At 44.0% G+C, this 282,722-nt stretch overlaps 12 protein-coding genes across 49 annotated transcripts in view; 7 read left to right on the forward strand and 5 right to left on the reverse strand.

Annotated features, from left to right (window-relative positions):
* Positions 1 to 8,869: 8,869 nt before the first annotated feature.
* Positions 8,870 to 26,193, forward strand: ADORA2B (adenosine A2b receptor). Its single transcript, XM_082328623.1, has 2 exons — positions 8,870 to 9,310; positions 25,405 to 26,193. Exons 1-2 carry the CDS (start codon positions 8,946 to 8,948, stop codon positions 26,096 to 26,098), a joined length of 1,059 nt encoding a protein of 352 aa, XP_082184749.1. The 5' UTR covers positions 8,870 to 8,945; the 3' UTR covers positions 26,099 to 26,193.
* Positions 26,194 to 29,928: 3,735 nt separating this feature from the next.
* On the reverse strand, positions 29,929 to 48,927 carry ZSWIM7 (zinc finger SWIM-type containing 7). 4 transcript variants are annotated; one of them, XM_082328634.1, is made up of 8 exons: positions 48,158 to 48,927; positions 47,308 to 47,432; positions 46,767 to 46,870; positions 41,720 to 41,817; positions 39,797 to 39,818; positions 36,808 to 36,910; positions 31,056 to 31,160; positions 29,929 to 30,231 (listed from the first exon to the last, which is right to left on the reverse strand). In XM_082328634.1, the coding sequence occupies exons 4-8, from the start codon at positions 41,793 to 41,795 to the stop codon at positions 30,115 to 30,117; spliced, it is 423 nt and encodes a 140-aa protein (XP_082184760.1). In that variant the 5' UTR covers positions 41,796 to 41,817; positions 46,767 to 46,870; positions 47,308 to 47,432; positions 48,158 to 48,927; the 3' UTR covers positions 29,929 to 30,114. The 4 variants fall into 4 exon arrangements, with proteins under 4 accessions (XP_082184760.1, XP_082184759.1, XP_082184758.1 ...); XM_082328633.1 differs by lacking the exons at positions 46,767 to 46,870; positions 47,308 to 47,432; positions 48,158 to 48,927 and adding an exon at positions 42,407 to 42,516 and having other exon boundaries at positions 29,929 to 30,202; XM_082328632.1 differs by lacking the exons at positions 46,767 to 46,870; positions 47,308 to 47,432; positions 48,158 to 48,927 and adding an exon at positions 42,407 to 42,494.
* Positions 42,530 to 54,175, forward strand: TTC19 (tetratricopeptide repeat domain 19). 7 transcript variants are annotated; one of them, XM_082328617.1, is made up of 11 exons: positions 42,530 to 42,715; positions 42,783 to 42,856; positions 42,992 to 43,102; positions 43,350 to 43,388; positions 43,966 to 44,022; positions 44,261 to 44,322; positions 44,883 to 44,977; positions 45,180 to 45,334; positions 45,633 to 45,795; positions 46,320 to 46,479; positions 51,306 to 51,354. In XM_082328617.1, the coding sequence occupies exons 1-10, from the start codon at positions 42,532 to 42,534 to the stop codon at positions 46,451 to 46,453; spliced, it is 1,074 nt and encodes a 357-aa protein (XP_082184743.1). In that variant the 5' UTR covers positions 42,530 to 42,531; the 3' UTR covers positions 46,454 to 46,479; positions 51,306 to 51,354. The 7 variants fall into 7 exon arrangements, with proteins under 7 accessions (XP_082184743.1, XP_082184746.1, XP_082184745.1 ...); XM_082328620.1 differs by lacking the exons at positions 46,320 to 46,479; positions 51,306 to 51,354 and adding an exon at positions 54,059 to 54,175; XM_082328619.1 differs by lacking the exon at positions 46,320 to 46,479 and having other exon boundaries at positions 51,306 to 51,501.
* On the reverse strand, positions 49,112 to 125,074 carry NCOR1 (nuclear receptor corepressor 1). Of its 7 annotated transcripts, XM_082328608.1 has the most exons (49): positions 124,902 to 125,074; positions 124,210 to 124,377; positions 124,003 to 124,060; positions 108,554 to 108,731; positions 106,058 to 106,197; positions 103,693 to 103,888; positions 101,786 to 101,968; positions 99,765 to 99,878; positions 97,324 to 97,380; positions 96,811 to 96,863; positions 95,053 to 95,119; positions 93,868 to 94,040; positions 91,718 to 91,808; positions 91,001 to 91,179; positions 90,471 to 90,525; positions 89,561 to 89,662; positions 82,968 to 83,098; positions 82,221 to 82,438; positions 80,401 to 80,463; positions 79,568 to 79,707; positions 78,712 to 78,838; positions 76,710 to 77,265; positions 74,565 to 74,694; positions 74,011 to 74,206; positions 71,311 to 71,484; positions 70,261 to 70,421; positions 69,741 to 69,861; positions 69,539 to 69,640; positions 68,946 to 69,043; positions 67,916 to 68,084; positions 67,199 to 67,339; positions 65,728 to 65,811; positions 64,946 to 65,202; positions 64,243 to 64,603; positions 63,462 to 63,686; positions 62,409 to 62,618; positions 60,707 to 60,856; positions 60,007 to 60,174; positions 59,396 to 59,561; positions 58,630 to 59,126; positions 58,042 to 58,170; positions 57,330 to 57,487; positions 56,871 to 57,094; positions 56,298 to 56,435; positions 54,134 to 54,276; positions 52,812 to 52,865; positions 51,513 to 51,734; positions 50,762 to 50,944; positions 49,113 to 50,534 (listed from the first exon to the last, which is right to left on the reverse strand). In XM_082328608.1, the coding sequence occupies exons 4-49, from the start codon at positions 108,659 to 108,661 to the stop codon at positions 50,347 to 50,349; spliced, it is 7,602 nt and encodes a 2,533-aa protein (XP_082184734.1). In that variant the 5' UTR covers positions 108,662 to 108,731; positions 124,003 to 124,060; positions 124,210 to 124,377; positions 124,902 to 125,074; the 3' UTR covers positions 49,113 to 50,346. The 7 variants fall into 7 exon arrangements, with proteins under 7 accessions (XP_082184736.1, XP_082184734.1, XP_082184733.1 ...); XM_082328607.1 differs by lacking the exons at positions 124,003 to 124,060; positions 124,210 to 124,377; positions 124,902 to 125,074 and adding an exon at positions 123,135 to 123,198; XM_082328606.1 differs by lacking the exons at positions 124,003 to 124,060; positions 124,210 to 124,377; positions 124,902 to 125,074 and adding an exon at positions 123,067 to 123,197.
* Positions 125,075 to 125,262: 188 nt separating this feature from the next.
* Positions 125,263 to 195,660, forward strand: PIGL (phosphatidylinositol glycan anchor biosynthesis class L; the record flags this gene model as incomplete). 5 transcript variants are annotated; one of them, XM_082328628.1, is made up of 10 exons in its annotated part: positions 125,263 to 125,545; positions 130,426 to 130,525; positions 165,601 to 165,691; positions 172,430 to 172,497; positions 180,585 to 180,616; positions 186,158 to 186,291; positions 187,551 to 187,796; positions 188,212 to 188,319; positions 190,429 to 190,620; positions 195,578 to 195,660. In XM_082328628.1, the coding sequence occupies 7 exons, from the start codon at positions 125,263 to 125,265 to the stop codon at positions 187,647 to 187,649; spliced, it is 807 nt and encodes a 268-aa protein (XP_082184754.1). In that variant the 3' UTR covers positions 187,650 to 187,796; positions 188,212 to 188,319; positions 190,429 to 190,620; positions 195,578 to 195,660. The 5 variants fall into 5 exon arrangements, with proteins under 5 accessions (XP_082184754.1, XP_082184752.1, XP_082184755.1 ...); XM_082328630.1 differs by lacking the exon at positions 125,263 to 125,545 and adding exons at positions 125,673 to 126,115; positions 126,989 to 127,035 and having other exon boundaries at positions 187,551 to 188,319; XM_082328626.1 differs by having other exon boundaries at positions 187,551 to 188,319.
* On the reverse strand, positions 189,283 to 192,698 carry CENPV (centromere protein V). The gene is made up of 5 exons (XM_082328631.1): positions 192,423 to 192,698; positions 191,312 to 191,410; positions 190,420 to 190,489; positions 189,905 to 190,019; positions 189,283 to 189,548 (listed from the first exon to the last, which is right to left on the reverse strand). Exons 1-5 carry the CDS (start codon positions 192,671 to 192,673, stop codon positions 189,424 to 189,426), a joined length of 660 nt encoding a protein of 219 aa, XP_082184757.1. The 5' UTR covers positions 192,674 to 192,698; the 3' UTR covers positions 189,283 to 189,423.
* A 4,008-nt stretch (positions 195,661 to 199,668) lies between the features above and the next one.
* UBB (ubiquitin B) lies at positions 199,669 to 201,751 on the forward strand. Of its 2 annotated transcripts, none has more exons than XM_082328625.1 (2): positions 199,669 to 199,805; positions 200,669 to 201,751. In XM_082328625.1, the coding sequence occupies exon 2, from the start codon at positions 200,675 to 200,677 to the stop codon at positions 201,590 to 201,592; it is 918 nt and encodes a 305-aa protein (XP_082184751.1). In that variant the 5' UTR covers positions 199,669 to 199,805; positions 200,669 to 200,674; the 3' UTR covers positions 201,593 to 201,751. The 2 variants fall into 2 exon arrangements, with proteins under 2 accessions (XP_082184751.1, XP_082184750.1); XM_082328624.1 differs by lacking the exon at positions 199,669 to 199,805 and adding an exon at positions 199,886 to 199,996.
* A 6,759-nt stretch (positions 201,752 to 208,510) lies between these two features.
* LOC309598164 (transient receptor potential cation channel subfamily V member 2-like) lies at positions 208,511 to 220,797 on the forward strand. Of its 3 annotated transcripts, none has more exons than XM_082328442.1 (18): positions 208,511 to 208,843; positions 209,043 to 209,232; positions 209,501 to 209,618; positions 210,560 to 210,858; positions 211,504 to 211,637; positions 211,968 to 212,120; positions 212,828 to 212,968; positions 213,446 to 213,744; positions 214,200 to 214,376; positions 214,825 to 214,983; positions 215,113 to 215,208; positions 215,743 to 215,813; positions 216,525 to 216,690; positions 217,422 to 217,488; positions 217,576 to 217,883; positions 218,284 to 218,402; positions 219,189 to 219,283; positions 220,059 to 220,797. In XM_082328442.1, the coding sequence occupies exons 4-18, from the start codon at positions 210,617 to 210,619 to the stop codon at positions 220,187 to 220,189; spliced, it is 2,358 nt and encodes a 785-aa protein (XP_082184568.1). In that variant the 5' UTR covers positions 208,511 to 208,843; positions 209,043 to 209,232; positions 209,501 to 209,618; positions 210,560 to 210,616; the 3' UTR covers positions 220,190 to 220,797. The 3 variants fall into 3 exon arrangements, with proteins under 3 accessions (XP_082184568.1, XP_082184569.1, XP_082184570.1); XM_082328443.1 differs by having other exon boundaries at positions 208,512 to 208,843; positions 220,014 to 220,171; XM_082328444.1 differs by lacking the exons at positions 208,511 to 208,843; positions 209,043 to 209,232; positions 209,501 to 209,618; positions 211,504 to 211,637 and having other exon boundaries at positions 210,725 to 210,858.
* On the forward strand, positions 220,102 to 279,116 carry ITGAE (integrin subunit alpha E; the record flags this gene model as incomplete). 14 transcript variants are annotated; one of them, XM_082328432.1, is made up of 48 exons in its annotated part: positions 220,778 to 220,849; positions 221,223 to 224,944; positions 228,478 to 228,592; positions 229,588 to 229,685; positions 230,127 to 230,197; positions 230,731 to 230,848; positions 231,493 to 231,633; positions 231,992 to 232,113; positions 232,775 to 232,926; positions 233,602 to 233,749; positions 234,237 to 234,372; positions 234,974 to 235,084; positions 235,344 to 235,465; positions 236,495 to 236,646; positions 237,042 to 237,195; positions 238,242 to 238,392; positions 238,476 to 238,543; positions 239,321 to 239,456; positions 240,479 to 240,609; positions 241,138 to 241,278; positions 242,232 to 242,453; positions 242,873 to 243,003; positions 243,775 to 243,908; positions 244,024 to 244,172; positions 244,746 to 244,874; positions 246,269 to 246,339; positions 247,036 to 247,171; positions 247,464 to 247,565; positions 247,875 to 247,951; positions 248,893 to 248,970; positions 249,412 to 249,478; positions 249,566 to 249,673; positions 253,155 to 253,229; positions 253,314 to 253,415; positions 253,870 to 253,965; positions 254,554 to 254,664; positions 255,773 to 255,860; positions 257,354 to 257,520; positions 270,799 to 270,870; positions 271,921 to 271,996; positions 272,352 to 272,448; positions 272,834 to 272,914; positions 273,732 to 273,870; positions 274,698 to 274,834; positions 275,114 to 275,207; positions 275,726 to 275,791; positions 276,104 to 276,186; positions 276,619 to 279,116. In XM_082328432.1, 47 exons carry the CDS (start codon positions 224,821 to 224,823, stop codon positions 276,692 to 276,694), a joined length of 5,355 nt encoding a protein of 1,784 aa, XP_082184558.1. In that variant the 3' UTR covers positions 276,695 to 279,116. The 14 variants fall into 14 exon arrangements, 9 of the variants coding, with proteins under 9 accessions (XP_082184561.1, XP_082184558.1, XP_082184560.1 ...); XM_082328435.1 differs by lacking the exons at positions 220,778 to 220,849; positions 221,223 to 224,944 and adding an exon at positions 220,102 to 220,192; XM_082328434.1 differs by lacking the exon at positions 221,223 to 224,944 and having other exon boundaries at positions 220,783 to 220,849.
* HASPIN (histone H3 associated protein kinase) lies at positions 250,183 to 252,893 on the reverse strand (the record flags this gene model as incomplete). Its single annotated transcript, XM_082328441.1, has 1 exon — positions 250,183 to 252,893. One exon carries the CDS (start codon positions 252,891 to 252,893, stop codon positions 250,338 to 250,340), a length of 2,556 nt encoding a protein of 851 aa, XP_082184567.1. The 3' UTR covers positions 250,183 to 250,337.
* A 303-nt stretch (positions 279,117 to 279,419) lies between the features above and the next one.
* On the reverse strand, positions 279,420 to 280,961 carry EMC6 (ER membrane protein complex subunit 6). 2 transcript variants are annotated; one of them, XM_082327911.1, is made up of 3 exons: positions 280,902 to 280,961; positions 280,748 to 280,814; positions 279,420 to 280,487 (listed from the first exon to the last, which is right to left on the reverse strand). In XM_082327911.1, the coding sequence occupies exon 3, from the start codon at positions 280,443 to 280,445 to the stop codon at positions 280,113 to 280,115; it is 333 nt and encodes a 110-aa protein (XP_082184037.1). In that variant the 5' UTR covers positions 280,446 to 280,487; positions 280,748 to 280,814; positions 280,902 to 280,961; the 3' UTR covers positions 279,420 to 280,112. The 2 variants fall into 2 exon arrangements, with proteins under 2 accessions (XP_082184037.1, XP_082184036.1); XM_082327910.1 differs by having other exon boundaries at positions 280,748 to 280,936.
* Positions 280,962 to 281,056: 95 nt separating this feature from the next.
* The window catches only part of TAX1BP3 (Tax1 binding protein 3), a 3,857-nt gene continuing 2,191 nt past the window's right edge, over positions 281,057 to 282,722 (forward strand). For both annotated transcript variants that reach the window (XR_014229948.1, XM_082328261.1), the window contains exons 1-2: positions 281,057 to 281,140; positions 282,450 to 282,569. Coding sequence is in view for 1 of the 2 variants with exons in the window: in XM_082328261.1 (XP_082184387.1) it covers positions 281,102 to 281,140; positions 282,450 to 282,569 (159 nt within the window). In the remaining variant the exon portion in view is untranslated. The remainder of the gene's footprint in view (positions 281,141 to 282,449; positions 282,570 to 282,722) is intronic.

Consider the following 282,722-nt stretch of genomic DNA (forward strand, 5'->3'; position numbering starts at 1 on the left):
GCCCGACTTGGTATTTCCGTTACTGAAGGAAGCTGTTAGATTTTTACAGCCTGTGCTGTCTCAACTATTTTCAGAATATACACCAGCTGCTTTGATTTATTTGTTGGGAAAAGCTGGATTCTCTGCGGAGATTGTCATTGAGTAATATATGTGGATGTGTTTGCAAGTGGTTCAGCAAGAGACTGAAAACGAGAGTTGAGGTCAATATTTTCCCAGGATTATTTGTGGCTGGTCGTAGACGGGGTGAGATGGCAGGAGTCAGGACTGCTTTGCTGCTTAGTATGCTTTCATTGCCAAGTGCCTCCTAATGCTCAGAGAACATAGACTGGGGTGGAAAGAATAATTGCCTTCCTGACTGGTGCCCGTTCTTCTATTTGAGATGGCGAGGTTGTTGTTTGTTTGTATGCCCACAGTGCCTCTGACCCCTCGTGAACCAAGACCTCTCTGTGAACACACCGACCTGCTCCAAATGCGGGTTCCAGCGTTTTGAGGTTCATGTTCAACTGGAGCCCCTGGCAGAGACTGGTGAAAGCAAAGTGCCACAACCTGATCTATATTTGACGCTGAAGACAACGCAGACAGTGTAGTCTCAAGTTTAAAGCCCAGAATGAGCACTAGGAGTCTTGCGTTCCCAAAACGGTCGGAGACCTTCCATGGGAACTGGGGCAGGTGTGCTAGTCACAAACATGGTTTCAACCTATGTGAACCCATTTGTGGTTCCATGACATGTGATGAAAAGGAAACTCTTGTTTTCAGGAAAAGCTTATTAATATATTTTTCAGTTTCCCCCCATCTCTGAGCCAATCCTTTCATATCTCCCCTTAGTCACTAATAATGCTCATTTTACCCAAAATTCCCAGGCTCCTGATACCTAAACGGATGGGATCTCAGATCATGGTTCTGTTATAACTTCTGAACTACCCTGCTTGCTTACTTTGAGTGGCCATTCTGACTCCTAGCAGGTCTTTCCAAAGACACTGGGCTTCAAAATCTTCAGAGCCATCATGCTCTCCAGAGACCATCCCTACCAGGAATTTTCTGGGAAGAGCAGAAGTTTCTGTAGTTCTGTAATTCTGAATGGCCATGTTTTCAATTTGGCTTTTTGAAGAGCAGCAGGAGAAAGGAACTGGGGTGTAAGCTGCAGTATGCAGGAAGCCGTTCCTCCCGCCCCCCCTCTACTGACCAGCTTCCAGAGCCAGGCAAGCATCTGACCCCGTCTTCTTGGGCTGTCCAACTACCAGTGTCACCGGTGTATATAAAATAACAACTTTGTCTCTCTCCTCTTTCTAGGTTGCAATAGCTGTAGCGATGTTTGGACAGGAATTCACTGCAGGTGAGCATTAGTTGAGAAGTTGTCCTGGTTATCCGCGTGTGTGAGAGAAGCCATAATAGATGGTAAAGAAGCACAAACAATACGAGTAGAATAAGAAGTCTTCCAGATGGAGACTTGGTGGGCTGCAAAGGTCAGACCCAGGTGGCTGAAGTCTCACAGGTATAGTTTTTCAGAATTTGATGCTGGAAAGCTACAGGCACAAACTCTGGGTAGCAGGACCCTGAAGTAAATGTCACCCAGAAAAGATGGCAGTCAGATTATGGGGGCAATCAGTGGTTTTTATTGAGCACAGCAGGAAGAAAATGAAAGCGGTAAAATGCCAGTGTGGGTAAACATTATTCACATATCTAGAATGTGAACTGCTGCCCCTTCTTAAGTACATAGCAATGACCGAGGTTTTATCCTTACCTGCACATCATGAGTTTAAGCTGGTTAAAGAGAATGTAACAAGATTAAGAGAATTAACATGGGAGCAAGTGCTTTTTCTAACCTGCTCCACACAGACAGCTGTACACCTTCTGTGCAAAGCTCCATCTTACCGCTTCTCTTGGCTTAAAAAAGAAAGAGTAGGTAGCAGTTCAAACCCTTGTTCCACCTTGATGTGCTGTCATTTTTGTCTTCTCGGACAGCTCACCCTTTCTCTCTCATAGCGAGCCACTCCCACACTCTAAGCAAGGAAGCAAACCAACTCCTCAGGTTAGTGATTCAGCAGGACATAGCCAACATTTTCCCAACAGGATCAAGCTCCTGGGGAGGGAGGCTACCACCGTTGCTCTGCTTGGCTTTTTCAGTTATAAAATGTCTGTTATTTTCCTTGCCAAAATAAAAGCTACAGCCAGGGCAGTTACAGTGAAAGCAGTGAGTGTGGCCTCTTGCTTATTTGTAATGCAGCTACCAGTATTCAGTTCAGACAACCCAACATATCTGAATAGCACAGTAGTAGTAGTAGTAGTAGTAGTAGTAGTAGTAGTAGTAGTAGTAGTAGTAATAATAATAATAATAATAATAATAATAATAATAATAATAATAATAATAATATGCATAGCGCAGCCCTTGAGAGCAGTTGTACTGCCAAGGCCCTGGAGAGCCATTCTGGAAAGGGAGAGTTCAGTCTGAAGCTTGCAAAGAGGCTAGTAAAATGTTACTATAAATAATAAATAATAAATAATATGCTATGGGATAGCGCAGTCTGGGTTCTTCTCCTTCAGCTGTGATCAAGACATTGCTTTCCTAGCGACTAAGTTAGGAGGGTTTCCGAAAAAGTCTTGCAAAGATGGAAACCACACTAACCAAGTTCTTAGGCTTTCACAGTGTTTAGCACTAGGTTTACATAGCGCTTTTGCCAATAGTTATGGAGACTGGGCAAACCAGAAAAATCTCATCTCTTTGTGATGGAGAAATACAAAAGGGGCTGTAATAATGTTCAAACAGGTTTTGAGTGCAAGTGCAGTGTTTGCTGGCAGCTGAGCGTGGAGCCAGAGGCTGGTCCCTTCCCCTGCACTGGCTGATTTGGATTTTGTGTGTGTGTTCTGCAGTTTTCCCTTTGCCACAGCTAAGCCCTTTAACCCCTTCGTGACCTGCACGGATCTGCCCGTGAAGGGAGGCTGGCTATTGCAGGTCGAGGATGGTTTTCAGGGCTCTAGCTGGGACCTAGGACACCACAGGCTCATGGCTTCTCTATATGCTACGGCTGTCCACTGAGAGCTGGATATAATCGTAATAACAGTAATAACAGATATTTACAAAGCTTGGTTCCATCTTGCACTGAGAAAACAGACTGAAGGCTTTGAATTAAATCTGTCTTTTTTCTAGAATTTGAGCATAATTCTATATTTGGAGCTGTTGTGTTGCACTAATTCAAGTCTTCTCGTTGTATTCATTTGGAGCTCCAAATGTCACGGTTTTGCATAAAGCGGAATGGCTTTGAACACTGGGGATAAGAGCACATTTCCCTGCACTGTCAGGGTTTAGCAGGGAGCAGAATCACTTCTCCTTGCTGCTGTGAAGTGTTGATTGGGAGTGAAGCTCTGAGGCCGTGGCGCAGGCACTTAGCAAGTCTGTTTTCTTAGGGGCATGAAGTTGGGAAGGTTTTGCCCAGGAAGCAGCCTGAGCTGTGAATAAAGCAATCGCAGGTTGTTTGAATTGCCAAGGGCATCGCTGCCTGTCCAGCTTCACCCTGGGCTTTCCACTGCTGATGTTGGCCTGGAAATGTAACAACGCTTCCCAGTTTCTCGGGGAAATTGGCTGTACCGGCTCCACCAACATAAAGGAGACAACTGGGCCCGGGACCTGCTGGGAGCCCCGTGCAGGTGGGACCTTGCAACCAGGGCTCAGCACTGTAGGGCTTCATACACTCCGGGCCTGAGCTGCAGCTTTCATTTAAAAATACTGCTGGAAGAGGTACTTGGCTTTTCATCATGGAAGGTGGTTAGTAACTAAAATCAAACACAGAGATAAATTAAAAATTTCTTCAAAATGGTATCCTCATACCCTTGCCTCCACTCAGCCAAAACCCTTCCTTTTTAATTTCACCGCTGTTTATAGTTTATTTTTTTCAGTCTTGCGGTGACTTTTTTGTTTTCTAATGAAAGGTGTAAGATATAACCCACAATTTATAAAGAATTCACACACCTGCATTGTTACAAGATGAGTTCTTGCAGATAATTTAAGCACCAGTTTTAAATTCCAGGATAATATACATTTATTATCTGGCAATGACCCTGGGGAGTAGGAAAATCCAAGTTTGTAGATCTGCAGTTTACGATCTTACCATCATTTTTCTGTTTTGTTTTCCAAGGAGTTTGCAGACTGACTGAAATCTCCAGTATGGAAATAATTTTCTCTGGAATTTCGCTCTCCACTTTCCTTTCTCAGTCTCTTCCAGAGAAACGCCTACAGCGATAGAGTGGCACAGCGGCAAACCTCACCATTCACCTCCATCATTGTTTACTTCAGAGCTCATCTGGAATCTTTGACATGCTAATGCTCAGCACAGCAATGCAGGCCATAAATATGCCGGCAGGGCTGAGTACTTGTTTCACCTGCCTGCATACCAAGTCAGCCTCAAAAACCCGGTTCCCTTCACCTAGCTGGCGCAGACTGCCTGTAGTTCAGCCCATCGTTGGCAGTTCCACTTTGAAGAGGGCTTTTGTACCTGCTGCATGGTTTACAGGTTATGTTGTGCCTTGGGAATCCTTTCTTGGAGTCAGGTTCAGGACAAGCTCTGTCTTGTCCTGCAAACCGACTCAAAAGTACTAGTGAAGACTTGAGCGGTAATGGGGATTTTGTTCACAAGGCAGTGCTAGCTCTGCCGGGCAAATGGTTCCTACTTAGCAAGTTGTGGCCGAGGCCCGTTGCCCTGGCAGTCAGACACAGCCACATGACAGACGTAGGCTGGTTCTTTGTCCAGCTCCTCATGTCCACCTCGCAAATCCCTACCATCACCACTGTCACTAGCCGTTCCCTTCACCGACGGTCCTTGCAGGGGAGACAAGTAACGAAGAGGTTAGAAATGCAAGTGCCTCCTGGGGAGACCTGTGTGTGGAGGCTTGTACTGAGGTGCGGAGGCTTGTACTGAGGCGTACTGGCCAGGTCTGGAGGAAGAGAGAACCTCTGAGCCTCCGTGGACACAGAAGGGCACATGCCATGGCACGGGACTGTGCCACAGCCTATACTCCAAAACAGGGCTTGTTCAGAAAGCCCTGGGGACGGCCTCTGCCTCTCTTCCTTATTTCCCAGTCTTCCCTCTCTCTGGACAGTTTTGGGATGGAGCTGCCTCTTCACGGAAGGGGATGGCTAGCTGCTGCTTTGCTTGCAAAGCCACGAGGTACAGGGCTAATGCCCTCTGCCACCCAAGAGCCAGTTCTACTCAATACCGCAGCTCTCGCAGGTGGATGAAGGTTGCTAAAAGTCAATATGACAGATGTGCCTGTAGCAGCAAGACAGATGAATTTTTTGTCTGGAATCCATCTTTTTTTTTTTTTTTTCTCCTGTTTTTGAGACCCAGAAGATGCCTGTGTCCCTCTGAGGCAGAGACACTCCCACTTCAGTGCTTGCTATTCCACTGTTTAACATGCACTTAGCGACTGAGATGGCAAATCTGGCTGCGGGACCGGCCAGAACATCCCAGCTGTCACCAACTCCGCAGCTTTTCCTTGTGTTTATAGACCTGCCCCTGAGGGACAGCCCAGGCTGGCCCGGCCCCTTGTCCCGTGTGCATGGAGAGATGTGTGTTAGTGGGGCTCCTCGCCACTTCTTTGTGGCTGGGCCAAGAGTACTGAAGGTGTCAAGACAGAGATTGTTAGGGAAGTCCTCGCGGAGGCCCGAGACCGCGCAGAGGCCTCACACAAAAGAGATCACAGAGGGCTGCAGGAAACCTGCTGCCTCCAAAGCGGCAGCTCTGCTCCCCCGGGGACTGCAGCGACAGAAGGAACAGCACGTACGAGGCTGGTGGGCTTCTGCCAAAGCAGAGAGACATGGGCTATGGCCACGCCAGGGTGTTGATCCTGTCTCCCACTGCATCGCCATTCATAACGTGGGATGTGTTTAAATCTGTTTCCCTCTGAACAAAAGAGCCAGATTAAGTCTTACACTTGAAAGAAACAAATTGGGGCTGGTGCTGTTTCCTACATGAGTAGTGAGAGACAAATCCCTAAAGCAAAATAGAATCCAGGAAAATAATAGTAATGGTGATTCATGTGTCTCTGTATCTGACATCTTCGCGTCCGACGGTGTTCCAGTGACCTGTTGCCGTGTTACTATTGCGCTCTGGTTCTTGAATGGATTCCACAAGCTGCAAGCTTTGGGCTATATTTACCTTGCTAATCGTGTGACTTCCTTGCTCCTTTACAGACTCCTGTATATAAATATGCACATTAGCACCTGCGGATTCATCACCCTCGGAGCCCCAAGAACTGCAGAGTTTCACAACGCCTGCTCAGATGATTGCTTTACAAGGCCAGCACATTCAGTTGGTATTTAATGGTAGGGTGTACAATGCCATATATTTTAAAACAGGGCTCGAAGAATGCAGCTGGAGGGCAGGGTCGGTATCTCTGGTTGGGAATGGGCTCATCCTACTCTTACCGCCAGCAGGATTTAACCACGTTTGGTACAACAGAGCCGAGCACGCTTGTCCTTGGCTCCACCTGCAGCTAAGTTGCATTCGGAGTAAGTTCAGTTGCATCAGTTAACGCCAGAATAAACCACCGGACCTTGGCAAAGGCTTCGCTGCTTTGGAAAGCCATGAATCTCCGTGTAATGCAAAATCCATAATATTCACTGTGCCTTACTACCTGTCTCACAGAAAGACCTTGCCCAGAACAACCTATTCATCAGAATCTGAAATAATGGTTTCTCTGTCCATGTCTGACTTGATAGACCACAATTTCCCTTGGCTCAGCCCGTAAAAAGTGCTTCCAGAATCACAAAAGCAGATCCTTTTCTAATAAAATGTATCCACTGCAAAAAGTTAATTCTCGTTTCACTGAAGTGCTATAAAGCAGCAGAAGGCTTCTGTTGGCACATGTTTTAGATCTAGGAAAACAATGTGTGTAAAAACCCTGATGTAAATCCATTGCTTTGGGGGAAAAAGTGCTTTTCCATGATCGTTTACCACTGTTTACATGATTATTACAGGCTCTGCACAAGGGAAGCTGCACTCATCCCAAATTAATAAATAAACCAAACCAGTGTGGGCAAGTTCAGGATCCAGCCACCGCTGGGAAAGATGGAGCAGCCTGGCACGGGGGGGCTGCGTACCAGCAGCCTTCAGCTTTCCTCAAAACTCTGTCGATCCTTCCAGCGCAGGCCCGGGCGGAGACCGAAGTTTGAGTCTCAGGATTCTGTGCTTGCCTGTTGTTGCCGTCGCGAGAATCGGTCCTGTCTTCGTGCCGGCAAAGCGCTTGGAGGATGCGAGGTGCAAAGGTGCTTGGTGGGAGGGCAAGGGGCAGCGACACTCCCCAAATGCAGATCCTCTTGTCCAAAAGGAGCAAGGGGACCTCGCTGTACGTCCCCATCGAATTAAATACAGCAGGGACATGGCTTTCCTGTAGCACCCTAGTCATCCTGAAGCGCTCTGCTCCTGAGCTGTCCACCTTGAAAAAAACGGCTTCATTCAATACGAGTTAGGAGTTCCCCTCGTGTCTGTCTGATCCAAAGCATTTCTAGTCAACGAGAGTGTTTCCTTTTATGCCACGTCCCTATGAATAATTTCAATCCTATTTTTCCCATGTGTTTTGCTTTAACTTTGGATCCCCAGAAAGCTTTCCCTTCTACAGGATTTCATTTTCAACTTTGTTAAAAAAAAAAAAAAGAAGAAACAATGGCAATTTCTTTTACTTTCTGTTTGCTACAGGAAGGTTTATTTTGCCTAACGGTTTGGAATTTTTTCTAGTTTCTGTCCTGTATTATTTAGTACTGATGGATGCTACATAACCAGTGTGACGTTCAACCTCCGATCTGGTTGTGTTTTGATGGTGAACACAATATAAAGCATGAAAGCTGTGATTAAAAGGTAAGTAGTTATTAAATTATATTTATCTTCATATTCTCTGCTGGTTTTAAGATCCACCAGTGCAGACAACCCCTTTGACTGCACAGGTTTTAATTTTTTCTGATCCCCTTAGACCTAAACTCAACTACTGTCGCCCTGTGAGTAACAGCATTTGCTAATCCATGGCATTTTGCCATTTTCTTACATCAGGAAATGTCTCGTTGCATGACAACTGTCCACAGACTGAGCGCTGTCATGATTTTTGTGAAATCTTTTACTTTTGGTCAGCGCTCTGCTCGCGGGGGATTTTTCTCCGTGTGGCAACCCCGCCGGCGGTGTCCCAACAGGCTGTAGCAATACCTGAGCCCTGGGTCGCGCTGGGGGAAAGCGTGGGCCGAAACCTTCGGGGGGGGGGGGGACTTTTCACTCCTCGTTTGGCAAAGCGGCCCTCGGCGGGCTGCTGCCGCCCATCGCCCCGAAAACACTCGTGGCGACCACCCTGCCCGGCGGCTCGGCCACCGCGTCCGGGGACGGTGCGGGGGCCGGGGCGGTGCGGGGGCCGGGCGGTGCGGGGGCCGGGGCCGGGGCCGGGCGGTGCGGGAGCGGGGGCCGGGGCCGGGGCCGGGCGGTGCGGGGGTGCCGTCCCGGGGCCCGCCGGTTCTCGGCCAATCGGCTCGGCGCCGCGCACTCCCCGCCCCGCTCGCCCCATGTGCAGAAATAGCCCCGCCGCGGCCGGCAGCGGCTTTCCGCGGGGAGCGGGGCGAGCGGGCGGGCGGGCGGGCGAGCAGCGGCGGAGCATCCCCGGGCGGAGCGGCGGCGGGGCCGCCCCGTCCCGTCCCGTCCCGTCCGGTCCCGTCGCGGGCGGCGCCCCCCGGTGCCGGCGCATGGCCCCGCGGCGGGCGGGCGGTGAGCGGTGCCCCGCGGGAGCGCAGCCGCGGATGCCCCGCGGGGGCCGGGCGGTGCGGGCGGCGGGGGGCCGCCACCCGGGGCTCGCCGCGCCCCTGCGGCCCCCCACGCCCCGGCGGTGAGCCCGGACATGGGTGTTTCTCTCCGGGAAGCGCTGCCCCGTGGCCTGTTGGTACCTGCGGCCGGGCGGCCGGCGGAAAGTACCTTCTTCTCATGAACGGTTCTAGCTCCTCGCCCTGGGCTCTCGCCATGGACACTATGAAAACCACCTATATCGTGCTGGAACTGATCATCGCGGTGCTGTCGATCGCTGGCAACGTCCTGGTCTGCTGGGCCGTGGCCATCAACAGTACCTTGAAGACCGCAACCAACTATTTCCTGGTGTCCCTGGCAGTGGCTGATATTGCCGTGGGTTTGTTAGCCATCCCTTTCGCCATCACCATCAGCATCGGATTCCAGGTGGATTTTCACAGCTGCCTCTTCTTCGCCTGCTTCGTGCTGGTGCTGACCCAAAGCTCCATTTTCAGCTTGCTGGCGGTGGCCATCGACAGGTACCTGGCTATTAAGATCCCTCTGAGGTAAGAGACTGGAGTGGACGCAGGTAGCCACGGTCCCCGACAGCCCAGGCTGTGACCTTCCCTGCCTAAGCGTGCAGGAACTTCTAGTCTCTGGTGTTGCCCTGGGAGGGTTGCTGCTCCCAGGTGATGATGAAGGTAACAGAGGTTTTTGCACTCGCTGCAGGACTGGGATCAGGTTTTCGGTATCCTGCCTCTGACTTCAAAATGTACCTTGGCGCTCAGTTCCTGGAGGGTGTTTGTTTTGGGAGGGTCGGTGGCTCCTTGGGGGGGCTATGCAGTGATGTAGTAGTGTGCTTGGGATAGTTGTAGCTAATCTATGTAGGTATTTATACAGCCCTCATTATCGTGGTGTCTGGGCATCTCCCAGGTACTTAAATACAGGAGCAACCACTCTTTCTCCTGCTTCCCAGCCTATTAGAGAAGTCGTTCCGCAGGCTGGTCTCTTCCTGAGCTGAGGACACAACGCTTTCAGAAAGGCTGAAAGTCATCTTAAATAGATCTTAATATGACTTTGTACACACTTCACATTTTCAGCTAGGGCTAGAGTCTAACTAGGCTGTCTTCCAGTTTTTCGAGTGATATAAGGAATGGACTGAAAGCGCAATTTGTTGCATCTACAAATGCTGAAACTGTATTTCTGTGCCTGTATACGTACCTTTTCCTTCTGAGTGCTTACCATGAGCGAGTGTATAGATCCGCAAATGTCAGAAGGTGTCAGCTCTGTGCATACGCTGTGACAGGAGAAGAGGGAAGGAAAAATGATTCATACCTCAGTTTTCAGAATTTTACAGTTTAAACTTTCATGCAGGGGCAGTATCAAAGACATAAATTGGTTTCCTTCTAATTCATGGGATATTGCAAAATATTGGGGAAAAATGTATTGAATATATTTCACAAGCACTTCACCAGCAGAGTTGGCGCAGCAGCTTCCTTAAGCTTTAAGTGCACGGAAAGCCCGGCTTTGCGTTACAAATGACCTGAGTCTGTTAGTCTCCGTCTCCCTCACGTCTCTGTTGTCCTCCCTGAGCATAAGACATCGACGGAGCCCCGCTGCAGAGTCCAGGACTGATCAGAAGTGGAGGCTGGGGGGAAGCAGGGCAGATTTGGTGGAGGGACCTCAGCTGAACCGTGAAAGCTGCAGCTTTCTTAGATGTCTCCGGCATCTCCCTTGCACGAGCGATAAATTCACCCTAAAATGACTTAAAAAAAACCCCTTCACCCTGTTCTGGCACCTTGCATGGGAGAACTCCTATACCTTGGGCAAATATTAATCAGTCATCAGGCAGATGATAAAAAACGGTAGTGGAAATGCATGTATGCTGCGTGGCGGTGTGTGTCATCGGAGCACGGAAATTCCACGGGACGGAGAGTAAGCGAGAGCCGAGCTGCAGCCCCAGGCTGTGCAGGGGGGAGCGGGGCAGAGCCGTTCAGGTTGCTGCCAGTCGCCCACTGTCCCAGCCGCCCGGCTGGCCTCACAGACGCGCATCGGCTCCGGATGATGATTTGGTGCCTTCTCCATTTGTTCGTTTGGGGCTTTCTTAGGATGGGGGCTAGCAGCACAGCAGCGGCTACAGAAGCAGGTCAGATTTTTTAAGTTTCGATTTAATACTACCACAAGCAAGCTGTTCCAGCACGGGCTGTTAACTCTTTTCCATCGTACCCCAAGCGCGCTGCGAAGTGCTTGGCTGAGGAAGTTGCATCTTGGGAGGCTGGTTTCTGCTCTGCTGGAATCCGAGAGGAGAGCAGCAGATCAGAAATGCTCTGAGGGGATCGTTTCAACGTTTGCAGAAGGGAAGTGGTTTTGCCAACTGACAAAACAGCAAGTGTTTCCTCCACTCTCTTTTTTTTCACAGTCCTGGTCTCTAGCAGGTTTGCTTGACCCTCCGTTAGGTCAGTCTATACACCTGTGTGGGATGAAATCCCAGGGCAGTTTCGCCTTGCTTTGGGAACCTTGCCCAGCGTTGCTTTTTCACCCCATCTTAGGCCAAATTTTATTCCATTTGCACAAACATCTTTATTCCTGTGAGTGCTTCCCAGCTGGACTTATACAGCCCCTTCGGCTGTAAATGGAGATCAAGGAGCCCCATCCTAGGCTTGTCTGAAGTGTAAAGTTTCGTTAAACTTGGTCTTGGCATTGAGGCCCATTTCATTGCTCTTTAAAGGTGACCAGTGAGTAAAACCCCTTTAAAAGGACAGGGGTTTTCACTGCTAGGAGTGCAGGGCAATGGACAGGCCATTGCTTCGGCAACGGGAGATTTAGGGACTAGTACTGAAAGGCTGTTTTTATTTGTACAGCCAACATCAAAAGAGGATAGAGGAGGTTATAAAACTGTGCTGGCAAAACACTTCTCTACTGCACTAGGGTTTTCCAACCAAGGCTTAGTTAGAGCTTCTTCGTCAGCATCGTTATTCCCGAGATGCTCCACGGTGCTGCCGGCGGCGAGGGGCGAGGAACTTGTCCAGCCACCCGCTCTAGGTAGATGCATGCACTCTTTCTGGAAGGAGGTTTGCGCTGTGGAAAGGGAAAGCTGGTCATTAATTTGTAGGAATGGCGACCTTAGGAGAAGTTTCTCACTAAAACACTCATTCTGGAGACCAGTGCAGAGGCTGATAACAGGCCATGAAGTATTAAACGTTTAAGAAAATTATTTGTACCCAGCCCAATCTAGCAAATGCAATAAATAACGCAGTTGTTGCAGAGCAGACAAGCGTCCCTGTCGCATCCACCGGCTCCCTGTGGAAAGCTCTGCAGGGACACTGAGAACTGAATGTGCCATATTATTTCATACTATTTCAGGGCTATTTAAGCACACTGAGAGGCTGGGCAGGCCTGCAGGCTGGGGGTGCGCAGGAGAAGTTTGCATTACAGCCAGGCTAATAATGGATTTTTCAGTTCTGTGGCTGAACCAAAAAATCCCATGGGGAAAAGGAAAATTGTTTCAGTCAAACTGAAACAGCAATGTTTGGAGGTTTCAGTGAAACAAAGTGATCCTGACCAACCTGGCAGATTTTTGTTTGAGTTGCTTAACCCTTCCGATGTTGCTGTGCTGCTTTTTGAAACGGAGGCATCCTCTTGGAAAGGAACTAACAAATTCTCATCGAGACAATTGCAGAACAAAAATCTTACAACATTTTAAAATGGTGTTTTAGAACCCTCCCTCTTCTGGCTAAAAATATTTGCTGAATTTGACCTGAAGCCATGAATTCTTTCTGTCCCTTGAAACTCTTATTTTGTTTGTTTATTTTTGACAAATTTGCTGTTTGTGGAGGAGCCCCCACCCGCGCTGCCCGGTTGGTGCAGCTGCAGCTCTGAGCCCGTTCCTGGGTCCCTTCTCCCCTGGCCAGGACACAGCTGCTCCTCTCCAGACACGCTCTAACCCTGCCTCGCTTCCCGCGCCCCTCCTGCACCCCAGCGCTTCCGAGCAGGCACCGCTGCCGCCTGCGTGTGCCCGTCCCCGTGCCGCCCCAGGTACGCGGCACCAGCCCTGCTCTCGTCTGCCAAGCTGACCCCCCCGCCCAAGCTGGCTCCCCCACAGCGTTTCCTCCCAGCACAATATCAAAGCCAGGCAGCTGAGCATCTTTCAGCAGCAGTAAATCCATCCTGCAGAGCGTTTGGCACAAGAGCGGTGCTAGGCTTTCGCTCCTGGCTTTCTCCAGGGCTGGATTTCACCCCGCAGTCCCATAGCTGTGAGCCAAAGGAGATTTGTAGGTGGAATAAAATCTTTTCCTTTTATTTACATTAACCAAAATCCTTTGGCGTGGCTAATAATTGTAGGTACGAATAGATGCCTGGAACAAATGTGTCAGGAATTAGGGAGGGAGAAGAGTATCTGTATTTAGAGAGCAAAAGGAGAATGAAACACTGTACAATATCATGCTCTGTGTGCCCTTGTCCGGCTGGTAATCTCCTGCAGGACAGTGAACGTTGTGCTGGTGCTGCCTACCTGGCAAACACCCCAGCTGAGACCTGCGGAGGGAAAACAGCCCCAGCTCCCCGCGATTTGGTCTGATCTGGTGCTTGTTCTTCCTCCCTGGATTTAGTTCTCTCCCTTCTCCAATTTTATCCCTAGCAGCAGTGCAAGACTGCTGTTCCCAGGCAGCTTTGCCATGAACTAGAACAGGATATCCATGACCATGCCCTCTCCCTTTCTGCACCTTGCTGAGCCCTCGCTGCCCCCCTGCAGCCAGAGCATCCTCGCTTGGATCACCCTCTGTCAATGGTGTGGCACTGCTCTGCTGCTGGTGCTGCCAGTCTCCCACATCAGCTGCTGCCCCTCCAGTGTTTGACGTGAGGAAGCCAACAGTCCGGCTCCTTTCTGTTCTCCTCATGGGGACAAATTCCTTTGGGTTGTTGTTGCTCATCTGATCCTTTTAGCTGTGCAGTGCCCTTTCATGGGGTGGGTTGGCTGATGCTTTATGGCTGCCTGCCCTCGCTGTGCCTTGCTGCTGCAGAGGAGGGGGTTCCCTCTGTGTTCTCCAGCAAAGAATTGTTCCTGGATTCCTCTCAACTCCCAGCTTCTTCCTCAGCAAACCAAACTGGTGGGTATTTATGGCAGGTGGGAGGGCTGGAGCCACTAAGAGGAGAGGAAATCCTTGTCAGAGCCTTGGTCTTCGCCTCCCATTTTCTATCTGCCACCAACGACACAGAATTGCAGCTGCTCTTCCTTCTTCTGCCCTTGCTTCATTTCCTTTCTGAAGGGAAATCCTTGCACTGCCCTTCATCTGAACTCCCAGGCATGTTCTGCTGTCATGGGTGGCTCACACGCCGTGCCCGATCCTGAGACCCGAGCAGCACAGGAGGCATCATTACTGCAGAGCAGCGGATGCTTTGCCTTCCCGGTCCGTCAGATGGCTCTGCCTGGCCAAGGGTACCATCAATTGATAAACTTAACATGCAACAAACCTGGCAAACGTGCTGAGTGCTGCGGGCCGGAGGGCTGCCGTGTTTGCTTCAGCGACGGAGCTGTCTTGTCTTTAAGGAAGTTTGGGTCAGTTGGGCTCGACTCGGGCAGAACCTGGCGGGGTTTGTGCTGCGGCCGGCAGCGGCCTTGCCGTGGGTCTCCCAGGGCTGCCACTCGCTCCGGGCTTCGGATGCAGCCGACTGTGGACACAGAATCACAATCAGAAAATCAGGAATAATCACATGTGCCCTCATGGCCATAAACCGGAGAGGGAAAATGGCAGCTATTTTTAGTTATGAGCAGCCTGGTTTCCTTAAAATGTGTGTCCCAGATTTTTCTATTTTTTCCCCCACCTCGGGAGTTACTTTCCTCCCAAAAAGCAAAAATCCCAACAGGAGGGGAATGAATTGTCTTTGAGACCTCTGCCCCGCCGCGGCTCCCGCAGAAGCTGGGGGTAGCAGGGATGTCGGGGAGCGGCAGCTGAAAGCCTCCTTTCCAGGCTGAGGGCACTGAGCTCTGGGCTGAGCCAGAACCCAGAGCTCTGGGTTTAGGAGCTTTTTTCAGTTCTGGCCAGCTCAATCTATAAAAAATACAGGTTAATTTTTAGATTTTAAAAAGCAGCTTTTGAAATCTGTCAGAATTTTACTCCAGAACACCTTTTGACCTCTCTGCAAAATAATATGTTAAACCGAAATGTTTTGACAGCAAACTGTTTTATTTTGCAGTTTAAAGTTTTTGCCTTGTTAATTAGCGGGCTTGTTCTTGGGGTTTTTACAAATTTGCTGTTTTTTGCAGCAATGAGCACAGCCCACAAAACTGAGTCTTTTAGGAGTGTTCTGCCCTGGCCCTTGGCTGCGCCGGGCAGTCAGCGCTGGGGGTGTGGGGGCTCCTGTTGCTGTGTTATGGACAGCTTTGGGCCGCAGGATGCGGGGAATCAGTGACACCAGCTGTGCGTACAGATGTGTCCGTCCTCTCCCCTCCCCACCAGCTCTCACGGTTTTGCAAAGTCCAACGATGGGCTCAGAGACTTTGTACGTGCCAAAGAGCGGATTATCCCCTAATCCTATGGATGACATCAGGCCTGCGCATGAGCCACAAATAACCCGCGAGTACATCAGTGGGTGCGTGTCCGTGCCCTTACACTCGCCCTTCGGTGCCGTGTGGGCACTGGCGTGGCACTGGGAAAGCGGGTGGTCGCTGAGCACCGTGACCAGAGCTGCTGGACCCGCTGGGGACGAGGGACAGAGCACAGTCCCTGCAGGAGCGGCTGTGCAGGCAGACCGGTGCCACTGTGGCTGGGGGCCCGCCTGTACCCCCTTCATGATGCACTGTGCATCAGCACCCATCAACCTGCACCCCAGTGCTCACCTCCCCCTGAAACCCAGTTCCAGGCTCCCCAGGAGCAGGGTGCTGCTGTCGGCCACATCCTCCCCCCACCCCGTGCTCAGACCTGCTGGTCTTTTCCATGAGATTTGCCCGTCGTGCTGCAATGGCGTAGCTGGCACGCAGGGGCTGGATGCTGTGTCGCCAGCTGGTTCGAACCCGGCTGCGCCTGGGCAGGGAGGCGAGGACAGGACGGGCTCCTCGAGCTGCAGGAGCACGCTGGGACGGGGCGCGGGTGGGTGAGCGGTGCTGGGCTCGGTGCTGACCACACGAGATCCAACAGCCCTTGGGAAGGTGGATCAGGGCTTTGCAGGGAAGGTAGATGAGTAGCAACTTGCTGGGGCTTGCAAATAGAAAGGCCAGCGGTTTGGGGCCTTTCAGAAGGGCTTTAGCACCCGCTTCATTACAGAAAGAGTGATCCAGCAGAGATCTGCCATCTCCCCACCCTTATCTGTTGTCTGAGGGAGCAGGGCACCGGTGCATGGGAGGGGTAGTGGTCGCACCACTGCACTATATACAGGATCACACCCGAACAGCTCGCTGTGAATCATAGTTCCTATCTCACCTCTTCAGCCGCCTTTAACTCAGCTGCCCCGGTGCTGCACATCTGAGGTCTGACGCTCTGGGAGGTTTGGAATGACAAAAATTCTCAGCCCCAGGCACCCTCAGGCAGATAACGTGGGGCTTCAGAGCCCTGGAGGGAGGGTGGTGCGGGAGGAAGAGCTCGGGAGGGCTGCAGCCTTGTAAGGCTCCTCAGCCCTGCGGTTGCGGGTAGGGAGAACCAGGTTTTCGTGCTCTGGGACTCAGAAACACCCTATGGAACATGAAGGGCGGGCAGGTATCGCACACTCCTGCCTGCACACGGGTGTCTTGAGGCGGCTGCTTGTGTTTTGATGTCACCGGTTGTTGGCGTGTGAGCGGCGGCGTGCGGAGCGCTGAGCTCGTTTCCTTCCTGTGCCTCGGGGGCTCTGCGCACCTCTGCAGTCCCCCAGCACCCGGCGTGTTCACAGGAGCAGAGCATGGGGTTGCCCAGCGTGGGCAGGGCGCCGGCAGCTTGCCCTGCACCTCGCCCTGCACCTCGCTCGTACCCCGCGTGTCTTAGTTCTGTTTTCAGTCACCTTTTCTCACCCATCAGGGGCGAGAGCTGACTGGGGCCGGCTTCTACAGACAGAAACTAGGGTAGCAAATGCAAATGTGGGCTGCTGTGAAAGCGTGTGTGTGAGAAAAATACGCACACATGCACATCACAAGTGCTGTCGGTTTTCAACAAGTGCTCAGCTCTGCAGCCCCCTCCCATCGCTCCCCGCCCCGCAGCAGCCTGAGCTGCAGTTTCCCTTCTTATTCCCTTCTTAATCCTCCAGATTACCCAAATGTGTGCTGTTTGCAGAGTGCTTTGGGCCAAAACTGCGCTCTCCTGCATTTCTCCTTCCCACGTTCCTGGTCCTGCAAACCCGATGCCCTTCAGCCGTTCCCCTGCCCTGAGCCGGTGCTGTGCTGGCAGCGGCAGGACTGAGGTGCCAGCCCGTGGAGGGGTGTACAGGGATAAACCGGGGTGAGGCGGGAGCTGGGGGCTGTAAAGGGCAGCCTTCGCTCTCCCAGCTGCTCTGCCTCCACCCCGGGGCAGGAGTTCACAGGAGGGATAAGCAGATGGGTATGGATATCTTGCTGAGAGGGTGTTAAACCTGTAGGCACTCGATAGTCCAAGCTCGCAGGCTGCAGGACCTGGCATGGTTGTAGCCTGTGTGGGGTAGGCTGGGGCATGCTGGCACAAACAGGTATCCTGGGGTAGGGAACGCTCCCCTCCATACGCCGGGCTCATCCCAAGAGGCATCGCCACGGCTGAGTGTGAAGCACAAGTGGTTTTGTCCATTTTTGTCCTGGGAAGAGTAATTTGGAGTCTTTGTAAGTGGGGAGCAGTTGACCTGGGGCTGCAAACAGGTTTGCCTCTGACTGGCAGCCATCCCCGTCTTCCTCTGGGAGCAGCAGAAGGCCAGTGTCCACCCGAGGGCTCATCTTCAGCCAGGACTGCTTCTCCTGGCCTCGCCACTGCTCTTTGTGCCTTTCTCTGCCTCACAGCTCTGTGACCCTGCTCCCAGGTGGAATTGCTTCCCAGTGAGCAAACGCAGTACGGCACGTCTGGAGCCGCCCCAGCCCCTGCCAGCCTCCGATCATACGCTGGCCTTGTCTTCTTCTCTTATTTGTTCAAAAGCATCTAGCTTTTCTTTCAGACTAAGGCTGAAAATGCCATATAACATGAGCAAAGCAAGCCCTGGAGCAAGATAAGGGCTTCCAGTCTTTAAATGCCTTTTAGTGAACCTCCAAATCTAGAAATGAAGTGTTGCAGCCTGTGACCTTGCTGGTTAGCTGCCTCAAGCAGGAATGGAAACCTAAGAGCACCGGGGGGCGAGCAGCTGGTTGTTCCTCCTCACTGTGAGGATGGGAGCCAAGGCAAGGGTGGGTTCCCGAGCACCCAGGCTCAAAGCTCAGAGCAGCACCCACGGACTGGCCTCCCTTTTGAAGACAAGGCTTGAGCAGCAGCCGGGCTGCGGGTGGTGAGGTCCAGGTGTTCTCACTTTCATGTCACTACCCAGATTTGCACGACAGCGGGGCGCCGGCGCAGCGTGGGGTGCTCCCCGGTGGGTGGGGGTGCTCGTGGGGGTGCTGCCCGGTGGGTGCGTGCTCTTGGCTCTGGGAGCTGGGGACGGCTGTTGCCCCGGGAGCGCTCGCTTCTTCCCATTCAGCTTTTCCTGACAGGTTAAGGATGGCCACGAGCCAGCATCTTATGGCACGTTCAGGGCTGTCTCCATCCCCCGGAGGGTGGGGGCGCAGGGGCTGAGCTGCCGCCGGTGCTCAGGTTTCCCACAAAAGCAGCAGGCAGTGGGAGCGGTGCTCTGACAGCCAGAAATGGATGGCGCTGAGCGATGCCTCCTGCCCCTCCACATAACCCCTGTGTGCTCACCTGAGCTGTGGGTGCTGGCGCGTTTGCGGTGGCCCACCCAGCAGAGGCCGGGAGCGCGAGCGGGGGACGCTGCTGCGGTCCCCTGCGCACAATGGGGACAGATGCGGGAGGAAGTGATTTGTCTACAACTGGACGTGGACAGGCGCAGATGTCCTGCTTCCTCGGCTGATACCGTAACTGCTGATCGGATTTCTCACTCTCACTGCCAACTCCTTCCTGGTTAAAAAGCACAGCTTTTTCTTTTTTTCTTCTTTTCTTTTCTTCTTTTTTTCCCCCCTCTCTAAGGTGCAATTTATGATTCATTTAGATTGTCCTGCCAGGATATTTCAGCTGGTATGTGATCTCCATTCCATGGCCGTGCATGGAGCAAACAAACAGCAGCAATGGTGCTTATTTCATGCTGTTACAGCTCCAAAAAAAAAAAAAAAGAGCAAGATGCAAAGTACAGCTGCAAGTAGCTGACAAGGATACAATGCTTGGCAGCAAAATAGCTCTCTCCCCTTGTGAATGGAGGTGTCTGTGTATTTTCCTTCACACTTAAAATAGAAACATATAAATTATCACTGCTTGTTTGTATCAGAGCACCTGCGTAGTCCGAATTCTGCAACCTCTCCATCTGCTCACCTCCCTGCATCCGGCAGCCCGGGCATGGGGCAGAATGGGGAGGGAAGCAGGGAGAGCAGCGGGGAGCACCAGCCCCCGGGGCTCCCTCCACAGCTCTGGGCACCCGGAGTGCAGAGAGCACCCATGCTGCCTGCAGCATCCCTTGCACAGCCATCACGCCTCTGTCTCCCCACTGATCCCATCGAAGGTGGCCTCAGCACAAGATATCTGTGAGTTTGCAGTTTAAGGACTGAAATTGCTCGCCGAAGGCTGATCTTGCGCTGGGGCTTGGCAGCGGGAGAACTGGCCCAAACGCCCTGAGCAGAGCAGGGCCGAGCAGCAGCCTCCCATCAGGCTGGGGCGCAGGGACGCCGGTGTCGCTGCTGCTGACCTGCAGCTCTGCTGACGGACCCACGTCTACGTGGGGTCGGTGTAGAGTGAGGTTGACCACACAGCGTGTGCAGGTTTAGCGCTGCGCCTTGCCTGATTCAAAGCGCTCCCCTGCACCATCTCAGAGACTCTGAAGATGCCGGGACAAGGGTTGGGACCCTCCTGGCTCTTCCCAGTAAAGGCTGCAGAAGGCAGAGATGTCCCTGTTCAGACGCTTAGACTAAGCAAGCCTGGGAGGCTCTGTCGTGAGAGGAAATTTTCCTGATGGAAAAATCAATGCTGCGACTTCAGCATTGTGTTAGATACACGAGAGAAGCATTTAAACACCCGGTGTCTGTGTGCAGCGTTCACAAGCGCAGCCCTGCAGCCTTTGGGGGCTGCTGGTGTGATGAAGCCTGACCGCGGGGGGCTGGATTTCTCAAAACATCTTTTTGTTGCTAGAAGCCACATCTCAGCCAGCCTCAGGGACTTTACTCAGGCACCCAGTGAGGACGGGGGACAGCGCTGATGCCTGGGCAGGTGGACACCCTATTGCAGATGTCTGAAGAGCCAGGACCCACAGTGTATTTGCCAGATACCAGCTGCAGGTCTTCAGACCATGGCAGAGATGATGGAGCTCATTTTTGTGTCTCCAACAGTGGCCCAGTAGCAGGGAGGTAAGGAAGGACTTTGGGAACAGGGCTGCGGTGGTGAACAAATGTAAGGGGGTTGTGCCACTCTGCAGGTGACAGTCAAAGGGGTCACCTCCCACCTGCCTGCCCCTGGGCAGGGCAAGGGCTGCGTGGTCGAACGCTGCCCAGCGCAGCGGACCCTGCACCACAACGCTGATGAGCACATGCTGGCAAGTGCTGATGCAGTTCCTCAGCTTGCAGATCAGCCTTTTGTTCAGCAAGATGTCTCAGATGTTCAGTAAAACAGACTATTTGCTATTGGCCCTGCTCTTTGCTAACCTCAGGTTTATTTACTCAATAACTTACGAGCCAGGGCCCAGGCCAGCGTCATGGCCAGGGCCACCATCAGACTCCACCAAGCACCAGGAGAGTGGGTGTGTGGCACCACAATGTTTTGACCTGTTCATCCTTCTGAGCTGCTCGGGGACAGCAGGGGGTTCACCCCCATTCCTGCTCTCCGAGATAAATAATATGGGAATAATAGTCCCCTTCCAGACTGTTTCCTCCAGGCTGTTGCTGGTTTCTGCCCCAAGTCTGATCGCCCCAAATGCTAAATTACGCCTCGGTTGTAGGCTCCTCGTTAGACAGGAGCCCAGGGGCAGCAGTGCCTCTGCTTGGGTGATCTCCACGGGGTCACTGCAGGGGTTGGTGGGGAGATGCCAGGTACGTGCAGGACATCACTCAGTTCCTGCCCGTCGGGAGCCAAACTCCTGCACGGGAGAGGCTGGGCTGGCTGCAGGCTGGCAGCGCGTCCTGCTCCGCTCCGGCTCTGCTTAGCAATGCCTGCCTGGGTGTCTTGGCCGCTATCCAGCTCTAGTAAATAGCAGTGGAAATGCAATGAGATTTGTTGGAAAAAACCACCCGGACCATCCTGCCACCCAGAAGCACAGTGCCTGGCGAATGCAGAGGGGTCTCCAGCACCCTGCGCTAATGTACGACTCTGTCGCTTTGGTGGTTGCCATGATGCTCTCCCAGGAAAGCTGTGGACCTTGCTGAGCCATCACTGAAGTGGAGGGGCCACAGGCAGCAGCGGTGTGCGCTGGGTGAAGGACATCACCTCCAGTCCATGGGGAGCTCAGGGGACATCTCCAGCCTCAGCAGCAGAGCGGTTGCTCGCTCCACAGCACGGCGACTGGGCTGAGCTGTCTTGTGCCCTAGCTGAAGCCTCTGCCGCTGGCCCGTTTTGGTGACGGCACAGCAGGTACAGACCCAGCAGCCTGGCTCTTGTACGCCATAACACCGGTGGGTCAGAGCCATGTTGTAAAAGCAGCTGAACTTCAAGTATTTGACCTACAGCAACCCGGGCTGCGTGACTGTGACACTGGTGGCAAACGTATAGTTGTGTAGGTCAGAAGAATAGAAACCTGACGCGCTCCATGGTGGCAGCACGGTGGGGATGGCATCGGGGCTTCTGCAGCGTGTCCTCTGCAGGGGCACTGGGTGGCAGCTAGATAATTAGCTGCTTGATGATGATTGTGCCAGTAAAGAGACTTTGCCTGGCAGTGTAAAAGGAACTAATGCATTGCCAGGTTATTTAATCTCAATAAATCATTTAAAAATATTCAGCTGTTATTTACATTAAAGCAACATTTGATGCCTCTGGGCAGAAACATAGAGAAGATTCAATATTTGTTATACGTTAATTGAGCAGACTTAGGTGAGTAAATTTACTTTAATAGTTTTTTGCCTAATAATATTAAGCCTAAAAGAGAACGAAGGAGGGGTTTGCTGGAGCATTTAGAGCTGTGAAAATCTGTTGGTTCCTCACTGTCTGATCATGTTTTATAGAGCTTAGGAAAGAAGTTGAGTCTCGGTTGTCTCGCAGCCAATGCCTGCTTTTCTCGATGCTGGTTTGCGATGGGGGTTGCAGCGGTGTGCAGCGGCTCGCTAAGGAGGCTCTTCGTGCCTTGAGCTGGTAATAGTCATGCACTTCTTTATTTTTAAGCACATGCTTAACTTCCGTTAACTTAAGGCAGCGTCCCACCAAATAAGTGTATTAAGGTAATAATAAGGTAATTAGTGAACAATTTTAGAGCATCGCACTATCCCCAGTTTCACCTTGGCCTCTTCTGGCTGGTAGCTCGGTGACCAGCCGTGACCGCTCTGTAGTCACAGCAGCGACCATCATCGTTACCTGGGACCAGTCCACTGAATGGGGAGATGTTGGGAGGCATTTGCAGTGCATCCCTGCAAAAATAGAGGCGCGCGTTGTTCCCTGTCAGTAACCGTCTCCGCCTGAACGAGCACCACCTCTTCCCTGCGCCGACAGGCCTGCAGCCCTCTCCATTGCTCGGCTCTGGCTCTTGCAGACCCAGAGCGCAGCACGTTTTTCCGTCTCCTCCTTGAACGCAGAAGGGGCCCCCGTTTAAATGTGATCCTGGCTGCAGCTCTGCCGTGTGCGCTGGGGAAGAGCGAGCAACGCTAAAATAAACATGCCACCATTACGGCCACTGGAAAATGAAGTGACTGCTTAACTGGTTTTGTAAACCTTCAAGCCGAGCTTTATCTTTGCAGAAGGGTTCAGGAGAAGAGGAGGTGGAAGAAGCCTTATTTGGGGTCATATGTTTGCAGCAAGAGGCAGCACCAAATGTCACCAGCCTGGAGTGGCACAGCAGCACCGGCTTCAGCCTGGCATGCTGAGCCGCCGCGGCTTTTCCCTGTGTTCCTGTGCACAGCCTGCTTCAGACACACAAAACTCTTGACTCCTTCAGTCTCTCTGCCTGAACAATGGACCCTTTTGCCTTTTCCAGTCTCACTACAATAGATTTGGGGATGTGACATGACTGAAGCAGCAGAGAAGCAACTGAAGTGATCAACTAAAGTGTGAATAGCACAAGCCAAGGAGCCAGGGTTTTTTTCTTCCCTTGTGCCGAGCTGTGGGTCAGCAGCAGCTCTTGGTGCTCCTGCAGCGCTGACTAAGCTTGGACAACGTCGTAGCTCGCGACTCAGACTTTGCCAAGAGATCAGATTTCTGGGAACTTGCTCCGAATCAAATCAGTTGGCCCTGCAGCCCCAGACCAGCTCTGGCTCCTGAAAACAGGCACTTAACACAGGGTTTTGAAAGCAATGGGCTTGCCCTCAGTGATGCCCTGTCTGATAACGTCTCATCTTCTGAAGCAGCAAGACTTAACAATAATGAGAGAAAATTGCAGGAGAAACCCCTCAGTGGCTGGACCTGCCCTTTAGACATCTACCCCGTGGAGCGTGTTCACAGTTCAGCATCACCCACATGTGGCTGCTGCTCCCGCATCCTCTCGGCCTGCCCCGGCCGTGCCCGAAGCGAGCCCCGCTTGCAGCGGCCGCGCAGAAGGACCCAAGGGGTCCCCCAGCCCCTCTTTGCCTCCCGGTTCGTGCTGGCAGACCCCCCCCGTTTACCCTCCTGTCTTTGTAGCTTGCAGGAGGAGAGGGACACACGGCTCGCACGGAGGCGACCGCAGTGTGATTCAGAGGCACAGCTGCGGTTCTGTGGGAATAAAACCCTCCCCTGCCTCACGGGCCGGAAGAAAATCAGAAGAAATGTTCTTAGGAAAGGAGGAACGGGGTAGTGAAGCCAGAGTAAACAAGCACTGAGAGAAGGGTGTGGGAAGGGGGGGACGTGTGTCAGCCAGCAGATGCTAACTGGCTGTGGAGAGGACAGTGATGGGTTTCTCATGTTGTCTCTCTGGCAGTTGCTGGTTCTGCCTATCTCCAAAAAGCAATCCGACTGGTGCTTTGATGTTGGCATCTGTTCTGGTTGCACCCAAACCAGCTTGACTTTTGCTGCTTTAGATTCCAGCCCTGTTTGTGTCTCTGAGCATCAGCCACAACCTTTGTTTTCTTGGCCATGGAGGCACCCAGCCCATGGGGTTGGGAAGGGTGTGGGGCAGCGCATGGCTCTGCACCCCTCAGCACTGCAGCAGCTTGTCCCTGGGCCACTGTGGAGCTTCGTTGTAACACATGTGAGAGCAGCAGGTGCCCAAGGAAGGTATTTACTTAAAAATCTGGATCTTTACAACCAGTTATGGTGGGTCAGCAGAGCACAAGCATCGTTTGACGGCAGCAGCTATGCACGGCTGTATGGTTTAACCTCACTGACGGCTTCAGCAGCTGCAGGCCCGTGTCTGTGTGGCTTCAGGACATCTCGATGGTGCGTGTCCTACAGAATTGGCACGTCACATACATGAGCAGTGGAGGCTGACACCAGCCCTGGGAGCTAAGCGAAGCTGCCTGCATCAGCACTGTTGATGGAGGATGCATCAAGCAGGGACATCGAATGGGGGAGAAGAGCCCAGTGTCCCTGGCTCCCAGCTCCATGCCTGGATGCGATACTCTGAATGGAGACACAAACCCTAACTTGTAACTCTCCTAAGCAATCCCTCATTAGCAGTTGCTTTCAGATGCTGGCTCAGAAAAGTCTTTCAGGGTATTTGTTATCCAGCCACAACAAGCTTGCGTGGGCTGCAGTCTGGCACGTGTAAACCAGCAATTGCACAGTTTGGGAAACTGGTAGAATCCCTGGTTTCCACACATGTGTACTTCCCACCTTAGTGTATGAGGTGGCATGGGAAGGGACATCACATTATGGGACTGCTGCAGCCTCCAGTGAAAGCCAGCATTGCTGTAGGCACAAGAGCAGCCCAAGTTGAAGCAAGTTGGCTGTGGTATAAAGGCTGTAAGTTTGTGGTGATGCTGGTTAAGTCTTTAGCTACCCATTAGAGTGTAGAATTGAGAGCCAGCATTGTCTCAGCTGTAATAAGTCAGCCCAGAAGTTCACGTAGCCCAGCAATGTGGCCTGGTGTGCTCAGTAATGGGTGCTTAGAGCAAGAGAGTAAGTAAGTTGGTGGTTACAGATCGAGCCTTCCCCCTGGTCTTGCCCTCCTTGTAGTTGGTGGTTGAGGCTCATGCAATGATAAAGCCTTTTTTAAGACTCCAAGCTCTTACCTCCTATTGAAGGATGTTCACAGGCAGGGGCAGTGCTTGGCACCTCTCAGGAATAGTAAGGGAATCACCGCCCCAAATCTACGCGTAGGCGTAGAGCACAGGTGAGATTTTTTTACCCCTCTGGTGATGACAGAGGTGAGGTTCCTGCGTGGGTGTGGGTGGGATTTCCGTGGCATTAGCCAAACTGCTGATGACTTTAACTGCAGGGAAGTCACGAGCACTCATTTATTTACTGGCTCTATCTTGGTTTTGTTCCTGGTGCTGTAGGTATAATAGTCTGGTGACTGGCAAGCGGGCAAGAGGACTCATCGCTGTGCTGTGGCTCCTGTCCTTTGGAATTGGACTGACTCCGCTTATGGGCTGGAATAAAGCCATGAGCGGTTGTCCCAACGCCACCAACGAGACAGGGGCTGACACCGGGACAGAGCACCATGGCTGCTTCATCTCATGCCTCTTTGAGAATGTGGTAACGATGAGCTACATGGTGTATTTCAACTTCTTTGGCTGCGTGCTGCTTCCGCTTATTATCATGCTGGGAATCTACATTAAGATATTCATGGTTGCCTGCAAACAGTTGCATCAGATCGAACTGATGGGCAACTCCAGGACCACACTGCAGAAGGAGGTCCACGCAGCCAAGTCTCTGGCCATCATTGTAGGATTTTTTGCCTTCTGTTGGCTGCCCCTGCATATCTTGAACTGCATCACTCACTTCCACGAGGAGTTCTCCAAATCCAAGCCTGAGTGGGTAATGTATATGGCCATCATCCTCTCCCATGCCAACTCTGTCATCAATCCCATCATCTATGCCTACAGGATCAGGGACTTCCGCTACACCTTCCGCAAGATCATTTCCAAGATCCTCTGTAAGACGGACGACTTCCCCAAGTGCACCACTGACAACAACCAGCACCTGACTGTCATCAACATTAACTCTCCGGTAGCCTGTGTGACCATATGACCGTGCGTGTCCTGCTCCCAGGGTTTTGCCGGCCATCCCTGACACTACCCTTCCCTGTGCCTATGTGAACAGTTACAGCGAACTCCTAGAGGAGTGCTCAGAGATGACCACTATGCAGTTATGCAGCTGTATTTTTTTTTTATTTTTGTAATTAACATAGTGCCTCCTAGAGGAATAACCTGACCGGGGAGGCTGCGTGCAGCTCACCCTCGACTGTAAACCCAGCTTGCGTGAGTGCTGGTGATCGTATTGTATTTCCTTTCCAGGTCAGACATTGACTGTGGAAGACCCACCTGCTGGGGGTGTTTCCCCAGTTGTGCTGCTCATGTCAAGTCCTAGGATCTTTATTTTAATTATTATTATTATTATTATTTTTTAATCTTTTGATTCATTTAGGAGTAATAATTTTGTATCTGGTTTTGGGTTGTTCTTTAAGTCCATACTTGACAGCACTTTGGTAATACCCTAATTATTCCATCAATTGTTTGATGCAGCTAGTATTCTCCGATGGGAAAAAGTCTTACTTAGCCCAGTTGCTGGTGTGAAACTGAATCTGCGTTCCCGGCTCTGAGGGACGTGACCATGTTGATGGGAAAACAAGATCAGAACTGGCCAGCTATTTTTGGCCCCAGTATGGAAGCTCTACTTACTTACTGAAAGAGAAAAATTTTAGAAAAGAGTGCACCGAAGTTTTACAACAGTGGTTTTATTGCCTTTAAATCACTTTGGTCTACAGGATTGTGCAGACCAGTGCTTCAGGTTTGATTTCAGATCTGGTTCCTGCTCTCAGAAGGCAGAAGTGCCCCAATGGTCCTAGCTCGTCTGATCCAGAGTCACTGAGGTTAGTGCAAACACGCCCTTGGTGACATGAGCTCTAAAATCAGATTTTTGCTCCCAAGTCAAAACTTGGCAGCCTTGCAGTGCTTCCAGAAGTGCAGGTTTTAGCTGTGATAGCTGGATGCTGCAGCTTACCTGATTCCTAAAACTTGGTCTTGCTGGGGTTCCTCTGTAGCCCAGTAACCCCCAGAAGCTGTGAGTGCTTTTTTTTTTTCTAATAGTGATTTTTTTTTAATTATTTTGTTTAATCCTGACCTGCATCAGTAGCAAAAGAGACTGGAAGGGAGCTAATTTGCTTGAGAAGCTAGAATGCCTTGACTTGCGACCTGGTTTTGGCCAGGCTCTTTGGGAAGAAGCTCACCTCGCAGATTGCCCAGCCCGGCCTCTGCAGCTAGCCGCGGAGGCCTGGCCCTTTGCGAGGACAAAGGCCACTCAACAGCAGAGCAGTCTTAATTTGTACTGCACGTTAATAACTCTCTGCAACCACAGCTCAGTAATTACTGCGACTGATTTCATGTGTAACAACTGTGACATGCAAAACTAGGCAATGGTAGACAGAACAGTGCATTAATTTCTGAAGTACGAGCTCCACTTCTCCAGACTGCACGGCGGCACGCGCACTGCTGTAAATGAACCAGTGTTTCTGGCATGTCTGTTATTTTGCAGGGCGGTTTTGTTCCACAACGGAGAGGAACGGGGAGGGGAGTCAGAAAAACACCAAATGGCCTCCCTCCTTCGTGCCCAAAAGCCAGTTGTGGTACAGAGACACAGCTGTTCTTGACTAGCTCAGACCTGCCATCGCGTTGTGGCCCCCTTACAAACGGGCGTCTTGCCTGAAGGTCCCAACGTGGTGAAGTGGCACCGCCTCTCTCCGAAGCACGCAACGCCAGCAGCATCACCACGCGACCAGCGAGAAGCCGGAGTGCGAGGCTGTGTATTAAATACGGTTTTTGGTGGTAGCTCGTGCAGGGAGGCAGGGGCAGGGAGAGGCCTGTTAGAGCCAGGTGGCAGGGAAGGAAGTTTAAACACGGCCAGTTCCTGAAGAACAGGTCCAGCGGACAGACTGTGATGCCTGGAGCAGTTTGTCCCTGATAAATTGTACTTGAATCAGATAGAAATCAGCTTTCTATTTTTTTTAACTGCATTGCACTAAAAGAGGGGTAATATAAGACTCCAAGTGTATCATTTCATAGTGACAAATACGGTGTAAAATCAGCTGAAAAGCTGAAGAAATCGTGTTCCTGCAGCATCTGCTGTGCCAGCTGGCGTGGCCTGCAGGCAGCAGCTGCGGGTACGACTTAGGGCCCACCACGCGGACAGAGGAGGGTTCACGAGGAGTGATGGATTTCGCTCCCGTGTGTGTAGGAGCTCAGCCGTAAGATCCAGCCCCAAACCTTGGTGAATCACCAGTAAGCTCTGAATGGGTTTGTACATGTTTGTGCAATGTCCAGGTTTAGCTACAGCTCAGTATCTCAGATACTGGCATTTCCAAGAAGCTGAATGGTTTAAAGTTACTGTCCCACGTGTTTCTCCTTTAACAGCCCCATTCAGCTTTGCTGCATCTGCCTTGCTCATAGTCCAGCTAACACATGTAGCCACCTCCTGCCATTTGGGCAGGGTTTGCCTCTCTCCTCCTTTCATTCCTTCCCTTCTGTATTATCTTTGGCTGTGTTCCCTCTGTTAATCGTGGCTGGAAACAAGCAGGGTTTCACCTGCAGGTCTGGCAGTGTTGCAAAGCGGTTGCGAACCACATTTATCCTTACAACAAAGAATGTAATCTCTCCTCTCCTGCTGGCTGAAAATGAAGCAAACTCCGGACAGCACGAACAGACTGAAACACACAGCGCTGCAGTACAGAGAGGTGGTCCCAGAACACTTGCTCGGATGTGACAGCTCGCACTGCAGCTTGGCAGCCACTACTGCTACCTTTCACATGCCTCTTACGAGCCAGAATTTCTGTAGACAGATGTGGTGTTTCCTTAGTATGACTGTGCCATCGGGTTGTTAGCCATTAACTATGGCCCGGGTCACGGTGGTCTTTAGGCACGTTAAGTGCCTTCATGGATCTGAGCCAAAGTCATTTCAAGGCAAAATAAAAATAGGACACCTCTCTTGCCCCCCTCAAAAAAAAGCTCTGAAGGTTTCTGTAAAAATGTGAAGTGAAAATGGCAGAGGAACTTTCTGTAGCGAGTGCAGCTGTAGCTCTTCAGCTATCACTCATTACTGCTCTGATGTACATAGGATGGATGTGTTTTCCTCATGTTGCTCAGATTTTTATTTGCAGTAACTGTTATTTACATATAGAATGCTTAATTTACCACCTACACAACCTGGCTCAGCCTGTGCCCCATTATTTCTTGCGGTGTTGTGTTCACACACTGTATCATACGAGGCCACGCTCCACTCGAGCCCGAGCCCAATCTGAGAGCAGGGGCAGGGAGTCACAGAGCTGGAAGGAGCTGGTTCCCAGCTGACCGGCTGGTGTGTGGAACAGGGGAGCAGCAGGCTGCTTTCCCCCGTGTCTGATGTGAACAGCCTTGCCTTGCCTGCCAGCATGAGGTGGTCAACTTGTCTGAAATGGGTCAATTTAAAAGCATGGCAGCCAGGGTGATGCTTCCGAAGATCCTGTATTACAGTAAGCACAGCAGAAGCGCAGACCTGTCGTCAGTCCTGAGGTGCCGAGGGGTCCCTGCCCTAGTCCCTCCTACAGGTTTGCCAGTGATGAATCAGAAACTGCTCTGAGCAGTCAGCTGCAAAGAGCCACTGCAGCGTCACTCTGTCAAAGGCCAACTCCACAAAGCCATGCAGGCCCTGGAAGGGTGGTGGGGTTAGTCAAAGCACGAGCAGAGTTAACAAGGTTTAATGGATCACCAAGAGACCTGCTGGACTGTTCGTATCCCCGCATCACAAGCACCCAATACTACAGATTAGTTCAAACATCTTCAGCAATCCCAAGAATAGCCTAATAAATGAAACGGAAGTCAACACGGGCTTCTTAACATTTATTAATTAATCCACCAGTGCAAGGCTGCTAATTAATGTCATGCTTGGCTGCAGCACAGGAAGAAACCTACCAGCCACGATGAACATTTGACAGCCTTGTAGATACAAAAAATGCCAGCTACACAGCTGGGAAAAGCCCATCCACAGAAAGCACATCCACATGTGATCCAAATCCTTCATCCTTCATCCTCATCCTCAGCCAGTAAGATGCTTGTGAGCTGCTCCTCAGAGACAGAGAGTTCCTGGCAGGCTCCCATGGCCTGACTGAGGTAGACGGCAAGTATATGTTTGCACTGCAAATAATAGCGCAGCCAAGTTAACAGTGGGAGCAACGCAGGAATGTCATGCTCTATCTGGAAGCCACAAAAATCCATCCTGGCCAGAATGGGTCTAATGAAGCGCTCACCCCTCCCAGGAACATGGTTCCCTCTTGGCACACCAAGCCCTGGCACAGGCTGATGCTCCAGTTGCAGCAGGTCAGTTCTGCCATCAGGATAATGTAATACAGGGATCTGACACACAGCAAAGTGTTAACCGGCTCCTGATGACCTTCCCACACGCATGCAGGAGAAGGTAGATCCAGACTATAAAGAACAAGAGTCGGCTTGGTACTGTCTGGCAGCCCACACGGCTCTCAAAAACAAGAGTATTAGGCCCAGATGACAGAGGTCCTGGAACAGACAGGCTTCCCATGAGGGAGGGATGGTTGGCACAGGGCGGGGGTACATCTGCAGACCAATTAGTTACCCTGAGCCCCTCCTCACTGGCACCAGGCAGGAACTGCACCACTTCATCAGCCAGACTCCATGTGGCAGTCCCATTAGCAGCAATAGCCCTTGTTCCAAGAGACCAGGGATTATTCATCTCTTGAAAGTCTGAACAGTAATGCATAATTAAGAACAAAAGCCCTCCTTAGCCCTTGTAAGGCCTAGCTCCACCCAAATACCGCGACTCCCAGGGGCCAGATTATGCAGTGGGTCAGGCACAGCCTGCGTGGCCAACTCAACGCTCACGCGTTTGCTCCCTTGGAAACTTCAGGCTGCTCAGGTTCAAGAAGCAGAGCACAGCCTTCTCCCCCGCTCCCTGTCCTGGCCTCAAGTTAAGGCAGACAACTTACCAGAAGGCTCTCGCTCTTCTGCAGTACAGTAAAACCAAAAGCAGGACACGTGCAGAAGTGGCAGGAACTGTAGCAGGTGTAGAGTTTGCCTGAGCTCCCAAGGACCTGAAACAAAGGCAGCCGGAGGGGGTGGGAGTCAGAGACAGCAATCACTTTTAATTTCTCTAACTCTTAGCCAGTATCTGGCCTGATGTCCTCTCCACAATGACTCACAGCATGCAACTGGCAAGCAGGTGCCACAATACAAAAGCGTCCCCAAACACTGCAGCGACCCATCTAAGCTTGACGCTCCTCAGCTTTCTCAAGGTCTCTACACGCTTCTCTCCCTACAGGCGAGGAAGCACTCCTGCACGTACAGCCGTGCTATCAGCAGACCTCAGCTCCGGTGACTTGTCTGCTGCTAGGAGATCAGGAAAAGGGCAGTGGCACCAAGCATAGATTGCCCTCCCCTCATCCCCCAAAGCTGGCAGCACAGCGAGCTGCCAGCCCCTTCAGTGAGCTTCCTCCCCCAGTACTGGCAGACACGGGATAGTTGAAGATGACGAAGACTCTCTTGTCACAGAAAGCTCATTTGTGAATCCAGGGCCACCACAGACCTGGGGATGGAAGGAGAGCAGCAGCGAGCACTCACAGTGAGGCCTTTTCTAACTAACTCCAGTGGCTGAAGGCTGTTGCTGTTCTGCTCCCAAAACCAGCTGCAGCTATTGGAATCTGGTTTTGTCTGAATAAACAAAGTTGAAGTCTCCAGAGAAGAAGCCTCCCTGCTCCATCTCTGGTTTGGGAACAGCACTGCCTCCTTTTCCCACATGCTGTTCCTCTGCACGGCTGATACTGAGGCATACTGCTCTGCACCATGGGCACGGGATGCAGGCAGCCAGGTGAAGGAAGCATTTGTTTCCAGCACGGAGAAGCTGACAGGAAATCTGCGAGCTGCCGGAGCTGACTGCATGGTATAGGGAAGCCAGCCTATGAAATATTTCTCTTCTTCAAGTTTCTTTTCTTAGCTTCTTCAAGACTGGAAAGTAGCTTTTAGAAAGCCACTTTAAGAGCCAACTGCTCTGCCCTCTCCTATTGCAAGGGAAGGGTCTGCAGGAGCAGAACACACTCACAGACTTTAAGCAGAACCCTGCGCTCAATAGCATGGACTTTACTAATGCTCTGAGGCCTAAACTGAGTACACCCCATGGCCAAAACACAATTACCACTGAGTATTTGCCATGCTGTGTCTCGTATCTGCCACAGCAAGAGCAAGTGCTTTGTGTCAGCTCTGTGGCCTCCACAGCTGGCAGTAACTCTTCCTGGATATTCCAGAGAATGGTGGGGATTTACATGGCTGTAATCACCAGCAGTGCCCTCCCCTGCACACAAGCCTCGGCTCTGATGGCACACCACGCTCCTCTCCCATACCAGACTTTAGATTCTGCTTGGGTTTGTGGCACACATACACCTAAATCCAAAGATAAACACAAAAAAGTGAAAAGACAGTGGAGTTCTGCAGAGTGCTGCTCCCCTCCAGGATGCCCCTGGCACTCCCAAGTCCCTCCAGGGGAATATTGTCCCTCCTGGTCCAGAGCTACACTTGCAAGGGGAGCCTTCCCCTGTCCCCTGGAGCTTTCTCTGCACCCTTTGCCCGACAGGTAACGTCCACAAGTTTAAGCTCTCCCACAGAAGCGCCTGTGCCTCATAGTCCCCCTTACTCCTAGCAGATTCAGGACACAAGACTCACATTCCCATTTCAGGGTAAACCATTCTTTTTTCAGTCTGGCCTTTACCCTGAGCCCTCCTTATACTCCAGGCTGAGTTTGTTTCACTTGTGATAAGTTTGTTTTTCTCTAGCCCCTTTGATTGTTTTTTCCAAGATGAAGTATTCCGATGGTGCCTTTCCTTCAGAAGTGTTTTCCTTTGAGGAGGGGGGGAAGACACAGACACTGCCAGATTTGGGCCGAGTTTAGCATTGCCCTGTCCTGACCTGGATGGCAAGAATGCAGCTTCTGCCAAATAAGGCAGAATCTAAAATCCAAAGACCAAGAGAAAAAGGTGCCTCTGTTTCTGGCCAGCTGCAGCCAAGCCAGGCAAGGGGGTGCTCTCTTGGCCCTGCGATACTGTGAGATTTCCTTCCACTGCCCTCATCTCCAGGCACTTGCTGGCTGCACAGTGAGGAAAAATCACCTTGGTCGTGGTGTCCCTGCCAGCGTGCGGGGATGCAGGAGGGACAGCTGTGGCACCATGGCAGCTACTGCTGCCACCAGTGTACAGCTAGGTAGCACCACAGTCTGTGCCAGGACCTAATGCTCAAATCCTTCACGGTGGGGCAGGCTGCCAAACAGTTCTAAGAAATTAATTTAAAAAGACATAAAAAAGAGGAATCCAATAAAAGCGCAGGATGTGGGCAATGCAAGTGACAGTTGGCAGGAGGGCTAAAGCACTGCCTCTCCCCCTGCTAACTGGCTTCACTCCCACAGCTCATAGCATTTCTGCAACTCAGGCATAGCTAATAGGTGCCCCAACTGCCGCCTGCTCACCACTTTGCACTTCTGCTGAATCCAGCACACCTCCACCATCAGCCAGCATCCACCATCTCTGCAGTAGGTAAGACCTATTTATTCCTGACCTGGAGTTACAAAGGTTGGCTTTAGTCTGCAGCATAGGCAGGTATTATACAAGCTCTTCTGGGATGATTAACAACTCTGAGGTAACACTGGCCCTTGAATACCCCATTGGTGCTACTCCTCTATTAAGTAGCCAGGGCATTAATGCCTGGGCATTAAAAGACAAATCATAGCTTTCACTTCACTGAGGGCTCTTTCTTCTCCCATCTTGGTTCCTGAGGGCAAGAGCTGCCTACACTACAGGCTGCAGTCCTAGGGCCTGTCTGAGCAGAGCCATTTTCCCCTGAAGCAGTACCTAAGATGTGCTGGGTGATATGGAACGCAAACAGCATTTTAACCTGTGAAGTATCAACATCTCAGATTTGGCTATGATGACCCAAAGGAGTTTCACAATAGGATCAGCCTCATGGCCTCAACAAGAACAGTTCTCCAGATCCAGCTGCAAGTGAAAGCACCACTTCACATTCCAGCTCAACCACATTTGGGTGCCAACGGCGGAGCTGACTTTCTGGGGAATAAATGAAAGGGATGACTGTGCATGTGTCCAGACAGCCACGGATGCCCCTCCACTCCCCACTGCACTGGGCATGTTTTTCTGCCGAGAGAGAAGTGCACACAGCGGGGATACGTGTCTACACCACACACACACACACACACAAATGAAGAGCCAGTGACGCTACCCAGCTACATTTAAGTGCAGTATCCCACTCGGTGTTTTGGTTTCTACAGCCCCAGATTGTGTTCCTGTCACTGCTCCAGCCAGTGGCCTCAGGGGAGGCTCTGCTCTTTGTTTCTGCATCTCAGACAGCTGGGCTGAGGAAGAATTTCGCAATGGGACCAGCCTCACACCCCCAGAGAAAATATCTCTTCAGATTCCTCCGTTAATGACCTCATCAGCATGGCCTTAATCAGCAGTCAAGCTCCACTAAAGAGGAATGCTGCTCGGAAGCACACATGCACCTGCAGGCAGGTCTGCCTCCTGTAGGCTGCCTGTCAGCTGGGAGGATGCAGGCACAGACCCTGGGTGATGCAGGGGGGCCGCTCACATCACACCCATCAGCTGCGAGGTGCCTGGCTGTAGGCTGGGCTTGTCCTACATTAACTCCTGGTGAGCAGCCCTGATCTACCTGTCCAGGGGTTCCTCCCTGCAGGGGAACCGGTGGCTCCCTCTACCTGCAGTGGCAGGAGGAGAGTAGTGCTGACACTTGCTCTTTTCCAATGTGCACCAGTTGAGCCAGCTGTTGGGGCCATCAGTAGATATTAATCAATCAGCTCCCATTTGGTGACTGCAGGACTGCTGCCAGCAGGAATTTTTGGCTCCTCGCTTCAGTGGGGAGAGGACTGGGCAGTGTGGAGGGGTGCCTGCCTTGCTGCAGCACACACAGTTTGAGGCAGCACTGTTCAGCAACGACCCTGCCCAGACCACAAAAGGGTGTCAGGGCAGCACGCAGCATATCAAAGCCATGCTCTTCTGATCTTCTCCTTGTCTCATAAGGTTTCCTGCATCTGAGATGAATATCAGGCCTCTTACCATGCAGATAACTCTGCCATGCTGCAGAAAAGCTGTGAGCATGTGAGCACACATTTAGGCTCCCTGGGAAGACCAGAGGCTCTAAGCAGTCCCCCTCATCCTTCACACAAAAAGGTGCTAAGTGAAGACTCTGCATCCCAGCCTGCAAAGCTCTGCCTTAACCTGCATGGCCCAACAAAGCTCTGCAAGGAGAATGTGACCATTCTCTGCCCAGTGGCACATTCAGCCAAGCAACAGTAAGAAAGGAAAAGCCTTTAAGCATTCAATTACTGAGGTAGCTGCTGTCTAAGGGTCCTGGAAGCAGCACTTCTTAGGCTTTACCAAATAGGCACAGGCAAGCCCTCAACTCAAATCAAAGGCTGTATTCTTGAGCCCTGTATGTTTATGAATCATGCCTCTCTGGAGGGGTCAATGTCCTCTCCAAGGCCCCAGAAGCCATGAAGACTCCATGTGCTATCAAGCAATGCAAGCTCTGAACACGTGAAAAATGTTTGTGTCATTACCCAGGCCTGGCTTTACAGCTCTTCTCTTACCCTAGATGACCCCAAAGCATCTCAGCACCTCCAGTGAAGGAGAGAAGGCCCTTTGCAGCGAGGATATTTGGAAATGTTCCTCATGGCTGCTGCAACAGCAAGCAAACAGATTTCCGCCTTCTCTGGTATGTGAAAAAGCACAGCACCAGGTTCAGCAACGGAGGGGGCTGTGCTATCTGAGGGGATTAGTAGTGCTAAGCAGAAGGAAATGGGTGCTTCTTCACCGAAGTCTTATGGGCACAGGGTCCCACTGCTTATACAGCCTTAGCTAGGGCACAGCACGCAGTGCCTGACACTGTGACCCTATGGGCTGGATGCAGCTGGTCAATGGCTTACAGAACAGACTGTCGCCAACAGAGATGCCACCAGTGCTGTGGCACAGTAGAGCAACGAATTGCCCATACCACAGAAAAGTCAGACAGAAGTGCCAATGGCTCCTCTCTTCACCTAATGAGCCTCAGCTCCATCTCCAATCCTGTGCTGTAAGAGGAGTTTGATCTTTAGGGCTAAAGTGAGCTCTTCTCCCTAAAATGCCATTTTATGAAGATGTTTCTGTGATTCACAGACTTGGCTACAGTGAACTAGAATGAAACCCACAGATTTGGCCTGCGTTGCTTCCTCCCAGGCAGCAAGGATCCTATCACCAAGTAGAGGTCAAGAATGTTTAGGACACTGAGGATTTGGAGTGCAACAGGGAAAGAAATGCAGTGATGGCAGATAACACTCTGTTGCATACAGTTTGTCAAGAGGAAGAACTGCCTTTGCTGGATAGGATGAAAGTAATAAAGCAAAATTAGCAATCCCTGGAAAACCTCCTTCTGATCACGATACCCACAAACACTTAAGAAATCATCTCTGGCTGGCTGGGAGCCACAAGGAAAACGGTAGTGTACCACGCTGTTCTAATTCTAGTCTGTGGCTACTGCTCTCCCGTATCACTTTAGGAGTTTGTAAAACACTGATATTCTCTCCGTGTTTATCCAAGTGCCCTTCCATGTTCTGCAAGTTAGGAAAACATTGGCTCACATGTCAACTGGAAAACATCAGAAAGTAAGACTGAAAAGGAAAACAGTGTGTACCTGGTATGCAGTCCTTCCACTGGGGGACATGACTCGGGTGACAGAACGCTGATCCACCAAATCCAAAGCTGGGACAGCAGATGGGCCAAATATGAACTTCAGCCTGAAAAAGAACATGTCTCTAGTTAGGTCACACCACAAAAGGAGACCACCGGGCTTAGCCTTAATCCATGGGATTTAGCCCTGTGGAGGCCAGAAGGTTCCCACTGCCTCTCAAAATCCCGCCAGTTACAGCTCCATTAATTATGCTACGAAGCAATGAAGTGCATTTGTCATTCTCAGCTTTGCTGTCTTTTACCAAGTGACCACCAATCCCTGCCCTGTCCCTCTGAGACAATCCCAGCTGACAATCGCTCTCCTGCAAGACAGATCCTTAAGGACAGCCTCTACTCTGCCAGCTATTCAGAGCATCTACATGGTTTTTGATATTCTTAAGAGAACTTCCAAATTTCTAAGCTGTTCCCAAACAGTCCCACATCTCTTTGCAAAATCCCACTCAGAGTTAATTACAAGGCATTTAAAAGATTTTCCTTACACAGCACATCACAGCTTAAGTGTTTCTTCTTCAGCACTATGACCCAGACACTATTCTGGCTGCCTGCTGCACAAACAGGACATGAAGCGGTTCCTGTCCTGAACTAAAATGAGACAAAGTGCATCAGAGACACAGAAGTGAGATTTTTTTAGTCAGTCTCTATGACTGTGACACAGTGTTAACCACGCAGGTGAGGAGTTATCTTTGAGAAGCATTTCTGGCTTGACAGTCCCTTTACAGGTCACTGATTATTGCAAAGGGAGTGTAAGTCAAGCAAGAGACACAGGTTGTCCTTAGTGTGATCTGATCAGCCTTTTTGTTAGTATTCCTGTGGGGAATATTTGTTAGTATTCCCATATTACCCAGGGACAGCACATGCCTTATGTCACTCCACCCTCCCTAAAAACCTTTCCTTTCTTTCCAAGCAGGACACCTCACCATGCAGGGACGCACCACTGCACAGCATTTATGGATCAGAGAGTGCCTGGGATGGGGTAAAGACAAGGTTAGCCGGGTTTGCTCAGGTATACGTTTGCTTCCTGCAAAACACGGCCTCTACACAACTCTCTCCTTGGCCTCGGTCCTGTGAGGCAGCACCATGGAGGCACATGCTGGTGTCTGGCTGCTGCTGCGCTCAGTGCTGTAAAATTCCACACCAGCAAGTGGAAAAAAAAAAAGAGCTGTGAATGCCTGAAGGCGCAGTAATTTCCATCTACATACTCATTGTCTGCACATAAGCTGATAAGCTGTATGTCAAATATGGACATCTGTACCTTTAGCCTATTGTCCAGACACCTCATAGGCTTAAAAGTTATTCTAGACCTGTATATCCAGCTGCTCTGAATGTGTTCCAAAGAGCTCAGGGGCAACTCAGTTAACTTTACAGACCTTTTATCTGCTGAGAAAAATCTGTGTAGTCTAGGTTAGTTACAAGGGTAAACAACAAGAAAATCAGCAGTGATGAAAAGATAGTACAAAACATGAGCAAGAGAACAGGAGAAAGCAGAGGAACATTTCCGATTCCAGTGAAGACACAAAGAGCCAAGGCAGAGCCCTGGCGTCTCAGCAGCATGGCTGACCTACGCGTCTGAGTCAATCTCATTGATAACAAGCCAAGCGGACAGACGTATTCCAGGAAGACCAAAACTTCAGTTGCACAAACTCAAGGCAATAAGGACTGGCTTCATCTGAGGACTGAGAGGAGGTGGGTGGGGGAATACTCAACGTAAGACATTCCTTAATGATTAGGTTTTGGACTATAAAGGGGCTGAGTTAATGAGTTTCAGTAACTCCTTCAAATTTGGGGAATTTTTTTTTTGTCTATATAATTCGATCACTCTAACAGGAAATGCTCAAAGGAAATTCAAGGACTTTAGAGATTTGGAAGAGCTTCAGAAATTAAATCAGAATATTTCTGATTCTGTGCCACTGGTCACAGGGAATTGATGGAAATCTGACTGCCAAGAGTTACCACCCAAACTTTATTAAACTTAACAAGGGAATTTCTTTCCTCCTCTTTTCTTTTATGACAAGAAGGAAACAAAAAGTTACGAGACTTGTCAATCCCACCCTTCAAAGGCCGTTGTGGTCCCAGAAGAGGGAGCCAGCATGCATACCTTTCACGAGTGTTATGTTAGATAACTTTAGACCCAAAGATATTAAGGCTTGAAGGGTTCCTGGTGATCTCCTCTCCTGGCTAAATTACAGACAGGCAAGAACACGAAGTTCAAGATTAATCTGAAAAGCCTTTCTTACTGTGATGGTGCCTTTTCTCTACCTCCAACACCAATTAGTGAGGGCTGCAGAAGCCGTGAAACTTGGATCTCTTAGGAGACTACTTGGGAATGTCTGAAATATTCACAAGCTTCAATCAATGCAAGGACAATGAAGCTGACCTGAGATTTCCTCTAAACAGAAGAAAACTCTCAGGGTCATCTTCAAGTTAACAATTTCCTTGTGCAGAGAGATGATACATTCACTTCTCCCTTTCTATCACATGTGCCTATGACTCAAGCAGAAGAAGGGATCTCAGGGTGCTGCTGTGCTCACGATGATATGAATGCAGCGGAGATGCAGCACTCCAGCGGCATGAATCACTCTGAAACACAGTCCACGCTCACAGAAAACTCATTCCAGATCTAAGGGTGGATTCAGAGCTCAGGTTAAACATTCTGGGTTTCTGCATGTTTAATCCACCCAAATTAGAGCGAGTCATCACAGGAGATTAAGCGATACAGAGATGATTTCATGAATCTCTGGAAAAATGCTCAAGATAGATAGATTGTCTCTTTGGACCTTCATTTCCACTACCAGCAAAAACACGTAGCAACTCTGCATGAGAAGCACGTACTGCTCAAGCACAGGGCAAAAATAGTGGTACTATGATGAGAGCAGATTATCAGCTGCCCATTAGCAGGACACTTGGGACAGCGAGCTGAAGCAAAAGATACTTACCCCAGCAGCAGGTCATCAGGGACTGCAACAAAAAGAAAATGAAGCATGATTTTGCTGAACTTCCCCACTGTGAGAGGTATCAACATCACAGGGAGGCTAGTGTCTCCCTAATGTTCCCTCAGAGGCCACACAGGACTGCAATGCTCTAGCCATCCTCTCTAGCCACCAAAAAGCAACAAGGAGCAGCAAAATGATCTGCTATGGTAGTGCTAAGGCACGTATCAAGTACAGCAATTAAATATATGTTCAGAACCACAGGGATTAATTTTAAAAATAAATGCAGAAGCCCAAATATATTTACTTTTATAATATCCTACCTTTAAAAGCATGCAACAAAAGGCATGAGGCCTCAACATCTTACTCTGTCACTTTAAGAAGTTGGTTAAAAATATATATATTGGTTTCCCTGAAACTCTCTTGGCATGAGTTGAAAACTCTGGCATCAAAACTTTAAAAATGTTGTTCTTTTCCCAGTATAGCCTTGCAGGGCGCCACTAGTTTATAGCTTTTAATACAGCACACAGAAACATAATGTCTTCACTTATTAGAACTTGTTGTTAAGATGGAAAATTACACTTAAGAAAATTCGTCTGTTTGTTGGAGCTAACAGCTTAGTCTCTGATCAACCAGTCTGATCTTTCTGTTATCGCTAATGGGACACAGCGTACTATGTCGCTGTATTCCACTGGAAGATCAGGACTTTTGACTTTAAAATCCTTTGTTCCAACAATTCAAAATATTCTCTATGACTTATGCTGTTGGTTTGACTTTTCCAACTTTATTCTAATTTAATTTTCCAATGCAATTGATCAGTTTCTTTTTGCAGTTATGCCCCAGTGTACTATTTTGGTGCTTTAAGGAGAAGTATACCTTAAAAGGAATGGTGACTTTTTTTTTTTCCTAGTTTACAACAGGATTTATAAAGCTCTTTTAAAGAGTCACATGTGGATTTTGGATCTACTCTAACCTGACAGGAGCCATACTACAAGTATGCTAGAAAGCTGTCAACGTGGTCACTCTGACAGTTAAAACATCAAGTCTCTGCCCATTTCCACTCAAATGTAGTACTCAAACAGACTTCTCTGAATGTTTATTTGGTTGGGTTTAGTGCAGTTAAAATATTCCTTAAATAGACACTCTCCTTAGGAAGAACCATTCAGATTACAGAACTATGTTAGTAATCCAGAGTGCAATGAAAGTAATTGTTCTTAACTAGCTGCTAGAATTGGCCAAGATTTAACTGTTGGTTTATGCTTGCTTCATTCAAGCAACAGGCAAGTTGTTCTTTGCCCTGGGATCACTAACACAACACCCTCTGCCGGTCAGTGATGAAACATGATCGTTTTTATGAAGATTTCCCTTTCAACTCTAGTTTTGAAATTAGTGAGTCTATAAAAACAGCAGTACAGCAGGCACAACAAAATGCCTACCTAGAAGTATGTAAATTATCATCCCTCAAGTGCAACCACTTACACTACAAGCTCTAAGCAAGCAGCATTGCCCCAGGTCCTATGTTCAAAAAAGTGTCCAACCTGGTCTAATTTTTGGAAGGGCCTGACTTTTAGAAGGAGGCTGCTCCTCGTTACCTGTGCTTCAAACCCCTTTGTGTCCAGACAAGTTGTATCAAATACAGCAATTAAATATACACTCAGAACCACCGGGATTAATTTTAAAAAGAAATGTGGAAGCCCAAATATACTTATTTTTATAATATCCTACTTCTAAAAGCATGCAAGAAAAGGCATGCTGCCTCAACATCTTACTCTGCCACTCCTGAAAGTGAAGGCCACCCCTTATGCAACAGAGTATGGAGAAGACACAAGCAAGGAGAGCCTGACAACCCTCATTGCTACCTGAAGGTCTGACAGCGCCAGTATTACTGGCCCACCACCTGCTGGGATGGTTCTGTTTTTCTTTACGTACCATGTGAGGTCTCCTGAAAAGCCTTTTTGATCTCTTTCAAAAGCTCTTCTGCTACTGCTGGCAAGGTACTATCCATGTCATTGGCAGCGGCCTTGTGACTGGAAGGAAGACAGAGGAGAACAGGAGACAGTGGGAAATCACTGAGGTCACCACAGATGCTATGAACCGGGACAGTTTATCTGGGCAGTACTCTATTTCAACCCTGCGATGAGGCCAAGGAAAGGGCATCCTCAGCACCTTTTGAACTGTGTTTTTTACGCTTTCTCGGAACGCAGGGTTTCTCAAGAACGCACGGGTGCCTCTCAGATACCCCCACGCATGAACACGTCCCGTGGAAGGACGGGGGGGCGGGCGGCCATACAGCCGGCAACAGGAAGAGGCTCTGGCCTGGAGCGCCGCGGCGCTGGGCCAAGGCAGTTCCCGGCAGAGGAGGGCGCCCAGCCCACCCGCCGCCGCCCGCGCCCCTGCGGCAGCGGGGCCTGGCTGCCCCCGCGGCCCGCCAGCCGCCCTGGGGGTCTCACAGGGAAGGGCCGCCGGCTGCCAGGCCCCGGCAGCGGGGGCCGCCCCGCACGGCGGCCGCTCCCCGCTGCGGTCCCCGGGGGCTCCCTCGGCACGGCGAAGCCGCGTCGGAGCTATTTACAGCCGCCGGTCCTGGGACGGCGACCCCGCGGCCGGGGCCGGGCCTACCTGTGGCCGCGCAGCCATGAGGGCGCGTCTCCATAGCAACAGGCGCCCTTTGCTCCGGGTGACGCAGAGGCCCGCATCACGTGGCGAGGGCGGGGGGTGAGCTCTTAAAGGGTCCGCGGGGGAGGATGCTGGCGGCAGCGCTGCCGCGGGCCCTGTCCCGCCTGGCCGCCCGGCGCTGCCCCGCGGGGCTCCCGCCGCCCCGGACCGGCTGGCGCGGCGGGGCCCGCGGGGAGGAGGGCAGCGGCAGGGCGGGGTTCGCGCGGCGGCGGTGGGCCCGGCCGGTCGGGGGTGCCCTGGGCTTCCTGGGAGGTGAGGCGGGCCGCGGGCCGGGGCAGGGCGGTGCGGGCGGCGGTCACCGGTCACCCTCGCCCCGCAGCCCTCTCCCTCTTCCCCAGGGACGCCGAGGAGGACGGCGAGGACGCCATCATCCTCCTGCTGAAGAGAGCCAAGGTGAGGCGCCGTCCCCTGCCGGGCCGCGGAGATGGCGGCCGGTGGCCCGCGGGGTTACCTCAGCGGCGGGCCGGGAGCCCGCCAGAGTGGCCCTGGCCGTGACCAGCCCCTCGGCTTCTCCCTCTCGCCCCACAGCTCAGCGTCATGAAGGGCGAGCTGGGGGAGGCCGAGCAGGTCCTGCACCAAGCCCTGCGGCTGTCGCACCAGTCGGATAACAGGAAAGCCATCGTCTACACCTACAGCATGGTAAGGCCCCGGGGCGGGTGGCCGGGGTCGGGGTGGCCGCCCCCCTGCTCGGGGCTGGCCCACCGCCCGTCTGGTCCCTGCTGGAAGTCGCCGTGGGGGCTGCAGTTCCCGTCGGGGGGGTGTAGTGCCATACGCTGGGGCTGTGGTGGAGCATATGAAGGAAAGGCTAAGCTAGAGGGAAGAGCAGTTGTGTTGAGGCTAGTGCCCGCAGCCTTTGTGGAGCTTCAGCACTGCCCCTCTCTTCCAGATGGCAAACGTGGCCTTCATGCGGGGACAGCTGGACAATGTGAGTAACTCTGGAGTTTTTTTTTTCCCCTCTGAATTTTAAGAGGCTGACATCTTGTGCAAGGTCTTGTCACGTCCAAGATCCTGAAGGTGTGGCATGCTGTGACAGGCTGCATACTGAGAGTTGTGAGGCAGAGATCTTGCAGTCCAAAGCACAATAATTTGCCTTGGGACTTCAGTCCCGTGGAGCACATGCTGCTAAGAAAGACGCTTTCACAGTTAGATTTTGAACTCCAACACGGTACGCAAGGGAAGGAATACTTCTTACTGTCAAATGCCACAGCCAAGCATTTAAATGGCTGTCCCAAGGAGAATCTGGGAAAGGCCTGAAGGCACACAGATGTGGTAAACTCATGGCTGGTGCAGAAGTCCTAAAGTAGAAACTGAAAGGACCCTACTAGTTGGCAGTACCGTTGGACTCTGGTGAGCCTTTCACTTCTGACTGGTCTTGACATACGATGTAAATGCCACAAATTGTGAGACAGGTTTCTCCTGGTAGTCTGTCTCCATAAAGAGTAGAGATCTTTTGTTTTAACTGCCATCATTCCTCAGTATTCTCTTCACAATTCTCATTTCAGGCAGAAAAGCTCTACAAAGCAAGCATGAGCTATTTGCTTGCAGGGGACACAAAGGAGGTATGTTCTTCTGATAAAGGCTTTCAGCTGAAGTATTAACAATTCTTTGGTCTATTGTGCTATCCTCCTACTGGCAATTTGCAGTGCTAGCTATGAGCTTGCCGGCTTCTCAAGAATGTCCTTTAAGGGGCTGGTAGCAGCTCTGGAGACAAGGTCTAAACTTGTTCTCTGGGAAAGTAATGTTTCTACTGGGGAGATGCAAGAAGAATAACAGTTGTGTTGTGTGTCCTCCTGGCAGGATGACAATGCAATCCTTGAGATGTCCCTCAAGCTGGCCAGTATCTATGCTGCTCAGAAACAGTGAGTTCCCTGCTAAAGGCATCTTTTGCTTTCATCTCAGCTTCACAGTGGCAGTGGTGGCCAAGCAGGGGCTCTTTAAGAACAGAGTGGCTGAGGAAGCTTTGGTGTGACAAGATCCCATCGACAGGGATGGTATTTGCTTACCCGCTGTCATGCAGCACAGCGATTGCTGCTATGACCTGCCCAGCTTAGGGCAGAAGTAGCCACAGAGGAGATGGCTCTTTAGTCTTAAATGCATGCTTCACATGAGAGAAGGCTTTTGAAGCACTTGGTAGCTGGTAACTTGTAGCTTCATTTTTCAGTGGAGCCTTGGCACGGGTTGCCTTAGCTGGCCTTGTCTAGGGGGAGGGAGAGCCCTCTCCACCTCTTGGATCCCTTTGCCCATGGGTCAAGAGAGGGGTCCAGGCCATAATCAAGAAGAGAACACTGAAGGCAAGAAGGTTCTGGTGAAGGGGAAAAGCTGTCCGACAGGCCCTCTAGAATGAGGGATTGAAGGTGTTCACATCTGTCCCTTCAGGGATGGAAGGACCCTTGCTTTGCTGAGTTGTTGTACTTTGCAGGCACAAATTAGCCCTGGCTGGCTACGAGTTCTGCATCCTGACCTTAGAGGAGAAGATTGCCAAGCAAAAGGACTTGCCTGAGGATGTCTTACCAGGTGGGACTGCCTTGTCTGTCAAAGGCTTCTCTCGTTATCTTTTCTCCATTTCCCTGTCCTTGATGTTGCTTTCCATATTGCTTAAGCACCATCTTCATGTCAATCCATTGTCTTCACACTGCATGAGTTTCCTGCTCTTGTAGCATGGAGGCTCGTGCTTGATCTTGTAGAAGTGATCACTTCCACTCCTCTCTATTTGCAGCTGAAGAAAAGGCCAACACCCGTCTCTTGCTTGGGATGAGCCTAGACTCCTATGCTCGCTATCTCCTAAACATTAACCAGCTCCCAGTGGCCCAAAAAATGTATGAGAAGGCTCTGCAGATATCAAATGATGTTCAGGGAGAGACTCATCCACAGGTGACGTGTACAATGGTAGTTGGACTACTAGGGAAAGAAAGGCTAATCTCCTAGGGAATGAGGCAGCCTTAAAAGCAGCTTTGCTGGCATCAAATGTACGCAGCACTAAATTAGCTCCTGTTTTCCTGCCAGGAAGAATAAGCATGCTGATGTATAAATACAAGACATTGTATTATTGAAAGCTTCTCTGGGAAATACTCCTTTTACTAGTGTGACAGGGGTGTGAATATGATGCTCCTGCTGCCCCAGACTTCTACACAAGTCTTGCTCTGAGGCTTCCTTTTCTGTCCTGGTGCAGACTGTGGTCCTGATGAATGACTTGGCAACTGTCCTGGATGCTCAGGGGCACTACGATGAGGCATACTCCTATGTGAAGAGGGCAGCCGAGCTGGCAAAGGAGACTCAACATCCTGAGGAGCACATGGTGCTGAATAACCTGGCAGCAATTCTGATGCACAAAGGTAAGTAAATAAATGTCCAGCTTCTGTCACTGTGCTTGTGCTGGCTGCAGATACCCGTATTGTAGGGCTGAACGATAGTGTTATTTTTGTGTTACTATTTTTAGTTTAAGTAGTAGGTCTGCTGACTTGGTGTAGGCAACTTGTATTGCGTTCAAAGTGAATTCAGCTGCTGAAGGATCTTGTCTAAGATAAACCAGTACTGGTGCATCTGACTCAGAAGGTTGCCAGGGAATCTAGTTTCCCTTGTCCTGTACGTAGAGTAACTGGTTCTAAAAGGACGTTAAGACGTGCTTGAGACTTGTTTCCATGAGATCTTCATGCTGAAGCAGCACCTTGTCCTCTCATCATTGCTGCTGTCTAGCTCTTACAGTTGCCACCCCATGCTGGATGTTTTCTGAACCTCCCTTGTTCTTCAAGTGTTCCAAGTCACTTTGCATGTCATTTGCATGCGCTCAGCTTCAGAGGGGACTCTGAAAATGGGCAAGGTAGTTGGCTAGCCACGTGACTTTTCCCTCTTGCTACAGAAGATTTTCTGCAAGCAAAACAAGTGTACAAAGAAGCTCTCAAGCAGGCACAACAGAAGGGAGATGTTGCTTCTGTCCAGCATATCCAGGAAGAACTAGCTGAGCTGGCCAAGAGGAGAAAGGGCTCCAAATGAGTTTGGCCACAGAGTCCAACCTTCAGGTGGCTGACAACAACAAAGAGGAGTTTAAGGACTGCTTAACAAGAAGGGCTGCTATTGCCTAACAACTTAGCCCAAAATAAAGTTGTGAAATCTTAACTATGTAAATTTGCGGTGCAGTCTATGATTAGAGTGATCTACTGTGCTAATGATTTAACTTTGTCTTGACTGCCAAGCAAAGTGCAACTTCTAGCCTGGTATTAATACTTGCAGTTAAGTCAAGGAGCGTATTTGTCAGTGCTACAGTTCAGTGTGTATTAACTTCAATAGAGCATTTCCCAGACTGTACCCGTACTATGACAGGAGCTGTAGGTCCATGTCCTTTTCAAAACAGGTTGCTGAAGATCAAGTGTTTTTCCTCAAAGCATTTAGCATCCAGAGACAGAACATGCCCTGTCAGAGGAGGGGTGAGACTATGTTACCAAAGCAGAGCTGCTGTCAGAAATAAAACACTCAGCCACTTTACTGCGGTCAAGAGCACACTAAGTGCTAAAGCTGTCCTCCTTTCTTGGATAGGTCAGTGCTAGAATGCTGAGGCTTCCTGTTGGAAAAGATGGTATGTACATACCATCGGGTTTGTAAGGTACATGCCTTCATGTGAATCTAGCATGAACAGCCTGCTTGTACAACAGAATTTTTCAGTTCTGCCCTGCAGGGAAGCCTCACGTTAAAGGAGAATTAAACCAGAAGTTATCAAATCCATAATTACCTAAGATAGTGAAACTGTAATTCTGTCACTAACCAAGCATTATTTTAACTTCTCATTTGCAAGAACTTCAGCTGTTTGGTATATCCCTTAATGTTAATTGCATCACTGTTAGTTTACTTACAGTAGCATTAGTGGCTTCAACTCTGCTTAACTTTGAGCTAAGAGGCAGCACGCAGGTTTTCTAGAGTAGATGTTCACCGAAGCTGGAAAAACTCAAGTCACGTATACAGCTTTGTTCTCAGCAAGCTAGGAAGTAAAAATATGGCAGTTACAGGCACACTTGTACTAACAGAAAGACTCTACCACATTAGAGCCGATCTTCTTTAAAGGTCTGGGTTTTGGTTTTTAACTGGCAGACCTTCGAACCTCCAGCAGTGTTAACTGGGAACCCTGCAGCACCCCCTGAGGGAAGTGTTTTGCCTGTTCTCATGAACATAGCCTGATGCTGCAAAACAAGAGGGAGACACAGGAAAAGCAAATGGAGAACTGATCCCCTTTATTGATTGGTCTGAATCCAGAAGTCACTGTCTACTGAAGACATTGTGTGGAAAAAAAAAAAAGTTGAGTTTTATGATGCATGGGTTTTTCAAGTCTTAAATGATTTCATATCAGAATCACGAAACATATCAAGATGAAAGCATTGTGAAAGCGCTGATCAGAAATCAGTTAAAAATTTGTAGTAAACTACACTTTGTAAACATGATTTACAAACACCTTCCTGTTTGAAACAGGTCAGATGTAATTCCATACTTGAAGATTACTGGAATTGTGGTAAACCCTAACTTAGGCTCTGGAGAGGTTTTTTTACACTGGAGAAATTAGAACTCTGATAACAAACAAAAAAGCAGCAACATTTTATGTGCAAATGCCACTCAAGCTGTATCTTAGGAGAAAGTGACTATCCTACTTTGGAGATCTTGCTGCTGCAGCAGCAATAACATGAAGCTTTGCAATGAACATGCTATACTTACTGTACAGTTAGCAAAGACATTTGTCTGTACATGCCTCTTTCACGTTGTATTTGTTACACTAAGAAAGTGAGAACAAGTGAGTTTTAGAATGGAACTCGACTCTCCACTCCAAATTTAAATCTACAAAAAGGGCAGATCAACTTGTTTTCCAGTATATGCTGCTGTGGGAACAAAAAAGTTAAAATAAGAGCACAGGTCTACAAACATGAAAATGAGAAATTCACCACTTTAAGCCAGAAGGGTAAAGGATGGGAGGGAAAGGAAAAAAAAAAAAAAATCTTTGAGAAAGACTAGGAGGAGATTTAAGACTGCCAACTGATCTACTCTGATGCAGTGTTTTAAAAAAGTAGCAAAATAATTCTGTATTTGCAACGCAGTGTCAAGTTTCCAAATGAGTTCCTTTGGATTTTTTCTTTCCCACACTTGGGGCAAAAAGGCTTTCCTCTGAAGTACTCAAAGTAAATTTGCTATCGATAAATAGTTCTGTACTACTTCCTGTTTGTAACTGGACCATGACAGTCCTTCCATAAGTTGTAGAGCTTACATGGCTTAAGGTTACACAGCTACATTATACCTTCCATACACCATATCGCAAATACAGCGTTAAATTAAAAATATTTTGACTGGAAAATAACTTCAAGGCAAAGACTCTGTTCGCCTATGAGATGCAGAAGCAGTTTGGAATTTGACAGACCACGCCACCCCCGAACTCAGTGCCACCTGTAAATCAGTCCTCCTACTCCGTAAGATTTAAATTCACTTCCCGAGGTCAGTGCAGCAAAAAATAAGATGCTCTTGAAGATGGATGTCAGGATACCCTGTCATATCACTAACCAGATGTACGAGCTAGAAGCATATCATAGCAGGCATTGATAGATGAATGATTAAGGAGACTCTCCGAGTACCATATACAATTAAAAAAAAAAAAAAAAAATCACCCTAACAAGTATTGCACACTTTAGGAGTTAAGCCAAGCATTTGTAAGGACTTCCACCAAAAGCTTGCTTATAGGACTAGGGATTGGGATGGGGACGCAGACTTTAAAATAATTATCACATAACGATTTTAAAATTAGACTGGAGGAAGGTAAAAATCACAGTACCTATTTCAAACTGGTGGTAACAGAAGCCACGTAGTTGACTCATGTGTTGCTCAATTATTCTATAAAAGCATTTTGTTTTATTTAAACTTGGGATGTAGATGTTTTTCTTCTTAAAGGATTTATCAACCCACCCAGAGCCTCTGTTCAGATAAGCCATTTGCTGTGGTTAAATATGACAGTAAAATTTAGTAGCCTGTTTTGACTGCATACAATGCAGAAACAGAAAACACTAAGGTAGGCTTTTGGGGCACAGTTAAAATTCCCAGTGTGCATAACAGTGAGGTATGCCTCCAGAAGCTGTTTTTTTTCTTCTTTTTCTTTTAAAAATGAACCATAACATACCCATGCAATAATATTTCTGCAGTGTGCTAAATAAAACCAACTGCACCAAAAATTTACAATGTGGCAGAATTTAAAATTCAAAGAAATATATCATCTTATTCCAGCGAACCGGACTATGTTAATGTACAGAATTCATTAAGGGGTCAGTCTTAAAAATCAACATGTTCACAAGAGCTTGAACACCACTGAGAAAGTGTGTCTAGGGAAAAAATTATATAAAAGCACAATGCCTGCAAGAAGCGGCACGGCATTAAATGGGCAATGATGCTAGGCTGGTTGGGAGGCGAGGGTTATGGTTAGGCTAGGCTGGTAGGGAGGCTAGGGTTATGAAGAGTACTCTACACTGGAGAAAATGCTTAAAAAAAATTACAAAATGACCCCCAAAGTTTAGGCAATGATTTGAACATAAGTACACCAGATACTATAGCAAGGGAAAAAACACTGCAAAAAGTACTCTCTATTTACAGAAGAATGATTTAAAGACATTATGGTTTTCTTTACAAATAGATGTAGAACAGGAATAGTCCACATTTTTAAAAACTCTTTACATATTTATCTTTACTAAGTCAACCTTCTTGATCACGATCCTCCAACACATGGCCTGTGCAGAAGGCATTTAACGGACTCTCCATTAATTCTTCATTGTGTGGCCCTTGCTCTCTTGGAAAGTCTCTATGGGCACAAGTCAAAGATAGATTTCTTTTTTTTGACCCGCAAATTAAAAAAAAAAAAAAATCTGCATAGTTCAGTCATCACTGTCAGACAGAGTCTCATATTGTGCTGAAAGCAGTGGTGCAGGCTCTCGCTCCCATATCCTGTTCTGTTGGTGAGTGGTTGCTTGGCTCATGGACGGTGGGGCACACGCAATGGATGTTGGCGGTGTACTGCTGAGCATCCTCATCGTCAACGGGTTGTAAGGAAACTGTGTTGAACCTGAATCAAAGAGAGTTTCTCCAAGTCAAAAACATGAGCTGTTCTAAGAGATCTGTATCTGAAAGATAGTCTGGTTTTGGCTGTGACAACTAGCAGAAAATCTGTTTCAGGAAACCCTTCTATGCTGTCATCTTTCAACCAATATGCCAGTGTTACAGTATGTCTACACCTGACCTTTACAAATATCACATCTGGTTTGCCAAGTTTGAGAGAGACCTATTTCTCACCTGTTGATGAAGGCCTGTCTTCCCAGGCCCACACTGGAGTCTGTCTGTGGTAGTCCCCTTCTGAATGTACAGATGAGACAGAAGAAGGTCTTTCGGTTCCCAAATATCCCTGTCCAGGAATCGGAGACTTAGACTTCCTACTATTTGACTTGCCGATTAGCTTCTGCTTGCTGACTCCCCCTCCTGGAAACAGAAGGGACAGATTTTACAAAAATGTTACACTGCATTTTAGCTTACGTTTGTTTCTGTAAATTATCACTTAGCAGCAAACAGGAGTTTCACACTGGTGCCTTCTGGCATGCTGATTTACTACAATTAATGACTGTATAGGCTAGCCTTCTAACACACTATTGCTAGAAAAATCCCAATTCTTATCACAACGGAGTTGTATTTCCATTTTTAGGAAGAGAGATGTTTTCAGTTCAAGCTAGTTCCCGCTGTCAGGTGTTCTTTATAGGTGATGTACTACACATGCATTTTCATCAAACCACCGAGAAGCTTCAGGTACCTAATACACCCTGTTCTCTCTTCCCTGTTTCATCAGTGCTGGCATTCTCCGAGAAATACTGGCTAATGCTCCTGAAGTCACCAGCACCATTTTGAAAGCCAGGACCACTAGAGGGAAGAGAAACACCATCTCTATGACTTCCAGAGGAAAGACAGTGATTTTCAGTGACACCAAACTTATTCAAATCCTTAGTTTATTTTTTTCTTTAAGACGATGAAATATTTAGGAGCTGCAATACCTCACCTGAATTTGGTGATGGATTAGCTTCTTCCCTACGCGTCTCATTACTTGCTGATACTGCAGCACTGGAACTGCCAGGTGCTACCGCAATAGATTGTGACATTACAACTCCATGCTCCTCGCTCTTGTCATCAAAGTTTCCCATCAATGCTTTCCTAATAATGTCTTCCAGACCCAGATTACTGGCAGGATCTGCAAAGGAATGACCCCTAGAACTGACTGCACCTGGGAGATAAAAGAAAACATACAGGAAAAGGTGGGAGGGGAGGCAAAAAAAACGTATCTCAGAGGAATTACAAAGGCATATGGGAAAAGATTTGAGAGAGAGGCAGAAAGGTGGAGAAAAAAAAACAAAGATGAGATTTTTTTAAAATGCAAAGCTACATGCTCCAAAGCAGCTCACAATGGCTACAAGTTAGACATGCCAGCAAACGCTGAAGAGCTACGTCAGTAGTGCCACTAAATGTCAGACTGTTTGCAAGAGGGTAAATTTTACTTTTCTTTGGGTTTTTTTTTAATAGCAAAGGAAACTGAGCATGCTGATTGCGATAGCATATTAAGTAAAATCTGCAGCTATTATTCAGTTGTAAGAGAAGAGACCAGAAGAATACTTCTCTCATTAATGATACATGCTAATTTGTCTTATGAAGTGTGATACATGGCAAATATTTATTCCAACAGCTTGTCTTCCATCTAAATTAATGGAGATCAGTACTTTCTCCTTTTAAAAGACTGTACCAGAAGGGGCAGCGACTGGCCGAAATTATGTAAAGTCAATCTGGGTACAACTCGAGATTCAGATTTGGCAGTTCTTATCTCCCACATTTCAGTTCAATTCTCTGTCTCACTCACCTCTTTAACACAGTAAAATTACGGGTTATGTGTCAGTTCCCCATCTCATAGAAAATTATCAGCATTTTAAATACACCAGTTTATAAAGTAAACTACATTTGATGAACTAAGCTGAAGTTTTGTTGAACTACACTGTATTTAAATTTATTTAAGTGAGATGCTAACCAATTTCATGACTTCTGCCTCTGTGTAGGACTTGCAGGACACACAGAAATAAAACATTCTTGCCTAAGTTCCCATTTAAAATATTTTCTGAAACTTCCTTTGGTCACTTTGCTTTTCCTTTGGTCATTTTTGCTTTACAGGAAACAAATTTTCATGTAGGATATTACTTTTAAAATTTTCATCATCTTCCTCATTTGCTGGACTCCCCAAAGCATATAAATGGAAGATATTACACTAGTTTATTTTTTCTGAAACATATGTTGTTTCTTTTACTGAAAATCTTACCTGAGGTAGTGACTGCTGGCAAATTGAATATTTCAGTCCCTGGCTGAGCAGTTGCTGCAATTAAAGCACAACATTGCATTGAGTTTTCCAGTACTGATGATCACTACAAGTGATCACTACTAGTCCTAACGCACAAGGTATAATTACTTTGAACTATTTGCAACGTTCTGTTTTTTCTTTCTCAATCTTTTAAGATGAATGTGCATCTTGTGTTCTCAGGAAAATGATCTATACCAGGGTAAAAGTATTTTCTATGGTCATGGCTAGCCTTCTTTTAAAGATGTTACTTCAGGAAGCAGACTGACTTTTTGAAGTTTCACAATCTACGTACCTTAAAATGCAAAGCTGCATTTGATTTGCTAAATACATATTTTAACATATGAACCTAACAGGCTGAGTATTTATATGTATTAAAAAAAATTAACGACAACAACTTTGAATGGCTGAACACCCCCTCCAACATTACCTATATTATGTCCAATTTGAGAATAAAGATTTTCAACACTGAATTCAATATATAAATGAAAAGATTACCGGCAGCAATGGAAAGTGTGTGCACATGAAATTTTCAACAGAGCAAAATCTATCGTGCACACGATGGGGATCCAATAAGAAGAATACTGCAACCCTTACTGACACAGCCTTGTTTCTCAGAATGAGATTAATTTGTTGCTCAATGCAAGAGCATTCACTTTCAAATAAACACTCTCTATTAGGTACGGAGTTCACAAACAGCTTAAACTCTCACTACTGATAATTTTGATACAAAGTTCTGTTAACGTTTCTAAAAGAAAAACAAAAATACAGTTCTAGTATCATATCCCACCATGTCAGTATCCATTACTGAAACTATATTAAAATACGTCTTTTTAACAGCCATAATCATAAGGGCCAAGAAAACACAAAGCATTCAGTTTCAAGACACCTTTCCAAAAAGGAAAATGTGTAATAGTTAATGTTGATATGAAGCAAACTACAGACACAAAGTTAACTAGAATAATGACAGGTTTTAACAACTCTCTTGTTAATGATGTGCTTTTTCTATGGTTTTCAGAAACCATTTCTCTCTCTCAAATAAGATGTTAAAAAGCTTAAGGTGTGACAGTCCTACATACACCAGCATTAAAAAAAAAAAAAAAAAGACAAAAATCTAACAATCTTCCAGTTCTTCAGTCATCGACTATTATGTATGTGGTTTTATATTCATAGATTTACATTAATTCATATGTTATTTGAAACTTTTTTAGGTTGGGACATCTGTGGATGGCAGTCACATAAAGCTTAAGCTGGAAAAATTCAGTGAAAAGGCAAGTCCTGCATACCCATGTCAGAGTCGCCTCCACCAGATGAGTTCAGCTTTCGAAATATCTCCTGTTTCTTGGATTTTACCATTGGTGAAGTGTTCTCAAGTTTGGTGAAAAACGAAGGCAGGTAGCTTATACTACCTGGAGAGCGAGAGTCAGTCCTGCCAAGACCAACATATGTCAGAGAGAGAGAACATTTTTCAAGATGTACGTTTAAATCTTTCCAAAAGCAGTCAGGCAGAAACTGCCAACATTCATACAAGCTTTAAGACTCTTTCCTCAGCCTCTTTTTTGGGGACGAGACAAATATGATGACTCTTCAGAACATCTGCTTTATCCAGGTAACAGGGGTTTAAGATTCTACGGCTCACAGAAAAAGTGACTATGTCATTGTCTGTGCTAGAGACTGGTACAGAGATGATGCTCTTACAAATCATCTCGGGGATGCCTACTTCTGCCTTGCAACCTCCATGCTGGCTGAAATTTGCACTGCAAATTGGTAGGTGACGAAATGTTTAAGCTATGAGCCCAAATTCTCATCCTAGCTGCTCCTATTTACACATTTCCAACCTTTTTCTTCTCATTCTTGTCCCCAGTATTCCGCCAAAAAAGATGTACTACTTCTTAAGACTCCTCACCCACCCTGTCACACATGGTCCAAACAAATAAGCTATTTTAGGCATTCTTAGAAACCAGGTAAAATAACCTTATGGACTGGCATCTGGCTCAAGAGCTGCCAGTTAGCCAGCCTTGCTCTATGGCACAAATTCCGACTGGGATCCATGTTCTATATTTCATACCCCTTATCAATTTTATATTCACAGTAGCTCGCATACTTTCTGCACATGATTTCTGTCACATTAGTGTAAAAAAATTGCTGAAGTAAATGTCAACCTGACAAGGGGTACATTTTATCCTGAGATCTTAAAATATGCAAATTTTAGGCTGTTTATAATGATGATAAAAGCAGCAGCATTCCAATTACAGAATTTTAAGGGGGGGGGGGGAACTAAAGCATGAAGAAATTCAGGTGAAAAATCTATGCTAATACCAGGGTCATGAACAACTTGCACTGTTTTCAAAAGTGGATAAAAATGATCAACTGTATGTTCACTGTGGCGCTTAGAATACTTGAGTTTGTTTAAGCAGCAGCAATCTGGCAAATCAGCGTTAATAAAACAAACAAACAAAAAAACAAACAAAAAACCCACAACAACCAACCCACCCCATACTTAAATTAAAAAAAAAAAAAAATCTAAAAATAAAGTAAAAAAGACAAAGACTCTAGGTTTCCTAGGCCAAGATCCTTAAAATTCTAAAAAGTGCAATCTTCTCTGCCATGTTCCTGAAAATCCCTTCACATCTAGCTAACATTCAGCCTGGATTATAACGACCCTTCCAGCAACTGCAGAGCGGAGAGGGAAAAAAGCCAAGAAAGAGAACCAATTTCACCAGCATGAGCCTCAAATAAGTACATGGTGAGCATGTTGGGTGCTATTCCTTCTTCAGCAGGCAGCAGAGCAAATGACAGAAGCATCCACTCCGATGTGCATCTGCCAGACGTTGAAGACACAGCACTGACGCAGTCTGCCAGGGAGCCCATGTAGTTTTATGTTGCAGATCTGGCAGACTGACAAAGAGCCCTGGGAAACAAGGCTGCCTGATGCATGGACCTCCTGACATCCCACCTTCACACCTCCTGGAAATTAAGCTCCTTAGCTTAGTAATATTTCATGTGATAAGCTGCTCTAGAATCATGAGTGTTGGAAGCCTGGGCTCCTCCACACTTCACCAGGACAGTATCCAGGAAGCCGATCAGGCAGGAGAAGCCTGAATTGATGAATAAAAATTGTAGAAAATGGACCTTTCCCCCAAAAACACTTCAATTTTATAGAACTGGCACCACAAGGGGCTTTGTTATAATGTTTTCTATCAGATATGACATAGAACACACTGCTTGCACCAAGAAACTTGAGACAGAACATGTACAGATAACATTTCGCTCAGGCTTCCCGAAGCATGTCCCAAGTACCAAGTTTGAATGCTAGTGCAAAAGGATCAACAGTGATTAACAACTTGCCTGTGGTACCAGAGGAAGATCCCTAAATTGCTCTTTAATAAAGATACTGTTTGCAGCACGAAGATCCAGAATAATGTTTTTAAAATCCAGTTTTACACATACCTCTGTTCAGTAGGCTCAGTTCTTTGGGAAAGCAAAAGAACATTTTCCTGTTTCTCATGTACAGCCGGGACCTGAGGTGGTGAGATTGGCTCATAGGGCTCTGAAGAGACATGACTCCTCTCTGGAGATTTTCCAGGTCTACATCCATAATTCAGAGACAGATTAAGTACTCTTAATGCATGTAAAGCAGTAGGTAACACATGTAATTGCATTCCAGTTGTTACATAACTACTTATGTCTAGTTATATATGTTAACATGCTTTAGTATGCTAGACAATCTCAAAAAGATGACTTTGAATTGTCCATAATGACTCTGATAAGTTCTAAGTAACTAAACATCTTCACCCCTCTAAAGACTGGAAATTAAGCATAAGAAGTGAAGGGAAAACAGTTTTAAGCTATGTTATGGAGCCAAGCAATTGTCAAAAACAGTGCAAGACAGATGTTGCCTAAAAAAAAGACCAAAAAAGATAGCCCTACTTCTGATCTACATCAAGATTACTGCGCTATTTTTTATAAATATCATATTTGGGCATTAATTAAATTTGCAGTTAAACTGAATGCATGCATTACCTTCCCCTGGACTTGTCAGACAGATTTTCAGGTGACACTCTAGCACCTGGCCGCTGATGGTGAACAGACTGCGACTGTGACTCAGGGCTGTAGCGATTCGATGTCTTTGCCCGGGTAGAAACAGGTGTTGGAGCAGGGGTGGAATTCTGGAATGTAGTGGTGGGAGGCTGCAAAGGGGCCTGAGAAGCTGCTTGGTTTCTAGCAAAGTCTTGTGTAATAATTTGCTGATTGTGGCCAAAAAAATAGAAAAGAGATCTTGGTCAGACATTGGCCAGAACGTATTCATGAACTAGATAAATATGAGACTGATCACAACGATTATAAATGCAAATACATTATTGTATAATACCCTCAAGTAAAACTAATAATTACAGAATTGGTATTATGTTCCAAAACATGCGTTTTCATCATCAAAATATAACTTTTCACATCTGAAAAGATGCATGCAAATAAACCTACACAGATGTGATCAGCAAGGGTGATAAGTCGATGGGTCCTGGGCACATGTGCCATCCCTTCTGCTTGGGAAGAGGGAGGTGGAGGTTGTTGGGGTGAAGGGGGTTCCTGTTGGGTCCTATAGCGGTGAATCGGCCCCTCATATTGCCTGTTTGGGTCATCTAGTTGAAGAAGAAAAGGTCAGTCTGTTAAGACGGTATTACTAAAGCTTCAAGGTTTGAAAGTTCTGTGCTTACACATTTAAAAGATGAGGTGTTTCTGCATTACATTTTAGGTATCCTGTGTGATGACCACCCTTTTTCCCTCCATATATAGACCCTACAATTTAGAACAGATAAAGCAAGCTTCATTCCACAATGCAGGTGAATTTCAGCTCATTTCTCACCTGCAAACTGTACTGTAATAGTCTTGAGTTTTACTAGTAGGTAAAAAATTGTGGGCATCAACACTAACATGTAGTAATTTTAAAGAATATATTGAAAATAAATTTTTTATTTTACACTGTAATGTGAAGGAGCTCTGTTTAATGCCGAGTGTCAGTTCCAGTACATTTGATCTAGTTTTTCCACAGATCACTGCAACAACATACTTCCAACAAAAGTTTATGAAAAGTTAAGAATGTGGTAAGCAGTCACTTAAAGACTCCTGAGTTCATGGAGCTGTTAAATATAAGCAGGGTAATTCTGAGAATATTGGCATATGCAGATAAACTTACTCTCTGCCTGGCTTGGTTTAGGTGTCTCTTGTTGATAGGGCTGTAGCTTTTCTTGAGCAGGTACAGGTGAGTTTGCAGGGCTAATCACCTCAATGGCATCTCCAGGAGCTTCATACCGGTGGGAGGATACTGAATATCAAGCAAAGGTTGTGGAATAAGGTGTAAATATCACAGAAGATTTTTGTTGCCTATACACAGCAACACGAGTGCTTCCATTAAAATGACACCAGTGAAATGAAAGTTAAAACACTGTCTTTTTCCCCCCATGATAACCACGGTGAAACAAATATTTCCATAAAGCTGTATTCCAATGTAAACAAAATAATTTTAGGTTTCCCGACTTCTGATAATGTTAGTTTTATTATCCTGCATTTCACGTTGTAGCACAGAATCTGAACAAAGCAAACAACTCTGATTTTGCAAGAATCTTGAGTCACTATATGCAAAAGCTGTATTTGCCTACAAAGTGTCTCTACTGTGCAGAGCTGAATATTTTATCATTAAACATCAGAATCATTTCACAGCTTATTATCTCCCTAAAAGGCTAAGACAGACAGCAAGGAAGTAGATAGTTACTAAGATACGTACAACTACTGGAAGAATCTGAACTTTGAGAGCCCCTATCTCGTGCATCCTTGTCTGAAGCAATCTGTCGAGTGATGATCACATCTATGAAGTTAGCAGCAGTAATTGTGGTCTTTCCTCGAGTTCTCAGCTCTTCCTCGTACCTGGATTTAGGAGGAGGTCCTTTCTCTTTACCAGCCTCTGAATAGACTACTGATGAAGACTGTCCCTGGCACTTGCCAGCAGAAAAATTTGCAGATGTATAGGGGCACTGGACAGGCCTCTTTTCTACCTCCAGTGTCTTCTGTTCCATCTGCTGCTGTTCAGTAACCACAGCTGACCGGCGTCCCATATTCTCTTCTATCCTGGTTCCTTCGTGCTTATTCTCTTTTGCTTTGGCAACTTCCATCTGAGGAGCAGAGGCTGCAGCATCTACTAGTGCTGCAAGGGCATCAGCAGCAGTATTGTAACGGGAAGCTGGCAACCCTTGAGTAATAGAGGGAGCTCCAGGGGTGAGCTGCCTGTTGGCAAACATTGAATATTCTGAATTACATCACATGAAAAAAGAACTAGAGCCATACCATGTGTACCACAAAGTGAAGCTTTTGTGACACTAATTTCTATCCAAACCGGACTGGGTGAAAACACGTTAGATCATTTCCGATAAATTCAAGAGCAATTGGACAGTGGTTATCCTTCTCTTATAGTATTTTCCTCAGGCTAAATGCACCTTTTAATAAGCTCAAATATTAGAACAGATATCTCTGCAACAGTAACTTAGGAAACATACATGATACGTAGCTGAGCAGCAGGATCCAACGGTGTGATTACACTTGTCCCGTTGGTTCCTTGAAAGATACTAGGCCTTTGCTGCAGAATGTTTTCCTGGCTTCTAACTGAAGGAGACGGGGACCGAACATATCCATGACTGCCAGGTCTGCCAGGCTGCTCTGTACCTGCAGAACATAGAGCGGAGGGGAACAAACAAACAATATATATAGATCACCCTTATAACAGTGCAGAAGAACTACGTATCAATGCTGTCTCCTCCACGTCCTTTCCCAGTTGTCTCCACCACTCTAGACGTGACTGCATGTATTAAAGGTTTAAATGGTAGTACTCTGTTTACAATGCTCTAAATGACATGCAAGATGTGCTAGCGATAACTGGGATTCACACCATTCCCTAGATACTGCATTGCTATGAGCGCAAGATCAAGAAGCCTGGTACATGCTGAAGTTGCAATTATGACCAGAACTGCTAGGTAATAGGAACCTGCCTTAAGTGCGGACTAAAATCGAACTGTGTAATATGTTGTTAATAAGCTGCACGTTGCTAACAGTGGCTATAGAGAATGAGCATTTATAGTCTACAAGACAACTGATCCAAACGTGCACTCACCTGGTCGAAGATAAAGTTCAGCAGGGACTGAAGCTATCCTCTCCCTCTCTCGTTCTCTTTCCCGCTCTCGCTCACGTTCCCTCTCCCTTTCCCGTTCCTTCTCCCTCTCCCTTTCCCGTTCCCTTTCAGCATTTGCAGCTGCAGAAGCTGCCAGGTGTGTAGGGTGTCCTAGAAGGTCCACAAGATAAAATGAAGTAGCAAAAAGAGATACTCAAGTTAAGCACAGTTTGATGTAAACACTTGCCAAAATATTCTGCCATCCACTTACAGTAAAATTTCCCAAATACATTTTCATTCCACTCAAGACTATCCACTTATCTAGGATGACAAAAGCTTAACATACAATGACAATGGAAGGCTTGACAGCTTTTTACTGAAGTGGCTTCTATACAGTTAGAAACTAGACAGCTTATAGACCCAAATTCCACCCTTCGACAGATGTAATATGAGGTTAGTGAAACCATAATCAAATGACTATAAACAAAGACCTGACAGAATGAGGCAAATTCTGAATTTGTCAGCGCTCCTTCAGCTGCTAATGTAACTATTAAGAAAACCTTTGCTATCCAAGTGAGAAGTGCATGCAAAAAGCATCGCCTGAGAAAACATCAAAACATGACATTAATGAAAGCTAAATAAAGATGGTCAATTATCTCAGCATGTCAGATTAGAGACATCCCCAAATCGTAAGAGCTCTTACCTGGTGACAGAGAAGCAGGATTGTAAGGCCTGGGAGGGAATGTAAGCTGGGTACCGGGGATATAGGTGATTCTCTCCATGGGTGGTGTGCTTGTTCCTCCAGGATGAGGCACTAAGATAGTGGGAGCCATGTTGTTCAGGTCAATAATTCCTGTTAGGAGATGACACACATAAGAACGGCCATTCAAGGACAGACCAATGGTCCACACATTATATATTCTGTTCACTGATAACGGTCAGCAGTGAGTATTTAGTGGAAAAAATATAAGAATAAGATAAGTGCAAAACTATATCCCAGCTGGTTATACTATCTTAGATCTGGCAATCAGCAATTCAGAAACATACTAAGTCGGAATTTGCATTTCTAGCACTCCCTTCAAGCCCTTCGGAAAAATACATTTCACCTCTACTCAATAATCCCATCTTTTAGCAAAATGGTATTACCTGCCATCATTCAACTCCCTTTTCCAGACCTTTTATATTCATAAAATGAAATGAAATGTTGAAATGCACAGGTCCCACTCGAACTCCAATATAACTTGTCCTACTACAAAAACCACTTATCCTTTCTTTTCCAACCAATTAAAACACTACAAGATCTTACGTCTTATCCCCAAGGTAATTAGTCCTACCAGCCTAATTTCCTCACATTTGCTATCTTCCATTCTACCAATAACTATCAAAACCAATTTAATCGATAGACAGCTTATCATACCCAGTAACCAAGTTGGTAGATTGACTATTTCCCATTAAGTTTGTAACTCCTGGGATAATGCCACGTAACGCCAAGGACTCATAACTGTTCATTTTATTATTTTGTTCTAAGACTTTGCTCAACATTTCAATGTGAAAGAGTTCTTCAAACTCATGTCCCATAAAGAAAATCTCCATCATAGAAATATAAATCTCTCCACAGTGAACAGAGTTGCAAAGAAGTTGCTTTGCTTATTTTCTAAAGCATTACTTCCGAGTTTTGATGATTTATCAGTTCCTACACTTTCTTTGTCAAGTTTCCTGCTTCTGGTGTATCTGAAGAAGTTATAGTTCATTTGGCTTTATAAATTGTTCCTCAATTCTTTAGACCTTTATGGTCTAAACACCGTTAACTTGTTAAGATTTCCATTTTCTTTGTTTGAGGAGTTACACTTTTGCGAGATGTCTTTTTACTTTTAATAGCTCCTTCCTGCTGCTGTTAAATGTCCAGACTGATATAGGCTTTTCCCCACCCTGCAGCAGGTCACACACATTTGCTAACTCTCTAACGTAACATCTTTAAACAATCACCATGTTTTTCACAAACCTTACCCTTTTAGCTGTTGCTTTTACTTTCATTTTGAAGAAGCTCTCATTTTGATACAATTCTCTTTTCTGAAGTTTGAAGATGAGTTAAATATGCTTCTGAATATCAATTTAAACTAGCATAAAAGTCTAACTTCTTGAACACTTCAGTCTTACAGCCTTTCCTTTAACAATATTGATTACATACAGTTTTCCTTTATATCCACAAAAGCCAGTAAGATGTATGGCAACTCATTTGCAAACACATCTATACATACGCGCTCGTACGCATGCGTGCATCCATCCATCCATCCATCCAAACACATATATTTATAAGCAGCAACAAAACAAACAAACCAATCAACCAAACTACACTGCATATCCAAAACACACTTTAAAGAACATCAGAAAAAACACAGGCGTACCTCTCGCTCCTGCATACGGGAGAGCTAAAGTTTGCTCTCTAGGAGATAATCCTCTCGTTACATCAGGACGTAAATTGACTTGCATCTGCTGTGAGGTAATGTAGTCATTTAGGATTGTCTGTCGTGTATTCTCCATTGCATAAAGCTGATACTGACTTGGGTAGCCTGGGGTGGGCGAGAGCTGCCTTTGGAACAGGTAAGCAGCAGCAGCTGAGGGTGAAGGAGGGGAAAAAAGAAGTATTAGGAAGCAGTACGGGTGATAGTGAATGAAAGTTTCAGATGTTTATATAGCTTCAATGAGAAGCGCTACCAATTCTCTCTAGCCAGTGCCAAATGAATTAAAATAGCATTTTAGTACTGATGTTTTATTGAATTTATGCACTGTATGCGGACAGAAAAAACTAAATAATCCAGCTTGGAGATATGGAGAAGAGACTTGATTAAAAATATAAATCCTGAAGTTCTGAAGATGTAAAGGGCTGAAATACCTAAAGAAGGTTAAAATATCTCACAGAAGTGGACTGATGGATAGGTTAAAAGGAAGTCTACTGTATTTAATATCACCAGGGATAACCCGATAATCCCTCAGTGAGAATGAATCAGTCCTGAACAGAGGGGTCCTGACTACGCTTTAATTCTATAGCATCTTCCACATCCGTCTTTGCAAGCTTTCCTGAAAGCTTTTAATATATTTCAGAAATACTTATCTAAAAATACTGTCTGAACTTTTTAACAAAACAGAAGCAACCTGGCAGCTTCTAAAAGAAAGTTACAGTATTATACAATAATATTTTAATATTATTAAATATTAAATTAGATATTTAATATTTAGATATTAAATGGTTAGATTTTACCCCCCCCCCCAAAACTGAAATCAAACCATAACAGTGTATATGTATAACTTCTTATAAATTATATCTGGCCATTGATAATTGCCTTTTAAAGGTATCTTTTCTGTGCAAAGCATACAATACTTCTAAAACAAAAAAAAAGAAAAAACAAACAACCAAAACAAAACAAAAAAAACCCCCAAACCAACGCAAATATATTTACCAGGATCCAGAGCCCTGTGAAATGGCATAGCAGGATCTAAATGAGGAGGGAGGTGACTCCTATAGACTTCAGGAGTCGCTCCTCTGTGATGAGGGTCAAAAGGACTGTGAGTCACTACAGGATCAACCCCTGGGACTGGAGATTTTGCTGGCACGCTCTCCCTCTGTGTCGGAGTAAGCGTGTTTTTCCTTTCATGATTTGCTGGCTTCCCAGAAGATATTCCAGCTAAAAACAATGAAAACCCCAAATTAATAAAATGCATATTTTTCAATAGAAAATTCAGCTGTAAGTATACAGTGGCTCCCAAGGAACGTTCTAGAGGACCCTGCAATCTGATACAATAAATCACAGAGAATACATTACATCACAAACTATTTCTGGTGAAAAATCTAAATCCTAAAACTAAGATTGCTTACACTTCACCGTATTATCTTCCTCATCTAGATACCTCTCTAATCCAGGAATAGCTTTTGCCCTTAAAACATTACCCTTGTAGGCAACACTTTCAATGTGATCTATAATCAAATGCAAATTGAGATAGAATTGCATTCCCACCTCCATGCTACAATACGGCAGATTTCTATTTTCTTATTTCAACTAACAGCTTACAGCCTTCTAGCCACCCTCCAAATTGAGAGAAGCCATTAGAATTAAAAAAAACCAAAAACCCAAAAAACCCCCCCAAAAAACCCAGAGAATGGATTACAGAAACCAGTTTAAAAATAAGTTTAAAATAAAATTATTAAAGCTTCTTGTCTTACTCTGGATAGAAATAACATACCCTCACTAACTCTATTCATCATAGGTGAACTCCTGGACATTGGACTCTGATAGTTCACAGGTGTCCTCCGAGCATTGGTATCATCATAAATGCCAGGGCTCAGCTGTGATTTGGGAGTTTCATGAAGAGTTGACCTGAGAACAGAGGGACCAGAGCTGACTACTGATGTGTGACGGGAACGTACTGCATCCCCGGTCTTCACATCTTCATATTTTCCTCGCTCCACCACCTTCACGTTTTCTGGCACCATTTCCAGCTGAGGCATTCCACGGGGTAGCTTGCTTGGTCCAGTGATTAAAGATTTTACATTGTGTTTGATGGCAGACTGGCCAGAGTTGCTTTCATATTTTATGGGTGTGCCCTGAAAAGGATAAAAAAAAAAGATCAGGTAAGGTTATCCTGCCAATGTTTCACTTGTGCTCAAAAACTCACATTGCTGGCATCATAGTTCATTGCTTCTGTCACATCAGCACAGAATACAACTGGATCTCAGTGATTCTCACATTTGCTTGCAAGCACGTTCCCTACAGCTGAAGTGTCAGGGTTTTTCTAATACACAGAAAATATTTTTAAGCTTTGTAAGTCGGTAGCTTTCTTAAAACACCCCCCTCCCCCCATTTGTCATTATTCAAATATCCTGAACTGATTCACTACTGAGTGTGTAAACAACTGTATGAATCTAGTAGTGCTTTTTGTATTTTACCTGAGATATGGAGCCTTCTATGATTGGCCTGGTCGTCTGCACCATTTCAGGAGTCTTGCGACTCTCCTGGCTTAATAGGTCCTGTCTTGGGATTTCATGGATGGATCGACCCATTTCTTTTATAGTAGTGACTCCATCATATGGTTTCCCCTTAGTAATGGCTCCTTCAAATGTCCTTATGGGAGGTGATTCTCTCTTAATCTGTTTAGGGTATTTCAAGCCTTCTTCAAAACTTTCAGCTGTTGCTCTTGGTGTGCCTTTTATAGAAAGAAAGAGTCACATCACTGGAATTAATAATTACTAAGTCTCTTTTTTCATAAACAGTAACTAACTACATGTCATAGTACTGGAACTTTGGTTTGCTATAGTCTACGATAACATATTCTGAAGACTAAAAAATCGCCACAAAAATAATACTGAATGAATATTCAATATATTACTGAAAGCATCCCAAGTTATTCCAGATACTGAAATAAGGGAAACAGCATATGTCTTCAGAGGTCTGGGGAACTGTTAGTGTTCATTAAAAAAAAAAAGTGCTAATTACCAAGTATTCATATTAAAAAAGTCTATTTTCCAAAAAGAAATAAAATGCTATGTTTACACCCTAGCTTTGTATACAGCATATCAGAAAGCTGCTGATTTATGCTCTGAAAACATGTTTAATAAAATAAGCTCTACCTTTAACACAACTACCATTGTTAATAACAGTTTTAAGGTTCAGAAATCCAGATTTTTGAGGATGTAATTAATGCTTGCCTTCTAAACTTGCAGTACTTTACCTTGCATTATAGAGCCAGACAACACTGTTCTCTCTTTTAGTTCAGCATGTGGGCTACCCCTAGGCAGTGCACGGCATATTAAACCTAAAATTAAAATGAACATAATTTAGAGAATTAAACAAATGTTCAAAAAACCCAACAAACCCCAAAACAACAAAAACCCTCCTCCTTCTTACATACATACAGATAGTATCTGTATCAGGGTAGTGCCCAGAGGGCCTAGCCTCAATAGGCTAGGCATTGTATCAACATGTTATAAACACCATCCTGCCCTTAAAAAAATCTTTCCGTTCAAGTATTCAGGCCATTACATTGTTGCAAGTTTAAACATATTTAGAGAACACAAGGTATTTTTCACAATTAAGCTTAACTCTTGTCCCAAAAGCAGTCACTGCTTCTCTAACACTCCACTTCAGTTTCCTTACTTAGAAGGTGTTCATGACGGGAAGTGGAACAAAAAGAAAAAAACACCCCAAAATATACCTCAGCATCCCCCAAATTAATCCAAGTTCATATTGAATCATCTGGGAAGAGTTGAATTTACTGTTCCTACAGTAGGAATCTAAACCAAACCCCCAAAGAACTCATAATTTTCCACAGTTTGAGGACAGAAAATGTGTCAGAGTGACGCGATACAGCATAAAAGTATCAGAGCAGCTCCTCATATGCCGAAAGAGCCCGAAGACGAGCCAAATGCATCAGCAACTTAAAGGCAACACTGAATTTCTATATACTGTCTAGAAAACTTATTCATATTGTTCCATCTGACGAAAATGTACACAAAATACCCTTTAAGGACTACCGAAAGACGGGACAAAATGCACTTATGGAGTAAGACTCCATAGTTCAGGCATGAAGTATTTTCTTGTGTTTGTATTTTTTAAAAAACAATCAGAAAAGTTATATAACGGCCTGACTTGACCTTTGCAGGCTTAGTTTGATTACAGTTTATTAAATCAAAATAATACTAGGCATGCCCTGAAGCAGGATACAGCAGCTGTGCAAGTCTTCTGCTTGGCAGAACCGAAGGGGTTTCCTACAGGAATGCACAAGGTCACGCCAATGTGTTACCAAGTTCCTACGCCATGGCTGAGACCAGTGTTCAGCTGAATGGGTGTGCCTATGGAGTCCTTGCTAGTATGACTCAGTGTGGTTTCAGCTCTGTGACAACCCGCTGCGACTGTGAAGAGTCAGTTACGTGTGTCAGATCTACTGAGAGGAGTAAGTGTCAGCTGAACTACCTGCAGTTACGGTAACACACCAGCAAAACAAAAAGGAAAACTAGTACCTACTCCAGTCATACTTCCAGTACGCTTTAACTGCAGTGGTTATTACATGGATTTGGTTAGTAGTGTAAGATTTAAATGTAATTTCTCTTTTAGTCTGATCCATAAAATAATTCTAAATACTCTTACATCAATGCAAAAGGTTTGGATAAAACACAAAACACCTTGGAAGTAGCTGTTTTTACCTTCCAGCGGTGCAGACACTGGAGACTCCCGCATTGACATTCCTTGCTTTATATTTCCTTCCATTGTATCATAGCTTCTCTTTAAACCAATTTCATGAGCAGTTCTTGGACTCCTTGTTCCTTCACGAACATTTTTAATAGCTGGGAAAATTTACAAGAGCATGGTTAGGAAATGTGGACAATAAAAAAAAGACACATGAGCGTTACATTTAATGAGACCACAGAACATTAATACTTTAACAACACAACTTCAATATAATACTGTAAAATTAAATCTCAACCTTAAAAAGATCTTTTATGGTTAAAAATATATTTGTTCAAACAGTTACTCATTTATCAGTATTTCAATTGAAGTTCACAGTTAAATGATAAATTTCTTTTGATTTTAATACAGACTATTTTAAACTTGGTTGTTTAACCTTTTGAAATAAAAATATTCCAGGACAAATTGGAAATAAACGGCACAGAAATTAAATAGTTTAACTACATTTTAAATACGTAGTATAGGAGACTCTTCAGAACACAGGCACAATTTCTGGATCCCTTTAATTCTCGTGCCCTCAAAAACACATGCAGGCCAATACTTCTCGAGACAGCACCCCAGTGACTGAGGTTTATACCTATCCACTTGGAAGCAGATATACTTCAGCTATGGATTATAAAAGTAGAACCTGCAGCAGCCTTGACTTTGATCACGCAGAATATACAAATACTCACTATCATAAGATAAAATATGCCCACTTTTGCCTTCATAAATAACATGGCCTTTGGCTGAAGCTTCCTCTCGGCACTTTTCTGGGCTGCTGTCTTCTGTAGCTAGCCGGGTGATAGTTCCCTTCAGTAATGCATCAGCTGCTATGCCAGACTGGGACAGAGCTGGTGTACCCTGCATTTAAATCAATCAAATATAATTCAGAACATGTGTATTTATTTAAGAGAATAGGGAGCAGTGAAGGGGGGGGGGGGGGGCACGGACCAAAAAACCAAAACCCACAACATTTTTAGATCTAGAAAACCAATTACTTTATCAAGCAGTATGGCTTAAACTTCTGCCTCTATTATTAGACTTTTAACCTAAATATTAGTAAGATCATTTGCAGGCAATTCGCTACCTTGTTAAAAAAATACAGAAAGAAGAATAGAGAGTACAGTATTACAAAAGTATTTCATGACCTAGAACGTTTACCCTGTAATACCATTTTGGGGAAAGATAACATACTACATACTTAATGGTGCCATTAGGTTTTATTTCTATCCAAAGTAATGAAACCTACCCTTCTCAGAGGAGAACTGTTACTATTGTTCTCCATAACTAGAGATCCCCAATCAACCAAAAAGTAGCATTTAAAAAATGAAGAGACAAAAGGGCTTAATTTACCTTTTTGGCTTTAAATAGCATCTGCACAAGACTGGTTACAGTTGATTTTAATATTTGAATATTAATATTTTAATATAGATGTGACGCTATTTTCATGGAAGTTGCTAATAAGCCTTCAATTAGGTATACCAAAGGCTCTGGTGGTTTTATTTAAAAAGTTTAAAAGACTCATATACATGAAGATGAAATCATGGTAATGCTGACTTCAGCAATAGTTGGATTTGACCATCTGACTGTATTAAAATTTCTTTTTTCAAGGCAGTTCCTACTCTGTGATATTAATTTACTTTTTCAGACATGCAAATACATTCACAGTGATAGTTTAAATACGCTGTTTTGCTACAGCCTTCTCAGTAAGGGGAAAAATACCTGAGTTATGGAGCCTCTCAAAGAAGGAATGGTCTCAACAGAAACTTTATTGGTTGGAGTTCCTCGCGTTATACTTCCCTCCTGTATCGTTGTGGTACCTGATGTGAAATAATAAGACATTTTGATAAATAAGAGAATTAAAAAAAAAAAAAAAGTAGCTACTCTATTTGAAATAATTAAAAACTCTAGCGAGAACTGTTAGTTTACACTAAAATACAGGGAAAATTTCAGTTTAACAGCATGCATTTGAGGCAGTTAGACTATTTCCTCTTTTAACATAGTCTTTTACAGCATTAATCCATGGTATTTAGTTTCTTTTCTTTTGATGTATTTGGATATTCCATGTGTATTGCTCTGAGTATGCTCAAGTGAACAACTTAATTTTGAAATTGGCATGCCTTGAAACAAATGTTTTTAAATGAGACACGCACACAGGAGGAGCTACCTACAAATACACATGCCTTGGAAAATAGGGAGCAGATTAATCATATAATACTTAAAAATAACACTTCAGCAGTTTGAGCTCTAGAAGTTAATTCTCTCAGTTTTCTCAGGCTCTGACAAAGTTTCTTAATCTGTATGACTGACTTTACCTCGAACCACACTTTCATGTTGTGCCCTGACCAGGAGTCCCTCAGGCTGGGAATTCTGACTTCTGGGAGAGAATTCTTCTTGTTTGATATAAGGCAGGGAAGCTATTCAGAAGAAGAAAAAGAAAAAGTTCGGGGGTTTTTTCTTTAATTATGAGTCATTAAATAGTCTCTATAAAACACATGTCAGCTTTTCTTTTCTTACCAGATTTGGCTGACTCCTGCTGCCTTGGCAGCCCAAGAGATATAGAACCCACTGATGGCTTTGCAGTTTCTTGGGTGTAGGAAGCTTGACCGTGGGATGTTAAGTAAGTGCCAGGTGTTCCCTGAAACAACAAATATATTATATGTTAATTCTTGTTTCTGGAATGAAGATTCACATCTACGTTTAAAGGAGAATGCAAATACTGCTGTGATCCTACCTTAAAATGCTACACTACACCACTGCAAAGAATCAAAGTGCAGAACACCAGGAGCGTGGTGTCACTGTTAGTTTGGAGATGCAGTTCACCTAAACTGGACATCCTCAACCATGCTACTAAATGTAAATAACTGCAACATGTTTTATTTTCTAAGGCACCTGTAATTCCTGGACTTTTAGAGGTGGCATGTATAGCTCTTAGGTGTTAATGCTGTGAACACATAACCGAGCACAGGATGCTGAAGGTTGGGGAAAGGGCAGAAAACTGATGTAAGCACAGATTTTCAAATAATAATCCTCTTACTTGTGAGATTGAGCCTCCCATGATAAAGGACGGTTTTTCTGATGGCACACTTGTTTTGGAGGATGGAATGAGTGGTGGTGGTGGCCTGGTGGGTCTGGTTGTTGGAAGGCGGACTCCTTCAGGTATATTGGTTATTACTTGGTGAGGTGCTGGCTGGAGAACTTGGGGGAAAAAAATTGTACATTAAACATTACAGTGTTTCAGCTCTACTAGTTGTTAGAGAGACAAGAAAAACAGAAATAGCACAGTATATCTGACAATTTCTGATGGGAATTGCCTCACAATACCCAAAAGCTCTCTAGCTGTACTTACAACTCCGAAATTCTCTATGTCCAAGTGTATGTTACGCATAGAAACTGAATGATCTAACCTTGCATCAAAGTTCAAAAAGAAATGGCAAAACCTGCACTGTAGAATTGCAGACTCTGAAAACTAAGCTTTTAAAAATAGCAGTCCAGGGTACACTCAAGTTTTTTGTTGTTTTCCTGTTTTTAAAGGAAGTTCTTATTCTTTAAATGGAATGCAACTGAGTCAAGTATAATCTAAGCTTCCCTAATTTTGTCTTTTCTTAGCATGACATTATACTCCGAAGGCAAAAGCAATAATCCAAGTTTCAGAATTAAGATTTGTCACTTATTTCAATGTTTTATAAAACATTCAGACTATAATATTAAGCCGTTACAGTCAGAAACTAATGCCAAGGATAGCAGCAGCTTTCTCTTTTCCTCAACTCCCCCCTCTTCATAAGAAAGGCCACCCATGGATATGACAGTACTTGTATCAAGCTGAAAAACTCTCGATGACTTCGTCCCTATGCTGTTCTAACACTTTTGTACATTTTATGCAGCAATAAAGAACAAAAATACCACCTCACTGGAGCTAGAAAAAATACTGAGCACCTATCTACATGCACACACAGAAAACAACCTATTTTCTTCTTTTGTTAATTCACGAAGTGTTTAAAGAATAATTTGATACTGCATCAGGTCACAGAAGTCCAGCTTCCAAAGGAAGACTACATATCACTATGATACGTAACAAAATATTTACCTGGCGGGACACTATAGCGAGCTGCATTCATATCAGGCTGGGGAGAGGCTTTATTGACTTCTCTCGGAGATAACCTGTATGGTGATGCTGACCTTGTTGCTGTATTTTGCACTTGTGCTTCCTGTTCTATTGCTCGCTTGACCTCAGCATAAGGCATATAGGCCACCGGTTTTCCTGTGAAGGTTAAAGTTATCAGAAAGAAAAGAACCCTGGATTAGAAATTGGAGTCAAAAGGTCCAGTTTACAGCACAATTTTAACAAAGGGCCTACTCCAATATCAGATGTACTCATCAGGTACAAATGTTTCAATTAAAAAGTAGTATTAAGGTACAGCTTAATTTAATATGTTCTTATGTCTATACTTCTATATCCAAAGCTTCAAAAAACTTTCTCATACTTTCTATATGTGAAAAACAGTATCTGGATCCTTTAGGTCCTTTAAGTGAAAGCTATACTACCGAAAAAAGATTTCATTTAAAGAAGATTCCTTTCCAAATCCTGTATATCAGCCAGGTTTACATGCAAGTTTAGCCAGACTTACATGCCAGTCCCACGGGACAAAAATCCTCCCTTCCTTCTTTGCTTGCCCACAGAAGTTACAAATCAAATTTCAAAACACCAATATTGCCCATTGATGGTGTTTAAAGGGAAAATACATTTTCATCAAATTTAGGAAATTAAAAATCCAGTACCAGAACTTCAGAGATTCCTTTTCTTTGGCAATGGACAATTTAAGTATTCAAAATTACGAGCCAGAACAAGTCTACTGCAGCTGTAAAGTTATATCTTTAACCTCCACAGTCAAAGAAAGATGGCACTAATCATCCCATAATCGCTTTCTAAAGGTTCTTTACTATCTTACTTCAGGGTAAAGTATTGTGTCAGTTGTCATAAGCCAATTCAACAACAGGCCCTTTAGTTTGACAAGATGCCCCACAACACAGGCAGTGCTCCCATGTATGCAACGGAAGGTTTTTAAACAGTCTGTGGGCTCTCTGCTGCATACAGCAGTTGGCGGATAAGCTTCATATGCACAGTGTGTCTTAGGAAGTAGCTGCTGTAATGATCTGATGACCTCTCAGCCCCTTCTAGTTTTCAGATTAAGACGTCCAGGCTTGTAGAACCCATTTACATTAACCACTTTATCTCCCTCCCTCTCTGTCTGCCTCAATAACCACCTTGATTTTTGCTGGCAGAGACTTCACCCCAGAACTTTCCCACACTTCGTAATACCGTACTGCCAATGCCAAGAGTCGTCCAGGTAGTATTTCAGTTAAATGGTACTTTTAAGCAGCCCCAGACTTTCCACCTAAAGAAGCAACTTCCAAAAACCACAATCTTACCCTCCCCTCCACAAATCTACAAGCTCCCTTCTCACTATTTTAACAGGCAAAAAAAAGGTTATGTTTCTTTCATTTTACTTAGGTAAAGATAATTAAGGTGAGGCATTTTCATAACATAATTTAAAATTGTTATGCATATTAAACACAGAATACTTGAGTTTCAAAGAACACGATAGTTGATGTCACTAATACTGTGGAGACAACAGAAACAATGCACAAGAATATAAAACCTAAAAATGCAGAATTATACAACTGTGATGATAACTCTAACATTGTAACATTCAGCACATTAACCTCACTCGGTTTATTTCCCTGTTACAATGTACATTTTGTGGACCTATTCCTTTTCTAGTAAAGAAAGCTGAGGTGAAAGTTACACACTTAGTACAGAACTGGGCCTCCCATAGGATACACTTTTCTTGCACAAAAAAAAAAAAAAAAAAAAAGAATCAATCTTCTGCTAAGCAGTTTCTAATTTGCAAGCTGCTGATAGAATTAAAATAATTTCACTTCAAAGAATGAAAATATAGCCAATATACAAAGAGAGAAAGCATAATACGAATGTCTAATGAAAGCTAATAAAGGCATCCTCTGGCTCTTATGCAGCAATTTGGATGATGTAACACATACCCTGTCCATCTGAATCACTTTCCAGCAACGGTAACAGACCTGTCCTTATTTAGTCACCCCAGGTTCTGTGAGCAGTTTTAGCCTTGTTCTGTACTGAAGATCACACTAAGAGTCACATTCAGGAAACATAGGTCCGGATCCCAGAGTCCCGTTCAAACCCTGCCTCCAAGTATTCTCTATATACACAGAAGCAATGAACCATCATATTCCCAAGAGAAAGAACCTTTCACACAGCCCTTCTGCGGACACACAGGCTAAAACACGACAGTTCTACCATACTTTTGTGCCCTACTCTAGGGCTCAACGTCCACGTATGTACTCCAGTGCAGTAAAACATTCCTCTTAATTGTGCTCATACTCCTTTAGCAATTCTCGCCCATTTTCACCTTAAGCTTCTGAAAAGGGCTCCCCCAGAACATGCAGTTATCGGGGTCCTCTCACCTGCGCACTTAATCTTTCTCAATCTCTCTGTAGGAACAACTCATTTTTGGATTTCACCCAAATGAAGCCAGTTTTTCTGCCTTATCTAAGTAGGCTACAATGCAGATCTCCCAACACTGTAACTGCAGCAGGATTTGTATAGTAGACAGGTTCCTTCAATCAAGTGCCATCAGAAAGCAATAATTAGTTATCGGTACACTAAACTTTCATTCTTAAACAAGGCAGCAGCGGAACAGGCGGACATAAAATGCAGGGTTATTTCCATGACAGATGTGAAAACACCTACCTTCCCACTCAACATTAGGGCTCTTGGAAGTGCCGCAAGGGCTTACAGCACTTCGATACTCCATATCCAGCTGCTCTTGCCTCTGGCGTTGCTCCTCCAGCAGCGCTGACTCATGCATCGCTTTAATGTGCCGTTGATACAGTGCATAACCACTCACTGGTGTTCCAACAGGAACAGTACAGGGACTGCACGAAACCTACACGGAAGGGAAGGTATTAACATCAGGTACATTAGTACAGGTACTAAAGGTAGTACCTGTAGTACAGGTAGTAGTAGTACCATTAGTACAGGTAGTAAAGTAATTATCTTGCTCAGTGCCTCCACTGCAGCAGCTGTAGTCTATGTATGAGTGTTTCAAATGGTCTACACCTGTTTTTAAGCTATTACTTGAGTATCTGTTTGTACTTTACTTACTTAACCCCTCAAAAGTATTATGATAACAAAGCAAATGACACATTTCTTCATTTGTTTCATGATTTTTTGCTGCTTTAGTGTTGCAACTAGTTTTAGGGACAACAGATACTCCTTCAAACATCACTTAAAATACCCCGTACCATAGGTGGTATGACAGCAGCTCGGTGGTGAAGTTGTTGCAGGTCCATCTGCCCTTGCTTTATTGTGGATGATACCAGTATTGACCCAGTGGGATTTAGCAGTGAGGGCTTTGACTCCCTGCTGAAGATACTGGAAAAAGAGATAGAAGGAAGGGAAAAACATCACCAAAAAGACCAAGATTAAATATCTTAAAAAATTTACAGGCAAAAGGATGCCTCTCAACTTCAAAAAACGAACACATTTAACACACTGGATAAACAGCTGAAAAATCAGAATCGTGTTGTGTTTTGTCCCACAGCACATCTGGTAGAATAGGCAACAGATGCTGCTGTATTTTTATAATACACAGAAATACTAAAAGAAGCGTTCAGAATCTCCAATACCAGAAATTTATGTATGCTGTTTCTATATGCACAGTACTGCAAGAATGCAACCTTCTTTATAAAGAATGCTTTGAAAAAAATAGACAGGAAACACTAGATATATTTAATCCACAGGAAATAAATAAACAGTAGTATACAATAGACTACTTTCACATGGAGGGCTAATATATTTGTGAAGCGGAAAGATGATGTCTGAAGATGCAAGAAAGTGCAGAAACACCACCAACTGCCCTCTTCCAAAGAGCACATGCAGAACAATGATACTGGATACTTTTGACATTTAACATCTATCCTTGGTATTGCGTGTATATTAAGACCACTGGGAGGGAGGGGGCATTGGCTCCGATGCTACGCTATGGTTACATAGGAATTGCACCAGCAGAACACTAAGAAGACTTCAAATATCATCAGTGGTGTCAGTCATCCCCCAAAAGATAAAACGGTTCCAAAGACACGCAGCATTGTCCATCTAAAGCCCTATATACTCATGTGGGTTATCCACAGTGTCTAGGGCCAAGTTCCCAGGGACTAGGATTTGCACGAAGACATTCTACACTGTGGAGGAAGAGGTCATCCATTTCTCAGGACACTTGCCCATTAATTTACGGACACTGACTGGTAAGAGTGAGAAATACTTCCACTATTCTGTTATTAATAGCCTTCAAGAGATTCAGTTCTACTGATTGATATAACATGGTTCAATGACAGTAATTGGGTACAGGACTCTAGAGGTTATACACGCAAATAAACGTGAAATGTTAAAAGGTAACTAAAACATCAATGTTTTATGCCCCTAGATTATTTTTTTAAAGGAAGTTTCATCTCCTACTAAAAGATATATTCAGGCTGTTTTCCCTGTCAAATTGAAGGAGTTTTGGATGCATACTATTAAACTGAGTTTGTGAGAGCAAGAATCAATTAAAACAACTCCATCTCCAAATTTTTGGCTCTACATTCAAACAGTTTTTCACTAAAAAGAATAGAGAGCCCACGTACTATCCCACACTAACCAATCACACTATAAAAATATTCCAAATCTACTTCTGAATGTGTAAATTTGTTCATAAGTATTGTGTAAAAGCAACAAACTAACAAAACCAAGCCAAAGAACTTCTACGATTCGATGAACTTCAGTACAGATCCAGTTACACAATCACTGTTGAATTTCTTAGTGGATAGATGGGGGCATTTACAAAATTCTCCACATTACTTACTTAATTTTTTTAGTTGCTCACCAATTTTTAAATACCTGTGTATCAGAAAATCCTGCAGCAGCAGGATCTTCTCCTCCCCACCAGAAGTACCAGAGAGCTACTTATCACGGAAACTCACGCCAGGAGCATCTTGAATCTCTTTTCTTGCTTTGGCAAATTTTCATTGTTTCAGTAAGCTGCTGTCTTTTCCAGATAATTAACACAATTCCCATTCTCTGAACGGATCCCAAATGGCTTGATTTCCCTCATTCTCTAGCTTTCCAGGTAGTTGTGCTAGTTTGCTACCTACCTAGTCAGTCTATCGCCACAGAATTTTGCCTTACCCTGCCTTAGAAGGCCCTTCTTTTGGCTTCTCATCAAAATTTTAAATCAACATTTCACTCCGTTGCACTTCCAGCAAAGACTCTTTAGAGATTCTTTCCCTAGTAGAAACTCATAACAAAAATGTCGCTACTGATGACGGTTTTTGGATCACTGTTAAGTAAAACCACTTTTTAAACAACTTCTTAAAGATGGCAATATTTGAACAGTAAACAATTAAACTCACCTTTGTCTGTCAGGTTCTCCATCAACTTCCTCATCAGCACTACAAGTGGCACTCGAATCATTATCTGAATGGGATTCTTGTCTTGCTGTGTTAACTTGTTGTGACAGACTATAGTCCATTTCCTCTGGTTCTGACTTTTCCTTGGGTTTCTCCATCTCTCTCTCTTTGGTATCACTCTCTATTTTCACTTGAATATTCTCCGGTAGCCTCATTTCAGTCTCTACAGGTTCTACTTTGGTATGTACTGGAAGAGTAATCACAGGCTTAGCTTCAACTGGATGGCTTCTACTGTCAACCTCCATAGGCTCTTCTGCCTCATTATTTATTTCTTCCTTAACCTGTGGCTCAGGGTTCTGACTTTCAGCTGTTGATACACTTTGGGCTGTTAAGGAGGGAGATGTGCTGGTTGCCGGTTTAATGGTAGATTCTTGTTCTGCTGTCGCCTCAGTGGTGACTTTCGAAGCAGCACTCTCAGATGGAGTTTCTTCACTTGGTTTAGCAGGCTCTGCTGAAGTTGGAGATGGAGCACTTTCTGTATCAGAACTATTTTCAGCACCTGGGGGGCAAAAAAGTTTTGGCATAAAGGTTCAACGTTAATGAAATCTGACTAGGCTTCGATGAACTGCTTCTTTAGAATAATCAAATATATATCTGCTGTCCCAAAACACAAGACAACTGCCCTGAAGAATTGACTCACAAAGGGAGAGTAACCGAAAATCAGCAGGTACAGGTTAAGGAGGGAGACTGGAGTTACAGAAATAAGGCTACTTAGCTAGCTCTGATCTTACAGAGAGCCAGCCAAGTAAACTCTTGTGCATGTGTCAGATATTTGGTACTTTCATATATGATGCAGCTTCATTACAAGATTAGAGTCAACATTCACAGCACCTAAGGCACAGCTTTAATGATTTAAATTAACGTGTTTCAGAGGCATCACTGGCAGAAGTGAAAAAAACTGATTTTACATGAAAAATCAGTGACATTTTATAGACATGCTGACTTGCAATTCTTGCTCTAACTCTTCTAGTTTACCTCCTTTGTGAATTACCATTATTTTCTTGAAAATGTCTTCTTTGCTCTGTGAAAGGTGTAAACAGCATCGACAACTGGCTATCAATTGAAGGGTATTGATTCTTGCAGTAAAGAACCTTCCTCCTCTTTTTAGCCTAGTTCATGAACTCTGTTATATTATAAATAGCTTTTAGATAAATAAAAATATTTATGAAAAACTATGGCAACATCTAGAACATAGATGTCATATTCAAGTCTTATCTCCTGATAAGAATCTTCATTCCTTAGAACTACATCAATACTTTAAGAACGTTTGTTAAACAAATGGATGCAATAAGGATCCATCAATTTTAACCTACCCATCTGTAAAACAAGTAATTAATTTTGACTTCTTATAGAAGTGGACAATTTGCTGAATTACATACACACACACACACACACACATTGCAGCTTAAAACAAAACAAAAAACAACCAAAACCCCAAATCCCCAACACTTAGCCATATTCTCTGATTCATTGTTTATGAATTCTATTGCTTATAGCTTCACAAAAGGCTGGCCAAGACTGACTGATGGTGATGCCTGTAATTATTAGCAGTTGCAGCCAACACATTTAAAAAAACTAACACTTAAATTTGCCTGTCTGAAGCTTTACTGAGACTATCAACTAGCAAAGGTTACATATCTTTGATTCAACTTGTTTCAACAGGCACAACTTTTTGACCAGGTGCTGTCAGTTTATCCTCTAGAAGATAGCATAGTCAAAGCACCTCAAAATACTAAGCAATAACATCTTAAGGATGCTCAAAACTAAAAATGCTTTTTCCCCTCCAGCTACCACCAGTGAAGTGAGTTCCAGTTGCTAAAATCTAACCAAACACAGTATTTGAGCGCTACATTATGAAGTGGAACACAGCTTTCTGAGCACATAATTGGCACAAAACATGCATTCCTTTCCGTGCAAACACAAGTTTCCCTCCCAGAAAGGTTACCTTCACTGTCTTCTGGATTCTCTTCTTCATTAGAAGCTTCAATATCTTCATCCTCCTGAGCTGACACAGTTGAAGCTACACTCTCACACTGTGACACATCTCGCTCCTCACGGGGCCTTCGCGAAGACTGATAAAGACACGGCATTTACATTGTACTGAAAATTTGCAACTATTATTTCCTTTTACATGCATTGTCATTTATCAATCTGAGGTTGAAATGAAAGACAGAGATTCTCTATTTAGCACAGATTCATTCACAAGGGCACACTCTTTCAAATTCAGGCCAGCTTTTGCTGCTCCTGATCAAAAATAAGTTTGGGAACAAACCACTGTCTCAAGATATGTTTGGGGAACAACAGAACTACTTCAGCAAACAGACACTGATGTTCTTCAGCGAGAGAAGACCAGCATAACACCGCAGTTTAGAGGATTCCACCACTCAGGATTTTACTTTAGATGCCCCAAAACTTTCAGTTCCTGGTCTACCAATTCTCTTGCTCTGTTTTGTAAGGTTCGTGCTTATTGTGTTTCAAGGTAACTGTTCTACAGTGATGACCTGAACTTCTATAGTTGCTGGTGTACTGATAAGGAACATGGTTTTCAGAGCGCTAAAGAATTATTCAGGCTTGAGTGTTCTGATAGGAAATTTTCTATTGCATTTTAAAGCAAGAAGTGATTAGTACTACAGGTCAGTGAGCATCAGCTGCCTTTCCTAGGAGATTTATGTCACAACACAAAAACAAGTAGAAAAGGAAACAAGTGGTGATTGCAAAACAGTCTTAGCGAAGTGTGATGAATGACTTCAGAAAGATGCCAAGCTTTCCCCTGCAAAATATTCAATGCCCACAGCACTTACCTTCTGTTTGTGCTGTTGGAGGAGGCTGTCCAGATTGTGTCTCCTTTTATAGTTGAAGTAGAAGTTCTTACACTGAGCTTCACTTTTCGTCCCAACCATTTTGGCAATTGCTGCCCAGTTTCGTCCATGTTCCACTAGGCCTGTTCAAACAAATAAGAACCAATATTTACTATGATAAATAATTCAGCTATCCAAACCCAAATAAATGGAACAACGTTTATGGGAAGGTATGATACAGAAGTACTGCTATCCTTAAAAGAACTCTCACTATGACAATGTATTTGGTAACTACTTAGGGGCGAAAAAAGCTGTGTCAACCTGAATGTCTGCTTATGAAGCCTTCAAACTTAAGTCTGCTGTTGCTAATATGCAACACCTCTGCTAAAATATTGATTTTATGCATAAAATTTGCAAGTAACAGTATCTGCCAAATGACTAGACAAGTTATAAACTACATCAGCTTTTCTATGAAAAGAATGTCTTGTACAAAAGGAATTTTTGTAACTTATAAACACATTACTTTGAAAATTTAATTATGACATACACACCTTCACATCTGTTTCACAGACTTCCACGGACCATGTACAACATGAAATAGTTCTACGTAGCCCATATGAAAAAAAGTCAACATGAGTCTCAAAAACCTGATTTTCTGTTAAAGATGTTTGCTCTTTTTTTTTAAAAAAAAAGCAACATCAAATTTCAAATTATTCATTCAAGTGTAGTGTTGGAAAAAAAAAAATCACAGCACTTGTATTCAGTAATTCAGTAAATTATTATAATTTTGTAAATACAAGTATTCAGAAGTAAGTCAAAAGCTTTACAAGGCTTACCTTTCTTAGCAACTTCCATTTCTTCTTCTGTCCAGCGGGATGTCTCCACAGGCTCTGCAGAAGCTGAAAGAGAAACAAAGATACGGATCAGAGAAACGACCAGGATTCACTATTATAGCACCAATCATGCAGCCCATAGTCAACTAATCTATTTACATTAAAGCTTGTGTCAACTAATCTATTTACATTAAAGCTTGTTCAAGTCACTTGGGAAAGTTGCTCTTCTCAGTGGGAAGTAGTCTAGTCTCTATTAAATCAAGTTAAAGATATAGTAGGAACCACCACAATCTCAGCAAAGCAAACTGCTCAAGACTATTCTGCCTACAAAACTGTGATTAATTATCTGTCAAGGAAGACTTGTAAGTAACTTAGACATATTTACCATTAAAAATTTATTTAAACAGTCAATAATTACCATCAACTACTACTAGCAATTCAACATGCTATAAGCTAGTTCCATATAATTTCACTGACTGCTGTGGAAAGGACTGAAATGATTATTGATTAGTGGGTATCAAGGAATCTACTATTCTTGTCTTCACTGAGTCTCCTACTGGACAAACAGAAAAATAAAAGAAAACAAAAAAAAACAGTAAGTAAAACCAAGCAGGAAACTAAGTATGATTCAATGCAAAATACTTTGCATTCACTTCTCTGGATTTGGTATCATTCTGTTTAAATTTCTGAATGGCATTAAGCTGCAACAACCTCCATTTCCTTTTCATAAAAATCTGCAATTATGCATAGCATGCAACATGGACCCTTCGACAACTTCCATTAGCAAACAAGAAAAGTAGGACACTATAAAGTATCTGATCCACTGAAAAGCTATTTTGGACTTTCCAGAAAACCCTGCAAATTTTTTTTTATTTTTTTTTTAAAAAAAAAAAAAAAAAGCAAACCCCACTATTGCCTTAGTCTAGCTACTGACAAAAAAACACCATATCAAATGAGCAAGAATATCTATCACAATCTGATGTTTACAGTTAAACGAGAACTAATTTGCCCACTTAGTCTGTTCTTTAGGATATGCAGAATATTTGAGCAACAAAAGAGTTGTTACAAATTCTAGAATAGCAGCTGCAGTAACAACCCAGTTGAAGAGCTAGGAGCAAAAATCTTTGCCATAGCAGAGCACTGCAAGGCAAAAAAAAAAAAAAAAAAAAAAAAAAAAAGCCAACCCAAAACCTTCCCCCACCATCCTGGATAATTATTTACTAGCCACAAGGTATTCTGCTTCCTAGTATTTCTGCACCACCACAAATTATATCAGGCTTTTCAGAAATGCAGCCAGAGATAGCATAGTCTTTTCTAACAATACATGCCAAGAAAGTAACATTTTATTTTAAAGAAGTCTCTTGCCATCTAATGCAGGAACAACAACAACAAAACCAACTTGCTAGGATCTATTTCAGATTATGAAACTCCCTGAAGTACTCAAATATCAGGCCTACTTATTTAACAATAACCTTTGTGAGCTACAGCCTGTAAGTCAATCTGTGTCAAAGGCATTTGGATCTCTACAGATCCATCATTAACCCTACAAAGAGAGAAAAAGTAGTTATCACAGAAAGTTTGAACTGCCTTTTTTTCCCCACATGGTTCTAACAGAGTCATCTGATTACACATATACTATGCATGAAGTTACACTCGTGAAGTTTAACAGTACCATACACTCACAGAATTATAAGCAGGCCTAAGAATAAAGAGGTAATACTAAAAAATAAAAAAGGTGCACTGTGTGCACAGAAAAGAGCCTTAAGTCAGTGAAGAGCCTGACGAGCAGATGGGTCCCTGAGTGTCCTATAAATGCTACTCACAAGGTTCTGGTGGGGGCGGAAGAGGTGGGGGTGGTTCTTCAGTGGCTGCAGCTGCAGCAGCATTTGCTTGTGCAGCTTCATTTGTCATTGATCTGGTGATTCTGCCCTTACGACGACCTTGACTATTGGCAGTTTTTCGGCCCCTAGGAGTGGCCTGCTCCCTTTCCTCTGTTTCCTCTGGTGCAACTTCAGTTTTGTCCTTTTCTTTGGTATTCTCTCTGGGAATAGTTAAAATATAAAATTCAGTCACATTCAGATAGCCATTATAGGCAGATATTCCTGAATATGGATGAAAAAAAACAAAAACAAAACCAACCAAAACCAACCCAAAAAAACAACCCACAAACAAAACCCCACAAACCCAGAAGACGCCTTTAGTGAAACAGACTTCACTTACTGCTAACAATTTAGAGTTGCTAGAGACTAACATAGATACGTGATATTGTCAACTTCAAAGAAAATACGAACACTGTGATAGAACATATGAAAAACACCCAAACCAACAAGATATGAAAATTATTACATGTGCAAAAAAATAATTCCATGGCTTTTTCCATCCATCTGATTAGCTCAGCAAGACAGAGAAATCGGTATGTCCAAAGAAAATTGTGCAATGCACAAAACCTAATCCAAATAGCAACAGTTTTCAGTACAGATTTCACTGTCAGGCTAACGCAAATCCTGTTCTATCTTTGCAAAAAACTGCAATCTAGAATGAATTAAAGCATTTTCAGTACATCTACTTACTTAGATTCCTCCTTCTCATCCTTTTCCTCCTCATCTTTCTTTTCCTCCTCTTTTTTCTCGGCTTTTTCTGCTTTTTCCTCTTCTACCTTTTCTTCTACCTTTTCTTCTTGAGAAGGACGAGCAATTTGTTGCTGAAATGAAACGGGATTTACATATTGTAACAACTTGATTGCACAAAGGTGCAGCAACTTGTACTCAGAGCAGCAGAAACACTGATGCCTTACCTCCCACTTGATAATATTTTAAGTTACAGTCACTGCACACCGGTCAATATAACAGTAAAACGCCTCTGCCAAAAACTGTAACACCTATCTGCACCCTGAAATCATAAGGAACATGATGTTCCAGGCATTATCTCCCAGACTTCAGAAGTCCCATTTGCCACGGAATGTGCAGTTTCTATACATGAGCTGTATATCCTCAGTACCTCTCAATTTATTTTCTCTTATGATTCCTCTGGTCAGCTGCCTCATTCAGATACGGTATTTTGTCTTATAAATCCCATGGAGGTACAGGCTTCTTTTGCAAAGCGAGCACGGAGGTGATAATGTACACGTACATGGGCCAACAAACACACGCACTGTTGTATGCCACACTAAAAATGAACAGCTACATATTAAAAGCGCTTAGACAGGTCTGACCAACGTTCTTGTGTAGTAATGGTGTTGCTCCTCTCAAATTTTATTTTTAACGTTGTGCATTTTGAAATAGTGAAACCTGATAGCTCATAACTTGGAAGCAGAACATCTTGTAGCATGAACATTATGACCAACTCTAAGCCATATTCTCAAAACTGGTGTTAGTAACTAAGAAGTATAATGGTTAAAAAAATTGGGTCAGGAATTTTAGACTTATGTTTCCAGTGAATTCATAGAAGGAAAATTATAGTCTAGAATTATTTATTTATTTACTAAACCATAGTCTTCTCTGAGATGATATTTTTACAAGCACATAAGCACTGACAAATGACAAAGTAATTACCATTACATGCTGCTATACTAAGGAAAACCACACAAAACACTATTTACACCTTCTCTCTTAAGGGACCCTGCTCCTTATGTTTCAAAGCAATCCAGGTGACTACCAGGTACAAGGGTATCTCATTTTAGAAAGCACATAAATTTGATTTAAACTTTCCATAAGATACAATCTGCTTCAAACAGGAATTAATGGAAGAAATTTCTGTTACTTAATGTGATCACATAGAATTACCAGCATGGTCCCTTACAGCTGCTTAAAAAAAAAAATTAAAAAATAAACTAAAAAATGCAAGAAAAATTTGTGGCATTGTTTTTGCTATTCCTTATCACACAAAAAAATAAAATAGCCTTGGCATTCCCTGTCTGACTTCGCTGTTAGAGGTGGCCTAACATTAGACAAGCCAAATATCCTGTGACGTTTTAAGAAAGCGTTAGAAAAATGACACAGGTCATACAGAAAAAAAAAAGAAACCCGGGTTATTAGGAAAGATCTATCAAATATGGCTACAGAAAAGATTTCCTTAAGTTTTAGTGTTGTAACCCTCCCTAAATATATTTAGGAGCCTAAATATTGCTTTTTGTCATCCACAATGATATATCTGCACACGGCCAAAACATCTCGTTTTCCAACACTGCTGAATTTCTTTGTCCACAGCTTGCCTGCAAATTCCTTCCTCTCCAGGTTAAAATACCAACCCGTAGTTGGCTGCCACTACCTAAGTCATGTAACCCACTCCTCAAATTCCCAGAACCTTTACATGAAGCAAATGGTAAATGACTTCATTCTCCTGACGGGCCTCAAAAGCCAGCAACCTGCATCAAGCATCTAGAGCTCAACATATTGCTCATTCACACTGAATAGCATCTGTAGCAAGGTGATCTTCTGAGTGCCACAGAAAAATCAAAGACTCCAGTACTAGGCACCATACAAGAAGAATGAGAAAAGAAAGCCCGAGGCTGCAGGCGAGGTTATAGCGGGCAAGACTCCAGATACAGGTGAGGGGAGAGGGAGGAGGAAGAAAGAGCTCTCTTCCTTCTCTCTGAAAATGATGAAAATGAAAATATGTAAGTTTATTTAAAATGCATGATTACAGTTTAAATTCTGCCTTAAATATGTTTTCATAAGAAACTACAGAACGTAAGAGAGGGCGGGGAGTCGGATGTGGCCGCACAGAGGGAACCACTCACAGGAGTTTACACTGAAGGGGCTTGAATGCATTAAACAAACCACCTCCATCGATCGAGTCACCCGTTCAGGAGAACGGCAATACCCAGATGGTCTCCACTCAAATTTGGTGTGTGCAGAACTGACTTGTTCCTTACTGGGCATTAGACTCTGCAAGTCAACTTTAAAAAGCAAAAGATATGTAATATTTATATAAAGCTACCTTTCAAATAAGTACCCAAAGTACTCTTGGCAATTCATGGAAAGACAAGGACAGAGATCTACAAGACTGCAGTTCTAGGACTTCATTAACTCAGACTTTACAGTCCACTAAAAAATTCCTCAAAATAGGCTTTTCTTTTTCACAAAGGAACCAACCTTCCTGTAAGTGTAGCAGCAGGTGTCACTGTTTCACTAACAAAACTGAGGCTGGAAATAGTCACAAAAAAAGGACTTGTTTTTGACATTTTAATAATGTGAACTGGAGCAGAAAACCCTAACACTAACCACTATCATCTTGCTCCATATTATTAGCATTTAAGATGCTGGCATTACTTGGTTATGCAAAAACTTCCTTCAAGCAAGATGTCAGACACATGCTAAGATAAATTATTTCCATTGTGCTAGATAGATTGGCCTCAAAAGCAAGGAGTTAAAAATTGCATTTTCAGAAGGAAAAAAAAAATTAAATATCTGTATTTTACATATAATCTATTTACAAAACAGCTACTGAAAATCCCCTGTTCTTTTCGCCTGGCTAACTTAACATCACACTTTGTAAATAACAGGGTTCTCTATTTCACAGTGAATTTATTTAACATGCATAATCAATAGGTCAAGTGCAGGTTAAACACAAACCTTAAAACAGCTGAAGCCTCGGTCAGCGACGTACCTGCACGTTCATCTGTTGATTAAAACTTTTACTATCCAGGCAAGGGGACGGGCTTTAATTCAGGGTACGATTCAAAAGGACAAAACCCCCACCAGCACCGACATCACCCAGCTCTTTAGCAGAGGCTGCCTGAACCAGCAACGTGTTTATTCCAGGAAATTGTGTCATTCTGCCACTTAAGCTGCCTACAGCAGCGTTGCCCATCTCACATACAACCTTCTAATCTCACCGGGGTCACCCGAGGCAATCCCCACCGAGCTCGGCTTGATTGGCCGTCACAGACATACAGCAAATTTCTGTCTAGTCAGATCACTGGACTGTACCACCTGCTGCAAAGGCACACGGCCCGAGCCACGGACACGCGTTTCTGCTGACCAGGCAGCCGGACCCCAGAAACACACCCCTTACCAACCACCGCTTTGCTACCACGTTTCAACGAAAAACTTTACTCCGAGAGAACCTCCTTTCATAGAGTTATTTAAGGAATTCTCTACAATCAATGCACAAGCATCATAAAGCCACGTTTTCTTCAATTATGATGTTAAAAACTTGCTCTTCATTTGAAAAGTCACATTTGATTTAAGACGCACTTGTTTAGTTGCCCCTGGGAGCATTCTGGAACAGTTTAGGTAGCATTTTCTAAAAACGCCTTACTAGAACTATTTGAGGACAAAAATGTATCAGGACTCAATAAGCCTTACATCTCTTGACTTGACATGCCTTAATCTAGCATTCAGATTCTCTAAAATAAAAGCCCCCACACTGAAACTTGAGTCAAGTTGTACTTACTACATTCTCTGAAGTATTTCAACATCATTACCGTGATTAATATCTTCTCCACTGCAATATTCCAGTTACTTGCCTTCTAATTTACAAAAATATATGAACCATTAGGAGTTTAAGCTGAAGCACCTGTTATTGGCATAAGCACATCTTGGAGCACATCATCAATCTTACAAGACTTGTGTTTGCCAATCAGCAAGGAAGTTTCAGGTTGCTCCTCAGAGATACGAAAAATATCAGCTTCAAACAAAGCCAGGGTGTGGGAGGGAGAGGGGGGATGAACTGCTTTCTGTAACTCTAAGATAAAAATTCTGGCAGCAAGGCCAGAATTTCAACACTCTCAAGTTCTTTTTTATTAGATGTTATAGGTGTTGCTAATTAATCACTAACAAAATTAAGAAATACAAATATGATTTTTGGTACCATGTAATTCCTTACTACAGTGTTACTAAACACGCTAACTACAACACTTCTGAATTTAAAGTTCCAGAAATGGTAAAATTTCCCATTTAGAACGTTTAGAGTATTTCCTTGAGTTTGCAAGTATACTTCCACATTCCTCAGGTCTATAAAGTCTGACACTTATCCGCATCCTTAACATAGAGCCCACATTAAGCCTGTCTAGCAGTTGCCCAAAGTTTAGTGACCTGCTGTAGCACTTAATGTGGATCAACAATAAGCAATTAAGACCTACAACTTTGCTAAAATTCAAAGAGCAAGTAATTTCAGTTGAACGAACGACGACAGCAGCTTCAGTATTCCAACTCACTTATTCAATTATTCACATATAAATCAGTATTCAGAGGAGCAGTTACAAAGTCAGGCAGAGCACCTGGGGTTTCCTTTCACAGTGAGCTAAGTTCACAAATCTGTGCCCTTGTGTACAGGGCTGTAATTAAAATCTTTCTAGTTTCTATGCATTATCCAAGGAAAGCAAGCAATTGAGAAATCCATCCAAATTTTGAATTCTACCAGTTCCGATATTCTGAAGTTTAACAATGTTGAAAGACATTTAAATATACAGTTAGGATCCTCTGAATATCTCAAAACTTACAGTTACATTGCATTACAGCTTGAGCCAGTTCTGTCTCCTCATCTCTTAGAACAGCTGCAGAAGAACATCATATGGCAAAGATGTTGCTCAACGTGTGTATACTTACTACGATCACACCGATCTCATTTTATACTGGAATATGAAACTGAGCTACTTAAAACCGGCAGCATTATCTGCACTTAGCGTCCACAGTGATTATCAACATTTTGGACAATCTCGTTTATTTCCATCTTCTTTGTATTTGCCATACATCCATACTTTAATTGGAATCTTTCACCGTCACTAGTCACACAACAATACACTTTTCCTATTAAAAAGCATTATTAGGCTTAGAAAGTCTAAAAGAAGTTCTGCCAAAATACAGGGTATTTCCAGTATTTCCTCAGCAGTTCACAGTTAGTCAAAGTAGAAGCTCTAACGAAATCCTGCACATAATGAAAATGACCTTATCCCAAGCAACCCATAATTTGTTGGGTACAGACAAGTAAGTCTCCTGTGACACGATCTCTTTTCTTCGAACACCAGACCGTAACTTTAAAGGTTTAAGTACAACAGCACCATAGAAGCACAACATGATGACTGTTTCCAGTGAACAGGATCAGCTTATCAACTGAAGCTAGCTGCAGCAATTTTCTTCTACAGAAAAAAACACGTTTACTTGGACTCTCAGGAAACTTAAATTATTTGAAAAGAGGATTCACATACCCGGAAGTATAATATTTACTTAATTTGCTGTTTTGCAGTTCAGTACAGAGTTGTGCAGTCACACTACCTCAAAGTCTCAACAATTTTCTCTTTAGTATCGCTGCTGAGGTATGACTAAATCCAATAACCCCCAACTCTTCAGATTTTAAGGTCTGCGGATTTCTAAAACCCTGAATTTGAGAGGACCCTCCCCTCCGACTCCCATGAAGTTTCAGTTCCGACAAAGCGCTGGGTATTTCTTCAGCACATCATATCTATACCGGTTTCCAGCTGTGAAATTCATATTAAGGGTACAAACTCAAAATACCTGCAGGCTTGGTTGCTATATCTAGTACTCTGTTCATGTACTTTACTTCATATATGACCTTCTTTCCTAACCTCGTCACTGACATATCTTTCATTCTATTTTCAGTACTTCCTAAATACCTGGCAGATGCAAGGGGAAATCGGAATGGGAAGAGCAGGGAACATGTTCAGTGAATATACAGCAGTCCTCCTGCTTTCTTTAAAAGAGTCCAAAGTTTCTCAATTTTTTGGTTGTTTTCCAATATCCACATTAACCCTTGTAGCCTAGCAAACATATTTATATGCTTTTTATACATAATATGCTGTTCTTTTGTCCTACAAAGACTTCCAAAAGAATACTTCCTGAATCAGCAGAATTTTTTATTTGCATGCATTAAATTGGTCTCTTTCTTCTTGCTATTAAATTCCAGTTTGATTTTGAGCCTGACCACCAAATAAAGATCACTATTAATTTCTGCTTTTTGACAAACATTGACGTTATGAAGTGATTATGTATTTTCCACTGCAAGTCACATGCTAAACCTAATTTCTGTTGGCTCCAACAGAGGATTTAATGATGGATTTGACTTCAGAGTCTATGGCAGGGTCCTCAATTATTCCCTCCCCCCGCCCCCACACATAATATATTTGCTATATCGGATAATAAGACAGTTGTAAATATGAAACAGTAAAACAACGATATCCAAGTGATTAATAAATTTTAGATACCTGGTTTCTTCCTCTGCGTTTACCATAATTCCTTCGCACAAGGGCTTTATAATTTTCATTTTTCTTGGTCAAATAATAATATAATACACAGTCGGGAACATTCTAAAGTGAAAAAGCAGAAGAAAACCGATTAGGTTTTACTTCTATAAAAAAATACATTCTTAGTATTTAATTTCTCTCAACACTTAAACTATTCAGCCCCTAGACTAAAATAAAATTCTATTACATTTGTTTGCTCAGCAGGGAAGTGAATTCACAGACAAATATAACAATATAACTATGCATAAAATCATAGTGTTAAATGCCAGTCTTGTGTATTTGCAATATTCCTCAGCTACTTCAGTCTGCAGGATTTAGTCTGTACTAGACAATTTGCAAGTTTGAAAGCTTCTATTTATCATAATACTTGTATGTATTCAAGATTCTGTTGTAAGTCTTAACAAATCCTCATTCTCCGTTACTTCTTACATCAGTTCTCCAAAATCAGTTCTAGAGACTAAAATCAGCTGTAAAGACTAATTCAGCCAGCAGCAGGACCCCACTGACTTGAAAGGTGGTGGCAAGATTTTCTAGAGTTAGCACAGTGGCTCAGCAGAGCCAGTTATGTCCTTATCTAAACAGCGAGATAGTTAAAGCAGCTTACCTCCTTCAAAAAGAAAATCAGATCAAAACTAAACAAAGAGCCATATTCTTTTATTGTTGTCAATAGTGTCATTTCACTAACTTCTGTTAGATGTTTGCATGCATTGATTGCGTTACTGATGAAGTATTATAAAATCCTGTCACAGCAGTAACTTTTTTGGACTTAAAATTTTTTCCAGGAAGAGAAAATGATGCTGGGATAAATGACTTACATTTGGAAAGTTAGGGATCCCACCCTAGGCTCTACTTATATTAAAAAAGGTCTTACCTTTCGTTCCAGGTAGGAAGCAATTAGACCAAAGTTCTTGGGATGTTGGACAAACCTTTCATAAATCAGAAATTATTTAAGTTTAACAACATAATTCATGATCAAATAAGCAAAGCAGTCTTCCAAACAATCTGTTCCATCAGCAAGCCTTTGATTTACACAACTGAAATTAGTCTAAAAAGCCCAGTTTGCAAATTGTGCAAATTTAGAACTAAGCACTTAAAATTAGCTATAAGCTGATATAATGAGATCATAGACCTACTCTTCTCATTTTAATCTTATCACGGAACTGAAGTATTTCTAAGGGAATTTCTTATCTAAGGACTAAATGCATGTGAGCCTACTCAGTTGAAAAGTAAGTGGAGAAGTCTAAAACTTTTGCGACGTTACATCCATCCAACTAAGAACATTATCAAATATTATTGCACAAAAGCTTCAGCATTCCCAATTTAACTGATGTTTACTGTGGGGTTAGGTATTTAACTGTCATTTGCAATGTAATAAAAATAAAAGATAAGAAAGCCCATTACTTTTCCTTAAAAATCTCTTTCTCATGGTCGGTCCAGACATTCATGAACTGTCTGTCTTTATAAACTTTCATGGGATCCTCCATCAGACCATTCATATTAATAAACTTCACTCGTCTTTGTTCTGCATCAAACATCATGGGAGGAATGACAGAGAGCTGACGCATTTGTTTTTCATTATTCTACAGGCAAAGAATAAAAGAAAAAGTAAAGAATACAAAAAGTTGCTACTAATGTTTACAGTTCTTGAATTACACAACTCTTTAAAGCTCCACCACAGTATACATTCACAGTTAGTTTGAAACTTCTTTTTGTCCACTTCTTAACACTTCTACAGGTTGTCACTATCCCAATGAACAGCCAGCTAAAGGAAATAGTGTCACAAATGACGAAAAACTAAAATGGTGCAGGATTTTAGAAAGGAAGAGTTTTCACGTGTTTTTAGAGTTGTAAAAAAACTAGGTTGTAGCAAGCCTGCAATGAACACAGACGCATGAGAAAAAATGTAGGACAGATGCAATCAGGAAGCATAACCCTTAAAAGAAAAGTATTTGTAAGACCTGTGTCAAGCCAAAGTTCACACAGACTCTCTCAAACCAGCCCCAAAAAGTTTCTCTTATCAAAAAAAACAAACCCTCTGAAAGAGACCTTTCACTGCCAGTAAAAGAATATTGAGTCATTTGCTGTGCTTCTATAGCAAAGTACAGACAATAGCCTCACCTCCTGCTCAGAAAGTCCATCAATGATTTCAGAAATCTCATGTTCACTTCTAGCAATAGTTGCCGAAAGTCCAGCACCTCTTTGGCCAACTCTGGAATTAGGGGAAAACAGAAGTAGCAGGGTAAAGTGGAAAATAGCTATATTTTCAGATTTTGTACACAATGACAACCTTCAAAATTCTATAAAATACTGTTACCAGTCTCCCAAATTAGTTAGTTAGGCCTGTTCTTTCTTAAGCAGCGTCAGAGTACAAACGCTGTTTGCGTACTGCAATTTCAAACAACTGCTCACTTTTACAGGTGAATTTGCAAAGCTCAGCAAGAAGGGCACGCTTGAGTCAACATCAAAAAAGGAGCGTTACCACTGATTCCATTGCCAGTAGGTGTGTTAGATACACTAACAGGCTTCTGCTGAGTAGGAGAAATGTTCATCGCTGGCACAGAAATCACCATCTTAATTAGTACAACTGATACACTGTGAAAGACAGCTTTTTTTTTTGTTGTTGTTTTAATATTTAAAAGAAAAAAGCACATTAAATTTGCCTTTCATTGATTTGGCCAAGTTACTAACACAGCACTGAGATTCATTACAACAAAGGAAAATGTTTAACTTTTGAATTAATGTGGAGAGCTGTAATCTGGAAGAATTTTTCAGCTAGTGACCTTTACACTTAAGAACATCATAATAATATATTACAGCATGCGGGTGAAAAAGCATTTCAGAGATAAAAATCACTGATAATTAGAGAGACAAAAACATCTTCATTTGCTCAAAGATTTTACTGAACTAATTGATTTGCACAAAATCTGACAAAAAACCTTAGTATTTACATGGCAATAGTATTACAAGTACAGCTATAGACAAAGATGCCATTACATTAGAGAACATAAATATCATGTAAAGAGATGGCCCCCTCCCAAGTAGTCTGCAGTTACAACGACGTGATATATTCGTCAAGTAAAAGCTGCTTATAGATAGGAGTTCTGTTTCCATTCTAAAAATTTTCTTTCTTTTCCTCTGTTCTTGATTCCACAAAGCCAGATCTTGCAGACTTCATGATATATTGCAAACTATCTGCTTTTCTGATGTTTTATGAAGTAAGGGGATTTAGACAGATGGTTAGAAGAGATAATGAGATGAAATCTTTATGGGGCTTGAACTCTCAAAGGTGTATTAAAATTATTTCAAACATTAGATAAACAGATTTGAACACAACTGAATCAAACTTGACCTAATTCTAATTTAATGCACTGCCTACAGTACCATAGATAAAGTGAACTCTCAAATGAATTGCACATCATTCCTTTTAAGACTCTTTGTACAGTTTCCATTTATCAAATGTCTGATAGATTAAAATTAAATAATAGGAACTTAATTGTTGTAGCTTGCGTACTTCAAAAAGCAAAAATGTCTGGAATAAAATTACATGGCAAGTACAATAAAAGATCACTCAAATTGTTAATTAAAGAAGTCAAATGATTTTTGAGTGTGTAGGCTAATGAATATAGGGATCATGAAACAAAGGAGTAACACAGACACCGAGTGACAGAAAAATACTAGAGTATAAATGCGGGTGTAGGCCCAAAATGAACAGGCTCGCGTGAAGCTGATGCTCCAGTTACCTTAAGACCAACTCCACAAACCTCTCTGTGCATCTGAACAGCTTAACTCATATAGTCCCACCAAGCACCACAACCTAACTACCCTTTGCTAATTAGCCCTTTTTTCTGTATTTGTTTTAGAAAATACGGGGTTTGATGGCAGATCTAAAAAGAGGGATAGGAAAGGAACAATTTGGACATCACTAAAGCAGCCCAAGAGGACAGCAAACTGATGAGGCTGGCATCGCTGGCAAAACTGCTAGGGAGGGTCAGGAAAGGGCGAGACATAAGACAGTGGCTAGCCAACAAGGACAGTCGTTAGGGTCCTCAGGATGTGAAGTGAAACTTGAGCTCAATGCCATGAAACACAGTGAACAAATGAAAGAACATTTTACTTTATACTGTATGATAAACTAATATTCTTTTTTAAAAAATGAAGTAATGAAAATAAAACTTAATCATTAAGCTGAGCCAATTTTATTATAAATAATTTTAGAACTTAAGTGTTAAGAGATATTTTACAGGAATATTTCAAATCTATGGTAATACCTTTGGAATCGTTCTTGCTGTTCTCTTTGCTTGCGGATTTCTGGAAATTGCTTTTCATAGTACTCTCTTGTTTTGCTCTCCTTAGCTTTCCTGCGTGGATTATTTTCTATCCTGTCAACTTTTTTCTCCCATGCCTCCATCAGCTGATCGTAACGTTGACAGATTTTCTGTTCCTGTCAAATTCCAAAAGTAAACCTTGAACTAAACACAAATACACTAAGTGATCAGTACATATAACATCGGTGGGCTCCATATTTTTCCTGCTCTACTGGCTTTCCATTTTGAAGATGACGTATACCCAATTTCCAGCAGAGAGAAGGTGAGGAAGTGGATATAAAAATGTAGATTTTGAATATTACACACTATTTCCTTGCTTTACACATCACAATGGTATTTGTTAACTTACTACTGCCTTCCAGAAATCTCACATCTTCTGGTACCAGGCTTTTAATTAATGGAATTGTTTTAATTTTTTAGTTTCTATTTATTTTATTTTAAAATTTTAATTAATAGAATGGGGCTGGAGTAATTGCAATATGTCCTCAAGCTCAGCAATACGTAGGGAGCTGCTCCTACATAAAAAAAAAACCTAGGACCATAAGAAGAAAAATACTTCATTACATTTTCATGGTGGAATCTTCCAATTTGAGGTATAATCTTCTGCTATTTTTAATAATCAAAATGATCTTTCAGACACCACCCAATCAGCCTGTTGACTTTGTATGCCACTTGCTACAACAGCATGCAAGAGAAAGCATTAAGTCAATTCATACTGGTATCCAACGTACACAAGTTTGATTGAAAATGCTGTCTGACCTAAAAAATTAGAGATCTGCCCCATTTTATTTCAGATACTATAGCTACTATGCAAGAAATGATGTCCAGAGAGAGGCCAGGCATGACAGTTAAAGATTTTTCACTGGGTCTCCTCCACTCATACCCTTTAAAAGAAAAGGAAAGAAAAAAAGCTTTTTCCTTATTGTACTTTAGATGGTTTTCAGTCAAATAATCAACAAACCACAGTTATAAACCTGCAGTTTATTTTCCACTAAATCAACACAATTTTAGCTGAAGATTTTCTTTCTCTAATCAATGGGATTTACATGACACATGTGGGAATGCAAGTCAAGGATCCAGACAGAAAACCAACCACGTGCTCTTTTTACAAAAACATGGTAGCATTACCCGTTGTTTTCTTGCATGATTTCTTCTTTTAAAGAATAGTATTAGCTTCTTCCTCATCACCTGGTTTCTGGAAAACAAAATTGAGGAAAAAAAAAAAGTGAACTGCACAAGAATCAAGCACTTCAAAACTACTCAACATCCATATGGATTCTAGATGCCAGATCATTATTCTGAAAAATATTTTCAGGGGTAGAAAATAGAGGGAAAATTCCTGATGAAACAATCACCTAACTAAAGTTCAGAGTTTTACAATATATTACTCAAAAAATTACGTATTTTGGACCTGCTAAACAGCTACATTTGAAGGAGTGGAGCAAGAAGCACTTTTTTTGAAGCGAAGTGTTTAAACGACAGTCATCTGTAGGATTTTTTCTGTACTTATAAAATATTATAAAATGGTAGTAAAGGTCATAGCACTTAGCAATATGCATGTAAATCAGAATGCATTTCCTCACATCTGAAACCGACAATTTATTTCTTCTTTTGTAAAAACTGGTAGTACAGAAATTCGTTAATGAATAATCAATCTCATGAAGACAGTAATGTTCTTCAACAAATTTGAACCAGGATAATCCTGACACAGCAGTAGAGTTTGTCTCAAAAACACCAGTATTTGAGTTTCAAAGTGAGAAATGAAAGTAAATATTTTCTTCCCAGTTACCGTCCTAGAGAAGCCATGAAAAGGCCTTGGTCTTCGTAGTTACAATAGAGTGGGATTTTCTCAAAGATAATTTGTAAGAAATATGCACTTTTATGGCAGTTACAATTCAGCAATTATTTTCACCAAAGTCTAGTAGCAATACATATTTTGAAAATAAGCTGATTTTTGTTGCAATAGAATGATTACTATTTTGGTATTTTGTAACATTGCTACAGAGTGAAATCAATATTGGTTTCACAAAGCCACATAAAAAAGATTTTGTTCTATGTTATGAATGACTTTCTGTAGAGAAATTAGTTCACCATCATCTTTGCAGAACTGAGACATTCAAAGTAATGGACACTTGAATTTGAGTACAAATAAGCCTAATTAAACGCATTTAAAAATTAATCTATTAAAACTTTATTTCCATTTATAAACAATATTTGCTTCAGTGAAATAAAAAAAAAAACTCTTATACAAATTTGAGAAACAAGTTCTATATTAAAAAAGAAACAAAAAATCAATTTTCCTCAAAATCCACATTTCTTCCAGAAGATGACAACGAGTTTACTTCAAATCACTGAATTTGGTTTGCCCTAAATAACAAGTAAGTGTGGCATGCAACAACTCTGCTCGCAGCCCGTGATAGAAAATGAGTACATGGTTAAGTCAACAAATAAATAAATAATAACAACAACAACAACAAGAAATCAGGACTCCTCCTGCCATTTATTAACGGCAATAACTTTTGAAACACTTCTTTGAACAGCACATTCAGGAAAAGTTGACTAGGCATACGTAGGTCAAATCTGGTATTCTACGCTTTGAAAAATACAAGCGTTACCAATTCAAAAAATAAGTTTTATGATTTATTTTTATCTTTAAGTTATGATGAAAAGTTACTGTTTCCCTTTGCTTTCAGTACATATATATATATCATTTCTTGTAGCCCTGTTCTACAACAAAGAAATTGGAAAATTACATAGACTGGAAGCTTTTAAATACAGTTAAAAGTATATACATCCCATTTGGAAATCACAGCAATCAAAAATTTGAGTGAATGCTTGAGTCGAGACCCCTTAAATGACACAATGACAAGATATTAAAGCACTTACGTTTTGATGTTTTCATGGTAGACCTTTGTGTCTGACGGCTGGTTGTAAAGTGGCTACAATTTTGGATTAGAAATGTACGCTTAGTACTTTTCAATGCATGTAATTCTAAAAGTATATGCAATATATTTAACAATATTTTAATATTCTGCCAACATTGCACTCAATCTGAGATGCAACAATCTGAAGGGACTAGAAGATACTCAACACAAAGCACAGATTTCATTACTTAAAGTTAGATCATTATAACTACTTATGTATAGAACAGTACTTCAATTTTTTCATATTTCAAACTGTTCTCTCAAATAGATGCAAATCTGTTTTAAAAAATTACACTTATGTGGCCAATCAGTTCATTCAAGCCCCAATCCACCAGTGTATTTAAACACATACTTCTTTTACACATAAACATAGAACTACATCTGTTCACCACAACAGAATTACAGACAGGAAAGCAACACTGGCAACACAGAAAACAGAACAAAAGAAAAAAACAAACAAACCAGTTCAACTTACCAGTTCAACTTTTGGACCAAGACCTTCAAAAATCTTGTGAGCTTCTTCTGCTTTTTTCTGCAAATAAGATTTTTTTTTTTTTTGTATAGTCTAAGTAAATCATCTGAAGTTAGTGTCAAAAGTGTATCTGAACTCTTTCACTTATGCTAGCTGCTAAACCCCTGTGTGATCATACTACATCCTTCTTAACCTACTTCTGCAATATTGCCTCAGCAAATCAAGAAACCTGTACCTGAATTGTGCAGTTACTACTCTGATCTCTACGTTTGGAAGCTGATAGAGCATAAAAGCAGAAACTGACCTCTGCAGTTCAAAAAGAACATGCATTTAATAAACAATACAGCAAATAATTATTAAGACCCCAAAATAACACTGATCCTAAAGGAGGAAGCACTGGATAAGACAGTTGGCTTTCATAAATTCATTTTGAGTCTATATGATCGTCCAAAGCCCTTTGTCAGCAGACAAGGCTATCTGAAATGACCCAACATACTAGTTCAAATTTGCTGCTTTCCCCCCAATAATTGTATGTGCTAGCCCTAAGACATCTGCAAAGAAAAATATAGGAGAAACTAATCCATAAAACAGTTATTATTAGAAAGCGTTCTGCTAAGTTCTAACCTCTTTCCATGTAATTTCAATCTTGAGAAATTCTTCGGAACTCACAGCTGTACAAAATAATTATATATCAAGGAAATATTACAGTATTACCCTGGCAGAATGTTTTTTCTGGTCTCAAAACATTGAAATCTGAATTCTAATCCTATTACTTTAACCAAATTTTTGCCAACAGTAATTGAATATTAAAAGTAATTATCCTAAACCACATGGTTTGAAAGATGCAAGCTGCCAAGAGGACTGTCCTCTTGTACAACTGTAGATGGAAAGATACCAAACAAGCGCTATGTACACAAATGGCTTAATACACCTTTAATAACCTTTTAAGTAAGACAGTGAGTATTGACACGTGCTATTTGTATTGAGCCCACCAATATTGCCATTCTCCTGTACATGTAACTCCTGATATGAGAACTCAAACCGAGTACTAAATGGATTCACAAAAGCATCAAGCTTGGTAATTCCCCTTGTATATAGAACACTATATCAAGAGCTACACACGCAGGAGCAGCTAAGCGATGACTGTACACTGACGCCTGTTACTCCATCTCAGGCAACATCAAAATGGGTTTCCCCATCTACTGGCCCATACACAACATGGGGAATGCAATAGCAAGTTCAAAATTCTGTTGTAAAACCCACCTGTAACCAGAGTTAGCAGAGAAAGAGTTGCACAGCAGCCCACTAAGATGTCTTCAAATTCACACAGTTTTGCCTACTATCCAACATGTACCTCATCTTGAGGAAGTCTCGTAAGGTGATTGTATGATTTTAATAATATTTAATGACATTATAGTGTGAAAGAGATTTAAAACAGTAAAACTGGATTGTAACCAGAAGTAAACATATTGTTGTGCATTGGTTACATCAGTTTTTATAACATAATAATTACCCTAATGTCCTGTATTAAGTAAATACATCAAATTTCACAGACAGCTGGGGGAAGGGGAGAACAGGCTGCATGGAACACTTGGGACACAGTTCTACTGTATAAAATCTAGTATTGTGTTGCAGTTTTTTACCATCTCAAATTTTCAAAAATAGTCTATTGTAACTGCAGTTAGCTGTTCCTCTAAACTACAAAATAAAATTGGGAAATTAAACAAACATATACCACTCTCACAAAGGATCATAATACTTTCAAAACCAGCAGATATCCAACTACCTAATCTCAGACTACCAGGGGAAAAAAAGGCAGGAAGCACTTTGCTACTGTTGGCATTATTACTGCGCTCCTGTACTTTTCTCACCACTTATGCAACACAAGCTCTCACAATTCACCTATATACTGCTTCTTCATATCTGTTCATTTATCCAAATCTTAATCTGCCAAAAGTCAGAGTTTAAAAAGTAGGCATAGAATCTTACAACATATGCAGTTTTGACCCTTCAGCTAATTTAAATGTTGGGTCTTCAGCCAAGCTTGTCAGTATTTATGTGAGGAAAAGAGAACTCAAGATAAATTTCTGAAGCGTTTCTTTTTTATGTATCTATCTACACACATACATATACATACATATATGTATATGTGTGTGTGTGTCTATATATACCTGTATCCATCCATCTGAACACAAGGGTCTAGGCATGAGAACCACAGATGTGTTTCCCTAGACTGCTTATAAGAAGGATCCTGTGATCACGAATAAAAATGTCATGCAAGTGTCTTTCATTTAAAGAAGTAAATGCATGTTAAAGGAGGAGTGGGTAAATCAATAAAACAGGAGAAGCAAAAATTGCCCCACAGAAGTAAATTAAGACGTAATGAATATTAGCACATTGGGTCAATTCACAACCACACTCAGTCAACTGAAAAGCATGCTTACCCGATTTTCATCGTAAATAATTTGGACAATACTGCGGTGTTTCTGTTCCACTGGAGGAGGGGAGACAGGCCTCTCTGGCTCTGGAGGCTTAGCAGCTTCTTCTTCAAGTTGTTGCTAAGAGACGAAAGAAAGAAAATCAGCCATCCGAACCATGTTACCCTTACCAGTAATTAGTCACCAGAGATAAAACATGCATCTGATCAACAGTTAGCACTGCCTGTTATTTCTCCTCTTAACTGACAAGGAATGAATGAAATGGTTTTAATGCCAACAGGGATAATAACAAGACCATTTTTTGTACTATTGGTAAACCAAATTATCTGCTTAGAAGACTCACCTGCATTGAATCAGACTTGTTTCAGCTTCACATTTAAAGCCACTGTTGCAATGTAATTTATCACTATTTAACTTTAAACAAAAATATTAATTTTGAAGAACAGTTACACCAAATCTGCCTTCTCACAGAGGAAGTAATCCACAGAGCTGCCTTTCTACATTGTAGATATTCAAGTGTCATTATTACTAGTCTTGTTTTTAAAAAGGTACAAAAGTCCTTCTAACAATCCACAGAGAACATCATTCTAAATATACTTCACAGCAGAAATAAACCACTCCACATATATTGAAGTTCCAAGATTGTTACAATACCAAACAAGCAAAAAAACCTGTAATATCTTCTGAGCCACTAGACTGCTGTGATTTGCTTTCACATCAAATAAATCTGAGTCAGTAACATCTTCATTTTCTAGGTGTAAATATCCTTCATCCACGCCTGCCACAAACATACAACAAAGAACAACTGATGCTAGGGATCCATCCTGTCTTACAACACTGGCTAGGATGTGCTATATTGCTGCATAAGAATTCAAAAACTAAAATTTTTGCAGAATGTCATAATAAACAGGCTCATTTATTGCAGGCAACATCAACTTGGTAATTTTTTTAAAGTCAAATCATACTACAAACGTGCACAAATGAACGTTCATAGATGACATGCATAGTACTTGCTGATTTTGTGGAAAAGCGAACAAACAAACAAAAAGATAAGCATCATTAACACACAGCCAGGTACATCCTTTTTTGTTTTTCTGCTGAAGGTCACTTTACAGGTCATTAAAATTCAGACATAATTAAATGCTTCCAGACCATAAAAACATACCACTCCAGAGAGCTGTCTATTCGTTATCCTGGACCTACAAGTTAACAAACCCCATAGCATAACTCTCACTGCCTACAGAGTTCCCACTAAAAAAACCTTAAAGCTGGCACTACTTCTATCTGGATCTTTGAAATTCATAAAAGGAAAAGGAGACAAGGACTTTGTTTTTGCCAATGAATAACAGATACTTAGATTGAAGGGTGGGTTTAGTTGGCCACAACAGTTACTGGGAAGGAAACAACTACTGCCAGCAAACATTTTGTTTGCTTCCAGTGGCTGAAGTGCAGTTCTCTGATGCAAAGTATAGCCAGGACTATACTAAAAAAAGTGGTATTTCCTCCTTTATTTCTCTGCTCTCTCTGTTTACTCGCACCCCTCCTACTACACTTTCCCCCAAGGCTGACCTTAGCTCCAGATGTTAGGATTTCTTGCCCTTGTGAAAGCAGATGATCCAGGGACTTTTGTACAAGCTCTGGTTTTGGAGATGCATGCAAGGGATTCTCCCCTTGCACAGACTGCAGAAGAAGAAAGATGATAGCCTCCCCTCACCCAGCAGTCATCTCTAAAGCTGAAATTACAGTCACAGTGCCCTTGTTTCACTAGCCATCTAACAGAAGTTTAAAATATAAAGCTATCTGCTGTTGGTGTTCCTATATGGCTTTCTCATATTTTCAAAAATGTTTAAAACTACACGATATCCAATCTATTTGAACACTCTAGTGAAACTGTATACATAACCTTCTCTTTTTAACTTGTTCATTTGGTTCATGTAAACCAAAAATTCACTACCACCACTACCAAATGAAGTTCTTCCACACCTTTTCCACTGGCAGATAATAACAGTAATGTCTGCTATGCTTACTTGCTTTTTCTTCAGTTTAAGAATTTGCTGTTCAACTTTTGCAATTTCGCGATCTACACGGTCCATGCTCTGTATCAATTCTTCCTTTGACAGCTTTGAAGGTGAAGCATTTTGGTCCTCCCCACAAGGCTGACCAGAAATTGGAGAAGATGGTCCCTCATGCTTTCCTCCAAAAGCCGGGTCCTTTCATGGGGACAGGAGGTGGGGAGGGGAGATTGAGAGAAATCAGTCATATTGATAACATGTGAATGAGTGTTCCGTAACCAAAGTAGCATGCATAAATTAAAAATAATTTCCAGGTATCTATATCTTTGTTAAGGAGCTATCTAAGTTAAAGTTTAATATTTCCATTTATTAATGCTCTAAATATTTTAGAATTAACTGACAGCCCATTTATGATACTGTAATTTCAAAGCCCACCTTTAAAAATACCAGCACGCTTCAATATTTACCTTGAAACCAAAATAAGATCAAAACATCTCCCTTTTAAAAATACATCTTCAAAAATCTAAACAGTATCTTTTATGCTTAAAGGAAGGGTTACTTGAGAGCCAATCCTCAATACTCTGCACATATATTGATGAGGGTATTCCTGAAGATAACCATGACCAGCCTGATAAAGTACATCTGGAGTTAGTTGTGGTTATAAATGTTAAGTTCTCTTGAACTTAACATGATTTAAGAGAAGTGATGACTTACGAGAGGACAGGTCACTATTCATTTGGCTTTGATTTCTTTTTTTTTCCTGTTTCCAAACAACATATTTCAACATGTTTTATGTTCTAACATCAGCACTGTTGTACCTTGTCTTTATGTCCTCAGACCATCATGCTCCATGACTACCTAGTTGGCAAATGCTAGCTCAGTTATACATCCCTCATTCAAGCCAATCTGACTGAAAGATGATGTGTCTGAATGCCACTTCTCCTCTAGATAATACTAGGCTGTATTTCTACGTTGAGACAGTAGATTTCTATATGCAGTGCCTGGATAAAAATTCAGTTACATGCAAGCATGTTAACTTTACATGCCTTTGCTCAGTTTCTCCAACCCCCTTTGATCTTATCTTTGCTATGCAACACAGCAAGTTACTAAGAAATCACGTTATCATAATTCTACTTTACTTCACAGACAGTTTATTCACATGATAAAAGGAATGGTAGAAAGAAGGCAAGACAAGTAGTGAACTTCTAAAAAATCTAGTGCCTATTAGCTTTTGAATCCATATGGTGAAATTTTTCTTTAAATGATCTGAGTTTAGAAACTTGAGCGCTCACTTTCAGAAGTCACACCCACTATGCACCACCTTTTTGGTGATATTAAATATTCATTTAAGAGACATTTGCCTGCTCTATACAAATTGTTCTAATCAATATTCAGTATCTATATTAGAAAATATCCACGCCAAACTACATTGCCCTACATTTACCCAAAATGAGACAGTGACAAGTATCATTAGTGTTATGTAAATATGCAGATTCATTTCAAAAGCTTAAAGGGGAGAGGGGGTGGAGGGGAGTGCTTTGACCATTCAGAACAAATATTCATTACAGAAAAAAAATGGACTTGCATGCATTCGCCAGCAGCTTTCAATTGAAAAGCAGATATATTTCAGGTACTGTACTGTTATAATTTTGCAACTGAGATTTTAATGACTTAAGAGTGCAGTGGCAACTCAGAACTCCAGTCTCTTTACTGTGTTTGAGGCAGACTTATCTTCTTGTTCTTTTTATAGAAGAGTAACACTGACTCACGGCCACAGTTTATGATAATGTGTAAACTTAAATTTCTAGGATTAAAGAAAGAACCTTAAAAAATGAAAAAATTACCTAACAGAAAAAGAACTGATTACCTCACTGCAACATAGGAAGTTACACCTTCAGCATTATAACAGAAAATGGCTTTACCTTCTTAATATCTGCAGATCTCAACCCTTCCTGCAGAGGATGTACTAAAGGCAAGACAGCAGCTGCACTGACACGCTGAAAATGGGAATCAGAGACTTGTTCAAGACGTGGTCGCTTAGATTCCAGTGAATCATGATCTGTCTGAGATGGACCTGGATGAAATTGCTGTTCATATCCAGTTCTCCTTTCCTGAGGCCTAATATACAGAAGAGAGAAACTATCAAAATGTACGTTTTCCATACAAGAAACCTATTTGGTGTTCCTCAATCCTTTCAAATATACAGGAGATGCAATTTAGTGAAGCTACTTCTAAACAGGAAGGCAGACAAATGTTTTTAAGTATGATCTTCAAAAATACAACAGTTAAAATCCATTGAAAAAGAGAAAAGTTAACTTGAATCTTAAACAACACTGTTTAAGATTCATGCCTATCATTACAAACCTTTAAAGAAACTTACCACTGCTACAATGATATTGTTCAAATCAAATCTCTGATTCAAATTATAAACAAAAAAATCCATGAAATAAATATAGTACTATATTCCACTGAACACAGATGGCCACATTAGCTCCATTATTTCATTTTTGCAGTCAAATAATTTTTAAATACACAGAATGCTTCAAATGAGCCACGAGTCTGTTTAGAACTTGATCTCTACTAAAATGCTACTATACGACAGAAACAGTCATTGATTCAACCCATGAGTCATTTAAAAACTCCTCCTTCTCAGAAAAAATGCACAAGAACAGTATCACTAGCTTCTTTACAGTGCAATGCACAGGATGTCCATAAAAGAACTTCATATGCTTCAACATCTTCCTATGAAGTGCCACTGAAGAGATGACAGTAGTTTCCTGTATTTTGCCAGAACTACTGAACAAGCTTTTACAAATTTACAATGCGGGGAGGGGAATATGATTTACTTCTGCTATAAACTGAAGTTCTGAGAACTCTAAAAGCTACTATGATTCTCAGCACTAAAACAGAGCCTTAGTGACATTTTGGTGACACAAGATGAAGGCAATATGCAAGCCCTAGATTTCACTATCATCAAGTTATTTCTGGGAATATTCTAATGAGATTTTAAGCTAGACCAGTATTTACATAACGGTCATCACTGTTATTTGTTCAGAACCAGACACCTCAGTTACAGTCAAAATAAACTCCTAGCGTATAAAATTGCTCCTAACAGATATACTTACTAAGAGTCCATGAAAAAAAAAAAAAGATTGTTACAAGCAATAACACTTGCTTACGACTGTACATCAGCATACTAATACACTGAAAAATTGAGGTGCATAAATCGTATAGTAACCTCTCCCCTAAACAGAAGCATACTCTTGCTAACTTACTACAATCCAGTTAATCTTATTCTGATCTGTAGTGGGTTTTTAATTTCTAAATTTGGTTTTCAAAGTACATCCAACATTCTTCAGGAATATAGTCAAATGAATGCTTAATACGGTCTGAAAACTTTCTTGAATCTACCAACCTTACAGTAATATTACGGTACATATGAACATTCATCAATATCCACCACGAAGTAACCTATTTTACAGAGAAGTAAGATATTACCAATCTGAAACTAAATTACAACATATGATTCACTGTAGTTGCCCACTAGACTTGTCCTCACTTAACCTACTGGACCCAGATCAGTTGCATCTACTTACACAGAGACAGGAATGGTATACGAGACTGACAAAAAGGGTATTTAGAACGAATGATATGAAGCTGTCAAGTGCCTTGCCAAAAGTAGCATACACTCTAATTTAGTCCTCTGTGCCTAGAAGTCCATTTTGTGTCACATTTCAGTGTTTTACAATTCTTACAACTAAAATACCCAATTAGCTCTGTTGTTTCTCACTTGACCAGCCACACAGATACCATCTGTTGAATAAGCAAGCCTAATCTAGGAAATTTGACAGGTAATATTCACGCTGTAACGACTCTTGCATGGTTGCTTCTACTCGGCAAGATGAAATTATCCAAAGTTACAAACTTTACACACGTTTAGTCTAAACAGCATTAAAAAGTTTGCAATATGCACTTGGATTCTCAGAAGCTTACTGACAGCGCTGTTAGGAGAGGTGTGGGAAAAGCGAAGCAGACTGTCACTTCCCGTCCGTGAAACAGCTGTATTAGTTACGCCAAAGGGACCGAGGAATTACACAACAGCTACAACACTCAAACGCAGGAGACCAACGCTGTTACAACAATGGAGCACTGATTAATAAAGTCAAGTACTTAGGCAAAAACTGTGACACTCAAAAACCTTTCTATTCAAAAGTTAAAACTAACTTTACAGAAAACACAGACTCATAGAAGATTCCTGTTCACATACTTCAAAAACAGTGTCCTTACCTGTCAGAGCCCGGGTGAAATTCAGAAAGCAAGGAAGGCCTGCGCCGAAGTTGCTGCTGCTGTTGCTGCTGCTGTTGCAAGAGCTGGGTTGCCTGACTGACCTCCAGGTGAGACGAACGATAATCGGGAACTGCAAATTCCTAAATGAAACATGCTTCTGATGTTAACAAGAACAAAGGTGCAGAAGACAAGATCAAAAGCGTTTGGTGTCACGGAATGATCATTTCCAAAGTTATTAAATACAGACCAAGACTAGATCACCAAAGCCTTATTCCAGCGCAAAAAATAAAGTTTGTAAACGGCAGTTCTAAGTTTTAAATGAACTTTAAAGAGATTAAATACTTATGCTAAGAATTCCACCTAGCTTATTAACAACTTCTAACAAACCACAAATGAGTCAGCAGCAGAAGAATATCCTTTAAGAAAAAAAAATCCTTTAAAATCCATTTTGCACATCCATCTATAAAGTGGTAAACTTGTTTCAGCAACCCCGAGGCAATTCCTTCTGTTATCACCTCAAGACATTTTTATATCAGACACTATTAATTAGGATTAAGAGTCAGACAACATGCATCTTCTGACTGATATACTTTATAATCAAAGTGAGGTACAAGACAATTTATTTGTATATAAGGGCCTTCGACCCCTTGCTTTTAAAAAATATATGCAGCTGGCATTAACCAAAGAGAAGCTTTACAAGACACGCAATAGGTCCTTAACCATAAGATTTAGTTTTTACCAATTATCTAAAAATAAATACAGAGCAAGCCAAAAAGCTCCAATTCTTGAATTTCCTTTTGCAAATATGTAAGTAGAACAAAACATCTAAAGTATCTGTAGCGAGAGAGGAATTTCATTAAAATAAGGGAAACCTGAGGTGTTCTAAAGCCAACAGCTAGTCCTCCGCAGCCTACCATGCCGTACAGAGCACAGGATGGCAGAATAAATGCTTGGCAGAAATGACCAAGTAGGAGATTCTTAGAAATCCATTACCCCAATTCCGGCTAGCAGAACACAACTAGCTGGAAGCACTACTACAGCTGCTTCGGAAAAAATTCAGAGTGTAACACAAGTTTTTACATTTCACATTCACATTCTCCACCTTGCACAGAGATTCTGTCAACAACTACATTTAGCTTATAGATAATCTAGCCCAATACTCCTTACAAAGAATGAAAGATGACTATGGGTTCACTTCGTAAGCTCCTAGGCCTAATAGGAGATTAATTCCCTATAAAAATTTAGTACCCACAAATGCCCCAAGAGCCCAGTCTCTCAAAGGATTTGTTACATCCAGAACACTGCATTCATATTAAATGTATACTAACTGTACACAGGTTATTTGCATATTCTTGGAAAAATACTGCTATCAACGCATACAGACTCAGACACACCAAGTTCGCCAAATTTAGTACGATGACTAAACATTACTGAATTAAAGCATAACTACAACAAAAGTTTATGAACACAATGTCTAGTCAATTTATTAAAACTACGAGAAACCAATGATAAAAACAGGAAGTTTATATTAATTCCCTGTGATAAAGATACAGAATTATAAAACTCAATTTTCTGTCAAAAAACAAGCAAAAAAGCAGATACGTATATAAACTTGAAGAAGCAAAATGCAGTCCTTCCAGAAAAAAAAAAAAAAAAAAAAGAGGGGAAAACAAACCAAACCACCCCACAACTATTTACCTGGCAGCAGTTCTCCTCAGCAGGCAAAACACTTCCTTTGCCACTTCGAGCGTTTCTTTATATTTGATTTTTCAACATTAAAAAAAGTAGAGGAAGTAAGAATCAAAAAAGACTCAACCTACTGAGGAGACAAATTCTCAATGTACAGTCTTTAAGACGGGTCAATTTCTAAAGAAGTGTTTTGCCAGTTTGAGCAGATTTACAAGTGTTAAATAATAGGAAATATCAACAAGCTGACAAGCTGTAGCGTTTTATTTAGGATACCTTCACAGTTTTACAGAGCATTTTTAATATTAGTCTATGTAAAAAGAAAGAAGGGATAAAAAAGAAAAAACAAACAAACAAAAACAAAAACTTAAAAAAGCCAAAACTGCAGTCCTAGTAGTCAGGGATTTTAATAATTTCAGCCACAGCACTGCAGGAAGGCATAATTCAACAGGTAATTATATCCTTTCAAGGTAATACTTCAGAAGGAACCAAGGAGCAGTACATGGCTGCAGATTATACTTTCCAGAAGTTACATCATAGACAGACCCTCATTCAAAGACACAATATACTTGAATAAGCAGACCCATCAGCCCTAACACAAGAGCCAAACTCCAGAGGCACAAACAACATTACTATACAGATTTCCCCACTCAGTTTTAACTGGGCATATTGGTCTGCACTCCAGTGTTTTCAAATGTGAACAACTTGTATTACATTGGTTTGAAAAAAAAAAAAAAAAAAAATCCCATTTGGCATAGCAAATGCCCAAATTATACTCTTGCTAAATTTGTAACCCTAGTGTCTCCTTACCTGCTGGTGCCGGGTGCTAGGGAAGGTGTACTGGACAGAGTGAGTAGGATAACGACTCTGTTCTGTGCTGAATGCTCCTTGGTTAGGAGGGTAGCCTGAACTTGACATTATCAGAGAAGAAGTCTTCACAAAGCTGTGAGATCAAGACCAGCAAGCAATCATGTTTCTAGGAAACCGCCTAAAGGAAAAAAGATCACTGATAAGCACTGAAGTACCAGATGTACTCACAATACATTACAGCCATAGTCACCTAAGCAAAACAACCATTACCAGTAAAAGCTTTTTCCTGATGTATTTATTTAATAGGTTACTCTAGTCTGAAACATGTTAACAGGTCTTAAATGGGCTCAAAATGAGACATGTCAGCATTGTCTACACAAAGATTTGAGGATTATATTGTTGGAATACATTATTTTACCAGTTACCAGTTGAATTAGGAGGGTTTTAAAAGAAAAGTAGGTCACTTTAAATAGATGTTAAAGAGGTTGTAATAGTCTATAGATGGACTCTTTATTTACAGTAAATTTCTTTAGCACAACGTGAAGTTCACTTTTGTTTCTTCTACAGAGTTTTTGGATTCTATGAATTGTTTCTTACTTTCAGATTCAGGTCATTTTAGGGCTGCTTTACTCAATGCCACCTACAGTTCATTAAACCACAGGGCCTAAAATACTATTACCATCTAACAGCAGCTTTACAGAAGTAGTTAATTAAAAAAGACCACCACAAAGAAAAAAAAAAAACAAAAACCACACTATTTCAATTGACAGCATAGTTTGTCTTATATGGGATGTCAGAAACCGAATATACTATGAAGCCTTACAACAATCCTGCTTAGCTGACATTCGATGACTACTTTGCCTCTATTGTATTCTCCAGCTACAGATTAACAGTGAACACTGAAAGGCATACTGATCTGGGGAAGATTTTAAATACTGAAAAAATCCAGACAAGTTCCCTGACGAAGTCCGAGCATCTATGAAGCTGCGTACAGTTTCAGCTGCTGAAGATCAGAAGACAGTGATTAAACACGGCGCCATCAGCACTTTAAGCAGGTAAATTATGGCTCTAAGCAAAAGAGCAGGACATATATATTTTTTTAAACACAAGGTATTTCTCGCTGATAGCTCAAAAGATGTAACCCTTGGAGTCTGCATATTAAATACAGAATTCTATCAGACCTGTAGCAAATTCTCAACCTCTGGTCCAGAGCCTAGCAGACATATCAGACCTTCAAATAAAGTAACTGTTGATCCCTGCCTAGATGGCTTCATTTCAAAGCGCATTAATCTGCAGCCTTTCACAAACATCACATGTAAAGTTACACTTCTGAACTGCATTTTCCATTAACAGTCAATAGACAAAATCAGCTCAGGAAAGGATCAGACACAGCAAGCTATACAAATAGATCTTAAAGTTTATCTGACATGTTTTATCATTCCTGTTCTCTTTGGGGTTTTTTCCCCACCTCTCCATCAAACAAAGCAAGCTTTACATGTGGGAGTATCAGAATAATGAGACACATTTAGATTTACCCCTTAAACCTGATTTTCAGATATGAAAAATTAAAGAAAAAAACTACAGTTTCTCTTTCAAAGCAGTACTACAGATCACTAGCTGTGTGCCTTATAGTACCTATGTATCTATTATAGTACCTATAATTCACATCCAAGTGACAAGTTCTAACATAGAATTCTTCATCATTAACATTTATTATACTTCATCATTCATACTGCATTCATTAGAGTACATCTTTACCAACTATGTGATGGTCTAATAGGTCTGAGTCATATGTACTCCATTTAATAAAGAAACAGTGTCAGAGAGCAAGCAGTTTTAGCTAATATACATTGTCATACTTAGTTGCAAGCAATAGTACCTGAACACTAAATGTATTCCTAAGTCCAAGCTACAGCAAAAAAACCCTTTGATTTTTCTCTCTCAACTTCCATGCAAGTCCATGTAAAACTACGGCATATAGCTAACTGTCAGCTCAATCAAACATTTACTAACATGATAACTACTCCCATCACAGGCTGGTGAACATTTATTATTAAATTAACAACTGGCTCCATGGTATAAGGATGCTCAAACAATTTAAGGTTAGAAAAGTACAAATCTTAGTCTGATGAATTGCTGATGCCCTAACTTGTGCTACCTCACCAGCTTCATATGCAGCCTTCATAAATATGTGGAAGATGACTAACTGGATTTTATAGATATGTACGTCTGCTACACCTTAAAAACTTTAGTGAGGAATAAAGACAGTAATACTGGATCTGATCAAAGCTCCTTTAGCCCAATATGCTGTGACGGCCAGCGGCAGGCACTTAGGGAGCACATACCAGCACTTTCCCAGCAAACTCTCCAGCCTTCTAGTGGCTCCCCGAGACACAGCTTGTGCCTCAGGGATTTCTTGAGTCAGAGCCTTTCTGCTTAAGATTTTTTACTGGCTTCTTTTCCATTGGTTTGTCCAGCTGTTTTCTGAACTACTATAAAGTCTCAGCATTCACAACTGCTGGTTGCAAGAAATTCTACAGTTTAGTGGCACTTTGCATGAGAAACCACCAGCTTTTGTTTGCTCTGGACCGCTACCTTCCTTTGATATCTCCAGTTTTTGCATTGGAACAGACCAAACATCTATTTCATATTAATTTTTCCCCATTGCACACATGATTCTGTAGACTTCTACCATATCCCTTTGTCCCTATCTTTTCTATGCTGAAGAATCCTAGTCTACTTGGCTGTTCCTTGTCAACCACTTCCAAACCTTCTCTAGTTCTCTGATACCCATTCTGAGGCACAGGGAGCCAGAAACATACACCAGATTCCGGGAAAGTATCAATTAATACTCATCCTGTTCTTATTCTCTTCCCTGACATGCTCACCACAGTCAGGCAGATCTGAAGAATCCAGGGATGCAGAGGGGATAAGGACAGCAACCAGTTGAAAATCACACACAAATATAGGCCAACTACTGCATGATTCAAGGTCCTTACTAGCTTCTCTCTGTCAAGTTACATCTTCTCCTTATTTTCTCAATACTCAGCCAAACCCGCCAGTTGATCATTAACCCAGGTGCTGAAAGTTCAATCCCCACTCACTTTGTATGATGCTATAAAGACTATTTCTCCATTCACAAGAACTTCAGTCTACAGATTGTTAGGTTTGTGTTAGGACTGTTGGTCTTGAAATCTTAACTGATATAAGAATCTTTCACAACCAACAGCAATGAGAGGTCCTGACCGTCTCTCCAGTTTCTGTGCTAGACGTGGAAAGATGAGGGGGAGGATGGGGGCACATTGCACAAGCATGAACATCCTTCAGCCAGCCAGCAATGTTAACTCAAACCCCGTATCTCATAACCTACAAATTTTACATAATACATATGAAAACATTCAGTCTAATGGCCTTCCTACTGAGAACTGCAAGTATAAGCATGTTCGTAGCACCATAATAATAATTTAAAAAAAAACAAGTGAAACAAAGAAAAGCTGCCAACAGAGGAAGGCAACAGAAACAGCATTAGAGGTTATAATTGTGTTCAGTAAGAGAGGTGGGAAGTGAAGAGAGGAAAAAAAGAAAAAATGAAGTTATCAATGGTGGAGGTGCATTCTTCCCCAAGGGAACTGACACAACAGCAGGAAGAGATAAGGGCGGGAAGAGTAGAGGAAAATACATGGTGACATATTGGCAATTCCAAGGTGGGGAGGGAACTAAAGGATGGGGATTCTGCATAGGATCTCATTTCTTTCAAGACAAAATCAACACTGCAGTACAACATGTAAAGTGACATTGAAGTACAATATTCCCTCCCTCTAAGCCTACTTTTTTTGTTACAGACATTTATACGTGCCTGCACGCTCTCCTAATTTGACCTCTCCACATGCCCTGCAGACCCCATCTTATCTCCCAGTCTCCTACAGTATGACATTGTTTACACTCTCTGCCATATTGGGGGGGGGGGGGGGGGAGTTTTGCCAATATTCGCATATAGAATTACCACCAATATTCTGCTCATCTCTCCCTGTCTTACTACCTTAATTCTGCAATTGTGGATGTAAGTACTTGACTTCAACTCTTATTTCTCTGCAGGCAACCTTCTGACCTTTCATCTAAAAGCATCTGCCTCTCTCTTCAGCATCTGCTCATTTATTCTTCATCAATCTATTTCTTGGTCAGTGAGGGCAATGCCAGCTTCCTTCTGTAACCTCTCCGAGTTCCATATGTTCAGATTACATTTAAATACGACAGTCTTTTCGCATAAAATCATAACTGTGTGTGTAGACTGTAAACAGTCGCATCCGGGCTTTCCTCGCTGCTGTATCCTTCCATTAGTCATGACAAACTTCGTCTCACTCCACTCAAATCCAATCAGAATCCTCCTTTAAAGCTCCTCGCTATTAACTCTCTGCCTCTCCAATCCTTCCACTGGTTCCCTCTTCTCTGCCAGAACAGAGGCTGCTCATCTTCATTTTCAGCCCCCTTGACAAAGTACGACAGAAGAAATCAACTTCCAACTCTGCTCAATTAATGACAACAAGATCCTATTTTTCAGACAAGTATTTTCACACCTCTTCATGTTATTCTGCAAATTTCAGAGGTTTCTCATATAAACATTCATAAGAACTGTTACAGACTTCTGCCCTTAATGTCTCACAAAGATAAAGTTAGGTTATGAATACTTTCATACAGCTGCCAACCAGGCTGGCAAATTGACTGTCTTGCTGAATGCTGACAGTTAGAAGGGGCAGAAAGAAATATTTCTTGCTTTGTACTTCAGAACCCAGTCCACTCTGCTATAGTGTCCCACTTCACTGGCATTCCCAAACTCTGTGGTAAAACATAACAGATAGGGAAACCCAGCAGTGTCAAATGGATAATATTAAAAAAAAAAAAAAAAAATATATATATATATATATATATATATGAGAAGTAGGAGCAAAGAGTCAAGAAAGAAACTGTTAAGTCTGAATATACCTAGCTGAGAAAAAGCAGTGACAAGAGTAACAGTTTCAGGAACTGTGAAGAGATACTTGGCCCTGTGGTAATTTGAGCTTCTGGGGCAAGGAAATGATTTAACAATGTTTATTTCTAAAGGTATGACAATATTTTTCTCTTTGGCCAGCTCAAACTACTGAACAGATCCGATTCAGACTTCCCCTTAAAAGCTACTGTTCACACTTACATTTGTCACATGCGGAGAACTTTGCGTAAGTTACAAATCATTTAGAACTGGATATTATAATGGCAACAGTCATAGCATAATTTCAGATTTGGTTTCTATGAGGCAATACTAATTTGAACAATCTCTCTTGATCTCTAGATCTCAAAATGCTTCAGAAAGAAGCAGAAGTACATACTATCTTCAGTATACACATGGGAAAATGAGTCACAGAAAGGTTAAGAAATCTATCAAAGACTACCCAGGAAATAGTCAATGACTGACTCAGAAATAAGACTCAAGTCTTGCAGCACTTTAAGCAGGCAAAAGCTAGAACTGCCTGAGAAAAGCAGTTCTTCACTCGGGAAAATACAGCAGGTTAAAAACTGTGACTATTTTTAGCAGGCCAGTTCCCCAAAACCACTCAACGCATGGCCACACAAATGTTTACGCCAGCAGAAGGGGTCAAGAGGCCAGGGGACGGCGGAGTCACCTACCCGCTGTTTGTGGAACCGCAGCCGTGCTCGCTGGAACACCCTGTCTCCTCCTCTTACCTTCACCGTCACGGATAAAAGACCAGTCTCACGGTAGACTCAATTTTTCTTCACATATATGAAACAAGCTAACACTTTTGCATTTAGAGTAATTTTCATGCCATCTTGAAGTACTTAACCAACATTTGCTAATTAAATTTCACATTCTTTGGGGAATTTTCCTCGTCTTGTTTTTGAGCAAACTAAGTGTGATATAAAGAGTGCAAAGAATTAGATTACAGTCATATAAGGCTTAAACAGAGTTGAGGGATTTTTTTTTTAAATCAGCAGCCTTAGTAAATTGAGCTCTGATGTAACTAACCCATGGCAGAAGCAGGAAGGCTCTGCCTTACGCAGGGTATCTACAATGAATCACAAAATTAATTCAGGGATATTTATTCAAAGTTTACTCTGGCGACAAAATGAGGAGTGAAGGGACTGTTTCAGCAGTGGTTAGAAAGGCTGTATCCAAAGCGTGATAACAATACTTGTGAGTAATTCTTTCTGTGATTTCACCTTATAGAAAGGTAATGAAACAATCTCACGGAAAAAAACAAAACAAAACAGGCCACATTGAAGGACCAACCTATTAAACCACAGTAACTAGATTTCATGAATTACAGACCTGGGTCTGTACCTTCAAGACGCAATGCTCCAACTCGCATAAATAACACAATATTACAAGCTGAGATTCACATAAGTTAAACCCTTCCAGTATATTGCTGGATTTGCAAAACAAATCTTCCTAGTAGTATTTTTATTTTGTCAGATAATCATAAATCTGTTCAAACACTCACACAAAAACATCAAATTTGCATCTTGGGGATATGCCACACACAAGAAAATACTAACGTACATTTCTGACAGATTTCTAAAAATAACTTAATAGGTCCAAACTCCATATAAAAAGTTATTTATTCAAACTAATAGACACAATAAAAGGCTAAGTATTATCTACCATCTAAAACTCCAATGCTCAGAACATTAAAGGTACCATTACAAGCTAGGACCGACTTAGTAGTCTAGAAGTCTTAACTAAAAAGGCACTAGACACTTCAAGAGCACTTATTAGTCCTTCAGTCACTGCCTTAATGTCCAATTATCAGCATAGTCATATGACAGTTATTCAAAAAAACCAACAATGAAAAAATTTCTTGATAAAGAAAAGAAGTTTGGGTTCAAACTGATCTATGTTAACCCTTCAAATCTGATTATACAAAGTTTTGCAAAGTATTGTGGAACGGGATGGGATGGTCAGTAAGAAAATTAGCTACAGGATCATTAGACAGGACAATCCTAAAAAATACAGGGTTTTCATTCAAGAACCTACTAGAAGGTTGATGCCTGAGCAGATTTAAGATAATTTTGTGTTTTAAAACAAGACCTGAAGGAAGTGTATTCCAGCTACAGTATCCAAGCTTACAGGTGTGCTTGTAAGTATGAAAATCTGTTGGGCATACCCCTCAAAAGATGAAAGATTCTTTGCATGCTACAAGCAAAAAATGTTAATAGGTCAACACTGAAATTAAAGGCAATTTAAGTAACGACTATTTAAACACGTTCCAGAACACTGTGCCTCCCGTTTTTGCAGAACAGAGACATCATCCTCAAAGCCCAGGACCTCTTCCACAGTTTCTTTAATCTTTTTCCGCTCAGTTTTATGTTGCAGAATACTCTTGTAGAGAAGCTTGTAGTGAAAGCGTATGGGCATATGCTATTAGAATGAATAGAAACAATGAACATATTTTCTCCAAGTTGAGAACAACTAACTGCTGAATTTTCCATGACAATTCCGCATGTGTAAATGCCTTTTCTTCTTCGGTGACAGACATTTAAAATATACCATAAATTCCTGAGAACTTTAATCTCACGCAGTTGCACTCCCTCTACTCACAAGGCTATTGATGTAAAAATTGCTATTTCTATCCCTGCTAGAAATACAGTAAAAAAAATTAACATCTATAAGGCTGTGTCTTACTAGCAACACTAAATAACATTCTCTCTGTTAATTATTAACATCATGTAAATCAAGCCATAAATACAGCAATGGGAGTATTTGAAAAAAGATGCTAAGAAAAGCCCAAACATCTGAATTTGACCCTTCTCACACCCTGAAATTTCCACTAGCGTACAATATTGTCTTATTTCTGAATGTCCAAAGCTTTAACTCACAATTATGCTATACAGTGTCTGACTCATTCTACATGACATGGAAGCATGGTATACTTTAATTTAGCCAATTACAGAAGTGACAGAAGTCAAGGAGCATTACAGCAGTCAATTCAAGATGTCACATTTACTCTATACTAGCACGACTTTTCCATCTGCATCAAGATAGCTAAAAAAATTAAAATAGGATTTTATACTTCAAATTTTAATAGAAAAAGATTTTCCATTAAGAGACTACTGACTCCTTAAAGTACTTAAGTAATAGCTTTTGGAACATTAAATATTAAATAAGTATTAAAAGTACTTAAAAATTATTTTTGTTACAATTCCAAAAGGTTAATATTGGTTGCATACTTGCATATGCAATTTACAGCCAAACTGTTGCCAAATCTCAGGATCACATTGTTATATTTCATCTTTAAATAACAGTTTCTCTCTCTCCTGCTAGGTAACTACAAATACAAATAGAATTTGCGCTCTACCAAAACGGGGTCGATCAAATTCAGCTGACAAGATACTCTTCTCCAGGAAATTCTATTTTAATCTCTCCTGTAATTTATGAGCTTAAAGAAAAGTTGCTAATACACGATATCAAGACTCAGGCTATACACAACTTTGCCATATTATATAGGGGATCATAACAGCAAAAACTAAGGCTGTGTTAACATCTTAGGAAGTTTCTAATCAGCTACCCACTTGCCTCACAAAAAAAAAAGGGGTGCTGAGTGCATACTTTTCAAATAAGTACATATTTTCAGCATTCACTCACCAGTTAACACACTAACACACCGGGGTACAGAGAAACCCTGAGGGGTTCTCCTCTTCCGAGTTTTATCGAGGAACAGCACTTACTGATTGCGAAGGAGCCTATCCAGCTCTCTTTTGCCAAGGAGGGTCACGATAACACCAAAACTATCCAGAAGAGGTAGGAGGAAGTCCTCCATTCAGAAATGGAAATGAAGGATGTAGACATTTCCTTGACTAGAAGTACCACCGAGCAATGATTTAAATCAAAGAAGGGTACAAATCTTATAAGGTTTTTTGATTTTAAAAGTATATCATAGAAAAGTAGACAGTTTGTATTCTAAAGACTTTTAAAACATACTTTGGTTTTCCTAGCAACACCAGATTCTCATTCCTGGTTGTCCCAAGACAGCCAATAGCATGCAGTTAGTGTACACCACAGAAAATTTTCACGAGCCAAAGACCAGAAACCAAGGCTACAGAACTGAATGTCCAAAGCAAACCCTACAAAGTCCAAACAGTGTGCAGATAAGGTCTCTCATTCACAAGGGGAGACAGCTTTTTTCTGAGATAACTGCAGCAGTTTCCAAACCCCAGACATCTACCTTACCCTTTTTGAAGGACTCCATGCCTGCCACAGGGGTAATTCCACTGGTTATGAAACATCAACTGAAGCATTCAAACTTCACCCACAAAACTATAAGGTGAAACAGAAACCAACCCAAGCATCCTCTGATGTACCAGTCTGTACCATGCAGGAGGTTCAAGAGATGCCACGCAAACAGCGGTGATAAGAACCATGACAATCTTCCTCAGCAAGTCATCCTCACTCATGAGTCAGTGCCCAACAACCCACTGAGGTTTACTCGAATTCACCTATTTCTTCCCATTTCATCTATGATTTAGAAATAACCATGCTGATCTCAAACTTCATATATATCACACACTATGCATAAGATAATTCTTTCAAAACAATGTTTGCTTCTCCATCTTGGACTGGAAGCATAGGCACTTTAAGAACAGCTACTGCACATGAATTTATTCCTCTGCTGTTAAGCCATCTGCAGGTAAAACTGCTTTTGACATCATCTAACGTGCAAGAAATTATGTGGTCGCAGTTTTAAGTTTCCAGCTTCTCCCTGTAGTTCATTCATTACCAAAAGCATATCTGTAGTGGCAGCTTTTTAAAGCAGCTTTGGTTTGGAAAGGGAAATATAACTTGACTAATCCATACCAGCTAAACCCATAACTCCACAAACTATGATGTATTATAAGAGAAACCACATACTATAAAGAAGGGTTCAGGATAAACCCAGTATCAGCCTCATCATTCTCCTTAGTCAACTGGATTCAGATAAAATCAAGTTCAGATTTTAGCTAAAAATACAATAAGATTAAAATAAGAATTTTTTTTTTTACTGCACATAAGAGCAATGCCTAGGTCTATTCAGATACTCCACAGGAAATGCACCAGGGCCTTCTGGAAACAAAGTTGATTGTTACTACATTTATGATGAAGTTTAAGATGTTCTACTTCACAGGGAATGCAACAATATATAAAAATATAACTCCAGTTGAGACTCACACAACAGCCTCTAGGTCACAGAAAAAGGCAAAGAATGGAAGACATCTTGAACTACAAATGGTTTAAGTAAACCTTTATAGCTGTGAAAAAAAAAAAACAAAACAAAAAGAACTTCAAGGTTCTACACATGCGCAAGTCCGATCTTTGAGAGCACAGTGAAACATCAGCACCTACAGAAATAACGGCTATAATGGAACAGGTAAGTGACGACATTTATTAAGAACGGTTTTGGGAATAACATTCCAAGAAAGCTAAACCATGAAACTACACTGATTATATGAGAGAACTCCCACCTTTCAGACACCTGTTCTCTGTCAATACAGCATTTCGGGTAGCATAAAAACAGAAATAAGAGTTGAAGAATATGAACCTGAGACAAAACTCTACAGTGGAGAACCAAGTATATACTATTTTTTTGATTTAAACTAATTCCTCCTCTTTTTTTTTTTTTCCAAAAATACTATTAATGAGGCAAAGAGTACAGCTGAACTGTAATAATATACCTATCTAGTTTGCTGAACAGCACTTGAACTTGTAATGAACTTACATGAGCTTAATTTTCTAACATTGACAAACAGGACAGGAACCAGTACGTTTCCTAGTTGATTTATATTCACGTTTCTTAGACATCTTCCTTGAAACATGAATGAATTTTAATCCATTTAGGAGAGCATCCGCTTTTCAAAGCAGCCCCAGGTTCTGCCCAGGAACCCCACCAGTAATGGCCCAGCAGACATTTCGCGTGGAGCGTGCGGCCTGTGCCCTGCAGCCAGGGAACGCTACTGCGGCTGTTTTCAGCTCTCGACGGGACAAACGTGCCTCTGACTTCATGAGGACTACAAAGAGAAGTAACCAAATGCACTTTCCCTGCAGCACAGCATAAGGCACAACTGAATATATGGCACGAGAGGAGCTATTAAAAGAGGCATCATACTAGTTTAAGCATATTTTACACTTTACCTCATCCTTTTTCATTTATAGGTGTTCTTTCCCTCGCCATCACAGTGAATGTATTTTCATTTTCAGTTTTACCCAAGGCTAGTCACTCCACATACAGAGAATTTTTAAGTCCTGGTCAACAGTTTGTCCAGGTAATCTGTCTGCATAAAAATTTCACTTCTGAATTTTTTACTACTGAGAGTTACACACAATAGGATTTTTCAGAGATGGCTGATGCATCTCCGTATCAATACAGTGTCTTAATTTTGCAATACCCTTTGTAATCATAAGCAGGTGAAGTCACTGACTTCAAAACCACATAGACCAACATCCTCCTTAAGCCTGAAGAAAAAAAACTGCATATCAAATCAGTCTGGGAGTGGCAACATTACATGAGTGGTTTAGACACGAAGCTATTCAAGGACATAGAAATCTCTCTCAGGATACGGGGAGGAAACATAGCTCCAAGGTAAGATTGAGCTTTCTGCATGCACACCAACTCACGAAACTTAAGCCCCGGTAGGCCCAGACTGTGGTAGTCATTTAACAGATGGTGGATAAACACTGCACTAGCACGGAAGAGGAAGGGAACATCACAAAACATCATTACTAGATGGAGAATCACTGAAGGAGAGAGAGAAACTAAAATGGAAGATAGATTCAGCATGTTCCTGACTATTTGCATAATTTAGAAATAGCACAAAGCAATATTTACAGACAGCAGTCCTGCATAGGTCAGAAATTTTTATCTGGAACATTTACAGTAGACTGACAAGGTAACACATTCAATTAATAGCTCGTAATCTGAAATACTGATTCAGATTTGACTAAAGAACATAAATGACTTGAAGAGTTCAAGACTGGCATCCAGGAAACGTTTGTTTGCATTATGAAACCACTGTCTGGCTACCAGTCTGTTCTCAAGATTGTACTGTGTTGCAGTGCACCTGCATGAGGCATAGATCCGTTCCAGCTTAAACAATGGTTAAAATCTTAAATTTAAGTAGCTACGCACACTAGAACTCCCAATAGTATTTTTGATCATGCAAGAAAACCTTCATTAAAACCATTTTCTAGGCAAGCATAAAAGAAGAGGAATAAAACATTTCACCAAAACTTTGGCTGAGCACTTTGAAAGAGTAAGTTAAATGTCAATATTAAGAACATAACACAGAAAAAAAAGAAAATATTTTTCTCTAATACAGAAGACTTTTTCAGTTACTTTTATGCATTTAATAGTAGTTGAAGCAGAGTCAGCTTCCCTTCCCTGTGAGCATCTCTCACTCATGCTGTAACTGAAAAATGAAATAACTTAGAAGATGCAGTTAGAGCACCACAAGAACTGTGGAAGGGGACTAGAGGGGGGAAACTGAAAGGAAGCTTTAGAGTCTGTCCTACTTTTGCCACAGTTTTTGAGAGAGTTTTCGATATCCCTTTAGATCACAGTGAAAAACATGTATGCCCAGAAAGAGCAACTAAAACGAGTGGTTGTACGAAATAAAGTGTATTTAAAATAGATCAGCAGCAGCACAATGTAGAAAAGTGAATATACTCCGATTTTGTGCATGTAATTTCAATCTGGAGAGTTACTTTTAATTGATTTGTACAATAACTAACAAGCTAGAGAGAAGTAACACTCATGGAAGGAAACACTTGTAGTTAACATCTCTGCGTGTTAAAAAAATGCACATCATAAGCCTTAGAAAGAAGATTCCAAAATGCTGCTCTTTCCCATGTTTCAGTAACAAGTTTAGGTATTTTAGTGACCAATATCAAACGGTCTATTTCAAACAGGCAAATCACACTGCACATATAGTGCAAGAGAACTTTTTTTCCTTAGCAGCCTACACTATATCACACAGAAAAGCAATGTAAAGAAAAAATTAACCATGCTTTCGCAAAAAGGGTCACTGGAGTTGGCTTGTTTCCTCTGAACTTTTGAATCCTTGGGATAAGCATGAAGGTCTTTCATCCCCCAACACAAGACACCAGATTTCAGCTAACTAGAAATCCACTTCAAATATTACATACTTCCTTTCCAAATGTCAAGGTTGTTTAGTTAATCAGGAATAACAACATTCTGCAGAATAAAATTCCAGTGCAAAATTGCAACAGAACTGCATGGTCCTTACGTGCAGCGACGCAACGCTATGTGTCCACTTATTCAGGCACTTAAACTGTGCCTATGGCCACCCTACTTACCACAATAGTAATGTTTTTTATAATAGCACTGTTTTTTTCCCCTCAAATCATACTGCCTAGGATAAAAATCCCTACCTGAGTTCTAGCAGCTCATAACTATAGTGCTATACCTAAAAATACTGCATAATACAAGCATGCTGACACACAACCAAGTATTCAGAACTAAACACCCCTTTCTCATTGTAATAAGTTGTCCTATTGTTTTTTTTTTTAATTTTACGTTAGACCAATATTTACAGTCACGAAAATGTAATATGCTTGTTAAGACCATATCTGTGAAACAAGAAGAAACAGGTTTTGGACAACAGATTGTTCAGACTACCTACTTACTTACTTGAGCCTGTCTAACACTAACAGTATGTACATTCATCTAGAATCTCATCTAACTGCAACCGACTTGATACCCACGTTTTTTTTAAGTAAAGAAACATCAGTAAGCACAAAGTTCTTTACCATCAAGTCAGAACAATTCTAGAAAAAGCCACTTCCATTGTGCCCTCCAGCAGCCCAGAGATGACAGAAGCTGGGGATGTTTACAGGTCCTATATGAATAATTCAGCATCAGCAACAATTCCCCACCACTGACAACCTCAGCGTGGGGCTGGAGCAGGCGGCCGCGATGCTCCTCCGACACGCCAGCTCTGAAAGCAGGACATCTTCAGGAACTAACGCACTCCTGGCCGAGCGGCCAAGTGGCCGATTTTGAAGAACTGGCCCTTATTTATTTATTTATTTATTTATTTTAACTTGCACTTCTCCTACCTACAGGACAGGGATGAACACCCAACACACCGATGTTCTGGGATTTCTCCAAAAACTTCCATCTCTCACGGCCACCCCCCCGTCCCCTCCGGACCTTCCCGCACACAAACAGCGTGAATGGAGAAAAAAACCCCGCAGGCTGCGGGCACCCCCCGCCCCGGCCCGCACCTGATCCGCCCACCTCCCCCTTCCCCGGCGGCTCCCCCAAGGACCCCCGCCGGCTCCAGCGCCCTCCCCCCGGGGACGAGAACGGCTCTCTCCCCGGTGAGGAGGGAGGAGGAAGGGATGGCCGGGGCCCCCGCCTCTTCCCCCTCCTCCTCCTCCTCCTCCTCCTCACAGCGGAGGCGCTAGGCCCCGCTGCCCCACCGGGCCGCGCCGCCCCCCCGCGCCGCCCCGCCGGGCCCCCTGCCCTTACCGACGGCGCGGCGCTGGGGCGGCCCGGGCGGCAGGCTCTGGCGGGGCTGGACGGTCGCGGCGTCTCACCTCAACCTCAGCGCCACCGCCACCGCCATCTTGCCTCCCCTCCCCCGGCTCGGTAGGCTCCGCCCCCTCTCGCCAGGTCCTGGCAGCTACTGAACAAGCGCCGGCGCCGCCGCTCGGTGCTTTCTACCGGCCGCGGGAGCTCCCCGCTTCCTCCCGCCATACCGATGTGCGGCGCTGCTCGGGCAGCGCCAGCACCTGAGAAGCCGCGGGCGGGCCCGGCGGTGAGAAGGCGGGCTGCTATGCTCCTTCCAGGACCCGCCGGCCGGTGTGGCGGGGAAGGGTTCCCTCCCCCTCCCCGCTGAGGGGGCTCGGGGAGGGGGGGGGGGGGCGCGGCCGCCATGAGGCGAGCGCGGGGCGCGGCGGCGCTGAGGCGAGCGGGTCCCCTCGCCACCGGCAGCCGGTGGGCGCTGCTGAGGCGGGGGCCGGCGGCTCTCCCGGTGATGCTACTGACCGGAGGGGTGGCGAATCGATATAAATTTATAAGAACTGATAACGGGCCCGGAGCGGGGCGCGGGGGGCACCCGCGGAGCCCGCAGGCCGCGGCCGTGCCAATGAATGGGGCCTCTGCGGCCGCGGGCGGCTCAGAGCCGGGGGGCGGGAACCCGTCCCGGGCCCCGAGCATCGCCCGAAGGGCGCCCGGCCCCCGCCGTGCCCTTCCCGCCCCCCGGGCTGCGGCAGCGCCGCCGGCCCCGTCAGGCTCCCGCGCTGTCACTGACGCCCTGCCTCTAGCGACGACCGGCTGCTGACAAGTGTGAGAGAGGTTTAAAATCTCAAATGCCTTTTTATCCCCCCCCCCCCCCGAATGAGGAGTATGTAAATTGTTCCCTCCTTTTTCAATAAGGTTTTTCAAACCCGTGTGGCGTTTTACCTGCAAATATCTGATTCCAGATGTGCTAAGATCACAAATGGATCTCTTACCAGGTTTACTACGGGGGAAAAAAAAGAGATACCATTAGGCAAGATTAAATTATCTCGTTGTTGTTACAATTTCCATTAAATATGAGAAGTCATATCCCACATTTGCAGGACTTGTGCCACACAATCGTTTATTCAGGATAATAAAGCAGAGGCTCACCCTGTGGCAAACAGGATTCCTTATCAACTTATCAAACGTACGAAGTATGTAGTTATTACAGTAGCCGAGTTCCTCTGAAGTGCTAAGTTAAGGTGATGTCACACATCTCCAGGCCGAAGCGTTTGCAGTCTTTAATGCCAGCACATGCCGATGACTACTTCTATTCACCTGGAAGTTAAAAGTGTCCAAATAAAAGCCTGTGAGGACAAGTCAGGCATACGTTTTGTGAGGTGTTACCTGCTCTTCAGATATTGAATTCCTCTGAATTGTTTTCCTCATTTTATGCTTTAAACCTACCCAGCTAACATACTCCACCATGGTTGACTTAAATACGCTTGTCTTCCATATTGCCTGTTAGTCTTGAAAAGCAAAGTTTCCAAGTCATCGTGTATCTGATTGCCTTTTTCATGTTTATTTTACTACTTCCTGTCTCCTTTTGCTCTGCAACCTTCTCCAATGGTTTTCACTTCTGAGACGTACCCAAATGGTTTTTTTTCCCCTTGCAGCCATGCTGGGGATAGCCAGCAGATTTGCAGGAGCAGAACGTGTCTGAAGATAAGCTCCTCTTGCCCTGCTTTTGAGGCTTCCCTTAACCCGCGTCTCCTCCACAGCAGTACAGCGCAGGGATAAAAAGGTACTGCGGCCTGAAAAGCTCAACTTTTGTCACTGTTAGTTATTATTTCTTCACGTACCAGCAGGGCCAGCTGGCGCGCTGCAGGGCCCGGGCGACGCCGGCTCTCCCCACCGACCTGCCCACGGGAACGGCCCCCGTTCAAACCCCGCCCGCGGGGCCCCGCTCCCCGGCTGGGCCCCTGCCAAGCGCGGCGGGAGGCCTGCCGGTGTGCCCCTCCTGCCGGGCAGCCCTGGAGAGGCAGAGCCGGGGCACGTTTCCGCGACGGCGGCCGAGCGGTCCCGCCCCGAGGCGGGGAAGAGAGGGAAGGGGTGGGAAGGGGTGGGAAGGGGCGGGGGGGGGGCCCTTTCGTGCCCCGGAACCTTCCCGCCGCCCCTCCCGTTTCCTGCCGGAGCGGCGCGGCGGGCGCGGCGGCGGTCGCTATGGCAGCGGGGCCGTGGGGCTGGGGGCCGGCGGCGCTGGCGCTGCTGCTCGCGCTACTGCTCGCGCTGCTGCTCGGTGGCGCGCGCCGCCTGCGGCGCCGTTACGCGGCGGACGGGGCCGGCGCCGGCGCCGCTCTGAGGGGAAGGGCGGCGGCGCGGGCGGATGGCGTCCGCCTGTTGCTGGTGACGGCGCACCCTGATGACGAAGCGATGTTCTTCGCCCCTACGGTGCTCGGCTTGGGCAGGGCCGGTGCCCGCGCCGCGGTGCTGTGCTGCTCCGCAGGTGAGGGGGGGACGCGCCGGGAACGGCGGGGCACCCACCCCCGCGGTGCCACCGCGGCCGCCCCTAGAGGCCGGGCTTCCCGCCCGTCACCTCATGGGAAGGCCGCCATGATGTCTTCCCATGTGGGGCCCGTCGCTGTGACGTCAGCCCCGGGCTATGACGACGCGTCAGTGCCTCGGAGCAGCGAGCGGTGGCTGTACCGTGGGGTGACCGCACTCAGCCGTGACGCTGCGTGCGGTGTCACCGTGATGCTACACATGATGTCATTGCTGTGCTGAACCTCAGGGCCCTCTAGGCCCGTGTGGCCATGACAGCGTGGCACCGCCATGAAATACTCGTGCAGCGGAGGAGGTGCCGTGCCATCCGCTTGCGGTTCGATGGCAGGGTTCTGGGTCACGGCGCGCTGTCGTAACATCCCGCACGCTCCGGAGAGCTGCCGCACATGGGTGGCTTTGGTCAGAATGTTACTTTCCGCAGGGTTTCAGCAGCTGCCATCGGTAGCAAAATCTCCCTCTGTATCCGAACCTTGCGCAGTGGTTTCACAATCCAATCTCCTGTTGCAGCACTGAGGTACTTTAAAACTGTGAGGAAGTGTCAGTAAGTTGTAAAAAGGCACTGTTTAGCACAGCCTTTTGGCATCTCCTTGTAATTCTGTCGTCTTGTAGAGGACTTGCTTGGATGATCCAGTTTTCGTGTCATAACGATGCATTCACTGTAACACATCCAAAAATAACAATCCAATCATGGAAAAATAGGCCTGAAGGGAACCCGAGGTCGTGTTGTCCATCAGTCAACCCAAAGGCAGCATCAATGTGTCTTCATCTGCTGCAAGCAAATGTCTAGTTTTTTCTTCAGAACTTCCAGGGAGGTTCCTCAGCCTGTGCGGTCTGTGCCAGTGCTGCATTAGCTTTTCTTCAAATCACTTTTTTCCTGAATCACTGGTGTAATTTAAGCTTGTTTGTTTATTTTTCTTATCATCTGCCATGAACATGGAAATCAGAGTATCCCTTTGTAGCAGCCTCTTACATATTTTAAGACTGTTATCTGCCTCTTCTGTCTTATCTTCTCCAGACTAAACAACCCCATTTCTTGCAGTCTTTCCTCATAGATCATGTTTTCTAAACCTCTGATCATGGTCATCGCTCTCCTTTGGACTCTTCCAGTTGGTTCACATCGTTTTTGAAGTGCAGTGATCAAAAACGAAGCAGTGCTCCCACTGAGGCCTTTCTGGGGCTGAACAGAATGGAAAGATTCTTGCAGGCTCCACTGTTTCCCAGGACAAGGATTTTTCACAGGACGTGACACTCTTGTCTTGTGTTCTTCTCGTGATCTACTGAAGCTCCAGATTTATTTTTTTTTTCTGCAGAACTGATACCTAATCAGTTATTACATTGTTCAGTTTTTTGTGCATAAGAAGTAACCTCATTTTAATTGATCTTTCAGACCATACTGCTATACCAGAATCCATGAGCCAATGGTGAAAACTAAAGGTATTTTTTTTTTATGCTTGTTGAGAGGAGTATCTTAGGGTACAAACATTTACATCTTACACTGACGGCTGCTTATATTTGGGGAAAGGGCCTGCTGTGTTTTTGAAAGCTCCAGCTAGTTCACTGCCAACTTTTCTGTTCTTTATTTTCAAAGCTTTCTTTCATAACAGACCATCTAGGCGAGAAGGCAGGAATTAAGCTATTGTTGAAGTCGTGTGGTGTAATGGTTTTATTGGTCACTCTGTGCCTCCCATTCAAGATTTAGTGCAGAGCTTTCAGTTGTCTTTGCTGAGGGACAAAGGTCTGTGGATACCATTTGGCTTTTTCACAGCTGTGGAGAGATTACTGTAGTGCAACTCTGCCATTCCAGTTTTGGGGACTAATACACTCCTGCTATTAGAGAACTTTCCAAAGAAGTGTTGTGTTTCTGTTTATTTTGTTACATTTTCTTCTTCCTTTACTCCTGATTCAGTGACATGAAACATTCAGCATGTTTGACACTGCCTTCTAGGTACTCTCTTGCATGTCTTCGTAACAGAACTAGCAGCCTATATAGGAGAACACATTCACTGAGCTAATAGATTTTTCTGTGCCTCTTATTAGTCTTTTGGGCAATTCAGATGGTTCATCCTCTCATTGTTTGTATGATTGATGATGACAAGTGAGTTGATCAAAGACTCTGCAAATTGTAACACTGAGACAAAATCATTACTTAGAAACCGTCATACTCACAGTTTTCAGGTATCAATCAAAATGACTTAGAAATGAATTAGAATTACAGCACTGTGGAAAAAAAATCAGTCTTTTCCACACTGAATAATCTTCAGTTGAAATAATAACTCAGTATAAATGTGCTTTGCTCTCTGTAGTAGCTGACTCTGTACTGTGAGTGCTCCATGGATAAGGTCCAGCAGCATCAGCTATTCAGCTGTTTTTGCTCTCAATAGCTGCCCATTTTTTCTTGTTAGCATTTATGTATTCCTGATGTCCTGACACATTTCGCAAGCTGTGGAACATGGATCGTTCCTTTGAGTTCAGTAGAAGTTAGGTATTTTGAGAACAGTGGTACTATTTGGATAAAACATCACCTGCAGTCAGCTATTACACTGCATTGCAGCAAAAGATATGTTATCTTAAAACACTAGTGTCGTTAATGGCCTGGCAAAGAATCAGTCTAAAATAAGTCCCGCTGTACTCATGTAATCCATCTAGTGAAGGTGCACACTTAAATTAATTTTGCTGAAGCTGGAACGTGCAATCTAAGATGCAGACTACCAAGCTGATGTGTTCCTCAGCAAACCCACAGATAATCATTGCCATAGTCTCCTAAAACCATTCACTCACAGTCTGCAAGAAGAGGGTTTTTTCCCCTAGTTTTTTTTTTCCCCTAGTTTTTTTTTCCCCTAGTTTTTTTTTCCCCTAGTTTTTTTTTCCCCTAGTTTTTTTTCCCCTAGTTTTTTTTCCCCTAGTTTTTTTTTCCCCTAGTTTTTTTTTCCCCTAGTTTTTTTTCCCCCTAGTTTTTTTTTCCCCTAGTTTTTTTTTCCCCTAGTTTTTTTTTCCCCTAGTTTTGTTTTTCCCATAGTTTTGTTTTTCCCTAGTTTTCTTTTTCCCTAGTTATTTTTTCCCTGTTTTTTTTCCCTAGGTTTTTTTTTTTTTCATAGTTTCCCTCTCTGAAAATTTTACAAAGCTTGCTAGCGATGGCTCGGATTGCAACACTGCTTGAGAGAAATGCTAGATTTAGATGATTCACACCCACAACAATAAAAAGTTCTAGTGTAATTCAAGACAGCTGACTACGGACTTGAATCATACATTAATACTCAGCTGTATTTTTTTCATTTTATTGCTTCAAAGTTAAAATTGGGTTGCAAATACTGCCCTGCACAGGGCAACGTTCTGGAAGGGGCCATTGCGGCTCTGGCATGGACTTTGTGTGGCTAATGCCAAGAAAAAATAAGGAAATGTCAGGGCAAGATGAGACGAAAATAATTCAGTGAAGAAGGAGGCAGTGTTTTAAGATAATGGACCCTGCTTCCCTGCTAGCTGTTGGTCTCAGTCTGTTATAACTTTTCCCAAATGCCTTATCTAAGTTCGGTTTTCTCTCTTTTGGTTCTATAAGTTCTTTGCAATCTTGCCATATTAGTTTCTGCCTGGATTTCCTCTGTGAATGATGCAGACTTCTGAGAAATCTTTGTCTCAAAACAGATATTGTTATGATGGAATTCCTCATTTCTTCAAATCCTTTTAGTTCCATCACTGTATTCTATTGCAGTGTCCTAGTGTTATATGACAATTACTGCTCATTAGAAGTGGCCCAGAATATACTATAAGCTTTAATCACTTAAAGAATACCCCGTGGGACAGGCTTTCCATGTGTTATCTCAACAATTCTGTTCCACGTACTTTGGACTTGCTGTTCAGCTTGGCTCTGTGGGCCTATGCTGTTACGAGTACAGGAAGGAGTTCACAGCAGCATGTCTAATGGCGAAGGAGGAGTAGCTCTTTGGCCCTTCCTAAGGAGATTAATTATTACTGATTTGTTGTGAACACTTGTTTTTAAAAAAGTGGACTAAGATCCCACTAACCTCTTTCACAGGGACAACCTGGAAGTTTGCCAGTGGTAACAACTTTCAGTCACCTCACTGGAAAGGCAATTTCTCCTGTGTTTATGAACAGATCTTGCTCAATTGTTTTGTAGTATATTGGTGACTTCCATTCAGAAAACTGTAAGCAGTTAGTTCATGTATATGCATATTAGAAGACACTTTTTTTTTCCTCCGCAAAGCATGGTCAGCCTACGGAATTCACTAAAAGAGACGTTAAATCTTGCTAAAAATTTAACAATATTCAGAAGTGGATTAGGCCTATACCAAAAAAAACCCCAAAAGCCCAAACAAAAAACTCAGAAGAGCTTCAAGGAATAAGACATTTGCTAATCAAACAGGTGGTTGGAAGCAATTTGCCAAGCAGGCTATTCCAGAATTGTTGTTTGGAAGATCTCCTGTGTCTTTCGCAGAAGCACTTAACTTTGGCCACTCTTAGGATGGGGATACTGGACTGTTTGGACCACTGATCTGATTAGACCTGGCAATTTCTGATGTCCTTGCCAAATAAGCTCATGAACGGCTGCAAACCACACTCAGTGCGTAAACATGAGGAATGCAGTCAAGGTGGGCAGAACTTTGCCTCAGCTTTTTACCCTGAGCTAAGCCAGGTGTTGCTCAGGCAAAAGCTATGGAGTTTGTCCCCTGCAATGGATCTGTTCCTCAAATGACGCCCTTTTATGTAATGTGTGATGCTCACGCTTAGTGCTTTGAGAAAGAAAAGAGGAATTAATTCCAAGCTAACCTAAACTAAGTTAGACAGTGTTGCTGTGTTTGATATTTTCAGGAAATTACTACAATCAAGGAGAGATTCGTAAGAAAGAACTGGAACAGAGTTGTTTTCTTCTGGGGATTCCTGCTTCCGATGTAACAGTCATTGATCACAGGTAACCAGTTTTCATTTATAACATAATTTCATTGCAGTTTTTAAATAGGGGATGAATTTCACTTTAAAGTTCAGTGAAAGCATACTGTGTCATTCTGAAAAGTCTTCAGGAATCTCAAAAAAAGCCCATATTAGATATGTTTGTTAACTCTTAACATAAATCTAATTAATGCAGAAGACAATTGAAGTTTATAATGGGTTTATAATCGTAACCCCTAGGTTAAGCTCTGTTGATACAGCATTTAGAATAATGATAGCCATACTTGTTGGGGTCTGGCACAGTGTGTTTGGGCAGCATGATCACATTTTGTTACACTTGTTGCAGTGTTATACAATTACCAATTCTCTGAATTGCTTGTGGCAGGTTTGTCTGTAGGCTAGTCTTTACAGGGTTAGTGTGGAATTCTATTATATTTACAATCTGCTTTAGTCCTGGTTAAAGACAAAAGTGAATTGCAGTATTAAAGGTAGTCCATAATAACATGACAGTAAGATTCTTTCAAATTCAGCCATGCAAGATTTCTGTTTTTCTAAGGTGCGATGTTGTTTTCTTTAGTTGTGTGTAGACACAAAGGTAGGTGATAAAGCTGACACTTTGTTTTGGGAATAATTCAGAACTCTCTTCTGGGAAGGTGATTTAAAACTTTGAATCAGTGAAACTCAGAACTAACATCGTAAAGGCCTCTTAAATTGCCCGATCACTGTCTATCTGGGATTGATAGTTGCTGAACTAGATACTGATTGCTAGGAAACATGGTACAAGTGGTTGTTTCAATTGTAAACAACTATCATACAATCCATAAAGAATATTTTTGTTTATGAAGAAATGACTTTAATAGTAACATATTGATTTAAAGCCATGCCAACTACAAAAGTCAGAGTTGAAAAAAATCTGGCTCCAGGCAGGCCTTTTTCCCATGAACATATTTTCCCTTAAGCTAAGGCAACAGAAACCACAGTCCAGAATATGAATCTTCTTGAGTTCCTTGCTTTTTTTAGCTTTAGGTTTCTCTCCAAGTTTTCAGCTCACTTAGGAAAACAGCATAGGAGTTGTTTTTCCTTTGGAATGAAAAGAGATGTTTCCGTTCACTTCTCATGAACTGGTTTTGGATAACTTCAAGTTTTGTAGTACAATTGTATGACAATGCCCAAAACATTTTGGGGAGGGATAAGGAAAAAAGCTGCTAAGCTTTGCTAAGCATAAAGTCTGCTCAATGAACCATCTTTTGAAATTAACGCAGAGCCCAGAGGCCTACTGGCCTTTCATCCTCTAACGCAATGTGAGGTTGGTTCGTATGTGATGCAAGTTTCCCAACACTGCTCAGTCATCCCCCAGCGTACACAGTCCAGAGGACTGCTTTTTGCAAGTAATACTTTGGTTTGCGCTGCAGGAAGGTGAGGGCCGTTTCAGAGAAATAGCTTGGATCATGCCTCTCTATTACTTTCTTTACTAGTATGACACATATTTATGTAAGTAATGACTGATACGTGATTTCCCCTGGTGAACGCAGTGCCTGAAAAGACAGATCAATCCCATTGCCCAGAGCTTCTGGGCATGGACTAGAATGTACAACATTGTTCTAAGAAACAGGTTTAGATTTGAGGTCTTTATCTCTGAGGTTAGATTGCTGTGAGATAACCATCAAATCGTCTAACTTTGTTGTGTGTTCAGGGAGTGAACTGAAGTGAAGTTCTTGCTGAATTTTGCTCAGAGCTTGTTTACACAGTGAAGTTAAGTGTGTTTGCAGTGCATTATTTACTCTGCAATAGCTCACCATGTGGATGCTCTTTATGAAAAACATCTGTGGATCAGCTGTTAGCAAAATGGTAGAGGATCAGGAATAATTTCTAGATGACACTGAATTTTTGGAGTAGTTAATTTTTAGAGTACTATTTTACAATGGTTTAGACAAAGCACTGGGACTCAGGGTTCTTGAAACTTGCTCAAAATTCCTGGATGCCTTAAGGTCAGTAGCTTTCCTATGCCTCTGTTATGACTTCTGTAATTTACAGATTATACTAAAATATTTGCCAATATGGCATGATGTGAAACTTGCTAAATTAGTAAGTTATTTGCCGCTAGATTTCCGTGTAAATGCATGTCTACAGAATACAGTTCAGGAGGCTGTTCCTCTAGCATTTTGTCTTCCGTAGGCACTGTTTAAGATCAGAGCCCTTTGGCTTTTTTTGTTCCCTTCCTAACCCTTCAGAAGATAATTTTCCATCAATATAAAGAACTAGCACATTGCTTAGGGACTGCAGCTGGCATGCTGCCCATCTAACATTTCTTATACAAACACTGGATGCTTTTACATTATCCAAGCTGCAGACTTGTATTTTGGTAAGGAAAGCCCAAAGGATTGCTAGGTCTGGATCTGCTCCAGCCATTGTAGTGTGGAGCTGAGTCATGCTGCTTCCTCTTTCTTTGCATGATCTACAAGTGAGTGAGTAGAATTTTCAAGATGTAAAAGGGGAAATACATCTGAAAAGCAAGGTGATTGACTTGCTCTGTAATCTCACTTGGCCAGGCAGGTATAAAATCAACGTGACATTTTGAATTGTGTGTGAACTTGTAAAGAGAAAGCTTCAGTCAGTCAGCCTATGATGAAATCTGTGTTAAAGACCAATTCCTTATTAAGTAGTTCCTTGTCTTAAACATGACTCTCTCAAGTATAGCCAGGATTCCTAGGGCAGGACCAGTTCAGTCGCTATCAGACAACTGCTTTGCACTGATTCTTCAGCGGGTGTTTGATGTTGTTACTGTTTGTTACCTCAGTTAAAGACAACTCAAGTCTTCTGCACAAATATGGTCCCAAACTGTACCCACATTTCAGCCCTGGAGATTGGAGGTCCACATCAATCTCCCGCAGAAAAGTTCTTTGCTGCAGAGGGCAGGTCCGGGAGTGGAAAGGGGCATGCATTACCATGCAGCACCCACTCACTGTAGGTGAACAGATGGTCATGCAGACAGCCTTTTCCAGACTATTTTCAATTAAAGCACTGGATTCTTCCTACTTGTGAAAAGTACAGGCCAGGCACCAAATTCGCAGAGGTGTCCCCTGAGCTGTCATGTAATTATCATAGCTCCAACACTACACCAACTGAACAGCTGCTTTTAAGAGAGAAAAATTTTACAGTCTGCTTTTGTTACCATTCCCACACTAGGCTTAATACTTGGAGCAGCCCAGCTCAGAACTAGGACTTGTATTGTTTAAAGTTAATTTCTGTACTGTGACAATTATTCCTGCTGCTGAGTGAGGGAGGAGTAGCAGGAGAGTGGGGTCTGAAACTCAAGTAAGATAAAATTCACTTCGTTAATGATATAAATGGTAATGTAAATTCTGTGCTTTTGGTACATTTTTATCGTCTTACGTGCTGCAACAATGGACTTTTTGTAGCTGTAAAGATGAGAGATAATTTATCTACTGTGCCATGATACCAGCTAAATTTTCACAAAGACTGGTATAGTTGTACAGATCTGCAGTGAAGGTAAAACAGGCATAGCTAAAATATGAGTGGTATGGATACCTTTAATGCAAACACAGACTAACTCAGCTGACAAATCTGCTACAATGATACGTCTAAAATAGTAGGTAAATCAGATGCTAATTTACCTAGATTCTTGTGGTGGCAGAAGGATCTAATTTATAAAGCATTTGGCTGCACTGCAAACAAAAAGGGACATGCATTTTCACCAAAAGTTCTGTTGTTCTTTAGGCATGTGTTAGACTTTGCTGCCAGATTTAGCTTAAAGTTTAAATTGCTGTGGTGATGTATGGGCAAATGATCCACTTAAAGGACACGAGAACTTGCAGAGCAGGGCAGAACTTCCTCCCTTGAGAAGAACAAGTCTGAGTTACTGATTTGCACTCGAGATGTGTGGCAAAGACAAGGTTCAGCTTAGCAAAAGGAGAGCTTGTAAACAAGTAAAAAGCGAGTCCTGCATTATCATAAAACACAGAGATGGTTTCTCTTCCCTTGTCTTTAGAATATGCAGAAAAGAATGCTTCAGTAGCAATGTGAAGAGAAAAAATGTTCGTGTAAGAGCTGCTTTGGGTGCTGTTCTTTGATGTGGCAGTGCTACACGTTTTCTTGGTTGTTGATCTGTCTGGTCTTGAGAACATAGTGAGATGAAGGTGCTCTTGTCTCCAAAAATAGTTATCCGGTCACAAGTCATTGCCATGGTTTTGGACTTGTAAGTGTACTTTGTCGGGAATTTACTTAGAGCTGAGAAAGCTATCTGTAAGTAATTAATCTGTGAATACATGCTCCTGAGCTAGAAAGCTCTCTCTCATGGTATATGGAAAACTATGAGTTAGTATTTAATTGATCTAATATTAAGAGTTAGTTAAGCTCCCATTAACGTTGAGCACATCTGCCAATGCTCTGGCTGTCTACTAGTCTGTAACATTACACATAAACAGGAGGTGTTTTCTAAGCTGTTTTAAATTTCTGAAGAGAACAAGCATAAAGGAAGCCCAAATTATTCTTTTTTTCTAATATCTGTTTTGGCTTCACAGAAAGATAAATATCAAGCATTTTACTGTAGCTTCTGAAGCTTTTGTGCATGGTTGTACTGGACAGAAAGTAAAACTGACTGTTTGCATCTTTAATATGACAGAAAATATTTGGCCCAAGTTTGCACTGCAAAGAAAATAATAGCTGAGATTTGTGTAAACTAGAAAATTTTCCATTCACAGTACAAAGGCTTACTGCAAATAATGTTACATCTGTTTCCAAGTTTCCATGGAAATTGTGCTCCATTCACTTTTTTATTATTATTATTTCACTTAAGTCCAAAAGGGCTTTGATTAGACAATGCACAGCAGAGAGGACATCTGCCCATGCAGAATGACAAGCTGTCTGCAAGTTTTTTATGAGGCTGCAGAGAGGCTCAAATTCTTTTTTTTTTTTTTTCATATAATAATTCTTTGCTGTTGAGCTTGGTTTTTCCCCCCTACAAGGTAAATAGGCTTTATTGCACTTCCTCGTGTTTAATTTCTAACAAACTTCCCATGTCAGAGAAGTGAGTCTGTAAGGTCATGGGAAAATATATTCTTAAATAAATTGGGTGTGTGTCTGACAGTGATGATCAGAAAGATATAAAAACATTCAGACCCTTCAGAGAATTAAATAAGTAGCTGGAAATTTGAACCTTTTAATTAGAATTTAGAAGCATATATATAGACAGTTAAGAGGTATATCCCATTGATCCAGTTCGGTTTTACTGTATTTGGGTGGTTCATTGATGGCTTTATTGATTCGAAGGCAGGGTGCTAAGCGCATGAGAGCTGAAGATGCAAACTATATAGTAAGAATATGTACTGCACTTAAGAAAGCTTGCCTGAAAACTGGGGGCACCAGGAGAAGTGCAGAGATAAAATCCTGGCCTCGGTGAAGTCTGGTGGCAAAGCTATCAGTGATTTTGTACCAGTTTCTGGCTCACTCATTTGCAAACCTGTGTCATCTTGCTGAATGGGATTTTTTAAAAATGTGTTTGTCTTACTTATGTGTTTCTGATCAGAAAGGTGATTTTATTCCCCAATGTTTCTCCTTTCCCTGTTCTTATATTTCATATTTTGTGATCAGTATTTAATAGTTTTAATTCTGCTGAAATAATTGTGGTAATTAGTTACATTCTCTCTTCCTAAGTTCCTCGTGGTATTATAGTTTGACGTTTTATTTTATTGCTAATTCTAAAGAGCTGATCTACGTGCTGATTAAAATTGCTGCCATGCTTTATTCTAGAAGAGCTGCATATTTCAGTAGTGAGTGATGGGATTATCTTCATCTTACTTATCCCAGAAACACTGTAGAGGTCTTTATTTTTTGCAGAATTTTCTTTAATTAAGAATGGCATCTGTGGGACCAGAAAATCTTACATGTAAATTGGTCGCACATTCAGTGTGTATTACAGGGAAATCAACCTACATCTTTTGAATCAGTCAAACATACTCGTAATCATCCTGAATACTAACACGCTTTACCATTGCAAGAAGACATGAAGCCTTTGTCAGTCAGGTGGGTATCTTGCTGTTTATGTAATCACTGTAGCCAAATTTCACTCCCGCTTAGTGTAATTCTTGAAATTTAAATTTTCTTTGTGAGAAGACAATAAAATATTTGGCCACCTATTTTAATTTACATTTCTAAACAAACAGATAATTTTTCCAAAATGCTTACCACATGGCAGCTCATGCTGATATTTTGGGACAACAGAACACTTCATAAAAAGGCTTATATCAAAGTCTGCCTTCCAGCTTCTGCTTTTATGTGTTGCGCTATGCAATAATTTAAGAGGAAATTCTTCTGGGGATTGAGATGACTCTCTACCCTTCAGGAAAGCTGCTTTCTGAAACAAAGGCTTGTATTGCAGTAAGTTAGGTTTAGCTATTTTGTCCTAAGTTAGATATTTTCCTCAACAAGGAAATCTGCCCTTTTGCTTCCCTGGGACTTCTGTGAACCAGGTCCTTTCTCAGCTTTCTAGCATAATTAATTCCCTTGCTGTAGAAAAAGGGGGAAGGGTCTGTGGTGAAAGGGAAAATGATCCTTTCAGTGCTAAAGGGGCATGTCCCCCAGATTACCTCTGTAGAGCAATGAGCAATGGCCCATTTCAAAACATTCAAGGATTCTCCCTCGGATGTCAACAGAGACCTGTCAAACCACGTCAGTGAAGTCACAGCAGGGTTTGATTAAGAGCAAGAGTCCGGCCAGAGAAGCCAAGGGCTCTGAATAAATGCAGGAGGAAGTGAAGGAGTACTGCTAAAGGACAAAATGTCTTTATGGAAATCAAATCAAAATACTAAGCATTGAGATTTATACTTTTAATGCTCAAGATTATTTTAGCAGAAAAAAAAACATGAAATACTGATCTCAAAACATAAAATATGAGAACAGGGATCCCAGCCACCCCCCAAAGCTGATGCAAGTTTGAGTCAACTTAAAAAACATCAGCACTAGTAAGCTAATAGAAAGAAAAGAAGTAAGGCTGTGCATAATAGCTGTGTTTCAGGAGTCTGGGAAAACTGGCTAGGGCTGAAGACAGGGAAATGCGCTAAAACAGGGAAATCCACTAGAAGTCATATTTTTTTTGTTCTTTCTTAGGTCATACCTTCAGAAATGCCTTTTACTATTCTTTTATTAATGGCTTTTAAAAGTCCCCCACATATGTTAAAGACAGGCATCTTCTTTGGAGCAAGGAAAGCTTCAGTGACCCATCCTGAATTTGTGGGTGGTTCGTGTCCCAGCTTTGCCGTCTCCTGGTAACACAGATATGCTGACTGGAGCGATTCTGTAACTAGACCACTTGTGTCCATGCAGAATGAAGTGTCTTTGGGTTTGCTAGTTTCCAGTATAAAATTCAGTATTTCATATTAAAACATTTTGAGTGGACTTTCTTCATGATACTAGTAAGCTACCGACATAGAAAGATACAGTCATTAGATTAAAGTTATTTTCAACAGTTATACCCAAGAGTCCCCTTTTGAACATGACAAACTATAACAACCTATTTATTTTGCCAGTTACATGGTGGAACAATACAGTGTGTTTTGCCAACAGACACCCTGAGGAACTAATGGAGAATGACAGGCGTTTCCCCTTTGACCCCGCAAGGTTCCCTGCTTTGATAGCCCAGCAACATCTCTGTTAGTCACTCATCTTAACCTGCAGCTGCAAACACCTTGCTGTTAGTGATAGGCAGACTGCGGTCTTTTATCAGAGAAGAGAAAATGGTCAACTCTTTTCCTTAAAGAGTAACAGTTACACCAAATAGTTACAGTAAGTTAATCAGAGGAACAAACAGAAAAAAATCTAGCATGGATTCAGCTTAAGCTTTTGAATCTCTGCATTCCTCCCAGCTTACTCAGGGAAAATATATTCCTATTTCTACTGGGAACACTCTTAAAAGCCTTCTCACAATAATGGATTGGGCGTTAACGCCTTGTTCACAAGAACTGTGTGGTTTCTTTGTGTGTTCTCATAATCTTATTTTAATTGTAGCTACAGTACAAAATGTTGAGTGCCTCAGTTAAAATAAAGCTGTGAGATCTGAGGCTACGACATGATTTGGAAACATCATCCACTTGCATCTGCAATGGACTTGCATTTTCTGCACGTCAGGTAATTACTGTGCTGGAAAACAGAGGAGGGGGATTTGCAGCCACTCTTGGTCAAACTCCTGCTTGGGATTCAGATTCTAGAGAAGTGCAATTACATCAATTCCTGTTTTTCCTAAAGGTCAGGATCCTAGCTGTACTAGGTAGCTCCTGCAGTTAGTGTCTATCTGTACTCACACTTTAGTTGAAGGTAATTGCAGTAACTTCCCTCAAGTTGCCTCAGTCTCTTGGGGACAAGAAGTTTCAGTGTGTCCAGGGGCCTCATGACATTAAAACCAGTTGTTGGTTTATTCCTGTTCCCTTCATCTAACTTGGCTAGTTCAGACAGTCACTAGAAAATTTATGGAATAACCAATATCTGAGCCTTGGGAGCAAGGCTCTTATTAGGCTTATTAAGGACAGAATGTTTCCAATTACAAGGCATAGTGTTAAAGGCTGTCGTCGGATCACTTTAAATGCCATGATATGCTGTCTTGCTGAATGCCAGCAATATAATTCTCATTTCTTGAGTTTGTTTTCAAAATTCCCATTGAAGTCAGAAGGCATCTCCTATGCTGGCAGCTAGTAAGAGAACATAGGAAGCAATGCCTACAGTGCCTGAGGGATGAGAGGGAAGCATTCCCTTCTATGGCAGACTCAAAGGGTTGAGCTGATGAGCTGCCGAAGTAGGGTGTCCTTGGGGCCTTTGGAACAGGGCCATGGGGTGATGGAAATTCCCGAGAATTTCACCTCTCCCTAAAAATAATTGCAGGGCATTCAGTGAGGACCTTTCTGGCTTTTTTATATAAAAAGACAATGTCAGGATACGATAGGGAAAAAAAAAAAGATTTGCTTTGTGGATGTCACTCCTGAGTAATAAATGGAGATGTTACTTTCATGTTGATTGGAGTATTTTATATTTCATAGGAATAGCAATGTTTGGACTGCAGACACTGTAAAGGCTCAGTGGAATTTTTGTGAGGATATAAACTTACAAATTCTGTGTTTTTATACAACATATGTTTTGGGTCTATATCAACCCAATTCTTCCACATAAGTGGTAGAACTGGAGCTGTAGAATCTTGGACGTCTTAATTTCTTTCTTTCCTCAGAGCCACCTTCTGGTCCCACCAAAATCAGTGGGAGGCTGGCTGTTGACTTCAGTAGGACCAGAAATTGTCATTGAAACAGTCAACAAGAGAAGACAAAGTCTTGTTTAAAAAAATGTTAGTATGGGGAAAGTTGAAAAAGCAACTGTACAATGGATGTTGTGTAAAATGTGTTTTCTCTTAATGACCTTCCAGTTCAGATTGGCTCTGTTTACATACAAATCAAAAGCTGGTTTGTCTCACTGCCAGCACAGCAAAACTCAGTCTGGGATCTGAATATCCAGCTGTGTCTTTTGACTCTGACATCCTCCCAGTAATAAAAGTTGTGTGGCTGGGATTTGGCTAGAATTGCAGATGATGTGTGAGCCAGAATTGAATTCAGCCTGCTCTTCCTCTGCAAGACAATAGAAGTTAAAACTTGTTTGTGTCAATAAAATAAGCATATACGACTCATAACTCCTCAGGGACCAGATATGGTGAATAAGATGCTTTTTTTCCATCATCACATTTCTAACTCTGACCAATGTTAGTAATAAGTCTGTGAGAACTCAGACTTTTGTCTTCCTCATTTCAAAGTTGGAGCAGAAGCTTTTGTGGAGTTTACCTGCAAAGATGCAGCATCCAGAGAATAGACATAATTATGACAACCTTTGCAGAGCTATCTAATCCAGGTTCCTTGCTCTTCACTTTCAAACTCCCTGAAGGGTACACTCTGTTAAGTGCTGTCTTTGCTCTGTAAGCCTGTACTTCTTAACAGCATCCCTGCAGATCGACAAAGTGACAAAGACAGTAGCTTCTTCACAGGTAAAATGGTACTGCTAGCATGCCTATTAGTTATCACTTTCCTGTTTCAGTCTTTTCTCCAATGGTGTGTTAGTAAACTAGGCTGCTTTGTGTAGCAGAGGCTCTCAAACATTGCATTACAAAGGTTTCTTTTTGGTAGCTTGTCAGGAACTTGGGTGCTGCACCTTGTGAGACAGATGCCAGAGGAGCGTGTGGTGATGGAGAGGTTTCAGGTCCTGGGGTACTGACTGGATGTAGGCAAAGCTATCTCAGTTCGTCAGGGAACAATGCATGATGAAACTGTATATATATATATGTCTTCTTTCTCATAACGATGGTGAAAGGTCTGGCTGCAGTACAGAGCTCCGTTAGCAATTTCACTTGCAGGTTGCACTTTGGCCAGCTCATTGTAAAAGACTGCTTGTAAAGCTGCATTTATCTCCACTTTTTCCATTAATAAAACCCTATTTGACAGACAATTGAAAGCTCCTCCAGTTGACTGTATCAGTGTGGACCAGCAAAGGTCTTCTCAGCAGTCCAGAATCTGAGGCTCCCCAAACGCTTCTAGCTGACTGCAGTGGGGTGCTGCTCTGCAGCAGCATGATCCAGGGCCGCCTTTGGCAGCATCCTACAGCAAGAGAATTCCCATTTGTATTTTCTTGGCTGAGTTTGTTGTGACATGCCCTGTTATTTTTGCATTCTGTGTCCATTCTGAAGTTCCCCCAGGCATCCCTTCCAATAAAACATTGTATCACTGAGGAAGTGAAGCCATTAAAAGTGAATGCTTTCGCCAAACACTTGAAGCAAATACAATCAGCTCTCATCTACCAGAATTGGACTTGCAAGTTGACATTGCAAAATTTGGGAAGAACAATAGTCCTTTCTTGAGTGGTTTGATGTAGTTTTTCAAAAAGCTGAGCTGCCCTGTTATTTTTTTGCCACATCATGAATGAAGGTTTTATATTTGCATAGAACAAATGTAGAAGGGTTACCGAGCAAAGTAGTTAAGAGCATGGAGCTTCACCCTTCAAAATCCTTTTGAAGGAAGAGGAATTTTACATTCTCTGCTGAACTCTGCTAAGGTCTCTGACCTTCTCTGTGTTTTACTTTCATCCTCTAATAATCCTGCCTTTTTGCAGAGCTGTGGGGATGCACCAATTACTGTTTACATACTATTCTCAGGGTGTGAAATGCTGTATAGTGTTAAGGATCATTATTAAAGTTTTCCTTGCTAGTCAAAGGGTTAATTTCTTTCTCCAAAGAAGGAGATCTGATTTAGGTTTGGCAGGGGAGGAGGGAAGACAGAGGATTTTGTTCTGCAGGAAACTAGGTCAGCAGGTTTTTATTATCGTGCTCGACAGCCCAATGTGGTTTGCATTTAGGAATGAACTCAGTTGACATTCTGTATGGTCGATTTCCTCTTCCCAGAAAGCAGGCCTCAGACATCGCTCCATACATTATGGCTTTCCCAAATTGAATGCAAGAGAATATTTAGCTGAAGAAGCTCAGGCAGTTGTGAGTTTGTTAGATACGTTTTTAGAGCTGTCTGTCAGGAGTGCCTCAGGAACACAGAATGAAGTCCAGGATATTTTGGAGAGGAGGAACAATAGGGCTAGAATCTTAGTCACTGAAGCGCATCAGAATCACAGAGATCGTTGTTTTTACACCTCATCTACTGATGATTGTTCTTATAGTCTGTAGCATTGTTTGGTTTTTGTTTGGATGTGGTCAGATTCTGATCTTGTTCCTGCCAAAGTAAATTCGGACTAATTCCCTTGCTTTCTCTGAAGCTACTGCCCTGTGTGGCTGAGATCACAGTGTGGTCCTGCAGATAACCTATAGATAGGGAGTTTTCCATTATAACTTTTGGACCATCATGACTGATAAAAGATTTGAATAATCCAGAATCTTTTTCACATCTTCCAGCTTTCTTGACCATATAGCCTGGAGCGTATTCTTTTCCTGCGCAACTGAGAACAGATGTCTGTATTCTTTACCTCTGCCTTTTGAAGACCAAATTGTGGCAGACATCACACATGTTGGAGAATTCAGGCTGCCTTTCTTTATAGATTATTTTGACTTTACTGAATAATGAAAATCCAAGTACATATAACTTAAAAAACCCCCTACTTTGTTTTGATTGTAGGGATCAGGTAAGGGTGATGGAGCTTAGAAAGACTATTGGTAATGTCTAGGAAAATTTCTGAGTAATAGGATTTAAGGCTGAGCATCTATTTCCAGTTTTATACTCTTGTTGTTTTACAGACTTTAATGTGAGTTAATGGCTCTTCAGCATAATAAAATCATCTAATTTTGTCCTGTTCTAGTTTTTATTCAGTTCTGGCATCGAGAAACCCAGACATTTTTGCAAACCAAGTTTGGCTTTTAAAGCTGAACAAGGAAAATACAGGCAGTACTGAGAAGATCAGACAGCAGTAGGTTGCCAGCAATTCCTGGAAATAATGGAGTTTCACAACCATTCCCTGCAGATTGGACATTTAGGGAGGAAAAATATCCTTGTGGCTTACATGGACAGAATAATGAAAATGCAAGGTCTGTTGAGAAAGTTTATTATGGTAAAAATTCAAATGCCATTCTAGGGTTTAAACCAAAGAGCAGGATATCAAATGCCTCAAAATGATGACAGCATAGAAATAATACAGGTCAGAAAATTGCATACAGTCTCTCCCGAACTCGCTTTAATGTCATGTTAGGCTGTACATTTTAGTTGTCCAATGCCTTTGACTCTTTAAACAGACTCAGCTGCAATAAATGTGCTCATATAATCTTTTGAAATATGAACAGTGATGAAGAAAGTTGGTATTTATGTAATACCCTTGTGCTCTTACACTGTTGGCATCTGTGGCTGAGCCAAGAAAATGACAGCGCATGTCAGAGTGAGAGGCATAGAGAGGACTTGTAGCGGGCAGACACGTACAAACAATAAACATCCGAGCTGAGGCAGCATTTTGAAAATTACCTTCTACATAACGAAAACAGAAGGGGTTGTGGGAGAATCTCCATAGCTTCATTCGGGGATGACGAATTATTTTATTCAAATTCGTAGCAACTCAGAAAATGTCACTATGTTGGCTTGGGTTGTATTCCTTATTCCCTAAATTGAACTAAGTGGGATTAAACTCTTAGCTCAAGAAATGAGAGATGGAAAAGACTCACTCTCTCTCCTGTAGTGGCTCTCCAGAATGTATATTATATTTCTTGAGGCTGTCAGCCAGGTGAAGCTTTTGGGATGTGACTCATAGGATAAATAAGTTCGGTCATTCTCGCTGTGAATAAAAGGGGTAAAATCCTACAGTTTTATAAAGGCTTTTTCTTCCCCAAGAGAGTCCAGAAAACATCACAAATCATTAGCATATCAGAGCTGTCACTGAAAATACAGTAGCTTCTGGGTTGAAACAGCAACTGTTAATAGCACTCAGTAATGCCATGTGTATGAAAAATGTCTGCTGCTGTATATTTGTGCTCTTTCAAATGAATGAATGAACTCTAGAGTTTCTAGACTGAAAATGAGGTTGGTAATGTAGAAGAGCCGTGCATGTATGTCAGCAAATGAACAGATGCTTGCAGAAGACTGTGGGATAAACAGATGCCGAGTAATGCTGGTGTACGAAATAAGCCATTTGTGCCCATTTGGGAGCTCTGCTGCATAAAGGATGCAGCCTGCAAATTTAAGTAGGTTATGATGTTCTCCCCTATGGCTGGGGTTAGAGGCCAGTCCAGTTAACTGCAGAGTCGTCACTTTGTGGAACAAACATGAAGGCACTAAACTAAAATCGTCTTTCAGAGAGCAATGACTTCATATGAGTGCATTTCTTTTTTGTTTTTAAATGTAACCCTGTCTTTACCAATTAAAGTAGCTATTTAATGGTTAGAATATGATCTCTGAGATATGAGCGCAAACCCTGTTTATCCCTTTTGTGGGATAAAATATATTTAGTCTTGCTTTATTTGTAGTTATTATTCCTTCTTAGTGTTTTAAACGGTAATTAACCCTATCCGTTGCTAGTTGTTTACAGCTGGGAGCAGGCTGACATTAAGAATGGTGCTCTGTTCTGCAGTAAGGAGGGAACCATGCCAGGTAGCTACCCTGTATCTGTTTCCCAAAGCCAGGTAGCCATCTCCTGGGGTAACCCCTGTACCAGGAGAGAGGGAACAGCCATCTTCTCAAACATGGCTGCTCACTGCCGATCTTTTCTGAGAATGGCCATCGGTTGATTAATTAATTTTATTGACAACTTATTGCAGGCAAAAGGTGCCAGACTGAAAGCACTGGTGAACAGCAGACATAGTTCCCACGCACTGTTACTCACAACGGAGTAACTTTACACACCAGTACGTGTTGGTACACTTTGTTGTTGCTTCAAATTGATTGCTTGTATTTGCAAGAAGGTTAGTGTCCAATGTGATACAACTTTTGGCCTCTTTCCTTGATGCCAATAAGAAGATTAATTAGAAAAGGCCTAAAAATGTATTAGTATTTAAGGGAGATTTATTTTTTCCTATGCTGCCTCATCTCTTATTCCATCCCAATCCTTTATGCATTATGCTCAAAGAGGTAGCGTAGAGCTGAGTTGAAGACCCTCTGTACAGAGTCCTCATACAACTCCTGCTACGTTTAGTGCTCTTGGTATCTACAAGGAGGTAAGGAAGGACTTTTTCTTTCCATCCTCATATATCCTTATTCCAGGAGCACGGATATGCTCTTGCAAGAGCAATCTGGAGCAGTGCTCTGCCAGCACAGGGTGTTTGATACACAAAATGTTCAATGCCCCCTCCTACAGTGGTTCATTCTGTTGACACTCGCAGTATCCTTCCATAGTACGCTTGCTGGGGCCTTCACACAGCTCACAAGTGATCTCTGGCTCCACAGCAGCTATAATACTCGAGTAATCTCTGGCCAGTCTTGACGGTTGGACTTTCCCAGTGACCTGTATTAACCAGAAGTGTCTTGGGAGATTTCCCAGTTCCACCATTCTGCTTTTGGTGTTTACAGCTACAGTAACTAACTCTTGACATTTATACCCAGCTTGTGCTCTGATTGCTGCACCCGGCTTGGTGCCTGTTTGCACATGGGGCCTTCTGATAAGGCAGGCATTTGACCTTTCTATTCTTAACCTATTAACATTTAGAAGAGCTGCTCTCCTCACCTCTAGAGGCTGTGTTCCTCCCCCTCCCCCCAATATCCCTGTTCCTGCCAGATAAGATTACGCCTGGGTTATATATTGATCTAAAAGCAGAGTGCCAAATGCAGCCCACAGTAGTTCAAGGGCAAATACTGAATCCATATGAGTGAGTTCACATGCTTCGGTTTAGTAGTGGAAAGGTAATGACCAATGCCTCTTTTTGCCCTCTCAGCAGAACCTGAGGGCAACCGCGAGGGTGTCAGTTCTTTATTGTACCAGTAAAATGAACATCATGGCTGCAGTAGGTATCAGTCCCATTTGCTGATGCTGCATCTTCGTGCTGTTTCCTCTTCTTCATCTGCAGATGAAGGGGTTGAAGTGATTATTACACACTCATTTGTTTGAGGCAGCGTATTCAGTAACCTGAACGTGGAAATGAGAGCCAAGATTCCTTTAAGCTCAGCGTAGCTCAATGAATACTGCACCGTGTCACTTGAGCAAATCTCTTCACCTATGCATATGTATTTCCCAGTTTTTGAAAGTGGGAACCTATTAGCAACCTAGTGCATTATAAACAGCAAAAACTATTATGGGAAAGTGGCTATATCGACAAATGTATATAGCCATTTACAGTCAAATACGAAGTCAGTCATTCTTTGTTAAAAATGCGTCATTGAAGTATTTCCCAGATGAAACTCTCGGGCACGCTTACAAGCTGACTGTATGAAGTGACACTAAGAAGCTCTTAGGGCATAACCGCGGAGAGCCAGTTAAACACCAGCTCCCAGTGCCGTAGCTAGCACACAGAATGTGAATGGGACTATGTGAGCAAGGGAATAACAGATAGGAGTAAGGAGATGTTATTGCCTCTTCACATATCATTTGGGAGTCTTGTTCTAGCTCAGTATCTTGGTATAAAGTCTACATTTCCAAAAGGATGTTGACATTTGGAAAATACTTGGGAAACAGTCACCAGAATGATGAAAGATGTGGAAAATGGGCCTCATAATGGATGTTTAAGATGCTTGAACTGTTTGTTTTATCCATGAGATGACTTAATAGTGATACAGGAGGATCAATGTGGGGAGGAGATGTGTTGGATGAGGTCTGTTGAGCTGTTACATAGCATGTCGTATGAGATTAATGACCACAGTGGTCCCTGCTGACTTTAAAAATCTATGACAATGATGATAAATACAATCAATCATAAGAATTAATTAGCTGGCAAGCCTGATTTTCCACTGCAAAACCAAAAGCCGCTGGGGCAGGATGGATAAAAATTTATTGCGATTATTAATATTTTATTATGGTTTAAAATAAAAAAATTGTGATTTAATGTGCAGTTATGACCATTTGTACTAAGAGCTAGGCTTCAAGTAGTCTAATAAGATAACTTACATGAAATTAGAGGCAGACAGTATGCTTTATCCTGCCAATATTTAAGAGAAAGTAAAACCACTGAATTGATGGAGGTCTCTGACTAAGCACTAGACTTTTTTAGAGTGAGCAATGACTCCATTTTAGTTGTCTTATGTTACCTAATTCAGAAACTAGGTAATTCAGAGTTGAGAAGCTCATTCAAAACTGAAGGAAGAAAGCTTTTTTCCCTCTTGTGGTCTGTGAATAAAAATAGACGTGAAAGTCTATTCTACTAAGTTTTTAGATGCCTGAAGAGCACGTGTGATCCCAAAACAACTGCTTTATCTCCTTAACTACAGTTATTATTGTCTTTGTTTACTAGATCTGATAGTTTTTAATACTATGTTTTGCTAAGCTTTTCCATATATTTCTAGAAATTCTAATATAATTTACCCAATTGTTAGAAAACAATTATAAAATATTGTTTTAATGACTTTGAGCTCCAGCTTCTATCTCAACTCAAAATTGCACAAGCCGTGAATAAAAATGCATTTAGTGGGTAAAAATACATCGCTCCCTGCTTGTTAATAAAATAAACTGTAAAAATTAAACTTTATGCTTAGCTATAGAGTTGTTTTAGAAATAACTAAATCACTTATTTAAAATGGGTGGGTTGAAATCAACCTGTCCTGCACTGCAGGCAGAGGTCGGTAGGAATTTTGCTGTTCAGGTACTGCTGGATCGATCCCAGCATTTGTGAATTTTCCTGTCAGTGAAAAGTAGCACATCATCGCCAGGGATCATTGCTGCCTGGGCCCTTACCGCGTCGTCGTTTGGGTTTGCCTGTAAGGCAGTCACTGCTGTAGTGTCAGAAACAATCACTGGCCATTTGAGCAGCCTAATTGAGAGAGACAAGGCATAGGAACGGAAATGCTCCCTGCCAATGCTTTCAGAGATCTTGATTTATGTGGCTGTTTTTCTCCCCCCCCCCCCCCCCAAATGTTCCATGAAGTAAATTTTTTTATCAGTGACTCAGAGCAAAGGAAAATTTCAGATTTTTGTGGTAAGATATTAGATGTCTGGGCAAGCCTTCAACTTCAAATGTTTTTCTGGCTTATCCAGTGTACTGTACATGCTGAGATGTGAGTGTGTGAGCCTCTAGTTATGATTAAAACACCCAAAGCATGGACATAGGAAGCAATAAAGTATTATGTAGGAGAAGATTCATCATTTTTGTGACTTTGTTTAAAGAAAGCCCAGATGTCGGAGTAGATATCTACTGAATCAATCATTTTCTAAGCCACAGATGACCAGAAAATTAATTAGAAAGAAAAAAAAAAAAAGCGATTAGAGAAGTAAACCTGCAGAACTTAATGTTTAAACAATGTAGCCCAGACTAGTTTGGCCTTAAAATGATCTGCATTAACAGTAATTTATTTGGGAATGTTTAACCCTCAGGATTTAAATTCAGGAGATAGTCTTGTTCAGTGGTTACAAAGACTGGGAGACAGGATTGCTCCAGTTTGCTTCTGCTGCTGAGTGTGGCAGGAGAGACAAGTTCCTAAGCAGAGCTCCAGTAAGGAACAGAATTTTTGCCATTGACTGCAGTGGTTCCAGGATTTTCTGTCCTCTCCATGTCACATTGTCGCCATACAACTGTGTCCGTAATGGCTGCTATACCTCAAAGGGAGGACAAGGTGGCTGCTGGGTCACATGTTTAGAGAAGACTTGGAGATCTTTCAATGAAAGATTTGATGGAGTGGCACATTTTTATTAAAGCATTCTCTATTCATGTCTTATTCAGCAGAGACAGCGAGAAATTCTGAACAGATTGTCCTCCCCGAGATGAGAAGGAGGGGTATGTGCATTGCCGTGCAGGGATCACTCATGAGGGTCCCCAGAGCAGAACTGCTGCGTTAGCACAGCCCTGTGCCCAGATGCATTAGCCCTGCCTCTCAGCTGGATGGATGAGGGTGAGAGCCGCTCTGTGCTGATGCAGCAAGACTTGCTTTTCTTGCAAGAGCTAATTATGCCATTAGCGTGCGGATCTCTGCACCTCCCTTCTTTGCGAGCTTTTTATGTATTCTGTGTGGTCTTGTGTGGCTAAAGCAAGACAGGCTCAGAAGATGTTAATTCAGATATACTTCTGTTAGCAACAGGTGACAAGAGAAATAAAATACTTGAGAATACTTAGACTTGTAAAACAGCACCAGGGTCAAGGTAGTTTCTAACAGCTCAATAGAAACTCCTTTAATAATACCTTATAAACTTTCCTGGCTGCCTGGCCTATTTACGGTCCTTGTCCTTACCCCTAATCCATTTCAGGAGATTTGTTTCCATTTTGATTCAGAGGCTGCCCAGCAGAACATTTGTCTTAGCACAGAGGGACAGCTGTGTTGACAGTCTCTACAGCCTCAGGGCGTTATAGGCTCTCTGTAATCAGACAAGACCTGTACAAGCTTCAGTGCCTTAGCAGTGAACTGAAACAACCTTTGTCTGTTTGGGGTGATAAAGGAAGTGGCCATGTTTAGAAATGTGGCAGTCATTTTGTGAGATCTTCTAAAGGATATATAAACTGCAAACCCAAATGAAGGTCCAGGAGTCTGTTTTACTGTAGCAGTTCATCAGGCAGCATGAAAAAAGTCTGTTGTTGGAGAAATACATACAAGAAATGCAGATGATTTGAAGTTAACTCGTAAAAATATGTTGAGTAATTTTATATAATGTCTATCCCCTAGATTCCTATCCAGTGTTACGGTTTTACAGCTGTACATATCTATTTTCTGAAATCTTTCTTTTTCTTCCTTTGTGCTGTGTGACAGAGGTAAATATGCAGCTCTTCCTATTTGAGGAATCCTAGGAGTTACTGGTAACAACAGTAGATAAAAGTTAGACAGAAATGAGATTTTAAAACTGCTAGCACACGATGTAAAATGCAGTTTGCATAGCAATAGCAATGACCAAATCCCTGTTGAACACTAGCCAAGAGTATCCATTGGTGTGTTTTATTCATGCAGTGTGATAGTGCAGTTAACTCAAGTCTGTATTGATTCTATTTATTTCAATTTAGAAAACATCTCCACTGAGCATTCGGTGTAATTATTATAAGGACGAGGAGCAACATTTAGGACTGACAGCCATGCATATAAATACAAATCTTTTGCAAAACGTTCTGTCATACTGCTTCTCCTAGGAGAACAAGTCAGACTTAAACAGAAGCAGATTCTGCTGTCAAGGTTCTTCCTGAAAATGCGCTTCCTCCAGCTCCCTTATGATTACATCAGGGGACCATTTGTTTTAGTGTCTCAGATGATCTCCACAGCTGCATTATTGTACAGAGAGAGAGAGAAAGACAGGCTTTAAGGTAAACAGGTTTAAACAAGCTTAATAGGTAAAACATGCACTTTACATTGTACCTTGTAACTAACAGACCATCAGTAGAGATCCTGGAGTATTCACACAGTGTAAATAGGTGTTTATAACCTGACTGCTTCTTGTGAACCATAGGGAGTGCATAGGTAATAAGTATATACAGATCCATGGTACGTAGGACATACATAGTAAATGGCTGTAAGTTACTTGGTTGTCACAGGTATCTATGCAGCCAGAGCTGTTTGAATGCTTAGGCAGGCCAAAGGCTGTGAACGTGAGACACACAAGTTTGAGAAAGTCCATTTAGTGAAGAACCCTACATTAATTAGCTCCGCCACTTGTTGCAATTGTTTCCTTCTGCTTATGATGATTAAGTCACACTGATCTGGTCAACCCGGGTCAACCACAATGTTACCAAGGCAACTAAGTAAACTAGCCACTGCCCTTGAGTATTGCCTGCCACAACCCAGAGCGTTGCCAGCATTTGAATATGGCAGCCTGAAATGGCTCACAGTTCCCTACTCCAGCTTTGTCTGGATGTTGGAAAGGTGATGTGATGGAAGAGAACCTCAGCTCTTTGTACAAAAAAGCTCTCAATATAGCTGAAGTGTTGTTCAGGTCTCTTCAGCAGCAACAACCAAGATGGATCAGATACTTAAAACTGTACTGGATGGGACCACACAAAGATTCCAAACAGCGCAGTATGTGCTTGGCTGTAACCTCTCTAACATGCCAGAAAAAGAACACACTAGTAAGGGCCTACAGGCACTAGTTACTTCTTTAATCACTTTCAGGAAGGTGTTAGGGCTGCAGGTAGGTAAAAGAAGCATGGTGGTCCTCATTGAGAAAATCATTGACACATTCCACCCCATAACAGTGTCCTGTTGAAACACCTCTCTGTAAGAGTCCCAGATACTGCCCGCTAAGAATTTCCTTATTATATGCTGTTAGACTGCAAGGGGTGCGTGAAGGAGAGCCCTAGCTATCATTAAAAAGGAAAGGGAAAAAAAAAGTCTAATCATATAAATCCCTGTAGTTCATTTCCTCTTAGAAGATCTGTGCTCTGTAATTATATTGCCAAAGAAGCCTTTCTTCTTTTGAGTTCATGTGAAAGCTAAATGGTTTTATTCCCTTTGGCCTTAGTTCAATAAGTATAGGTGAAATTACAAAGTTTTTCACTTCCAGTGTAAGTTTGAATTAGAAGTTGGTGGATGTGATACTTCACATTAAAGCAAACTATTAAAAAGAATAAATTCCTTAAAGGGGCAGTTGCTAGGTTGGGAGTACATTTAACATAACCCCACCACCAAACAGGAATTTCGTTTAAGAGAACCCAACCCACCAACAACGAGTGCCAGCAATCCAGAATTTCCAACATATAACAACTATGAGTAGAACAAGATACTCTGTTAGGAGCTAAGTAATGCTGACAATTTGTTAAAAAATACATAGGCATTTTAATTATAATGAGTAAAACAGTGTAAAAGGTACTCAATATGTCAAAGTAGCGGGATGGGATTTACTAGTTTGCTCATGGAGCTTACTGTTGCTCTTAGTGGAGATACTGAAGTCAATTTTGAGCACTTTAGATAATTTGTCCTGTAGGAAACATAGCTGTTCTGATGATGCAACATCAACTTTTTAAAAAGGAGAAAACAGAACTTGATGAAGCAAATAGGAAGAGTATGTTTTCATTTGCCACATCTTCACCTTTTTTCCTAATGTACACTAGGTTTTGCAAATGTGGATGGTGTTTTATGACCCATAATCTCAGTTTTATTGCACGAGAGATCAGAAACAAGGGAAATGAATGCTTTGCTGGACATCGCTGAGCATCTTTTGCTTCCTGTAGCTTCTTCAGTCAGTTTTGGTTAAAAGGAAAACACTGTTTTGACTGCAGTGCAGGAAGCAGAAACAGTTTTTTAGAAACTGAAATGGGATTTGTGATTAATATTTTGTTTTCTGATCCTTCTGTACCAACTGAAGCATTAAATGAAAAGTTTGATTACAGTTCCATGCCAAGTCATGCCCTCTCTTCTAACAAGTCACATATTAACTATCTCATTGTACCTGCATACTCCTTATACAGTAATTTCAATACCCTCTCATTTCAGTGTTCAAATCTATTTCTCTGCAATTACTATTTGCATTGAAATAATTCAATTCATTGCATAGCCTTCCCTCCGTGCACATACATTCTAGTTTCTTTATAGTCTTTGTGACTGTAAGCTTAACAAATCCTGTCTGAGTTATGTGCCATTTTCTCTTCTTTAATAGTTAATATTTAACTGAATTTTGTTAAGTGTACAAGTGTTCAGTCTGTCAGATGAAGGATGTTTTCCTGAAATCAGTTTTTAAGTCTTCTGAGCACTGAAAAGTCTGGCAAACAATGCTTGAAAGAAGCAAATTTTGTGCTTATTGTGGGGTACAAAATGGCAGGGGATTAAAGGGGGCAATTCACAATTTAAGTTGGATGTATTCTTCATTAAGTCCGTTCTACTTCATGTCATTACGTAGCTTCAGCAAGATTTAAACCCTTCGTTTTGGAAGGAAGGGTCACATCTGTAATAAATTATGGTCTCTCTTATTTAAACAGTAGCATTGTTACAAATATTTTTTTCCCTGTATTTCTGTTTCATAAGCCAAATACTCAGCATTTCTCTTATTCTTGTAAGTAGCCACATGATGGGCTGCCAAGGCTGGTTTATCATTTGCCTTGGAAAAGACATTGTATAATATTGCAGGATAAAACACTGGCAGACGGAGGTTTGTTCTGTGTAAGGGGTTTGCAGAATTTGTGCTAATAGATTGAGGCTTGAATGGGAGTACTGCATGGAGAGTTCATACGTAAGTATCAGAGTATTCAGCTGGTCTTATCAGTAAGGGGCAGAGAACAGGTTATTGCAATGATGATGTTTCTGCAAAAATGAGATTTGAGTCACTGATTTCATTCGAACTTTTTCAGTGCTTAGATATTTAGCCAGACCTAACAAATTTCCTTTCAATGTTTTTTGGGAAACATTTATATTTGGATGTAGGTATAAATGTGGATGAACATCTAGCTGTCAAAGGGAGTTCTGATATCAAGGCATACCTGCTTTTCAGTGCTGTATCTGCAGGGACCGTTCTTGTTACAATGAACATGTCATCATAGCAAAGAAAAGAAATCCATACAACCTGGGAATAACAAGGTTTTACTGGAGAATGCAATATTTTAGGGCAAGACATGAGTTTATGTAGACTACTCCGAAGTAACAAGTACATAAGGAAAAGAGGCCAAGAATATTGCTAGAACCAGTCATCCAGGGCTGTGTCATACCAGTGCAGTCCAGAGCACAATTAGGTGATGCCGAGGTCAACACTTTGACCATTGACCAGGTTTGGGGGGTACTTTTAAGCAGCTCCTATGATGTTGGTGTAATGGTGGATAATTTGCAACTGTTAACGTGTTTTCTGCTCAATCCAAGTACCCAGGAATATATCAGGCTCTGCAGAGCACCTATAAAAGGCCTGTTGAAAAATGGATTGTTATCTGCCCCAGGCAATAAAATGTATTTCTGGAGTGAGTGTGGGTGATGCAGCGCTGGGCTGCGGCCGTGCTGCAAGCCCGGAGCTCACATGCTTCATTCCAGGCTCTGCCCCTGACTCAGCTCTGTTGCCTCGGGCTCTCTAGGGAGAGTTAACTGAGCTCTTAATTCTCTCATTATAAAATGTGGAGGTTATTACATGCTTACTTCCCCATACCAGCCTCACAGGGGGGTTAGTTAATGAACATCTGTTAATGTGTGGAAATAAATGCTATAGAAGTGCTGAAGTGGTAGTAGTCACGCTCATACAGCGATGGCATGGCTGCAGGTTGGTAATCTGCAGCTTTTTCTTACGGGATTGTGCTGTAAGGTTACAATAACCATTTTAGCGAGGCACCCATAGAGCACAGCTTCCCTGTCTCCAAGATTCTCCCTGTGCCCCCGGTACTTGGAAGGTGCTCCAGAGCCCAGGACGGGGACACTGCGCCAGCACAGTTCTGTGCCACTGGAGGAGTTTTGCGCACCCCCGTGTAACCCAGGTACGTGCAACTCGTAGCATGCAGTGCTTGATGAGGGTATTACGTTCCCAGCTCCGGTTCATTATCCTCACTCATCTGCCACTCATTAAGAAAAAAAAGATACTGTTCCCTTCTTTAAAGGTTATTGATTTCCTTAGGCCCCACCTCGCTGAATGTCTTAATCCCACTCGGTTTGCTGCAGTGGTGTCAGGAGGACGAAGCACCGCTCACACTGTGCAGAGCGGCCTTTCTCCTGGGCCACTGCAGGCGGCTGCGGGAGCGCGAAGCCCTGCTCGCAAGAGTTAATTGTTTCCAGCCTTTGCCAATCTTGGCCTGGTCCTAGAAATCCGGCTGGATGCTGGCGGCTGCCAGGAGCCTCCCTCTCGCCCGTCATGTGAGTAGTGTAAACAGGCCGGCAGCGCTGCCGGGCGAGTGGGAGGCTCGCTAGTGGGCCAAAGTTCAGCGGCTGCATCACGGCCCCGCGGCAGCGCCGGCCGAGCAGGCAGCGGCAGGGTTACTGCCGATCACCCCAGCTGTTGCTATAGCAAAACCATTGCGTAACGCTCGCATTAAATCAGAGCGCGGAGGAGAGGAAGGCTAAACGATAAAGGTCGTTGTGTTGTTGCACTCGTTTTGTTCATTGTTGCCGAGTCCCGCTTAGCTGTTGCAAATTAAGTTCCAAGTATAGTTCCTGGCTGGGCTGCGGTGGAAGCCGGTGCGGGTTTTCACCAGCTGCAGAGAGAGAGTGGGGCCTGGCCTAGCACTTGCTCATGTAATCATGTAATTGGGGCATTCACATGAACGGGGCTGGCAGGAAAGTGCCTACAAGAGGATTGTTTGCATGAGTAGAAACTTTGCATGTCAGTAAAATTTGTGGGATCAAGCTTGCAGTTAAGATAGGTGTTTAACTTCTTGATACGAGCTGTCTTATGAAAGGAAGTGATTTGATGGTAGTAAAATTTGCATCCAGCTGGAGAGCTCAAGGCATCAGAACCTCAGTGTTATAAAGGGTGGGTACACCACAACTTCAGTAAGTAATGCTCCCGTATCATTGCATAGATCAAATGGACTGCAGGAGATGGTTGGTTGTGGGAGGCTGAGGAGTCAGGAAACCTCTTTTTGGATGAAATTGATACAGGGAAGCTGGAATGTTGTGACATGGGAAGCTGCATTTGGAATCAGGCCATCCTCCTCTTGAGATCTCTGCTGAAGTTGCATCTGCATTTACATAAGTTTTGGCATGAGAAATAAATGTCCATGAAGCGACCACTCTGTGCTTTCTCTTCCTAGATGATTAATTACAATGGCTGAGGGATTGATTTGGCTACAAGCTTTCTCCTGAGGTTTCTGATTGCAGCTTATTTGTTACGTGGAATAAACCAAAGTCTATCTCTTTGGTAGGAGTGATTATGCTGTTGGCTTTCCTCTTCTTTGAGGGTCTGGCCCATGCCATTAAGTCAGTGACAAAGTTCTCTATGACTTACCTGGGCCAGAATCAGAACTGCAGTTTTTGTCCATACAGTACAGTGTATTTATCATTCCAAGAGCAAACAGATTTAATATGAAGGTTGTGATGAAGTGGCGCTAGGTTTATTTGGCACATACAGGTTGTGGTATTTCAGTCACTTGCCTTTGAAGGATTTTGCTGGCTGCTGTGAGAGACTTTCTGTTGTTTCCCCTTGGGTTCGTACCTTGTCCGCTGTGGAGTCCTGGGCATGTTCCGATGCATATCGGGAACTTTATGTGCCAGCACTGTAGTAAAAACCTAGCTAGGAAGAACACACTGATTCTGCTTCCACCTGTCCGCTTACCGCTCTTCTGCCGGGAGAGTGAGACCTCCTGCCCGGCAGCTTGAAACTGGAAGTCTGTCCTTCTTGAACCAGTGGTGCCAGGACTCGTGTTCGTTGGACATGGCTTCTTGGTGCATGGGTTGATGGACCCTGTCCCAAGCTCTGCCCTGCTGCACTGTTGTTTTATTTTTCAAGGCATTTTACAAAAAGAAAGAAATGAGTAAGGGAGGAGTGAAGTCCTGTGTTCTGCTCCTCAGAGTCCTGGTTTTGCTGGTGTTTTAGTTTTAAAATACAAGTTTTGATTGTGGGATTGCTGGGCTTTTTGTTCTCACTCAGGACAACTTGGACTGTCAGGCCCCAGATGAATTCCTAGGCGCTTTGGCAAAGCCAATAATAATAATAATAATAATAACGAGGAAGCGTGCGCTGCTGTGAGCTATTCTGGGAACTGCCCGGTCATTTCATATAGGCTTGATGATGGTCATTTCTGATAGTACAGATGGGGCTTTTGGAGAAATGTGGTCTGTGTTCTTCTCCTATTATTGTCAGAAATATCAGAGTGGCCAGAAACATGCTGCAGTGGCAAGTAATTGAGCCCAAGGAGCTAGGTGTTAGTAGAAGCGAGTCCACCCTTTTTGGTTTCAGGTCAGTTTGTCCCTCCTCTGGGAGCTGACACAGACAAGAACAGATTGTTCTGGGAATGTGCAGCAAAATCCCCAAAGGCTACAGACTGCTATAGTCTGCACTGTTCAAGCTCTCCACCGAGCATTTCCATCAAACATCTTCTTGGCCTTGGGAAGGTGTTGAACTGAAGTGCTGCTACATATATGCTTTTGCCCAGCAGTTGTGCTCTAAGATGCCAGACAGTTGCATGTTTGAAGATGTTTCTTTTATTAGAGGTCTGCAGATGAGATTGCCAGACGTTGCTAATAGATCTGTTATTTGTCAGTCATTTGGGACAAATACCAGAAATGCACTTTGCCAACAGATACTCAGGAAAAGGTTGGTGAAATCTTGTTTTCCTGAACTAGGTAGGGACTTTAATGGTCTGTTTTCCTGCATCTCTCTCCAAGATGTGAGTGGAATTGACTTCATTTCACACTGCACTATTTTCTGCTGCCCAAACCACATTTCAGTGGGCCAGGGGAGGAACTGCTGACTCATAATTCAGCATGGCAGCCCCAAATCTCATGAGACTACTAAGTCTGGCCTCTGACTGATGTTTTCAGTGAACTCTGTTAATGGCCCCCAACAGATCACACAAAAGTCCAGCTTCTATAAAATGAAAGTGAGGCTTCTTGCCCAGTGCTTGGCAAGTCACTACTGGCAGTCTGTAGTGCTGGAAACTGCTGGTTGTGCTGGCTGAAAATGTGTCACTGATGTGGGATCTGTGGGCCCCACTCAGTGGACGGGCACATAGTATATTCTGGTCACATAATGGCTGCCAGGGACAAAGGGCTGGAACTGGCCTTGGCTTGGCGCGTAGTGTATGTGCAAAATGAATGCAACTCAAACGTGAATGAAAGTTGGAAATAAAAAGTAGCATAAAACACAGTACCCAGCTTGAGGGTGAAAGGTAAGGGGGGGGAACTGCTTTATTTTTTAAAGAATTCTCTATAGGGACTTGAACTTAATTGTTTTGTTACTACCAGTCTCACCAGGGATCCAGATACACTCCATGGCACTGCGTGGTTCTCGCAACCAACCTGTTGCAGACTTCTGCTTAAGTCGAAGCTAGGGCTTCTCAGCGTAGGTTGGAGTGAACGAACTAGAGGCACCTCCTTCCTCGAGCAGCTGAATGCAAAGCTGTGCATGACAGCAAGGTATTCGGTGCTCATTACCTTGCGTGATTGATCAATCAGTGGTGATGACTACACAGGTTCTGATGTGTTCTTCACACTAGTTCCTGAGCACGTTCCAGTAGCACAGTAATAACACGAGTGTCCCACATGGAGTGTGACACTCGCACGTGAGACTCCCAGGTCTTGCTTCTCCTCTTGCAAGTCATACGTTTGCTGCGCAGCGTTGGGGCAGTGCTGCCTACTAAGTGCATGTCAGCCACAGATGTGATTAGCTGCGTGAGACCAAGGATCAGACAAGGAGTTGTTGACATATGCCAGAAATCTTGTTCTCCACCAGTGTCACTCTCCTAGAAATCATGTTCCTTAGCTGCAGTATTGCATGGTGACACCTTGCCGCCACCTGGCCAAAGCAAGGTGCCCAGTAGGCGACACACCCAAACCCCCGTCATGTGGTTTGGCAAACGGGGTCTCCATTGTTAGGATAACATTTGGCCCAGATGTCTCAGCGTTCTTATGGGCTCTGGAGAGTCTGGGGAATTTTAAACTTTAAATATTGCTGTGTTTCTGCTAAAAAGGATATGTTCCAAGGAGTATTCCCGGTATTTGTATTGGTATTGGTATTTCCTGAAAGCAAAGCGGTGTGTGATGACACTTGATTTGGGAGTCCATTCACTGTTTGGCACCAGCCCCTAAGGAAGTCCTCACTGCTTGAGAAGGTGTTATCCTTGTTGCAGAGTTCCTCTGCACCACAGAGGCAGAGCCGTTCACTGCATCCATCGTTTTGGAGCTTCACACAGTCTTTTATGTGTTTTGGGCCAAGCTTTCAAGTCAGGACAAAGATGTTGAACTTGATTCCATACTCCGTGGGAGGACAATGCAGGGAGTAAAGGACAGGTTTGGGGGGTTCCCAGTACCCAGGATTGCCAAGACATGTGCTTTAGATTTCAATCTAGAAATCAGAGAACAGACATAACACTTTTCTTAGAAGGATCTCAGACTTCTTTACATAGGTGTGAACATGTAATTATTTCCATTTCGCAGGCCTGAAGGGCGGAAGATAGGAAAGCTGTGACTAAATCAGCCATCAGTTCAGAATTAGTTGAGCTGAATTTTACTTCCTGTCTTACACAGCAGGGCCTGATGCCCTCTCCAAACTAGTTTTTAAAAGTTACTTTTTAAAACCAGCTTTAGCCACTGTAGTTTCTATGCATTTCTGTTCTTGAAAGGCACCATCAATTGTTTTTGTTTAAAGACATTGAATATGAACTTGTTCCTACAGAGCTTTGTGCTGTAATTTATCAACAAGGCGCTGAGGCACAGACGTCAAATGAATACCAGATTTCAAATTATGATAAGCAATTGTGTCATCTCTGTGAATAGACATTAAACTCTGCTGAGAAATCATCAATAATTCATTAAAAAACCTAAATGAGTACAGGGACATTTGGATAGGTCTTTGCAAACAAGCAGTCCTGTGTTCTGTAATAATTCCTTTGAATTTGAACCCAAGGGATGCTTATTTCTGAAACAGAAACACATGATCATGCCCAAGTCAAAAAGTTTGTTCCCTAGAAATCTAATTACTATTTACCTTTGGGGAGTTAGGGAGGTACTTGGAATATTATCTGACAGAGGTGCACTGTGTTTTTGCATAGCTCAGTGGAGAAGCATGCACAGCTTGCCTGGCCTTTTGAGCAAGCTGAAAGGAGTGCTCACTCTCTTTGCGTTCTTTCCCTTTGACTTCTGCCTGGTATGGCCACACTAGTGATGTCAGCACTTACCTGGCATCTAAACTTATTTAATTTACCTTTGAAATTTGTATACAGTAGGTCCAAACTCTTACACATTACAAACATTAAGGATGGGAGAAAAGGATTCTGTCCATTTTGCTTTTTTTCTTTTGTGAAATATTTGAAGTGTATTTTATTTTTAATATTCTAGTCGCTGACATTTTCACCACTTCCTTTACCCTCTACTTACACTAAAACCTAAGATTCTTATTTCCAATCTTAAAATACAAATCTCGGAACAAGTTGGGTTTCTTTACTATGAGGAGAGAGAGGAAGCTGCTGGTATAAAAAATTCAGCTGGAGCTTCTCTGTCGTAGGTGGCTTTTCATTTGACAGTTAGCATTCCGCTTTAGTCCATTTCTCTCCTAAATTGTAGGTTGTTACATTCCAATAAGCACACAGCATCTGTTCTCTGTATAACATGATGTTGCAAGATGCTGGTCGTTTGTCTAAGTGGGCTCTTTTCATTTGAATCAGAGATGTATGTGCAGCCTAACAGCAATATTTCCCTCCTGTCTGTAATTGACCATTATAGGAGAAGAAATTTATAAATAGTTATTAATGTAAGGATTTAGAGGCTCTGCTTCAACATCTAGGGCTAGCCTGTCTTAACTTATCTTAGCATAATCTCAAAAATAAAAAATCTGTGCTCTACTTTAGAGAGCATGAAATAATTTCTGTTTACACAGTTTTTTCAATTACTTTGATGCTACGATATAAAGGTCACTGATTGCCTCTAGTCATCACATGGCTTTTTCACTAATTGTGCACTCACGTCATTTTGTTCTGTGGGATCTTTTGCTTTTTGATCCAGTTTCAATTGCCCAGATGTTCATTTCATACAGTTAACTTTATACAAAGGGCATCCTTTGTTCCAACAAACACATTGCGGCCATTGTACTCAGCTGGGAACCTAGTGCACAGCAGTTCACCTGTTTCCTATATAATCCACCATCAATCTACCGACCTTTGTGCTGATTTAATGTAAAATCATTCACTGGGGAGAGGAGGGATAAGGAGGAGAAATTATGCAAAAAATGTTTCCTGGTCCCTAGCCTTGGATTGATTAAGGTCATGCTGCAGGATAAAAAGGCAATAAGGAATGGGAAAGCTCTTTCATCTTGACCCTTTTGGTGTGTAGTGGAATGGAAAATCACGCTAGTACCTTGAAAGTTTTACTCCGGTGTCTCAGAATGTATTAATGGAGACCTAACCATCTTTGCGAAGGAACACTATTGCCACTCCACTGCCTTCCCTGTTGCCCCCTATAAAGGCTTCATGTCAAGGCAGAGAGGGAGCTTGCCAGTCTGGGTCAGGGTCACTGTCACACAGTGAGAGGCACCGCTTTGTAATGCACCCAGGGGCCTGAGGATTGCCCAATTCAACAGATTTGGGGAGGGACAGATCTTAAGGTTATTCTAACTGCCGGTGTCCCATATAAGACAGCGCATTTGCTGTTTGTTAAGCCACGTGGACATCGCGTAGACTAACTGTTGAGTTTAACTTAACCTTTAGAGCCGTCATGAGAGCTTAGTTCATGAGCAGAATAAATTCCATGGAGGGCTTTGAAAGAAGGTGGTAGGTATAAATGCACTGGCTGTTGCTAAAAGATCTGTGGAAGATGAGCAGTGGAAAATTGGACAGCGTTTGAGCAGTATATCATGTAAGAAGGGTGTAACTTGGCAATATATATCTGTGAAGGTTTTTAAATCTCAGAGACCTTCCAAATGACAGGAATCTAGCCATCTTGAGCCCAAACGTTCCTAGAAAGATGACCCTACAAAATTGTCCAGGCTACTGGCAGGGATAGCATTACTGGCAACATGCACAGTGTTTTAAGGGCCAAGGCTGAGGCATAAGAGCAGCTACGCCTCACAGCCCACAGCAGGCAAGAGGAGGAGGCCTGGAGAGGAGCTGGCATCAGGCAGTGATTTTTAACATTTCTTTCATTCAGCCAGCTGTAAGACTGCTGGGCAAGATCTGCACAAGGTTGATTTTTGGTTTAACGTGCTGATGTGATTTGCCGTGGCCCCCTTGTAGCTCTCTGGTGCCTGGGCCAGGATATCCAGGACATCCATCATGTTCTTCCTATGCAAACTTTGGGAAGGGGAACTGCAGATGCCAGCGTCTGCTCTGTCTGCTCAGCTTGGCAAGGAGGAAAGCAAGGAGGTGAGAAGGAGAAAACCAGGGGTCCTGTCTGGTTCTCACGACCAACAGTGGATGGTTAAATAGAAAGGTACAGGTTTTTGTTTTCAGAAAACAATGTTTCCCATGACTGGTCCTGCTGAAATCAGTAAGCAGAAACGGACGCTACTCCGTATTGCAGCAACTGCAGCACCGTAATTCTCCGTTTCTCTCTCTCTCCAGTCTATAGATCCCTTGGCACAGCTGTAAATTCCCTGTACAGTGCACAGCATGGATTTCACTGAAAATAGCTGGGAAAACAACATTTCTGGAGCCTTATTCCGTTAAAAATATTTTTTTTGCTGCTTCTATGCATCTCCCTATTATTCCCTGGTCAACAAGGGCTGCATCCAAGCAGCCACCTGCATTCAGTATCAGTCATGTGGAATGCCCATAAACATCACTTCCAGACCGTAATAGTTGGGTGGAAATGAGGCCAAGTGACCAAACCCCTCTACCCTTCCCACCAGCAGCCTCCAGCAGTGTGAGCTCTCCAGTGCAGGAGTTGTATCTTGATCCATCGCAGTGACTGGCAGCAGCGACAAGGAGCTCTGGGGCAGGGGACAGGGAGGGCAGCTGTGGGGAACCGTGTATCCTGGGACAGGCTCCAGTCTGCTCCAGGGAATGTGCTAATTTTCACTCCTTTCTAGTCCTTTATCTCAGCCCTTCGACCTTGAGCTCAGAGGCATTATCAGCCTTAGCCAGAAAGGCAGTGTGGAGTTAACTATTTAAATGCCGAATGTTTCTGATACTAAGTCCTGAGGGTAAAACCACAATGAATGCAACTTATTTCAATAGTTCAACAAGTCAGTGGACTTTTCAGGTTTGGTGAGGACTGATTTATGATATTAGGAAAAATATTTTGTACTGAATAGATGATGTTGTGAACTACAGCAGTTTTCAAAGTTTGTGTGCCCCTACAAAGTTCCTAGGGCATGTAGAGACCTCCTGTAAGAATGTGTCGTGTGTGCATTGCTATATGGTGTATATGAACTTGCTTTTCTTAGTCACCTTCTTTTCATCCTTACCTGGACCCAATTATTGATATCCAGAGCACAGGCAGAAAGTTATTGGTCTCGTGCTTTCAGTGGGGTCCCTGCTATCATTGTAATGCTTAAATTTTCAACTCTACAAAGTATTATACAAACTCTTCCCCCTCCCCCCCCAAAAAAAAAAAAAAAAAAGTAATTTCCTGGATCAGTCTAGATTAATGTGTTGCCAGTTCTGCTACTGACTTATCTGGGTGACTTTGGGCATGTCATTTAACCTGTGTGCTACTTTTAATGTTTGCAGAATGAGCCAAGAATACTTCAGTGGGCCATCGTGGCTATTAATGAGTTATGAATATGCTTATGTACATGCATGTCTTGTTTGTCAAGATCAGCTTCTCTGTCTTTGGTGCCTGACAAATATACAAGAAAAATAGTTCCTTTTCCTTACCATGAGTGAGTGGTCTCTTCATGAGCAGCAGTAAGTGGGTGGAAGCAGAATTTTTTGCAGAATATTCCTGCTTAATCAGTTCAGTGTTCATGGAGTTAATTTGCTCATGCCTTCAGATTGTTTTGTTTCCAGGGATTCTAAACCGTTGCCTCCAGCTGTTCATTTCCATTGAACGAGGGTGATCTTTATCTGTCTAAACTAGTTAAAACCTGCTCCACTACCCGGCAGCTTTTTTGGAGACAGCCCAATAAAGCTGAGTGCAGTGGCTATGACACCAAAGCCTCCTGGACATCATAAATTCCAAGCCCTACTTTTTTTTCTGACCTCTCAATGTTGGAGCACCCCTCCTGTTTTAACGGGACTCCTCACTTCCTCCACAGCTCCATTTAACCCTGTCCAAAAAGGGGAATGATATTTGCATTGTAAGTGGCCAGTGAAGAATCCCTTTTAGACTAATTTACTACTTTAATATTATGAGATTAAGCCTTGACATAACCTCAAAGGTACCATTTGAACAACTGCAGCAGTGTTAGACTTGCACTTGGACTCTGCTCAGCGTGCATGTTGCTTGGGATGTTTTAGTTGAAGCATATTTTAAAAATGTGCTCCATTTAAAGCTTGCTGTGACGTGGTGGGATTTGTAATACCTTCGGGGTCAACAGGGCCACTTCCTCTTCAAACATGAGATGTGAAAGTTTTTGTCTTCAGCAGATGAGATGCAGGTTTGTTAAGCTGATGAGACAACCACCAGATGTACCAAAGAATCTTTCCTATGATGAAATTCAAATGTCTTGTATACAGCAGGCAAAGATGCTGTCTATACAAGAGGGAATTGCAAACAGTAACAGAAATTTCTGTTGTTGGTAATACCACTACAGGGACCACAGCTAGACTGTGTACACTAATGTAGAAATGCCTTCCCTCGTTGCTGGGGTTTCTAACAGCACATTATTTTGGCCTGTGCTGAACGGGAGTACATAACACAGCGAGTAAAATGCTAATGGTCAGTTTGTACTTTAGGCTCTTCCTTCTACTAGTACTGCTGTTGACAGCAGTGGGAAAATTTGTGGCCACAGGACGTCTTATGAAGACCCAGGCTGAGCTTTACTTTGGAATGTGCCAAGGAGACATTTTCCTGTTGTTTTGTTGCAGATGTTACCGTCCTTGCTGTCTGGGGAGTCAGCAAGGCGCGAAGAGTGTTGGGAAGTGGTGCCCCTGCTCTCTGCAGCAAACAGCTGGATCAGTTCAGATTCAAACCCATGTGTCTGTGTGTAGTCACTTTTCTGCTAAACCACCTCACAGCAATTATCAGACTATCAGAGGACGGAAAAGGCCTGAGAAAAAGACCAGTTTAACATGTCATTATTGGTCTTTAGCAGCTGTGTGTTATCCTATTGTTACTAATAACCTTTTTAACCTTGCAAGCAATGTTTTCTTGGCATCATTCAAACATAATGGCTGGGGGGGCAAATTCAGCTCTTGGTTGTGTAAATATGGAATCATTCTGTTGGCCGCCTGGTGTTATTTTGCATTTGGCTCATGGTCCCTGCCCCTAGGAGCCTGCAATCTAAAATACCCAGGCAGAGTATTCAGTCACAGTATGACTTTGCATACCAACTGGGTATACAAAGCATAAAATAAACAGATGAAGAACTACTATCAAATCCATGCAATATAATTATGGCCCTGTTGTTCTCTGGTTGAGGTTAATGGTTTATTTGTGTATAAATGAGAGGAGGAGTTTGCTTGTTACTTTTCATATGTAATTCACCAGTAGATTATGATTGGAAAGTCTTTCAGAAGAATGTGTTTTAAAAGGGGTTTTAAATAAAGAGAGGAAGAAATTTGATTGGGATTAATAGAGAACAAGAATCATTGAACAAAATAGATGTTGCTTAAAGTAAAGCAGCCAGAAAGTCTACCTTAACGGTAAGGAGGAAGGGGAGACCTTGGTAAATCTATGAGGAGGGTGCTGGAAGTGATGTTTCCCTTTCAGCCCTCCAATATACAAGCTTGCAAGACTCTTAAGTAAGGTTCAGTGGTTTTATATGGTAAATAAATTTATCTTGATTTCATTCTCTGATAAGAGAATCTCTCTTTTCTAGCATGGTCTTTATAAAGTTCTCAACAGTGAAGTGACTAATTGCACTTCTGATTTTCAGGGATCTTCCGGATAATCCTGCTGTTGAATGGGACACACAGCTCCTCGCCGCCTTTGTGCTAAAGCATATAGAAGCCAATAACATCAACCTGGTAATGTGAAGCTTTCTACAGCATAGGCAATTTCCACATTACTTTTGAGCCAGTGTTCTAGGCTTTTTCCTTCTCTCTGAAAGCATTCTTTGAAGTCTTTAAAGTTAGGATTTTGCTTCTGGAGTCTGTGAAATAGCCCAGGAGAGGGAGAAAGTATACTTACTCATTTTGAAATACTGGCTTTATAATGTTGATCCATTTCTCTAGCTAGATCTTACAAAGCCTCTTTTGGATTGTAGTGCCACCAACCTTCACTGAAGTAAAAGCTTCAAACTGGTTAAAAACTGCAAACTCTGTTGGAACTAGTACGTTTCACTGTAGTATATCTTGGGGTTCATTAATTGTAGAAGACCCTCTGAATAAGTCCAGCTGAATTTCAGGTCCAAAATGGTACCCAAAAGCAATTTTGCATTTTGTAGTTTTTTTGTATTTTGTAGACTTTTTGTGAGTATTTGTACAGCTCCTGTGTCTTGACAAGTAAGACATAGTCATTCTGATCCTCTTTCAAACACTTTAAACAACTGCTAGAAGTTCGAAACAAATAGAATTGCTCCACTGAAAAATATGGAAAAGGATGATGGTGTAGTTTGGATGTATCTTTTCTCTCTGGAGATCTTTCTTTGCTTCCCAGTGAGAAATGAATAGTGGAGAAATTTTGCTTTACTAACTCCTCAAAGATTTTCTACATTTTAAAACAACCATTCTGCCCCTGTTACTAGGTTTCATTGATGAAGAGAGCCCATCTGGGATTTAGGCTTACATTTAGGCTTAGATTTGAAGTAAATGGGCAGGCGTGTGTTAGAGAGCTAGATTAGCAGGGTTGTAGGTTGGGATTGAAGAATATTAAACTGAGGAGATATCCTAGCACTGGTATAGTTTGGGTTTGGTTGTTTTTTTTTCCCCCCCCACAGAACAGGAATAAGGGCTTAAGCCTGGAAAAGGTTGTGGTCTGTTCTTTTCTGTTGAACCTTGCTATGATCAGGCATGTCACTGTCACACACTGATTAGCAGCAAAATCACAAAACTCTTAAAGCCTTTCAGCAATTCGCAAAACAAGAAACCACATCTCCTGTAGCATGAAAGCCCCATGAGCACAAAAAACAACATCATGCATCCAACTTTGTATTGATTCTGAGGCTAATTTTCCATGAAATTCATTGCTGTTCACAGAGACCAATGCAGTTTTCCTGGACTCCTTTTGTGCCTTTTGGCCCTATGAATAGATAGGTTTTAATCTAATCTGAAAGCTCCTAACACAAGAGGATTTGTATTGCATGTTTGTGACTCTCATGGGCACTAGGACAAGTGCACCGGAATCCCAGTAGAAACTCTGAAAACACTAGAACTTCTGCTAAATGTTTCGAAAGGGTTAGATCTTTGCCTCAGAGGAAATTAAACTCAAGCTGTTTGTGCTGGGGGAGGCAGGAGTCTGCCACTAACATAGCGTGAGCTGAAAAATCAAGTGCGGAGTTTTCAAAGCAAGAAACACGCACCATCACTAGTACCCTCCCTGCTGTGCTGCGGGCGTCGGGTGTAGCTGTAGTAACGAGGAACGCTGCGGCAGGGCCCACTGCGTTCCCCTCAGCGCTTCCCTGAGCAGCAGTGAGGACAAATTACTGCAGCAGAACATGTCAGCGGTACCAAAGGCCACTGAGGCAGCTTTCGGGGATGGTGGTAATGAACTGCTCTGTAAACTTACATTATTTTAAGTGTCCCAAGTAATCACACAGGTCTCAGATGTTTGCTATAATACTTTCATTTAGGAGCAGACCTAGTTTGCCAACAATGGCAAGGCAAGTGCCTAATTACCTTTGTCCAACATTCTGCATTTTAAAACTTCAAAGCTTGCTATCTGTTAGCCACTCTTAGAGCATCTCTGCTGTCCTGAGACAATGGCCTTGCCTTGAAAGGTAAACTGAGTCTATTTTTCAGTAATGTTGAAATTGATAGAATTGGCTTAACATGTTAAAAGAGCCTTGTCAAAACATAAGTTAACAGGGTTTCAAACACAACAAGCTAACTCAATGGAGTTAACATGATTGGAAGACATGTATTGTTTTAGCTATCCCAGTGGGAAAACTTTCCCCAGTCTCCCCACAGTCATAGCATAGACAATGGTATCTTTTATTTACAGAGCATATGTCTCATCTGGCAGTGGAGAAGCAGGCTGCAATTCCAACATGTCTGAAAAGAAAGATTGCAAGGCAAGGAGTCACACCATGTTACACGTAGTTTTGTTCCATTGCATAGTTACTCATTTCCTCAGTTGCCCTGGAAGTCCATCAGTAACTCAATCTATTTAAGAGCTACAGGGACATATTTCATCCAAGCTCTACATTAAATAGTGCAGACACAGAAATTAATGGTTGGTGTACTTGAAGCCAAAACTAATTTATAGACTTTGGAAATTATTTCCTGCCTGCTGGATTTATAAGCAAAAGCCAATGTTGCCAGGAGAGGCAGCCAAGGCTAGTCTGTCTCGATCCAGATTAGAAAGTATTTGGTGTGTAAAAAGTAAGCTACATAGTATTGTGTGAGCCCCAGGCAGGCTCTAGATTATGAAATCCTACTCTTCAGGATCTCAGGTTTGGTAATCGCAGAGCTTGGATTAGGAGGTGACATTCAGACTGTGCTTGGGGCAGATGCAGTGCCAAGACCAGAATTCAGCAATACCACATTCTTACAAGCTGCTTTCCACTATAGATTGATGGAAACATCATCTGTACAACTGCTTGTGGAAGAGTCCCGTTGTCTTGGGTCAGCTCCAAATCAGCCTAGAAAGCCAGATCCTTCTACAAATGGCATTCAAGTTGGAGCTTATATTTGAGAGGATGAGTTCAGCTCTCATGTTTTGGATCTTGGTCCCCACACTCTCCTAAAATTCAGAGCATTTGAATGTGTGATATTTGTAGAGGATTTGCAGAACACCAGATTTGCAGTGCAGCACGTGGCGTTTGCTAGAGGAGGCAACAGAGCTGGGACAGACTTTGTCATCCCTTTCCCTCCCTTCCTCACCTGTGTTGCAGTGTCCTCAGCTGTGCTTTGGGGTACGTGAGTGGCAGGCCCCCAGGACCTTTCATTTTAAGAGCTGGTGCATGACTTACACACTTGCAGCTCAAATCCAGTGGACACTGGGATGTTGATCATGATTAGATTTTTCCTTTTTCATCCAGTTGTCCATTCTTTTTGATCTTTAGCTTCTCTGATTTCATAGCAACAAGAGACATCTTCAAATACACAAGAGACTCAAAGGGAGTTTGAATGTCACTGGCCTCTGCAAGCGCAAGTTTGGCCTATGAAATGATGCTCAGAGGAAGGCCATTAGAAATGGAGCTGCTTGCTGTGACATTTCATAGGATGGCCCTTCTTAAAAAGGAAAGAGACCTTTCTATCCCCGCCGGTCTACTTGAGCAGTTGTGTGCTCTGTTTGAAGCACTGGATGATGCCAGAAAGAGTGAGGGAGACCGACAGCTTCGAGTGCTTTTTTCCTCTGATGCACATGGTGTGTAGAGGGAGCATGGACTCCAGACCTCTCAGGAGTTTTCTCTTCTGCTACTAATTCAGTAATTTCCTCTGTGCTCTCCCTGCTCCGGAAGGGATTTCTGGACCTGTTTGTCTTGGCTGTTGCTCTGGCTTCCACTAGTGAAAGCTCCATTTCCTGAATACCAAGGTCACCCAGGAGAAAACCCAGCAACACCAACAGCAGCGGCTCCCATTTCAGAACAGGTGTGGGGAGGGAACTCCCTCTTGCCCTAAAGATTTCATTGAGCAATAATTTCCACATCAAGTATATTTCCTATCCCAGCCTTTTGCTCCCCGAACTGGCTAAGCCTGTTTTTAACCCAGACAGTTTCAAGATGTTCAGGTTTTCTCATCCTGCCCTGATTGTTTGCTTGATTTCATCATCAGCCTAGTTCAGGTTATGTGCTAAAAGCAAGCACGCGGGCTAGCTGCACCATGTGGAAGAAGCAAATGCTCCCGTGTGAAAATATCTTCAGCATGTGAGAAAGAAATTCAAATCTGTTATCAATGAAATGAATCCCTGAAGCCAGAGGAATATATTTACATGTGATTGCTGCCTGCTTTAAGTCACGAACACCACAGTAATGCTGTGGAATCAGTGCCCTGTTTAGACAACAGACCACTGGCTAGGTGGGACATCACTACAGTGTCAGAGCCAGCCTGTGTGCTGGGAGGGATCTCTAAACGTGAAGCGCCAGTGTTTCAAAGGTGGCCTCTTTGCAGATAAAGTGAATGCCACCGTGGCCAGGTCGGTGTGCGGGTACCTTGCGAATTGTACTTAGATTTGTGTATTTGAAGAGACAGGCAATTCAGGTACAAATGTCCTAACAGTAAATTAGACAACATCCATTGAAAATTAACTCCATGCAATCTCTTTAGCTCGTTCAGATGTTACGTAAGCCCAGCCGCACTAAGAACAGCACCTCCTATTTCAAAACAGATGTGGAGAAGAAAAACCTCCAAAGGTGTTTCTGAACAGATAATTTTCCATGTCAAGAATATTTCCTAACCCAGCCTTGTGCTCCCACAGTTGGCCCGAGCCAGTTTTGTCAAAATAATAATTAGCTCATTTAGTCTGCTCACTACAGTCTCTTATCTCAGTCTTCTGGTTTGTTCTCTTGTACCCTCCATAAAAGGGAAAAATGTGTGTTTTGGCTTGCCTGGGGTTTTTAGCTTGGTTTTGTAAGGAGACAAGAATAATGCAATTGTATTTATGTGTGTGTGAACATGCATGTTTCAAAAGACTCCAGAGCCCATTGGCTAATTTCAACCACATTTGACAGCAGGGTAGTAGTCTTAAAAATGTTGTTTGTACAGGTTACATGAAAATAAATGATCAGGCAGAAGAGACAAGCCCTCTCTCTGTCCCTGTTTAGTAAAAAGGTTTCGTGCCAATCCAGCCCTTAGCAGACTCTCACTATTATTCATTCGCCTGCATAGGAATTTATTCGGCCCGCAGTGAGTGAGGTACATTGGCATCTTCAGAAAGTGCCACTCTAGGCAGGAGAGACTTCAGAGCATGTTTTTTCTTATCTGCAAAATACAGGGTGCTGTGCTGGTTCCCTGAGTGCAGAATGTAATAATGTCTTTCCCAGATGAGCTACTCAAAAAGCTGATCCCTTAGGGAGGGCTTTGCACCGTGCCAGACCATGCAGTCCCTGCAGAGTCTCCCAGGTAATGCTGATGTGCAGCAAAAGCAGCCAAAGCCAAACACATAATTTTTCTCCTTATAAAATAAGGGTTGACCAAAAAATGCTTCTTTGTACCTGAACAAAAGCAAATTGGGTCCCGCCACTTCCTGCCATCAATTAATAACCCCGCTGCTTGGTGGCAGCATTATTACAGCCACTGGGCAAAGTGGAAAGTCTAACTGTGGTCTTGTACTGGGTGGATGGGTTTATAAGCAGGCTTGTCTGGAGTTTGTGGTTTTTGAAGTATTTCTTATCACTGTCTTTGTGTTTCCGCTCCCTCTTTACACAATATCTCCTGTGTTTGAGAGGGCCTCTCCTGTTGGAGGGTGGGGTAGCAAGTTGCAGGACGGGCAGGGCGGCTTTTGATCTTCCCTTGATCTTTAACCCAGTACTTCAGGTCCTGCATATAAAATAGATTTTGAGAAGGGAGCTGTGGTGAGTAAGCAAGGCAGTAGCATTTCCTTCCCTGAAGAGAGAACGAGCTGGCAAGGAAGCAGACGTTGATTGAAATGTAGGGAGGTTATGATTTCTTCCTGGTCATAGAGAAGGGAGCTGTGGAGAGCTCTGCTTCCTGGCCTCTCCCAGAGCAAAAACGTAACTTTAGACTGTCCAAAGACAGTCACTTTCACCATCTGGAAAGCCTACCAGCACGTACTCCCTGTCTGCTCTACGCTTTGTGCTGCCAGTTTGTCTTCTAGGTTGGAAGCGGGAGCCTGTAAGTACCCACTGCACAGTACTGTGCAGAGCGAGCCCTTAGGGTGGATGGTTCACCCCGACACGTTATTGGTAGGTTTGAGGGCAGGGAGCCAAGAGTATTCTGTGCTTTGGACGGTGACTTGTTAGTGCTGTGTTCACACATTACTTCTGCATTATGAAGTTCCCATTTCTCCCTGCAGAGAAGCAATAAACAATATGATCTTCTCATTCAGCGAAAAGCTTGACTTGCTTGTACAAAAAGTGCAGTCAGCTGATCCTTTAAAAAGGCTTGTTCTCATATCAGATTATTTTATCGCTATGTTATCCTGTGATGAAGCCTCGTTACAGTCAGGACAGTAGTACATGATTGTGTTGCTCTTGTTAAAGCAGTATGTCCCGATTCACAGTACAACAAACTATAGTTTCACCCTGTAATCCTCAGGCATTCTAGTATGTTCTCAAATCCAGGAGAGAGTGATTCATAGAGCTGGACCTCTTGGGTCAGGAACAAGTTTGCAAAAGATCACTCTGGAAGTAACCTTTTGGCCCGGTAGTAAGTAACAAGTGCATCCTGCCAGTGGGAACACAGTATTTGTCATCTTTCTGTTGTTCAAGCTGTTAGACTGTGTAGTCATCTAGTTCCAGAGTGTCTTGTTTATTTAGTTGTATTTCTGTAGCATGAGTTCACGCACAAGGCCTCACTGTGCAACACAAAAAATAACTCTTTAGATACAATGGGCTGGGACGGTGCTGTGTTAGATGTCAAAGTTGGGAACTGCACTGTCTCCTTCTTCCTCAAAGTGATTATTGTTCTGTGGTTTTATTGCAGGTGGTAACCTTTGATGCGGCAGGAGTGAGTGGTCATGCTAACCACATTTCTCTTTACACTGCTTTAAGGTACAGTGTTCTGCACACTTCATTGAATGCCTCACTATAGTGTTACGGAGTGACTGTGGTGTTTGTGTGTAAGCAGAAAACTAATAGCTAGGGCCAAGAACAGTATTAACTTCACTGATGCCTGGCTGTGGGACACAATACTGTTTGGAGAAACTTACAGCTCTGTAAATGACCTACAGCATCCTTTATTATTCCATCTGCTGGTGCTTTGCCAATCTCCCTTTCATTGGGCCCTCTTTGCTCTTCCTGTCCTTGATCCCACTAAAATACGCCACAGATCACTTTGCGCTTCTGGTTTGAGGAGAGTGTGTGAACAGCTGATGCCTGAGCTGGTGGTAGTTGGATTTTGGAAAGTTCTGCACCATTGTTCCAGAGGATGTTGCCATCCTGTCCAGGTACCCGAATTTACCTCTCTGACCCAAGGACGTTGCTCTTTCACTGGATCTGTCCCTATTTACCAGTCTTCTTAAGTCAACTCGTTCCTTCACCACTCTTTACATTCTGAGAATCTCTGTCTCTGTGCTGTGACGTGGGAAGGTTGCTAGACAAAAATCTTTCTTATTAAAATCACCCAAATTTTGCTGGCAAGACAGCTACTGTATTTTATTTTAACCCTCTGCTCATTCAGACCTTATTGTGTCCTAGAGAGATCTCCCCCAGAGCTATCCCTGCCTTTCCCAGGCATGAGAAGAACTCTTTGCAAGTATATCTTGTATTTTTAGCACCCATTTGTTTTCTGAATCATCTGTGCAATTCAAATAACTCTCTGGCTCTTCTTGCTAACAACATCACAGTGATTTGCCTTTCTCACTTGCCTAGAGAAAACTGCAGTGCCACAGAACCCGTACTGTGACCTACTGAGCTCCTCTGGGAAGATGCTGAAAGTCTTTGATGCTATCTGACGGCTGGGATTCAGTGTTAGAGAGGATCATGGCTTTTCCCAGCAACTTCTGAAATACCCTAGCAGAAGGAACGAGGGCGGAGTTAAAGCAAACTGTGTGTTTGTTTGGGCTAAGCGGGGAGATGCTTTCCGGCACAGTGTTATTTGAGGAGTGAGTGAGGAACAGAGGTTGATGACCGACGCTCGCACCATTGGCACAGAGGGACTAGAGAGCTTCCAGCTGCCTGGACCTCTGTTTGCTCAGTCAATTAATTGCTGTATGGCCTGCAAATAGGAATGAAGGGCAGATTGTTACGTGTCTCCCTACATCCTGAAGAGATACAGGAAAAACAAGCTAGCAGCTGAATGAGAAAGTTAAGGAAAACTTTTGATTTTGATCCCAGCTCTACTGTTGCCTCACTTTGTGGCTGTGCAGAAATCACTTTCCCACCTTTGCGGTTCAGGTTTCTTGTGTGTGCAGTGGGAATGTTAACCCTCTTCTCATCTCAGAGTATGTCACTAGCAAGTATTCATTATCCGCAAGCCCCTTGAACTCAGACCTTTGCATTAATCCTTAGCCTACAGCAGAACAGTGTCTCGGGCTGATGAGATACGTGCTGATAGGGACACCAGAGTATAAGCAGCTCTCATTAAGTAAGCGCTGGTTTGTGTCTTGTCTCTCTTCCAGTCGTGAATCAGCAGAAGTAAGCATGGTGGCCCAGTCATCCGCATGTGGCAGGAGTGATGCTGTGGCCACTGAAAGGTTAAGTTTATTTTTAGTGGCTTGCTTGCCCTCATTATTTTTCAGTTTGTGTCATGGAGGAAGTAGAGCGTGACTGTATCACTCCTGATTTTCAGTGCCCTGATGAGTTCTCACATGTTGGCTAGTACAGGCAGCACTGGGAGCATATGCCGAGGCTTCTCATGTACCTCCCTGCCAGCAGGGCTTTGCAAAGCAGCGACTGCTGCCCCTGGGGCCTCAGTGCTACATGGCAAGAAAAAGGCGAATGAACTCTCCTCTCCAGGAATCATGTGCAATGTATTTATTAACCATCTTTAAACAAGGTCTGCAGGGTTCTGCCTCCATTGTTGGCTGTAAGTGGGAAGGATGAAGCAGAGGGCTGGTGCAGTGATCCTCGGCTCTTTTGGGTGCTCCTAGTCTGTGGGAGATAGACTTGTGCCCCACTACCGAAGAGATTACTTTCTGCAAGAGCAGGGGTGGAACAGGCTGTGTGACCCATCTCACAACTCCTTGCTTCAGGAGGTGCAAATTATTGAACAGTTTCAAGGAACAAAACAGTTCAGGAAATGGTCATAGCTGAGCAGATGCTCAGTATTATCTGCTAAGGGCATAAATATTCTTTCTAGTGTCTGGAACAGAGGTTTTGCTCAAAGGAGCAGGAACTGTTCAGAAGAAATGTGCCCTTCCCCTTCCAGCAACCTTCCTCCTGACAGCTTGCAGGGAGTCCAGCTGCTGCTTTGTGTCTAGGCTTCAGATCTGGGAGGAACTGTGAAATGCCAAGGTTTGAGGGTGGATTTGTTCTTCTGCAAGGGAAAAATAAGAAAAAACAGGATGGGAGAGGAACACAAATTGCTATTTGATTTCAGTCTCCCCTGGGAGTATTTCAGTTCTGGCTTCTAGACAGGGAAAAAAACCCAACCCAAACCTAAGAAAATCCCACTATAGCAAAGAAGGGAGAATTGGAAGCAATCCTCTGTAGCTCTGCTTCTTTCCCCATCACCTTGATTTGGCAATATCGTTCTCTCTTATCCCCCAAAACAGGAGCTTTTCCTGTGGCCAAGAGAGGCTGGATCCTGTACATGCGTCCACAAGGAAGAGCAGGTCTTGAGTGACATCAAGGTCACTTTACTCCCCTCTCAGCATTTGGCCAGTCACTAGGCACTACGGTAATAAGCATGGTAAATACTACGTGACAGGAATATTTGAGAATCTCTCTTTCCTGCACTTTGAAATGACAGTGTTTGCACTGAGATCACATGTAGTATCGAGGTGGTTTAATTTTGCATGAGTCATCATTGTGCATTTTGATTTCAAACAAGCCCTCTTGCCCAGTAGCCTAGCAAATGGGGGGCTGTTGGTTTTGTTGTTTGCTTGCTTAAGGTGGAGAGGAATGGTCTTTGGGGGGGGGGGGGAAGGACTGTACCACTTCTTTTCTTCAGTGAGCTATCACATCCATTTCATCCCAGCTCGAACAGAAAAGAATAGTCCTTGTCTGCTTAGGGCAGAGCAAACTGAGTGGAAAATAGGAGATGCTATATTTAACCACTGTGCATTATGTTGTTATAGCAACTGCATCCATAAAACTTGTATCAATGATGCCATATAAAAAGCTACATCAAAGAATCATTAGCTGAGCTTATTCTCTCCATTTGGAAAAACACCTCTCCGTCCTGCAGGATGTTTCTTAACATTCACCAACTCAGTGGTAGTTTGTAAATGAGGCTGTGCAGAGGTGATATTTGGGAGCTTAGTGCTTTATCACTCTTGAGTTGATTATGATGCAGCTTGAGTGCCACCGATGCCTTGTTGCACTTACATGTCACAGCCCGATTATTGAATGCCCCATTTATGAATGCCATGGGACACAGTATTGTGCAGAAGGGTTGCACTAAGGCTCCCTGAAAGAGGAGGACTGATTAAATGCCAGTTTCAAATAAGTACATCAAAACAATTAACAGTGCGTTGTCCAGCCAAATCCCACAGACTCGTGGGTGCAGTTCTCAAAAGCCACCAACTGCATTACGTCCCTACAAAGCACAGTTCTGCTTGTACTGAATTTCCAAGGCCAGCTCTTTAAGGATGTGTTGAGCAGGAAGCAAGCTGTTTCTTGGGTGATTAGCTTGATGATAATGAATGATATCCCATCTACCATTTTTATTTGGTGCCTTCTTACAGTGTGGGGCTAGAATGGGACTCTGGTCTCTCACTCCTTTGAAGCAGCTGTAGCCTGTGCATTTCAAATGAGTGGCATCTCATTTATGTTTTCAAAGCAGGGTGCTGTTTTGTATTTCCCTTGCCTTTTTTCAAAATTGGTTGTTATTTGCTCCGTCTTGGAAAAGGATTTCCTGTATCACTGATGTGTTTGTTTGGGATTGTTTAGCCCCTGCTGGAGTTCTAGGTTCCCTGCAAAATAAAGAAGGGCGTTGAAGAAATCGCAGGTTCCAGTATCTTATGTTTCAGCCTGTCCTTTCACAGTCCAGCTCACTTCTGGTGTTTTGTCTTACTGGTCTTAAATGTCCCAGGGGGAACTTAGGAGTGGTGGCTGTGATGGCACCCAGACTGCCCCCCTAAGGTCAAGGCAGAATTGTCCTCCTCTGTTTACCCTTTGAGACTCTGTCCCTTTCCCTCATAGGACTCTGCCCCATGCCTGGCATATATCCCATAGCTGGGTATGTTGTCCTAGATTTTATCTCATTCCTTTGCCCCTGCTCCCTCCTTCCTTAAATTGACTAAGTTCATTCATCCCCGTGCCCTTCCGTGATACTGTTGAGAGCCGTTAGGATAAAGTTGAGCACAGGGCACCAGCATTGCAGGGATTCCCCCCCCAAGAAGTTTTTTTTCCAAAGAAACAGCCTCAAGGAATGTCCTTCCCCGCGTCACTAGGCTGCTAGCAGTGTGAGTGGAGCAGTGACACTGCACATTCTTCTCCCAGACAGTGCAGGGACCAAAGCACAGAGCCACTCTGTCAACTGGAAGATCTCTGAATCGACACCTTTTTTTCTGACTGGCAGAACCATTTTTTGCCACTGCAATACACGTGAGTACAGAGTGCCTGAATAGTGTTTTACGAACTGCATGTTGCTACATGGTGTAGTTCAGGGTGCATGGAAATGGAGCCAGAAAGTCCGGTTAGGGAGGGAGGAGGCGTGCCAGAGAGCAAACATTCAACATCTGGCAAGTATATCCTTCTAATATCTCTGTGATTCCTAGGAGACTGGCTGTTCTTCCTCTTTCACATCTGTTTCATCAGATTAATTGGGCAGATTAGAAGTTATGATCCTAAATGAAGCCCCAACGCATCTTTAAGACATCCATTCTTTGCCATGCTCTTGAAAACTGTATTTCCCCAGTGCTCTACAGCAGCCAGCACAGTCAGTTCAGTGAAGGGTTTTGCCTGTGGCATGGGAGACTATTTGGAGAGTGAAGTCATCGATTTCAGTGAACAATTCTCATTAAACAGAACATCACCAAAACTGTAGTCCACCCACCAGGGCGTCAGTCCTGCTTCTACCCCAGAGGAGTTCTGTGTTCCCCAAGACCGAGGTTTCAGCTCCATCTTGACTTGTTCCTTCTTGCCATCATGGAGAGGTATCAGTGGTCAGTGCCTCTTAGGAGCTAGCCCACTCACTTCGCTGGCATCTTTCCTTGAGGATGACTGGATAAAGACAGGGAATTTGGGAGCTAGCTCAGTCTTGCAATTTGCAGGATGGGGGTTGCTGGACCATTTCAGTTTTTCTGCTGATGTAGCCGATAGCTACATAGAAATGGCATTCAAAGCAGCTGGTCCTTGAGGGAGGAGCCGGTGCTGAGTCCTTGCAGGGCAGAAATGGTGGGTGCCTTCAGACGTCTCACGGCCTTTTGAATCTTCATTGCAGAGGGTCTCACTTTCCTTCAAATGTGGATCTGAACCTACCACAGGCATAATAAAGAGGGTGCAGTGAGAGGTGCCCTGTAATCAGCTGGCCTCTGGCACTTGGTGGGTGGGTGGGAACAAGCCACCTTAGATCACTTTATGTTTAAAAAGAAAAAGAATTTATAAAAAGTCTCTCTGGAAAAAAACACATGGAAAGAGCTCCCAAAAAAGAGCCTGTTTGTGTTTGACTTTTTGAGATTTTATGCCAAACTCTTTCATTTCACCCAAACCACAGCAAGTCCAATCTATAAAACAACATTCCCAAAATGGCAACAACAGAGAGCTGCAACCTCTCCCCTACTTGGAAGTGTCCCATGGAGACAGCTCCAGCGGGGTGGAGATGGGAGTGAGAAGATTGATTTGGGAGAGGATTGGCTTGTTTTAGGAACGTGTGCAGGAGGTAGAGTTTTGTGTTTTTTTCTCTCTCTCTGTGCAACCACAGTTCATTGCCATCTCTTGCCTGAGAAATACAAATGAGCAAGGCTGCAATTCCTCTGCAGCGTTACAGCTGGGTGGAGCCCATTCCCATAGCTCCACACTGAGCCTTGCTGAGTACTGAAGCGTTTGGCTCAGGACAAAAAGGATGAGGAGAGAATCAGTTTCTTTGTCCTTGTTCTTCCAGATCAGTGTCACGTCTGCCTGGCTGCAGCCTTGAGGACCTTTCGGTAACCAAACACAGTTTGTGTCTCCCTGAACCTTTATACAAGCACAAACTCCTTAATTTGCTGCTGGATCAAACTTTCCTTCCCTGCTGAAGATGCTCTCTGCTCCTGCTGAAACATTTCCATATAAACTGGATCTCTCCTTGCTTCTGTTTCTAGTGGCCAGGAATGGTTGTTATTATTAGTTCACTCTTGGAGCAGCTCTTCACATCCTTTAATTTGCTGTCAGTTAGGGCTTTGAATGTCCCCCTATGGCAGAGCAGCACACCCAGAACAGACACTAGGACTTCAGAGAGTTAGCCAAACTTCACAACCACTCACTGTTTTATCTCTCCAAGCTTGTTTTAAGAAGTTCCCATCCTGCTAGCTTTACCAAGTGCTGAATCACTTCTTTGGGTGGCCAGATTCTAGTTGTGGGGGAAGAAACCTCTGGCAGAAGAGCAGAGCAGACATTAATGGAGATACTTAAAACTTCCTCCCCCTCCACCGCCCCTGAAGAATTGCTGGTAATGTTTACAAGGCAACATTTAACAGTCTTTGTCAGAACAGTAGGACTTGAGTAGCGGGGCAGAAGGTGGCCAAGTTAGTATTACAAGGCCATTGTTTAGCAGAAAATGGTATTGCTTGCAGATCTTTGGCTCTGGAGAAGAGGAGACCATTGGCAGGAGAATCTATTTAAGGCATATGTCTTCTGATTGCTGTTTGAGTTCTGCCATGACCTGCATTTCTGGCTTGACTTTTGCTTTGAATTGCTTTGGGTATTCATTACTCTGTGCTTCCTATTTTGTCTATGCCTGTGTAGCTAATCCTTTTCCTTGAACTTAACCAATAGCCAGAGATAATCCTAGTTTGAAAGTGACTGGAGAAACATAACAGTTTACATATAATGTATGTTTTATCCTGGTTGATTTACACATGAACTGTCACATTGTCCTTCGTTAAATACACCACTATAAGATGATAACAATCTCTTTAAATATTACACAGGGCTAAATAACTTTTCTTTTTTTATTTCCTTTCTCCTTTTGGCAAATGTTCCATTGTTTGGGTTTGTTTTTCCTTATGGAAGAGCAAGCCTGGGTGTGGGACAGCTCTGAGTGCCATCTGCTGGAGACCCGCTTCCTCCCATCCCTGCAATGGGCCAAATCTGGAGGCAATGCAAACGGTGATGTGAGCGTAAGTGCTCTGAAGCCATGAACCACAGGCTAGAGCAGGAAAAACAAGAGAATTAAAAAAGGACTTGAAGCTAATACCCTCTGATGCCTTCACCATATCAGGACCGTTTGCTTACGCCTCTTGATGAAAGTACCATTACTGTTCACATCTCCTGCACTGGTCCCTTCATTCTGTTGCCAAGGGATGCATTTTTGCTACAGAGACTTCCCAGGACAAAGTCATGAAGGGATCAAAGTCTTAGTGAGCAAAAAGTCAGAGCAGCTGCTCAGATGTCCCAGTGCCAGCATGGGTTAGAAAGAAAGAAGCTGGTCCCCAAACAGGAGCTGCCGCTGAGGCGATGTCCCTGGTCAGCAGACACAAGGCTTTAAAGGGCCAATGCTCTCAGGGCTGAGTAGCCTTTGGCAGCCTCTTGCAGTTTCCCTTAGTGCAACATGAGAAGTTTGAGAGCGAGTTGGATTTATGGAGCTTCTTTGTGCTGTGTCCCAGCAGCCAGGGTGAGGAAAGCAATGGCAGAATTGTGTGAGGAATGAGGCTTACCACTGCCTGACATGTGCATCCAGTGTCGGCTCCTGAACTTTCTTATAAGATTAGCCATTGTAAATGTGTCTGTGTATTAAAAGAAAAGGGTTGACTTAGCATACAGTTTATACCTGTAAAATGAGGATTTGAATAACTTCATTGAGTGTTTACCCCCATGTATCTCTTCATTCACAGGTACCTGCATTCGGAGCAGAAGTTACCTGAAGGTATGTCACATTACGCATCCGTGACCCTGCAGGCATTAGGCAATCGTTTACATGAATGTTCTGTCCAGGGTTTCATCTGCCTAACTTGCCTCTATTTGCAATGCAAATGAAACCCACAGCTGAACTCTTCCTTGCCCTTTTATCTCCCTGCAGTTTTTTACCAGCTCAGGCTTCTCTACAGTCACTTTTCTGTCCTTTGGGGTTGCTCTGTCTCAGTGGTGTGATTCAGTGTCTGGCCTATGCTTCTTGCTCTCTTGCATGAATATGAGTGCTATTTCCAGGTCTCTCAGCTCAGTCCCAGAGTTTTTGGTCACATCTTACTTATAAGCCTTTTTTTTTTGTTTGGTTTGGTTTGGTTTGGTTTGGTTTGGTTTGGTTTGTGACAAAGGGCCTCAGAAACTATTACCAGCTCAGGCAAAATGGTTGCATGTACCAAGCTAAGCTTCAAGATGTGGTCAGTATGGGAGAGGTATCTGAAATCTGCACTTTCACAACAAATTGTTGGAGTGGCTTCTTTCACCTGTAAACGAGCAAGTATCTCTGAGAAACTCTCTGTACAAGTAGGGAAAAGAAAGAAGCAAAGTACAGAAGCAGGTTGCTCCTGACCTCCTTTTCTAGCTGCTGTCCCAGCGTAGATCTGCAGCCCATATCTCTAGCAAACACTGTCTGACTCTGAGACAAATTTGTGGAACTAGTTTAAGCACAAAGCTGTCAGCTGTTTGGACAGAGCATAGGAAGGTGGCTCAACCAGGCCCACCCAGTCAACCTCCTGCTCCTTCAGCAGTCATCCGGACTGTGTTTCTTTAATGCTATTTCCCGAATCATTGTGGGATTTGAATGTGTCACAGCAAGTCAGTTTTAATTCCTCCTAGCAGCAAGTTGCAGACCAAGATCTGATGGAGACAGCATGAGCCAAAATGGCAGAATGCCCTTTAACTGAGTTCTCACTCTAGTCTCTTCAATTCCCCCATCTATGAAAGAGGAGTATTAATGCCAACTTCTTTCCTAGGCCTTTTTCTTTGTTCAGCTTTGGGATGCAGCAAAGAGCTCTGTGTGTGCTGTGTGCTGTATAGAGAAAGAACAAGGAACTGCAGTGGTAGATGTCACTGCTAGATGTCAGGCATTATCTAGGCTGAACCACCTTCATGTGCTGTTCATGCAGGTTTGTTAGATACACTATGGTCCTGAATGGGCTGTGCCTCAAATTGGTTCAGGTTTGAAACAGACCCATGTATAGACAACATTTCCATTTCTCTAGCAGCATCAAGAGACTCCTGAAGCTATGTGAAAGCCTTGCTGCTCTGATTACATCACATCTGACATGACCTACAAACACCAAAGGAAAGGGGAGCTCCCATGCTGCTGCTTACGCTAAGCCTTTCCAAATATAGTTCCAGTCTCATTGAAATTCCCAGTATTTATAATTTGATCTGGCAGGCGTGCAGGGCTGTGCATCAGAGGGGCTTAATGAAACAAGAGTGATGCTGGGATGGAGGCAGTCTGGGTAGAGCTGAAAGGCATGTTCAGGCCATGGAAATGTGCTGCTCTCCTGTTGGTGAGAGGGAACTATTTGTGGGTGAACCTGTGTAAGCCCATGTGATCAGGGAATCCACAGAAAATCTCTCTGCAAATGCAAAAGCCAGCTAAGCCTTGCATTGCCTCAGTGATATGCAGATGAGCACCCTAAATATCCTGCTTTGCTTTCTAATGCCTTTAGCCAGCATAAACACAACAGGCTTTTTATAATCTGTAATCAAGTTCTCCAGCCCAGGCACAAGCCCATCGGCTTGTTTCAAGGAGCCGAGACAGCTGCTGGATATGCATGCACCCCTACTACTGGCCCCATCAGCTATAACCAGCGCTCTTCCCAAAGAATTGGTGTGCTAACGTCTGTCAGGAGCAGTGCAAGCCTTTAGCACACATAGATCTGCTAATAATCTCATTCTAGGCATGCTTGCTGCATAAGTGATTTGGAAGTAGAAAGCCAAGCCAAACAGGCTGCAGGCTTCATGCACTTCTATTCTAGGCCTAATCCACTAGCTATATTGATCGTGCCCTTTCTGCCAACTTAGCGAGGTTGTATTACACTGTTAATCCCATCCTGCCCAGGTCACAGTCACAACAGGCTCTGAAAAGCTTCACCTGCTGGTGTCACAGGAGTAGACTCATCAATGGCAGCACTTCTCTTACCCTGCTTGGCAGGGAGCAGCCTGTTTCTCTGAACCCTTTTCCATCTCTCCCTGGACTGTACATTCCTTCCCTGCTTCATTTCATCTCACGTTCCCATGCGGAGCAGCCTTTGCTGTCAGCACGTGGAGATCCTTGTCATATCACTAACACAGAAGACTCTTACAGTGCCCTTCGTTTTGTGAGACTTGAATGCCATTGCTTTGCCTGATCTGACCGATGGGGGCCCAGGAGGTCAGACCGATCGATACTGAAATCACTTGCAGTTGTTTTGAGCCCTTATTGCTGAGCTTTGGGGAACAAAAGGACATAATTGCTGCATGAATTAATATTTCTTGGGGAAAAAATTATGAGGAAAGGGAGAGCACATTTTGTTAACAGAGCAGCCCAGGCTTCAGAGGTTGGTGGTGGGTAACCCTACACCAGGCCTCTCTTCCCATCATTGCAAGTAGGAATTCACGTGGCATTGCCAGGGTCCGTTAACAACCGTCCAGGAACGGAAAGACCCATTGCCCCATGTTTGCTGTAGCCCTGTCCTCCCCAGTAAAAAGCAAACAGGTGGCCTGAAAAGCAAACAGGTGGCCAGTGGAAATAATGACTACAAGAGCAAGGGGATCCACATCTATTCCTTTCCTCTGCTGTGCCATAGTGCAGCACCGTACTAACACTTTTCTCTCAAACTACCCACCAACAGATTGGGCCTGCTGAGCAGCCCAGAGGATCTCTGCAGAGAAGGGGGTGAAGAGTGGTTCCCCTACTCATGGCACATCACAAATTTACTTCCAAGTTTGCTACTTGGAAACAAGAAGTGTCTTTAGTGGGAGTAAAAGAACTGTCAGGGCACTTCCATGTGCAGCTGCAACACTTGTCACTGCAGAGCATCCTTGGCCGTAGCAAGCTGAAATCTTACGGCAGCTAAAGAGCAACTGCTCGGTCTGGCACTTGTCAAGGTGGACGGTGAACGAGGTGAGGGCTCAGGCTCGCAGTCCGGAAGCAGCACAGGCCATGCTGGTCACACGGCTACCTGCATTCCCGCACGTCCAAGGGACTCGCTGCAGGGACCTCGGCAGCGCCATCGGTCCTTGCAGATGGCATTGCACAGCTGCTGCGCTGCAGGGATGGCCACGATGACCTTGCAAGGGTTGGATGGCTGAGGCTGCAGCAGGACGGGAGCAGGGACGTGGTACAGCACCGACGTAGTTAAGACAAGACAGGAGGGCCTTCAAGGCAGAGGGGTGCCAAAAGTGATCCTAACCTGGGCAGCCTGGGCAAGGCACCGGGCCGTGGGTCCCGGCGCCCTCGGCAGCTGGCGGACACCGCCATCTCCCGGCAGCTCCGGGCAGGCCGGGCCTGCAGCAAACGTCCATAAGCTTCAGGAGGGCTTTTCCTCCAGTTCCTGGCACAGCTCAGACCTGTGTCAGCATTTGTCTGGATGGATGTGCCGGTGATTTCCCTTGAGGCCTCTAACCCTGCCCTCTGCTGCCCACAGCAGGAGAAAATAACTCCTTTGAATGCTCTGTCCACCCTGCTGGGGAGTCGTGTCCCAGGATCAGTGCAGAAAGAGGACTGGAAGGAGAGCATGGCTCTGGAGCCCTCTGTGAGACTGAAATAAAGAGTTACCAGTTTTGCTTTTGAGAGTGGAAGAGGCTATTGGAAAGTTGGAACAAATTGTACATCCTTCTCTTGAAGGAGAGAGAAGAAAGAAAGGAATTGAAAGATCCTGGAGATGTGCTGGAGGGAGTCCGCCAGGGCTGCCATGTCCTTCCATTGCAGGCTTTGGCTGGAATAAAAGCAAGACCTTTCTTTGCAGTGAAATGAGTTCGTATCACTGGGAAGAGGCAGGGGACACAAATCACTTGTGAGGGGATTTCTGGAGGATCGTCCCGTGCATGCTGTGTGTTCCTGGGTTCAGTGTGTCACAGACCCCTGGCTGGGGAAGGAACCGTGCTGGTGGGGTATCTTTGAGCATCGTGCTCTACCTTGGAGACTTGGGGGCTTCTTCCCTTGTGCCCCCAGGAAATTAATTCACCATGAGAGCAGCAAGTTTGGTTTTCCTATCTATCTCAATTGATAGATGCTAGACTGAAGGATCTACCAAATGTCCAAAGTAGGGAAGTCAGCAGCAGGTTGACTGTTCAGATCCTTGTGGGATGAGATTCCTTAGCAGATCTGCACAGAGGGCTCCTTGCAGAGGCATCATCACCTCTCTCACAGAAACCCACCTCACATTGTTACCCTTTTCGGAAAAGATGTTTGCTTCTGCCCTTGTCCTCGAGAGTCTTTTCCTTTAGGGGGACACAAATCCTGCCTACATTTTAGAGCCAAGAGGTATTTGAGCACCACCAGTTTGCTTTGTGCTCAGAACATAACAGCTTAAGCAGTATTAGACATGTGAGCACAGGCTTCACACGCTAAAATGGTCCATCTTTGTAGCAATTCAGCATTGTTCTTTGTCTCCTTTGTATAATTTCACAGTTTAAGGGCACACTGAAGAAAATCTCATTGCAGATCTAATTGTATATCTGACCACCTGTGTAAACTGTGACTTTGGCCTCTTCTGTCGAACTTTAATACAATGTCTGAAGTGTGGAGCATAATCACAGCAGCTTCCAAGCCCTAAGAAATCCCAAAGCAGCTCCCTTGAGAGCTACAGGCCCTTAATGGGACCATCAGTAGCTCTGAGCTCATCAGTGAAGACAATTTAGCCAAGGCAAAAAAAATAGCAATTAACTTTTGAGTTCAAGGGGCTCTTTAAAACAGAAAAAAAATTCCACACCAGTAGAATCTTTATACATGTTACCTTCATCTGCTTCATCACAAACATCAGAGCAATGAATTCTGGAACTCTGTTAAAGTGTAACTGCCTGTCTGAGTTAATATTTGATACAGCCATTCCTGAATCTTGTAAATATTTTTTCTGTAGCTGAGAACCGGAGTAGAAAGAGGAAATTTCATTTTTGTAGCTAAACCAGAGACTGCTGGTTTAAATTTCCATTATATGATATAGTGCCAGCATTCAGAGAGCCATTCTGTGCTTTTTCATTTGAGTCTAACTATGTAGAAATAATGTAAATTATAAGCCAAAAAACCCCCAAACCCTCTGGTATTCAGAGCTAGCTTTGCTTTCCACAGACCACATACAGAACAAGACCAGTACAAATGGTCATAAACATGCACTGGGCACAAAGAGATCCTGGTGGAAGCATGAGTTGCTCCCCTTTTCCCCTCTTGCTCAAAAAGGATCCCCGTGGCCAGCAATACAGGGGAGCCTGTAAAGACCTGTTGAGCCTGGAGAGGTGGGAACCTTATAAGAATACTATTATTTTGAAATATTTATCCTGTTTCTGTGTCTAGGGTGCCGTGTGCTCGTGCTTGAATCAGTGAATCTCTTCCGGAAGTACATCTCCGTGCTGGATGTACCCGTCTCCTGCCTCCTGCCCAGAGACGCACTCTTCGTACTCACAGAGGAGGAGACCGAACAAGCCAGGGTGAGATGCGTGGTACCTGCTTAACCTGTTTGAATAGCTCGTCATCATTGTGAAGACTTTAGTCACAAGTGTCACATTCACAGAGAACTTCATAAATAATTATATACATGGATTATAAATGTTACTAATGAACCATCTTCAGTGATTTGTAAAACATGACTGGACAAGACAGGTTGCTTCATGTGCTGTGTGGATAGCAGGACAGGGCTGAGCAGATTTGCAGCTCGGAGATTTTCAGTAGTCACGGTGCACCAAGTTTTACACTGTGTCCAGGATGTAGGATGTATTTCAAAGGAGACTGGATCCAACGTAATGTTCTGAACATGTGAGTGGCCTGTCAAAGAATGGCATGACTGCATGCCAGGGACAGCGTCCTTGGATCAGAGCTCTAACTAAAGATGGATACAGCTTGTGAACTTGTGGTCCAAAGCTCTTTACGAGTTCCCTTCTCTACCGTGTATTTTTTTAACTATTTTGCTGCATGAGATATCACGCATTTAGTCCACAGTTCCCTGTATCAGAATCTGATTAGCTCCGTTAGCTCCCCTTCCATAGGATGTAAATATTTGCCCAGCAAACAGTCCTCTTAATCCACAAATGATACACAAAGAACTTTCCTGCTTTTGAGGCTGCTAAAAGAGAGTTACGTATGGAAACTGCTCTGATAAAGGTGGCATTATTCTCTTGTGTTTCATGTTTCTGAAATCTGACCGTTCTAAGCTGGTGCACTATGAATATATATATATATTTAAATATGTAAAAAATATATAAACATTTTTATATATGAATATTTATATATATATAAATATATAAAAATATATATAACTATAACTATAAAGTTAAGTTTCTGCTGGCAATGTATGATCGGAAGCAGCATGCGAAGTGTTCTCAGATGCACACCTATCAGGTTTCTGCTTCCCCAGCATATAAACACCCAGGCATGAGATCACACAGGGAGGAGGAGTTATATGTGACAAAGAAACTGTCACAGCACCAATCTGCAGCTGATAATGTCCTTTCTAGCAGGACCCCTCTGAACACTAGGCAGCACACCACCAGCCGTAGGGGCAGACAGGCCTCTCCCTGCCCTTTCGCCCCACAGAGTAGGCAGCCTTCTACCTCTCACTACTTCTTCCCTGCTCACTGAAAAAAGGCTGTCCTATAAATTAGCAGGGAACCTCACAGGAGGCCTAGAAAACTGCACTCACATGACGTTTGGAAGGCTCTCGTAATGCTTTCTCAACTCTTTTTCCTTCTAGAGAGCCATGCGGTGTCATCGCAGCCAGCTCCTCTGGTTTCGCCACATCTATATGCTTTTCTCACGTTATATGATGATCAATTCACTCCGCCTTTTGTAAAAGAGACGTCGCTCACAACTTCAGGAGTAAAAGAATGAGCAAAAAAACCTGTGTCAGGCCAAGGACTAAAGAACACTCACCTGTTACGTGCTCAAGAGGACAGGATTCTCTTTGTGTAGCATTCTTTCAGACTACAAAAAACAGGCTGTATGAACTTGCTTCTGAATATCTTGTTGCCTGATACATTGAGATGAACAGGGTTTAACAACTACTCTATTTTCTCACTGTAGAAGCTTAAATAGGAAAAGAAATTTGGAGTAAAAATAGGAGCAAAAAGCAGGAGTATTTTGCATTGGATAAGATATGGATAAGATTTCCTCAAGAGGATATAGCTGCGAGGACTGCTTGGCAACTATCTCTTGGTGCTTTTGTAAAATCCAAATGTCAGGAGTGACTTTTCAAAGAACATGCTATCGCCACAGATAAAACCAGAACCACAAGACCTGTCTTAGTCAGTCAGAACTTTAAAAAGCCAAAGCTTATGAATAAAACATCAGAAATCATACAAATTTCTCTAATTGCACTGATCTTTGCTGCTTCTTTCATACACATTGTGTTGCAGGCTGCACCTTTGCAGAGTGTCCCTCGTGAAACATGAGCATTTCTTCTTGCTTCAGAACATGGGGCTCGAGATCAACTCACAAGAGTCTCAACAGGACATAAGAATGAGGTGCGAGAGACCCAGCCTGTAACTAGGTCTTTTATAGAACACATGCGGAGATAAAAATTGCAAGAGATGTTTCAAAAGCTGCTCCACTTATGTAAATGACAAGTGCAAGAGTTAAAGATCCTCTCCCTTTACGTTCAAAGGTATGTGAAGTAGCTTTCAGTGGTTTCATTTCTTAGCCTATACAGAGATTTTACTAGTGATTTGGGTTTCTGTGGGGTCACGGTGGAGCAAAGTCAGCAATGCTCAACATTCCTGTAGGCCTTTGCACTCGTTAACGTGGGCTCACACCTGCAGGTGGCATCTTTCCTGGATCCACACAGCTAGTCATTGCGGAGTCACGATCAGAGCCCAAATTGCCTGATCTGTTGCTGTGAGCACATCCTCCTCCTGGAGACAACCAACCAGTTCCTGGTTGTACTCAAGTACGTGCCCATTGTTCTAAGAGCATGACAGTGTTGAACTCTGTTCCCTGGCCATGAGTCAGTGCCTGAGCATATGCCTACTCAGCCTTAAGACCATGAGTAAGTCCAGGCTTAAGCAGAACAGTACTTTAATCCCATGAGTAACTTCAGTGCTCTCTTTCTTGCATAGAGCTCAGCACCTGTGTAAACGCTTTACTGAACTTGAGCCTATGCTTTACTGAACTTGAACCTGATAAGCTCTTTCAAATCCCCTTTAACTCTAAATCCATGGTCAGTTCATTGAAGTCAATGAATAAAGAACAGTGTAAGTTAGTATTATGTCCTAAGCAAGAGATTATCTTACATAGGGCATTTTTATAAGCCAGACTTGAAACACAGGAAATATCCATACAAGCAAAGATTAGTTGGGTTTGTTTGTACTTTGCTCTGTTTATTGTGATTTAAACTTTAGCACAGCTAAGGGCAAAGTACCAAAATAGCAGCCCTGGGGTGGTTTATGGAACAGAGGTAGTTTGAAAACTGAAAGTCACAAATGAATGGGTCAGGCAGCATAGAAAGATTTATTTAAGAAACAGAGAACAGATAACAATAACGTAGAGACTGATTTTGCCAACCCTCACCCAGGAAAGCCCAGACTACAGTTCTATGGCAGTGCTCCAAGTTCAGCTGCTGGAAGGGTGTGTCAGGGTTTTGACATGTCTCTGATGGTCTTATGTTCCTTCACTGCCTTCTCCCATTCCTTGCCATTGATATCCTCTGTGACAATGGTCTGCACGGTGCCATCATCCAGACAATGGGGAGCTATTCCTGAAGAAAGACAGAGTACACAGAAACCTGCTTTTCATAGCTGAAGGGTGGGAGATGCCTGCACCACGCTGTGGCCGGGGCATCTCAGGGAACGGTAAATGCTCAGTCCAGCTATTGCTGTAAGGCTGAGGAGCCTAGATGAGAAACCTGTCACGGGCAGAAGCCCACAAGTCATAGGTGAGACTGTTTCTTACGGAGGAGCTACAGGTTCAGACTGCAGTTCCCGATGTTTAGCACTTTAGGAACAAACTCTTAAGACACATGCTGCTCACTGCTGTCATGTTAGTAGTGGAGTCTTTATCCAAGGTTTGCTTGCTGGTTAGCTTTGGTTACCAGAGTTTACTCTTTCTACCTACCATAACCATCTGGATTAGAACGAGGAGTATAAAAGCTCTGTACACCACAGGTCTTGCAGAATGTGTGCTGGGCACGATGTGTGTTGAAGGTGTATGTTGTCAAATTATCAGCACCCTAAGCAAATGAAAAGCAATGTAAGTTTTCCACATAAAGAGATGTATTAATTACTTTCTATGCACCTGTAGCTAAGAAATGTAAAATTTAAAATACCACCTTCATGTCTTTACTTGAGATACAGAGTTCTGCATTCGTGCTCCTTTTCTGAACCCCTGTGCTTTGTAGATACACGTGCCCATCCCAGTCAAGCCTGAGAACTGCAAGGGCTCTAACGTCAGCTTACTAAATAAGATGCACTATCACACCCACACCAGACTGCGTAAAATTCAGCCATTTCCCCCAACCAGCCATAGACAAACTTAGGACAGAAAACGGGCTGCCACTTGCGTCTTTGAGGATAACACTGGATCATACTGCTCATGTTCATGGCCATGCTCTTACTGCGTTCTTACTCTACCTTCAGCAGCTTGAAACGCGACGCTGGGACAATGAAGTGTCTGTTCTGTTTCTTTGTGCAAATGCTGCAACTGTAAAAGAAAAAGCAGACCTTTCAAGAAGCAGCGGACAAGTTGTAGTACAGCAATCAGATCTATCATGGACCTCTTGACAGCAGAAATTGCAGTGACAGCTACAGTGGCTCCTGGTTAGCATCGCAGAGGTAAGCGGCAAAAGCGGACTCGTGGTATTAGTACTGTTTGGCTAAGCACACCCATGGCACAGACTGACCCTACGCAGGTACACCAGTAAGGTATTCTCCTACACCAAACATTATACGCCATTTTTCCTTTACATACACAACTCTCAACAGACATAACAAGGACAAACTCTAGCCCCGAGAAATCCATTTAACCTTTCAGACCAGACTTTGCACATTAATTACCTTGCAAACAAGAAAGCAAGATTCAGAAGTTTACCCATGAGCTAGAAGCAAACTAGTTGCAGGCGAAGGGGGATCACTATTGAAATCAGACACTGTGGCAGTTTGAAGCACATGTGGTCAGAGATGTAATGCTCACTTGAGAAGGCCAAGTTAAAAAAGGATTGATGTGCTTTGAGCACACCTCACTAAGAGGAAACAAAAAGCAGATAGCTGAGCACCTGTACTCATTACATCTCTCCTGACACTTTCTGCATGAGCATGGATGTGAGACCTTAAGTCCTGCCCAAAGAAGCAGCACCTGAAATCACCAGCACTGATCCCACATTGGATCAGGAGATAATTAGGGATATACCCTGTGGAAACAGCTCAGAGAAATGTTCTGCAGTAGTGTCATCTTCTTTTAGCTCTAAGGTATTGGTTACAAAAGCATATATTCATCTGTAAGAATAGGGAACCAAAAAAAACTCACTTGCAGTTAAAAACGTGCAGATCTGCTGAAGCCCAGACCTCAAAGCGGACGGCTCCGCAGTGACAGCCTCCTGTGTGTTTGACCAAACCTCTGTATTCACTGGAGAGAGAAACAACAGAGAGGTTTTCTGATGGTACTTTTTTTTTTGGCCAAGGAAACAGTAAGAATATATACTACATGATTCAATTCTGCTCTGAGCAATTGCAGAACACCAGAAAATGTATCCACTCAAATGTATTTTAATAAAATGTGCCACAGTGAGATAGAGAATGGCTTTTGTCCTCTGCAGCAATTGCTCTTCTGGTTTAATTAAAATGGTGAAAAGGAAAGAAGAGCAACAGTTCAAATAAAGTACACTCCACATGCAATACAAAACATATGCTGCCCTGCCACCATCCAGGTCGAAATGCTGACCTAGGCTACAGCACCATCCATGCACAACAGACCATAGAAACCAGTCGCACCATCACAAGACAACTAGGAACTGAATTTGCCCACAATTTTCCCACAACTGCTGCAGCACTACTGATATTCCTCCATTTAAAAGCTGGGAAAAGCAGAGATAAGTGGATTCTATGTAATATTTGAAATGCATTTTATTTTGTATTGTTAATTGCAGAAGAACTTCATGATCGAGGAATCTCTGAGCTTCTGCTTCTCCCTCTCCTCTAGGACGCCTCCATAGCAACTAGGCAGAATCACCATGCTCGGTCAAACGCAAAATGCAAAGGAAAAACCTTTTCCTTTCAGATTTTCACTCCCACGGACAGTTACTGATTACAGCCCAGTGATGATGTGCTGTGCTCTGGAAAGAGCCAGCACAGGAAATGGGTGGAGATTGAGAAGCCGAGCCTGGCAGATCCCGCACGATGCCCTCAAGGGCATTTTTGGTGGGAGAGCCCTACAACACAGGAAGCTTTAGCATAAAAAGCCGCTTTCTCCGTGGTGCATGCGGCGGACCCCCCCCACCTCTCTGCAGCTCTCCAGAAGCCCGTGCTTACTGCTGGGCAGATGCTGCCAAGAGAGCGATGACCTAGCGGGGGAAGGAGCCGCCGGGCAGGGTGGCTCAGCCTGGAAGCTGCGGGAAGAGCCGCCCCGGCCCCGTACTCACTAGGCGTCCAGCAGCAGCCGCGCCGCCTCCTCGCAGCTCAGCCGGTGCCGCTCCTGGAAGGCGGCCCAGCGCCCGCTCTGCGCCCCCAGATCGAAGGCGCCGGGGCCGGGGGGCTGTGTCTGCGCCCCCGGCCCGGCCGGGGCTCCGCCCGCCGCCTTCCCTCGCCCCCGGCGGCTCCCTCCCGCGGGGGAGCTGGCGGCCGCGCTGCCCCGCCGGGACCGCCGCGCGCTGCCCGCCGTGGCTCGCCCCATGCGCCGCCGAGCGTCGCTGCGTCGCGACGCGCCCGCCAGGGGGCGCCGCAGTGTCGCGGCGCCGCGCAGCGGGACCGGGGGTGGCCGGGGGGGGGGGGGGCGGCCCGGGTCTCTCCGGTAGCGGCGGGGCCGCGGAGGACGCTCCGCTGTCAGCATCGGCCCCGCCTGCCAGCTGTAACGGGGGGGGGGGGGGGACACCGTGAGCGAGCAAAGCTGGAAATCACGGCGAATTCACGCCCCACGCTGTTAGCCGGTTTGCCCCCCAGGAAAGCAGGCTCGCCTCTTCCTTGTAAGGTCCCTTGTAATGGTAGAAATGCCAGTTATCCACAAGCATCAGCATGAGGTTTTCCTTTAATTACAAACATACGATGCCTCACGTATTCAAGGATGTCAAGGAGCGCCTTGCAGACCTGAGGTGCTATTAAAAGTACAGTGTTTCACATCTCTGCTATGCACCCAGCCTCATTTAGAAACAAGACTGCTGTTCAGCAATACCGCAGCGTATCAGGATGCACCAGCGGCAGTGCATTTAGTCCTTCCTGAGGTGTGAAATCATTATGGCAGCCTCACAGAGAAACGGGTTCTAACACGATTCCCACTAGACAACTTTTCACAAACTATGTCACTGAAGTCTTAAAAAGGAAAACAATCAATATAGTACATACCTTTTTTTTTTTTAAAAAAAAAGCTTAGGAAGATGTGTAAGCACCCCTCTAGTAGTAAATATCTTAGAAAAGGTTATTCTTGAACATCCGAAAGACAATGCTGTTTCTCAAGTAACACTATTCAATACAGGGGAGAAGTACAAAACTTGTAGGTGTCCAAGTCACCTTTGGTTGGGGGGGGATCACTCCAAGGGTGAATCTTTGTGCCCAGTTTTGCAGGACTTGACATTTATTTTGTTTGAATTATAATCAAGAATTTGTATTTTCCACAGGACTTAATGTCTTGCTCTTCTCAAAAAGGGGAACAGGGAAAGATGTAAACAAGTGAGCTGACAGTCTGTTGTGGGGTAGCAGAGGCACCAAAGGGTCATGTCTCGGCCAGGAATATAGCAAAGCAACTGGACAATGATGAAACAGCTATCAGCACTCTCTGGTCTGGCAAACAGCTTTAAAAACATGCGACTGCAGTGTGTAGGCTGCCTCCTGAGATGGCGCATACCAGGACTCGCGTAACAATCCTGTGGCTCAGCACCTCTCTTCTCTGATGATAGGAAAGGGCACTGAGTTACAATTTCCTGTTATTCCTCATGTGAACCTCTGTACTGGGTACTCATCCTAATGGAACCATTTTAATACACCGTATGTGACAAATTCTGGCCCTTGCCAGCATGTTCATCTGTAGCTCCTGATCTGAGCCACTCCCAGACCTTTAGTCACACTACATTTCATGTTAGTCACCTATATTTTGGGAGGAAAAGTCACTGAGGTGAAACTGGAGACCACGACCTGAAACTGAGCCTGTGCAGTTTCCAGCATGGATTCATTTGCCCTCAGCGTGGGGTACAGCCAGCAGCAGTTACAGGTTTCAGCCTACTTGGTCTGTCCTTTTCTAAAAACAGTTAACTGCACTAAACTGAAAGCCAGAACTTATTTTAGGAGCTTGTTAGCGATCAGATCACACAAATGACCTCCTCTCTGCAAGACAGGAGACACTAGCACTTGTACACTCTCAAAAAGCAGTTCCAGTGAGAAAGCTGGAGTGAGTGTGCAGTCCATGTAGTATCTGCAAATCTATCACTCTCTGTGCCCCTCCACAATTAGTTCAGTGTATTTTAAATGTAGAAAGCATTTTGAGAAGCTAAATTCTCTTCCCCTATGATGTTTCAGGATAAAGAACTGGAAGACAAAAATGGAAGAACAAACTGCAGTTTTGTTTCAGAAGGCTATAGTAAAGAACTTCATCCTCCTTTTTCATTTGTTTCCTGTTTTATTACAAAGGACTCTTAAAGCTCAAAACTGGGTCTCACATAAATAATCAATTCAAAAGCTTTGTAGTGAATCTCTGGCTGATGATAAATTTCACTGCTATTCTGATTTGCAAGCCCTAAATTTCAGTGGTTGCATACTGCATTGTCAGTGCACCTGGGCAGCAGGCGGTTCCCAGTGCCCACAGAGTTAACAGCTTTCGCTGGTACATTACTTGCAAATCTGATGCAATGTTTGCCAAACTTTAGTAGAAGCCAGTAGCTTGATGAAGAATGCTTTTGCTCTTAAGCTTCTGAGACAAAATGGAGGAGGAAGAATTATTGAGAAAGATGATGGGATGGACAAGAGGAAAAGTCCAGTAAATCACTGTTTGTTCTCTTTAGGTGTCTTGTGATATTCGCAGCCCAACAGCTGACGTGTTTTAATGTAATGACGTGTAAAAAGTACAAAGGTGTTTTTCTGTGCCATCTCAGCTCGGCTTGTATAACAATGACTCAGCTCTGCAGACCTGGCTTGCAGCCCGCATTGAGATTCTGTCTGTAAGGGCATTTTCATCACAAAAACAGCACTGAAAGCAGCTACATGTTTGTGGGTTAAAGAGAATTATGAGCTGTGGATGCTTTCCATCTAATAAGCAGGGAACTAGAAGTAGTGTAATAGCTAACACCACGCTTAAAAGAACTGAGGTAGTTAAAATTACATAGTTTGTGCAGGGGAGAGAAATGTCAGTGCTTGGATTTTAGCCTTACTGTTGTGGAGGGGGAAGCATTCTGGACATTCTCCTCACCATCAAGGGATCCAAGCTGGATCTGAAGACAGAATACAGGAGGTATCGCCTCTGGGCCAGCGGACAAAGGCTGTTCAGAATGGCCTTGACAGCATTTGTTTTTGTTCAGTTAGAGAGGTTCTGCTGAAACATATTAATAATGATTAACAGCGGTTTAGGACTTGTTTCTTCTTTCTATTTTTCAAGGTGCTGCTTTGCTGTCCTGCTGAAGAATCTCACCCCAGAAACCACATGCTAAATCAGCTCCGACGCAGCAGAGAGAACATGAACAAAGAGAGCTCCTTCACTGCAGTGCAGCTTGGATCAGATCCAAAAGACTCACAGGCAGGAGGCAGACTGAAAAGATGCAGACAAGTAATTTTTAGAATAGACCTAGTTATTAATTGTTGCTTTCACTCGCATAACACGCAGACACAAACCTGTGATTTTAGGCTGATGGTGTCTTTATAAAATGCCCTTTAGAAGTCTCCTTACATCAGAAGCATAGTGAATTGCCACATGTTCCTTTGGGTCATTTAGACTTACAGAGAAAGACGTGCCCAAGCCTGTTTACCGTGGCAGCACAGATCTTAAAGCTGTATCCCATGTGTCCTGCAAAGTCAAAATATGCTTTAAACAAACAGGGAGACAGAGGATTATTGCTCGTTCTCCTCTTTTCACTACAAATCTGGATATCTATTTGTTTTTCTTAAGCTTTCAGCTCCTGAAGTTAGTAGCTTATTAAAAACTTTGTTTATTTAAGGTATTTTTAGCATAAGGCTTAAAAAACAAAACTCAGATAGTTGTCTTTTTTTGGTAATCTCATAATATTAGCTAATCTCACAGTACTTGGAATTGTGACTCACTATTTTTGTAACCCTTGAGCTTGGCAGTACAAGGACAAGCAGTAACATGCCACAGCTCTATTTGTCTTGGGGCTGGAACTTCAGCAGAAGTTGTGCCTGGGCCACATTGCAGTGTTACAGGTTTGGGGATAAATATTTATCTCCACAACTGTAAATAGGTAAATGTAATTATCCTGTGTCATACACCCTGCAAGAGACCTGAGGTAGGTATGAGTAATATTATGAGATAGAAATATACATTGTTTTTTCCCTGTGGCAAGTGGCCCTATGTTTATCTGCACAAGGAACAGTACTGAACTGGTTACACATACTCAAACGGCCAGACTGGCTGGCTGTCCCAAGTTAAACCCTTATAACTAAAGATAAACAGATTGCTTTATTTGACATCGCTCATGTAGAAATGATACGCTGTTGCTAGGACATTAGTGTACATAAAAAACAGACCCAGCTTGTGTTCTAGAATGTACAGATTCGTTGGAAACATTTCTTTGACCCCAGATCCTTCTCTTCTGAAAGTAGGTTGCTTTGTACTACTGCCCAATGACCTACTTTTGAAACCACTTGGAAAGCAATACGTGTTCCCAACTGCAGGCCCGGTGCCCTGGCAAAGGCGGGAACCACCTGTGCAGTCAGGCCAGTCACAAGATACAGATTTCTGTTTTTTCAGCTTTGCATTTATTTATATACAGTTGACAGTCAGCTGCTTGGCAATTCTTACTCACCAAGAGCTACTGCAGGGAGTGTGGCATGTATGTGAAATACATATGCTTTGTACAACCACAACAGTTACCACACCATTTAAGAATTAACAGATCTCCTTTGTATCAAATTCAGGTAGTAAAATATTTCCTGAAGAAATTCTGAGGTAAAGCTGAAATTCAGTAAAATGAAGTCACAAGGCCATCACCTCCAGTTTGGGAGATTATTCTGTATATATAATGTGTGAAAATGAGGCAGAATCCAGCCTGCAATATATAAACACTGCATTCTGACTTTAAAAAGAAGTACCTTTCAGCTTGATAATAATTATCATTGACATAGTATAAAGAATCTATGCAGATATGAAGTGTGGAACATTCAGGGCATGAGTTTACGACACAGAAAAAGCCAAGGGACAGGAAAAGAGGTATTTAAGAAGCTCTCTGTATTCAGCCCACCCCCCCAAAACAAAAGAGGTGGGCTCTGTACAGGCATGTAGATGGCTATCGCAGATTAATAGTTAGGAGAATTAAATGAATCCAATCAGTGGAGGCTGCAAAATGCTAATGGTGGCCTGTGTAGAGCAGCTTGCCTGCAGGCTATGGAGATTAGTTTAATTCTGCTAGGCCCTGGAGTTATGTGCACAAAGCCTAACTCTTCTGTTTCTCTCTTTTTGACAGAGGGATAACTGGGAAAATAATGAGGCTTTTTGCGTGGAATTGATTAATTTAATCCATAATTGTTTTTAAAATGGAGTCCGCATTCGATGTCAGCATGTTGCTGCCTGTGCTTGCTTTGGGTAATGTCATTTCCCTGAAGAATGAATTTTTCAGGAGCCATTATTAACAAGGTATTTAAAGAACTACCCATGGTAGGCCCATCTTGTTGGGACTTTGTTCTGCTCTGTTGATTTGAATACTTAAACAGAAACCAAATAACAATAGTGAAAGCAGATTAGTCACAGGATTTAGCCATACTTAGAAAAAAACAAGGAGGGCTCCTGTGTTTTCTGGTTTACACAGAAAGGAAAAAAGAAAAAAAAAAAGACAGAAATTTCTCTTTGTCCATCTAGAGGGACATTAAAAAACAAAGACATGCACACTAAAATCCTTAATACAAGTCTGATGTGCTCAAATACAGGCCAGTCTTTAGATTAGCCTGTGGTTAATCTCCAGCTTAACAGATGTGGCCTTTCACATCTGTAAATATTAGTTACTCGTGGCCTTCCTCTCAGGACTCCGTGACGCTGGCTGGGGGACACAGCTCCTGGAGCAGTGCCTGGGATGTACAGCATACACAGGCCAGCCTTGGAGCAAACATTTAGTAACCCTGGCACCAAGCAAACAAAATGAACCTATTGGAAACACTGAGCAAAACTGGCAGCTTAAAGAAAACAAATGTGATATTGCCTAAATCTGCCTTTTGTCCTGAATTTATGTAGCTGAATAACATTTCCAAGGTTGGTTATTGCCATGGAGCTGTCTCTGAACTTTCCAGTTACCCTTTTCCTCTCTTCCTGTTTTTACATTATGAATAACTCTTGCTGGGATGACTGACTTTGTTTTTACTGTAAACCAGGAGGTGCTAGCAGACACAAGCCCTGTTAGGAGAAAGGAAAGCAAAAGGGTTTTGTTGTTGTTGGCTTTTTTGGTGGTTTTGTGGGTATTTTTGGAGTTTTTTTGGGTTTTTTTGTTTTGTTTTTTTTTTTTAAGGGGGAAATAGAGTAGCTCTGTACTGAATCCTACCATTCACATGCATGCTCATGCTTTGTGAGTGGAGGATTTAACAGCAAGTTTATCTGGCTTCACTGAAGGAGCTAGCAGCAGGTAAAACACTTCCACACAAAAACCCTTCTCGATTTTGTGTAATATAAGTGACAGCATGAAGGGTATAATGAAGGTTAATTAACATGAAGCGCATTTCCATATATTCAGTTCACAGAAGGAAGTTGCTCCATAACCTGATCAAAGCTTCCTGTTCTGAAAGCAAGTAAACAGCCATTTGCATTTCAAATGTCAGCATTTCATCACAGGGGTTGTTTTGCAGCCTCACATTAAAGAATTAAGTTGTCAGCCAGCCGGCTGAAGCTGGTTCAAAGGCCTGCTCAGGAAATGGGCCGCATGACAGGCCTGACGCACCAGCAGTCACCGACATTTGCCACATTTCTAAATAACATCTTTTTTTCAGCTTTGCTAACTCACTTCTGCTCTTCCCAGCTTTTCCTTACGGCCACAAACGACAAGGGTAGCCCTACAGCCTACTCCAGGCTCTGCCATAAATGCTTCACGCAGGGAAGGGGGTCAGTCAGACGCGCTGCTCTCTCTGTGGGTCAACAAAAAAGCTGGCGCCAAGGGTAACCCCTCTTTCTCCGGGGCACTGTTCCCCCAATCCGTGCCAGGCCTGGGGCTGTGACAGGGGGGCTAAAAAAGCGCCCCAGCACCCACCCCGACGCCACCCCGCAGGGCTCCGGGGGCCTCTCCCGCCCGCCCGAGCAGCGGCGCTAACCCGCATGCGCGCCGCCCCCTCCTCGCCGAAATCTGCCTCCGCCCGGCGGCTCCCCCCTAGCAACAGCGCTGACCTCACCGCGCACCAATCAGCGCCCAGCGGCACTCGAATCTTCCAGAGCTTTCCGTGGTAGCCGCCCGCCCCGCCCGTCTCTGGCTTCCCCCCGCGTCAGCCAATCAACACCCGCTCTCCTGACCGCCGCACCAATCAATGCCGAACTTCCCGTGCTGGCTACGAACCGCTTCACCGCGTCGCCAGATCCATCCGCGCCCACAGAAATTTCCACATTTTTAAGGGTCTGAGGCCGCACACTAAGACTCCAGGACCCCTTTTCGCCCTGGGAGAGAGATTGGAGAGGGAAAAAGGCGAGTATTTTTCACAACAGTGGTCTTTTACTTGGGACTACTTTGGGAGGCGGATGGACACGTCATCTTACGGGGGCGGGGACTGTTCAGCGAGAACGCCATAAATACGGGCGGGTCTGCGTGACGCAGTCGGTTACCGCTGCGGTGGAGCAGAGCAGAGCTTTTGGCGAGAGGCGTTCAGGGCCGGAGACGTGAGTCGGGCGGTGGGAGAGTTTGGGACGGCTGGAAGGGATAAAATAGGACGGTTTTTCGGGGCAGGAGGGTGCGAGGCGGGGGGTGGGTGTTTGCCGGGCAGTGGGTGTTCGCCGGGCACTGTTTTTTGGTAGGGATGGGAGGGGAAGGGATTGAGCACAGTCTCGTTTTACTCTGAACCAAGTGGCTGAGATCTGGGCAGGGAGGGGGGGAGGAATAAAACGGTTCGCTTACGAGAGGGAGGTAGCGTTAGGGTGAAGATGGCGGAGGCTGCGGCTGTCCGCCTCGGAGGCGGGTTGCTGAGTCACTGCTGGGGGGAGCAGCCCGGCGCTGCTGTCGCAGTTCGCCACCGTGAGGTCCCGCAGCAGCTGTGCGGGGGCGGCGGCGGCGCGTCCCGCTGCCGCATTGCTGCGGGGGGGCAAGGGGGGTCTAGGAGCCGATCGGTGAGAGGCAACGTAAGGAATCGGTTATGGGATCGTAGCGTAGCCTTAAAAAGAGGTTTAATCCGTCAAGAGGGAGGTGTGGGAGAATGGTTGTAGAAAACATAAAGAAAATAAAACCAGGAGCTGCTATTTATATAGTGTGAAATAGCAGTAATCCTTTTATTTAGAAATCCTTACAGATAGTTTTTCACTAAGTAGCTAAAGTTGAAGCTTCTATATGTTTTGCAGTTCAAAATGCAGATCTTTGTGAAGACCCTGACAGGCAAGACCATCACCTTGGAGGTCGAGCCCAGCGACACCATTGAGAATGTGAAGGCCAAGATCCAGGACAAGGAAGGCATTCCTCCCGATCAGCAGAGGCTGATCTTTGCTGGCAAGCAGCTGGAAGACGGGCGCACTCTCTCCGACTACAACATCCAGAAGGAATCGACCCTTCATCTTGTGCTGCGCCTGAGGGGAGGCATGCAGATCTTTGTGAAGACCCTGACAGGTAAGACCATCACCCTGGAGGTTGAGCCCAGTGACACCATTGAGAATGTGAAGGCCAAGATCCAGGACAAGGAAGGCATTCCCCCCGATCAGCAGAGGCTGATCTTTGCTGGCAAGCAGCTGGAAGACGGGCGCACCCTGTCTGACTACAACATCCAGAAGGAGTCCACCCTGCATCTTGTGCTGCGCCTCAGAGGTGGCATGCAGATCTTTGTGAAGACCCTGACTGGCAAGACCATCACCCTGGAGGTTGAGCCCAGTGACACCATTGAGAATGTGAAGGCCAAGATCCAGGACAAGGAAGGCATTCCTCCCGATCAGCAGAGGCTGATCTTTGCTGGCAAGCAGCTGGAAGACGGGCGCACTCTCTCCGACTACAACATCCAGAAGGAGTCCACCCTGCATCTTGTGCTGCGCCTCAGGGGTGGCATGCAGATCTTTGTGAAGACCCTGACTGGCAAGACCATCACCCTGGAGGTTGAGCCCAGCGACACCATTGAGAATGTGAAGGCCAAGATCCAGGACAAGGAAGGCATTCCTCCTGATCAGCAGAGGCTGATCTTTGCTGGCAAACAGCTGGAAGATGGTCGCACTCTCTCTGACTACAACATCCAGAAGGAGTCCACCCTGCATCTTGTGCTGCGCCTGAGGGGCGGCTGTTAAGTTAATGTGTATCTTGCTTGACGAGATCGCAAATAGCACTTGTGTTTGCACTGTAGTTCTTTAATGTCTTAAGTTAAATGCAAGGGTAATGCAAGCTTAAGTAACAGCTGAACAACTGTCTGTGGAAATGCTAATAAAGTTTTCTGTTGCACATTATGATTTGTAGTCTGTGTCAGTTCAAGCTAGTAAAACTGGTGAATTTAAGTGATATGCTTACTTCGGCTTTGTTCCTTGGCAGTGTAAGCCTCTTTGCATGTACAATGAGGACCTTGTGGATGAAACAGATCTGGATTAAAGTCTTAATTTAAGCACTAATACCATGTTATTTCTTCTTCCTAGAGTTTAACACAACACTTATTTCCAGGAAGGGTAATATGTTCTCTTAAAGACCCCAGAAAGCCACAAACCAAATACAGGTGGTGTGACTGTCTGTGGGGTGGGTTTTGGTCCCACTTGTGGACTTGGTTGTGTGTTTAAACTGACTCTGCTAGTCCCGAGGTGAGTGAGCTGTTCCATGGCGTGAAGTGACTTGAGCTTCGGTATTCTTTGGGGGGGGCTGTGTGAGCACACATGAGGAGGAGTACTCTGTTTTTTAAGTGGAAAGTCTGTTGTCTATGCCAGTGATGGCCTGTTGGAAGTAAATTTTATAGAGGTGAGTGTGGGGTGTTTCTCTGGTGGGCTCATCTGCATGGAAGGTGTGATCGGGGGAAGGAGACTGTGGGGACAGGGTGCAGGGGTGGGAAGACTGAATGTATTGGCTGTAGTGAAAACTCAAATACTGAAGGCAATATGTGGCTGAGCAGTAGAACAACTTCTCATTTAAGTAAAGCTTTTTTACACAATCATTTAATGCCAAAAGCTAGGGGGTTCCCACTGAAGTCTAGCTTTTTTTTAATGGGGTGAGTTAAGGAGACTCACCCAAACAGGTGCTGGGAGGCTTGCAGTGGGGGTTAGAATGGTTTAGCTCAGCTGTGTGGTGGTGGGTGTAATAATCCCTGTCCCCTTTCACAGAAGCTTAACTGGGTTCTGAGTCTGTGGCTGTCAGCGTCGTCATCCGTTGAACTTCGACAGCTGCTGAACTTGACGTGGGAGTGGGCATCCATATGCTGTGCGCACAGCGTTTCTGTGCTGGTGCGCTCCGCTTTTTACTGATAACCTTGTATTGTGCAGCATCTTGGTTAACTTTTTTTTGTCCACAGTGTTGCTGTGAAAGTTTGTCCCTCTTAAATTTCAGCTTTAATTTAATGTTACTGTCTGTCCGTGGTAAGTAATGCACTTGTATTAGCAGTGCATTCTTAGCATGGGTTGGTGTGCAGTCATGGCCAAAATGTTACACTACTGTTTCCATAGAAAACTGCACATTGTGATGAAGTTCAGCGTGGTTTTGATGGTTATAACTGTGATAGGTTTGGGTTTTGGTTGTCTTTTCTAGCAGCAGGGCTTGCTTCCCTGTCTACTATATGTAGCTGTGCTAGCCGAAATCTGAAGCTCTGTGAACTGTTTCTACCATAAGAGATACTTCCCTCAGATTACTGAAGGTTTCTTGCAATTGCTTCTTTTGCCTTTCCTTGATTTTATGCTTTTTGCAGTTTAGCCAGTTAGCCAGCTTCTGCTTTTTCCAGTTTAGCCCCCTAGGCACGTTGCCCAGAGAGGCTGCGGAGACTCCTGCCTTGGAGATACTCGAAAGCCATCTGGATGTGGTTCGGGCAACCAGCTCTAGGTGGCCCTGGGTGAGCAGGCGGGCTGGGGAGGGTGACCTCCAGGGCTCCCTTCCAACCTCGGCCGTTCTCCGATTCAGTCACTGCTCGCTGGGTGCCTCGTAGCTCACGTGGTGTATAAACTCCCTGAGCAATTTCTAGCCCAGAGGAGATACAGCACTGAATAAATTTACATTACTTATCTTTTTCTGCTGCTGATTTGCTCCATGGTAAAACTAGCTGCTTTATCTTTCCTGGCTCATATTTGAGATGTCCTTTCTCAAGTTCTTCCAATAATTAAGCTCTGCTGTATGGTAATGGGTACAGGCACTAACTGGTCGGATAACGGAGGCTGCGGTGCAGTTTGCGTTGTTTTAGATACAGGTCTGGAATTGGCAGGTACCTTTTCTCCAGTCAGTTACTGAATGAGAGCTGTTGCAGAAGCATTGCTCAAGTACGGTGTGGAACTCGGACTCGCTAGGCGATGTTAGGTGCAGTGGGCTTTGTGCAGAGCTGTCTTTGGGGTTTGGTCTGCTCTGCAAGGACAGGGACCTTGGGAACGTGAGGTGTAGCTGTCTGAGCGGGTCCGCACCAGCTTCCCGGTGCGTGCTCGCTCTAGCTTTGTTCAGCCCAAGCCAAACCTGAGTTGAGCCATTGGCTCTGCTGGTATTTGTGGTGGTCCTGTTTGTGGATGGTTCATAAGCGGAGCCATGCGTGGAGCCCGCTTTGGCCTGACGTTGCACCTGAGGTAACAAGCACTGGCAAGAGGGGGTGGTGGTCAGGCATTTCGTGGCTGTGGGGAGCAGCTCAGGCCTAGTTTAGGCAGCCTGAGCTGATGGTGCGAAACGGAACGTGTCTGTGTGCGGTTTTCCCCAGCCCTGTAGGAAGATTTCCTTAGGTGAGGCTTGTGCTGAAAATTAACTGGCTTACTAGAAACGGCACAGAACGGCACATCCTCAAAGCCAGAGTGCAAGGAGTGAAATCCCCGGATGCTGTCGTGTCGCAGCACTACCCTGGGTGAAGTACGGAGCCGGGCTCTCGGGTGGGTCACTGCGAGGACACGGGGCCGCTGGTGCTGGGCTTCTGCTTCGCTTGCAGGAGCTGGGTTACGGGGCTTCTGGTCCCCCAGTTAACGGAGAGGTGACGGTCACTGGCTGGAAGAGATGACTGCAAGGGATTTCTTCATTAATAAAGAGAAATCTTTGCAATTTCTCTTAAATGATGTGAATTAGGGAAATGTATATAAATTACGAGGAAATGTAAATATGAATTTGCGTAACGTGCATTGTTTACACTGAAGAAGTTATGAACAAAAGACTAAGAAGTATCAGGCAATATGAATCATTGATGTTGTTAAGATACAACAGTTGTTTTTCTTATAATGTGGTGGTAACTCAATTCAATCTGCTTTGAGCCAGCTATTCATAACTAAAATAAGAATTTAATAGGCTTCAGCCAGAATCTATATGCTATTAAAATGGAATAATCCTAATGCTCCCGTATAGACAACAGATTCTGATAGCGTCTTTTAATCCTGCTGCAGCCAGAGCTTTGTGGCTGGCCTTTGTGTTATTTCTTATAGCTTCAGTTAATTTCTAGATTGTTCTCTCTTTAAAACAAATTAAAATTCCAAGATTTCAGGGGTTTCGTCTTTTGTGCGCTTTAAAAAATTGAACTCAAATGAGATAACCCTGTTATACTGGGTTTTGGATATGTTTAGCGTTTTGCTGTGGTAGCAACTGCCCCAAAGCGTAATCATGTAGGGAAAGTGAGGGTTAAGGCAGAGAAACACTGGGAATACCTCAGTATTTTTCCAGTCTTGTCTGCAGTTCCAAAGGCATTGCATAGTAGCTGCATGCAAAGGTCCTTGGCTGCACAATTTTGTATCTATGGAACATCGCTGTGTCATCAAAAACAGCCTTATTTGGAACTTGAGTTTTTAAATTAGACACGTTTCTGTTAACTATTTGATACAAACAGTAGGTGAGTGACTATAATTCTCACAAGGGTATGCTTGCAGCTCCTTTTTGCTACTTTTGAAGAATTTCCTATAGAGGCTGTTTTTATAAGCAGCAGGAAGTCAGGTTTACTTAATGGCCACTGGATGTCACTGTTTCCCCACAAAAGTGTTACTTTGGAACGTTACCGTTGGATTTCATATTTTGCTGCTATTTGATTGTCAGTGGAGCATTCCTTCAGGCTGTAATCCTACAGAAAGGGATACATCAAGTAGAAAGATACTTCCATTTAAGGAATAAGAGAAGTGGATGGTTCCTTCCAAGGCCTGAGAAGTGTATAGATAGGAGCCTTTAAATATTATGATATAAGTCTAGTAGTTACAGAAATACTGTCATGTAAATTAATTGGGTCCCCAGGGGTATCAGACAAGTTCTGACAAGGTATTATATTTAAGAATATTTGGATTTTAGACTGGGCGCTGGCTGGTGTCTCTAGAGGTAGAGGATTCCATCTGTGTAACTATAGCAAATGAAGCTGCCAAAATTATCCCTTCAGTGTGGGTTTTACATAAGTTGCATGAAAAAACGTCTGGCCTTGCAAAAATACTTGATATTTTCCCAAGTGTGAAAGTACACCTTTAAAAGAAACAGTTTTCTTTTAGCTGTGTGGCCTTCGTGAGGTTTGAATGAAGCGCTGGCCTACCTGTTCTGGAGAAAATGTTAATGGTCCACCCTTGCGTGCTGTTATTACAGGCTTCCTTCTTAAAGTGGCTACAGATCAATGATGTAATTAAATTACAGACACATGTAAGTGATCTTCTGTTTACAGCATACAGAAAACAAGAGTATTACATTTTTCAGTATTTGGTAAAAATGGGCACTTGGGTGAACAGATTTTAGGAAATGTGCTTGTTTCCATCTTTTCAGAAAGCCGCCTTCCTCATGCTTCCTTTTGCCTTCTGTTTCAGCAGGTTCCGGTCATTGCTTTTTCCTGCCATGAATTATTGTGCGTTTTGATATATCACCTATAATTATATCATCATTATAATTGTGAAAATATTTGATAATATTATGAAATTAAAATTATTGATTTGTCTTAAAATTTCACTGAGTAGTTAAGAGTTTGACTTCTCTTTTCCCAGATTTACGATTTCCACAGAATGTGTCTCCCCTGTCAGGAGAAACTTCGTGCCATCATACATATGTGGTGCTTAGGGACATAGTTTAGAGGTGGACCTGGCAGTTAGGTTAACGGTTGGACTCGATGATCTCAGAGGTCTTTTCTAACCTTAATGATTCTGTGATTCTGTATTTTCATCAGCAAAATAAGCACTGAGCAATTGCAAGATTCCTCCTCGTTCCCCCAAATAAAAGCCTCAGAAGGCAAGAGGATCACATGTTGCTTTTGAAAACCCAGGCTGGCAGATAGGTGAAATTAAATTGCCACTGTTATTCTCCCTGCATGCTGCTTTGGATGGCTTTCTCCTGATTCCTAACAGCTATCAGGATTTTAAATTTTGGTGGCAAGATGCTTATTACGCCTCGTAACCAGCTCAGCTGGCTAGTGCACAGCAGTGACATAATCCCATTACTGACCTCGGAGCGCTGTTAATAGCAAGTGCACGTTTGGGCAGATCTTGTCTTTTTTTTCCTGCCTTGCTTCTCCCTTCTCTGAAATGGCAGTGCAAGTGTTTGCCCTCGTATACTCTCTGGGAAAGCATGTGCACATGTGTGTATGCATACCGATGTTTCTGTGTTCCCCCAGCAGCTCCGTGTTTCTGTTTTGCTGTGGTGACCTCTCGGCTGGCGGTGATTCCTTTCCCAGCAAGCTGCACATTCTCCTTCCTCTGTGTAAGCTATTAAAACCAGATGTGCATAAAGAACTCTGTTATGATGCACTTTTGTGGGCTGATTTCATTCCCCGGCTAGAATGGTGGGCTGCCTCCCATGAAAGATGGGGGAAAAGCCCAGGAGGATTTAAACCCCTAAGTCTGAGCTAAACTCCCAGGCCTGAATCTATGTCTGTTGGTATCACAGTGAATTAAGTGTAACATGACAAAAGCAAACTGAAATAAATCAGTGCTGGAATGAGGGAGAGGAGAGGTGAGATCTGGTCTTGCATTTATCTGCATATGTTTGTTCTTTATAGGCTATTCTGTGGGTACTAATGAATCATTAAAGCCTGGAAAGAATAAGTGGCTTTACATTGTTCCTGGATCAGCTTAATTTTGAAACACAGGAATCTGAGAAATAAGCTTGTGATCTCATGCAAAACTATGAAAGAGGAAAAGGCACCCTGCCATTTAATGGGTGTATTTATAGGAAGGTCATCTCACAGCCTGCATCTGACTCAAAGCAGGAGCCATCTGGGAGTGTTTCTAGGGGTGATGGCCATGTTCCAGGGAGCCCCACATCATCCTGCAGCCCCGTCAGATGAGGATTGCTTTAGGCAGCACCACCGTGGTGGGAAAGGCCATCGAGACTCTGTGTGCTGAATGTCTTCCTGTATTGATGCTGTGGGAAATAACGATCACGCTGCCTCCTCGGGCCTCAGTTCTGTTAGGAGAGAAAAAAGTAAGACGCTTTGTGTGGGCTAATGTCCTCTGTTTCCCAGGGGTCCTGTTTTGTGAGTGACAAGTGAAGGGGTATTAGTGGGCGTGCATGGTCACCACTACAATCAGTTGTAGGGGTGGTCACTCTGTGCTCCCAGAACCTCCAAGCGTCTCCAAGACTTGCACTCCTTTGAAGAACCAGCCCATTAACAAATGGGCACTAGTGGCAAATTAAGTAACCAGCAGCCTAAGTGTTTTGGGACTGGGGCTGCTCTGTGCAGTCTCCTGTGCTTGTGATGAGCAGCTGACACTGTTCTTTGCAGGGTAACATTCTGGCTAGTGTATTGTCTCATATGGCTTGCGCTGCCTCGTAACTGGGGTCTGTGAGGCGTGAGGAGAACTGGCTTCCCACAGAAACAGTTGACCTCTGATGTTTCGATGCATGCTTGCTTGTCTTGGGGCTAACTGAGGGAGCCTTGTGACAAACCTCACAACTAAACCACGGGCTCTAGCGCTGTCGGGGTCAAATCAGCCGCCTCCCTTGAGATCTGAGTGGGCCGTTGTTGAAAGTCACGAGATGTTGCCTCTATACGTGCAGGCAGGGGTTAAGCATTATGAATTTGCAATAGCCAGCCAGCTTTCCCATATAAGAGCACTGCACTCATTGGCTCTCTTTTACTGAGAAATCTATCTAGTCATTTCCTGTGCAAGCCCTTCTTCACTTTGCAAAAAGCTATACAGTTGAGTAAATGACAATAATCCGTGCTTGTTCCTTCTCACAGGCAGCCTGGATTCTCTCATGGAGCACCACCAACTAGGAGTTCGATGTTGTGCCATTAATAGAGTGCTAATATGAGCGTGGTCTTCTCTGCAGAAGAAGAGGACTCTCACCCATGGATGTAAATAATTTGGGGTCTGCTTTCATGCTTATTGGTGCTTGTTGGTATTTGACTTGAATTCTACTGAGAGATTATTTGCCCTCTGAAGGATCAGTTGGGACTCCTTGTCAGATCAGGTCTTGGGTGGAGCTCGCAGCAACTTGGGGTAAGTGCTGTGCTCTTCCTGTTTTGACAGCAGGGCTTTTTTGTGCTGCGCAACTCAAAATGGCTTGGTAAAGTCGTAGAAAGAAACAACTCAGCTTTTGAGTAGAGAAGTGAAAGTTGAGCTGGCAGACGGAGAGTGGTCTCTGTGTTTCCTAGGGATGCACGAAGTGGATTATATATTATAGGGTCTTTTTTTTTAGGACCATTTTGCTCTTGCTTTTAAACCAGACAGTCTGTCTGTACAAGACTGACAATAAATAACTCTCTTGAGCACTGTGGAGAGATGGAAACTGCAGCTGAGAAATGATTTTGGGGAAAGGAAGACGGAAAAGCACAAGCAAACTATTGTGGAAGTACAAATAGCCGTCTAAAGGATTGGCAAATGTACCAGTAAGTGTTTTGGGGGAGGAAATAAGTCTGAAATGGGATTATAGGGTGTATGCCTGTGTGTGCAGAGGAATGTTTGTTATTAGAGTGCAGACTAAACTGAATGGCTGAATTATCATAATGGTTCGTCTTGAAATCAGCCCTTGGATTTCTTGCTGTGAGCTGCATAAAGATGTTTTATGGCTGTTTTCTGCCTAGAACTACGTTTCTCCACATCCTAATCTAAGCCAGAATGCTTATTCTGTGTCAATTTACCTCTTTGCTGGTATAGGCTATGGAGTCTGGCTGTAGTCCCAGCAAGAGAGATTTCTCTTCAGAGAAAACCTGTTAACCATTTGGAGGGAGTACATGTGAATAAGACGGAGTTATTAAAAAAAGCTCTGCTTCAGGTTGGTAATCATGGATGTTTCCTTGCTGCCTCACAAACTGTGCGTGAATCTGCAGTCATATGCTGACTACAGATAGCTTGCATTGGGTGTGGATCTGAGATGTAGCCAGATATACATGAAGAGATATCTCAAAAGAGTAAAGAAGGAGTACAGGACATAATAGATGAGAGAAGTGGGCTGCCTGGGTGCTCTGATGAATACTGATGCTCTCTGTACAGCAGATCTGGATCCAGCTTTGCTCTTGGGAGGGCTGTGCTGTGTTCAGGCTCTGAGGACTGTGAGTGTCCACATGGCAGCTGGGGTGTGTGTTTGCCTGTGCTGTAGAGCTGGAAGTCCAAAGCCTGTGCCTGCATGGATAGCCAACAGCTCCAAACACTGGGGAGATCCCGCTTGTTTTGCCCCAGGATGAGATGCGAGAATGCATGAGGGGAGCATAATTTGTGCATATGTTTTCCCTGTAGAAATATTGTCATTCTTACCAACGGAGAACATGAACAAACCTATCGCTCTGTTCCAAAGAAGGCCTACAGTTAGTCTTATCTTTTTGGCCACTTGGTGACTAGCCTGTGTTGGCTGCACTGAGACAAGAACAATGATCATAGTCTCCTAAAGATCCACTTTCTTTGCCTTTTATGTAAGGACCCTGTGCTGCTGCCAACAGGTGAGGTCATCTCACAAAGGGGGTTCAGATGTTCTGCAGACAAGTTGCCTGTATTTCATGAACTGCTTTTGAACTTATCCATTGGTACCCTATTTAAGGCCTTGATCCTTTATTCAAACACTCCCACTGTGCAGAGTTTTATTGAATCTGTCTCTCAAGGGACCCATAGTCAACTGTAGGAATGCTGGACCTGGAAACATGCTTTCCTCTACGTGTGTGCCGCACCGTACACGTTCTAGGTTTGTGAACAAATTGTGTTAATTCTCCCTCTCCCTCGCAGGTTTAGTCTCCCAGTGGGGAACATCTTTGGTGATCTGCAAGACCATCTCTACTAGAAATGGATAACTTCACAAATGGGCAGCCGGGCCCAGGTCAGAGGAACAGGTTGATAGGATTGCTAGAAACAGATGACAGTATCCAGGATGATAAACCTGCATCTAGTAAAAAAGAAGAAAGATCAGGGCTACATGGAAAGAAAGGAGAGCCACGGCCCTTGGAGACACCTTATCAGAAGGAGAGCAGTGACTTTGCTCCTCAAGTCAAGGTTAATCTGAACTATCGGCCAGGACTCGTCAGCAAGTGAGTAACTTGGATATTTGACAGGGGTGGGATCCCTGTTGATCTGTACTGTTCCCTGGTGGTAGGGGCCTGTGGACTTTACCAAAGTCTAAACTAAGAGTGACAATACAGGAATATTAGAGGAATCTGGTAGGAGGTAATTAAAGGCAGAAAGGGGACATATTAGCCCTTTACTTCTGCACTTGGAAGGTATGTGTATGGTGTGTGTTGTGGTGTATTTTGGGTATATTTGAACCAGCACCAAATAAGCTAAGTTGGGTGTGAGAGCAGCTTAGCATGGAGCCCTGAACTGTTCTTGCCAGAGAGGGATGTAAACTAGCTCACAGAGCGTTTCACACCATGTGATGGGACTGATTCTGGTCCTGCAGCTATCTTGGGCTTCTCTGTCTTTGTTCTCTGGATGCGTTCCAGGGTTGCACATCAGACTGGATCTGGGAAGAGCTCCAGCTGATGGAAAGAGCAGCCACTCAATAGACAGTTATTTCCCAGAATTCTCCTTTTCTCTTGACTAAAAAAATAAAATACTTGTTTTTTCTGAAAAACTTTTCTGCCTCCCTCCTTTCCTACACTGTCCCACTGGAACTTATTGCACACTCTTGTCTTCCGCTCTCCAGAACTTCTTAACGCTTTGCATTTCTTCCATAGCCAAAAGGACCCCAATCGCTTTGACAGAGACAGGCTCTTCAGTGCAGTCTCAAGGGGCAGCCCCGAGGCACTGGATGGTTTACTTGAGTACTTAAGGAGGACCTCCAAATTTCTCACCAATTCTGAATACACAGGTAGATTCCTGCTCAGTACTTCATAAACAGGGTTAGCAGAGGCAGCGCTTGTTAATGTAGGAGGGAAGGAGGGGAATCTGCTCATGGTTCTTTGCTTTCTCCAGCCTTCTGTCCATTCTTTTGTTTTCCTAATGTCCACCTGAGGATGGAGAATGCCATTAATTACATATATCCTAAGGCTTTTGCCTCTACTGCAGACTAAAAATACCAAGAAAGGCCTTTAAAATAATTATTGTATTTGGTCGTACAGTGACAGTTAAGTGCTGAAACAAGTAATACAGATGTGTGCAAAGTACATGTGCAACCCATTCAATACTCCTTTTCTACTAGATGCAAAGACTGGGAAGACCTGCTTAATGAAAGCCCTGTTGAACTTAAAAAATGGAAAGAATGACACAATCCCACTTTTGCTGGAAATAGACCAAAAGACACAGAATCCCAGGCCACTCGTCAACGTGGCATGCTCTGACTGTTACTACGGAGGTAAGGTTTCTGTTCTGATGCTGTGTCAGAGCAGCCTCCCCATTAGGCAGGTGAGATGTGGAGATACAAGGAAAAAGAGGGGAACCGGAGCTTATGCAGCACTGCAGTTCCAGAGTTCTGGTGCAGTTACAGTAACGGCCTTCTTACCTTTTAATTCTGATTTCTGATTCTGGTCTGCATCCTCTTCAGCCCTGAATTATACACTTGAGTTTGCAACTTTGTTCTCAGTTTATAAAACAGAAATTATAGACATTTAATAACACAGGAATATGAGAGGATTTGCTTTGGAAAGCTTAAAAAGCACATCTAAAAGTGAAAAAGAAATAGTATATCGCTATTAAAGAATGAATTCTGCTGGCTGGGTTATCCTTGTAATAGAAGACCTGCAACAGTCATGTATGTGTATAGTTGTCTTTATCCTCTCATAGCTGCTTGGGATCCTAGTGCGAGGCAGGGGTAATTGCCTGGTCTTGCGTTGAATTTCTGATAGTCTTGGGGCTGGTCTTCTGACTTAGTGTTTCCAACGTGCTTTTCCCATGAACATTGTTGAAAGTCATCACTTGCCACCCACCCCCTGCCTAGCACTGGGAATGCAGGATTGCTATGTAGAACACACAGCGATTGTTGAAACGGTGCTTTGCTGAAGAGTCCTTCGCCTGTGCCCTCTGACGGTGGCTCTGAGTGATGGGTTTTGCCTGTTTCCTTAGGTCAGACAGCACTCCATATTGCCATAGAGAAAAGGAGCCTAGATTTAGTGAAAATTCTAGTAGAGAATGGAGCTGATGTCCATGCCAGAGCCCATGGTGAATTCTTCAAGAAGAAGAAAGAAGGTGTTTCCTTTTATTTTGGTGAGTCAGTGTGGAACATGTTCCTTCGCATTTTTTTATTGACTTACTGTATGCGATGCTGCTAATTCTGGTTGGGTTTGCCCCTCTGTCTGTGGGTTGCCATGTCCACTGTCCTGTAATCAAGCTCTTGTCTTATTTGAATGGCAGGATCTTTTCACAGATTGAGGTGTTCAATGAGCATTTGCCATCATCTTTGGGTTTACATATTTAATCATACCTCTTCAGACAGAGACAAATACTTCGTTAGTTTAGCCAAATTAGGGGTCTGGGAAAGTGTTTTAGCTGCCCCCAGAAATAAGGAGTAATTGTTTACTGTAAAACCCTTTCTGAATCTAGAGACGCTGAGAAAGAACTTGTTGTGTGTTCCAGTGGTAAAACTATAGGCTAAATATATTTTCCCAGAATTGCTTTTTTTTTTCTTTAATTTTTTTTTACCCCTTTCTGCTTCCCCTCCAACTACTGTCCTAATCTCTTCAGGTGAACTTCCCCTCTCCTTGGCTGCTTGTACCAACCAGCTTGAGGTGGTGGAATATCTTCTGAACAATCCCCACCAGAAAGCCAGGCTCCAGGAGCAGGATACGCAGGGCAACACCGTCCTGCATGCCCTGGTGATGATTGCAGATGACACTAAGGAGAACACAGAGTTTGTGAGCACAACATATGTTGAGATCTTGAAGGCAGGTGTGAAGGTTGACCCAACGTGGAAACTGGAGGAGATAGTGAATTATGATGGATTAAATCCTCTGCAGCTTGCTGCCAAGACGGGCAAAGTAGAGGTAAAGACAACTAGAGGGAATCCCTGGGGTTGCTGAGAAACAGGGAAGACTGCAGCATACATCCTCAGCAGAGCAGTGGGGTTCAATGTAGGAACATCATGCACCCAACCCATAGCGATGCTGGTGACAGTGGCAGTGCCACAGGAGACACTAAAGGAGGCCGCCTCCAGGCCACTCCAGTTAGTGTCCTACAGAGTCTCAGCTGGCTGATGCTGCTCTCTGTGCCAGCCAAGACAGCTGGTGTGGACTGAAATTGGTTCTACTCCCGGAAGAGCTGATAAAAGGTGTAGTTAGACTGCCTGCTTTTAGCCAGATAGTCTGGTGTTTGGATACATCAAAGTGTATAATGCAAAAAGTCAGGTGCCCTGTATTTGCAGGTGATTTGGGTGTGCTTGTGTCATTCTGCACCTTCACTGCATACACGTTTTTCTGATACACATCTTGTTTCTCTTCAGATCTTCAAGCACATCATCCAACGAGAGATCAAAGACCCAGTGTACAGGCACCTGTCACGCAAGTTCACTGAATGGACCTATGGACCTATCCATGTGTCTCTCTATGACTTGTCCTCTATAGACAGCTTTGAGGAAAATTCTGTGCTGGAGATTCTCGCCTACAGCAGTGACACACCGGTGAGTGCTTTTACTAACAGTCAAAGACAGCACCGTTTTTTCTGCCTTTCTATAGTGTTGCTGTATAATTATGCAAATCACTTCAAGTTAATGTGGTTATTTCACATGATCATTTTTCTGGAAAAGAAATGCATGATGGAAGTATATGCATATTTTATTATTTATAATCTGCTTGATATGCCTCTGATAATCTATACTATGAGAGAAATTTTTGATCCTTTGGTTGTCCTAAGCCTAGGTGTGTCCAAATACCTTGATGAAGCCAAGCAGAAGTAACTTCCTATGGGATGGTTGACTTCTTTCATGCTGAAAGGCCTGACTGAATAAGCCCTTAGGGATACCCTAACTGGAGCCACTGGACTCCAACCCTGAAAAAGACAATCCTCTGGTGAATTTGCATTCCTGTTGACACATGGGTACATTTTTGTTGTTTTTTTTTTTTCCACAGAATCGGTACAAGATGGTGGTTTTGGAGCCACTGAACAAACTGCTTCAGCAAAAATGGGAAACGTTTGCTTCCAAGAGATTCTACTTCAGTTTTGTCTCATACTTGTCATTCATGATCATCTTTACAGCCATTGCATACTATCAGCCCTTACGGGTAAAGGTAGGCCTAGTCGTCTTTTATCTGGAAAGGCCTGAATGGATGGAGCTGAGTTTAAAAAGTGCGGGGTGGTTATCATCACTACCTCTGCCTGTCTTCAGTGCTTTGTTTTTTTTTGTTTTTATCTTGCAGCCCTCATTTCCAGTGGAGTTCACGGCTGGAGGCTTCCTGTGGGTCTCTGGACTGATCATTATCTTGCTAGGAGGTGTTTATCTAATTTTTGCTCAGGTATGGGGATCTCTCATCTAGTTTCACTGTGAGAAAGAAAAAAAGGAAACCATCGCTGACATTGAGGCAACAGATTCGGTTCTTCTGACATCAGGATGTGCATGAGTGGATGGCAGGACGGAATCCTGCTCTGAAACGCTTACAGTGTCAGTACGATCTAGCAGTGACAGGGGTGGCACAAGCCAGGTTGCTGGGCAAGAGGAAGAATAGGCTCACAACAGTAAATAATTATGAGACTTCTGTGATTTATGGTACTAAAATGTATCTTTGGCATTTAATGCAGTCTATTAATAAAGACATTGCGCTGAGCCGTGATTCAGCCCTTGTTTATCTGTGCCCTTTATAAACAAGGCCCTTTTGTCATCTCAGAAGGATGACTAGCTGAAATTTGGGATCTTGAAAATGAAAGCATGAAGAGGAGCTTATGGAGCAAACCTTTCCCCTGAGTGATAGGCTATGTATGCCAGGCAGGAATCACTCTCTAGCATGCCCTGTTGTTTTGATTAATGACTACTGTTGTTTTTTCTCTAATAGAGTCTGTACTTGCGGAGGAGACGCCAGTCCCTGAAGACTATGTGTTCTGACAGCTGCATTGAGATCTTGATGTATGTCTCTCGAGGTTTTTTGCACAATGAAAGCATGGGTGAAATTGGTTCTCTGCTGTGTGCAGCTAAGTTGCCCTAACATTACTAGAGAGACGGTGAGCAGGAAAGATTGATTCTCTGCCACTGCCTCCTCTTTCCATCCCTTCCCTGCTTGCTTCTCCTACCTGCTGAATCTTGTCATAACCCTTTGTTGTAATGGAATTTGCTGGGTAGGGTCTGTCCTTGGATTTGTAGCTGAACACAGCAAAGGTCAGACCCTCAATTATTCTACAGTTAAGAACGTATACTTGTTAGAAAAAAGAGCTCAAGTTTTTAATCATACAGTTGCTATGGCTCAGATTTGATCAAAAGGAAAATAATTTCTCAGTTTTCTGAGGAGAAATGTGTATAGATGCATGTGTACGCACGTATGTGTGCATGTGTTTGTAAGCGTTAAAATTCTTTTCCATTTAGTGTCAGTTATGTGAGTTACATCAAGCACTTCAGAGTTTCCATACTGTGAGATTAACCAGTTCATAACAAAACTGAAGCAATTTGTGGGTCTGGTTATAACAGGATTTGCTTATATAAACTGTGTGTCTGATTAACTGCCACTCTATATGTTCCATGTAGCCTCATAAAATGTGTTTGCTTTTCCTTGCAAAACAGAACAAGGCCCTGCAAATGGGCCTTTTTGCTGAGGTAAGTCACTGTGTGACTACTTCTCTCCAGCTTCATCCAGGCTTTCTCATTGCTGCTGTCAGCAGTCCTGTATGGTGCAAGTTCAGAAAACTATGTGGCGGTGATGGTATTCTCCCTGCTTTTGGGATGGGTGAACATGCTGTATTACACTCGGGGCTTTCAGCGCACTGGGATCTACAGTGTCATGATACAGAAGGTCAGTACTCGGAAAAAACTTTGTATGAAAAGCTTTTGGGTGTGAGGAGCTAATAGAAGGCCTGCAATTACTTTTCTTCTCTCAGGGTCATGAAAACCATAAATGGAATTGATGTACTGGCTATGGAAGTAAAGAGATTGCAGAAGGCAATTAGATCAGTGTCTTCAAGGAAGTACAGTTGTGGCAAACCACTAGTTTGCCATCTTTGAATATAGCAAGTGAGAGCAGCTGACACCCGTTTGTCACAAATGACTCAAAACTAGCAGTCAAAACCAGTGCAAGTTCCCTGGAACTGTTATGCTTGGGCTGAGAAGTGTTTCCAGGTCCATAAAGGAGTCTGGGACTAGAAAGGCAAGACGAAGCAGGTGAATTGAGGTGCCAGGGAAGAATTCTGATCACCACTTGTGTGAAACCCAGTGAAGACAGAAAACAGAGACATGTGTTGAAACAATTTGGAAGCAGCCATACTAGGGAACTGATATGATATTTATTTGTTTCGAAGAACCTATTCATACAAACATAACAAAGAAGTTCATGTAGTACTCTGAGATTAAGCTACTAATGATGTTACTTACCCAAGGAAGTAATTTAACATGTTAAACTGGATAAAAGCATTTTCCAACTTGCTTCAGTATTGTTACTGGCAGTTGGTTTATGATGTGTGAGAGCAGATCATCCTGATGATTTCACGTGAGATAAAGAATGGCTCTTCCTCCTGATTTGTGTTTCAGACTATTCTGAGAGATCTGCTGCGTTTCCTCTTGGTTTATATGATCTTCCTCTTCGGCTTTGCTGCAGGTAAGGACTTAGGCAGCATTATGTTATAGGCTGGGCTGCAAGAAGTAAATTTTTCTGAGGAGGATTCAAATTCTGTTTTTCTCATAGCTCTGGTTACGCTGATGGGGGATGCTCCTTCGGTCTCTCAGAACAAGTCTCTTGCTCAGATGGAGAGCGCTGGGAGCCATGCTATGTATGGCGGGCTGCTTAGCGTCTCCCTGGAGCTCTTCAAGATCACCATTGGGATGGGCGACCTGGAGTTCCAGGAACATGCCAGATTCAGATACTTCGTCATGCTCCTGCTGCTTCTCTTTGTGATCCTCACTTACATTCTTTTGCTCAACATGCTGATTGCGCTCATGAGCGAGACTGTCACGGGTATTTCTGACGATAGCAAAAGCATCTGGAAGCTGCAGGTGAGACACAGTGCTGCTCAGCAGCTATGTCATGGCCCAAACTCCTACTTGAGTCTCATAACATCAGAGATGACAGTGCCTGTCTTTGTCCTAAGCCTCCGCTATAAACTTCTCTTTTACATAAATATGCCACTCTGGGGGTAAATCCTAACATAATTTTTAGATATATTTTAAAACTCATGCTGTTTGCATGGCTACCAGCTAGTCCAGATCCACGTGCATCAGTAACTTGAGAGAGTAAGTAACTGACTGGTGCTATTAAGCTAAGGAGCACTTTGGGATTGAGTTCCAAAGTGATTTTCTAAGTCAAAGTAGTTGCTGATTGGGGAAGATTTAATCAAAAAGAGGGGCTGGGCTCTGTATGCCCTTTTTTCTGTCTGACATTGACTTCTTCTTTCAGAGGGCTATTGCTATTCTAGAAATAGAGAAGGCCTGGCTGTGGCGCCAAGGTGGGAAGAGGAGATCTGGCTGCTTCATGTCAGTGGGCCTCAATAAGAAAGATGAGAGATGGTGTTTCAGGTAAGACAGATGTACCATTACCTCTTACGCTCCAGTCTAGTAATGGGTTCCCATGATTCATAAGCTGGTAGCCCTGAACCGCCCCAGGGAATTTCAGCACTGACTCAACAGAGCGACTCAACCTGTTCCTGGGTACATGCAAATTGGTTGGTGAGTTCAATGCTGGAAGTTTGAGAGCTAGTTGAGATGCCAACATTGTCACCCAGACATGCTGTCACCAAAAGATGTCCTGTTTAACCCACATCTGTGCAAGTGGTTATGGTGGCAGGGTGTCTGCAATGATGTTTTCTTTGCTGCTTCAAGTATAGCTGTGCCCGGAGCAGGCTGTGGTGGGAGGGGTGCAGGCTGGTGGCCCCCTCCCTCAGGAACACGCAACTTGAGCGCAACACGAGGGGGCAGCACCCTTCCTCGCATATAGGGTCTGGGAAAGCAGGTGAACCTCTCTCCTTCGGGAACTCCAGGGTGTTATGGGCTATGGAGCGTGTATAGAAAGTAGAATCTTCTCCTTTGCAGTAAGTATATTCTCTGGGAGGAGCTAAACTATTTTAAAACAAACAACATAGACCAGCACACAGTATGTAGGGGAAGACATTTACCTTGTGGAGCTTAGGCTACAAAAGATCTTTACTCAAAAAAAAAAAAAAATCTGTAGGGTGTTGTTGCTACAGCCAAACCATTAGGATTGTGTTGGCAGGATGAACTGGGTTGGGATGCTGTGGGGCAATCAGATATGGACTGAAATGCTGTGTTCCATGCATCAGTGTCTGTTGCATTTTGTCTCTCCAGAGTAGAGGAAATTAAATGGACGAATTGGGCAAAGGATGTGGGAGTTCTTAAAGAAGACCCTGGAAACACCAATGATTCAGAAATAAATCCAGAAGGTAAATTAAATCATGAAGAAAGGTCTTCAGTATCCTGTTAGCTTCCTGCTCAGCAACTACTCTTGGCATGTTATTATGTCTTTGGTAACAGAAATTTTAGGCAGGCCAGCTTGCTCATGAAATTGCTTCCACACAGCATCCCTCAATAGTAGCAGCATCACTTGTGAGCTGAGAAAATAAAGAATTAGAGTAGGTATGGACCTGGTCAGAGTTTGGGAACAAATAATGAGAATGAAGGAGATGCCATTCCTACTTACCTCTGGTAGAAACAGGCAGGAAGCGCTGCTGAGGAAAGCAAGGGCTGTTCTTCCCTTCGACTCAGTGGCCCAAATGTGTGGTGCTTTTTCTAGGAAAGGCAAAATCTAGGCCCACTCATACTGCAAGTGTTAAAACTACAGGGCTTTTATAGCACAAATCAGGGCATTAACATTGGCAACTTTGTCAAATTCTGCCTAAGATAATTGTTTGCTTCCTTTGTTACACCTGGGAATCAAATCTGTGTGGAAAATGGGGAGCTGTTACTTTCTCTAGAGATATTTTGTTCAGCCTGACAGAGCTTGGACAAGAAGCTCCACCAGATTTAAACACAGCCCCCTGCTCTTCCAGCGTAGGTTCTTCCTAGATGCCAGTTTTCTAGGAGTGGGGAGGTTGCAACACTTAAAATACTATCTGTTCTATGTTGGGTTTTCCCTAAACCTGCGCTCTTCTAAAAACTGGATCCCTTTGTCAGCTGCCCGCTGACAAAGGGCTGCTGTTTTTATGTCTCCTGCTGTAGAGACAAGATCATGGAAACGGATGCCACAGAAACAACTGAGATCAGCTGTTTCAGAGGAGCAGTCACTATTGCAGCCCCAGCTATCAGCAACTGAGATGATGCCTCTAGAGGGACAAACCAGAAATCTTTAGCAGGTTTTCTGAATTGCAACCTTGCTTCCAACTTCAAAGGAGTAGTTCTTCCTATAGCGGCTGGAAGAGTTGAAGGCATTATCAGTATTAAAGTGCATTTCATCGAAGACTGTGGTTCAGCCTGTGGCTTTAAAGATTTTCATGCACTTTAACCATTAATTTCCTCTGAAGAAACTATTTTTACTCAACTTTCTCTGCCTAACACTTTCTTATTACTATGTCTAATGGTATAAGTGCAAGAGCAAGATCATAGGGGCAGTGGGGAGTGCTCTTTGGGAAGGCAGTGCTTTCTGAGCTGTATAGAAATAATGCTGTTTGCCATAGAGAAGCAAAGGATGGAGTGACCTATCTAAGAATGGGTGGACTGCTATTTTTTTTGGCATAAGAGACTGTGCTTTGGAATAAAGAGTGTTGTAGAGGCATAAAAAGTTGCGAAGGATGGAGTTGGCTTCTGTGCAGAACGCTGTTGGTTTGAGACATGAGTGGACAAATACTCAGTCTTCAGTCATCAAGAGCCATACTGAGTCTTTGTGTCAGCACCTGCAGCGCTCGGTGTTTAGTCCACATCAGAATTCCCGTTTTACAGTATTAAAATGAAATCGTTTGCACGGTGTGCGCATTTGCTTAAGAGCACAAAAGCGATGTGTATTTCCTGGATCTGTAAGTTCACATGGTGAATTTCTGAAACATCTGTCTTTCACAGGTTGCTTTGTCTCTGTAGAAAACAGCAGCAGAATCCTGCACATGGCTTCTGAGAGAGAGAGGGGCCAAAATGCATCGTGCGGTTAATATTTCCTGTCGGTCTTAGTAGGCGTCCTGTCTTGCTGTAAATGATTACAAGGACCTCATTGCTTTTTGTAATGTGCACGTTGCTTCAGTCAGGATGGGAAACATATTTCAAACTCTGTGGAAAAGAGATAAAAATGAGCTGGCTCGCTTTCAGCCTATATTTAAAAATAACATGTATTTCTATAAACTATCAATATAGTAAGTTTACTTAATAGAAAATGTTCATCCTTGGATGTATTTTCAGAGCTTCAGGCTCCCTGAAAAAGGAAGAGGAGATGTGATCAGTATGGACTACAAGGCCTTATCAAATTCCTGATTATCTTTCACCCAGCACCATGCTGACCTCACTGCCATGCGACTGAACTCTTGTTTTTCGTGACCTCATGTCAGTTTATGCAGCCACATCTGAAGCTCTAACAGCCGATGTTGCGTTGGACACATCTTTCCTAGAGAGAATGGCTAGTGATAACCCTGAAAAAGCTGCAGACTACACATGTTGGCAGCACCTTTCGTTCAGTAGGATAAACTATGCAACTCAGGATCTCTTGTCTCTCATTTCTACTCTGAGCAAGTGAAGCTAGGAGGTTTGTCTTTTGGAGACAGCCATCTTATCTTGTTGATTATGGGACTGGCAGCAAAAGCATTGCTTATAGAACTTATTCCCTGTCGCTTCAGGTTCTTCCCCTGTGCTGGGCAATTTCCTCTGCAGCTTCACTGCATTGCGTCTCTGGATTGTAACTATCTTTTCTCACTCCAGCTTCTGCTGTTTTCTTGCTCTGTGAAGCCTTCAGCTGCTTTTTCCACCTATGTCTTTGTCCTAAATGTTCCCAAGATTTGGCAAGGTGCTCATATTGCACAAAAGGATTATCTGGCATGTGGTAATCTGTTGCTGTGCTTGGTGCTTTGCTGTGGTAGGGAAACTTTGAGATTCTGAAGAACTGCAGAATCTGATCTGCCATCCTTGCCTGGAGTCTTAATAAACAACAAAAGTGAAATCTTGCTTATTGGTAGTTTTTGACAGCTGTGGGCTGTGACAGCTTGCTTTCAAGATAACCTGCCTCTTCAGCCATTCCTTGAACCTGCTTCTCTCTAAATCCCTTTCTTAAGCTTGCAGTGTTAGTTTATCTTTTGATCTGCATCAAAAATGTTCTTAAACATCTAGTGTCTGCTGTGAAACAGGGCCTTGGCATTCCTTGTGCTTCACAGTCACGCCACAGACCACCAGTCCCAGCCCTTTCAAGCTCATGAATTGAAGGATGATGGACAGCAGGCAGGGACAGGTACATGCAGCAAACAGATATGTCAGGTTGGTCAGAAGATTTAGGAGCGCCCAAGCTGTTGTATAGTTCTTTGTGCTATGGAAAAAAGGAGACTTTTGAGGAGTTACAACCTCCTTGCAGTGAGAGGTGAGTCAGCACTGTTGAGATTAATATCAGTAACCTCCCAGTTTTCTGTATTCTTAATGCACAAGGCTCCTCTTTAGTTTCAGCATCTGAACCACTTCCCATTTTGGTCACGTTACAAATAGGAGGGCTGTCTGGGGTTTATTTTGTGGGATGTCTGCAGCTGCTTGCAAGAGGAAGGACTTACAAGCTGGCTCATAGCTTTGAAGGCCCAACAGGATTTTGGGATCCACTCGTAATAGATCATAATGTTTTGTCAGGAAATGCTTCAGTCATTTACACAAGAAATTATCAACAGATGAAGTGCCCTCTCCCTTGTGCCTCTTGTGACAGGTAAACCCACCTGCGTGTGAACCCATCCCTGTGCAAATGGAGAGGCTTTGCAGGGCTCTCATCTGAGAAAACAGAAACCTTTCACAAACATCAGTGAAGAAACAGCTGTGGTTTCTCTCCTCTGTCTACTCTGTATGTATGAGCCACACAGACTCTTGAAGGCCCAGCCGTGCCATGAAGAAAAGACACCAGCAGCTCCCTTTACTTTCCATGCAGGGTTATGGATGCTCAAACCCTCTCCTGTGTGATTTAGTCAAAGTTGCTTGGTTCCTCGCAGGGTTGGGAGATGAATGCAGACCTTGTTGCTTCCAAACTCCTCCTCCTCCTCTGCTCAAGTACACTTTGCCTGGTCATTGCTCCCTGTGGCCTCTCTACTAGGCTCCAAATGCTTCCCACTGCACAGTGACCTATCTCACCACTTATCTGTGTAATTTTCGTAAAAGAAACGTCATGTCTGGTTTGTATGGTTCCCAGTTCCCTACAAGGCCATTTTCATTAGGCGTATGGGTGGAAGCAAGACTTTCTTGTTCCTCAAATGCTTTGCACGTTTTGTTTTATTGTTGTTTTTTTCCCCTGTTCTTTTCAAAGTGTGCTCTGAAGCTGAAGGCAGTATGGGGAGGCGTATCTGTGTCTCGGTTGATTGCTTCTCTCTTCATCTCTTCGTGACCCCACTTGCAACTGAGCATACTTTCCATTGCCTCTGTAGTGAGCAAAAGGAGTCTTTGAAATGTGACAAGCAAAAGGGCTCAGACAAAGAACAGATGCTTTATGTAAGTCTACATAAGCTGCAAAGCGCTATTTCTGAAGTGATACAGCTGGCAGATTTCTCAGCTGGACTGTTCCTGTGCCTAGCTATCAGTTTTGTTCTTCTTTGCTGTATTTAAGAAATTTCATTTGTTGCTCTGGGACTAAAATGAAAATAAAATTGGAAAAAATAAAAAAAGACATTTTAAAAGAAAACTGTTCCAGTTTGCAACCTCACATTTCCTTCAGCAGCACAAATAAAAGTAGAACCAGAGAGGACCAGACAATTCCTCAGAAGTGTGACCGCAGCTGCCTGCTGGCTGCCACCTAACCATTACTAAAATCTGAGGGCAAAGAGTGTTTTCTTCACTTCCTCTGTTGACATAATTCTTTTTTCAGTTCAGATTTGTGAGATGTGAAGCACTACAGCGTTTCTGGACTGCGAGGATGGTTGCTCAATGTTGTTAAACACAGGGAGTCCTTAGAGGAAGAGCGTTGGTTAGCTAGAACGTGTCTGTGTAATTTGTTGCACTCTTTTCTGAGAATGCTTGGAAAATGTACACTTTCTGGTCAAAGAGAACACACTTTCTGTGTCTCTGGAACAGCTTTTTCTCCCCCCACCCTGCCAAAGGATTTGCTATACAGTTAGCTCTTCTGAGTGCTCAGCATTTGCTATTTCAGCTCATTTAGCACTTGTAATAAAAACATACTGCATCCGAATAATACTTGCTACACAGCACTCTGATAGTAGGAACTATCTGGGAGTAATTCTGTGCTAGTCTGGTCCAGACTAGGGTCAACAGTACAGAGAAAGAAGGGATCAATAGAAACCAGTGAATTGCTGGTAGAGGGGAGAAGAGATGTGCAGAATCCCTTAATGTACCCTGGGCATCCTGCCATAAAATGTCACATTTCTGACACCAATAATATACAAAATAAAAGGGAACACCAAGTGCTCTGTGTGTGTGAGGCGGGGGGAGCCTCTGCATTAAAAAAAATTACTGTGAGGGACATCTAAAGGCTGACATCTCTCCCAAATCCCTGCTGTGAGTTCACTCAAGTCAATCTGTTTGCACATTGCAGTGGGATGTGCAGGTCCGTGTAGCAAGCACCAAAGGACAAGGTGGACAGTACAAATGTAGATCCTAGTGGCTTTTCCAGACAGATCCTGTTGTTCTAGGTATGCTAAAGGTGCTGATGGACAGAAATGGAGACACTGCTAAAAATCACCTTTCAGTAACATGCTTACCTTTTAGTAGGTCTTTGCATCTGTAGTTTTATTAAAATGTCAGTAGCATACGCCTTGAAACCTCAGTTAGGAAATCCACAACAGAGTCACTGTCTCAGCAAACGCAATGAGATATGCAGATCTGGAGAATCATCATCAGAAGAGAGCAGCTTTTGCCTGGTATCTCCGGTTCTCCTCCTTCCTTCACCTTAAAGCTGGGAACAATGAGATTGCCCCTGTATCTGCTCTTCCTAATGAGTGAGTCTTATCTCTATATTTATTTTACGTATATTAGAAAGTAAAAGTTTTAGTCCAGAAACAAAGTAATTTCTGGAGACTCAGACTGGTTCCTTAATGTGAGCCAATAAAATTATTCTTATGTAGAAAGTTCCGGATGTTTGGACTTGTATGGAAAGTCCTTAGTTTGCGATGTGTTTTTCTACTATTTCAGAGAAGTTCATACGTTCAGGTGGAGAGAGTTTTATAGTTCGTCCTTAGTAGGAGAAAAGCAGTTGCTGGGTGAAATTATACTCTCAAATACGAAGCTAACAAGCTATGTTTGGCCTTTTATAGTTTTTTATTTACTTGTCTGTTTTTTCTTAGTGAAGTAGGTGAGAGTAGAATGTAGGTGAGATTTTTTTATATTCTTCCCTTTCTGGTGTCATTTTAGATACACCTTGGATTCAGCAGTATGCGCTTTCAGAGGTATATTTCCCACAAATTTTTGGCTTGTTGATCTCCTTAACAAGAGCTCTAGAACATGTAGGATTTTTTAAAAGAAAATTCAGAAGACCTTTATTTGGGAGTAAGTTTGTGTAAAGTAAAGCCCAGGTATGGATTAGAAGAAATATTTCCTGAGCCAGAGTCTGTATCCATGTCATTCTGTCCCGTAGTCTCGTGGGGATAGTTCTGTCATGAATTTGTCTTTTAGCTGCCTAGAAAGGGTAACTAACACCCTTGTACTGTTACACCATTAGCTCAAGCAGTGGACAACTGCACCGGGGATGTTACTGGCCCCTCTTCCAGAAACTCCACAAGATTGCTTCCATATGATAGAATTTCTGTTTGTCTGGTTCCCTTTTCAAAAGACTCTGCACTGCACATACCTACTCCATCCATACAGAAAGAATGTTATTCTTTAAGTATTCATTTTGTGCCCTCCCAGACTTCCTGTCAAGCTTTATGCTTCCAGTGTGTGGGGGGAAAAGTTGTTATTAATTTTATTCTTTTAATGAGATGCCCGTCAAAGTTCCATGTAGCTTGCTTTGCTGTGATTTTAGATTTAACATCAAGATTTATGCTCTGCTGTTTTCCTTATTTGGGTTTGACTGCTATATGTTGCATGATAACGTGTTATTTCTGCTAATATATTTCTTCTCATGTTTGTCATTATGCTAGGTAACTCCTAGCTTTGTAAACATAAATCCTTAATGAATATGCCTACAGAAGTTACTGATATTTTTTCAAATCTTGACCTTTCTTGATTTGGCTTATGCAAAATTAAGGTGGAATCGTTGGTGGAGGCTTCTGTCCTTGTGTGCTTCTGCCGGTCTTTTCTATCGCTCTTCTCTAGCAACCTTTTTTTTTTTTTTTTTTGCGTTTGTGGGTTTTACTGATGAAAGCAGCAGTGCAGAAAAATGTAGCTGTCTGACCTGGTGGGTCTCAGTTATGTTCATAGAATGAATCTAACAGATCTGTGCTGAGCATCTAAACTCTACAGATAGTTTGTCTGTATAGTTGGCTAATCAGCAACGCACACCTTTTTTTTTTTTTTTTCCCCTCTCACTTTAAGTACAGTGCACTTAATTTCAATAACTAAAGTGCTAAAACTCCCGGAGTCATCTGTTTTGGAAATCCCTGTGAGCAGGGAGTCAGGAGCAAAAAGTTCAAATAACTTGGCTTGGCAGGATGGCAGCAGCAGGACTAAGCACAGAGTTGAGGAGCCTCTGGTTGCCAGGCCAAACGCCGTATGGCCACAGGAATATTCACAAGAGTAAGGTTAGCTCCCTGGCCATCGTTTTTTGCTTTTTGTTGCCTGCTTGAGAATTGTCCCTTACTTCAAAGACAGTTGAACTTTTTAGGGAGCTTGTTCCAGCATATCTGGAATTCTGGTTTTGTTTTAAAGGAAATTTGCTGGGAGCCTGTGTAAATGTGTGGTATCATTAGGCTGATACTCTTACAGTGGAAACATGCACAGATGCCTAGGAGCATCGCTAAGTTAATTTAGGCGTTTTAAATGGTGAAGTGGGATTTGCAAAGCAAGGTGGTAGTTCAGGATGGTCTGCCTACGCTGAGAGGGATGCACGCCATGTGCCTGAAGTATGGGACGTTTCAGGAAGCAGAAGCAAGGACTAGAAGTTCACGCTATTTGCACGTTTCATGCCATTACTCCGATTGCGGTGTTTCACTTCTTCTTTCACCTGTGCTTTCATAGCCAGTCTGGGAAATGCCATGGAATTGATTGCATAAGCTCAGATTCAGCTCTGAGTAAAATTAAAATCAGGAAAGACTCTAGATAGATACAAGGGCAGAATTTGACCTCTTGTTAGTACATCAGAGGTTATATTAAAAAGGCTAGATTGCTTGTTTAAATATAGGCTCAGCCTACAGCTTCTAGAGTTGGAGTTTGGGCATTCAAAGCAAGGATTTTAGGCTGGAGTAATTTGTAAAATTCAGATTTTGTACTTTTCTTTTGTTCTAGTTTCAAACAGGGACAAAGTTTGTGATCGGAGTCACTTGGCCTTGTTCCTGAGATTAGTGTGAAGTTTTCAAAGTCGTTGTGTGATTGACAGAGGTTTGATGATACAGTACGGCTCAGTGCTTGAATTTATAGCATTTATCATAGTAGCTTACCTTTCACGCATCCTGCTTTGTGACACTTTCAGTCTGTCACTTAGAGTCAAGTATATTTATCTTCTCAGCCTGTGCATTTACTTAAGTGTTAACATGCTTATAGAAATCAAGAGCTGAGCTATGAACAGCAATATGGGTTGGCTTGCCACAGAGTTTTACAGCTAAAACACCAATATCAGCCCCGATTTTTGTGGGCTGCCTTGCAAGAAGGAAGTGTATTCATGCAAAAAAAGAAGTTACCTTTAGGATGCTAATTCAGTTACAGGTCTGTGAATAATGGGTAGAAGTTTGGGTTTGGGTTTTTTTTGATGGCTGTTTTATATCTATTTTGGGAACTTATTGGACTTTTAGCAGAGCTGCATCCTCAGCAGAGTATCTATCACATTTGGCACCAATTTGCTACCTTGATGCCAAGCGTTGAGCTTTTTGTTAACATCCCACAAAATCTATGTTCTGCTCTTCTTACCAGGTTTATGACAATGCTATTCTTGTGGGGAACAATCCCTCTTGCTACCTAAACTGCTTATTCTTTAATCTAATGGGTTTCAGTGTCCTGGTCTGTTGAATCTCAGCTTTACAAGAAGGAAGCCACGGGTGCCACCCTGAAGCAGCATGCCACTTGCACAAGCCCTGGAGTTTTGTTTCCTCTCCTGCCTAAACGCAGGCTTATGAGCGTCAGCCAGTAGGAATGTTTTGTGATATCCAAGATGGACTTTCATAACAGAACAGCAGGACTTGCGTTACTTTATTTTTTATTAGGCTGGGCAAGAAAATCCTTTGTTAATCTAAATCAGTGACATCTCCATAGCTTGGTATCTCCCTCCCACCAGCTGCCTCTGCTGTCATGGTGGGCCAGGTTCAGGGATAGCTGTCTCAAGAGCCTGTTAACCATGACTCTACAGATCACAGTCTGTGCTTATTTATTTATTTGTTTTCAGTGGTCAAGTCCTTGAGGAGCTTTAATGTTGACACTGGCAAGATGTGGATCACACCACACACAGCCTCTTTGTTGTGGCCCACGGTTCTTCAGCACTCGGATGGCAACACAACCATGTAAGGAACAGAAGAAAGAAAATCATACCCAGACTTCCCAGGTCTTTATGAATGAATGTGACCTGAGGTCATGTAGCTTCTCACTTTCTACAACTGTTAACAGAGTAGGGACCTGGGACCCAGAATTGTTCCTCGGTTCTCAGGGGCTGATGAGCTGTGTTAGAGCTTCATTAGTGTGAGGTGTACATTGTCAGCCTGTGAGTCTTCACGATGCTTCTCCCCTCACCCACAGCTAAGTTGTAGCACTGTACAGAAAGGACGTCTGCTCGTTGAACCAAATGGCAGAAACAAGCAGCTGGGTTTTTGCAGTACTTCCTGGCATACAGCATCATTTCTCGGGCTGCAGCAGCCACAGCACCCACCAGCTGTCAAGAGTTCTGTTGTGAGCTTGGTCTGAAGACCATAAAGTGCTAGAAACTGCTCTATTTTGACTATTGGGTCTGTAGGAGAAGAGAAATGGATGGCTAGGCTGGTGAATAGAAGCCAACCACAAGTGGTTGCTATAGAGATAACCTATATTATGCTGAGCAGATTGCTCAGGCTGTGTAGCAGACAGTGTATTTTAAGTTACAGAGTAAAGAAACTTTTCTGCCCCCTGAGCAGAAATTGGCTGACTCAAAGAACAGTCTCCATTTCATACAGCAGGGCTGCCATTTCCTAGTACGGAGGCTGGACTTCCTCGCTGCGCCTCTGGCCTCTCTTTACCTCCAGTATTTTATGGGCAAGTGACTTCCAGACCTCTTCCTTGGTCTGGGATAGCTCTCTTGATTTCATAGTTCAGATAGTGGGAAGAATGATGATTTGTAGGAGAAAAGAAGTGTTTTCCTCTTAGCGGCTCATTCAGCTCAAAACCACACTGGAGTCCAGTTAATTAAGAGACAATGTCAGAATAATGGGTGGCCACCCTGGCACACAGATGGTTGTTTTGCACTGGAAAAAAAATCTGCCTGATTGTGCCACCTTCTCTCTTTTCCACCTTTTTTCTTGTTCTACAGGATTTTGGCTACTTCCTCAGTAGACAAGGGGCTGGGCAGGCTGAGGAAGTGCACTGTTTTGCAGGAGGAGATCCAGTGCCAGGAGATACCTCTGCGAGGTACAGTCCCCCTTCCCCTTCCCAACACTTGCTTTGCCACAGGCACGAGGAGGTGCAGAGGCTGGGTGTTTCAGAGAGAAATGGAAATGCTGCTAGGTCCCATAGATCAGCACTTCATAGAGAGAAATGCAAACCCATGGTCCCAATGGTTGGCAGTGTTGTGTCTGGAGGCTGCAAGACCTCTTCTGCCACAGCTTAAGTCTTCACCTAAACTCTGTTTAAATACAAGGCAAAGTTTTTGTTTCCAGCATATTCGTTACTGCTACAGTTGCTGATAACATTAATTCTGAGTCCTCCTTCTAGGAGAGCAGATATAGCTGACCTCAGTAGTTGTAGCCTTCCTCTGTATTTATTCTGTTTGCCCAAGGTTGACAAGTACCATATCCATTTAAATTCTGTTCTCCTCCTTCTTCATTCATTCAATCGTTCATTCAATTTCAGGAAAGATTAAAGGCTCCAAAAACATCCAGGATGGTGGCATAGCTATTGACAGGAATTCAGACTGGATCCTGGTAAGGGACTGAAAATATCCATGGCTGGGAATGACTGTATTTTTCCAAAATGCTGTGTATTTTTGCTGGGAAATGCAAATGAGCAGACATAACAGAAGGATGAAGGCTAAAAGCTCTTGGCTGGATACTGGCTGGTTGGAAAGCCAGCTGGTGCATTGCCAGCCAGGAGGGAAAACTGAGAAGGGCCCTTCTCATCGGCTGAGGACTGCAGTGAACCTTGTACTTCACTGCAGCCACCCCCACTCATAGGAAAAGGGAGGATTGGCAGAGGAAGGTTAGGAGAGCCACCAATTTGGAGGCTAACACCTCAGCCTGGTGAGGCCCCTAGCCCCGCTCTTTGCCTCAGCTCAGGGCTGAAGTCCTGGGCAACCTGATGTGGCAGGGGTCACATCAAGGCAGGTGCTTTTTTACTCTCTCTGGGAAGCTTTCAGTGCTGTGCAGGGGATGCTGAATGTTTGCCAGACGGCATCTTCAGTCATCCTCTGTCTGCAGGTTTGTTCAACATTCATTAGCCTTCCCTGCCACCCCCACAGGCTTGCCTGCAGAAGAAGCACCGCCGAGCCCTCGCCACTACCGAGGACATGAATGGAGTCTGTACTCTGCTCACCCCCGACTTGCGCAGCACAGCTTTCCTCAACCTCACCAAGATGGGTATAGGAGCAAAGCCAGTACTGTGCCTTTGCAGACGGACAGAAACAACAGCACGAGGCTCTGCTCTAACAGCAGGGGCCTTCTGGGTTCCTAGCCAGCAAGGTCCACGGTCCACTGGGAGAGACTAAAAACTGAATTTTAACAATATTATAGTAGCTTCAACAGGGTTACAAGGTTCAGCCTTGAAGACTAGCACACAGCAGCAGGGATTTTCTGTTGTGGTGTCCCATGCATCCAAAAGATCCAGCTCTTGAGTTGAAATTTAGAAAAGCCTCGGCATTCTTAGTGGATGGGTATGACAAACATCCACTGGGATTTTTAAAGGTGCCTGGTCACTCAAGGCTGTTTCTTCCAACTCAACTGGGCTATTGGGCATTTAATCAAGGGAGCAGAGAGTTGGTCTGATTGTCTAGCCTTGCTCTGCTTCTTGCTGTCACTGCAAAGAAGCCGAGAAGTTTAAATTAGACACCTCGATGGTCTCGCTTCATCTTCAGTTGTCTAACTGCTACTAATAGTCTGATCCTCAGGTCTTCTGCAAATTTGGGAACCTGGGTGGAAACAGATCTTGAGTTTAAGGTGTGTTAATTAGAAGAGTATTTTCAAAAGGTAGAGTGTATTTTTTTCTTGCTTTTTAAATTCTTTAGTTGAGACCAAATTAAACAGCGTTCAAAGTAAAAACAGCAGAGACAAGATTACTGACACCAGCGGCTCTGTCAGCACAGACAACGTCAGCAGTGCTTGCGGTGAGCTCTTTGGCAGCACAGGGAACAACCACATGTGCAAAGGTAGGTACTGGGCAGGAACAAGCACTGCTTCCTTCTGTATCAGCTCAGTTTGAAGCAGCTTGCATTCATCTGGTGGGAGAGAGGTGGGGAGGGAAAAGGTTGAGGTTTTGAAGGTTATTTGTAATGGCCAATTTCAATCATTAGTAGAGTCATCATTAACTGAGATTTTTAAAAAATAAAACCTGTCACTACAGCCTAGACCACATCATCAGCTAGAGCTGCTTTGGGAATGGCTGGATGGTGCTGTAGTCAAATTTTTGGTTATTTAATAATATGTCAATGTTCTTGAACACTTGCTAAATGTTAGACTGTTTAGGCGTCCCTTCAAATGTCCTTTTATATTTAACTGCATTGACAGAACTGGGAACAGAGATTGCTGTCATTCTGGGTGGATCAGAGAACGCCAAGCCAGATGATTTCCAAAATGCCAAGACATCTGTCCTCAATATGATGAAGTCAATGTGGCAGAAATGCTCGAAGGTGTGTGAACCTCCTCAGAGTCTGATAATCTGATAGGCAGGATGGATCAGAGCTCTAATGAAGAATGGAAAGTCTCCTGGTTCACATAATTATTGCTTTTTAAACTTCACAGTGGTGCTGGTATTAATTCTACATATTCTAATGCAAGAATTAAATGTTAGTGAGCTGAGGAGGAGGAGTAGCTGAAGAGAGAAATGGAAGAGCTAGGAGTGGATTTTCATGCCAGAAGCATGCTTAGATATTTTACCAGGCAAATCTCTCAGGGCATCTTGAAACAGTACACACAAAAATAAGGAGTGAGGTTTATAAGCCGTTACTTTAAATGATTTAAATAAATCTGGGGACAATGTAAGGCTGAGCCATGTGGTCACGAAAGGTCTAGCCAGATAGATAAATACGGGAAATTGAGACAGAGAAATCATTGTCTTGAGCCAAAGAAAATGAAGTCAGTTCCTGGAGCTGATCCACAAGGGATCACCAGAATACAAATGTGTGATGGAGACAGAGGGATAAAGACAGTTGATCTACCTATTACTTGCAATATATGCTTTCTGTATTTGTGCAGTAAAGTTTGGGACTGAACTTAGCACTCTGAGGGACTTAGGGATCTTGTCTTAGATCTTGTCTGACCAGCTCTGGCTTTGCGATCTGATTTCTCCAGGTCAGGTTTGCTGTGGTGCAGTATGGAGCACAGATCCAAACTGAACTGAGCCTGCAAGAAAGCTGCAACAGACTAACTGCTTTCTTCAAGGTCCGAAACATCAAGCAGCAGGGCTCAGGGACTGACATTGCAGCCACACTGCAGCATGTGTTGTGAGTTCACATGTCTCAAGAAGCTCCAGGAATGCTTAAGTGATTCTTTATGTTTCATGTGCATCAATCCAGCCTCCTGCGCCTCCTCTCTACTCTTCTTTTTCTCACACCCTTGAAGGTTTCACCTTTCCGATGCTTCTCTTAGTGACAGGCTCTGCCAGCTGAGGCCTGTGAATGAGTCTGTCTGGGGGACCATCAGGTACACAAGGAGAAATTGCCAAGAGGCAAAGTGTGCAATCCTTCCTGGCTGACATAGGAGCCTCAGAATGAAAATTCAGTCACCTGGGTCTTGCTTTGAGCGTGTGTTCGTTTGTAAACCCAAGACCTTTCCCATCTTTTTTACTGATCTGCTGCATCTCTGGGAGTCATGCTTTTCCCCTCTTGACTCCATTTTCTTCTCAGTAGCATGACTCTAACAGTACTGACTTGCACTGTAAAAATGCCCCATATGCTTCTTGTGAAAGTGCTCGTGAAGTCAGAGTTACCAGTTGTGGACAGCCAATGTCCCTGAAAAGCACAAGCCCTTGTGCATGTGAATGTGCACGTTTGCTTTGCACGTCTGTACTCTTGTGGGCTGAGAGCTCAATGAACATCAGCACCCTGCCACCAACACTGACATTAGCTCTGCCGATGTGGCTTGTCCCATGAAATACCTCTAGGCTTCTGTTTCCACAGGGATAAAGTCTTTGACTATGACTCCAGCCAGACTGGTGACAAGATAATCATTGTCATGGCATCGGGGCAAGTGTTTCTGGAAAACCATAGATTGAGAAATGTGATGAACTCCCTGGAAATGGCTATGGTCAAACTCTATGCTCCTGGGGTGAGTGGGAAACAACACCAAAGCCACGCTTTTTTGCATCAAAGCACATGTGTAGGAGAGTGATGTTTCTGTCCATCCCATGTGTGTGCTCTTATGCTTTAGCGGTGGGTAGAAGAAAAAGTAGTCATGCATTAGACATGCAGTTTGAGATGCCCGGGCTCCCTTGTTTCACTGAGGCCTCCATCTTCTTGATGCCAGAGAGCTTATTTTGGATGAGGTTAAGGAATATGTCCTAGAAACAAAGATGCTTAAGTTGCATACATCTTGTGGCTCTAGAACTTCTATTAGCCTTTTTTTTTTTTTTTTTTTTTTTGCAAATAAGGGCTTTCTGTGGTATCTAGGATCAGGGTTGCTTTATCAAGCTTTCAGAAAACTCCCTCCCTTTTTAGGGCTTTCAAGTTTTTAAGGGCAATTTGGGAATTTGTTGGGTTCTGTGTTTGTGTATGAAATGTGTTCAATCTCCCCATCCGATGGCTTTTCTCCCTAGATTGGAGAGTTCATTAGCAACCAGTGGGTCCCAGAAGAGCTGCAGAAAGTTGGTAGTGACTGGTTCATGCTGTCCACATATGAAGATTTTGACAGTTTCCTTTCAGAGTTGGAGAGACAGACTCTGAGTGATTCAGGTAGAAGAAATCCTACTCCTGACACATCTGTCTTCTCTGTAACTTATAGAGTGGATCTGTGATGGTGGGTAGTTTCATTGCTCAAAGAATGTAAATACATCTCCAGATCTTATCTGTTCTCGTAGTCACTTGCCCAGCAACAGCAAAACAAATAAAAGTGATTTGTGTTACACTGGTAACAGTCCTCCTCAGCCAGCCAACTGGGAGGACAAGAGATCATATTCTGTATCTGTGACCTGCAGCCATAACATCAGTACAGAAATAGGTGCTTTACAATACACCCATTCACCGCACCATCAGTGTTTCTGTTATGATACTAACGCTTCTGGGTGTGCTCAGAGCAGTTTATTTCTATTGAACTGCAGCTGTAGTTTTAAGACACAGTCCTGATCCCCACAGCCTTCAAAACTCACAAATATTTCTCTAGCACCTGTAGTCTTGCGCCTGAAAGCAATATTGACTGCAGGGACGAGGAAGAGTTCAGCTGCCAGGCAGCAAGGTGCAGGAACACTGTGTAGGCAATAATGCAAGGTTTTCGTTCACCTTTTGCTTTCTCTCCCGCTGCCCTGTCATCTTTGCTCAAACTCGTTTCCTGTTTTAGCTGAAAATATTCCAACCGAAGTGCCAGAGCACAGAAACACTAATGACAGTGGTGACAGCAAGCTCCCTTCCTGGATGGAGGAGGACAAAGAGGAGGAGGAGAATAGCTTGCGTATGTGGTGAAGTATCTTTTAATAGAATCATGCCATGGACTATTGTGGACTGACAAAGTCTGGGGAGTTGCTGTACTGTGAGCTGCCAGAGCTGAGCTGTAGCTGAAATGACAGCTGAGCAGTCTTGGTGCAGTTCAGTTGCTTGTTCAAGTGAGATTACTTGTGCATTGGTCGATTAACACTAGATAAAGAACTTGGTCCAGACCAAGACTGCTGATTGCCTTCTCCTCATTCCTTTACGTTCCATATCCTGGGCAGCTTCTGGAACAGAGATTGCTTTTATTCTGGATGGATCAGGGAGCATTGAGCCAGAGGATTTTGAAAGAGCAAAAGCATTCATCCACAAGATGATGAAAACACTGTATAAGGAGTGCTTTGAGGTACTCTCTTTCTTTAGCAAATTAAAGAATGTGCTGTGCTTTATTTAAGCTGCCTCTTCACCAGAATTTGGGACTATGCAAGTTTGTTTCCATTAGGATGGAAAAGCACTTCCACAACTTGCATGTATTCTCGACATAATTTTGCTTACATCTTAGCAATACGTTCCCAGTCTTGATCCCATATAAAAAGTCATTTGTATGCTCAGAAATCCCTAGCTCTGCTACGCTGCCATGCTTGGAGCCCAGTGAGCACCATCTCTGCTTTCTTGTAAGGTGATGGTCCTGACTTTCTTCTGGTTTCCTGTCTCTATTCCTATATTGTAATACCTGTACCTGCAATCACAGAAGCACTAATTAGACTGCCTCTTCAGCCATGCCCCTTGCCAGTCTCGTTAGCGCCAGTCACGTATTCTGCGTGAAGGTACTCTACTGCTTTCTCCACTGAGGCTGAGAAGCGTGATCTACACACCAACTTTAGGAAAGTCTCTACCTCTCAAATGCTCCAAGCATCAGCATATTTTAAACTTGGTATTTGCATAGTGGAAGCAAGAAACATTATGTTATGTGTTGTGTAAATACAAAATGAACAAATGGTCCCATTCTCCAGACTGTCTTTGATAATCAGATCATCATGGAATAGGAGTACTCCAAGGAAAGACAATGTGCAGCAGGGAGCAATGAAGGAACAATTCAGTAATATCACAGATAATCCCCTCTGCAACATGCATATGGGCCAAACAGAGCAGGAAAATACAAGGACTGAAAACAAATCAGTGTTTCCCAAAACAATTTTTCTCTCTGTACTGATAGTGCTTTCATTTTCCTCAGCTGTAATATGCTTACAACAATCTCTGTGTCTGTACTAGACATATTTAGAAGCTACTTTCTCCTGAAAAAAAAAAAATCTTCCTTTCTGCATAGTCTGGCTAATGTTTCTGTTGGGATTTCTGGGGTAGTTGTTGCAGAGAACCCTCTTTCTCTGAATCAACAGTTGTCACAAGCAGGTGCTTATCGGCTGCTTCCTTCCAGTGTGATTTTGCAGTGGTACAGTACGGGTATGAAATCAGAACAGAGTTCGACCTGCGAGAAAACTGGGATCCTCGTGCCACCCTCCAGAAAGTACTTGATATTGTGCAGGTGTGCAATGTGACAAAAACAGCATCTGCCATGCAGCATGTCCTGTAAGTAACAAAGAAAAGGGCACAAGAAATGAAGGGGATGAATTTCTGGGGCATTTCATGACTAAGGGAGAGGGACTTCTATGGACGTTCAGGTCCTGAAAGCAGTCATTTATCTGGCGATGGTTGAATGGCAGGCAGCAGTTCCTGTGCCGTGTTTCAGAGAGTTATAAAAGCCAGCTGTCAGTGTCTAATTTTTTGTGCGGGGGTGCTCAGGAAGCAATAGAAAGGGAGACAGCACCTGGTGTTTTTAAGATGGATGAATATGAAAGAAACTATCTTGCCTTCTTGCTGTGACTGTTAGTTGCAAGTGCATAATTCAACAAGACTCTTCCCTCTGTCCCAAGGAGGGAAGCTTCAGCTTTCATCCCAAGTTCTTTGTTTTGATGTTTTACCAGGGATTCTATCTTCACTGAAAGTCACGGATCCCACAAGGATGCAGCCAAGGTCATGATTGTGCTTACAGATGGGGAAATACTCCTGGACGAAATGAACTTGACAACAGTGATAAATTCACCCAAAATGGCAGGAATCGAGCGCTATGCCATTGGGGTAAGTTGGGAATGTACTTGGATCGTATCTTCCTTCCATTTCTTGGTAGCACTGGGGGCAGAGGAAAGGAGAAACTGATCCATGCGTGGTTCCAGTAAAAAAGGGAAGAGGCATGTATAAAATAAGGAGGTGAAAGATAAAGCTACGGTATGAACTGATACTGTAATCTATGTAGTGTCAATTATATGCCCATGTTTGTTCCTTCCTACACCTACTACATTCAGCGCCCTGTATCCACTTACTCAGACTTTTCAGAACAGAGTTGTGCTTTCAGTAGATCAGACCATCTTGTTCTTCCTTGTACAAAGTTTAGAAAAATCTTTCTAGAATGACTGAATCTGGCAAAGTACTTAACCTTAGTCAAGTCTAGCTCCACAAAGGGTGGTTTATGTTTTCTTATCTAGGTTATTCTGGAAAATGTCAAAGTGATAAATAAAAATTAAAAGGTTTTCTGACCTACCCACCCAAGGACAAAATAGCAGAACCGAGGGGTCGTTCATTGCTTGTTACCAGCTGCAGTCATCCTGACTAGGCCAAGGATTTAAAGCTACCTTTAGATGAAGTGCATGCTTAAAAATCTAAGTTTTTTAGAACAAAACTTCTGATATATTCTTAACTTGGCCAGCAAATTAGCCCGTGCGTTAGTTTGTCAACAAGGCTTTATCCTGAAGTCTGAAGTTTGGTTTCAGACATGCTATATGTCTCCTCAAATAATCTTTCTGCTATCTCTTTTCATTCTTTCAGGACAGGAAAATGTTCATTTTTATGTCTTGTAACTTGTTGATTTCCAAAATTAATTGTTGGGTACAACAAAGGTATATACACCGAATACAGCACCAGCCCGTTACATGAAGAGGTCTTGTAAAGGTTTGGCTCCAGGAGACACTGAGACCATCCAATTCAATGCTTCCAAAGCAATTGCTGTTTCTGAGTTTACACAGAGTGGCTGAAGCTGAGGTTTTTACCACAAACTGTTGAATGAAGTAGGTGGGGGTAAGGACACTCTAAAGGATGCTTCTTTTGATAGATTTGCATCTCTTCTGCAGGTGGGAGATGCCTTCAAAAAACCAAAGGCCCTAAATGAATTGCGGCTAATTGCATCTGGTCCAGATGACACTAATGTATTCCAGGTGACCAATTATTCTGCATTAGATGGGCTGCTTTCAACCCTGCAGCAGAGTATTATTGGTATAGAAGGTAAACAGCAATCTTTCTATTTCATTAGTACCTTTTGAGAAATAAGGAGAAAGTGGCTTACCCTGTTCCTGTTGCATCCTCAGGTACGCAGGGAGATGCTCTGGAATATGAGCTTGCACAAGCTGGTTTCAGTGTGCAGATCTTGGATAAAGTAAGTGTTCTGCATTTAATCCTGCTAAATGGTTGTATGCTACACTGCTGCTTCAATACTTGTAAGGATTCAGGAGATCTCCCACAAGAAATTATGGTGATACAAAAGTGTAAGGCCCATGTAGTCAAATCTGCTTTGCAAGCCACTGCTTTGAATGTGTCAGATAGGCAAAAATGTCACTTTTATATAGTCAGTCAGTAGTGAATTTTATTTTAAGATGGGATTTCTCTCATGTGACCCCTGTTCTAACCACTGGATCCTTTTTATTCCACTGGGTAAAAGAGCTATCTCCAGTTGACAGCTTTGATTTTGCTGCCATTCACGTCTCCAATGCAAGAATCATTTGACGGAGCATGGGCTCCCTCATGTTGTAAATAAAATAATTCTGCTCTTTTGGAATCCACTGGCTTAATACCTTGGTCCATCCAGGACAAGAATGATCTCTGTCCTTGTCGGGAGGGGGAAATAGTAGATGCTGAGGGAGCTAATGAACATTCAGCAGCCTTGGCTGCAAAGGCAACACTGATCCAGTTTTGCAAAAAACCTCATGTAGTAAGCTGGGAGATGTGCAGCTGCTTCTCTGATGCAGGGCAGTCACCTTGTCTTTCTTTAATATTTGGCAGGAGCCGGTAGAACTGCCCAAGCTTACAGGGTCTAGGAAAGAGTGCAGGAGGTGTAGGCCAGAAAACATTGCTCCTTACTAAACTGCTTTGCAGAGTGCTAGAGGCAATTGCCCTGTGTTCGTCTCTTCTAATTTGTAGTATGTTACTTCTGCAGCAAGTCTTAATGTTTGGTGCGGTGGGGGCCTTTGACTGGTCTGGTGGCATTCTGCTGTATGATCTGGCAACCAAGACCGCTGTTTTCCTGAATGAATCTAAAGAAGAAGCCAAAAAAGCGAAATACAGTTACCTAGGTAATCAGCTTAACCCTCTTCTGAGATCAAATGCCAACCTGACTGCGGTTTTGCTTGGTTTGTGTTTAGCGCAGTATGACGACACTGACAGCATTTACCAGAAGAAGGCCACCTCCTGCAGCATCTTACTGGATTTTGAATATTTTCTCTACCAGGGAGAGAGATTCTGATGAAAACACTCTCTGTCTCCTTATTTTGGGGAAGATATAACTTGTTTTGTCCTATGAGTTATGATGTCTTGTGGTATTATTCTGTTAACACATGCTGTTTGGTTTCACTGTGTAAGAACACTTGCAATGGAGGGCATTTCTGAGCACAGATAAGGAGAAATATTTCACTTGTGAGTGTCTGGAGAAGAAATAGCTTGTGAATCAATACTGTTCTTGGCCTGGTGACAAATAAAGCCTTGCTTATTCACCCCAGTGCTTTGTGGCCTCATGAGCCCTGTATCGCCCGACCAGCCTTGGCTAGAAAGTCTTACCGGGTAATAGGAGGTGCTGGGGACTGTTTGTGTCAGGATAATCCTTCTCCCATTACCTCCCTGTTATAGGAGCCCCATAACAGATCTCTTTTTGCTTTCTATACAGAGTATAGTGTTGGGTTCACTTCTGTGAAGGGTGATAAACCTTCCAGCTTGCAGACTTAATAATTAAAAAAACCAAGTGTGTATGTTGGATAATCACTCAAGAACTGTGACAAATGCTAAGAAAAGTCATCAACAGTTTAAGTGTGTTTTTCAGAGCAATAATTTATTCAATTACCCAACAAGCTACTAAGAGAGGAAAACCTCAGCTTTGCTGGCTTTTCTCTCAGAAAAGTTACCTGCTATTTCCTAATCAATATTTTAGTGAGATGGTCTGTAATCAAAACCATGGGCCACAACTAGACATGGTGTGAACTCTTGGATCTCATTGAATATGTAGGTCCATGTCTCTCTCCAAACTCTGTGGGCTTTTTCCTCCAGGCATAGAGTATGGTACTGATAATGTGTGCTGTTTTTGCTCCTTGTGTGAGTGCACCAGGATACAGTGTGGCAGTGGTACACACAGAATATGGACCCTTGTACGTGGCTGGAGCTCCACGGCACAGCATGAGAGGGAAGGTGTTGGTGTTTCAGGACAACCGCTTAAAGCAAACCCTGCAAGGAGAACAGGTACTGTGCTTCACTCGCCCACGGCAGGCAGGTCAGTGGGGCTCAGGTGGGCTGCACGCATCTCGTTTGCTCCAACAGCAGCTGCATTTTCTCCTCCAGACACATTTAGACCCTTACGCAAGCATCCGATTTAGCCAGATGTGGATTACATAGTCTTTGTTCACTCCATAATGCTTTGGGAACACCAGAAGAAATCATGAAATTTGGAAAAAGACCAGGAAGGAATTTAGCTAAATAGGGTGTACTATATTTATGTTCTGTTCTCATGGCTCCTGGGGAAAGAAGTCATCAACTGTGGTATTTTTTTTCCTCTGTCAAACTGTTGAATAATGATTTTGTTACTGCTAAACTGGTTACAGAATCTGTCCCTAAGGATGGCTGTAATAAAATAAATAATAGGGAAATGATCCACATATAAGTAGATATGTGATGTTTTGTTCTAAAAATTGCTGCAAAGGACACTAATTCTACACAACTATATATAGAGAATTCCAGTGAAAGAGCTGCTTGTCTTTTTCTGGAGCACAGGTTGGATCTTATTTTGGCTCTGAGCTCTGCCCAGTTGATGTGAACCACGATGGGGTGACAGATCTTCTCCTTGTTGGAGCTCCATTTTATCACATTCGAGGGGAAGAAGGAAGGGTTTACGTCTATCGCCTGGAGACAGAGGTAAAAACACTGGTAGCGTAAACACTCCATGTTGGGGATTTTCCAACCATGCCTAAGTAGTGACAAATAAAACATTCCTCCTTTGTGCTCTCACTGAATGTGCTCTCCCTGTATGGTAGAGGACTGCAGGATGAAGCCAGCGCTTCTGTCTTAGTTGTTAGAATATAAAAGAGAAATAACTAAAGAAATAAAACCATTCTGCACCTAAGGTATACTCTTATCACAGTGTGATAAAATCATGTCTTTTGCCTGTACATAGGCAATTTGTTGGTGCAGACCTTGCTCTGCCAAGCAGTGTTCTTTGCAATGCTTGCAATAAACATGGTCATGGGTACCTGCTAAAACTTTGCTTCCTGGGACTTGTGGAAAACAAAATGTTTTGTGGGCCTAGCTACACAATATACAGGATATAAGTTCAATATACGGGATATAAGTTAATTGCATCATTTTGAATGAGAGGTGAACTTTAACAGCAGACCAGGAGAAAACCCTCTTTGGTGCACTGCTAAAATTTGCTCAGGGCACGTACATGATGGTTGGAAGCAGAAAACAGCAGTCCAGGCAGCTGTTAGAATTCAAATAACGTGCACCCTCTTGTGGCTTATTTCTGTAACAGGGTGGAGAAGGCGGGATGGTTTCTGTTGTGAAACAAGCTGGGGGTCAACTCAATCCGCTGTTGATTTAAGAAAAGACAGTGCTTCAGTGTGTCCGCTTGCATAGGGCTGTCCAGAGGCACTGCTTCTGGGGGAGAATTTGCATGCTCTCGATGCAGAAGGATCAAGCTTTTGTTCTGAGAGTCAGCTGGTATCTTGAACTTCTTATTACATTGTTTAGGGCTTTATTGTTCACCTTTAAGCATTTTAAGTGTGCAGTAAGCTAATTTTTTTTTTTCATGTAAGAGCTACTCATGCTACATTTGCTATAAAGGGATTTCCTTCTTGGATGTTTTTCAGACTGGTTTATTCACCATGAAAGGACACCTTAATGTGCAGGTGACCTCTCCTTTTGCAAGGTTTGGGTTTACAGTGGCCACCGTTGGAGACATCAATGGGGATGGATATGAGGATATTGCAGTTGGAGCCCCCCTTGAGGATCAGCTTTCACATAGTTCCTCTTTTGGCAGCATTTACATCTTTAATGGTGATAAAGACAAGATCAAGAGCTCTTTTTCTCAAGTACGTATCTTATTGGGAATTGCATCCACTACCCCTTGAGAGGGAAAAGCTTTGTGTTTTTGTAGCAAGAGGCTGGGAGGAAGGACTTCCACATTTCATTTGCATCGATGGGTGAGAAATTTGCAGATGTCAGATGGTTTATGTGACTCCACAGATTTCTGTAGCAGAGCTGCTCCTTAATTGTAATTATTCACCTGTCTGCTTGGGCAAGGGAGCAGGATTCAGGTGCTGCCTATAGAACAGCACAGCCTTTTGCAAGGCTGCCCATCCATTCCAGGAAGTTAAGAGTCGGTATTTTGCATCTCACGAGTGTTACAAAATCATCTTTACAGCAGCCTTGTGAAAAGAAGTATATTTTCCAAAGGGCAAGAGAGAGATCCTGACTTTTATTTGTTGATGTGTCCCCCCTCCTGTTTTAGAGAGTAAAAGCCTCTGAAATTTCTTCAGGACTCCAGTATTTTGGGCAATCCATTGACGGTGGCTTTGATTTCACTAATGATGGCCTCCGAGATATTACAGTAGGATCACTGGAGAACGTGGTTGTGCTCCGGTAGGTAATGAGTGCTACTTTTTAGTATGCTGGGGAAATGCTTCAAAGACAAATATAGAATGTGTGTTCTAAGCACTGTGTAATAATTCTATTTTTAATTCAGCATCAGAGGGACATTATAAAATATTTCCCAGTGCTAGAAATTGTATAAAATGTAAAACCTTTAGTTCAAGTTGCAAAGGCTTTGCCTTTTTATGTCTAAAGCTTTGAACAAGTATGAGATAGTGAACATGAACTGATTAACATAGATCTAGGTCTAAGAAGACCTTGATGTCTGCAATTCAGCACTGATAATGTAGGTCATTTAGACAAAAAAAAATTCTTGACAGATTGTACCTCATGTTCAATCGGGCATCTGGTAGCTGAGTGACCCATGGAGTTCACAAAGGCTAAGACATGGCAGACAGATTTGATTTTGTTCTTGCATTTTGTATTTGAAAACAAATTGTAGATAAAGAGAGAATTTGAACAGCTAGATAATGTGTTTATCTAATGGAAACATAAACACTGTGTTTAATTCTGAAACTCTAGCCATATTGGTGTATTTTGGCTGTCTGTTCCTTAAGACTCTTGGGATTTTGTATGTTCTGAACGTTCCCAGCAGAAACTGGAATTTCTGTAAATAGGCCAGCTTGGTCCAGGTGAAATACCATGGAAATACTGAGCCGTTCTTATTCTTGCTGCCAAGCTTTCTTAAAACATTTTTCCTGTAATGTTTCAGTTCAAGAATTTATATTTGATTCTGTTCCTTATCTGTTCTTCACTGACTAGCTCGAGGCCAGTTGTCCACTTTCTCACCAGCATGAGATTCAACCCTGAGAGAATTCTGATTTTCCAAAATAACAGCATTGTTACAGCAACACTATGTTTCGATACAATCTCAGCTTTACCCGTGTCTCAACAAGGTAATAAATGGGAATTGTGATCAGATTGAAATCTACAGTCCTACACTGTCCTCGGAAACTTGGCACCGAGGACAATTTCTGGTATGTCTAACAAAGGATTTTGAAAATCTTGCAGTGTTTTCACAGTTATACGTTCTCTACACGGTGGACTTAGATGTGAAAATGGCAAAGAGGAGAGTACAGTTTGAAGATCAGAACACCACAACAAGTGGAAAGCTGTTGGTCAGCAAGCACATGTGCTCTGAGCTGCAGCTTCACACGCTGGTAGGTGATGGTGGTCAGACTTCCTGTAGAAAGAAGGGTTAAGAGGAAAGGATTTTTTTAGCAGAATCTGTGTGATGATGACTCTTTCTTGAAATGCAAAAATACTACACCAGGGTGGAGTTTTCTCGGTGTTAGACTTGCTGAGCATGTTTTATAGCTGAGGCAGGAGATGTGTCATGTGCCGTTTTGATTTGCATTGCTATAAATCAAAGTTTCATCCTTGTGTGTGTGTGTGTAAAGTATTTATAATCCTAGAACTGTAGGAGAGACATGAAGCTTTACAGGATTAAAGCAAACACAAGGAAACTGTTTTTCACAATGCATAACTGAATCACCGAACACATTATCCAGGGGATGTCATGGGAGCCAAATGTATAAAATGATCCAAAAAAACATTTGAGGAGCTTGTGGTCCACTGGTGGCTATTAAACACAGTGGCCCAAAGAAAATGTCTGAGCCAGAAGGCCCCTAAATATGCCAGATAACAGAAGCTGGAACAGAGGTGACGTGTGAAGACTTTTGCATTTTAATGCCGAGATATTTTCTCAACTTCTTGTTCTTCCTTTCTTGTAGCCATGTGAATTTGACTGTTATTCCAGTGTTTTTCTGAGAGTTAAACACGAGCTCTATAAGAAAAATGACAACCTGGAATTCGCTGTTCCTGTGCTGGATAGATACAAGTCATCAGAAATGCATTTTCAGGTAATAAAACAAAACACTAGCAAAGAACTCTCTTTCCAGGATGCAAAGCTTTTACTATTAAAAAATAAATAAATTAAATTGTGGTTTTCTTAGCCTTTGCGTGTCATCTTCTGCCCTCTGCTCCCTTTCTAGTTATCAATACTGTATTCTGGGCAGACCTTAGGCCCAGGTTTCCCCAAACATATACTCGTATCTTGTTAAGAGAATCTCATCTCTAAGGTCCAACCTCAGATCTGCTGAAAAATTACTTTTCTTTTGACCATGACATTTCTCCTGTGCCTCTGTATAAAATGGGATTAGATGCTACCTGTGAAGGCGGCAGATAGTTTGTGTGTTTTGTGAAGTATTTGTCACATATTGAGCTCTCCATTGGAACTTATATTAAGACTTGTTATTTGAATGGTGTATTTGCTAGTAACAACTATACAATTTTCTAATGAAGTGATTTTAAAAATCATTAAAATTATGTATATATTTTTTAGTTTATTTTAGTTGTTTGTTTCAAATCGATACTTGGGAGGCTGCAAACTTCTAATAAACCTAAAGTTTGATATCCTGTCTCCTCTCTTGCAGTTTAGTAGTAGGATTCCTACAAGCTAATGTAGCTCTTTTTCACAGTTAGTCTGAAATCCAAATCACAGCTTCTGAAAAAAATCCACAAAGCTCTGTAAAGAGGCAGCTTTTTGCTACTTAATAGGAATCTTTACCACAATTCAATATTTAAGTAGCTGTCCATAAAGCATAGGACAGAGAAGTTAGGACAACATTTAGCACTGAGCAATAATGAACACTAATTACTATAGTTGCGGTACTCTTAGGGATTATGATGTTGATGGTACATTTATTTCCTAAGAATAATTAATGAGATTCTTGGGTGTTGGTCAGAATTGCTTAGTACTTATGCGCCCACCATCTAATTATTAATTATCATTGAACTTCTCCAGAAATATCATCCACAGACAGTAGATTTTTATTGGTGAATAAAATTATTGCTAAAGGAAGTAACCTTATCTCTACAAAATAGTATGCCTATAAGATGGCACAGCATATGAACATATTTATTCAAGAAAAACACAGCATCTCTGGAAAAGAAATTAATATTATTGCCCTGTGGCAATCCAGGAGTAAACAACTGGCATTTCTTTAACAAGACCTTGCCCCCAGTGAAGACTTTTCATGTTATTGCTAATAGACTTTCTCCTGGGAGTTGAATTACAAATCATCATCAATTTAGGACTGACTAGAGGGTCTTTTATTTCTAACTTCTCCTTAACTGAGGTCATGGGAATTTTGGTTTTCAGAGAATGTATGTGTATATGTAAAGATATTCTGAATCTGCTAACTTAGAAATATTAGGACTGTTAAAATCTGACTTGACCTGTGTTTGCTTTCAGTTGCCTTACAAGAAGGACTGCAACAACAAGACCATCTGCACTGCTCATTTAACTTTGACAAGTCAGATTCAGTGAGTCATAGTAGTTGTCTTATCCAGATTTTGCATTTAGCATTCGTATCAAATGTCATCTTTGTGCACAAGACGTTTTCTTCAAATTCTCTGACGAGATTTGCTGTCCTTTTGTTGACATGACTTTCCATTCAGTTCATCCCTTCCATAACATCACATTCATACGGTGCTGTAACTGTATGCCTCCCCGGGCATTGCGGGTCTGCTCTAGGAAATCTCAGAGGAAAGACCGAGGTTTAAACAACTATAGTCATCCTAAAATCACAATTCTGGCATTTAATTGTGAACATCTGATTTTGTTTTAGGCTGATGCACAGCATAGCACTACAGCAAAGAGTTGCTCAGTTTACATAGCCTTAGACAAAACGGCAGGCATCGCTTCATTGTAAAAAGCTACCCTGGAGATTCACTGAAAAGCTAATCAAGTGGAACAACGCTTAAAATCTATCTTGATGTAAAACAGAAATGATAAAATGTTACATAAAGTTTGGAGATGACTGCCTTCAATATTAAGAAGGAAGCATTTTCCTACACACCCTGAAGAATACTGAACGATTAATTGGGCTATTGCATTATCCTGTGTGTGAAGCATTTGGAGGGCGTAATGACTAGAACCAGAATGCTTCAGGCATCTTATTAAATAAGGACCCTTAGAAATTACATGTCACCCATCTCATTTTTTCTGTCTGCTTCTAGGAAGGAATTAGTGGTGGGCCACACCAAAGAAGTGACCATGAACGTTTCACTAACAAACAGTGGAGATGACTCGTACATGACAACTATGGTCTTGAACTATCCTAAAAACCTACATTTTAAGAAGGTGACTGTTGAGGTAAGAGTGTAGAACAACCCTTCAGCTAGCAGCAGACTGCTGAAAGAAAACCCAGCGCAGACTCCTATTAATTTACTACCTAAATAAATCTTGAAGTGAGGTCCAGGGAAGGGAAGGAGCATTTCAGTTGTTAGGACTAGAGCCTGAATACTGGATTTATCTGATTTAAGACTCCCAAGCTTTTATTGAGCTATTTGTACCTAATTCGTTTTATGGGAGCAGAGACAGACTGATTTGAATTTCCCAGTCTGTTTTTATTCAACATTAAAGAGTGATCCTGTTCTGTTGGCAGCCATCCTCTCCTGCTGTTCGCTGTGGCCAAGCAATACCATTAACTTCTGTAGTTTTATCCTGTAACTGCAGAATTGGGCATCCAGTATTCAAGACGACAACTGTAAGTAGAGATCATTATTTTCACTTTTTCCCTACCTCTAAATGATTTTTTAAGTACCTGCTCTTGCATCCTCTATCTCTACAATTAGGCCAGAGCCGCTGTTCTTTCTAATTCGGCTTATGGCTGGTATGCGTTTTCTCAAGGCAAGAGAAAATTTTCATGTTCCTGCACTTAATGTCTAATTTCTCCAGAAAGGAACGGTGAGCAGAAAATACATTACCCATCATGTTTTAGCAGTACTCTGGTGAGTTAAAGAGTATTTACAGGGTAATCGATATTTTGTTATGTCTTTCTCTTCCCTCAAAATAGGCAAATTTTTCAGTGATTTGGCAATTAGATGAAACCGTATTCCAAAATAAGTCTGCCATCACCATTAATATCACCAAGTAAGTATTGCTATTTTCACCACAAAATACACTGTGAACTAGAAAGGAAATATCAGAATTCCTACTTGGTGTCCATGCTATTTATCAGTCACTGGTTACACAAAACTATACTTGTTCTTTTCAGCCTTCTAAAGCATTTGGATCCATGTGAAAAATCTTTCTTTCCATTATGATAATTTTATCTTTGCTCATACTTCATTATTTCAGTAAAAAATGGAGCACCCTTTAAGGTCCTAATTTAAGTGTAGTACGTATTTAAAAGCTTGTGTTTTCTGAAATGGCAAACTGGGTTCTGGCATCCTCCTTCCTTAGCAGAGAGAACAGATGATTAAAATACATAATCCAGCTCTGTTCCAAGTAAAGCTTTCACTCCAAATGATTGGGTTGAGAACATATGGACAGGGCATTTTTCTTGATTAGGGGCTTTCTAATGGGGGGAAGTTACCGTTCAGATTCCTTTCTTGTCACGTTCCTCCCATTAAAATCTATGGGGCCGACTAGTACACAGCATTTTTTAAACAGAGAGCATCTTTAAAAAGGAAATCTCAGAGAACTCAACTCTGCCAGCTACATTTCCTTGCAAGCACAGTTTAAGGCAAAGGTTTCTATATGAATTTAATGTCCAGTTTTGCGAGGGGCAGAAGCTTTAAATTTTGATTAATTAAAGCAATATTACATATTTAGAAATTAGCACTGGTTTGCAGGGAAACATTTCAAGGCACTGGCAACTTTCAAAATCTGTAGCAATAAAAGGCTACTCCAACAGTGCTGTACCATGTCACCAAGCGACAAAGGCACCTCTCCTTTCATTAATTACTGCCACTCTGGTTCCATCCCTCTTGTACAGCCAATATCAGCAGTTCTCAAACCATAGAAATAAAGGACCAAGGCAGGCAGATAGTAATGTTGTTTCATCCATCCTTTTTTTTTTTTTTTTTAAGCATAAATGAAAACAGCACCATTCTGACTGAAGAACACGTCCTTGATGTCAGATATGCATTCACTGCAGTCCTTACCACGTAAGTTTTAAGAATATTAAATTATATTGCATTACTTTAGTCAATTAGAGGAAAAAAGATTGAGAGGATGCCTGGTAAGATTCCAATACAATTTCCGTCTTAATAATTTCAAGCCCTGCAGATTGTCAAGTCACTTTCTGTGGTACACTTCAGCAAAAGTAAAGAGTCTGGAAGACGGAACAATAAAACCGTACCATAGGCAGGGGGTACCTAGGGTCTCTAACCACTTAGCTTATGAAAAGTAGACTTCAAGATAGGTTCAAAGATGCATCTAGTTGATAGACTGCATATATAGCCAGACTGCATAGACAGCATTCCAGTTATAACAAATCTGATGATGCTACCTCTTAATTACTTAATGCATCTGGGTCACTGGATGTACTAATTTTTAATAATAATCTAATTCACTTTTCACTCAGTTTGATTTATCGTTCTCTTTAGACCAGTTTCGTTAATGTACGTGAATGTTAGCGAAGGACTTCTTGAAAACAAAGAATTCAAATTTAATGTAAGTATAGCTTCAAATTTAGGTCATCTGACCCATCTGCAATCAGGACTAAAGAACACTTATTACCTTGTGCATTTTCTTCTGTAGATAAATGGAGAAAATCACTTTAACGCTACCATCAAGTTACAGATTTGGGTTCCTATCAGTATACAAGGTCACAACATAATAACGGTGAAAAATGCATCAGGAACACAGGTACTTTTTTAAATTTTTTTCCTAATCCAATACCTCTTCACTGGTCCTTACAGCAGAAAAAAAAAAAAATCATATTATTGCAGATCAGAGTGTTTTTAAAACCTACACTACAGAAAATAGGTGTTGACATTTTGTGGCGTCATTCCAGGTACAAATTTTGCCAAACTGAACAAAAGTTCATTTTTAAAATTAAGTCAAAAGGTGGAGTTTTTCCCCTCTCTGTCCCCAACTGGGCTAAGAATACTTTGTCCTCACTGTCCAGATTTGTATTTCTTTTCTTTTTTCTTTAAAAAAAAAGAAGAATTTGTAAGAAAGACAATATAGTAAGAAAAAAACTTTTAGTAATCTAAGACTAAAAAGGTAAGAAAACTTCTGTGGAATTCAAAGCAGGCCAAAGAAATCTTTCCCCTCCCCTTCTCAAACATCAACTCTGTTCTCTCCCTGCCATCACCCCTCAAAAAAAGTACACATGGAAACATCTTAAAGCAGAAGACTTTTTATTTTCAGGTTTTTTTAGTCATTTTTGGTAGCGTATCATACACATTGGTAACCGATCATAACAGTTCTTCATTGTGCCGACATTTAAAGAGATCATACATAAAAAGCAGCAAAGGAGAAAGGCAGCATCAGTGACTTAGTTCTTGGAAATGTTGCACTCCCTTGCTCACTGGAAGAGGCTGCTGTTTTGTAAAACTTCATTAGCAGACTCGAAGGTCAGTACTTCTTTGTGGAACTTATTGAGCTCCTTCTTTATTTTCCTCATGGCAGCAGTTGATTCCTTCTTCTTGTAGCTCATGCCTTTCAGAAGTTTATCTGACAAGTAGTGCAGCCAGAGGACGTTGCTGTGTGGATTATAGTCAGTCCAGCTGTTGGAGTTCTCTGCTTTCATTTGCCTGTAGATATCAAACTGGTAGTCCCCTGTGCCTTGAAACAGTCCTTCATCAGTGGAAAGGTCACAAAACACAGTTAACCCGTCCTTCTCCAGCCGAGACAAGGTATAATCTATGATGTTGACGTGAAGCCCTGCTGTGGGGATTGTGTGTGTTGCCCCATTCAACACATAATTAAGCTCCTTTACATGCGTTTTCTTTACCAGCACGTTCCCCCAGTGCAAGTCTCTGTGCTCGAAGTGCAGTTCTTGTTCTGCCACAGCCAGGGAAGCTGTGACCTGGTGCAAAATGCTTTTTGCTGATGCCACTGAACTGAACCTGTTTCTCATATTCTCCAAGTCACTGCCTCCAAATTCAAACTCCAGAACCATGAAGAGCTGCTTGTCCCCAAAAAGGTCTGGCCGATCATTTTCTGATCCCGTTACTTTGTGGTATTTGTCCCAGGCTTCCAGGAGATACTTAGGATAGGCCCCTTGAACACAGTGCACAGAGTACAAGCTGATGAAGCCAACAGTCCTATTCGTGGACTCTTCAGACAGAAGACTGAGTTCTTTTGATATTATTATCTCAGGCAGAATCTCTCCAAAGCTCTTTTGAGCTTCACCATTTACTCTTTCAGTCCCCTCAATGGGAATTATTTTTAAGGCCACAGGTCCTCTCTCACTGTCAATCTGGAAGACCTCTCCGAACACCCCTTCTCCAATTTTCTTGCACTCTTTCATCTTATCTAAAGGAATACATTCCTCAAAAGCGATAGGCCCCTCCTGGCGGCATTCCCCAAACACCTTCTCTGCGTCTGTAAGCATTAGCTCCAGGACAGAACAGGAATCCCTGGGAGCCAGCAGGGCCATGGAGGAAGAAGACCAAGTGCAGTACTGATCCTTAGCAGCAGATAGGGTTGCTTGGAGCCTTGAAAGCTGGGACTTCACAGAAGGGGTACAAAGGATGCTGTTGCAGGAACTCTGTTCTGTGGTAACTTTCTTCTTCTTATGGAAGGACAAAGATGCTCGCACTCTACCCCAGGAATGGGAGCTATTGAGGAGCGAATAGTCATTGTCTCTTATATCTGCAGACATCTCCAAAACACCCTTCTTCTTTCCTTTTGGCCTCCTCTGTAGTCTGAAAAAGGAGTTATTAGGCTGCTGCTGTCTTTTATTTTTGCGCCTTGCTTGCCTCCCCCACCGGCTGGCACTGAAGCCACTGATGCAAGCTTTTCTACAGGTACTTCCCTCTCCAGAAACAACCTTGGTACTTCTATGTTTATTCTCCAAGATTCCTTGAAGGCCCAAAGGAAACACTGGCTGCTGGCAAGCAGGTTGAATATCTGCCTTTTTGTTGTATTTCATGCTCGTCAGCCATGCTGGCACTTCTTGAGGGTCTAAGACCACCACCGGCGTAAGCTGGTACTTCTTGGTTTTGCCTTGCTGACCATGCAAGCTTCCTATTGTTGAACCTCTCCTTAGACCATCACACGGTTCATTGGAAGTGGCACCGTCATACGGTGCGGGGTGCCGTGGCTCGCCATTAACAGGAGGCAGCACTGCCTGAGGAGCGGCTGTGGCTTTCTGTGGGGTCAAGGGAGCTTGTGCCAGGCAGCGTCCCGGCACCGACGCCCTCAGAACCCTGCCGGACTTCTGCAAGGCCGAGGTGGGCTCACCGCTCCTCTCCGTGCCCCCGGGACAGGGCCGCCCGGCCCCCTCTTCCCTCGCACCGTCAGCCCCCGGCAAGGGCGGGAGCCGCTCCGGCTCTCCCGCAGATGACTCCAGCGAGCTGAGGGCGCTGCCGGCCGAGGCGGTCCGCTGCCTCCGCGGCGGGGAGTAGAGCTCCAGGCTGCCGTCCAGCCCCGAGCCGCTCTCCACGGTGGTGCTGAACAGGACGAGGGAGCTGAGCTTGGCCGGCGGGGCCTGGCGGCGGCGCGGCCGGCGGCGCGGGGGCGACCACTGCGGGGTGCTGCACAGGAGGGGGCGGCGGGCGGCGCCCCGCGGCAGCGGGGACGGGGAGGGCGAGGCGGGGGAGGCGGGGACCGCCGGCCCCGGCGGACGGTTCTCCTTCTCGGCGGGGCCGCCGCCGCGGCGGGTCCGCAGGCGCCGGGCGGGGCGCTTACCCAGCGGCTGTCGGCGGCGCTTGCCGGGCGGGGAGAAATCGGGGTCGTCCGAGGGGGCGGAGAGGGCGCTGGAGCCGGCCGAGGTGGCGCTGGAGCCGGCCGAGGTGGAGCTGAAGAACCGCTTGCGGTCCTGGGGCGGCGAAATCCATCGGGGGTGCGGCGGCAGCAGGCGGAGGCGCCCGCCGCGCCGCGAGTAGGTGCGGAGCAGGCGCGGCTGGAGCGACATCGCGGCGGCGGCGGCCCCGGGCCGGGCCCTGCCTGACGGGGAGCCGCGGCGCCCGCCCGCCTCCGTTCAAACGGGGTATCGCGAGAGCGGGCGGGGCGAGAACGGGAGCGGGGGCGCCCCGCCCCCGGCGCACAGGCCCCGCCCCGGGCTCGCCAGGCCCCGCCCCCGGCGCGCAGGTCCCGCCCCCGGCGCCCAGGCCCCGCCCCCGCGCGGGTTGGGCCCGCGGCCACGTGTAATTTCGCTGTAAACGTGCAATTTCAGGAGGCGACGGAGTGCGAGGTCAGCGATGAGCTGGTGCCGGGTCCCGGGCGGTACGCCGGCGGCACAGAACCAGAGGTGAGCGCTGCTGGCACCGGCGGCGGGGACGAACCCACGGGCACCGGTGACAGCCGGCGACTGAGCCGCTCCCTTGCATTTCAGGGCATTCGGGACGTCCGGTATCAGTGCGTGCACTGCTCTATCCAAACCGACGGAGACAACATCACCGTGGCAGCAGAATTGTCTTTAAAAAACTCGCACCAGGTATACGCAAAAGACGACGCTCCTCTGCCTTCGCTAAAGCCTGTTACCTGCTAGAGGTTCAGGGTCAGGGTTTCTTCCGCATCGCAGCAGAGATGTTGCTCTTCCACATGCGATGCTATTTTCTGACCCTGCAGAGCAAGAGGTATGTTTTATTCATGGCAGTGTTTCCCAGGAGGCACTCAGCACTTAGAAGAGGTGCTGCGGTCGTCTTCCTTCCTTCAAAAATTGCTCCTGGTGAAATGACTCTTCCAGTTCTGCAAGTTTTCATCGCTCCAGACAATTTCTCATGAGCAACAGTTACACATAAGGTTATATACATAAGATACAGCTTGGTGGCAGCACTGTACGGGATGGTTCTTGCAGTCTGAATAAGGATTTGCTGTTGCAACACGTTTTTCTGAAAAGACTGAAAAGCAACTGATATTTTGTTTTCCTTTTATTTCTTTTTCCATAGTTCTTAAAAAGCAGAACTGTTCTGCTGGTCCCTGGAAAAATCACCTTCAACAGAGAACTCTATCTGGGCCTGAAAGAAGAGAATCATAACGCTGAGGTATCAGAGCATCATGTAGGCAGCTTGGGCTTCTCTTGGGGCAGGAACAAGTGAGAAATCCAGATATTGTTGCCAAATCTAGAGAACTGATCAAGTTCCCAGAGTTAAATCCTGGGCCTTTTGAAGCAAACGTCTGTTCTGCCATTGAATTTAGTGAAATCAGGTTTCGACTATAGGATAAAAGCAGAGGGAGGATATTTGCTAGTGTACATCAGAAGAGCTTTAAGTGTTCTGTATTGAACGCTGTGTATCATCTGTGGCTACCACAGAGACCTCCTGTCCTCTCAGGAATTTCAATGTGAATATTCCTTCTCTTTCCCTAGTGAAGACATGCTCTATAGCCTGAAAGATTGTCACTGGTGACTATTGTAATCACGGTAAACTCCTAAAGAAGACTCAGTAAATTTAACTCCCTTGACTAGGCTGGCAATACAAAAAATGATTTCATGTTGTATTGCAGAGTACCTGCATTGTGAGTTTGATGGTGCATCTAGCATAGTTTAAAGGTTGAATGCTAGCTCAAACTATATAGCTTTCTCAATTAAAAGCTAACCAGGAAAAAAATAACTGGCCTTGATTCTGTTCCAGATTACTCTTGTCTTCCTGAAAGATGAAGTGTTTGATGCCTTGCCTGTTATCATAGGAAGCTGTGTTGGTGGACTTGCCTTGCTGGCGTTCATTATTCTGCTCCTCTGGAAAGTGGGTATCGTTAATGCACACGCAACAAAATAGAAATCTTTTTCTTAGATGTTTTAACATATTTTAAGATTTCTATAAGTATGAAGGCAATTTTTTTTTCAAATGCACACTGAAGGACATCTGCCGCTTATTGTAAAACCTCAGTCTTAGATTTTGAGCTCTTATGGGCATTGCACTGTTTCAATGTGCTTTGCAGAATATTTTAACATTATGAAATGTTTATAGATGTTCTGAAAAATTTTGAACAATGTAGGTTTTCAGGCTTACAGCTCTGTCAGAAGTCATACTTTATTGCATCCTGCATTCACTCATTCACTTATTGCAATTCTGAGAAGGAAAAGCTTTTAAAATTGTTTTAAGAAAAAGCAAAAATTAATGCATACAAAAAGATTTAATAAGCTCTTTTAATTTTTTCCCCAGTGTGGCTTTTTCAAAAGAAACTATAAAACTATGATGGAGCAAGAAGATACTTCCTGAAGACTAAACTGGCCAAAGCAGAAAGCTCTGTATTATTTCGCCGGCTTTTTGGAAATAACAGAGTCAAAAGTCTGGCTAAGACGCCAAACAATTCCTATTCCCTGGTAGAGCTACGGCACTCTGGATCTTGGGACTCTCCCAAATTGCTGTTTTGACCACAGGGGCCTAGCTGTTTTGGGCAATCCAGATGCCTGCTTGTTTAATTTGAACTGACTGTTCATCATAGAGGGACAGCCTGGTATTGATAAACTAGACTCCCCGTGAGAAATTTTGCTGTAATGTAGATATGCTAGGAAAATTCATCTTGGAGCCGGTTAGGTTTATGTATTGGATTGCAGTCTTAATTGCTGTGATGCTGAGTGGTTTTTAAATTGATTTTAGTACTGAGTAGCTTCAGAATAGATTGAAATAGAAATGAATTAGGGGAAGCTTCCCATCCTGCTATTGCTAATGAAAATGGAGAGACAAGCATTTTGCATATATACTTATATATGTATATATATACAAATCTGTGAATTTTAATACAGTAACATATGTCCCTTGATGTCTCTGGTTTTGGAATCAGAAGCGTGTGTATGTGGCAATTAGTTTTTTGTACCTCACAATCTTATTTCTGATTTTTCATTTTCAGTTGCTTTCAAATCCTGATTTGGTCACAAATAAAAACTTACATCATGGACCTCATTGCCAGTTCAGACAGGCTCCTGCTGTATCAGGAGGTATTTCCCCAGGTTAGCATGGTTCACCACCCCTCTTCCAAAGCAGCTGTGTTTGAATCGAGGGCAGAGCCAAGCAGTGAGCCGCAGCGTCGACCACAGCAGCGTTGCCATTCACCCTGCTGGATGTGGGACAGAAAGTGGGGTGAATCATGAGTAACCTCAGTTTATCAGCTGCAGATTATCAGTAATTGCTATTTATAGGCTTTGGGGAAAGAAGGTACCTAGCCAAACCCTGTGGCTGGCTTTTGCCAGTACCAGGTGTTTTCTTTCCTGAGCAATTAAATGATCTCAGGACCTCTCAGGTGCTTGCTGTTTTTTCAAGAAGGACGAGTACAGATACTTGGTACTGTTCCTCTCTTTGGCTTTCTCTGTCCGTAATTGCGTAGTTGGTTTGTTTTTGTCATGTTTGGCTAACCATAAACCCCACAAATCTAATGTGTGTTTACACACACCAGTAGATCAAAAATAGATATTCATTCAGACCTTCAGAAGGCAAAACAGTTCCTGTCTCCTTTGGCTTAACCAATATTGCCTGATGGAAAACTAAAGTTAACAAGGAAACTGTGGTCTCCATTGAAGTTTCCTTGTAAAATTCCTGTCTGGAAACCAGGTACTGCTATTAATACATCTCTTCAAGGCTATTACAGAGATCACCTTCATGACGGGATGGGCATCCTGCAGGCTGTACAACCCCGGGTGCATCCTAGCTCTAAATTTGGCTGCCAAACAGCTGGAAATTAAAGGTGCTAAGCACACTGGCCTACCTGCTTAGGACAAAAGCAAGAGGTACCACAGAAGGATATTGTTCGAGGAATATAGGGCCCTTGTGTGACTTTCAACAGTACGAGAGGTGCAGAAATCGTGCGCTGTCATCCAGCTCAGTCAGCAGCTGCAGCCATTCTTCTGGCTTGAATTTCTTTTTCTCTTGCCCCTGGCTGGTTGTAGAGTTCCTTGAAGCTGCATACAGAGAGTGAGTCACTCCAAACCTGCTTACAAGTGCCAGGGACTGAGGAAATGAGACTTCCTAGGTGCGAGCTCAGAAGGGAGATTATTGCCTGAACCAAAGAACCACCTGTGTCAGGTTTTTTGTCATAACAGCTCTGTCCTGTTTGGAAAGAAATGTGCTTTGTCTGGTCTGAATGGCTTTATTGTCACCCCCTTTGTGTAAATCCTTTTTTATAGTGTTTTTAATTGCATCTTCTTTGAAAATAAATTCTTGCAAGAGAAGTCGGACTCTGTATTGCACTTGTTGGCTGAAAGTGGTTTGAGCATTTTGCTGTACCCTTTCCCAGGCAGCATAGCAGGTTTCTATGCTATGCTCCTTTGGAGCAGCTGTGCACAGTAGCAACTGAGGTGGTGGCTTTATAAGGAAGACACGGTTTCAAATGCTCCTTTTTTATTCATGTATTCATTTATTTTTAAGTTTCGGGGCATGTTGGCTTTTCTTAGGGGAGGGAAATGTGTTGTCTGCTTTTTTCCACTGCTCTAGACAGATCTTGTACTGAGTGACGCGTGGTGCGGACAACTGTCAGCGAAAGGCCGCAGTATACCAGCAGTTGTGGTCGTGCTGCCCGCCCTCCCTCCCAGACCGTCTCCCTTTCACGCTGAAGCCCTGCCTGTCCTGAAGCACCTGGAGATCTCTACAGTCAGGCCATACTTGGTAAGCCTGGGCACAGAAAAGCTCTTTGTAGTTTTTTGATTACTTTCCTCAGGGAAGGAGTGTTAATTGTAGAAGCTGTGCTAAGAATAAGAAGTTGCAAGGAGAGTTTCCTCGTTCAGCCAATCTTGTTACTCTCCCTCTTTCTCTCCTTTTTTTCTAGTTTCTTCTCTGAATTAAGTTTCCCTCATTACTTGGATCCCTTTTGTTGTCCCTTATGGCTCTCAAGGAGGTCAGCTCTTGCAGTGGGTAATGCTATTTTCCTTTTTAGATGTTTTTTCTTAAATGCATTACAGGATTCTGTGACTTGTAATTTCCGATGAGTGCTATCTGACCATTTAATTCTTTGCAATTGCTATAGTAGATGCCAAACACATTTGCAGTAATTGGATGGCACTTAAGGGATTAGCCAAGACTGCCAAGACTCACAGTCATCCAAACCACAGCTGAGTTTTTGTGCTGTTTCCATGGAAGCCTTGCTGTGTCTGCTTCTAAATTTATTTGCAATCTGCATTTTGAATAAAATCCCCTGTGCAAAAGCCTTGTCAACATTTGTGGCCTTGCTGTGTGGCCCTGACTTTAGTGCACTCTGGCAGTGGCACAGTTACGCCATCTCCCTGAATGGCAGATTTGCAAATGACTTGTTTGGAGTCATTAAACACCTGACCCCAGCCAGGCTCACGCGTTAGCAGGCTGTTTGGGGTCCGGGTGTCGTGGGCAGAGAAGCTGCTGCAGGTATCCTAGAGGCCTCTGAGCTGTAAGGGTCGTTCATGATCTTTATGCATCCCGCAAAGGTGGCGGAGTGTCTGCAGACTCACAGCTGCTTGGGGTGGGAGGGTCTCTCTGCTCTTCAGTAGGAAATAGAGGCTCGTATGGATCATGTCCTAAACTTTTCCGTTTGGGTCTGTGCTCCCAACGCTGCTCGTTAGGCTGGAGGGACTTGTTACTCTACCTTTGTCCTCCTCTGTTGGGGAGAGACAACTCTCAGTGCTGCTGGTAGCCCAGGAGAGCAAGAGCAGATGCTTGTTCTCTACCCATTGACTGGTGCTGGTCACCCGTCCCCATCCGCTGTCTTAGCTCCGAGCCCTGGCTTGGCTCCATCGCTCCAGGTTTGGATATTAGCTTCTGGTAGGTGAGCTCGGCCTGATAGATTGTGGCTATTTTTGCGGTGATCTGACCAAGGAGTAGGAGGTGTGAAGGTGGGTGGTGACTGATAAGAGCTGATGTATCTGAGATAGCTTTTTGATTGTATCCTTGAAGGGGAGGACAGGATGCATTTTGCAATGCTATTTTAATCAGGGGTGATACCAGCTGCTTATGTCTTTCTCGTATGCCAGGGAGATTCGCAAGCCTTTGGTTATAATTCCCTCAGCGTGTTCAGAAGCCGACAGGTTCACGTATTGAACTGGGGGGAGCGTGGTGGCCTGGTGGTTAGCAGGAGTAAGCGAAGTGCAAGTCTGCTGCTCAGGAAAGCTTATCAGGAAAAGGGCATAAGTAGTTCTTCATTATTAAGTGCTGGTTGCTGACGTAGGAGCATCAGATAGGAGCCATGAAGTGCTTTGCTGGGCTTGAGTGTCTGTTGGGGCAGCTTTATTTGGAGACTAATTGGATTGCAGCTCAAAAGAGAAATTTCCTGTCTCTTATTATAACAGGATGAACGAGCCGGAACGGAGCAGCGCTGCTACAAGCAGGTTGCTCTGACTCTCTGCCAGCTCGGCTAACCTGGCTCCAGTACGTCTGTGCAGCACCGCTGGGACACGTCAGCCTCTCGCTGGTGGTAACTGGCTTAGAGCATCACCGGCCTGCGGAGCTAAGGCAAGGTCAGGGGCCAGGCTGAGGGTCTTGCTCATGAAACCTTTTCCCCTGGGGGTCAAGTCTGAGTAGCACACGTGTTTTTGTACGGCTGGAAAGAGTTACCAGTTGGTAATTCTGGGGAGGAAAGGGTGGAGGCCCCTCCGCCCCCAAACGGGTGGAGGCCTCAGTCTAGGCTTTCTAGCTGTTTATGTGATGAAGGTGAAGGAAGGGGATGAAGGTGTCTCCTCAGCACTTGCAGCAAGGTAAGCTCTGATAGAGCTATCAAGCTAGGAATAGTTTCCTATCTTTCCAGGTCAGGAATGACACACGTTGGCAAAGAAGTAAAAAAGTGATCTGCCAGGCATATTCAAGAGCAGGGTTTCACCTTTAAGTCGGTGGTTAATGTGAATACACATTTTATTAAACCTGTTCAGCTTTCAGGCCTTTGATTTAACATTCTCCTCTTATTCCCCAATAATGCTTTTATTGGCTGACTTTAGAAGGTGAAAACATTGCAATACAGCACTGCGTAATGCTGCTGTTCCAGCTATCATCACGCTCGATCTCCTAGCAATGTTTTATGTGCATTTTTATTTAATTTCTGTTATCTGACTCAGTGCCAGCTCTCTCACAGGACAGGCATGATGGGTTAGTTTCATTAGGTGTGCAGTATTTTTCTTCCCTCTCTTCGGTCCTCTTCCTCAAGCACTTTCAATTCTTGGGTTGGGAGAGGGGAGTGGATAAACACTCCGGCTAATGATAACAAGACCTCCTGCACACAGTATAGGAGGTTCATAACTTGGGGAAGCAACCTGGAATGCATTTAAAGGCTGAAAATGGCTCTACTGGAAATGATGAGCTGAATCAAAGACAGAATGTATTCTGGAACTTCAGCACGCTTCCGTTTCTCACTCCTACAGACAGGTTTGGACGTTCCTGTGGATAATGACAGAAAGATTCTTTCCACAGATTCCCTTTCTAGGCAAAAAAAATCTGAATGTTTTTCTCATAGCTCCTGAAAGAAAGATTTCCTTTTCCATTGTGTCTGGGTGTGCAGGGGTGCTAGTTAGGAGGACAAATACTGAGGCTGATTCTTGTCAATTTTTCATTGGCAAGTAGCAACCTACTTCTTATTTACACTGCAAAGTCACAGCGAGGATTAAGAGGGATGCCGAACGGACCGTTTCTCACTGCAGGCTGCACACGCATTTCTTTGTTCTTGCATCCAAACCCATCATCTTCGGAAAGCAGCTTATGCTTGATGTTGCTGATTTCATGGTGTTTCCATGTGCATGAGCTGTGGTTTAAAAGCAACTTCCTCTTTCAACCTGTTCAACTCTTCCCCTTGGGTTTTCTTTTAGATAACCTGCAAGCGTGATACTGTGAGAAAAAAGCACTAAGGGGGACAGCTGATCTCTGCCTTTTCCACTGTTCATTTCCTTGCCAAAATAGTTTATCTCCTATTTACATCCTCTGCTCCTTGTCTCTTTTCTATTTCAGTAGCTGGTCTGGCGCCTGTTTCTAAAGGATGATGGATCTGCATCACTCAGGCATTTGCTGCAGGAGCATTTCCAGTGCTTCAGAAATGTCTCAGCATCTTATGAGTCATGCATTCGGGAGCCAGTGTTTTCTGTTGCACTTGATAGCTCCGTAAAGGGCGGAGTGGGGATCACTGAGGGAATCAGTGCCTGGGGGTGATCGTTTGGAGCTGGAAGCGAACAAAAACGGGCACCTCCAGCGTCACTCGTGAGTCAGGCCTGTACTGGCCAGGGCTGTCTGCCATCGCCTGGGAAACATGCGGTCTCTTTTGGGTGCGATTTAAAGATGTTATTTGGCTAAACTTGAAATGTTTCTACGCTACAATGCCGTAGAGAGACAGATGTGACCTCGCTGTGCTTCAAATGCCATTGTGTCAGAGCAGGGGTCTAAAGTTTAATTTCCACAGTCCCTTTACGTGGCATTTACGGGCTCGTGACTGGGCTGAGTTCAGCTCTGGGGCAGCTGAACACCGAGGAGCTACTGACAGGCGGAGAGAAATGTAGGTGAGGAGCAGTCTGGGCAGACAGGGCTGTGTATCCTGTGACTGCGTGTGAGTAATGAGAAAGCAATTACCGAGAGCAGTATGAGGAGTTACGTATAGGTGTAACATGTCAGGAATAAAAAAAAGAGAGTGAGAAAGGGAGCATTTCGGTACGGAGAAGAAATCCTCCCTGTGAGAATTTTCAGACTGAGCAAATAGCCCTCATGGGAAGGGAGCAGAACTGTTTTTTTCCATGGGAAATTCAAAATGTTGGACTCAAGAAGAGAGATATCTTGCAGAAGAGATCCATCCTCAGTCCCTTGAGAAGGACTAAGAGAAACTACTGGGTTTTTGTCTCTAACGGATGATGATGAGATTTTGTTAGGTTATTTACTCCCTCCTGCCCCCAGGAATGAAACTGCTTATGTTTGAACAACCCAGAGATACTTTGAGAAAAACACCGGTAATCTTGGTGTGCGGGCAAGGAAAAAAAAAAAAAATTGTGAAAACTGGAGGTGCTAAGAGCAATACCTGCAAGAGCATGCCAAAAAGCACTGTTGTCAGCACAAATCTAGCCTGTGCTGAGCAGTATTCAGAATAGTCTGAGGAACATTTGATAGAAACTGAAGCTTTTTATTCAAAAACAACTATTGCAACCGTGCTTCTACTTGATGGCTCTAAAAACCAAGGAAAGTATCAGTTTTACATCCTCTTTTTTTTTTTTTTAGTGATCAAATCTCGTTTACACCTTCAGGTCACACCTATTACAGGAACACTTCTCACTCTTACGTAAAATTTTTTCTAACCTGTGTGAATCCTTTCTCGCATTAATTGATCAGGAAAATAATTGCAAAAACTCATAGCAGACCTATGTCTGTGCCAGTAAGTAAAACTGGGCCAGGAGGCAAGACACTATTTAACTGCTAGCAAGTTTCCTGGTCTGGTTTTAGCCTGTGCAGTCACCCAGACAGATGAGGAAGATGGGGATGGAGGGAGGGGGTCTCTAGACACCACCAAGGGCCGACTTGGCTCCGCTGATACTTCGTCTGTCCGTGAACTTGGGTGTCCTTAGTGCAGCAGGAGCAATGGCGGAGGTGGTCCTGAGCCATGGGATATACTCTCTGCTCAGTCCTGTCCCTGGAGCAGTTCCAGCAGGGCCAGGGCAAGCAGATGGTGTTCGTGTGGGACCAGACCCATGATCAGAAACGATGCTCGGCTGTCACCCAGCGGCTTGCGCTTGCAGTGTCTCATCTAGGAGCAGACCGGGCGGAAGATCAGGTGGTGGATCCTTTAGGATGCTCCTGTCTCCATACAGCTCTGGTTCCTGGAGCTGGGTCAGTCTCCCTCTGCCCAGCTCCAGCTTGGTCTGGGTCTGGGCAGTGGCAAGGGAAGATAGGCTGAGCCTACCTTTCTTCCTTACTCATTTCTGGCCTCATGGACCACTGTGGTCTCCTTCCTCTCTACAGAAGTGTGTTTTCTTGGAGGGTTTTGACTCCTTTGTTTATGATCTGTTTTAAGAGTTTTTATTTGTGCTTCAGGCTTTCACACAGAGGATCTTTAAGACTGGAACTAGTGCTAATCTGGTCTGTAGGCATCTGATAAGGAGAGGTGGATACAATGGCCAAATATCATTTGAGGAAGACGGAAACCATGAGTAGCAGCTGCTTCAGTGAGAAAGAGGGCTCCCGGAGGGGCCCGGGGAGCAGCCAACATGTTTTGTGAGATTAAGTGGGGTTGCCCATGTGGGGTGTGCAGATAGGGAAAGGAGGGGACATGGGTAGTGGGAGCAGTGAGCAAGACCAGCCCTTTGCTTGTGCTGAGGCTGAAGGGCGGCTGCAGAGTTTGAGAGCGGGTTTGGGGCTAACCCCGAGCCAGAGGAGCGAGCAGGGGGGTGCATGGGAGCGGGGGGCTCACTCCCTCGGCAGCCTGCCCCTCACCCCGGGAGCCCCTTGTGAAAGAGCCACGTGCTGAAGCCATCGCCCGCCGTGGGGCTGGGGCTGGGGACCGCAGCAGCCGCTGGGTTAAAAGGAGGCCACGGACACATTTCTGTTCTAGTTTTGCAGTTGCTGGAGAAAGCTTTCTTTCGCTTTGCAGAAGGAAACTCTAGGGATGGCTGTGGGATGAGGGACAAAATTGAGGTATTTTGAGGATAGTGTTTTGTTCATCATTACACTGTTTGTGATTCTCTTGTGATTTGGAGCAGCCTCGTCACATATTCATTAAAAATCTGATCCATCTGTTTAAATTTGATAGGGAATTTAAGGAGGATGAAGGATAAAATTTTCATAAAACCCAAGGTCTTGAGAATGATTCTCCCTGGGAAGAGAAGTTGGGCAGGGCAGAGGTGTGTGTGCTGGGGCAGGCCACCTCGCTGCACCGCCTGCTGCCTCCATAGCGTGACCCGCTCTCTTGACCTGTGTTCAGGCGTGTTTCACGGTTGCATACTGTTTAATCTCAAGAGCCTTCCTGGTCCTGACAAAGCCCCATGAGCTAATTGGGTGCTCAGGTGTAAGCTAATTGGGTGCTCATGCGTGAGCACAGTAAACCCTGCACTGTGTACCTGATACACCCCCTCGTGTCTCTGACAGACGCTCTAATAGATTCAGCCTATGAGCAGCCCCATCCCAGAAGACCCCCGTGGGAGACATCTCCCGTCGGTGCACAGGTACGGGATCCCTCCAGAAAAGGCACGCTCCAGTTCGGATCCCAGCTTGCTGCTGGATCTCCTCTTGGTGAGGTACGTTATTTCTTTTAGCCAGGCTGCTGGAAGCTCCCGGCTTACTTCATTTTCCACCTCGGAGCTCGTTCTGTTCCCTCCTTAGCCAGGAGACAGCGTCCGCCCTTCTTGGTTTAAGTAATGATCAGTTCGTGTCCTTGCACATGCAATTGCCTCTCTTTGTTAGACTGGGAGTCATTTCTTGCACTACCGGCTGGTAAACAACTCTTATCTCAGTGAGGGTTAAACTGTTACTTTCCCTTTGGTATTTCATCGGATGGTATGTTCTATATCTATATGTGCCTAGCTCAGCACTCGCTGTGCATTTTAGTGAGATGTAATGGTGATCGATCCCTTGCCTGTATGCAGAATTTATTTATTAGTTCCTTAAGTTGTTGGGTTTTTTTGGTGGGAAGATGTAGTAACCGGACAGGTATTTTGGATAACTGGTAAGGACCCAAGTTCTCCTTCCTCATGCAAATGCTCAAGAAATGAAAAATTTAACCAGGTGCTTTGCCATCATGTAAAGGCTGAAGGAAGGCTTTAATACCTAACAGCGAGAGACTGTAGCTCTGTCGCCTTGGATGCTGTAACATGGCTTCATGTTGTAACATGTTTTATTATAAATATTTTGTGACTGTTGGGGAGAGAATGAAGCTTGGGGGCAAAACTGAGGCGGGGGCTTCCCCAGAGGATGAATTAGCTGGAAAGCAGCTAAGGAAGGATCTCGTGTTAGTGCAGCTGCCGGTTACCGACCCGAGAGCTGCTGCCGGCGAGCAGCTGACAGGAGGGAGGAGATCAGCCTCTCGCTCTGAAGGGGTTGGTGTGTCAGGTTTCCATGCAGAGCACGTGTGGATAATGCGAGCTGCAAACGCTGCTGCCTGCTTCAGCCACCGGTACAGAGCGAGCCGGGAGCATGGGGCAGGTGGCTTGGAAGGGTTTATTTCTATCACTCTTTGATTATAAAACAGAGAAATACGTCATTGCGAAGAACAAGAAGGTGGGGATTCTCTATCGAGTGGTGCAGCTCTCCATCCTGGCTTACCTGGTGGGGTAAGAATCACCCTGCATTTCACATACTGCTGCGCTTGTGTTTGCTTGCTGTGTTGTGATGAAGATTAATGTAGGATACTCTGCATACAGTGACAGCGTGCTATGCCTTATGATTTTAATGCAGATAGTTAAGCTTGTTTATACAGCTGGATTTTGTAACATCTGATAGATTATATCTGATTTTTCACCTGCTAGGGATTGCTAGATTCAGCTCTGCCTTCCAGATTAACGTTGGGTTAAAAATAGATCAAAAGGCACTATGGCTTTGTACTGCATTATTTACGCCTTTATTTCTGTATTCGGTGGGAATGGTGCCAAACCTTAACACCTGACTCATTAGAAACAATAGCATTTATGGCCACGGTTGCTGAGCCTTGGGACAAACCTGGCTTGTCTGCACGGCTGCATGACACGTTCAAGTCTAAATGGGAGGGAAGCAAGCACAAAGTGGCAGTTTTCTTTGCTGGAGTGGGCTGCAGCAGCCAGGATTGTGGAGGCTGAGGCAGCGTGAATGTCAGCTGCCTTGCATTTATTTCAGAGCAGGGCGAGTGGGCGTGGAGATAGCTGGAGCACCTAGCTAGAAAGGCCCAGTTCTGCAAGAGGCTGGTCACGCTGACCTGTAACAAACAGCAATGCTCCTTGCAGTTTGCAGGTCAGGCCTGGAATTATCCAGCCTATGTGATGCCCGTGCCATTGCTTCCTGAGTTTCTGGGGCTTTGGAGGATGCGATTCGTAAATCTTTACCCTCACTGTCTGTGCTTCTGAGTCCCTTCACCTTTCTCACACCTCGTGTTTTCACTGCTCCAATATAGCAGTCATTTTTACAGCTGGGTTTATTTATAGAAATGTGTACGATTCCAGAGCCTGCTTTAGTGAGCAGGGCAGAGATGAAGTCTCAGCAGTCTGGCATGTATTAGCTGCTAAAGGAGGAATCCTGTAGATAGCGTTGCTGAGGACACATCCTCCGTCCAAGAGGGATATAGCATGACCAGTGAGCACGAGTGTTCAGAGACTGGGCCATACTGGCTGTTTTCTTCCCTAGGCATCTATTGCCTTCTGCAAACCTTTGGCAGGTCACTGATGGTGACTGCTTTGTGGCTGAGGGCTTTCGGTTTATCGCGGAGGTGGTTAGCGTTAGCCTGATGTCTGCTTGATCACATACCCCTATCTGTTCAGAGGCTGCCTCGGGGGTTGTGATCGTCAAACCCCTCTGGATCGTATCTTGCACGTAGCTGCCATTTCCTCCCTGAGTCGCTGCGGAAAATGTAAGGGGCTGCTTCCGAGCCCTCCTGGGAGAGAAAACCAGTGTTCTGGCAAAAAGAGGGAAGTAGGAAACTTCACAGGGGTGGCAAATGTTATTATTCAGGTTTGTCACAAGTAGCAGGTGAAGGGCAGCACATGTCAGTGCTGCTCAGCCGCAGAAACGGCTGCTTTCGCTTTCTGTGTGCAGCGGTGCGCTCCCGGCCGGTGCACTGCGAAGGGGAGCTGTGCCAGCAAACGCAGCCTGCGGCCCTCCCCCAGAGCCTGCCCCGGCACCCTTGGCTTCTTCAGCGGTCTGGGCGATTTTTGTTGTCTCGGCAGGTGACTTTGGCAGTATTGTGGGGAAGCTGGAAGCATTTCATTTAAGCCAGAGAGGTTTTCACCCAGCTCTTGCTGCTTCCAGTGGGGAGAAGCAAGCAAAGCTTTTCTCTGGGCTGCTTAGCGAGGCAGCGGCTCTTGCAGGTGTGCAGCGAGAAGCCTGAAGCCCAGCACAGAGGCCAGGGCGCACTCAGGTTGTTACCATCGCACTGGCTTACAAAAGATCCTGTATCCAGCTGAGAATATTCCCTACGGGTTTCTGTTAGTAATATTCAGCTCGCCTGCAGGAGTTGCACCTCCCCAGCCATGGTCTGTTGCTGGACTGGTAGCCTAATGGCAGGCTGCTAAAATGGGAGCGAGTCATGTATTTGTGAAACCAACCACACTCTTCATTGCAACTTGCAAAAGCTTTTATTATTTTTCATCTTGAGGAAAACAGAGCCCTGCCTTCCCCTCTATCCATTGACATTGCTGAGCGTAGCACAGGACAGGGAGGCAGGAGGCTTGGGTTTTTACCCCATGACCAGTCTTTACACCTTTCGCTGCGTGTGAGGTCTTCGTCCTGACTCTTCCTCCAGCGCTGCAGATAAGCACAGCTTGTGTCAAAGAGTTTATTCAAAATTTGTAGTAGTAGTTGCAGAGGGTTTGGTGTCACTGGCATGTTTTGATTTGCCCTTGAACGGTGTTTGGTGTTGGTGTAAATCTTCTCTGGCTAACTTGTTCCCAACCCCACTTGCTAATGCCGCTGCCTGCTGTGTTCTTCACAGGTGGGTGTTTGTTGTCAAGAAAGGCTATCAGGACACAGACACATCTGTCCAGAGCTCTGTCATCACCAAGCTGAAAGGAGTAGCCTTCACCAACACCTCGGAGCTGGGGGAGAGGCTGTGGGATGTCGCAGACTACGTCATCCCTCCACAGGTTGGCATCACCCCGCTGCTATCGTCTCTGCTGTTCAGCTGGAAAGACATCTTCCAGCGTGGTGGCTGGTGGATAGGCTGAAGTGGTGTATCCAGGTCTTTCCTATGAATAAGTAGGAGGTGGGCTACAAGAAAGCAGTGCTGTGCCTTCTCTTTGGTCTTTCCAGCAAATGTCAATGCAGCCTTGTCTCTCTCGCAAAGGTCCATGATGCCTGGCAAGCAGAGTTTTGCAAGCAGAAGTCCTGTGGACTTCAGTGGGACTGCTCGGCTGAGCAAAGCGTCTGCTTGCCTCCTTTCCAGGGCTAGAGCAGGCATGCACGGGGCAGCCCGGAGCGGGTGGGAGATGGAAAGAAAATGTGGTGCAATGTGAGTGATGAGGGTTGCTTGAAATGTGTCTGGCTACACCTGCCTTGCTGCTTCCTTGGCTTGAACAAAGTGAGGTGCATAACTGATGCTTACGGGGAAAAGGTGGCAGCAGAGTGGCCTGGCACCAGGCTGGAAATTGCCCCGCTGTGCTTGCCAGCGGCTGTTTGTGCTTTCCCTGCTAGTGTCTACCGCCTGTGCACGGAAAGGTGTGAGGGGAAAATCAGGGCCCTGTGCTGGCAGGGGGCAGGAAGCTGTAAATTGAACAATTTACTTGTCTGTACATAAGAATAAAACTTCACCTTCCTCCGGCTGCAGCCCGTGTTTACTCAGACCTATGAATCTGTGCTCTGCATCTCCACCAATTTCAACGCAAAGCCTCACTGCAAGCTGTCGGTCTCAGCCCAACACGTGCTGTGGAGCGGGAAGGGCCGAGCCTGCTTGCGGTGCCTCGTGTTCAAGCTGTGTGGAAGCCCTGGGACACTTAGCAGGTGGCTGGTGTGCGCACCCAGAAATGAAATGGTGATGCTGACCAGTATTTTAGCTTGTCAGAGGTTTCTCCTGTGACTCAATGTTCTCATTACTGCTTGTTGGCTCATTGTGGTGTGGTGTGCTGGGTAAAGATAGCTGTCTCTGCCTCTGGGCTGGTGTGCTCTGCGGCGCAGATGTCTGGGCTACAGCATCATGAAGCCAAACATGACTGGGCAATCAGTCTACAACATTGAATCCAGTACCACTGCAGTCTGCCCCAGCGTACATCAGCCTCCAGCAGCCACGGTGATGTTAGACCCTGGGCTCACAGTGAAACTCAGCAACTTCTGTGGACTGTGAATGCAAACGTAGACATCTCATGAGCTTTCCTGCTCTGTGTGCTGATGACTGTTCATCTGCTGAATGTCTCAGGTCAGCCATGAGATGCGTCCCATGTGGGTTTTTAGGAGTATCTGAATGCCTGCTACGAGTGCATTAAGTGACTTGCTCTGCTAACTACTGCATAATCTCTTATTTCGCTTTGGAGGGAGAGCCCTGCGCTGTTGGTGGGTCTGGGTGGGCTGGTTTGTGCTGGAGAGACCTGAGCAGTGGAGCAGGAGGCAGTGAGGGTTGGGAGAAACCCCGTTTCCCCCCACAGAGTGGGCAGCTCTCCTGAGCCCACCAGTGCAGCTGCTGACCGACGTGCCCCTCCTGCTGAGAACAGCCGTTCCTGTGTCCCGAAGCGCTGCTGGGACCTGTGGTGAACGCACCCCACGCAAAGCACGGCGAGGGAAGGAGAGCGAGCCAGATGAGAGAGCGCCGAGCTCCGCTCTCGTGGGCGGAAACCTGAGATCGCTGATTTTTCTGTGCAACAGGCAGGGCTGTGTGATGGAAGGGGGTTTCTGAGAGACTCCGGAATAAATGGCAGGCACTCGGTGTGCTGAAATTCACCACTGAGGGCTGAGCATGCCCTCGGACAGGGGGAATGAGTGGCATTTTGGGGTTAAGCTTAATGTAGAGCAAGGATTCACCAGGTGAATGCTCTACATTAAGCTTAATCCCCAAATTAAGCTTAACCCCAAGGATTCACCTGGTGAATCCTTCACTCGTTGCTTTCTGGGGCTTGTTCTCTGACAAGTTTGCAGAAACGTCTCGTTCCCTGTTGTGGTTCGGAGCAGCCTTGTGGGGTCGCGGGTCCAGAGTTTGCTCCTGATCAGGTATTTCACCATCAGGTGCTCGCTGACGCAAGCAACCAGCGTTACAGGTAGCAGGGCTTGACGCGCTGCTGGTTCCTGTCGTGGGTGAGGACTTTTTGTCCGAGATGCTCGGGGCTGCCCTGCCTCACGCCAGGACCGGGGGCTGGCTGTAATGGTTATGTGCGCCCTCTCGGTGTGATGAGAGCCGGGCTCCCCAGAGACAACCCATGTTTCTGTAGCTGCAGCCTGGTGCTGACCCTCCTCCCTTTCCCACATCCGCACGGTACGGAGCAGAAATGGTAGAAGCTCATGGTTTATTTTGGCATTCATTGCACTTCTGAGTGACAAACCAGCCTCCATCTGTAGAGCCGTGGTAAGCTGCTTTCTCGCCCTTCTTGCTGACTGTACAACTGTCTTCAGGCTTGTTTTTCCTGTGGTTTGTTTTGGTGGTTGGTTGTTAAGGGGAAACCATTCAGGGGAGAAGTTAATTATTTTAACTTTTTGCTGTATGTGGAGAAGGGACCAAATAGAAGTTGTAAACATGCAAAGAAAGGAAGGCTTTAGAACGGGAGTCAGCTATGCATATTGTGGCTTTGCCTAAATACAGAGGAAACACTACACTGCCAGAAATAAGGATTTTAGGGATGAAATTGCAGTCAAGTCTCTCCTTGCATGTCTCAGACAGTCATCCCAATGGCTCGATAAAGCGATCTGTATTCTCTCTGTTACAGCCGTGCTAGAAGTGCTCTGTTCTGTTTTATTGCAGGTCCACAGTGTTGCACTAAATCTGCTCCTGCGCTGTGCCCTGCTGCCCTGCTCCGTGAGCGCGGGCTTGTAACAGCGCAGCTGGGGCGGCCAGCCTGACCCTGGCTGAGAACAAGCACCCACAGCTCTGCAGTGCAACAGGGCCTTGATCCCTGATCAGGCACCGTGTCCTTACGGAAAAGGAGGACAAGCACTTGCCGAGCAGCCAGCAAGGCAAGGCTCAGCAGTCCGCTCACCAAATTAGCGCAATCTCTGATGCAGAACCCCTTAAGCCATAGAGACCCGCCGACCTCATCCAAACAAATATCCAGACAAAGGGCGCTGAGAGAACTCCATCCTCCTGGTAACGGGTACTTTAAGAGTAAAACAGGTTTTCTAACTCTTCCTGCCTTCCTTTGTTTATTCTAGGGTGAAAATGTCTTCTTTGTCATGACGAATCTGATTGTGACCCCAGACCAGAGGCAAGCCACGTGTCCTGAGGTAGGAAGAACTGAGCCCCTTGGCCCCCAGACCCCTACAAAACTGGGGTAAGAACTGACAGAGGACTCCTGGGGAGCAACGAACACGGGAGGGATGAAAGGCGAATGGTTTTTCTCTGTAGTGTAATATCGCAGTTGGGAAAATCAGACTGGTTACTGCAAACCTGGGAGATTCAGCTGTCTTAATTTCCAGAGGCACTGATCATGTAGAGTCTTGCTGACTTTAGCTGAAGGTGTTGGACATCTGCCCAGCTGGAGATGAGACCAGAACAGTGATTGCTCAGGGTCAGAAAAGGCCATGGGAAAACAACTGTGAGGTGACTCAGGCAAGCTACAGTTAGAGGAGACTTTCTAAGAGCCCCATCCTGGAAAGGGCTGAACATTCAGGCTTTCGTTACCTTCAGGACACGGGAAGGTGCTTGGTACCTTCCAGAACGTGCCTTACGGGTCAGAGGCATGAGGTCTTTCCATGTCATGTTGAAAAGTCCTCTGTGGAGACGTGGTTCAGAATGGGCTGGAGCCTGGGGGAGGAGGACACTGGCTGTCCAGGGAGTGTTGTCTCCACGTAGCAGAGATTAAATTTCCGTAGCACAAGCAGAGGGGTAGCCCAGGCCGAGGGCACAGCTTGCTTGTTCAGGACGCGGCTGTCCTCTAGCGGCTGCGTTAACCTGGCGGGCAGCCAAGAGAAGGGTAATTTTGAGCTCAGGGTGCTTGTAGCTTAAATCAAAGGTAGGGTTATCTCTTCAGGTGAAGTACTGTGGCCTTCTGCTTGGTTTTGGTGAGTGGTGGGTGATGCCTGGGTTTTTCCACAGCCTGTCCCTCTCCGGACTGAGCAGAGCCCAAAAGCAGGATGGCGTAGCTGAACCATGGTGTTGCTCGTGGTGCGATACTGTCGAGCTATTTGCACATGACCTGCAGTTACCACTTCAGCTGCACGTTTTCAGTGTCCACCATCCTACAGAGGATTCACCCCACATCAGCAGGACTTTCTTACCCCTCTGGGTCTCGTGTCCTGTCACAGGTCTCACTTCTGTCCTCTTCCACTTTGCAGAGTGTCAGCATTCCCGATGCCCTGTGTTACAAGGACGAGGACTGCCCGGCAGGGGAAGCAGTGGTGGCTGGCAATGGTAAGGGAAGGTTCTCTCCTCCTGTACTGTTTCTTGTAGAAGTGGGTTCCTTCAGAGGCATCAGCCTGGTTACAACCCCAGAGATCTCTGGTGACAGAAAGCAGCAAGGACTTTCTTTTCTTTACTATCTTTTATTAAGATTGCTGCCTTGCTTACAGCTCTGTGGTGACTGGGCCAAAGCACCCCGGGCTGCTCAGAGAAGCAACAAGAGAGTGGTTGTTCCAGCTGAGACCCTTTCATAGCAGGGAGGAGGGCTTAGGGTGGCAGTGAAAAGCATCTGATTTTGATGTGCCCTGTAGGCGAGGAGAGGAGGTGGCTGCTCTGCCTGACCTTTTCTGTGATGTCTGTGCTGCAGGGATTAAGACTGGCCGTTGTTTGAAAGACAGAGACAGCATCAGAAGGACTTGTGAGATACTGGCCTGGTGCCCAGTGGAGAAAAGGTCCAAGCCCAAGTACGTGGCCGTCCTATGCTGTTTCCAAGCTTGAGCTGCTTGGCTTGTGTGTCACTCAGGGTGGTTTCTGGGTTCTCTCTGCTCGGACGCTTGCTTGAATGTTGGCTGTTCCCGTGCAGGAGGGAGCTCTGCGTGGCTCCCTGGCAGGACTGGCCCTCTGCGCCCCACTGCTTGGCTCACTGGCTGTCCCAGGGCTCTTCCAGCTCTCAGGGCTTCCCCTCAACCTGCAGGCTCCTCACCAACTCCTTGCTGGCAGCGTGGGGACAGTGGCACGGCTGGCCTAACACCATGGGATGAAACCCAGCTGTTTCTAAAGTGGCGCTTCCTGTGTAAACAAGCGGGCAGGGTACAAGCGTAAAACAGACAACAAACCCTTCTCTTCCAGGAAACCGCTTCTCGCCAGTGCAGAAAACTTCACTGTTTACATCAAGAACTCAATCCGCTTCCCCAAGTTTAAGTTCTCCAAGTAAGTGCAGGTGCTCGGAGATGCCTCCGTCCTCTCCATCACAGAACCAATAGCCTCGGTTTGCTTCACTGTCCTTCTCCTGCCTGTGGGTCGGGGTGGGGAGGCGGAAATTCCCTCTTCTAAGGCACAGGGAGAGGCCTTTGGCTGCAGGCTGTGTGGGAACAAGGAGATAATGAGGGCTCAGAGCTTCTCAGAGAGCAACTGGGATAAAGCTGTCCTTCACCACATGAGGTTTGCGATGGCTCCTGCAGCATGGGACGCACCAGAGCTTCTAAGGCAGATGGATCTATCCAGCAGCCAGTGCATAGTCAGGTTCCTGAGCTGCTTCTGCTCCCAGATATTCCTCTTCTTCCATAAAAATGAAGGTGCCTGGACAAGGCTGGGAAAATTCAAGTTTAAAAATATGTGTTTGCATTTGCTGCTACAATACGAACAAAATAAAGAAGTGCAGAAAGGAGTGTGTTCTTGCTATTCTCCCAGGCTCAGCTAGACATTTCTAGCATCTTTATTTTTTTTCCTTGAGAAAACCAGGTGGCCCTGGAGCACTCTGGCAACCCGCTCCATCTGAGTCCTTTCTTGAGCCCAGATTCAGCTGGCCTAGTCCCCGTGGGGCCTGGAGGTCATTTTTGTGGGGGCAGACTGCTTTCCCTGGGCCAGCAGTGGAGAGGCTCACAGGGTGACAAGGCTGGTGGCAAGGTGCCATTTTTGTTGTGCACAAGGGGTGTTGAAGTCTCTTGTCTCTGCAGTCTTGGTGGCGTAGGCTGTGCAGGCAAGCAAAGAGGGAGACAAGGTGGATTTCCCTCTTCCTTACATGCAGGATGAATGTGCTGGCAACCAACAATGAGTCCTACCTGAAGAGCTGCCGCTACAGCACGGAGCATCCCTACTGCCCCATCTTCCTCCTGGGGAACATCGTCCGGTGGGCTGGGAGCGACTTCCAGGAAATGGCCTCGGAGGTAGGAGTGCCCCTCGGGCTCATGTGGCTTCCCAGCTGGCTGTACCGCTCGCTGGGTGGCCGTGAGGAGAGCCGCTGGCGACTGCCCGGGGACCTGCCTCCTGTCCAGGGTGCAGTGGAGAGATGCTGGTTCTTAAAATCACACTGGTCCCGTTTATCCTGTCCCCAGGGAATGAGAGGCAGGGCGAGGTAGGTCCTCTGGAAGAGATGGTCGGGTCAGTTATCTGTTATTCAGGGCTGCCCAAACCGCTACTCTGCCAGCAGGGTTTCTTTGTTTAATTTCAACATTACTACACCATTGGTTTAAACCCAGGACTCTGGAAGGCCAGTGGGGCTCCTCTGCTCAGAGAATGCCCCGGGAGGCTTCCCCTGTGGGAAACGGACACATTTCTGCATGAAGAGCCAGGGCTGCAGCACCAAACAGGCTGCGACCCAGTGTGCGAAGCACGGGGGGGAAGATGGAGCCAGTCTGAGGCGTCCCGGGAAGCACAGGGGGAGAGAGTGCAGGCTTTGTGCTGGCTTCTGCACTTGTGAACCTCAGCCCTGCATAAAAGAGCGTCTTCTCCACTGAAATATGTTACAGCCACTTAAATCAGTGTCCTGGGATGAGAAATCTCCTCCTAGGATAGCAGCACAGGGAAAGCTAGGGTTGTGTGTGATGTGACTAGTACCACAAGCATGAACTTCGCCCATCCAGCAGTGTGTGTGCTTGTGTCTGTGACCAGAAATGCAGCTGTTCTTGTCCCTGGGGAAAACTTGCCCAAGGATCTGACAAATTTATTGAACTGAGCTTAAAAACAACTCACACTGTCTCTCTCTTTCATTAAGGGTGGTGTGATAGGAATTCAGATTGAATGGAACTGTGATCTTGATAAAGCCCCTTCTGAATGTAATCCTCACTATTCTTTTAGCCGGCTGGATAACAAGTTTGCAGAAAAGTCCATCTCTTCTGGGTACAACTTCAGGTAAGTAAAGAGGAGAACACGACGCAGTACCACAGTCGGGCTGAGCTGGTTTGACTTGCAGGCGTTGGAGGCTGGCAGTGAAGCAGTACCAGGTCGGACTGTGCCAGGCACTGCCCCAGCCAAGCGCGCCGCTTCAGCGGAGGGAGGGAGTCATGCTCGTGGCAAGCTAGAGCTGGTTTTGATGGGGGAATAGATCTGTTTGAAGAGATAGGTGAATTCAGATGGGTTCTTGGGGGGGGGGCGGATTATGGAGTTAAAATCAGTATTGTTGCATTCCAGGTTTGCCAAATATTACCGGGATGCTGAGGGGGTCGACTACCGGACGCTCATTAAAGCGTATGGAATCCGCTTTGACGTGATGGTGAATGGCAAGGTGAGTTCCCGGGCCCGAGTGTTTCTGAGGCCGGAGAGGAAGAAGTGGGGAGACATTTCTTAGTGGGGAGGCAGCTCTGGGATGAGAACAGCCTCTCTGGGTTGTCGTAGGACAGGGCTCTTGCCATTCATCTACATGGAGCTAACCCTGTATGAGAAAGGAGATGACCTGGAGTGTGGATGCATCTGCATCTCTTCTACCTAAAACCAGGCTCATGTAAAGTCCAACGGAAGTAAATATGCCCCAGACTTGTTTTTCATGCATATGTACTGCAGAAAAAAGAAGCCTAATCCAGGGATGACACAAGCACAGAAACGTAGCTGTGAACAGTTGGATCTGAGACACACGCAGACCTGTAGCCTCCAAGATTGTTCACTGCAGATCTATGGTCGTGCCTGCTTGTTGCTGACAAAACGCACCCACAGGCACCGGTAGCTTCCCCTGTGTAACACCACACCCTGAAGTTTGTTTTTTGGGTTGTTCTTTCACTAAGTACTTCATGACTTTTTTTCTTTTAGGCAGGGAAATTTAACATCATTCCCACCGTTATCAATATCGGTTCGGGGCTTGCTCTCATGGGAGCGGTAAGTGAATGTATTTTCTTAAAGTAACGTATTGGGACCCCGATCCCTCGGTTGGCTGTTACAGGACGGTTGGTTTATATCTTCTTCAGCAGAGTTTTTGCTACTCTGGCTGCTCAGTGAGGTGTCTGTGTCCTGTCTTAAAGGCATTTGTTAATGTACCCCGTAGTCTAAATACCCCTAAGATGACATGGAGTATGAAGGAAAACACAGCCCCTACACATTATTCTTTTTTAATGAATGCTCATTGCTAATTAGATCAGAACGCTTCCTCTTCTACTCTGAAAATAAAACACAAGTTCTTTCTGTTTGCAGGGAGCTTTCTTTTGTGACCTGGTGCTGCTGTATCTGATTAAAAAGAGTAACTTTTATCGAGGCAAAAAGTATGAGGAAGTGAAGTAAGTGGGCTTGGCTTTTGTGTTCAAATGTAATGGCTTTATTGTTGTGACTAATAGAAATAGGAGATACAGGAACGCAGTAAATACTAATGGCCACCAAAGGCCAATTCCAGGAAAGTAAATTCCTCCAAATGAGGTTAGCTGAGTTCCTCCCTCCATAATTCATTGCTGCAGTGAGCTCAGGAGCAAACGAAGCTGCTGTGGCATGGTTGGACTATAAACGGCCTTGCGCTGTTGGTCCATGGTGACTGCGGGTGGAATTGGGGCAGCTCCAGAGCCTCAGGAAACCGGGAAGCGGGGCTGTATCTGTACAGAGGGTGAGGGCCGTTGTGTAAGGGGTGACAGGTCTGGCTGGGAGCCTCTTGCCCGCGTTGCTTCCTGGACCAGGAACAGCCTGCTTGCCTCGTCTGTCACCTCTGCTTGTTTCCTCAGGTCCAGTTCCAGGAAATCGTTATCTAGCCCTACGCTGAACGGGAATCAGAGCCCTGACCAGCTCGGGGGGCTCTAGGCACGGCCACGGGGCTGCCAGCTGGATTCGCATTCCAGGAGAACCACACAGGTGTGAAATCACACCGGGACTGGGAGGTGGAGATACCCCAGATCAGGTCTACTGTCTATTATCGGGATTCCCAGAGGAAAAAAACGTCCTTTAAAGACCGCCCTTCTTTCCCTGAGATGTTCTCTGGTATCCTGAGCTTTCAACAGTGTCGTCACGATGGATTTATAAAAGGATTTTATAAAAGGAAAAAGAAGGCACCAAATGAATGTTTTTATATCTGTTGATAGCTCTATCTGTACCTACGTCAATAGCCAGCGTTATCCTGTGACTGCGCTTTGCTTCCATGTGCGAAAGAGCCGTGATGTGAAACCCCACTGGCACTTTGAGGAGAGCTGAGGCTGAGATTCAACCTGTCTCCGGCTCCACGGGTTTGCGGCCACCACTTCCAGCTCTCGCCTGTGTTACTTGCAAGATTAGAAGTAAAGCAGCAGGACTGCTCTTGTCGGGAAGTGCAATGAAACGCAGCGTTTCAGCAGCTCTGGGAGCCCGGGGGAGAGGGGCTCGTTATCCTACAACGCCGGTGCTGCCTGGGCCTGGGTCACAGCGGGGGCAGCGCTCGTATTGCGGTGCGCGTGTAACCGTTAGGGCTAGAAATGGTGCTGCTCCAGGAAAAGCCTTCGCAACAGCTGCGACAAGGTGCTGCACTCGTCTCAGGAACAGCAGGAGAAGGCCCCGCCGCAGCTCTGAACGGGGAATCGCTTCAGCCACGGCTGGGGCCCAGCTACCTCACCCGCTGCCCGCCGCCTCCATTTCTAGTTGGCCTAGAGAACCGACATTTCGGAGCACAGAACAGGTAACGGCAGAGGAGGATTTTGAAGCGAGGCAGGGACAGAGGTTTTTGTGGTTGATAGTGGGGTTAAGGCACTGAAAAGCAACATGGCACTACGAGCATCTGCACGGAGACGATCTTGGGTTCTCCCTCCTTTGTTCAGTGGCTGGTTTTGTTTATTTGCTCGGGAGCGTCCTTTCTGCATCACTTCCCAATTGCTCATGGGGGGGAGAGATCTGGATGGGGGACTTAATGCTTCTGCCGTTTTTCATGGCACCCTGAACTGTACTGCAGAGACTGAAAAGGGGAGCTCTAGCAGGTGAACCAGGCTTTGCCACGTTCTTCCAAATGTACCAACAGGAGGAAAATTTTGGTATGTCAAAAATACCGATAAATACTGATGTCTGCTATTTCAACACTCTAACTTCCAAGAACTGCTAGTGCTTCCTTGTTTCTCAATAGAGAAACGTCTCATTGCAGCCCATTTTGTGAATTTATGCTCGTGTGGGGATGTAACTAATCTCAGCAAGGTGCTTATAGAATATCATTGTTTAAAGTTTGCATTTGCTTGAGCTGACAGGAGCCGGCTCACCAGCTCCTGAAGACGGCAGGTGAACAAATATTCCTGCCTCATTTAAAGCTTCCACACCATGGCTTGGTACAAACGGATCAGCGTTGTGTGAATGCTGCCACGTCGCCATTGATCAGGAGTTGTCACGATAAAGATCAAGCGTTTCTGTGCACTCTCTGAATATCAAGATTTAAAGGACTCCTGCTGCAGCGCCCTTACGTACGGCTAGGACGGCTGCAGGGAAGGTGGCACGAGAGAGCGCCGTCAGCGACTGTTCTGCACAAATGGGAACAGCAAGTTGCACTCACCTGTGCTTTAACTTCTTTAAGGTGGTTACTCCGAGGTACAGGTTGATTCTAAATTAAAACTCACCTCCGTTAGCAGTGGCAACCTCCAAATCCAGTCACTGATAGCAACCCCCCCCAGTCTAGTCCACTCCCTCTGCTTCTGGTCAGATGCAAGTAATTATTGAGTCAAACATTGAGCTAGAAAAGAGAATTAAACAGTGGAGTTAAAATAATTTAGGATAAGCTGCGTACCTCTGATGCGATACCCACATCCAAAGCCTCTGCTCTTCATTCTCCTCTAGGCAAACGCGAGTCGCTGCGTGTGTAACTGCGCTGGTCAGGCCTCTTAGAAATTCCGCGCCAGTAACACAGCACGGGCTTTCGACTGTCAGAGCTTAATTCTATTTGAATAATTTCTAGATGGTGAAACACATGGTGAACCCCACACGTGACATCAGGCCAAGGCACAACTCATGGAGACCAAGTAGCTCATCGTAACACATAAAGCTGACCCTGCTCTACTGAAACGAATGTTTTAACTTGACAAAACAACGTCCTCTTGTTAGACAACCAAAGCGATTTCCTGAATTTAAGTCTTCAGGGCCTTCAGGCCCCCAGAAGTCCCTAGAATATTTCCCTCCCTTATACCCTCTGTTTAACACAATTCCCACAACCATTGCTGCTGTTAAAACATAACCAGCTTCCTTCTCGGGAGCTTCTTTGAGTTTGATTTTTTTTCTTCTCCTCGTGTTTAATGTACAGCAATAAAATTTGTCACTTTAGGGCAATGCTCTCCAAGACTCTTCTGTGCAGTGTGTTTTTTAGGTTGCACACACCACCTTTTCTTTGCGATATATTCTTATGCTAAGCAAGTCCATTAAACACTTAACTTTGCACAAGCAGGTCTGTAGCAAAGATATTACCTCTACGGTGGGTGATCGAATTTTCCTTTCTGTTCCTGCCAGAGACATACGGAACCACAACACCGCACTGTTCAATTACAGGCAATGCCAGCCCGCTTACAAGCGTGCTCGGTAGGGACTGGGCGAGCAGGCAGCAAGACGCTGCACACACATGGTTGTCTGTGTTTCTGTCTGTGTTTCATTGGACACAATGGTACTAAAAAGGGGCAAAATGTTTGACTTGTGAGAGCATTACTTACCGACTTTTGTATATGCCAGTGAAGAGTGTCCGTGACAATGATGTTATTTATTGGTAGCGTGTACATATAGCAATTGTGGCACTAGCAACTCAATTACATTTCTGTACCAAACCTTCGCATACACTTAATTACACACTACTGCGCAGTATGGCCTTGTGTCAGTGGATGGTTTTTTAAGAGTGCCGTGTTACACGCTGCTTTCCTCAGCATTTGTGTGTAGGGACAGGCAGCAAATCTAGAAGGGATGGTAATTGGTGTGTCTTGCCCAAAACGCAAAGGATACAAGGGACTACATGAATCAAAACCCGCGGCTGTGCCCGCAATTACGGACAGAAGTTATTCCTTAACCGCCAAACAAATATTCATGGGAGGCATCCAAGTGGTGTTTCACATTCAGTTTAATTAGAACAGTACTACCTATTCATTCGTACTTGGACATAATTTACTGACGGTATTAACAATACAAGCGATGAATAACGGTTTAAAAGGTAAGCTGGCCTAGTTGTGTAGATGACTTTTGGCAACAGTCCTCCTGCCTCATTAAAAACCACTGCAGCTTAACGTGGCTCCTAGTTGTTTTAGTAGACGTGAACCATGCCGTACAGGAAAGTCCAGAACAGGACATATGTGAAGAGCCCTCCTATAAGCCCCCCCGTGAAAAGCGGCCTTCGGGATTTAAAGTACTTATTCCATCGCCGTCCGGCTTTTAACACCAAGAGCACGGAGAGGAGGACGGAAGCCAGGAAGTAGAAGATGAAGCCGTGCAGGCCGGTCAGGCCGAGGATCCCCGCCGTGGCGCCCGACAGGGCCGAGACAGACGTCCTGCAATAGTCCAGGATGGCGGCGTTCCCCCGCACCGCCGCTTCGCTGATGAACTGCGGCCCCTCGCGCTTGGCCACCACCGCGGCCATGGCTCCCAGCCGGGCTCGGGGACCTCCTCTCTCCCAACGAGACTGGAGTAAAGGAGACACACGCTGTACGGCCCGGGGGCAGGCTGGCCCCAAGCGGTGCCTCCCGCGGAGAGCCGGGCCCGCGGCACCGACCCGGCGAGCCCGCTCGGCTCCGGGGCGGCCGCCGCCGCGAGGCCGCCCTCAGATGCGCCGTTGCGGAGCGCGGCGGGACCCCAACGGCCTTCGGCGCCCGCCCGGAGGCCCCGCCCGGCACCGCCCGCCTGGCGCCGCCGGGCGCCCTCCCGCCTTCCCCCGGCCCGTACCTCTCATCCACGGCGGCGCGCTGCTCCGCGGGACCCTCGGCCGGGCCCGACCGTCACGCCTCGCACCCTGCCAAGGGACACCGCGCACCGCCCGTCACCGCGGGCCGCCCGCGGGAGCCGAGGCCGCCGCGCCTCCCCGCCGGGCCCAACCTACCGCCACAGCGGGGCCTCTCGCCTCCCCGCCGGAAGCTCCTGTCAGGCATCTTGTGCGCGGGGGCCGCCGGGAGAGCGGCCCGGCTTCCGGCGCCCGCGCCTCCGCCACGGGCGAGGCGGCAGCCGATTGGCTGAGGGCGGCGGGGGGGGCGGGGCCGGGCGAGGCGCTTTTGTTCGGGCGGCGGCGGCGGCGGCGGGGCCATGTCGTACGTGCCGGGGCAGCCGGTCACCGCCGTGGTGGTGAGGCGGGGACGGCGCCGCGCCGGGGGCTGCTGAGCGGGACGGGGACGGGGAGGGAGGCGGCAGCGCCCTGGGCGCTGTCAGCGGGCGGAGGGACCGCGGGGGCGCGGAAGGGCGCGGCCGCGGAGGCTGTCAGCGCCCCGGGGCGCTCGGGCCGCACACGAACGCCTCCGCGCTCCCGGCGGGGAGAACCGGGAGGGGAGCTCCGCCGGTCTGAGGGAACGGCCACCCCCCCTCCGCCTCCTCAGGCGTTGCTTGAGCAAAGAGGGAATAAGCGGCCGCGCAGGGAAGCCCCCTCCCTTCGGCGGGGAGGGCCCTGGGGCGGGCTGACCTCCACCGCCCCGCGTAGGGGCAGGGTAAGCACCTGCCGCGCCTAGGAGGGGTTTAAAAGCTCCGCTTCTTAACGCGTATCAATTGCCTTAACCAACAAATAAGGGTCTCCGTTGTTTCTTCCGCTAGTTAAAATGCTGAATTTAACCGTGCTTTGGGTTGGCCCAGCCGGAGCACGCTGCGCCGCTCCCAGCTGCGCAAGAGCGGACGGCCCCGAGGAGGGGGACGCTGCCCTGCTGTGCCCCACAGCCCGGGCCCCGCTGTTCGGGAAGAACCTTCTCAGCGGTTACTGTTTCAGTTAAGACCGTGGCTTTTTGTCTTGGCTCAAGAATTGCACAAGCTGGCATTTATACAGTACTTAGGTAATGAGTAAAGCTTGTCAGCTGCCTGTCTCTGGATTGCAAAAGCACGTTGATAAGTTCTCTTGAAAAAGAAGCATGCTAATAATAGGTGGTTGTTTCCACTGATAAGGCTAGGCAGGGCATGTGGATAAAGAGCAAGATGAGTTTAGCTAGGAGTGACTGCTAGTTAGTAAGATGTGACTCACGTTTAAAGAGACCTGCTCCATTTTTAGTGTTTTCCCGTTGTATCTCCGGGCAGCAGGACAGTACGGAGTAGGTAAGGAGCGTGGCTGTACGGTGGCACGAGCGCCCTTGGGATGAGCTTGCAGATGGCGTCCTGCCCTGCTGTCTTGTGCTAAGGCTGAGAAGAGTTCGGAGCCAGTTGCTGCAGCACCAAGGCTGCGTGTGACTGGCAGAGAGCAGAGGCCACGGGATGGTTCTGTGCTGCCGAGGGCTTTTAGAGCTGTCTGCTTACAGTCTGTAAGCTCCCCCAGCTGTGACGCAGCCTGCTCTAGCAGGCTTATGGTGTCTCTGTGACAGACAGCCTAACTGGGTCTTAAGTATCCGCGTCTGAAACACACTTGAGATTTCTTCCAGTGATCACAGTACTCAGCTATTTTATCTTTTTCTCTTTTCAGCAAAGAATTGAAATACATAAGCTTCGTCAAGGTGACAATTTGATTCTGGGATTCAGCATTGGAGGTGGCATTGACCAGGATCCGACTCAGAATCCTTTCTCTGAAGACAAGACCGACAAGGTCAGATGCTCTTTGTTTTCTGTAGCCACTATCTCTGCAAAAGGCTGAGCATACCCAGCTCGCCCAGCAAGCTCTACGCACTTGCACCTGTGTTCTGTCCCCTCACATAGCTGACTGCTAAGGTTCCTCTGTTGCCACGTTGTCGTTTGCAGA

The sequence above is a fragment of the Platalea leucorodia genome, assembly GCF_965183815.1.
Source record: "Platalea leucorodia genome assembly, chromosome: 16".
Lineage (NCBI taxonomy): Eukaryota > Metazoa > Chordata > Aves > Pelecaniformes > Threskiornithidae > Platalea > Platalea leucorodia.

Coding starts and splice junctions, on each gene's coding strand:
- LOC309598164 (XM_082328442.1), top strand. CDS start 210,617: ATGGATAACTTCACAAATGGGCAGCCGGGCCCAGGTCAGAGGAACAGG. Junction 213,745..214,199: donor CCAAGACGGGCAAAGTAGAG/GTAAAGACAACT, acceptor GTTTCTCTTCAG/ATCTTCAAGCACATCATCCA. Junction 214,984..215,112: donor ATCAGCCCTTACGGGTAAAG/GTAGGCCTAGTC, acceptor TTTATCTTGCAG/CCCTCATTTCCAGTGGAGTT.
- EMC6 (XM_082327911.1), bottom strand. CDS start 280,445: ATGGCCGCGGTGGTGGCCAAGCGCGAGGGGCCGCAGTTCATCAGCGAA.
- TTC19 (XM_082328617.1), top strand. CDS start 42,532: ATGCTGGCGGCAGCGCTGCCGCGGGCCCTGTCCCGCCTGGCCGCCCGG. Junction 42,716..42,782: donor TGCCCTGGGCTTCCTGGGAG/GTGAGGCGGGCC, acceptor CTCGCCCCGCAG/CCCTCTCCCTCTTCCCCAGG. Junction 45,335..45,632: donor AGGGAGAGACTCATCCACAG/GTGACGTGTACA, acceptor GTCCTGGTGCAG/ACTGTGGTCCTGATGAATGA.
- UBB (XM_082328625.1), top strand. CDS start 200,675: ATGCAGATCTTTGTGAAGACCCTGACAGGCAAGACCATCACCTTGGAG.
- CENPV (XM_082328631.1), bottom strand. CDS start 192,673: ATGGGGCGAGCCACGGCGGGCAGCGCGCGGCGGTCCCGGCGGGGCAGC. Junction 190,490..191,311: donor CTGCACGTTTTTAACTGCAA/GTGAGTTTTTTT, acceptor TTTCTTTTACAG/TTGCAGCATTTGCACAAAGA. Junction 190,020..190,419: donor CGCGTTTCAAGCTGCTGAAG/GTAGAGTAAGAA, acceptor TCATTTGCTTAG/GGTGCTGATAATTTGACAAC.
- ADORA2B (XM_082328623.1), top strand. CDS start 8,946: ATGAACGGTTCTAGCTCCTCGCCCTGGGCTCTCGCCATGGACACTATG. Junction 9,311..25,404: donor GCTATTAAGATCCCTCTGAG/GTAAGAGACTGG, acceptor CTGGTGCTGTAG/GTATAATAGTCTGGTGACTG.
- ZSWIM7 (XM_082328632.1), bottom strand. CDS start 42,483: ATGCGGGCCTCTGCGTCACCCGGAGCAAAGGGCGCCTGTTGCTATGGA. Junction 36,911..39,796: donor CCTGATGACCTGCTGCTGGG/GTAAGTATCTTT, acceptor GTTCTTTTTCAG/GCTGAAGTTCATATTTGGCC. Junction 31,161..36,807: donor GTGGAAGGACTGCATACCAG/GTACACACTGTT, acceptor CCTTTGTTTCAG/GTCCTTGGGAGCTCAGGCAA.
- NCOR1 (XM_082328608.1), bottom strand. CDS start 108,661: ATGTCAAGTTCAGGCTACCCTCCTAACCAAGGAGCATTCAGCACAGAA. Junction 80,464..82,220: donor TCCGCCCCCACCAGAACCTT/GTGAGTAGCATT, acceptor TTTCTCTTTCAG/CTTCTGCAGAGCCTGTGGAG. Junction 50,535..50,761: donor AGACAGGCCTTCATCAACAG/GTGAGAAATAGG, acceptor TCTTTGATTCAG/GTTCAACACAGTTTCCTTAC.